The sequence below is a fragment of the Myxocyprinus asiaticus genome, chromosome 3 (genome assembly GCF_019703515.2).
Source record: "Myxocyprinus asiaticus isolate MX2 ecotype Aquarium Trade chromosome 3, UBuf_Myxa_2, whole genome shotgun sequence".
Taxonomy (NCBI): domain Eukaryota; kingdom Metazoa; phylum Chordata; class Actinopteri; order Cypriniformes; family Catostomidae; genus Myxocyprinus; species Myxocyprinus asiaticus.
The window spans coordinates 8,915,153-9,145,943 of record NC_059346.1 but is presented as its reverse complement, the minus strand read 5'-3'; the positions used below and the strand labels follow the sequence as shown (position 1 = coordinate 9,145,943).

Genomic DNA, 230,791 nt, shown 5'->3' with positions numbered 1-230,791 from the left:
ATGTGGGCAAATGCTCATGAAATTGCTGTAATATCTGATATCACTAGATGTTTATATAGCATACATACACTCACTGAGTACTTTATTAAGAACACCTGTACACCTACGTAATCATGCGATTTATCTAATCAGCCAATCGTGTGGCAGCAGTGCATAAAATCATGCACATACAGGTCAGGAGCTTCAGTTAATGTTCACATCAACCATCAGAATGGGGAGATATGTGATCTCGGTGATTTCAAGCGTGGCATGATTGTTTGTGCCAGATGGGCAGGTTTGAGTATTTCTGTAACTGCGGATCTCCTGGGATTTTCATGCACAACAGTCTCTAGCATTTACTCAGAATGGTGACAAAAACATCCAGTGAGCAGCAGTTCTGTGGACGGAAATGCCTTGTTGATGAGAGAGGTCAACAGAAAATGGCCAGACTGGTTCGAGCTGACAGAAAGGCTACAGTAACTCAGATAACCACTCTGTACAATTGTAATGAGCAGAATAGCATCTCAGAATGCACAACACATCGAACCTTGAGGTGGATGGGCTACAACAGCAGAAGACCACGCCGGGCACTTTATTAGGACCATAGTGTTCCTAATAAAGTGCTCAGTGAGTGTATATGGCAACAACCATAAATAAAACTAAAGGCTATCCATTTAAAGGTGCTCTTAAGCGATTTTGCCATTCTGGAATTTCCACGAGCTGAGCCGTTGAATTAGCCATGCCCCCCTTTCCAAAACCCTGCACAGCAAAGCTACCGAAGAGACCGACACCAAGCAGAAGACCGTCATCTCACGGTTGTCGAACACAACAGTAGCAAAATAGCACCCTCAACTGACAACTGGTATTAAAAGCATGGTATAAAAATGGTTTAAGCCTCAATAATTCGCTGCAACTACAATACTGTGAGAATGCACAAAATGATTGACAGGCAGAAAGCATTAGAGACAGCGGCCCACGGAAACATTTTTGTTTGCTGTTTGAGTCTAGAGCGGTCACGGAGACCGGCGAGAGATCTCAGGACACATTTCATTAAAATCTTTCAGAGAGTAGGAAATTGTTTTGCCTACCTTTCCATGAAAAAATCGCTTACAGCACCTTTAATACCAATGCAAATATTTTATGTAGAGTAATTTTATGATGTATAGTTATACCAATAAAGTATATTTTTATCTTCAGCAAAGTTTGTTCCAAGTTAGTGAATTGCCTCTTGCTCCGATTCAGTGATCTTATTACTCTCTTAATCACTTTATTTTAATCTTCTGACAGCTCTCATATTTTTAAGTTGTAATTTCTTTTTATTAAGTGTAACAAAGCAAATCGAAATATTGAAGCCGCACTTCAACAGTTTGACACTTTTAAGTTTGAAATTTAATTAACATTCTTTTTAACTCCTTTTTAAGTTTATTAAATTTATTTATTAGTTGGTCAATTTAAAAAGGAGTTCAGGGACCAGAAGAAGGACCTAAGCAAAAGCGACAGTGGACAGAGAAATAAAACCGTTCACTACGATGTCTTGTACTCTGTGCTCGGACACTGCATTGACGTTTAGGAGTAGTTTAAAAGGCTAGCCTAAGGGTCACCAAGCTAAGAGACATGTACCACCATTGGCACGCTGAGGGGTAATTATTGGCACGTGGGAAATAGCAAGAGAATGGACAAACCATTTGCGTGAACCACAGAGTGCCAAGCACAACTCTTGAATCCTTTTGCATCATTCACTCCATGCAGTTGAGTAGATGACCGGGGATGATCTCTTGCTGGCTGGCAGAAGCTGCCACTGACAGATCACATGTGCCAGTCCACCTGCCACTATGGTGACATCTACTGAATTGCTATTCATCATTATTAATCTTTTCTTATGCATTAAGGCCTTTATACCAGGGACTAAAAACAGTTCAAGGAACGAAAACCAGAAAGAACGAATTCTTTTTGCAGAATGTAACCGTAAACAGGAACAAAGTCCATTTAAATTGTTCTGGAGTGTAAACATTATTTTTAAATCAGTTTATTACTGGTTAATTTCATTCTGGTCATTTGTTTTCATGAAACTAAAGACCAAAGGGGTTATCACCAGTACCGCTGCTGCATATATGCATATTACGCAGTCTGCGTAGGGCACCAACTCCCTAAGGGGGGAACATCTTACCCTGGGGGGCACTAGAAATTCTGCCGGCTGCCCTTCCTCACACATTATATGTTATTCAAGGACACGATAGCAGTCGTGGAACACAGATGATCACCTCACAGCTCGCAGAATGTCCGATTATCGCGATTAACTGATAACCAGATCTGTAATTGAAATTAAATAATTAAACTAATTAAAATAAAATAATTAGCATAAGATGATGTTTAGTCCAAACGTGCCCACGCAGTGTGAGGGTGTACATTTATTGAAAAGATGTTATTTTAGGCTACTGTATACTATGAAAAAATTTATTGCACACAGACACCGACAGGGTTGGGAGGGTTACTTTTGAAATGTATTCCACTACAGATTACAGAATACATGCTGTAAAATGTCATTTGTAACGTATTCCGTTAGATTACTCAAAGTCAGTAACGTATGCTAAATACTTTGGATTACTTCTTCAGCACTGGCTTTTCACTTGTTTTGACAATGAAAAGTTAATAACAAGTGAAAAACATCTGTCAGTACAGTAAGACAAAATACCCTTATATATATAAAAAAAAAAAAAAAAAAAAAAAAAAAAATTCTGAAAAAAGCCTAAATATCTTATGCAAAGTAAATGTATCTAGTTTTAAGATTTGTTTAATATATATATATTTTTTAAATCGTGGCTGATAACGTGCATGTAAAAGGGCTAGAATAGCATTTTAGCTTAGCATAAAGCTAAATGTTCACATAAGGGCTGTGTCCAAAAAAATTGGAAAATGCTGACTTTGGAGGCTGTATATGGAGGCAGGATGAAAATAAAAGTGCTTTTCAAACTGTTCTGAGACCAGTTTCCTTATGAGTTACATTCGTTCAAAAATGCTGTCAGTTTAGCCATTAACTGATTAAGCAGCAAGTCAGCTGCCTACATTTTCGGAAGCAGCCGACAATTTATGGGTTAACTTCTGTATTTAATTTTCCTATTTAAGGTTAACTGATTTTGCTGCTCCAAACTTACTTAAAAACCTCGCAGTATACACAACCACATCTTTTTCCACAGTAAGGTCATATTCACCTTTTTATTCATAACAGTGTAAAAGCGTCCTCCGACTGCTTGTATGAATGTAACACAACATAAGAAAGTGTTTCGCCACTGTTCAAACGCTCCTTGGATCACATCATTTATATGTATAAATGTTTCCCAACTGAACAGACTAAATATGAAATGAAACAAATAACAATAAAATGCAAAGTAATCTCTTCAGTAATCAAAATACTTTTTGAATGTAACTGTATTCTGATTACCAATTATTTAAATTGTAACTGTAGTGGAATACAGTTACTTATATTTTGTATTTTAAATACGTATTCCAGTTACAAGTATTCCATTAATTCCCAACCCTGGACACCGACTAGTCGTGAAGACTCGTAAAGACGTCTGTTTTGACAAGTCAAGGTCAACTCAACATTGTTTTAATGTTCAGCACAATGGTGTTCCTAATAGCATTCATATCAACTAATTTGTATGTCAAGACAAAACATGGTAAGAGGCCAGTGTTTTGACAACCGACTCCATTTACATTGTTCAACCCAAGCCTGTTGAATACGTATATTGTGACCTACCGGAAAAAATGGCTTGATGTGTTTGACTGTTAAAGGGAAAGTTGCCCCCAAAATGAAAGTTCTGTAATTTTTTACTTACCCTCATGTCGTTCCAAACACACATGACTTTCTTTCTCCCATGAAACTCAAAAGGAAAAATGTGCTAAATGTTTACATGTCAATGACGTGATGCAGATTTTTTTTTATCAGGATCTATGAAGTTCTTTAAAAATACATTAAAAACGCAATTTACACAAAACAATGACTTGAATACACCTTTTCTATGATGAACATGTTTTCAATTACTAAGCTCAAAGCCATTTTTATATTTTTCTGGTGCTTAAAGTAAAAAATGTTATGTTGTGTAACCGTAGAGACTGAAAAAAAGCTCATAGCTGAAATTCTTAAAAAAAAAAAAAAATCAAAGTCAGTTGGTGTAACATGTAGGTTGCCATTTGATTTCATGTGGCAGGAGAGGACCCCTTTAGACCATAATGACTGTGTGTTGATGTTTTTTTTATTTATTTTTTTTATTTATTTATTTTTATATATAAATAAAATATTTTGATCATATGGTGTAACCCTGAGAAAAATTTATGATATTTGTAAAAAAAAAAAAAAAAAAAACTTTACATTGAAAAATGTTTGATTTTTTGGGGGGATTTTTTTTTTTTTAGTGATTAAGTTGTGAACGCTCAGGTATTCAACGTGCAAATAAAGTAATTTATATGTTTTACTTGATGGTTACACCAAATGGCATTTTTAAAGTCATTAAATTCTATTTTAATGACTATAACATAAATATTTTTTTTTTATTTATCAGACGGAATTGGACACAAATGTTACATTTCTACAAACGTGACACATGTGTTTTAAAATAGATTTAAACCTCGGACAACCTATGCTGCTATTTTTCATAAAGTGACCAGGGGCTGTCAAGCTCCTTAAAGGACAAAAAAGCACAATAAAAGTAGTCCATACGACTCATGCTCTATATTCCAAGTCTTCTGAAGGCATACGACGGCTTTATGTAAGGAACAATCTTAAATATCTACTTTACATTTGTATATATTTAAAATCAGTTAAACAGATTTGCCATAAGTGATGCCAAACGGCATTGTTTTTTGTGTGTCGTGGCCAATTACGATGTGGCAAAAAGAGGAAATACATACGAGATTAGAGACTACAGCGTAGGAAAACTTCTCTTTAATTGTTCCACAGAAGAAACAAAGTCATATACTGTACGTTTGGAACTGCATATGGGTTAGTAAATGATGACAGAATTTTTATCTTTGGGTGAACTATCCCTTTGACAATCCAACGACACACTGAACAAGTCTGTAAATATAGACAAATAGCATGTAAGCTGCAGTAAGAGGTCGGGAGGTCGCCTCTGTCTTATCAGCGTTTGGCCTGACTCCAGATTGGGGAACAAAGAACAGCAATGGCCGTTGGATAAGGTGTCTAGTTAAACCAGATAAGGTGTGATTTTCTCTCCCTCACTTACTGCTGAGGACATTCAACCGCTCACTCCTTTTTTTTGTGCTAAGAATATTCTGTGGTCTCCTAGTGACAAGCGCTTTATTGCCATTTGGCGTTAAGGCCATTTAAGTGTTTTTAGTTACTGGCTAACAGACTTGTCAGTCTTTTAATGAAGACAGGTGAAGAGGTGGGTGGATAACTTGATCAAAACACTGGCTTAAAGAAATAGTTCACCTAAAAGTGAAAGAGTCTGTCACTATTTACTCACTCTCATGTCGTTCCAAACCAAAATTTTATTTGTTTACTTTTCGAAAGATGCAATGAAAGTGAATGGTGACTGAGACTAACATACTACCTAACATCTCTTTTTGTATTCCACGGAAGAAAGTCATATGGTTTTGGAATGACATGAGGGTGAGAAAATTATTTCAAATCATTTTTGGGTGAACTATCCATTTAATATAGAAGCACATCTCACTGTGTGTATGTTCATGCTGAAATAAAATACGGCCCAAAAATACGGCCCTGTTTCTTGTTAGTGTTAGAGCCTTTTGTGTCTCTGTGTACCAGGTGTGACATGAGCACCCTGTTTCCAATTTCAGCAATGAATGATTTATTATCAAGGCCATGTGCAAACACACGCGCATTAACATTAACTCAAATGCATAATTATTACGCAGCAAGAACAAAGATTTTCTGAGCTATGATAACAAACAGAGCACACAGTGCATCACTGAGTGAGATTGGATGAGAAGGTGGCTTTTGGAAAAATAAATATAGCAACTCTATTACATCGTCAGAGGCCTGATCATGATATGATTAGTTCTAGTCTACTGGCTGCATTAGCTACAGCATCTTATCATCGTGAAAGGCAACCATTATGTTTTGTTGCCTTGCTACACAGTGTGCTGTTTCCATGGTAATCATCAAAAAGCATAATAATGGCATAGGTATTGTAAAAGGGATTCCTATTTAAAAGCTTAGGGGCAAAACAATAAAAAATCATTCATTAGCATTAACTTGGCTGTATCCACTTGTTTGAATACAAAGTTTGAAGGAATATTCCGGGAACAACTTTAGGCCACTGCCACACTAAGTTTTCATTTGAAAACGCATTCATTTTGCTACATTTACTCCTCTTATCCACACTAAAACGGCATTTTCCTCCACTGAAAATGGGAGAAAACACTCTGTAGCACAGTGTACTGTGGAAAATGATGACGTTGGGAAGCTAAAAACTGCATTTTCAAACTCAAACGGACAGTGGCAAGAAAAAGTATGTGAATCCTTTGGAATTACCTGAATTTATGTATAAATTTGTCTTAAATTCAGATTTGATCTTCATCTAAGTTACAATAATAAACAAACACAATCTGTTTTAACTAATAACACACAAATTATTTTGTTTTTGTAAATACTGAATACATTATTCAAACATTCACAGTGTAGGTTGGAAAAAGTTTGTGAACCCCTAGGCTAATGACGTCAACAAAAGCTAAATAGAGTCAGGAGTTGGCAAACCTGTCATCCAATTAATGAAACGAGATTGGAGGTGTGGGTTAGAGCTACTTTGACTTATAAAAAACACTCAAACATTTTGAGTTTGCTATTCACAACAAGCACCTGCTGACATAGACCGTGCCTCGCAAAAAAGAGATCTCAGAAGACCAACGATCAAGAATTGTTGCTTTGCATTAAGCTGGAAAGGGTGACAAAGTTATCAGTTAGACAAAGTGTCTATTAATGGAGAAGATTTAGTTCTGTGGCTTCTCTCCCTAGAAATGGCCGTCCAGCCAAGATGACTGAAAGAGCACACCGCAGAATGCTCAATGAGGTAAAAAAGAACTCTAGACTGACAGCAAAAGACTTGAAGGAATCATTGGAACTGGATAAGATCTCTGTACATGAGTCTACGGAAAACATTAAACAGGCATGGTGTCCATTGCAGGGCACCATGAAGCCACTGCTTTCCAACATTGCTGCATGCCTGAAGTTTGCCAAAGTCCATCTTGACGCTCCACTACACTACTGGGAATATGTTTTGTGGACTGATGAAACTAAAGTTGAATTACTTGGGAAGAACAGTGCGCTACATGTGTCCTAAAAATGGCACCACATACCAACATGAAAACATCATCCCAACAGTGAAACATCATCGTGGATATCAAGATATCCTACAGGATAATATCAGGGTGGCTATGCACCAGCTGAAGCTTAGTAGAAGTGGGGTGATGCAGCAGGACAGTGACCTTAAACATCGAAGTAAATCCACTACAGAATGGCTTCAAAAAAAGAAAATACAACTTTTGGAGTGGCCCAGTCAGAGCCCAGACCTTAACCCAATAGAGATGCTGTAGAATGACCTTTAAAAGAGCTGTTCACACCAGACATCCTAATAATATGGCTGAGATGAAGCAGTTCTGTAAGGAAGAATGGTCCAAAATTTCTTCTGAACGCTGGGCTGGTCTAATCCGCAGCTACCGGAAATGTTTGGTTGAGGTTCTTGATGCCAAAGAAGGATTGACCAGTTCATAAATCCAAGGGTCCAGCCAAGATGACTCAAAGGGCACCAATGAATACATAAAACCAGCTAATTCCAAAGGGTTCACATACATTTTCTTGCCACTGTACAGTTTATATTAAGATGTAATTATTAAGAGCAAATGTGTGACATGCTGTTGATTATCAAATACACTAATTTTGATTCGTCCCTTAGTTTGTAAAAGCAAACAGAAACTCATTTATAGCAGCAATCCACTTACAATAGAAATCTATGGAGCAAGGCATTTTGGAGGGTTAAATTATAGATATGTGAAGCGCGTATCTATCAAAGCACTTATATTAATTCTTTCGTATCAAACTGTGTGTTATTAAAGCTGTAAAGTTGTCTACGGGGCCAATGTTTTCCACAGGATTTTGTGAGACTGTGGTAGGTGGACATCAGGTCCTTTTTACAGGGACATGCTCCCCCGGAAGAAATTTTTTACATTTTGAAGTTAAATGCATCAATCTGGTGCATTTTGAGAGCAAAATTAAGAGGTAGATATATGAAAAACATTGTGCTCTAGTAGTAATTTAATCATAAACACATTGGTTGTATAGATATTAATGGTGATGACACAGCAAAAAAGTCACACCCACAAAGCATGGTAAATGAGATGGAGTTTAACACAGTTCAACAACTGAACTGAAACTACTCTGACCTACTGCCCCTTTCTCTGCTGTCAAAATCACAGGCTGTCTTTTCCTCAGGGGAGGCTGTCTCCCCTGCTGCCCCTCTCTGAATGTCTGTCCCTCTATGAGAGTCAGCTGAGGCTCTCTTCTGCTACAAAGAAACAAATAACGTTGAAATTCCACAGTTACTCCAGTTTATTTCTTGAAAAAAGCATATGAATAATCTGTTTGGCTATTGACTTGCCATCTAACTATGCTAGCTATCCTAGCTAGCTACCTCTGTAGCTGAATCTTCCTCATCTGGTGGTGGATTTCACTCTCTCTTCTTGAAATATTAAAAAATGCTTATGTTCTGAAAATCAAGGGTACAAACATTAAGCTTAAAACAGAAGCGTTACTTCAACTTGATTAGTTAACATTAGCCTAACGTTACATGATGAACCAACTTGCTCCTCAGATGCTGAACATTAACGTCAGATAATTAGATAACATTAGCTATCTAGATATAACGTTACATACATTATACATTGTGTTTCACAAGAAGAAGCCAGATATGTCAGTCGACATAAGCGAGGAGACTGACAGCTAGCGTCGTTACCTCATGTTAATGTTACCTAACTTAGCTAACGTTAGATTAACGTTAATTATCAATGACAACTTCTGCAATAACGTTATCTGTTTGCTGTCGTACATTGATAATGATAAAATTGTGTTTGGACTAGTGGATAACTGCAGTGGAGGGGGGTGAGAGATGCTTTGCCGAAGCAATGGTGCAAAACACAACGTTAGAGACCTTTTATGTTATTATGGGAAGTGTCAAAATATTTTCGGTTCATTATGAAATTGTGGCGGGACAAATTAGCCACAGTCTAGGTAATTAATGGGAAACACTGAAGGGGCCATTCACAATTAACATGTTTTTGTGTCCATCTGTGCTTATTTTTTAAAAGAATGCAAAGATAGCTTTATAGATCTGTTCTGTTTTTACTGTTTTCTATGCAAATATGCACTAGACCAGTGTTGGGTGTCTACGAGTACAGAGTAACTTTCAATTAAAATAATTACTTTTAAGTACATTACTTGCGCTAAAATAATATGTATAATACATTTAAAATATTAATTCATATGTACGTCTGTTAGCGTTTCTGTGACAGCTGAAGTGTGTGCGACAATGAATGAGGAAATATAGACATTTTGGATTTGAGTGGAAAACCAAAAACTTTTCTAGGAAAAGGGATTTAGAAAGTAATGTAAAAGTAAAATAATTAGTAGTGTGATTACTTTTTAGATGAAGCAATAAGTAATCTAATTACATTTTAAGATAAGTAATTAGTAATTTGTAGTGGATTACTTATTTTGAGTAACTTACCCAACACTGCACTAAACAGACATCTTTGACCATCGACTGTTTCATAGTCACAGATTAACTTGAATTTGTATAAATGCATCTTGAGACATCTGCATTCGCTTTCATTTTTAGTTTTTTTTAGTACAAGAAAGCATTTGGACTAAACAGCCTCTAAATTGTTCTTTTGAAGTGGGACTGCTGTGCTAGGTGGATGAACTTCAGTTTATTACAGATGCAGGTTCTGTGTGTAAACAGTACTTTGTGGATAGTTACGTCACATCCCTTTCTGGTATCCTTTGCACATATTGTCTTGAAGTGACTGGGTGTAAATAGTCATGACATGAGTTGAAAGATTGGCTTGTATCAGTGTTTTTATCTATAAAATCATTACTGTACTCTAAAAAATGCAAAGATACCGTTCCATAATAAGAACAGGACAGCTCATTTGACATAACTGATATTAGATGTCACTCTAGCTTTGTTAGCTTTGGCTTTGCTAGCCTATAATGCCCACTGGATCGTGAATAAGTTTGTTATTCACTTTTTCTGATTTTTGAGTCATGCAGATGTCTCCTTTCGGCTAAATTTGCCGTTCTGAATCCAAAATATATCACCTACGTGATTCATTTAGCTCATAGCCTATAACACCTTGTCTCCTGATGTGAGTGGTGCATCGCCGGACGCTTCCAGTGTTGACATGAAGGTCATTTTACATCACTCGTGTCATGGGCTTTAGGGCTCAACACACTACTCAATGCAAGAGTCATGCAAAGCTTTGACCTCCACATGAAAAGTGTTGGTGTCCAGTGTAAACATTGAAAACAAGTATTTGATTTAAAAAAAATCTTGGAATTGCTTTGATCCATTAAATATAGAAAGTATTCAGGTGTTGAACATCCTGGGATGCTTGAGGTGAGTTTAAATTAGGATGCTCAGAAACAATAAGTTAACATATAATTTATTTTTATTCATTAAGAGACATTTTCTTTTTCTTGTTGCTTTGTACTTTGAATAAATAACCCATTTTGCTGGGGTTAAAATAAACAACCCAACTCTTTTTTTTTTCTTTTTTTTTTTTCCCCACCTTTCACACTCTCTTACGTGTCAGTCATCATATAATTTGAAAACTTGTTCACTAAATGCAAAGAGAGATTGTTTTTATTTTAACGCTGTCTGGTTTGTGTGCTACAGGCTGTCTGAGAAAAGACCGACCATTCCTACAAAAATACACAATCATTATTGTCAGACAGAGGGTAATATTGTTCTTTTACTACATTCCCTAATGTCTATAGAGTATTGTGCTCTATTCTTTCTGATTTCCCCCCTCTGCCCCTGTGTACCTAAACTAGAGAGGAAATTGTGAATATTTGGCACACATTCAATCCATTGTGAATCGTTTTTGTGTGTGTGTGTGTGTGTGTGTGTGTGTGTTTGTGTTTTATTTTATTTTTTACATCACCAAACTTTGCTACTAGGTAACAAGAAAGTAGAAACATATTGCTACTTCATTGTTGTTTGGGTTCCCATAGGCAGTACAAATCACAAAAGAGATATTTTTATTGTCACAATGCCCAGATACCACACCTACAGTGGCAAGAAAAAGTATGTGAACCCTTTGGAATTAGCTGGTTTTCTGCATGAATTGGTCATAAAATGTGACATCATCTTCATTAAAGTCACAAGTATAGACAAACACAATGTGCTTAAGTTAACAAGACACAAATGATTATAATCTTTCATATCTTTACTGAACACATCCCATTAAACATTCCCATTGCAGTGGAAAAATTAAGTGAACCCTTGGATTTAATAACTAGTCGAACCTCTGTTTGCAGCAATAACCTCAACCAAGCGTTTCCAGTAGCTGCGGATTAGACCTGCCCAGCGTTTAGAAGAAAATCTGGACCATTCTTACTTACAGAACTGCTTCAGCTCAGCCATATTCTTTGGATGTCTGGTGTGAACTGCTCTCCTAAGGTCACTCCACAGCATCTCAATTGGGTTAAGGTCTGGGCTTTGACTGGGCCACTCCAAAAGTTGTATTTTCTTTTTTTGAAGCCATTCTGTAGTGGATTAACTTTGATGTTTAGGGTCATTGTCCTGCTGCATCACACAACTTCTACTGAGTTTCAGCTGACGCGTAGCCACCATGATATTATCCTGTAGGATATCTTGATAAACTTGATAAAATTTTTCCCTTGATGATGGCAAGTGGTCCAGGCCCTGAAGCAGCAAAGCAGCCCCAAATCATGATGCTCCCTCCACCGTACTTCACCGCTGGGATGATGTTTTAATGTTGGTATGCGGTGCCCTTTTTATGCCATACATAGTGCTGCGTGTTCTTCATAAACAAATCAACCTTAGTTTCATCAGTCCACAAAACATTTTCCCAGTGGTATTGTGGAGTTTCAAGGTGGTCTTTGGCAAACTTCAGGCATGCAGCAATGTTTTTGTTGGAAAGCAGCGGCTTCCTTCATGGTGTTCTGCCATGGACACCATGCCTGTTTAATGTTTTCCATATAGAAGACTCATGAACAGATATGTTAACCAGTTCCAATAATTCCTTCATGTCTTTAGCTGTCACTCTAGGGTACTAAATCAGTAGACAGATGAATACCTTAGCTCTTCGAGATAACTTTGTAACCCTTTCCAGCTTGATGCATTGCAACAATTCTTGATCGTGGGTCTTCTGAGATCTTTTTTTTGCGAGGCATGGTCCATGTCAGCAGATGCTTTTTGTGAACAGCAAACTTAAAAGGTTTGAGTGCTTTTTAGAAGTCAAAGTAGCTCTAACCCACACCTCCAATATCGTTTCATTAACTGAATGCCAGGTTTGCCAACTCCTGACTCTAACTAGCTTTAGTTGATGTAATTAGCCTAGGGGGTTCACATACTTTTTCCAACCTACACTGTACATTTTTGAATGATCTATTCAATATGTACAAGAACAACACAATAATTTGTGTTCTATTAGTTAAAACGGATTGTGTTTGTTCATTATTGTAACTTAGATGAATATCAAACCTGAATTCAAGACAAATTTATACATACACATATTTTTAATGCCACTATACATCCCAGAGATTTACAGAAAATATCAGATTTACAAACATTCTAAATCATAAATGTCTCAATGACATCTGCTGAATGTCTTATTGAAATCTGCAATACAACTTAAAAAATATGCCCTCCAGATGTAAACACTGGATCATGGATGTGTGCTATCAGGGTATTGTTTGTCCTAGACAGCAATCAGATTCAATGTGTGACCAACATGGGGGTCACTTTGATTAAAAAATTGGTTGGGACAGTTGGGGGGGGTCGTCACTTATAACACACACAGACAAAATGTCCCACCCATAAATGACGCCTATGGCGACCAGAAGGAGACCTGATTAAGAAAAGACCCAAGTGTTCTCACACAAGTCTCTTCTAGAGTTTCAGAAGATATCTCAACAAAGTCTCAAACTGTAAACAGACTTGCCAAGATACCAAATTCTGCAAACAAAAGTCAGAGATTACAATATAAAACCATGACATTTTTCAATTTAATTTCCTAATTAGTGCAGGGTGTGTGTATGTGCACTCTGTATAGGCCCATAACAGACACAGTCAGCAGACAGAGTTGAAGGTCATTGCAAAAACAATCAATGAGACACTGTCCACTCATCAATACTGCACTGACATTGAACATATGCACTCATTACACACAAAAGCAGAGCACAAACTATCACCATAGCATTATGTCAAAAGTCACGCTACTGTAAACAATAGGGCTACTTCCTGAAAACCAGATTGTAGCTGGTCAAACATAACCATGTGTAGGCATCTCATGTGTCACTCCCATTTGTTTTTGTTTTTTTTAGAAACACCAGCATTCAGTTAACAAAATACCCTTAAAGGGATAGTTCACCCAAAAATTAATAATTTACCCTCATGCCATCCCAGATGTATATGACTTTCTTTTGTCTGCAGAACACAAAGGTTTTTAGAAGAATATTTCAGCTCTCTAGGTCCATACAATGCAAGTGAATGGTGGCCAGAAATTTGAAGGTCCAAAAAGCATATAAAGGCAGCATAAAGGTAATCCACACGACTCCAGTGGTTTAATACATGTTTGTATTAAAAAAAATTTAATACTGAAGCATGGGTGAGAAACAGATGATTATTTAAGTCCTTTTTTACTATAAATTCTCCTCCCTGCCCAGTAGGTGGCGATATGTATGAAGAATACGACTCGCCAAAAACAAAAGAAGAAGAATGTGGAAGTGAAAGTGGAGATTTATAGTAAAAAAGGACTTTAATATTGATTTGTTTTTCATCCACACCTATCATATTGCTTCTGAAGATATGGATTAAACCATTAGAGTCATATGGATTTCTTCTCTGCTGTCTTTATGTGCATTTTGTAGCTTCAAAATTCTGGTCACCATTCACTTGAATTGTATGGACCTACAGAGCAGAGACATTTTTCTAAAAATCTTAGTTTGTGTTCAGCAGAAGAAAGAAAGTCATACACATCTGGGTTGGCATGAAGGTGAGTAAACGATGAGAGAATTTTCATTTTGGGTGAATTTCCCCTTTAAAGCCTCTCATATAACTGATGGTGAGAAAATGGCACTTTTTAATTCAAAAGCAAATTACATATTACTCTCTATACAAAGTTATGTGACATAATTACTTACATTATCAGCAACGCAATCATGTTTTAATAAGTCATAAATCTGAATTTTTTGAAGTCCTGAATAGCCATGATTTCTGGTTATTGTAGATTACTGTTTACCACTTGTGAATTCATTCAGTTTACTGCTGAACCAGCCAGTTGTCAGAGGCTTCTGCTGAGTCTTAAAAACCCCTTTAAAACCAGCTGACCAGGTTCAGCGACCAGATGTTTGTTTTGTTTTCAGCAGGGACAACTCTTTGTGTTGTGCAATGTCCGATTAGGATGGTAATGCCAAGGGTGAATTAAATCAAATGTATATTTATATTAAGAAAAGAACAATAAATGTAATAAAGATTCATTAAAATAAAAAAAAAGATTTAGTTAACATTACTTAAAATATCAGGGGGGTACTTCAAGTAAATAACTTAGGTCAAATGGGTTCAGCTTACAAACATTTTTGGGAACCCCTGCCACAGAGGGTTAACAGTTCAACTAAAGAACCATTTACCAAGCCATGCTCGTCCTTTTTATAAAAGTGTACAGAAATAACTATTTGTCCAGGATCCCAGACAATGACATCCATTTTCGCACCCAAAGATTATGAAAATGAAAACAGCATAAAGCAAATGCCTGCTTCAGATCCGCTGGTGGTAAAATACACTTTGCTGGTAAATCATTAAATGTCATGTACCATTAATGTAAAAGAAAATGGCCCTTTTTCGTCTCAGGGGATACATAATGACATGCTTGCATTACTCCATCTGAAAGATTTATTCTTCCAAAAGCTTTGTGCACATCCTCAAATGTCCCTTATGTGTGTGTTTGTGTGTTGTCCTCAGAGACTTGCCCTACACATCCTCTAAGATTAAGATATTCATTAGTGCCATGTAAGCCTGAATCTGTGTGTGTGTGTGTGTGTGTGTGTGTATTCAAGGGATGGATTTTATAGACATGCAACTGTTTCTATACAGTTGCAATCAAAATGATTCAACCCCCCCTGACCAGCGATGCATTCTGGTGATGTGAATTATAACACATCAACTAAAACCTCAGTAAACAAAGTAAGTATTTAATACACATTTGAGTGATTTTGAGAACAAAGAGTTCAGTTTACCCAAATTTTAAAATAAAAAATAACTCTCAACAAATGTCATGTCAAAAATATTCAACCCCCAAAGTCAATCATTTGTGGAGCATCCTTTATCCTTAATAACAGCAAATAAATGTTTCAGGTAAGTGTTCTCAGGCTTCGGACACCTCTCTATTAGAATTTTTACACATTTCTCATGAGCAAAAGCTTCCAGCTCATTGACATTCTTTGGTTTCTGTGCTGCCACTGCTTCCTTGAAATCCCTACAAAGGTTTGCAATGGGATTTTAATGATGGACTGAAAGGGCCATTTAAGGACATTCCACGAACTATCCCTGAACCAGATTTTGGACAACTTGGATGCACCCTTGGTGTTATTGTCCAGTGATCACCGAGCTTCAATTTACACACTGAATGCATCACATTTTTCATGCCAAAATGGCCTGATACCTGAAAGAATCCATGGTGTCAGTCACATAGTCAGGATAGCCGTTTCCTGCAGCCGCAAAACACCCCCATAACAGGACTGACCCACCTCCATGCTTGACTGTGGGGATGGTGTCGTTCTTGTCATCACCTTGTCATCTTACTCCAGACGTACTGCTGACCCATGGGTCTAAAACTCATTTTCAGTTTAGTGTCATATGTCTATAAAACCTTCTTCCAGGACTCCACAGGTCTTTCTTAATTACTTCTTGAATATTCAGTCAGCTGGAGTCAACATTTCCCTTGGTGAAGTTTTGCTTTCTTCCACACCCCAATAAGGTTGCTGTTGTACCATATTTATGAATGGTGCTGCCAACTTTGTCTATTGGAAATTGAAGTGCCTTGGAAATGTACTTTTAGTCATAACCTTGTGTAATGAAATAATCTCCTCTATTAGCTTTTGAGACAGCTTTTTAATTGCATTTTTTTGCATAGAAATACATTTTTGCTTACAATGCTAAGCTTAAATTTTAAAACTTAAATAAGTGGCATTGCAGACTGATGACTTAATTTTGTTTTAAAACAAGTACTTGTGTAGCCTTACATATTTAAGAAACAGCTACATGCAATAGGGGTTGAATAATTATGACATGGCTGTATTCTTAAAAAATCCTGCTATTTAGAAATATTATGTTATATATTCACACTATGAATGTAGCACTCAACTGATATAGATGTAAAGTTGAAAAATTCTGGGTCATCAGAAAAGCTTACCTTTGTAATTGCTGTATATACAGCAATCTTGCTGTAATACGTCGATCGATCACTTCCATGTAGTTCTCTGAGTTGGTTACAAGATTGTCAGATCTCAAGAGATGGAACGATTATCTGGAGTCATCGGAGAGGGAATTAGCTGCTAACCCGCTAGCAACCAAGACAGATTTGGAACGTGTTTTGGAATAATTGGAAGACCTTGAGAATCGTAGCCGGTGAAACAACGTCTGAATTGTTGGAATTCCTGAGCATGAGATATGGTGAAATTTCTAGACAGGTCCTGAGTCTGCTTGTCATAACAGGCCATAAGCTGGAAATCAAGCGAGCTCACAGGGTCCTGGCTCGCAGGTCTGCGGAGGGAGACAGGCTCTGATAAATTATGGCCAAATTCCTGAGATCATCTGATAAAGATATCATGTCATGCGAGGTGAGGAGTAAAGGAAAGCTTTCTTGGAAGAACCACAGCATTTTCTTGTTTCCAGACTTTGCGAATTCGACAAGAGAGAAATGTGATCGATTCAAGGAATGCAAGAATCTCTTACATCAATGGAAGATCTCTTTAGCTCTGATGTTTCCGGCCAAACAGATAATAGATACTAAGGATGGCCGTAAAATATTTACATGCCCACAGCAAGTCTTTCATAAAGACATTGGAGTGAGTAAGCCATTTGGTGATTTTCATGCTGCCGCCTAGTGGAGCTGTCTCGCTGAACATACACTCAACTGTCTGAGGAAACTGAGCGCCTTTTTCGTTTCGTTTTGTACAGGTTCCACCTAGCAGCTGGAGTTTGTTTTGTGTAATATAATTTCTTTGGGACAGCTTGTGGATGAATCTACTCATTTTGGGTGCTTATGCCTCCTGTTGACTGGAGTTGGTTTTGTGCAATATTTCTTGCAGGACATTGGAGTGAGTTTTACTGCCCGAAGACTGAGCGGCCCTTTTTTTTTTTTTTTTTTTTGAGCTGGTTCTGCTAGCGGCTGGAGTTTTTTTTGTGGAGGCACACACCTTCGAGACAATTAAGTGGATGAATCTACATGTTTTTTTGTGTTTATTCCACTTATGGGCTGGAGTTTGTTTTGTAACTGTATTACAAATTTTTTTATAGAAGCACCGGACTTGAGCAATCCGACGGCAAAGTTGTCACGGGGACTCTCTTAGGCGTACATGGACTGCTTGAGTTTAGAGGGATGGACGCCGGTTGGAACTATCGTGCGCGGGGTTAATGCGCACATTTTTCTTTTTTCTGTTTTGGGGAAAGTTTGGGGTTTGATTGTTGCACTAATGTGGAATGTGGTCTTTATAATTTTATTTTGGACACACAATCTATTTTTTTTATATGTCAAAATGTCAAATGTTAATATACAGTTGTGCTCAAAAGTTTGCATAACCTGGCAGAAATATGTGAACTTTTGGCATTGATTTTGAAAATATGACTGATCATACAAAAACACTTTATTTTAAGGATAGCGATCATATGAAGCCATTTATTATCACATAGTTGTTTGACTCCTTTTTAAATCATAATGATAACAGAAATCACCCAAATGGCCCTGATCAAAAGTTTACATACCCTTGAATGTTTAGCCTTGTTACAGACACACAAGGTGACACACACAGGTTTAAATGGCAATTAAAGGTTAATTTCCCACACCTGTGGCTTTTTAAATTGCAATTTGTGTCTGTGTAGAAATAGTCAATGAGTTTGTTAGCTCTCACGTGGATGCACTGAGCAGGCTAGATACTGAGCCATGGGGAGCAGAAAAGAACTGTCAAAAAACCTGCGTAACAAGGTAATGGAACTTTATAAAGATGGAAAAGGATATAAAAAGATATCCAAAGCCTTGAAAATGCCAGTCAGTATTGTTCAATCACTTATTAAGAAGTGGAAAATTCAGGGATCTCTTGACACCAAGCCAAGGTCAGGTAGACCAAGAAAGATTTCAGCCACAAGAACTGTTCAGGATACAAAGAAAAACCCACAGGTAACCTCAGGAGAAATACAGGCTGCTCTGTAAAAAGATGGTGTAGTTGTTTCAAGGAGCACAATATTACAATACTTGAGCAAAAATGAGCTGCATGGTCAAGTTGCCAGAAAGAAGCCTTTACTGCGCCAATGCCACAAAAAAGCCCGGTTACAATATGCCCGACAGCACCTTGACATGCCTCACAGCTTCTGACACACTGTAATTTGGAGTGACGAGACCAAAATAGAGCTTTATGGTCACAACCATAAGCGCTATGTTTGGAGAGGGGTCAACAAGGCCTATAGTGAAAAGAATACCATCCTCACTGTGAAGCATGGTGGTGGCTCACTGATGTTTTGGGGGTGTGTGAGCTCTAAAGGCACGGGGAATCTTGTGAAAATTGATGGCAAGATGAATGCAGCATATTATCAGAAAATACTGGCAGACAATTTGCATTCTTCTGCACGAAAGCTGCGCATGGGACGCTCTTGGACTTTCCAGCATGACAATGACCCTAAGCACAAGGCCAAGCTGACCCTCCAGTGGTTACAGCAGAAAAAGGTGAAGGTTTTGGAGTGGCCATCACAGTCTCCTGACCTTAATATTATCGAGCCACTCTGGGGAGATCTCAAATGTGCGGTTCATGCAAGACAACCAAAGACTTTGCATTTGGATGCATTTTGCCAAGATGGATGGGCAGCTATACCACCTACAAGAATTTGGGGCCTCATAGACAACTATTACAAAAGACTGCACGCTGTCATTGATGCTAAAGGGGGCAATATACAGTATTAAGAACTAAGGGTATGCAGACTTTTGAACAGGGGTCTTTAATTTTTTTCTTTGTTGCCATGTTTTGTTTTATGATTGTGCCATTATGTTATAACCTACAGTTGAATTTGAATCCCATAAGAAATAAAAGAAATGTGTTTTGCCTGCTCACTCATGTTTTCTTTAAAAATGGTACATATATGACCAATTCTCCAAGGATATGCAAACTTTTGAGCACAACTGTAGGTGGATTGTCTCTCTCCACGTGGAATGTGAAAGGGTTAGGGCACCCCATAAAAAGAAGGAAAGTTATTTCTCTTCTTAAACATAATAAATATGATATAGTGTTTCTTCAAGAAACGCATCTTTCCCCACAGGAAGCTGAAAAATTTGGGAAGATACAGGGTGGACATGTTTTCTTTAGTGCTGGCTCAAGTAAGAGCAGGGGAGTCATTACACTGATAAATAAACATCTACAACTCAAATGTCTCAAACAGACTAAAGATAAATTAGGAAGAGTCATTATTGTTTTAGCAGAATGTGGTGGTGGGGGCACACACCTGAGCCTTATAATGTCTAACACCTGTTTCTAATTGCAGTAAGCAATGGGGAGAGTGATATAAAGGGACCACGCAAGAGACGAGAGAGAGAGAGAGCTACCGGTCAGAAAGAGACTGTGTGAAACTGTAACCTAATGAGTCTTATGCTGAAAAGCGATCTTTAGTTTGTTTAATTAAAAGTCATACCTGAGTTGAAGAACCCAGTTCCCTGTGTCCTTTTCCAGTTCCTTTCCCTCCCTACATCAAGACTCTGCACAGAAATTCAGGGGCAAAGGTTGATTTTGGCAAATATTTACGCACCTAACGCTGATGATCAGGGCTTTTTTTATAGATCTTGAAGTGATGTTGCAAGCCGCTGGCACCACTCATGATATAATATTGGGAGGAGACTTTAATCTATTGATGGATTCAGTCCTTGATCATAGTGAAGCAAAAGTGTGCAAGTCCCCTAGAGCAACATTGACGCTTCTCAGGATGTGTAAAAATCTTGGTCTTACAGAAATTTGGCTTTTAAACCCATCTGGTAGGGACTATGCATTTTTTTCATCAGTCCATAAGATTTATTCTAGAATATATATATATATTTTTATATCTAAGTCCCTCATTTCATCTGTTGTTGATTGCTTAATTGGAAACATTTTAGTCTCGGATCACGCCCTGGTGAGTTTAGAGGTGCTGCCACATATGGAGAAAAAGAAATAATATAGTTGCCACTTTAATGTATCCCATTTGCAAAATCCTGATTTCCAACAAATGTTGAATGCTGAAATCAATGTTTATATGGAGACCAACTGGTCCTCAGTATCCTCTGTGGGTTGGGAGGCTTGGGAGGCACTTAAGGCAGTTCTTAGTGGTTGGATCATACAGTATTCCTCATTCATCAAAAAATCCAAAGCACGAGAACTTGTGGAGTTGAAAGAGAATATTAAAAGTACCGAGACAGAGCTGAAGCACCGAATGTCATCTAATGGCCTCAGAGAATTGACCTGATTGAAATCCAGATATAATATTATTTTGTTGCACAAGGTGGAGTTTTGGTTATTTAGGGCAAGACATTCATATTTTGAGTCGGGGGACGAAGCAGGGAAGCTTTTGGCTAGATATATAAAGCAGAGAGAGTCTTTTTCTACCATCCTCTCAGTGAAATCTGCTGGTGATGAAATTTTTACCTCGGCCATTGATATTAATAATGCTTTTAAAGAGTTCTATCTTGATCTCTATAGTTTCACATCTTTGTCTACTGATGAAGATATTAGAAACTTTGTGGAACCATTAGATCTCCCTAAACCGAGCAAAAAAATTATCTTGATTCTGAGTAAACCTTGGAGGAGTTTGGTGAGGTAATTAAGGCCTTGCCTACAGGCAAGGCTCCGGGGCTTCCGCCAACCATGACACATGCCCGGATCAGTCTGATTCTTAAAAGACAAAGATCAAGCGAGTGTAAGAGTTACCATCCAATTTCCCTGATCCAGCTAGACATTAATATTTTGTCAAAAAGTTTGGCTAACTGATTAATTAAAGTTATGACATCTCTTATACATATAGACAGGATTGGGAGGGTTACTTTTGAAATGTATTCCACTACATCTTATGCAGTGTTGTTTCTAAAACAAGATAAATCCAGTTGATCTTGTTTTAAGGATTTTTAGATATTTTTTTTACAGGAAAACAATAAAAAAATTATCAAGAATATGATTTTTGCCCTAATATCAAAGGTCTTACTAGAAAAAAAGAAATTATGATCCAACGGGAATTTTCTTGATAAAAAAATATGATCGTGCCTGGTAACACGTGCATGTAAAATGGCTAGAAATAGCATTTTAGCTTAGCGTAAAGCTGACAATTTACACAAGGTTTATTTCTATTTCTTGTGCTCCAAACTTACTTCAAACTTACTTCTCTGTCTGCTCGTATGAATGCCACACATCATAAGAAAGTGTTTCACCGCTGTTCAAATGCACTTTGGATCGCATCATTTATATGTATACATTTTTCCATCTGAAAGGATTAAATATGAAATGAAACAAATGACAATAAAATGCAAAGTAATCTCTTCAGTAATCAAAATACTTTTTGAATGTAACTGTATTCTAAATACCAATGATTTAAATTGTAACTGTAGTGGAACACAGTTACTTATATTTTGTATTTTAAATACGTATTCCAGTTACTTGTATTTCATTACTCCCCAACCCTGCATACAGATCAGGTGGGGTTCATTCGGGGCCGCAGCTCTTCTGATAACATTAGTTGTTTCATCAATATCATGTGGTCAGTGGCGAATGATCAGACTCATGCCGAAAAGGCATTTGATATGGTAGAATGGGATTATCTTTTTAAGGTTTTGGAAATATATGGGTTTGGAAATACTTTTGTTGAATGGATTAAGTTACTTTATAGGCACCCGGTAGTGGCGGTACAAACAAATGGATTAATTTCAGATTATTTTACTCTGGATAGGGGCACCCGGCAGGGTTGCCCTCTTTCCCCATTATTGTTCTGTCTTGACCTGGAACCATTAGCAGCTGAGATAAGAAAGGAGGATGGTTTTCCAGGGGTGGTGGCGGGAGGTGTGGCGCATAAGCTTTTGTTTTATGCAGATTATATTTTGTTATTCGTCTCCAACCCTACTAGATATATGCCTTGTCTCCACAGGATTATTAATTCCTTCTCTAAGTTCTCAGGTTATAGAATCAGTTGGTATAAATTCGAAGCTTTGGCTCTGACAGCGGACTGCCCAGTAATGGCTTTTCAGCCGGGCACCTTCCAGTGGCCCAAACAGGGCATTAAGCTAATTTGTGTGAGTTAATTTCAACCCTTTAATAAAAAGGTTTTCGAGTGATGTGAGTAGGTGAGCTTCATTACATTTATCTATGATCGGGAAGGTTAATGTTATTAAAATGAATTGTATTCCAAAATTTAATTACCTGCTACAATCTCTCCCTGTAGATGTCCCTCTCTCTTATTTCAAGCAATTTGATAGCATGGCGAAGTCCTTTATTTGGAATGGTAAATGTCCCAGGTTACATTTCATCAAGTTACATAGGCCGATTGACAAAGGTGGGTTAGGCCTACCCAAGATTTTGTTTTATTATTATGCATTCGGTCTCAGACATTTGGCTCATTGGTCGCTTCCACCTGAGAAAGCCCCTCCCTGGTTTTGTATTGAACAGGAAGTCCTTGCCCCTATTTCGCCATTGCAAAGCCTTTCTATCAAACTAACCGGAGAAGTTATATCACACCCCGTTATCTCGCATTTGCAAGTGGTTTGGACAAAAGTGTCCAGAGTGTTTAATTCGGACATTTATTTAAATGTTGCCTCGAGCATATGGCTGAACCCTAAATTACGTATTAATAAGTCCCCTTTCTGTTGGTCAGAGTGGATTGGGAGGTGGGTTACTACACTCGGTGATCTATATGAGAGTAGAGTGCTGAGATCTTTTGAAAATTTGGTTCAACATTTTAAGATTCCTAGATCTCAGTTCTTTAGGTATTTACAGCTGCGCCACCTGTTCTGTACTATTTTTGGGAGTAGTATACACCCCCCTAAAGTGGCAGATACTCTGGAATTGGTGATTACTGCTTTTGGAAAAGGTCATGAGGCATCAATGTATTACTCCCTGTTAATTCAGAGTCTGGGGGATGGAGCTTCGTCTTCTCTCAAGAGATTATGGGAGAAAGATTTAAACTTGGTATTGGAGGAGGGAGTGTGGGCTAGGATTCTAAAAAGCATCAAGTCTGCATCTAGAGATGCATGGGTCCGTCTGATGCAATTTAAGATTTTGCATCAATTCTACTGGACCCCTTCTAGATTGTATAGGTTGGGTCTTAAAGTCACACCCACCTGCTGGCGGTGCCAATCAGAAGATGGGGACACAACACATGTTTTTTGGGAATGCGTAAAGAATCAAGAATTTTGGTTGGGGGTAAAGAACTTTATGTGTGAGGTGTTGGACAATGAATTTTCATTTAGCCCCAGACTCTGTATCCTGGGTGATGGGATGGCTGCTAATATTGGGGACAGATATTTAAAAAGTTGGGACTTAGCCGGAGTCATGATTGGTATAAAAATCAATCTCAGGGGATGGAAGTTGGCTGGGCACCCTCATTTAGGGAGTGGTGCGGGGAGATGGGCAAGGTGGCGGCATTTGAGGAGATGATTTTTAGAAGGCTGGGGAAATGGGATTTGTTTGTCAGGAAGTGGGGGAGTTATTTGGCTTTTTTGGAGGGTTCTCGGGGAGGGGGTGTGGAGAGAGATTTGTAGTTTAGTTGGGTATGTGTATTATTGATGTTGTTAGAATATATATCTTGCTTTTTTAATTATTTATTTATTTTATTTTAATGTTCTAGTTGTTGGTGACCACAGTAGTGCATGTTTGTGTCAGGAGGGAGGGGGTTTAATGTGAATAATTGATTCCATTTTTTATGTTGTGATTGTATGTTTTATGTTTGGAATCATTCAAATTGTTAATAACAACAACAACAACAACAACAAAAATTATTTGTTTCAATACTTAACCTAAAATCTATAGTTTTATATATTTCAATCATTTTTATTAGATTATGTCATTCGCAATGCTTCATGGAGAGTTCGTACTCTCATGAAAGACAGTATGGACACAGTCTTGTACCTTTGTCTCTTTGTCTGATTTTCAAAAACGTTTTTGCTTCAAATCAAAGTTTGTAATGTTGTGATTCACCTCGGAGTTGGTTGCTTTGGTTCATGGCTTAGATCTCTTTTATGAAGGATTTTCTCAAAGCCTATGGAAAAAAGTTAATAAGAAAAATACTTCTGGAACCCTATATCGCTCTGTTGAAACAGTGTTCTAAGTGGTTGACAGTGTACAAAATTAATAATCAAACAAAATAATAAAATGAAAAAAAAAAGGACAAAAATTTATCGATAAAGGACAAACTGAAAGAAAATACAGTACATTTTAGGTCTTGCTATGTAAATGCTAGGGTGTCTGGATAGTTGCCAGGGTGTTGTTATGCAGTTGCTAGGATGTTCTGAAGGGTTTCTAGGTGTTTGTTTACAGACCCAAGTCAAAAGATCCATCCCCCTAAGTCTCTATAATTTTCTGGTGCCTAGATATGGCTTGAGTCACTCATTCTATTGGAATTTTTATCAACCAGGTGAAAACTATAAGTCCAGTCACGTAGAAAATTAATAACACACCTCTCCACAACAAGCCACTTGATTTAAGGTATTATTTATTCAATACTTTGGGGAACTTTGGGATCTTATCATTTATTGTTATTGCCATAGCAAGCACCACTAATAACAGCACAATTTCAGCAGTAGATTTTTTATATGAAAGTTAGAGACAGAGGCAAGGTCAGAGGAGAGAGAGATACAAGGAGTGCAGAAAGCAGGGAGACTAACACTGGAAGGTTTTCATTCACAAATCCAGCCAAGCATGTTTTCCTGACCCAATTCTGGGGGTGGGGTTGGGGGTTTCAGCAGCAATGCACATTTATCACAGGAAAAAACAACAATGGCACGCTAAACGGAAAAAAGAGAAGGAAGCTATGTAGCACTTTTAACATAAGACTATATCTCCCTGGAATTGTAGGAAATTTAACCCAAAACTGTGTCCTAACAAATGTCAGCCAGAGACAAAGTCGTAAGATACTAAAAGCACGTGATGATGCCTTCATCTAATGGATCCTAATGGCATAATAGCTTCCTCCAACATGGACTTGGTCTGGACATTGTGTCCCTGCAAAAACTGTGCCAGAGTTTCAGGAAACCAATTATGCCAAAAAGAGAGCTTTTTTAGTTCATCATAAAAGAACAACCACAGAAACACACTACAAAGTCTCATCTTTTTTTCATTAAGGTTTGTTGAATAATAGAAAGACAAAGTGCAAACACCATCCAGCAAAACTTCCTACCTGGTCTCATAAAAACATGTTACTATACCTACATTTTTGCACAATGATATTTATGTGGTTCCAGGTGAAATGAACACTAGAGGCTCTAGGCAGATTATCAGTTCATAAACACTTACTTTTTACCCTGTTCCACAATGCTATCTTATGACAACTAAACACTTTTAATACAGCGCATGACTTGTAAAGTGATACATTTTAATGTTTGCATTACATAACCAACTACATTTACATGCTTGTTCTGGCCCAATTCAGGCATAGTATCATCTGACAGAGCGTTAAACTTGTGAAGCAAAGGACTGGGGTACGAGTCCAGAAGAGCACACGAGTTGACAGTCAAAAGAGTCATAGAAGCATCAAAAATGACATGGTTGCTTCAGCAATTGCGTTTTTCACCAAACATTTGCTTTTTATGACACTATTGGTTAGGTTTAGGGTAGGGAGGTAGGGTTTGTTTATTTAAAATTCTGTTTAGGAGACCAATGGCCAAACCAGTGTTGGGTAAGTTACTTAAAAATACTAATCCACTACAAATTACTAAATATTTATCTAAAATTGTAATCAGATTACTTTACTAATTACTTTATTGGAAAAGTAATCAAATCACTCAATACTTTACTTTTAAGTTAGTTTCTAAAACACTTTTCCGCTCAACAAATTCAAAATAATGTCAATATTTCTTTCTTGTTTATTGTTACACTAAAGTCATCCACCCAGCACATTTCACATTTCTACTTCACAATGACTTGTTACGGGGGACCATAATTCATGCATTCAACATAAATAATATACTAGAAATAAGCATAAACAGAGCCTGGGTAGCTCAGCGAGTATTGACGCTGACTACCACCCCTGGAGTCGCGAGTTCGAATCCAGGGTGTGCTGAGTGACTCCAGCCAGGTCTCCTATGCAACCAAATTGTCCTGGTTGCTTGGGAGGGTAGAATCACACTGGGGGGTAGAATCACACTGGGTAACCTCCTCGTGGTCGTGATTAGTGGTTCTCGCTCTCAATGGGGCACGTAGTAAGTTGTGTGTGGATCGCAGAGAGCAGCATGAGCCGCCACATGAGGAGTCTCCGCGGTGTCATGCACGACGAGCCACGTGATAAGATGTGCGGATTGACAGTCTTAGAAGTGAAGGCAACTGAGACTTGTCCTCCGCCACCTGGATTGAGGTGAGTAACCGCACCACCACGTGGACCTACTAAGTAGTGGGAATTGGGCATTCCAAATTGGGAGAAAATGGGATTAAAAAAAAGAAGAAATAAGCATAACCCTATAATGTTTTTTAAAAGTAATTAAATTAATTGAAAGTCAGTAACTGTAGTCCAATTACAAGAATTTAAAATGTAATGAATTACACTACTTTTTTTTTACTTAAATAATTAGATTACAGTAACTACACCCAACACTGCTTATAACCAATATGTTTGCTTTGACTATGTAAAAGTGTTAATGAGATTTGAAAACCATGGCAGAGGGGAAGATTTTCAGTGAATAACAACTTAAATTTCAATCTGTTCCTAACGCAAAGCTATCATATGCCTACAGAACACTTGGAAGATATAGTGCACAATTCATTTTTTGGTACTTTTTTCATGTTTTGACAGCCTCTGTGCTTTTATGGAAGAAAGTCATACGGTTTGGAATGGCACGATGACAGAATTGGCATTTTTGGGCCATAACGTGGACCAGACTTTATGCCACTAGTCAAAAGTCCTTCTCTGCAAGGGGCCGTTCACACTGAACACCATCTTGCACTTAAAATTGCAGAGTGCATAAAATAGAACAGAACGCAGGTGTTTTAACAGTTATTTTGAACCAGACACGGCCTCAAAAAAAAGTTGCATTCCTGCGTGAGACACTGAAGAAACAGCGAGATGTTGTGCAACGGTCGAAGATGGCCATTTGCATGTTTACATAGAAAATTACAGTGGCCCAAGGGTGCACAACAGAACAAAATTAGCAAAGTAAACACAATGGAAATAAGCCACCACATAACAAATCTAAGCCGCAATACAAGGAAATTCAGCAACATACCATTGGAAATGTTGATAAATTTATGTGCAATTAGAGTTCTAGTAAAAACTCAATCAGGTATGCGTTTTCCAGAGCACTTCTCATAAGTACAGTTTTTTGGTTGATATTTCTTTTCTGATAATTTTGTTGTGTTGTGGCTTATTTCTGTTGCGTGGTGTCTTTTCTGTTGTGGTTTATTTTCCCGTTGTGTTGCAACTTAATCTTGTTGTATTGTGGTTTATTTCCATTGTGTTTTCAGCTTTTATTTGGTTTGCTAGTTTTGTTGTGTTGCGCCCCCTGGGCACAATAAAAACCAATGAGAAAACAGCAGAGATGGACGCAAAAACTTGTTTGTTGTGAACGGCCCCAAAGATTTGCTGTTCCATTGACCTATCATCCATCCATCTCTCTCAAGTGCTCATCTTGTTTTCTTTCTCTCTTGATTACTTTTAGTGTCTTCTTCTATTTGCTGAATAACTGTATAAATCTGGCCTGTTCTCTCAGTACATTCTGGCCTATGATATCATTCTCATTTTTCCTCTCTGGAGTGACTGAACAGTTGAAGTGTCCAGTGAGTCTGGCTCCCAACAGCCTTTAGTACCACTGCTATTCTGGGCTGCCAATGACATCATAAGGAGGCTCGGCAACAATGCCATGAATTGTAACCTGACACACAAACACAACATACTTTAAAACAATTAACAAGACTTTATTGCCCTGGCAACTCAACAAAACAAATACACTGTCTGATTCTTCAGTTAGTTCACCAAAAATGACAATGATATCATCCTCATGTCATTCCAAACCCGTATGACTTTAAGGAGATGCTTTAAAGAATATTCAAGCTGCTCTTTTCCATACCATAAAAGCACGTGTTTCCTGGGAATTAAACCCACAATCTTAGGGCCATGCATTAACAGTTGAGCTATAGGAAGGCTAAAATAACAACGCTAAAATGTTAAAGAAAATCAGTAATCAGCACACATTTCACAGATATTACAAATGAATCATTAGTACAAGGCTGTAGCTCCAAAACATTTATATCATCTTACAGCTTATATAACCCACAAGAGCTACAAAACTGTGATTAAATCTGTGTGTCATTGATTCCGACCTGTGTTTGGACAGGAAGTTGTCTTCCTCTATGATGTCAGTGCACTCCAGCATCCTACGCATTTCGACAGGTCCAGCACTCAACATCTATTGTTACCATGGTGACAGTGCTGACACATGTACTTGTTCTGTCTCACGCACTTTCTGTATCATTTATTACTTGATTCAGGCTTATGTCCTCAAGCCTTATTGTTTACTAAAAAACAGGGACAGGACTTTAACACACACACACACACACACACACACACGTGCACGAGAGAGATGAATTACACACCTTCCACCTTATCTGTTTTGTTAACTTTACTTGCTTACGTTTAACCCTATTGTTCCTTCTTTGCTCCTCTGTCTTTTTTATTTTTCATAATTAAAAGTTTTGACATCTGTTTTGATGTTTTTTGGAGGGAAATTTAACCATGGTAGTACATGTACCACGCTAAAACCATGTTTAATGGACATGTATCATGCTAGTGCCATGTTTATTAGACATGTTCCATGGTAGTATCATGTATTTTTGTTGTTTTTTTTGGACTTGTACCGTGATATTACTATGTTGTTGTTTTTTTATGTACTACTGTAATACCACGTTTGTTTGTTTTTGGACATGTACCATGTTTTCAGTCATGTACAACACTAGTACCATGTTTATTAGAGATGTTCCATGGTTATACCATGTTATTTGGACATGTACCATGGTAGTACCATGTTTGTTTGGATATGTACTATGGTAGTACATGTTTTTTTTTTTTATTTTATTTTTTTTTTTTTTGGACATGTACCATGATAATACTATAGTTTTTGGGCATGGCAATACCATGACTTTTTTGTTGTTGTTTTTGTTTTTAGGAAATGTTCCACAGTTATACCATGATTTATTTATTTTTTTTTGGCTATGTACCATGCTAATACTATGTTTGTTTGGACATGTACCATGCTAATACCATGTTTGTTTGGACATGTACCATGATATTACCATGTTTTTTTTAAATGCACCATGGTAATACCATGTTTTTTGTACCTGTACTATAGTAATACTATGATTTTATGGACATGTATAGTACCATGGCAATACCATGTTTTTTGGACGTACAAAGATATGACCATGTTTTTTGACGTGCAACACTAGGACCTTGTGTATTAGAAATGTTTCACAGTAATACCATGTTTTTTGGACATGTACCATAATAGTTCATGTTTTTTGAATATGTACTATGGTAATACCATGTTATTTTGTACATGTACCATGTTTTTGGACACCTGCAATGCTAGGACCATGTTTATTAGACATGTTTCACAGTAATACCATGTTTTTTGGACATGTACCATTGCAGTACCATGTTTTCCAGAGTAGTATCATGGTATTTTTTGAAATACTATGCAAATACGGTACCACGATACATGAATATTAGGGGTGTAACAGTTCGAATTTCTCACGGTTCAGTTTGTATCACGGTTTAAGGGTCACTGTTTCTGTACGGTTCAGTATTTGCTTTGTTAAAAAAAATAAAAAAATATTACTGCCAAATCCGAAGAATTGATAAACACTTCAACAGGTTTGCCTTTAAATAACAATCACTGTTTTACAACAGTAACCGTAGTTTAACCATGGCATTTGTAGTAAAATCATAGTAACCACAATATAAACATGGTTACTGTCATGGTTACAATATATAGTAAAATCATGATTACTATATAGAAACTACAGTATTACTGTTATAAAACCATGGTTAATTGTATCAAAACCATGATTTCTGCTCAGAAAACCATGGTGACAGCAGTTATGGTTACTACAATATTACTATAGTAAAACCATGGTTAATTTTTTTGTCAGGGTCCTTAACAAAAAAACAAAAGAAAAAAAACAAACATTTTCTCTAATTACTAAATAAACATTTTAACTTAGTACCTGCACTAATACGCTACATGCATCAACATAAAGTGCACTTCAAACTCATCTCAACATATTCAATAATCGGAAGCTGTACATCACTATAAAAGGAATAACCTTGCTATTAGAATGCATACGAGAAGGGATGTTGTGATAATGCTGCTTGAGTATTTTAATCATACATGGAAATTCCACATGAACACCCCAAGCGCTTTAGTTATTGTTTCACGTCTGTCCGAATTAGCACTGAGTGCCTGCTTAAAAATGGAAGGGAGTGTGTGCAGTTTCGGCTCACCTGTGTCTCATTCCCTGGGTGATGTTGGCGTAAATTATTAATCATGTATCAATGTATTACTATAAAGGCATCTTAGTGCAATTAATCAAAGCGCATAATTGACACTCGTGATAGATAACAGCCGTGCAAGGAAACAGGAAGAACTTGTGTGCGCATTTTAAATAAACCCTCACGCGCATTATTGACATATATTACCAGTATACAGCACTCGTGTCGAGCGATGTCTGCAAACAGTGCCTGTTTTGTGAACGTCTTTTGACCATCGCTGTTGTAATTGACTGCAAAAACAAAATGTTCTCAGAAAGGAGAAACGCAGGGGGCTTCTCTATCAGCACTTCGTTTTCTCCACTTGCCATTTTCAACTACACACAACGCTTGCAGAACAGTGATGTCATCAAGTTGACCCACGTGAAACACAGGTGGAGCGTATCCATTTACAGATCCATTCAGGTGCATTAGCGGAGGTTGTAACTGTGCCTGTCTGTTTGATGCTTTGTTTTCTTGACCAAAACTTGTGCTCCAGATGCGTCATTAAATGTGAGGTGAACCAACCGCGGTGCCAATGCTTCCTGAAACGTGGGTGGCGAACAGTACGGTTCGGTTTTTTACAGAGAACCGTTACACTCCTAATGAATATATTAATCTTTCTGAACCATATATCAATTGTTCAGTGTATATCAAAATATCACTATATTACAATCAGATACCATAACTGTACCATGGTACCAACACAGAACGTTTTTGTTGGACCCACTCAGTGTCAAAAAGAAAACAGTCATACATCACATTACACCCCCATTTACCTCAGCTTCAGGACAGAGGCCTTCGCTCCAGTCAAAACCAAGATACTGGCATCATTCCAGCTACACACACTGCCTTAACTTTCACTGCATTAGCTGAGGGACCAGACTGAAAGAGAGAGATAGAAATGAAAGGGGGAATAAAAACGAGTAGCTAAACAAACATCCAGCAACTCCCTCTGCTCTGCTCCACAGATCTGCATCACATGAAGTGCCGTCAGTGTCTCAGTGCTGCATTAGTGATCCATTAGAAGTCACTGCCTCTGGGGTCAGTGCTAAGGCTAAATTTAGCAGAGTGTTTATTTCAGGAGCAGCATGCAGCCTGCACACACATGCACACACATAAAGAGACTTACTGTTGGATCTCTGCTGTAGCAGTAAAGAAAATATATCATTTGGCTGTGTAACCGAGCCTCTGCTATAATGCAGAGGGCCATTAAGGGGCCTCCCACTCCTTGTGTAGATAAACAGAGGAAAAACAGTCCCAGTAGGCTCTCAGGGACCTCTTGCCAGAACTCCAAATCCAACTTTAAGTCTTAAAGGCCTCATAGATTTAAATCATGTCCACACAGTACAACTGAACACTGAGAAATATCTTTTAAATGACACTAAAGAACCAAAACTGAACGGCCCATATATCTTTACATTGTTAGTTGTGCTTGCTAGGGCTCATTTGAACAAACCCCTTACCCTAAGTATTAAAGTTTGCTGTATAAATCGTTGCATTACTTGTCCCACACCATTTATGACTGGACATAAATTGTACCTCAGATTGTGCGGCGTGTTGAGGAAAGGTGCGCTATTACTTTTCTAAGCAATCAGATAAAACAGGTAAAAAAATCCAATAGACTTGCATTGAAAGAGGGGCCTGTGTGTAGAGACTTGGGGGTGTGCTCTTAGGACTTGAAAACAGTTAGCAATCACTTACCAACCAGTCCAGACACCACAGTAATCACCTAACTATGAGCTTAAAACCATAAAAACACCTGTGAAACTGCATAGCAATGCCCTGGCAACCACTCAAAACACTAGAATGGTGGTTGTGAGTTTTCCACGGGCAAGCACCACTTCACATTCTCTTCAGAAACTGTTAAAATGTATTTTTTTTATTATTTTTTTTTATTTTTTTTTTTTTGTCAAGCCAACATACTACAGGTTTTTTTTCAAAATCCCTTAACCAAGACCACGAATATCAATTCTAATTCCAATTCTCAAGCTAAATTCACCAAACTCATCACAGACCTTCTGGCTGTTCTGACTAAGTGTGCTAACCCTAACCCAAAACAACTAATCAACCAACAAACAATCCTACCAACTAGCAAACCAACCAACCAACAAACCAACTAACTAACCAATCAATAAACCAACCAACAACCAACCAACCAAACAACCAACAAACCAACCAACAAGCAAACCAACCAACCAACCAACCAACCAACAAATCAACAAATCAACAAACCAACTAACAAATCAACAAACCAACTAACAAACCAACCAACCAACCAACCAACCAATTGTTGGGCCTCATGTGCTCAGATAGGAGACAAAGGCAGGCCTACACACAGTCATAAAGCCAGACTGAGGCCTGTAGGAATACTCAAAGCCTGATAACACAAAAAACGGCACCAAAATCAAACAAAGGGAGTCCAAACATACTACAGATCCCATCAAGCCTTGCTCACTTTACAGGTGTGAAAATCTGAAGGATTGAACTCTCAACTCCTATTGGATGTAATGCACGACAGAACGCTTCCCTCAACCATGATGTCATGGAGAGTATAAATCCCCGGAGATTCCTCCTAAGCCTTGCTTCCCTCGACAGTATTCGCCGCGTCTATTTCCAGCCCTGCTCCTCCCAGGTGTAGCCTCGCTGCCCAAGGAAGTAACGTAAATACCTGAGCTATGGCCATACAATCTCCATCTCGCTGGACGAGCTGAGATTCTCCGTGTTCCACTGAGCACGCTAACGGACCCAAAGGAGTCCGCTGAGCAATCCATGTCTCACCCTTTTGCCTGCAGAAGTGAAGAAAGAAGATTTCTCTTCCTTCTTCAACCAAGTCGACTTCACTGATTTCTCTGCCAACCCAACGAGAATCAGCTGCCGTACCGCCTGCTGACAGAGCGAGGAAACGGCCTCCCGTCATCACCCAAGTTTCAAGGAACCGAGTTGGAGTCAAACGACGGACGAACACACATTCTATCCGCGTCCTCACGTGACTCAAGAAAGAGGTTTACATCTGGGAAGATATAGATTATTATAGTGTGTTATTCTTGTGTATCAAGGTTATTGCTTGTACAGTTTACGGACTGCGGAGTCCGCTCATTGCTGCTAATAATACTCAAGGTATTACTGCAACTTTCTGTTACCATGAATGAGATTTGCTGTGTTGTCGTCCAACCAAACTGGGCTGTTTGTGCATTTCCATCACTGTGGGTGAGACTGGCACACTGAGTTTATCCATTTAAGAACCAACGACCGCAGCAGACGGATTACGAGCCATTCACCGCATCTCTGAGTGATAAAACTAACGGTTGCCATCTCTCCCATGATTACTAAACCGGCTTCAGTGCCGTCACCCTGTTCTCTCTCTCTCATACTAACCACACACACACACACACGACCCCTCACAAACATACCCGCACACACATTTGGCGAACAGATAACTTGGTAATAGAGCCCAGCTTTGTCCCTAAGTTATCGTACCAGCGGAGACACGTGTTAAATGGGCAGATGCCATTAAACAGTCTCTCTGCCCACATTTGTTGCCACATTCTCTGGCCAGAAACCTCGCGACACCCAGAGCCACACCCACCATATTGTGCACTCATTCTCTCCTTACACACACACACATCTACCATCCTGTCATGTATTATAGGCTTATCTGTTACCATATCTAATCATGTTACTGTTTAGTTTGTAGTTGGCAGTCGGAAGTTTATCGACTGCATTGTATTGATTATTAATTGATATTACTGCATCAATAAACTTTGTTATAAAGAGAAGTGTTTTGGTATTGTTCTGCATGCACCTGTGCCAAGGGCAGGCAGGGGATGTCAGTGCTCGGATTCAAGCCTTCATTTTTCCTCTTTTGAATGTCAATGTTCTCCAGATGTTGACTTTCCTAAGAGAACAATCCTATATTGAGACTGCTATACTGTCTGGTTATTAGTCCCTGATTCTAGGGTGGTGCCCCGACAATATTAATTTTTATTAACATTCTATTGATTTTGATATTTTATAGTTATCTTTGATGACTGTGGATTAAGCTAATGTTGATTCTAATCAATGTTCTATTGATTTTAATAATTAATCATTATCTTTGATAATGATTAATTATTGCTAATAACCAAAGCCGCTCCTGAATGAAGCCCCAACACAATCAACAAACCAACCAACAAAACAACTAATCAACCAATCAAGAAACAAACCAACTAGCAAACCAACCAACAAACCAACTAACCAACAAACCAAGCAACCATTCAACCAACAAGCAAACCAACAAACAAACAAATCAACAAACAAACCAACAAACAAATCAGCAAACCAAACAACAAACCAACAAGCAAACCAACCAGCAAACCAACCAACTAACAAACCAAACAGCAAACCAACCAACCAACAAACCAAACAACAAATCAACAAGCAAACCAACTAGCAAACCAACCAACAAACCAACCAACCAAACCACCCACTCACTCAGTGACTCAGGATTAATTCCACCTATGCTGGTAATACAAAAGGGATAATTGATTGATTCACTGCTCTTCCCCCTCTGTCAATGCATGGCCGCATAGTTGGGTGAGCAGTTTGACCAGAACAGAAACCCTACCGCCAAAACCAACAGATTACTTCAAATGTCTACTGTACAAGTCAATTAAAGGATTAGACATTTGACAATTTGACAAGAGTGGTCCAGACTGTAATACAATTTAGAGGCCATTATACAAAAATATTTGACCGGATACGGCCACGACTGAACAATCAGTTTCGATGATTCAGAGAGTTGTGTAATAGCTCAACATATTCACTGCACAACACTCAGATGGACTCATTGCAGTGACCTCAGTTCCTCCCTTAAGTCTTTGTATAAAGAAAGAGCTGCATGCTGGCAGTCGTGTGATTGCGTCGCTGATTTTTATGGAGGGAAAGACACGTAAACAGACAGGGAAGCAGACAGACAGATTGTGATAGCATCAGCAGTGACTCATCCCTTCAGCAGGATAATAACAGCTGAAGGAGGGGGACACTCAAAGAATCGAGTGGAAGTGGCCGATACCTTTACCAGCTCTAGTTTTATGGAACAGGATGTTCTATGTCGTTCTGTTTTTTTCAAAGTTCAATATCTGACCTATTTACACTCATAACATCACACATTTGTGTTGGAGTTGAATGAACTTGTAATAGGTCTAAACACATCAGGGTTGGTAGCTTGGATTAATGGATAAGGTGCTAAGGAGTGGGTCTGAGCCAGGAACTGAGTCACCAAGATCATAGACCTTTACATACATTGGGTTTTTGAGCAAGAGACTGAATCCAGGTTGCTTCAGAGCAATCAAAAGTGCACCGCTAACCTATTATCACTTATGACAATATGAAACATGCATTCACATCGCATTTAACCTCCACAATGTGACATCTTACCAGGTGAAACAGAATATTCTGTGTGAAATAATGTATGGTGGGGCTTGATTTTATCCATCAGGATTTGATTGCAACATAGATAGTAGACTATATGATAATATCGATTGACATTATTTTTTCCACCCACACGTTCTTGGTTCAGAACATCAACAGAAATAAAAAGATGCTTCAGAGGGGGGCCTGGGTAGCTCAACGAGTATTGACGATGACTACCACCCCTGGCGAGTTCGAATCCAGGGTGTGCTGAGTGACTCCAACCAAATTGGCCCGGTTGCTAGGGAGGGTAGAGTCACATGGGGTAACCTCCTCATGGTCGCAATTAGCGGTTCTCGCTCTCAATGGGGCAGGTTGTAAGTTGTGCATGGATTGCAGAGGGTAGCAAGGGCCTCCACATGCTGCGAGTCTCCGCGGTGTCATGCACAGCGAGCCACGTGATAAGATGCGCAAACTGACTATCTCAGAAGCGGAGGCAACTGAGACTTGTCCTCCACCACCCGGATTGAGGCGAGTAACCGCGCCACCATGAGGACCTAGTAAGTAGTGGGAACTGGGCATTCCAAATTGGGGAGAAAAGGGGAAGAGAAAAAAAAAAAAATTTAAAATAAAAAAAAGTATGTATGAGTAAACAAAAAGTAAACATGTTTCATTTTGATGAAAGATTAAACAAATAATGATGTGCACTAATGAATCATTCCCTGAATGATGTTTCATTGACCAGGAACATTTATTGATGAAGTGAATAGTGCAAATTTTGATTTTATGTCGTCTTTTTTTTTTACTCATTGGTAAATGAATAAAGAAGAGCAACTGGCAAATTATTTTTGCCAAATAAACTTTAAAGATGTGTTTAATAAATATTGATTTTAACTCATTGAAATACTTTACTTTTACGGTAATAATTAATATTAATTAAACAGAATTTCTGAGTAGTTTACATGAACTAAAAATGTATAATATTTTTACAGCATTTAATTAATCTTGGATACTATTAATTTTTAAATATACTTATACATTTTTAACCTTCACATTTGTATACACTAACATTAGTTAATGCATTATGAAATAACATGAACAAAGTATAAAGTTACAAAATTTACAAACCAAAATGAATAAATACTGTAACTAAATGCTGTGTTTTTGGTAACACTTTAAAATTAGGTTGTATTTGTTAACATTAACTAACAATAAGCAATACTTTTACAGCATTTATAAATCTTGGTTCATTTCAACATATAGGAATACATTTTTAACAATAAAAGATGTGTACATTAATATTAGTTAATGCATTATGAACTGACATGAACTACAATGTACAATTGTACAAAATTTTAACCTAGATTAATAAATAAAATACAAGGATATTGTTCATTGCTAGTTCATGATACCTAATGCATTTAATAATGATAACAAAGAACCTTAATGTATAGTGTTACATATATTTTTTTTTACCATTCAAAATATTGTTCATTGATAATTTGTTATGTAAGCTAATGTATAAAATAAGCCTTACTGTAAAGTGTTTTATCATTACACAACTTTTAATTAAATCATTTTGAATTATTTAAATTATTCTTTAAATTTAAAAGTATTTAAATTAAATTATTTAAAGTTTTTTTTGTCATTTTGAAAAGTGAATTATTTAGATTTTGTTGAATTAATAAAATTGATAATTGATTTTGGCACTCTTCATCATAGTCTTTTTAATCAGTGTTGGTTTGAGGATGCAGATTTTTGCTGTTGATTCAAAATCAGATTGTTATAAATGACTGGACATATATTTCAATCTGACAGTGGAAGAGAAACAATATTTTTAGGCTTTTTATTTATTTATTTATTTATTTTTTTTACAGCTGATCCCCAAACACCAGCTGAGCCTTCCATAACCAATTCTACTTCTCCCCTATTTAATTTAATGTGTACGTGAGAATAATCACTCACTCAGACCCCTCCCACCTCTGATTCATATCCTGTAAAACACAGTGGCTGTGTTTCAAATCCTAGTGTGCTGTCCACCTTGACAGCATTTTTGTGAATCATAAGAATGTCTGGATTTTTAAAGTTTAAACATGCCTAGAATTTTTGGGCATTTCTGTAATATAGGTAGGCAGTTCACTAGGTTTTGGAACACAGCCATTTAAATGTATTTTCATTTAGTGTGCTTTTTTGGAATGATAAAAACAGTGTATTTGTATTGCCAGCACAAATTAAGTACTGCAGGAGAAAGTGAAATAAACTACTGCAAATTGAGCAAACAATTTAAGACAGACCAAATGTGTAATTTATATGGCTCTAGTGTCATCAAATTGAAAAATAATTACTGTTTTCAAAGAGGCTTTCAGAACATTATCCTTGTCTGAGATTGGTCACAAAAAGACAGCACCACCCCAAACTTACGCCATTGGTTAAGTCAATGTTGTTGTCGGGTTGATTGGGCTGCTCAAACAGAGCAATGTTTTGATAGCACCACAGAGCCACAGTTTTTAAACTCTTCTGGGAAAGCAACATAAGAGGGCTTACTTTAGTTGTCACTGCATTTAAAATAGGATAGGAGAAAGTATTTTAACAAAACAAATTACACTTTTTTTTATATATATAAAAAATATTTTGCAATATTAAAAAGGTTTTGTAAAATAGAAAATATACTTTATAATAAAATGTTATAAAATTACAAATTATTTTAAATATTTCTAAATTAAATTAAACACATGACCTTTAAATAAAAAAACAAATATACAAAATATTAATATTATATAAATAAAATTTCTCTCTCATTCTCAGTGGTCTCAGTAATATAATGACACCAACCTCTCAAACAAGAAATCTAAGCATAATTACATTACACCCCTCCAGCTCTCTCTCACTCGTGTGCACTTACAGACACATGTAGTCTGATGCAATGCTGATGGGACTGGTGGCGGGCGGGCGGGCGGGCGCGCGCGCACACACCTGGTGGCTGATCATTTTTCATTGTTCCAAATTCTTATGACGTTCTACTGTGTAACACAAAAGATGATGTGTAGCAGATTGTTCTGGGTGCTATTAAAAAAAAAATTAATGTGAATGTGGCTGAGACCAATCCTGTCTCTGAGCTCTGCAGGTAGTTCCTTTGACCTCATGGCTTGGTTTTTGCTCTGATATGCATTTTCGGCTGTGAGAACTTATATACACCGATCAGCCACAACATTAAAACCACCTACCTAATATTGTGTAGGTCCCCCTCGTGCTGCCAAAACAGTGCCAACCCATATCTCAGAATAGCATTCTGAGATGCTATTCTTCTCACCACAATTGTACAGAGCGGTTATCTGAGTTACCGTAGACTTTGTCAGTTCGAACCAGTCTGGCCATTTTCTGTTGACCTCTCTCATCAACAAGGCATTTCCGTTCACAGAACTGCTGCTCACTGGATGTTTTTTGTTTTTGGCACCATTCAGAGTAAATTCTAGAGACTGTAGTGTGTGAAAATCCCAGGAGATCAGCAGTTACAGAGAAAACTTCAAGATATGATTCAAAAGAATTCAATATGATAAAAAAAATCCTGATATTTAAAACAAAAATACTTTTACCCAAATATTATTATATTTTTTAAATAATGATCACATGCATTCAAGGCAAATATTTAAATACTTTAAGCTTCATGGATATACCATTTTCCATTGTTAGAGTCATTCAATCAAAACTTTTGCTGAGAATGGTGTAAAAGCTCTTCAAAAACATAATGAATACAAAGTTTACATTTCTAAAAACTTGGCACCTTTCATCATCTTTGATATTCTGGTGTTGTTTTCACATAAATATGGAGTTTTCGTGACAGTAAAAGTTCATGGAGTATGTGAACAATTAAATTAAACAAGTACTCACAACTGGGATTTATTTGTGTTTGGTCCTGAGTTAGCCATGCTCAGAACACCACAACCTGTGTGGGACAGATTGGGCCTGAACTCATCCTTAAATCACTAAAAATCTTGGCCAAATCTCAATTTTTTCCTCTGAATATAGTGCATGAATCATATGGACCATTTTTGTGTGTGTGTACTGGTGACCAAAAGTTTGGAATAATGTACAGATTTTTCTGTTTAGGAAGGAAATTGGTACTTTAATTCACCAAAGTGGCATTCAGCTGATCACAAATTACTGAGGCTTCACGCCATCCACTGCGGCATCTGCGCTCAACTCACCACGCACCCCACATTATAGCGACCACGAGGAGGTTACCCCATGTGACTCTACCCTCCCTAGCAACCGGGCCAATTTGGTTGTTTAGGGGACCTGGCTGGAGTCACTCAGCACGCCCTGGGATTCAAACTAGTGAACTCCAGGGGTGGTAGCCAGCGTCTTTTACCACTGAGCTACCCAGGCCCCCTGAAAAAAGTAATTTTTTATAAAATCTAGACAGGCTCCATTTCCAGCAGCCATCACTCCAACACCTTACCCTTGAGTAATCATGCTAAATTGCTAATTTGGTACTAGAAAATCACTTGACATTATATTCATTATATCAAACACCGTTGAAAGCTATTTGGTTTGTTAAATGAAGCTTAACATTGTCTTTGCGTTTGTTTTTGAGTTGCCACAGTATGCAATAGACTGGCATGTCTTAAGGTCAATATTAAGTCAAAAATGGCAAAAAAGAAACCGCTTTCTCTAGAAACTCATCAGTCAATCATTGTTTTGAGGAATGAAGGCTATACAATGCTTGAAATTGCCAAAAAACTGAAGATTTCATACAAAGGTGTACACTACAGTCAAAGGACAACTGGCTCTAACAAGGACAGAAAGAGATGTTGAAGGTCAGATGTACAACTAAACAAGAGGATAAGTACATCAGAGTCTCTAGTTTGAGAAATAGACGCCTCACATGTCCTCAGCTGACAGCTTCATTGAATTCTACCCGCTCAACACCAGTTTCATGTACAACAGTAAAGAGAAGGCTACAAAAATTGATTAACATTCAATAAATAAAATGAACAAAATTTCGGCCAATGAATCAGTTAGCAGCCTTTTCCACCACCTTAGTTATCGTATCGGCAAAATCCACTATTGGTTGACATCTACTATCTATCTGTCTGTCTGTCTGAAATGACTTGTTCTGTATAAACTAAACCAACAGATTATGTGCAGATTGGAACAGTGAATCATTTGAACAGGAATATGTTTGTAAGTTGGACCATTTGGTATACAGTGACAGATTTTGGCAATTACTTTCTTCCTGCACTGTGACACTAAAGATATGAGTGCTGCCTAATTGCAGTGCAATGCTGTATTCTCACCATCTGTGCCATGTGAGACGGAGTGAGTGATACACACAACACATCAAACAGAGAAAATGTGTCTCTGATCACTCCTAAATGCTTCTGCCATTACTACAGCAGGTCAGCCAAAAGACAGACAGCGTTACGTAAGGGCTGGAGACATGGTTCTGAGCTACCCACAAGTTGTTTACCTAATAATGATCACATCACCTGCCTGTATCACTTACACCAGAAACCTCATCTGCACTCCAGTACACACTGTTCTTCATATCAACAGACTTTCAGAAAGTTTATGGACAGATTGAGAGTGAGAAAGTGGCAAAAATGAGTGACAACATCTGTTAAAATGTGCAGTATAACACTGCAGGCCTTGCTGCCCAGTCAGTCAATGACTTTTCAGACAGTGTTTTTGTATGAAGATACCTCCTCAGGAAAATATTTAAGACCAGCTTCCAAGGCTAATCTTAATCTACCACAAATTAAAATGAGTTTTAGATAATCTAGTCAAAATACAAGAGCTTTCAAGGCTTAGAAATAGAATTATTAATTAAAAAATTAAAACACTGCATTTGGACGTGCCTAGATGCCTTTTTGCCTCTGTATACTGCCTGTGATGCCGTACATTTTTAGGTTTTAGACACAAACACTGTATCCACTATGCAATACGCTTGACGTTCCATTTCCAGTGTGATGAAAGAACTAGTAGTAATATCATTCGTGATGTTTCTCTCCCTTTTGACACATTATTTTAGTATGACTGCCTATGGGTTCAAATATTTTGACACAAAATTGGACTCAAAATGCAAAAGAACTGTTTTTTATTTCCAAGATGATAACTGAATGGCATTTGTTGTATTGAACACAACATGATGAGGTCATGGGACTTATGGGATTTATTATAAGGGCTTTTCTAAGGATGCATCAATGTACACCTGGGTCAGTCGGATGCTTTTGGAGCAACTCGGTTGCGTTGCGTCATAAATATGCCAGTTTTAAGTCACTGTGTCAAGTTAAATGAAGTTTGAAACTTAGAAAAACACATCTTGAGATCCCTGCCTTCGGATTTGCAATCCATCAAGCTGTGTTTGTATGCAAGAACCTGTTCTCATCTTGTGTTGTCTGCTCTGGTAAGTGCGGTTTGTTCTGTCTGTTTGAGCTGCGAGTTGCCTATTCAACAAGTTTCACTAACAGCCCCCTGGAGAAAACAGGTGGTACTCCATGCTTGAATTGCTTGTATGGAAGGAATATTCCTTATTACGGTTCTGAGACATGATTCATTGCAAAAAAGCTTTTATTTCTTTCATCACATTCCCAGTGGGCCAGAAGTTTACATACATTTTGTTAGTATTTGGTAGCATTGCCTTTAAATTGTTTAACTTGGGTCAAACGTTTTGGTAGCCTTCAACAAGCTTCTCACAATAAGTTGCTGGTATTTTGGCCCATTCCTCCAGACAGAACTGGTGTAAATGAGTCAGGTTTGTATGCCTCCTTGCTCGCACATGCTTTTTCAGTTCTGCCCACAAATGTTCTATCAGATGAGGTCAGGGCTTTGTGATGGCCACTCCAATACCTTGACTTTGTTGTCCTTAAGCCATTTTGCCACAACTTTGGAGGTATTCTTGGGGTCATTGTCCATTTGGAAGACCCATTTGCAACCAAGCTTTAACTTCCTGGCTGATGTCTTGAGATGTTGCTTCAATATATCCACATATTTTCCCTTCCTCATGATGCCATCTATTTTGTGAAGTGCACCAGTCCCTCCTGCAGCAAAGCACCCCCACAACATGATGCTGCAACCCATGCTTCACGGTTGGGATGTGTTCTTCGGCTTGCAAGCCTCACCCTTTTCCCTCCAAACATAACAATGGTCATTATGGCCAAACAGTTACATTTTTGTTTCATCAGACCAGAGGACATTTCTCTTAAAAGTAAGATCTTTGTCCCCATGTGCACATGCAAACTGTAGTCTGGCTTTTTTATGGTGGTTTTAGAGCAGTGGCTTCTTCCTTGCCGAGCAGCATTTCAGGTTATGTTGATATAGGACTTGTTTTACTGTGGATATAGATACTTGTCTACCTGTTTCCTCCAGCATCTTCACAAGGTCCTTTGCTGTTGTTCTGGGATTGATTTTCACTTTTTGCACCAAACTACGTTCATCTCTAGGAGACAGAATGCATCTCCTTCCTGAGCGGTATGAGGTCTTGGCTGATTTCTTTTGATTTTCCCATGATGTCAAACAAAGAGGCACTGAGTTTGAAGGCAGGCATTAAAATACATCCACAGGTACACCTCCAATTCAGTACACATTCTATCAGAAGCTAATTGGCTAATTGTCTAAAGTCTTGACATCATATTCTGGAATTTTCCAAGCTGCTGAAAGGCACAGTTATTAGTCTACGTAAACTTCTGACCCACTGGAATTGCGATAGTCAATTAAAAGTGAATCAGTCTGTCTGTGAACAATTGTTGGGAAAATTACTTGTGTCGTGCACAAAGTAGATGTCCTAAACGACTTACCAAAACTATAGTTTGCTAATATTAAATCTGTGGAGTGGTTAAAAAATTTGTTTTAATGACTTCAACCTAAGTGTATGTAAACTTCTGACTTCAACTGTATATATATTAGTTAGAAGTAAATTTTTTATGTGCATAATTTGATCTATTAACAAGCATTTACATTACTTGGTAGAGCACGTGCAAAAACGGTACTGTCACACGGTACAGTTTAGCGCGTCTCACAGAAGTGATTTGGTTCAGCACATATTAACGAGTAGATTCAAATGGCTTCTTTACCGCATCCGTGGTATGTGTGATTAGAATTAATGTTTCTATTTTTTATGTTTTTGATTAGCAACTGATGGTAAAGAACAAAAAGGATATCAAAAGACACTATTAAATGATGAACCAATTGTGTGAACCTCTTCCTTGGACATACAAGGAAAGCGTGTCTAATCACAAAAAGTTCAGTCGCATAGCATAAAATGTGGTCGCATACGCTAGTGATTTACTTGCATTGTAGACTGCTGCCCATAAAGATCTATCTTGTGATTTAAGAATCAATATCAAAATCATCCAAATGATTAATCGGAAAATCTATATTTTTATCGAACACTAGTATATACTGCGTAATATTCAGTAAGCCAGTATTCCATTCTGAACATAGCCAAAGTGAAAGACAGAGTGATAATGATGCAAACTGGAGGAAGTGAAATGGGCAATAACTTTCAGAAACAGTGAGTGAGTGTAATTGGCCCTCAGCACAGAATGGACCATATTTCGTTCATAGCGGCATAAAAATAAAACTACCCACTCAGCAAGAACAGCCAAGGACGAAGCTAGCAAGCACAGGAAACCCCCCAGGAAAAGGCATTGAAAACCACAGACACAACGACCAAAAGTGGAGAAATACTCTATTGTCAACTACAAAGAATGGCATTTTTTCAATGCAGCATTCTGGAACTTGTGTGACTCATCAGAGCGCTCCATCCCATTGGAGAATATCTATTAGTCACATACAGAGTAAATACCTGCATTTGACAGAAGACTAAAAGTATGGGAGAAAATGAACTGATTCAAAGGAAAGAGCAAATTTTGCCTTTTTAGAAAATGACACATTTTTATTGCCTCAGTATGGTCCCTTATTGATTAAGAAAATTATATTATGTACCTGTATGACTTTCTTCTGTGAAAAATTGTTCATTGCATAGTTTTTCCATACAATGAAAGTGAATCTCCTTTTGTGTTCCACACAAGAAAGAAATACAGCTTTGAAGCATCATTAAGGTAACTAAATGACCACAAAATGTTCATTTTGGAGTGACATTTTCATTTTACAGCTGTAAAAGTTGACATGACTGAAAAAAAAAAAAAAAGAACAAAAAAAAACACTGAATCATGAACATGCCTGACTTTTAGCAAAACCCATTTATTTCTGCATAGATGACATCATTTCACATGACAAAAAAATACAAAAATAAAACATTATTTACAGGGCTTAGTTTTCAGTGTCAACTGAAGAGTCTCTGCCACTAGTTCACCCAAACATTCTGTCATCATTTACTCACCCTCATGTTATTCCAAAACCGTATGACTTTCCTTCTTCCATGGAACACGTCAGTCACCATTCACTTTCATTGTATAGAATAAAATGAATGAAAGTGAATGTTGACTGAGACTAACATTGTGTTCTACAAAAGAAATTCATACGGGTTTGGAACAACATGAGGGTGAGTAAACGATGACAGAATTTTCATCTTTGGGTGAACTATACCATTAAAATACAATAATGTTCATCATTCCAATACAAAATAGCAAACATAAAGGGAAAAAAAATGTTTTTGCAAACACTGCACAGAGTAAGAATCTGCCACTAGTAAGCAGGACAGCACAGCATATCAAGCTTCTACCAGGAACTGAAGTCTCCAAATCCTGATCTACCTTTGGGTTTCTTGGCAGGCGCTTCACTAGTGGAGGGTTTGTTTCCTTATAAAGGAGAGTGAATGAGACATTTCAAGTTAATTATGTTTGTGTAATTGATTCAATAGTGATAGTTTGAGTCTGAATTGAACAGTTTGTTTGGCACATTTCAGCGCAGTTACTGAAGGATGGAGAAATGTGTTTTGACCCCAAAACACATTTGGACACTTAAGCAATGCTTGAAAATGTGTATATATATATATATATATATATATATATAAACAAGTGGCATCTGCAAACAAATGATGCCAGATATTTTTATTAAATCTGAGGTGTATAACATTTTCTTCTTAAATTAACTTCTTCCCATAAATTATTTACTAATTCAACTGAGACCCTATGCAGCCTTAAAAGGTATTTTTTTCTTTTCTTTATTGAAGCAAAAAATGTAGTTAATTGCTGCTGTTTTTTACTATATTTTGATTGGGGTAAAATATATATATATATATATATATATATATATATATATATATATATATATATATATTTTTTTTTTCTAGATATTTGTATTCTAGATATATTAGTTTATATGTAGTGTAAATGTATATGTTAAAGTTAATAATGCCACACTAATTGTTTAATGCCATCCTAATTAAATATATAACTATTAGATGATGTCATTACATTTACAATGTAAAAGTTAATTCAACCTGGAAGTAAACGTTACTCAAAGAGGTTAGCCAATCATCACAGAGGTCATGAAACTTTGAGTAACATTATAAGAGGACTTAAGGAAAAAAAATAAATAAATAAATAAAGTACAACATGGGCAACAAGTCAATAATTACCAGTATTTGACCTGAAGTGATTTCATGAATAAAACCCAAACGTAGGCAGTTTGCATGAGTGAGAGATGGAGCTATGGTGAAGTGTGGGTGTGTTTGTGATCCAGAACTCTGGTGTGAGCAGCAGGTGTTTGCATTAGTGTGTGTATGTATGTTTGCTTCTCTTTCAGTCAGTGGGTTAAGGTGTGTGTGTGTGTGTTTGTGTGTGCAAGAGAGAGAAACAGTGGGGTTGTGAAGAATAATAAGAATGATCTCCTGCCGTTCTCAGTAAACTCTGCTCATATCCTGAGTCCTGCTGTGCTTCGGGACAAACCCCTCACAACTGACACCCACAAACACCCTCAATTACCATGATAAGACTTTAAGCTTAAGTATAATAATGATCCTGCCATTAAAGATCTAACTGTTTATGTAGAAGTCCATTTATGTATGCATGTGCAGAGAATGACTTTTTTTTGTTAATGAAAGCAGCTAAGACAATATCAAATTTGCCCTTTATACATAAAGAGGACTATCCTCTGTCATTAATAGGCATTTTTAATGGATATCATAAACTTAAGTGTAATGGATCAAATCAAGAAATCCTACAATAAAGAAAGCTTTATCCTCATGCAACCCCACATACACATGCATGGACACTGTATTTTAGATTTGCTATACGAAAGACATACTTTAAATTAATTTAAACTGACTGATCTCAGTTCAGGAGATTGTGTGCTGTCAGTAAATGGTTAAACGTTCGACGCACCAAGTCATGTGACAAAACAACATGGTGCCAACTACAGCAGAGTTAGTCTTTGGGAGAAATGCCAACAAAACCACATCTGGTAAGAAACCTGTTTAAGTTTTTACATTGACACCTGTTTGAGTCAAAAGATTAGTGTCTCTAGTGTCATCCAATATGCCATTTTTAAAATGTGAACGATTTAACACGGAACGACATGCTGCTAAACACAATGTACACTAATGCAAACTTTAGCAAATTATTTCCTTTGAAATCCTATATTTACTGTGCATTATCACATTGAGAATCAATGAGTTCATCAAAAAAATTGAAAATCTTGCTTTTAGAGGCTTTTTAATGAGTTAGGGTGAAAATAAGGTGCATTTCGAACTGTTCTGTGACCAGTGTGGACAGACAGCACACTGGAGGTTAAGTCATTTACTAAATAAAGAGCAAGGGAGCATCCTATATCTCTCTATGCAGCTTTGGACATTCACTACTTAAATCTGACCAAAAGTTCAGTTTCAGGGTGCAGATGATGTTTGGACCACTCAACATGTTTGGCAGACATGGGACAATGGTAATCAGTACATAGATTCATAATTTATAATGCTTAATTTTATTTTAAAATGTTTGACAGTGATTGGATGATGCTGGCCATTACTTTGAATCAGTATTAATTATGCTAATTTCTGATGTTATGTCGGTAACATCCCAAAAACATGAATAACCAACACTCCTGGAAACACAAAAAAAAAAAAACCAATGTGATTAAATAAATCTGACATTCTATAGCTAGGTATTATTTAAAATTTCACAATTTATGCTGCATTCCATTCAACTCGGAAAGTGGGATTTTCCAACTTCCTAGTGGGAAAAGTGCAATGGAACGCCACTTGAAGTCGGAATTACAACTTGGAAACTCGTGCGGAAATTTTTAACTCCGATTTACCAAGATACAGGTGCGTGATGTCACACAAACATGTCGGCACCCGGGGGTGTATACAAAGTATAATGTAATTAAAAACTGTAAGTGAACAGAACTGCTCATAACATGCAGAGAGCCACAGCATTACACTTTTAGGTGAAATCAACTAACAAATGGCTTACTTATACAGTAGTTGACACATATTAAGCTAGAATATAACAAAGAATTTCAACTGAAAATTTACTGTGATAATGTTGAGAATTACCCGATTTCAACATACTTAAGTAAATTTCAAAATACTTCATACTGTAAGTCAACAGACTTCATGTATACAGTATGAATCACTTCGGTGTTAGAAGCAAAGGAAAAACCTGAATAATCACTCAACTATGCAATATTCTGTAAACAAACAAGGTCTGTAAAGTCTTGCCATATTTGAGACTGAATGCATTCTTGTGTTAAGAAAAATGCTAGATGCAGTGCAACGAACAGAATGCAGGTCTTGAGACACTTTTTAAAAGTTTATTTTGAAACAATGTCTTAAAAATGTGGCGCTCCTGTGTAAAAACAGCGGAATGTGGCATAAAGGTCAAAGACGTCAATCTAGCACGTTTACAGCGCAGATGGACGCAAAAACATGTTTGGTGTGAACGGCCTCTTATAAGGCTGTCATATTAAAAAACATGAATGTATGTGAACTCACTTGGCAGCCATGTTAATGTATTTGCCCACTCCTGGTCTGAAGGTTTAAGGCTGCAATTCTGTTTTTTGTCTTGGTAACTGAAGTAGAAGTTTCCTGTTGTTTCTGTATTTCCTTCTCACACTCGGCCGCAATCTGAACACACACAGTATCACACTGACATTAACCACGCATGTACTGCGCGCTATGAAAAACAATAAGAAGTATGACATTGAATGTCTGTGTGTACAAAAACACACAAATACTCTCCAGTGCATCTGCTTCCTCATAGGGGTCCACAAATACTGTAGCGCTCAGCACCTTTATCTCGGACTGAGAATGTGAAAGAAACAGACAGAACGATTGAGTGACAGCCCATGTGCCTGGTGCTGCCTTTGGAATATGAAATCTTTGAAAGCACAGGGAAAAATGGAAAGCACCAATCCTAGATGTCAAACAATCTGCTGCACTAAGCTAAAATGCAGTTTTATTCGGGTAACAAGAACACATGAAGCATAGAAACATGCTTGAAAACCCAAACAAATAAACAATAAAGGAAAGAGAACAAAGTAACAGAATTAAATCAATATTCTCAACACGGCTCTTTTAAATGGGAGTATTCTCAGGGGAAAAATTCTCAAGCATTTGGGGATATGACAGCAGTTAAGCAGGAGGTGCAGTGAGTCAGTGAAGTAACACTACTGTGCAGAAATGCATTTATCCCATAAAATTCTACATTTCTGATATTATGCTTCAGCACCTTGGGTTTATCCGTCTTAGGATCACTTTCAATGTTCTCCATCGCTGTGAGAGTCTCAAAACCACCAACCACTCTAAGAAAGATTAGATTTTCCCTGTTAAAATTCAGCTGCAAAGAGTAAATGAGATATTATGATAATATATCCAATGAGACTGAATCGAACTCTTTCACCCAAAAATGAATATCCTGTTATCATTTTCTTACCCACATCCATCTATTCATTCATCTATCATCCATATATCCATCTATCACTATTTTTTTCTATCCATCCATCCATCCCTCACTCTGTTTTCCATCTATCCATCCATCCCTCTATTGACCTGTTTCATGTGACATCACTGTATGACCGCGCCGCCATGTTTGTGAACAAAATTCCATATTTCTTCATTGTGCTGCACTGTGGGATGCGGCAAAAGTCGGCTAGATTTTGTTTCTATTTATAAACCTTGAAAAGTTGATACTGCTGTTTAATTACCAGAGCCAAAATGTAATTTTTCTATAAATAAAAGTTTTATCTTTTAAGTGACACGGCTTTATTTCGCCAAAGTCAAGCAGCGATGAATGGGGAGAGCATGGATAAAAACACTTGTGGGTCTTTGTTCATTTATTCAGTTATCTGTACACGTGCCAATTATATTTATATCATCACCGATTCGGATCCAATTAAATTGGAAATGCACATAGGACGATGCTATTCATAACACCCAGACTGTATAAAGGTTTGCGATAACTATAACAAGTTGTAATGAATGAAAAAGCACTATAATGTGAATATATAGTATATACAGTATTTAATGTACATATACTAATGTTAGTCAATAAACAACACATCATAAGATTATGAAGCACAGACTTTATTCACACCGCCAGACTACAGTGTAAACATATTATTCTTAATAACTAATTTGCCTCTCGTGTATTCTTCATGTGTTAAAAGCAGCTCTTACATTCATGCAGACGGGATTATCAGACGTTTTATAACACTTTGAACAAATCAGAGCAGAAAACAACACAAAGGCATTCGTAACTTCTGAATGAGAGATGTTTACAGTGATGTACTGGTAGTCGTGTGGACTCGCTGGTCACACATCAGACTCGCTTGCGTAAGCATGTCCTGAAAACACCTTTCCTGGGACTTGGCATGGATCAAAAGCATTTTTTGAGGTTTTTCTTGATATCGTTTTATGAGTGTTTGTCCATTCACCGCCATTTAGTTCAGCTGATGATCATAAATATGGTAGCTGCAAGGAAAAAGTGCTGTAACTGAAACAATATCTATTCATCCATCCATTGATCTATGTATCAATCTTTTTTCTATCTATGATGGATAGACATCCCTCTATCCATCCATCTCTCTATCTCTCCATCCATCCATCATCCCTTTTTCTATCTATCCATTCATTCATCCAGCAATCATCACTCTTTTTTCTAGCCATCCATAAATCAATCTATCTTTCATTTTTCTATTTATCTATCCATTTATCCATCCATATACCCAACTATCACATTTTTCTATCCATCCTTCCATCCATCCATCCATCCATCTATCTATCACTCTTTTTTATATCTATGATGGATAAATGGTGGATTTACATCCCTCTATCCATCCATCCATTCATCTATCACTCTTTTTTCTATCTATGATGGATAGATGGTGGATTTACATCCCTCTATCCATCCATCTCTCTATCCATCTATCCATTCATCTATCACTCTTTTTTCTATGATGGATAGATGGTGGATTTACATCCCTCTATCCATCCATCTCTCTATCCATCCATCCATTCATCTATCACTCTTTTTTCTATCTATGATGGATAGATGGTGGATTTACATCCCTCTATCCATCCATCCATTCCTATATCCAGGTTTGGGGTGTAACGGAATACATGTAATGGGATTACGTATTTAAAATGCAAAATATTAGTAACTGTATTCCACTACAGTTACAATTTAAATCATTGGTAATTAGAATACAGTTACATTCAAAAAGTATTTTGATTACTGAAGAGATTACTTTGCATTGTATTGTCATTTGTTTCATTTAATATTTAGTCCTTTCAGATGGAAAACATTTATACATATAAATGATGTGATCCAAAGTGTATTTGAACAGCAGTGAAACACTTTCTTATGATGCGTTACATTCATACGAGCAGACAGAGAAGTAAGTTTGAAGTCTAGAGCACAAAATAGAAATAAACCTTGTGTAAATTGTCAGCTTTACGCTAAGCTAAAATGCTATTTCTAGCCATTTTACATGCACGTTATCATATTTTTTTATCAAGAAAATTCACGTTGGATCATAATTTGTTTTAGTAAGACCTTTGATATTAGGGAAAAATCATATTCTTGATAATAATTTTTGTATTGTTTTCCTGTACAATTATCTAAAAATCCTTGTGTAGAAACAACACTGCATAAGATATTTAGGTTTTTCAGAGAATGTATTTTTAACGTGTATTTTGTCTTACTGTACTGGCAGAGTTTTATAGTCAAAACAAGTGAAAAAAAATCTACCAGTGCTGAAGAAGTAATCCAAAGTATTTAGAATACGTTACTGACCTCGAGTAATCTAGCAGAATACGTTACAAATTACATTTTACAGCATGTAGTCTGTAATCTGTAGTGGAATACATTTCAAAAGTAACCCTCCCAACCCTGCCTATATCTATCCATCCAGCCATCCATCACATCTTCAAAATTGTTGGCTACAGTGAACAAAAACGATGACAGGATTTTCACTTTGGGGTGAACTATTCCTCTATCGTGATGCGCTGATTATGAATATGCAGAAGCATGAATGAGATTTTCAGAGACTAATGACATCAGTTTTGATCTGTTACTCACACAGGGCTATTGTATGTCTTCAGAGGACTCGGAAAACAGTGCACGAGTTATATTGACTACTTTAAGCTTGACAGTCCCTGGTCACCATTTGTTTTCATTTTATGGAAAAGCTCAGCATGACATATTCTTCTAAAATCATCCTTTTTTGTTCCACCGAGGACATAAAATTATATGAGTTTGGAACAACATGAGAGTGAGTAAATAATGACAGAATTTTCAATTCTGAGCGAACCAATCCTCTTAACTATGGAGGGCTGCAACTAACTCTTTACTGTGCACATGATCAATAAATGATGGCCCATTTTTCGTTTGTTTTGTTAGATCTATATGCACACTTATTGTGTACTTTCTTTCTTCATACAGCAGTTCCTGAGGGGCCTCTTGTTGCCATGGGAGATTTCCACTTTAAGAGGTGCTCAGGTCTCTAGGTGCCCCATAGGCTGAGGGTCGAGGGGCGTGTGCATGTAGTTTCCCTGCACGTGCTCAGTAATAACACAGAGTTTCTGTTGATGTGGGGTGGATGCGAGTGTGTTTGATGAGTGCGAGTTTGTGAGTGTGTGTGTGTGTGTGTGTGTGTACACAAGAGTTTGGTTCAGGCTTATGTTGACAAGCCTCTGAATTCCACAGCTAGAGCCCAAGGATTTCAACTCAGTGCCAAATGGGCAAGACTTTCCCTTAGATTGTGTGAGTTTGTGTGTTCTGGAATGTTCTGATACAACAGAAGACATGCTTTACCCCAGAAAGGCGTTTACACAGAGAAAGCTGACCAAACACAAAATTTTCCATTTAATTTATACAGGAACTGTCCAAAATACACATCCTCTTAGAGTGCAGACTAATTACATAAACTTTGCACAAAATTACAAGGGTCCAAAATTAACTTTAGTCACACCTGGCATTGGTGAATAAATAATTTTGCATTATTTTAAAAAAATATATATAATAATTTGCATAATAGGGAACTTATGTCATTTATTTGTAGAGTCATGAAAATTCCCACCACTTCATAACTTCGTTACAGTGTTTAATAAAATTCCGTGGTAGAAATGATGGTTTTGAAAATGACATTAACGTTTTTTTTTAATAAAATGTCTGGCTCCTTTAGTCTAGTCTGATTTTATAGCCTAATAATATTTTCACACTTTTTGCATAATTTGGCAAAATTACAGCTTGATTGGAAATGATGCCCCATAAAAATACTCTGTGCTCACAAGTGCTATTCATCTTGAATTTTCTTTGTTTTCTTTAAACGTCACTTGTCTCATATTTCATCTCTTCACTGACAATTTTGTCAACTTGTTAACAAGCACACTAACTTTTGAAAAACTTTGTTAGGGGCAAAACTGTTTGGTGTGGTGGAAATTACGGCAAAACTGTGGGACAGGCGTAATTTTTTAATGCAATCAATCCGTGCATCTTATCACGTGGCTCGTTGTGCATGACACTGTGGAGACTCACAGCATGTGGAGGCTCATGCTATTCTCTGCGATCCACGCACAACTTACCACACGCCCCATTGAGAGCGAGAACCACTCATCGCGACCACGAGGAGTTTACCCCATGTGATTCTACCCTCCCTAGCAACCGGGCCAATTTGGTTGCTTAGGAGACCTGGCTGGAGTCACTCAGCACGCCATGGATTCGAACTCGCGACTCCAGGGGTGGTAGTCAGTGTCAATACACGCTGAGCTACACAGGCCCGAAATCTGTTAGTTTTAATGAAAATCAACCTCTCTCACATGAAATTGTTGAAAAACACCCTATATGCTGCAGTTACCAGCCACTTATGATTAACAGATTTATTTTCTCACCAGTACCCCTTTTTATTTGCGTTTGTTACTTAACAAGTGTTATTTTTGGATGTATATATATACAAATATAGACACACACATGTTGTATATTCTTTAAGAGGAATTCACATGCTGACCCTAATGCAAGTTCAAAACAACACACATACACACACACATTCAGAGCTCCAGCAGTGGCACAGGTAAAGCTACTGTGTATGTTTACTGATCCATTGCTGACCTTTAGCAGAAAGCAGCTCAGTTTAGAAACCAAATAAACTTCCTTTCTAACAAACATTATTATACACTTTACAAAGGCTTTCTATAGCCAAACCAACAGAGTACTCTTTAGCCTGAGCGATGTGAAAGTAAAAGACATGTGGAAATGACAAAAGGTATGACCAAAGGCACAAATAAACCTATAAATGAGATTACCTTCCAAATACAGTATGCTTCCTGTCCAGGTATGCACATGAGCAAAATGTGATGAAGCTGAACGAAAAAGAAACAGCAAAGGGGTCTATTAATTTATTCAAAAATACATTAAAAATGCAGTTCACAAAAGAATGACTTAAATACACCTCTTCTATAGTTGTGGTCAAAAATATTGGCACCCTTGGTAAATATGAGCAAAGAAGGCTGTGAAAAATATGTCTTTATTTTTATCCTTTTGATTTTTCATTCAAAATATTCACAAAAATCTAACTTTTAATTGAAATAAACTAATTGAAAGGGGGAAAATATCTAATTAATAAATACACATTTTTCTCCAAAACACGTTTGCCACAATTATTGGCACCCCTAGAAATTCTTATTAGTAAAATATATCTGAAGTATATTCAGATATATATATAGAGCTGTTAGCAAGGGAAGGCTGCACAAAGTATTGAATAAAAGGGTGCCAATAACTGTGTCATGTATATTTGACAAAACTATTTTGATAAAACTTGTGTTGTGTTTGCAATTGTTTGATATCCATTTGAGGGTAGATTTTTCTGAATATTTTGAGTGAAATATCAAAAGGATAAACAATAAAGTCATCTTCCACAGCCTTCTTTGCTCATTTTTTCCAAGGGTGCCAATATTGTTGGCCACAACTGTATAATTTTCTGGTTTTAAATTCCCATATTAAAATGTTATTTGAGATTTTTTTGTAGGGCATAGATTCAAAAGCAGCAAGAAAATAAAATCTCATTAAAAAGCAGCAATTCTAAACAGTAAGACAAAAGATAATACATTTGACAATTTTATGACATGGAAAGTTAGTTTAGGTTTAACTAGGTTGTCAAATATCAAATAGTATAGCCCAAAGAAAACTAAAAATAATACAGTATGATTAAAAAAATTCTGATATTTAAAACAAAAATACTTTTACCCAAATATTATTATATTTTTTTAAATAATGATCACATGCATTCAAGGCAAGTATTTAAGTACTTTACACTACATGGATATACCATTTTCCATTGTTAGAGTCATTAAATCAAAACTTTTGCTGAGAATGGTGTAAAAGTTCTTCAAAAACATAATGAAACTTGGCACCTTTCATCATCTTTGACATTCTTGTGTTGTTTTCACATAAATATGGAGTTTTCGTAACAGTTAAAGTTCATAGAGTATGTGAACAATTAAATTAAACAAGTACTCACAACTGGGATTTATTTGTGTTTGGTCCTGAGTTAGCCATGCTCAGAACACCACAACCTGTGTGGGACAGATTGGGCCTGAACTCATCCTTAAATGGCTTCCCCAAAAAAGACTCACCTCCTGAAACACAAAACGACAGACAAAAGAAGATCTGAGGAAAATAAAATTAACATCATAGATCCCTGGCAATACGACAGTGATGCTTGTCTTAGCAAACACCACAGATTAATTAAAGAAAAAACACTGCAATGAATTAGCAATGGTTGGCCATCGCGGCACAGATTGAACAAGTATTCTATCCCTTCCACAGGTTTTCTACTGAAATATTACAGCAATTTAGCTGGACTTGACCTAGATTGTCTTTTTAAATAACTTCAACACATTTAAAAACTAAAACCCAAATGCTGCACACACAGGCACCATGTGTTGCCACAATAAACAAACAGCTCATGCCGAAGGCATCCATACCGGGTACACTAATTAACGCTTTAACACGTTCAATCAAAAGCTCTGCTGGATACACCTCACTCAGCAAGTGATCATGTGTGTGTGCTACATAAGACTTTACTTAACAGCAAGACTAGAAAAACTGTTCCACAACCTAAATGGTGTCTTGAAAACTCTCAGTTCAAACACACATGGGAGTTTGTTTTTTTATGCGATTAACATTTTTATTGATTCACACAAAAAATTTATTCTTCCCCTCCCAATCCCCAAACCCACCCGACCCTCAACAAACACCCCTGTGGTCACACATGAGCACATACACACACACACAAAATCAAATAAAATACATTTAATAATCACACACATCAATAACAACACCTCTCTCTCCTGCCCCACCCTGAGAGCCCTCCAAGAATGCCAAATATTTGCCCCATATCCCAACAAACAAATCCAAATTCCCCAGTCTTCTAGAAGACCCTTCTTCGAAACACGCCACCCTCCCCATCTCTGAGCACCACTCCTGAAAGGGGGGCGCTCCAGCTGACTTCCATCCCCTTAAAACAACTTGTCTGGCGATCATGACACTGGTTAGGACCTAAATTTTATGATGTTTATTCCCTATATTGATGACCGCCCCATTGCCTAAAATACAGAGTCTGAGGCAAAATGATATGTGTGCCCAATACGTCACACATAAAACTCTGAACCTTCAATCAAAATTCTTGGATCTTAACACACCACCAAAAAAACATGGGTTGGGTCTCCAACTTCTGATTGGCATCACCTGCAGGTGGGTGTGTCTTTAAGACCAAGCCTATACAATCTAGTGGGTGTCCAATAGAATCGATATAAAATCTTGAATTGCATGTAGCGCACCCTTGCATCTCTAGATGCAGACTTGACGTTTTTTAGAATCCTAGCCCACACTCCCTCCTCCAATACCAAGTTTAAATCTTTCTCCCATAATCTCTTGAGAGAAGTTAAACCTCTGTCCCCCAGACTCTGAATTAGCAGGAGTAATACACTGATGTCTCATGTCCTTTTCCAAAAGCAGTAATCACCACTCCCAGAGTATTCGCCGCTTTAGGGGTGTGTATGCTACTCCAACAAATAGTACAGAGCAGGTGGCACAGCTGTAAATACCTGAAGAACTGAGATCTGGGAATCCCAAAATGTTGAACCAAATTTTCAAAGGATCTCAACACTCCACTCTCATATAGGTCACAGAGCGTATTAACCTCCCTCACAATCCACTCTGACCTGCAGAAATGGGACTTATTAATACATAATTTTGTGTTCAGCCATATGCTCAAGGCAACATTTAAATAAATGTCAGAATTAAACACTTTTGTCCATATTGAGTGCAAATGCGAGATAACAGGGTATAACTTCTCTGGTTAGTTTGATAGAAAGGCTTTGCAATGGCGAAATAGTGGCAAGGACTTCCTGTTCAATACAAAACCGGGAAGGGGCTCTCTCAGGTGGAAGTGACCAATGAGCCAAATGTCTGAGACTGAATGCATAATAATAAAACAAAATCTTGTGTAGGCCTAGCCCACCTTTGTCAATCGGCCTATGCAACACACTGAAATGTAATCTGGGACGTTTACCATTCCAAATGAAAGACTTCGCTATGCTATCAAATTGCTTGAAATAAGAGAGAGGGACATCTACAGGGAGAGACTGTAGCAGGTAGTTGAATTTTGGAATACAATTAATTTGAATAACATTAACCTTCCCAATCATAGATAAATGTAATGAAGCCCACATCGCTCGAAAAACTTTTTATTAAAGGGTCAAAATTAACTCTAACTAAATCAGACAAATTTGCTGGGAATAAAATACCCAAATACTTAATGCCCTGTTTGGGCCACTGGAAGGCGCCCGGCTGAAAGGCTGTTACTGGACAGTACGCTGTCAAAGCCAAAGCTTTGGATTTAGACCAATTAACTCTGTATCCCGAGAACTTAGAAAAGGATTTCATAATTCTGTGGAGGCAAGGCATAGATCTAGTAGGGTCGGAGACGAATAATAAAATATCATCTGCGTAAAGCAAAAGCTTATACGCCACACCTCCCGCCATCACCCTGGGAAAATCATCCTCCTTTCTTATCGCAGCTGCTAATGGTTCCAGGGCAAGACAGAACAATAATGGGGAAAGAGATCAACCCTGCCAGGTGCCCCTATCCAGAGTAAAATAATCTGAAATTAACACACATGTGAGTTTTAAAATCATTTGTACTTTTCAAATGACGAGAATCACAGTTTTGCACAATTCTAGTTTTAGACCATTAAGGCGTTTAATGTCCAATCTCAGCAGCTGGAGTCGTTGTGAAGTGACGGCTTTACTGCGCACCAATCTGCCTTTTAAAACTAGCACACCCTCATAAACATTCCCCAGGTGACATTTCTGCATAATTTATGACCTTGCTGACATTTCCTTCCCCCATGCCACTGAACTGATTAAAATGGAAGAGGAAAAAAAAAGGGTTATAGGAAGTGGAGGGAAATCAACCGGCCAGGCTAACAAGGTTAATAAGATTCAAAACAACAATGGTGACTAACATGATTTAGTTCATGAATAAAGAGATAAACAATGAATTCTAAATTATTGCATGATTCGGTGGAATTTTCATAAGATGCAATATATCTTTTTATTTTTAAACACTTTAGGCACTTTAGTTTCAAGATAAAGACGAACGGTTATTAGGAATAGCAATTATTTAGCCAGATATTTTAATAATGTATTAACATTTTTCTCTATAGCCTGCGACTAGTGCTGGGCACAATGCTGGTATATACAATCAGAAATATGTCAACCAGTAGAGATTATGTCATAATCCCAGATCCGGACCAAGACCTGCTGGTCCAAGAACCAGGCAGTACATTTTAATGAATCAAGATGTTTAATTTATATTTGAAGAATCTTCTTCAAAGTTTTTAAATGCAAATTTTACCACTGCCAGCTCTGGCATTTTCCAGACAACTACAGTGAATTTAATTGGTTAGTGGACAACCTAGAAGATGTAGCTCCTAGGCTGTCCACCACAGTAGAGGTCTGAATGGCATTGGTCTGATTTTCACTGCATGTACACCCATTCCATTTATTCCCCCACCACCCAGGTGTCACAAAGCTGTTTATTCTTATACCGTAATACAATTAAGATAAAAAAAGTGTCATATATGGCTCTTTATTGCAGGCATAATTTTTTAAGAGAAGAAAAAAAACTAAAAAACACAAGTAATGCTAATAGATTGTTAAATGAAATAATAACATTTCAGATCATCCAATAGGTTTTTAATGTATTCTTCGATAATACTTATCTAATTCCTTTAGGATTGGTTCAAAATTATGCAAAATTCCTTCAAGATTTTGTGCATCATAAATGAACACTCAAAACACAGATGGCTGCTTCACATGTTAACATTAAATACTAAATTAATCTTTAAATTTAAAAATTAAACTATTAAAATAACTATGCATAAACAGAATGCTCTTCACTAACAATAACCCTGACCATCTCTGATCAAAATAAAGAAAGACAAATGCTGATGTAAAACAATGGCAATAATTGAAATGAACAGTTTGAAAGAATTGATTCGCCGGACTTCCTTAAACCATGGGTAACTGACAATTGTTTCATGTGCATTATTAATATAACAAAATAACAATGTTTATTTTTCAAAATCATAGGCATGTCTGTTGAGTGCATAAATGTAACGGCCAATCAGAGGTGTTTAAGTTTAAAGGATTAGTTCACCTAAAAATGAAAATTCTCTCATCATTTACTCACCCTCATGCCATCCCAGATGTGTATGACTTTCTTTCTTCTGCAGAACACAAACAAAGATTTTTGGAAGAATATTTCAGCTCTGTATGTCCAAAAAAATGCAAGAGAATGGGTGCCAAATTTTTAAGGCTCCAAAAAGCTCATATAGCCATCATAAAAGTAATCCATACGACATGGATTAATGTCTTCTGAAGCGAAATAGATAAATATTTTAAAAATTATTGCGTGACTTAAGCGTGTTGGCAAGTACACGCAAGAGTTGCCTCTTGAAATACGAAAACATAACAAGCTTGTTGGGTCCCGAGGCTACCGTGAGTGAAGTCATGGCCTCTACATGGCAGTTATAACCATAAATAACTAATGATTGCTTTGTGTTGTTAGACCATAGTTCTTGTACTTACAATTACTTCAAAGTAATGGTGAAGATGCCATGCCTAGTGGTTGAAATAATTATCACATTTAGTGCACTGGTAAATACACTGCTGGTCTTGACTAAGACCATAAATCGAGACCCAGATCCAGACCAAGACCACGTTTATATGGTCTCAAGACATCTTGAGACCAAGGCCACAACATCAAGATCCCAACTCTGAAATGAATGTGTTTTCAAATGAAAATGTATTAAGCCGGTGTCATACTAGCCAAATTCAGTCTTAAAGCTGATGTAACTTTTTTCAGTGTTAAAATACTTTCTTCTATCACAGCTTAGCATAAAGAGACAACTATCAGTAAACCATTCATTGGTTAATTATCTCGAAAACTATAAACATTGTGTCTCTGTGGCACTATGAAAATTCCTGTTTTGAGGCACCCGCTTAGACCCCACCCAACAACGTTACTCAACCAATGGGTTTGAGTTGAGGGAGGGACTATCTCTTTGTTTGATCAATGGCAGATGAGGGGCATATTCAGAAATTTGTTTTGAAAACACTGTTTTTTTTTGCAATTCCAATCGGTGGTGCAAGTGTTGCAGAAATTACATACTTCAGCTTTAAGATTAATTTACATAATCGCCAGCCAGTCAGAAGAAGTCGAACCTCGCAGGATGCGTCTGCAAGTGGGAGGTCGTTAATCCCTTGACTGACAGGACTCCCTGCTGTGTTAATAGCTCCAACAACTGTGAAAGTACATTAAACTTGTTAGAAAAAAATCTTTCATTTTCTGGGCCGGGCTTTTGTGGTATGGTCAAGTGACCACTGAGCTTCTTCTTTTACTGAAGAACTGGCCAGGCGTCATGCTGATCTGAATATTTTCATCAGCGACCGCACTCAGCCACATATCACAAATTGCATCATAGTTCAGTGTATTAACATTGTTTATGTTGAAGCATTACTCCTGTTACTTCGGCGAGCTCCAAGTGACAGGGAATCAGAGAGAGAGTTGGTATGTCTGTCACACCTCAACCATTCTGAATCAGCAAGTGTGACACACCTATTGAAGAGTGTGAGATCTCAGCAAAACAGTCGGTAAATGTGACACACTCAGTCAAAAATGACTTGTTTGGAGTCGGCTAGTGTGACACTGTCTTTAGTGAAACAATGAGTGCAAAGCACGTGCAGCTCAGAAATGCAGAAATAAAACAGGGTGTCCATAAACTGTCCGTGCAAAGCAGAATGATGTGGTGCATCGGACACATCAAGTGTAAACTGCAATGTTTGATTGTAAAGGGAGAGATTTGCTTTTTGTCTTGATGTGTTGCATCGCGCTGTTCACGTCCGTGTGTTAACAGGGTATTAGATCCTAACTGAAACTGCTTTGCTTACTTAAGAGACAGGATTCTAGATCTAGGATGATTCTGTAATACGGCCCCAAATGATTATGTGTACGCTTTAAATGTTCTCTTTGTTCTTTTCATCTAATGGGAAAACTTTTTGTGATTTCTTCTTTCACATTAATTTTTAATACATAGAACTTTATATCCACACATATTAATGCATAGAGTATATCTGAAAACTTTGTCTGTGTTTGTGTCAATGTAGGTTGTGAATTTTTCAGATTGCACTGATAACAAACTGCCTCATTACATTTGGAAGAAAAACGATCCTGAATCATTTCGCATGTAGTCACAGCCAAACAACGCACCATTATTACAGAACACAGTGTCTCTTCAGAAGAAATGTTGTGCAATTTTTCATTCTCATGACTACTCAGCCTCCAAAACACATTTTGATGATTTGCTTTATATTATCTATTTTAAGAGTCTGAACACAGAAAGCCTTAATGAAAATCTGTCTAAAAGCTATTTTGGCTTGGATAAGCCAATATTTATCAATGTGCATTTTATGATGCTTCATGATATAAAAAGAAATTTTAGTAACTTTAACAGCAGGCAAAATAAGGCTACACTGTTTTAGCTGAAAACAAATCACAAAAACTTTCAGCTGCAAAAACGGTACTATACAGTATTTTATCTATTCTTTAACCATTTAATTTCTATTGTACAGACATATTCAAGAGGTTTGACTGGTGGTGAAGTATTTAATTAGGGTGTTTTGTCTTTCTGAAACACAAATTATGTTCTTTTAAAATCACTTGCACATGCAAACACACCCTGGAGTGTAACATATACAGAATGAATGAGGACTCTGCAAACTCCTTCCTTACTTATGTAAACAATCGCTTGCTCTCTCTGTCCCACTCAAATCACCAAAAGCAAATCGGTTAGACTGTCAATCCACAGTTTGCATTGATGCAAAATCTCTCCCTTTCTTTGCATTTATTTTTAGGTCAAACGCAATTGCAAACCCCATCTCAATGTGCATAACACAAGTGTGAGAATGAGTGGAAGACAAAAGTTGCTTGCAGCCTCAAAGTCTAAAACAGAGTGCAAGAAATGGAAAGCATAGGGTCTCAGGTGAGGCTCCTGCATTTTTTTTTTTTTTAGGATAACATTTTTCAGATGTACAGACCTCTATTCAAGGAGCTGTGGAGGAGCTTTTTACCCTCTCTGTTTTTATTAGATGTGCACCTTTTAGAACTCATGACCACAGGAGCACATCCCTTTTTTACATTTTTACTGAATGCTGCATTTGTTTGTTGCTAGGGTTGAGGTCATGTTGTAAGAAAGACTGACTCAAACCAGCAACAACAAATTAAATGTTAATCTAAATAACTGAAAACGAAAAAGACAGTACCGATTTTTTTATATAACTATTTCTTTCCATTTCACGAAAGGCCTCGGTTCTAAACTTTCTGCAATTGATTGGACAACTTGCAACACTTGCTTTAATATTTCATAAGCTTTAGTTTTTTTGTTTAAACTGCGCTTTTCTTTAAGTAGTACAATACTTGAAAAGATAACTGATTGCAAAAGTTTGATTCTTGGACTTTCCTTGACAAGTGCATGTGAAATAATACTAACAATTTCAACACACTTAACCAAACATAATATCAGAGGGTAACTGGGGTGGACAAATGCTGCTATTGTTATACATGAGTAACTACATACAATTCATAATTAGAAATGAAGGTAAAAATTTGTACCTGTACCAGTTACTGTAGGGTCTCCTCCTTGAATCTAAAAACAGTGAACAACAATTATAACACTTATGATCAAAATGAAATAAATTGAATATCAACATAATTAATGGAATAAATTATGCTCACATCAACAGATTATAAACACACACATACACACACACACACACACACACACACACACACACACACACACAGTGTATTCAGTTCCCTTCATTTTTTTTGCATTTTGTTATGTTGCAGCCTTATGCTAAAATTCTTTAAATTATTATTATTTTCACATCAATCTACACTCCATACCCCATAATGACAAAGCAAAAAACAGATTTTTGATGACTTTGCAAATTTATCAAAAAGAAACAACTGAAATATCACATTGACATAAGTATTCAGACCCTTAACTCAGTACTTAGTTGAAGCACCTTTGGCAGCGATCACAGCCTCAACTCTTTTTGGGTATGATGCATCAAGCTCTGCACACCTGGATTTGGGGATTTTCAGCCATTCTTCTCTACAGATCCTCTCAAGCTCGGTCAGGTTGGATGGGGACCATCGTTGAACAGCCATTTTTAGGTCTCTCCAGAGATGTTCGATTGGGTTCAAGTTCGGGCTCTTGTTGGGCCACTCAAGGACACTCACCGAGTTGTCCCTAAGCCACTCTTGCGTTGTCTTGGCTGTGTACTTAGGGTCATTGTCCTGAAGGTGAAGTACACGCAAGATCTGCCGCTTGAAATACGAAAACATAACGAGCTTGTTGGGTCCCGTGGCTACCGTGAGTGAAGTCATGGCCTCTACATGGCAGTTATAACCATAAATAACTAATGATTGCTTTGTGTTGTTAGACCATAGTTCTTGTACTTACAATTACTTCAAAGTAATGGTGAAGTTGCCATGCCTAGTGGTTGAAATAATTATCACATTTAGTGCACTGGTAAATACACTGCTGATCTTGACTAATACCATAAATCAAGACCCAGATCCAGACCAAGACCACGTTTATATGGTCTCAAGACATCTTGAGACCAAGGCCACAACATCAAGACCCCAACTCTGCTAGAGCGTGTAAACGTAGCAAAATTAATGTGTTTTCAAATGAAAACGTATTAAGCTGGTGCCATACTAGCCAAATTCAGTCTTAAAGCTGATGTAACTTTTTTCAGTGTTAAAATACTTTCTTCTATCCCAGCTTAGCATAAAGAGACAACTATCAGTAAACCATTCACTGGTTAATTATCTCGAAAACTATAAACACTGTGTCTCTGTGGAACTATGAAAATTCCTGTTTTGAGCCACCCGCTTAGACCCCACCCAACAACGTTACTCAACCAATGGGTTTGAGTTGAGGGAGGGATTATCTCTTTGTTTGATCAATGGCAGATGAGGGGCATATTCAGAAATCTGTTTTGAAAACACTGTTTATTTTTGCAATTCCAATCGATGGCGCAAGTGTTGCAGAAACTACATACTTCAGCTTTAAGATTAATTTACATAATCGCCAGCCAGTAAGAAGAAGTCGAACCTCGCAGGATGCGTCTGCAAGTGGGAGGTCGTTAATCCCTTGACTGACAGGACTCCCTGCTGTGTTAATGGCTCTAACAACTGTGAAAGTACATTAAACTTGTTAGAAAAAAATCTTTCATTTTCTGAGCCGGGCTTTTGTGGCATGGTCAAGTGACCATTGAGCTTCTTCTTTTACTGAAGAACTGGCCAGGCGTCATGCTGATCTGAATATTTTCATCAGCGACCGCACTCAGCCACATATCACAAATTGCATCATAGTTCAGTGTATTAACATTGTTTATGTTATAGCATTACTCCTGTTACTTCGGCGAACTCCAAGTGACAGGGAATCAGAGAGAGAGTTGGTATGTCTGTCACACCTCAACCATTCTGAATTAGCAAGTGTGACACACCTCCTACTGAAGAGTGTGCGATCTCAGCAGGTGAAGGTGAACCTTCAGCCCAGTCTGAGGTCCTGAGGGCTCTGAACCAGGTTTTCATTAAGGATATCTATGCATTTTGCTGTGTTCAGCTTTACTTCAACCCAGACCATTCCCCCAATCCCTGCTGCTGAAAAACACCCCCAGAGCATGATGCTACCACTACCAAGCTTCACCGTTGGGATGGTATTGCGCAGGTGATGCAAGTTTCTCTCATCTCCGCACATGATCTCTGGAGCTCAACCAGAGTAACCATTGGGTTCTTGGTCACCTCTCTTACCAAGGCCCTTCACCCCCGATTGCCCAGTTTGGCCAGGCGGCCAGCTCTAGGAAGAGTCCTGGTTGTTCCAAACTTCTTCCATTTCAGAATTATGGAGGCCACTGTGCTCTTGGGAACCTTCAATGCAGCCAAAATTGTTTTGTAGAATACCCAGATCTGTGCCTCGACACAATCCTGTCTCTGAGCTCTGCAGGCAGTTCCTTTGACCTCATAGCTTTATTTTTCTCTACCCTCTCCTCGCTGGGCATCGCAGGAACTGTGCTTGACTGGTTTAATTCCTATCTCTCAGGTAGGTCCTTCAAGGTAGCCTGGAGAGGTGAGGTATCCAAGCCACACCGCCTGCTTACTGGGGTACCTCAGGGATCAGTGCTTGGGCCACTTCTCTTCTCTATATACACAACATCAATGGGACCCATCATTCAGGCATATGGTTTCTCTTACCACTGCTACGCTGATGACACGCAACTCTACTTGTCTTTCCAACCCAACGACACCACAGTAACTGCTCGAATTTCTGCCTGCCTGGCAGACATCTCGGCCTGGATGAAGGAACACCACCTGCAACTCAACCCAGCCAAGACTGAACTCCTTGTCTTTCCAGCCAACCCTGCTGTTGAACACAACATCACCGTGCAGCTGGGTGCAACTACAGTAACGCCTTCCAAAACAGTCAGAAATCTATGGGTAACCATCAACAACAAATTAAATTTCACAGACCACATCTCAAAGACCACAAGATCATGTAGATTTACACTCTACAATATCAGGAAGATAAGACCCTTCCTCTCCGAACATGCCACACAACTGCTTGTCCAGTCACTTGTCATAACTAGACTGGACTACTGTAATGCTCTCATTGCAGGCCTCCCTGCATGTGCAATTAGACCCCTGCAAATGATCCAGAATGCAGCAGCACGTCTGGTCTTTAATGAACCAAAGAGCGCGCATGTTACACCACTCCTCATCTCTCTCCACTGAATGTCGGTTGATGCACGTATCAAATTCAAGGCTCTGATGCTGGCATACAGAACTGTCCCTGGGTCTGCTCCGGCATACCTAAAATCATTTATGCAGAGCTACGCACCCACTAGAAGCCTGCGGTCGGCTAAGGAACGTCTCCTTGTTGTACCAACACAAAGAGGCACCAAAACACTTTCCCGGACTTTCAGCTTCATCGTGCCACGTTGGTGGAATGACCTTCCCAACTCCATCCGTGAAGCTGACTCACTCTCTGTCATCAAAAAAACGACTTAAAACACATCTTATCCATGAGCACTTAACCAGTCATTAAAAAAAATAAATAATAATAATAATAATTTCTTGTTGCACATTAATCTGTTTTGAATACTATTCTGATGCTAGTGAAACTTTGTAACACAGTCTCCTTAAGATGATTCGCTTATGTCTTCCTCTTTTGTAAGTCGCTTTGAATAAAAGCGTCTGCCAAATGAATAAATGTAAATGTAAATTTTTGCTCTGATATGCATTTTCAGCTGTGAGACCTTATATAGACAGGTGTGTGACTTTCCAAATCATGTCCAATCAAATGAATTTTCCACAGGCGGACTCAAATCAAAGTGTAGAAACATTTCATAGATGATCCAGAGAAATGGGATGCACCTGAGCTAAATTTCAAGTGTCATATAGCAAAGGGTCTGAATACTTATGTCAATGTGATAATTGTGTTTTTTCTTTTTAATAAATTTGCAAAGTTATCAAAAATCTGCTTTTTGCTTTGCCATTATGGGGTATGGAGTGTAGATTGAGGCTGCAACATAAAATGTGAAAAAAATGAAGGGGTCTGTATAGAGGTCTTATATATATATATATATATACACACACACACACACACACTCTACCGGTCAAAAGTTTTGAAACACTTATTCTTTATTATAATTATTTTATTTTTTTTTCACATTTTAGAATAATAGTTTAGTCATCAAAACTGTGGAATAACATAAATGGAACTATGGGAATTATGTTGTGACAAAAATCCAAAATAAATCAAAACTGTGTTATATTTCAGCAACTTCAAAGTAGTCACCCTTTGCCTAGAATTTGCAGACATGTACTCTTGACATTTTCTCAACCAATGTCTTGAGATATCACCCTGGGATGCTTTTTAAACAGTATTGAAGGAGTTCCCATCTATATTGGGCACTTATTGGCTGCTTTTCTTTATTATTTGGTCCATGTCATAAATTTCAAAAATTATTTTTTTTTTTAATTTTTTTTTTTAGTTTTATAATGAAATAAATTAATATGGTGGCACAATTATATTTTTGTCTAATTTCAAAACTAATTGCAAACATTTAAGCATATGCCTTCATATCAAAAGATTTTTAAGATCATGAGAAACTTTTCAGTCAAGTGTTTCAAAACTTTTGACCGGTAGTGTGTGTGTGTGTGTGTGTGTGTGTGTGTGTGTGTGTGTGTGTGTGTGTGTGTGTGTGTGTATATATATATATATATATATATACACACACACACACACACACACACACACACACACATATATATATATATACATATATATATATATATACACACACACACACACACACTATCTATCTATCTATATATATATATATATATATATATATATATATTAGGCAGTTGTGAAAAATGTTGTATAGTGAGAAAGTCTTTAAAAATAATGGCATGAATAATTTTTATTAATCAATTAACAGAAAAAGCAGTAAACATAAAAAAACTAAATATGTGGTGTGACCAACCTATGCCTTTAAAACAGCACCAATTCTCCTAAGTACACTTGTGCAGTTTTTCATGGATGTTGGCTCCAAGCATCTTGGAAAACTTGCCACAGTTCTATGTATTTAGACTGCCTCAACTGCTTCTTTCTCTTCATGTAATCCCAGACTGATTCAATGATGCTGAGATCCAGGCTCTGTGGGGGCCCTACCATCTGTTTCAGGACTCATTGTTCTACTTCTATTCATTTCTATTTGGAAAAGGAATGTTTGGAAATCTAAAGTTGTTACAGTTTTTCCTACTGAAACACTAAAGGAGAATATATAAAATAACCATCTTAGGACAAATGCTTTTAAGGAACATCTAATTCGCCAAAGACTTTATCACAGTACTGTATATATACACTCACCGACCATTTAATTAGGCACACCTGAACATCTACTTATTCATGCTATTATCTAATCAGCCAATCATGTGGCAGCAGTGCCATGCATAAACTCATGCAGATACGGGTCAGGACCTTCAGTTAATGTTCACATCAACCATCAGAATGGGGAAAAAAATGTATCTTAGTGATTTCGACCGTGGCATGATTGTTGGTGCCAGATGGGCTGGTTTGAGAATTTTTGTAACTGCTGATCTCCTGGGATTTTCACACACAACAGTCTCTAGAGTTTACTCAGAAATGAGGTAAGTGGCAGTTCTGTGGACGAAAAAGCCTTGTTGTTGGCCAGACTGGTTCAAGCTGACAGAAAGTGGTGGCGTAGTGGACTAAAGCACAGAACTGGTAAGCAGAAGGTTGTTGGTTCGATCCCCACAGCCACCACCATTGTGTCCTTGAGCAAGGCACTTAACTCCGGGTTGCTCCAGGGGGATTGTCCCTGTAATAAGGGCACTGTAAGTCGCTTTGGATAAAAGCATCTGCCAAATGCATAAATGTAAATGTAGAAAGGCTATGGTCACTCAGATAACCACTCTGTACAATTGTACTGAGCAGAATAACATCTCAGAATGCACAACATGTTGAACCTGGAGACGGATGGGCTAAAACAGCAGAAGAACACGTCGGGCATTTCATTAGGACCATAGTGTTCCTAATAAAGTTTCAGTGAGTGTATACTGTAAAATATAGAAGTACAGAAGTGTATGGGGAGATCAACTTGATTGTGCCATTTGAAGTGCGTCATGGAAGTGGGCAGTCGCTTCAGAGCTCTTTTCCCACTGTTTGTTTGCTGCTTCTGATTAACGTATCAGATATTTACGGGTTTATGGGTATTGTAGTTCTTCACCAGGAATTACAACTATTAAAATAAGATTTTTTTTTAAATGAAGTTGAAATAATGCGGGTTGATGGCATAAACAAAAGCATATACCATTGATTAACAACCTTGAGGCTCACAGTAGGTCTGTCTTTAAAGGTTTATAAGTTATTGTTAAAGATCAATTAATCAATGGAGAAAAGAAATTATTTTTTACTTCTGGAACTCAACAGCTCTATAACAGGTTCTTCTTCATCTTGACTTTTGCCACGTCCTATTCACATTATTCTACATTTCTTTGTTACTTTAACGTGTGAATACTGTGGCTAAAAGCAGTCCTGCTCATTGACAGCTGCACAAATATATCTGCTACGCACAACTCGTCGAACCTTGAGGCGGATGGGCTACAACAGCAGAAGACCACGTCGGGTTCCAATTCTGTCAGCCAAGAACAGAAATCTGAGGCTGCAGTGGACCTACCATCTATGTACTTCAGCAGAAATCGAGATTCATCAGACTAAGCTATGTTTTTCCAGTCTTTAACTGTCCACTACTGCCACATGATTGGCTGATTAGATAATCGCATGAATGAGTAGGTGTACCTAATAAAGTGGTCTGTGTGTATATACTAATATATATATATATATATATTTGTCTGTAACTAGCAAACAAATAAATGTAGGTACAAACACACACACTTGTATACATACTGTAGGAAAAGGTTACAATTTTAATGTATTTACCATAAAATTTCGAATAGAGCGGTGGAATACTGTGCCGTCATAATATCCTTTCTTACACAGTTTAATAAAGTTCTCTCCAGTCTTGGGTACCTGAAAAAGAGTAAAACAAATCTCACTCTTAAATGTCAGGAAATGTAATTTATGAAAATAATTTCTCAATATGTTGTCACCTGTGGAGCAGTCTGCTTAACAGAGAGAAAGAGGGGGTGTATTGAACCATGAACAATGAGCATTTACAAATAAACTTTTGTTGTAGTTCTTTCCTCTTTTCCTCAGAGACAGCGCAATCATAAGCACGTAAAGTATCACAGGAGAACCAATAACAAGACACTTTTGTAACTTATTAGTGGTTTTTGCTAAGGCAAGCACCATTACTATTCCTTATTGTCATACTTCAGGGTTAGGGGTTTGTTTAAATCCCTAACCCTAAAAATTTTACTTCGGCACTCAAAACGTGTTTCAGCCTGTAAGCGCAATTAAAAGGAACTTCTGTGTGCTATAGAGGTCAGTAAACAATAAGGTTAAATCTGGCTGTTCGTGATACATCTGGCAGTTTTGAATGTACTTTGAACATGTTAAAGTCTGCTATCATTATTAGGTAAGTGAAAGATTTGCTTACATAAGACACTTATAAAAACAAAAAGCATCGAAAGTTAAAAAAGTTGCTTCCTCTCTCAGACTGTGTGTGTGTTTATTTGCTTGTTTCTATGACGATTAGACATTCTTCTCCTAAAATAAAAACATCCAGAGTAAATAAACTGATTTTGTGCCCAGGATGACATTGTGTGCCTTACTGTGAGATTCAGAAACAAATTCCACATTAAAGTTTTCTAAGTCACCATGAAATGAGGGCAAGCAGGACACACACACACACACACACACACACACACACACACACACACACACACCCCCTACAAAAATAAAGTTGTCATGCTAGATCTCAATCAGTTTGTACATATACTGTAGATCTGACAGTGTTTCATAACTGTCTACAATGACATTTCAATCCAAATGCTCCTTAAAGGAAAAATGGATGGAATATGCGGTTAACTGAAAACATTGAGAAAAAAGGGCATTTGTTCACAGGGGAATCTTACGAAACCTGTAAAGAACAAGTCAGGGTCATATTTCACTACAAAACCAAAAAGAAAAAAAAAAGGAGAAAGTATAATTTTCTTAAAGAAAATTAAGCCTATTATAAGGACGATTAAAATACATTAGTTTCAGGGCAATTAAGCACACAAATTTGCATCACTGTAATGCAAAGAAAATAATATTATTTAAATTGTAAAAGTATTATTACGCATGGTAATAATATTTGTTATACTTTCATTTGTGCATATTTTAATAATAATAATAAAAAAAACTTGTATTGTAGTCATTTCTCTGATATGTGGTAATGTATGCAGTTTTTCCCAAAAAACAAATGTTTTTTAACATTCAGTTTTATGTAGAATGGTACAAAATGTGTGTGTGTGTGTGTGTGTATATATATATATATATTGTTGGTGCCAGATGGGCTGGTTTGAGTATTTCTGCAACTGCTGATCTCCTGGGATTTTCATGCAACTTAACTATGTAAATATGACAATTAATGTATTTTAACCTCCTGAGACCCAAGCGTGACTGTTGTGTGCATTTTCCATTCCCCTTTTTGATTTGTAACTAGCTCCTAAGAAACATGCACAAAAAAAAAATGATGGCAAAAACAAAAAATATCCAGTGAGCGGCAGTTCTGTGGATGGAAATGCCTTGTTGATGAGAGAGGTCAACAGAGAATGGCCAGACTGGTTCGAACTGACAAAGTCTACGGTAACTCAAATAACTGCTCTGTACAATTGTGGTGAGAAGAATAGTATCTCAGAATGCTATTCTGAGATGCGGGTTGGTGCTGTTTTGGCGGCACGAGGGGGACCTACACAATATTAGGCAGGTGGTTTTAATGTTGTGGCTGATCGGTGTATATATATATATATATATATATATATATTAGTATTTTAGTGGATGTTTTTGTTTTTGCTTCAATGTCTTTGATGTCCTCTACATTTTATATTGATGTTTTACAATTTTCATATGCATACCCAACTAAAATGCATTATTTAGTTCATTATGAAAATTATAAAAATAAGATATAAAATGTAAGTTATTTGTCTAACAAATAATTTTCCCTCATTTTTCTTTTTCTTTCTGTCTTTTATATTTTAATATCACACAGACACATTCTCCTCTCCCATTATAAAGGCAAACACATTCCCTTGAGTGTGTGTGCGTGTGCGTGTTTGTGCCAGAGTCATCAAGGTAAACACTGCCTATCGGACATAGAAACAACCCTAGTAACTAGCTGCTATTTTAGTTTCATTTCATTGGCTGTGTACTTGTCAGATCAGGACAAAGAGGAGAGGTCACACTGATAAGAAATTACCCTCCACCTCTTTCCTCTCCTCTCTCCTTCCCTCCCTCCTGTGGTTTGCTCAGATTTGGGATGATCCTATTTTTGGCTCACTGTTTACAAATTAGTTATGACTTTTTATTGGAAGGGTGAATCTTATGAAACATGTCAAAAGAATGCCTGGGTCATATTTCAAAACAAAATTAAAAAAAAAATTCTGAAATTACATTTATCATATAAAAGATGAAACCTGCTTTTAGGACCATAATTTTTATTTTTTATTTTTTTCATTGGGACATTATTTTAATTAAAAATCATTGTATTACAATAAAAATGACTGTAATACTCTGCCTGGCCAAAAAACAAGTCACATCCTCTAATATTTCGTTGCACCGCCTTAAGCTTTGATTACGGCGTGCATTCGTCAAAGCATTGTTTTCGACAACCTTATGCAACGTCATATATATATGTATATATTCGTCCAGCTGCATTATTTTTTGGCCGAGATCTTGTATAGATGACGGGACAGTCAAACCACTCCATAAAGTCTTCTCCAGCACATCCCAAATACTTTCAATGGGGTTAAGGTCAGGACTCTATGGTGGCCAATTCATGTGTGAAAATGATTCCTCATGCTCCCTGAACCACTCTTTCACAATTTAAGCCCGATGAATCTTGGCATTCTTGGCATTGGAATATGCCCATGCCGTCAGGGAAGAAAAAAATAATGTATGGGATAACCTGGTCATTCAGTACATTCAGGTAGTCAGCTGACTTCATTTTATTTCCGCATAGCTTTGCTGAGCCTAGACCTGATCAATTGAAGCAACCCCAGATCATAACACTGTCTCCAGAGGCTTGTACAGTGGGCACTATGCATGACGGATGCATTGCTTCATGCGCTTCCCTTCTTACCCTGACACGCCTGTCACTTTGGAATAGGGTAAATAAGGACTCATCAGACCACATGACCTTTTTCCATTGCTCCACAGTCCAATCTTTATACTCCCTTGCAAACTGATGTTGTTTTTCCGATTAGCCTCTCTAACAAGTGGCTTTCTTGTGGCCACACAGCTGTTTAGTCCCAATCCTGTAAGTTCTCGTCACACTGTGCGTGTGGAAATGCTCTTACTTTCACTATTAAACATAGCCGTGAGTTCTACTGTCGATTTTTTACAGCGTGACTTCAAGCGTGTGATCTCTGATCATGATCATTCATGAGTTTTTTCCGGCCACATTTCTTCCGCGAAGCTGAAGGTTCACCACTATCCTTCCAGATTTTAATAATGCGTTGGACAGTTCTTAACTCAATTCCAGTGATTTCAGCTATCTCCTTAGTTGTTTTCTTTACTTGATGCAGGCCAATAATTTGCCCCTTCTGAAACACAGTAACGGTATCTTTTCCACTTCATCATTTATGGTGAAACCATAAGCTGAAACATATTATCATTGCAATAATGATCCAATCATAGGCTCTTAAGTATCTGCTTATTTAAATCTAAACAGCAAGTTTGTTTGTTTTTGGCCAGGCAGTGTATGTTGTATTTACTTAGGGGATCTAAGGACTAGACAGATCCCAGCTTAATGTGCAATGTTCACAGAAGTGTGAAAAAGGAATAGACTATCAGTGATAAAACAATACATTTGAAGTAATTTAAGTGTTCCTACAGTATATATTCAATTTATGTCAGTACAGACAAATTAGATTTGCCTGTATTGTGTTGAAACACTAAATTATAGATATTAAGTGATTCACGTGTGGCTTCAACTCAGGGGTGCAAGTCTGACAGAACGTTCTCACATAAATAACATCAGGCACGCTGCATCTAACCGGTCGAGGACAGAGAATTTAAGTTTTACTGCCAGCGCAAGGCCATAAGGAACACAATTTATCTGGGGAAGTGGGGATGATTTTACAAGCTCTGTAGGATGCAGAAAATGTCAAGAAAAGAAATGAGAGGAGAGAAAAATCATCAGATCAGGACACAAAAATAGAGGAAGAAAAAAATCTGAAAAAAAAAAAACAAAAACAAAAAAAAAATTTAATGTAGTCTCTCATTTAATATGATGTCATAATAACTGCATGCATAACAAATAAAATCAATAAAATCTATAAAAACCAATAGAAAGAGGTTTTGTTTTGTTTTTTAAACAAAAATGTATCATCAATTAGTCAGGTTTTTGCACCGGAGAACCTTTTTCATTGATGCCATTTTGTGCTAGTTAAAAACCTATTTCTATTGCAAAAAAACAAAAAACATTTGGAATGTGACAGAGGCCTCCAAACGAGCTGCAGCGAATAAAAGTGTACAACACAAGCTGTTCAAAGCTTGAGAGTGCATTATTTTAAAATTATTTTGAAAACATGCTTTTCAATAAAATGCTAAAAAAAAATAAGAAAATTAATCTGATTTATCGCCAAACTGAAATAATCTACAGATTAATTGATTAACAACAGTTTGTTGCAGCCTTAATAATAATTACAGTATAAAAATTAAAATAAAATAAAAAATGCTGTTGAAAAGAGTTTTAACCCTTAAATGCATACCTCGGGTCTTTAGAGACCTGAGACCTCATTCCACCCCCTGTACCACATCCATTTTTTGAGATGTGCCCACACCTCTTTAGTATTCCTCAATCTATCGTTTACAAATAGTGTAACACACACAGACAAAAAAGCCAAAATTGCAAATAATTAAATACACAGTACTGTGCAAAAGTTTAAGGCACTTGTGAAAAATGTTGCATAGTGAGGATGTCTTCAAAAATAATGCCATAAATAGTTTTCATTTAGCAATTAACATCATACAAAGTCAAGTAAAAATAAAAAAGCTAAATCAATATTTGGTGTGACATCTGGACACAGTTTTTCTTGGTTGTTGGCAGATAGGATGTTCCAAGCTTCTTGGAGAATTCATCACAGTTCTTCTATCTATTTAGTCTGTCTCAATTGCTTCTGTCTCTTCATATAATCTCAGACTGACATGATGTTCAGTGGGGGGCTCTGTGGGGGCCATGACATCTGTTGCAGAGTACCCTGTTCTTCTATTCTAATCTTCTAATATTTTCTATTTGCAAAAGTAATGTTTGGGACTCTAACATGTATTTTTCCTATTGACACACTAAAGCTGAAGATATAAATAACCATCTTAAGACAAATGCTTCTGTGAAACATATATATATATATATATATATATATATATATATATATACACACACACACACACACACAGTTTAAGTTTAAGTACCAAAAGCATATAGGGTCATTAGAGACCCTAGGTATGTAATAGTGTCATTGTTTTTATTTTATGTCTACCCATATACAGTATAAAGACAAAAGACAACGAATAAATAGAGAGAGTCAATCTATGTAGGTCAGCAGTTGCAGGGTGTCAAAGAGGTTTCGAGGGCTCTGAATGGATGAATTATATATTATGTAAAGAGAAGACTGCCAGTTAGACCACTAGACATGAAACACACACACACACACACACACACACACACACACACACACACACAGAGAGTAAAAGCTTTAAACATGCACACCTCTACCGCACTCCTGCTCTATTCATAAATATCATGGGCAGTCTGTGTTTTCATTAAAGTGTCTGAGGATACTCTAAATTGGAATGTAATTATGGTTATAAAAATGTTATAAATAGTTTGGGCCTCCCAAAACTGTATCCAGTCTTTCTAATTCCCTTCCCTTGTTCTTTATCTGTAATTAGTTAGCACTGGCCTTGCTCTGATTAAGTGCGTGACAGCAAACAACGTGTCAAATAGAGTTGTGTATCCAGACAGAGAGAGAGAGAGAGAGAGAGAGAATCACATTTACATGATAAGCAAGCATGAAGACAAGAATAAAGACTGAAATAAAAAGAGATTAAAAAACTCAATGACTTGTGCAGGTTTTGATCTGCTTATATGTGGTGTGTGTGTATGTGTTTCTGTGAGGCAGAGACATCTGCAAAGAGAGTATTTACATCAAGCTCAGTATCTGCTGACTGCAATATATGCATCAAAGCACATGTTTATGTATAATGTTTTCTAATGTTTTGGCAATGCAAACCCCTTTTTATTATGCCAATATAGCTTTGAATATTAGAAAGAGAGTGGAACAGAAAAAGAGAGGGAGGGAGGGCAGGTGTGTTTATCACCTATGAGAGAGAAAGGTGTGAGTGCTTTCCACCTATGCAATCTCACATATGAGATAGTGAGTGAGTCGGTGTAATTGCACGTTTATTGGTGAGTATATGTGCTGATTTAGTGCAAAAATCTATCTCCATTGGACCCCAAAGCGATTAAATTGGCCAAAAGAAATTTTAATGGCTACTCTGTGTGGTGCCTTTATTAGAAATCTAACAAAATCGCTTTATGATGTCAACTTAACTATGTAAATATGACAATTAATGTATTTTAACCTCCTGAGACCCAAGCGTGACTGCTGTGTGCATTTTCCATTCCCCTTTTTGATTTGTAACTAGCTCCTAAGAAACATGCACAAAAAAAAAAAATTTTTTTTTTAGACCAAATAGTTTTCCAAAAAATGTAGGTCCACATATGTTAACAGTGGGACCAAGTTGTGAAATTTTAAATAAAAACAAGCTATAGAAAGTCAGATTTTTTTTTTTATTATTATTATTATCAAATTGTTTATGTTTCGAGGAGTGTTGGTTATTCATGTTTTTGAGATGTTACAGACATTACATCAGAAATTAGCATAATTATACCTGATACAAAGTAATGGCCAGCATCATCCAATCACTGTCAACCATTTTAAAATAAAATTAAGCATTATAAATTATGAATCTATGTACTGATTACCATTGTCCCATGTCTGCCAAACATGCGGAGTGCTCCAAACATCATCTGCAGCCTGAAACTGAACTTTTCATAGGATGTTGGAAATGAATGCACTTATGCATTGAGAACTATAGGATGCTCCCTTGCTTCTTATTTAGTTAATGACTTAACCACAAATGTGCGGTCTGTCTGCACTGGTCACAGAACAGTTTGAAATGCACCATATTTTCATCCTAACTCCATATAAAGACTCTGAAAGCAAAATTTTCCAGCTTTTGGATGCATCCATTGATTCTCAATGTGATAATGTACAGTAAATATATTATATTTTAAATTAAAATGAGCATACAGTCCACATATGTGGTCATTGTGTGCCATTTTGCGATAAATCGCTCAAATTTTAAAAATGGCATATCGGATTAAACTAGAGACTCAATTTTGACTCAAACAGGTTTCAATTTAAAAACATAATTAGGTTTCTTACCAGATGTACTTCTGTTGCCATTTCTCCCAAAGACAAACTCCACTGTGATCGATGCCATGTTGTTTGGTCACATGACTCTGTATGTCGAAAGTTTAACCCTTTACTGACAACACAGAGTCTCCTGAACTGAGATCACTCGGTTTAAATGAAATTCAATTATGTGTTGTGTATAGCGAAGCCAAAATACAACATCCACGCATGTAGACGTGGGGTCGCATGAGATTAAAGCAAAGCTATACATTGTCAAATTAAGCATTTATTTCTCTGTTTTTCCAGTGCTCAAGAACGAGATATCGCAATAATTACTTTTGAACAGGCATTACAAGCGGCTACCTCTTGGGGTCCACTTCTGAGTTAGGTTTGTTAATGTTTGAGTGTTTCATATTGTGTTACCTTATCACAGTGTAACTCCAAATTCAGGTTTTCATTTGTTTGTGTGCAGACGAATGTAGCCTTTCTTCTCACATCTGAAAACACAAAGAAAAAAATTATCATTCTGTACATTCAAGAATGAGTGCGGCACAGACATTGACAACATTTTTAACATAACAGCCCTACACAAAAGAGACGGAAATGAACAGGTATGCAAGACTGCTTTGACAGCTGTCAGATGGTTTCCTGGGGTATACAGTGCATTCAGACATTTTTTTTTTTTCACATCAATCTACACTCCATACCCCATATAATGACAAGGCAAAAAACAGATTTTTGACAACTTTGACAAGTTTTCATTAAGGATATCTCTGTATTTTGCTGTGTTCAGTTTTTCTTCAACCCTGACCAGTCCCCCAGTCCCTGCCACTGAAAAACACCCCCAAAGCATGACACTACCACCAACATGCTTCACCGTTGGGATGGTATTGCACAGGTGATGAGCGGTGCCTGGTTTCCTCCAGACATGACACTTGGAATTGAGGCAAAACAGTTTAATCTTTATTTCATCCGACCAGAGAATCTTGTTTCTCACAGTCTGAGAGTCCTTTAGGTGCTTTTTTGTGTGTCTTGCCCTGAGGAGAGGCTTCCGTGTGGCCTTCTGCAAGTTTCTCCCATCTCCACACAATCTCTGGAGCTCAACCAGAGTGACCATCGGGTTTTTGTTCACCTCTCTTACCAACGCCCTTCTCCCCCGATTGCTCAGTTTGGCCAGGCGGCCAGCTCTAGGAAGAGTCCTGGTTGTTCCAAACTTCATTTAAGAATTATGGAGGCCACTGTGCTCTTGGGAACCTTCAATGCAGCCAAACATTTTTTGTAGCCTTTCCCAGATCTGTGCCTCGAAACAATCCCGTCTCTGAGCTCAGCAGGCAGTTCCTTTGACCTCATGGCTTTATTTTAGATCTGACATGCATTTTCAGCTGTGAGACCTTATATAGACAGGTGTGTGCCTTTCCAAATCATGTCTAATCAATTGAATTTGCCACAGGTGGACTCTTATCAAAGTGTAGAAACATCTCAGAGATGATCCAGAGAAATGGGATGCACCTGAGCTAAATTTCAAGTGTCATAGCAAAGGGTCTGGATACTTATGTCATTGTGATATTTCAGTTTTTTCTTTTTAATACATTTGCCAAGTTGTCAAAACTGCTTTGTCATTATGGGGTATGGAGTGTAGATTGATGTGCAAAAAAAATTATTTAAAGCATTTTAGCATAAGACTGCAACATAACAAAATGTGAAAAAATGAAGGGGTCTGAATACTTTCTGAATGCACTGTATGGAAGCCAGGCTACATTAAAATGAGTTTAAAATACAAACCCACATTAATAGCTGCCAGACACAAAAGTCCCCGGCACTAACCAACAGTTCCAAGTATTGAAATGATGCAATGATATGAAATGCATGCTTCCCAGCATAAACAAATAGGGAAATTGTGCCATTTGCTGTGTGTCACCAGTCATGCCATGACACCATAATGATATTAATGTAAAAACAAAATGTGTTCAGTTGTCCACAGGGAGGATAGTTAGCCAGGAGCAGTTTGTGATGCATACTGCACACAAAAAATGGCAAATGCTAGCTGATATTTGTCATTTCCAACCTGACTGACTGGCTGCTATGCATTCTTATATACAAATATTTGTAATAGTCCTTCAATTGGCACAATTTTTGGGAAACAAACTTTCATTAACAAGCTGCCAGGCTTCTACAATGCTTACTTAAGAGGAAGAACTAGTCACTGGATTTGCCAAAGTTTGCAAGATTTATGACATTAAATCTTTGAAAGATATTGAAGTGGTTAATTTGAGACACCTGTTTGCAATTGTTCTCAACTTATGTCCGATTTTAAATGTACTCACCTCTAAAAGTCACATAAAAACAACAAACTATGGTTGGTCACTTTACATGTCAGTTGGATGGTTTGCTCCTATCTAAGTGGGTAGTTCATACACAGAAAAAGCTGCAATATGGACCATATTTTAAAGAAAATTTTTTACTTTAATTCTTACTTTCTTCTGTGGAACACACAAGGTGAATTTTTAAATGTCTTGACGGCTCCGGTCTGTCATGCTCAAAATGACAAAAACACAATAAAACCACAGTAAAATTAATTGATACAACTCATGAACTATATTCCAAGTCTTCTGAAACGATATGATCCCTTTATGGGATGAACGGAGCGAAATTTAAGTCGTTATTCACTTTCGAATCAAATAAAAACAAAGCTCTTAAATCAGTTATGGCGGCAACGGCAATAACATCAAATCTCTATGGTTTTCATCGCGTCTCATGGCAAAATATCATGACATCATCTCGCACATTTGGTCACGGAACTGGAGACCCTGTTCACTTTCATTAAGGCAAATAAACACTGTTAGACCTTTTTTTGGGATCTGTCCCTTTAAGCTGATTGTCAAAATTCTGGCTACGTGTCCAGCCACTGAGTATCACTATTACCTGCTTCATGGGCTGTGGCTGGAGCCATAGCTGTGGATGTGAAGGAGGCAGACACTCTTCCAGTGGAATAGTGAGCCTAAAGAGACAAAGAAATAGAGACATTGAGACTGTTAACACATTGTTTAGACTGCTATTTTAAATCTGTTTAAATTCAATGTTTACAACTTGCTAAAGATCTGAACTTTGCATAAGAGCCAAGAAGAAAAATGGACGATCAAAACGGAAAGTATATAGTAAGTAAAGCCAAAAAAAAGTCAGCCATCCTCTGCCCAGATAAGACAAAATAATCCCTAACACCTCCATCCAAAAGGACTAAACAAAATTCACATGCACAACATCACTCTGAACATCTACTAATGTCTCTTTTTCACACTTAAAAACAGTGTTTTATCACTCTTTTTTGTAAAGACAGACAGACAGGTGGATGCAATTTAATGATTCCTGTACAGAAATTCAGGTGTATTTACACGTCTATGTGCTGTGACAAGTATGTAAGTGTTCCTGGCTGATGCCAAAATTCTAGACCTCTAGATAGATTTCAATTGCAAAGACATCTTGATACAAACAATATTTCAGTTTGTGTGTTTTTTGATGGTAGCTTCACACCTCTGGATAAGCAGTTGTTTAAATGGCCCAGTGTGATTATTAAAGTGCAAAATGTAATTATTTAAGCATACTCTGCAAGCACTATGTGCTTCACAGTGAATAAGTGTTCAGTTCTGTCATCTATTACAATGCACAGCACGCATGATTTTAGCATACAAGCTTCATACATGCAGCTTCAAAGTGAACAGCACATGCAGACTGTATATTTATTTTATTAAATCGCATCCTTTTGCAGTTATATAGTCACACAAGGAACTATCACGATTTTAATTAGATTAATTGTGCATTTATTTTTTCCCTAATATATAACATTTTTGTGAGCTATTGAAAGCAGTCTTGTGTCAATCAGAGAACTCGTGGGTATCGAACTGAATCAGGGCTCGGTTTTACTGCATAAACACTGGTATCCTGACATCTTTTTTATTTTAGTATCGAAAGTACCAGTACTTCAGACAATTCTGGCTTTGATCATCATTTATGTTTTTCTTTTACCAATAATTAAAAAAAAAAAAAAAAGATAAAAATAAAAAATAAATTGTGCTGGGAACCTCTAGTTGAATTGACATCAAATGACCCAGTAGGCTTTTGCATTCATTTTTATGATTTCAACATTTGGTCAAAAAGGTGCTTACTGGCCCAAGTCACTGTAAATACTAATAGTTGTCTCAAATAAAAATAAAAATAAATAGTTGACAACTAATTTTGACTAGTTTTTTTAAGTAACCGTTACTCTCTAAAACCTAAAGTTGCCATTAATAAAAAAAATCAAGTGTTTCTATTTAAACAGTATTTGAAATGTCATATTTTGGAAACAGAATATATACGTTCTTTAAACTTCAGCTTTGAGTACAACTAATTCAAAATTATAAAGTACAAAATTGTGGCTGTTTGGGATACCCAAGCCATTGCGCTTGAATAAATTATGCATGTTTGGTCAAGACATGGGAACTTATGGAGAAATATAGTAATTGATTTAAAATATTAATATAGCTTTAAATTAATTTCCTAAATAAAATTATAATTTAATCACAGATGAGTTATGTTTACTTGTTGCTAGTAAACTATACTTAAATAATTAAGTTCACTTTACTTGAGCCAAATAAGTATGTTTATTTTGAAAAACATACAAATCGATTGCCTAAGGTCAACTAATTAGATTTTACAGTGTATGGGACTTTTTCCACCTAATTATTCCTCCACGAGGCTAAAGTCGTAATTCACGTAGAAAAGTAATAGCACACCTCTTCTCAACAAACCACACGATTTAAGATATCAATTTTGTCTGTATTACAATTGGAGCAGGACGAGTTATGTGACAACATACTTAGGGAAAAAGATTTGCACAAACCTCTAACCTTAAGTATAAGCTATACCCTTACTTAGCCATAGCAAACACTACTAATTAATATTTTTGGCCATCTGCGTAATTGATTTTGGGGTTTGCGTGTTAATTTAAATGGTCCTAAATCTGTCACTATTAGAAACGTAAACATTTTGCAGAAATGATTGGGCTTAAAAATATTGAAAATTGCTACCTTTGGGATATTTTAATCATCTTATTGTGGTGTAGAAATAGCAAAAGCTAAATCAGTAGAAGAGTGGGCCTCGATGCCAGTCTATTTCAGCATCACAATGCCAAGGCAGCAAGGCAAAGGCTGAAATAGACTGGCATTTGTGCCAAAAGTCAAGGCAACTAAATTGAACATGTATACTCCGCACCATGAACAGGCTGAGCAAGCACAGCTAATACAGCTGAAAGCATGGGGGCAGCCACACTTCAACCTGAGCTAAAACAAGACTTGAGACACGGCCAGAGAGACGCAATCTACCACAAAAAAGTTACCATGTAGATTAAAAGTATTTGTGTTTTGGTTTCATTTCCTCGGAAGTGAATAATCGGTGTGCTATTTTTAAGTTACCTGAACATTAACATTTTAATGTGTCATTCTGAAGAACTTGTAACATGGAGTGTGTGCTGTCTTTCTTGCTGTATTGGCTACTTTGAGTGTGTGCGTGTTTGTGTGGTAGAGGATACTGCGAGGCGATTTCTTCTGCTCCAGTTGCTGTGTGATGGTGGAAGAGTCTGAGAGGCAAATCACCTCATAATGCACACACACACACACACACACACACACACACACTGCAAGATATTTCAATGTGACCCAAAGGGCACTGCAGTCCACAAACTACTTTATCTTCCTTAAACACCATGCTTAACCATGCAGGAGTGTCCTCATTTGCTCCCAGTTATACATTAACCGAAAGACGAACACAAACCCAATAAAACAAACAGCACACCTCAAAAAACAAACAAACAGCTGAAACCTTAAAAGGGTCTTTTTATCCAAGACATATGACCATTCGACTATTATCTGTTTTTGCTACTGCACCTTTGAAAATTCACACACTAGATAGCTGAATGCACAGTGCATCATTTGAGACAAGCTACAGTCTGTCGTGCATTCATTCAAGTACTTCAATTCATCCAATTAATCAAAATGGTAACTACAGAGTCTAAACCCATAACTAGACTGGTCTAGAACTGAATAATATGAAATATATCAAATGATGCCCCCACATTTTAAATATCTGGGTCATTTTTGTCACTTTCGGTGGCACTTTTGCCCTTAGCTCTGGTTAGTTTCCGACCTTGGTCCTGACCCAAAACTCATTCTATTGGCTGCCACAGAGCCAATCATCTTATGAATGGCATACTTATAGTTGTCTCATATGAAACTGGGAGAAAAGTATTTTAACATTGAAAAATTACATCACCTTAAAGACTTTTCTATTTTACAAAAATAAAGAAGAGGAAGAAATCAATGAAACAGTGTGCAGAGAGGAATGTACCATTGAAAAGAGCTAAAAAGGAAATAGATTCAGACACTCACAGCATTGAGTCCATCTGTTTTTTTGGTCTCCGGGTCTTTCATAGTGGAGGCTAACAGCTCGTCTTCCTTATAGTCTCTATAGAGCTCTGCCAGGGTTTCACACATCTCCAGGTTGGTGCTTTTCAGATGGTAAGCTGGGTCCTGTTTGGCTTTCTCTTCATCTGTAGAAAAAACAAACAAAAAAACGCAAATAAAGAGTCATATTTCAACTATCAATTGATCATTACAACAGTCTGTAACATTTTACTATAAATCTGTTTATACAGTGGCAAAGTATGTGAACCCTTTGGATTTACTTGCATTTATGTATAAATTTGTCTTAAAACATGGTTTGAGCTTCATCTAAGTTACATTTATGCATTTGGCAGACACTTTTGTCCAAAGCGACTTACAGTGCACTTCTTACAGTGACAATCCCCCTGGAGAAACCTGGAGTTAAGTGCCTTGCTCAAGAACACAATGGTTATGGCTGTGGGGATTGAACCAGCATCATTCTGATTACCAGTTATGTGCTTTAGCCCACTAAGCCACCACCACACATAAGTTACAATAATGAACAAACACAATCTGTTTTAACTAATAACAGACAAATTATTGTATTGTTCTTGTACATATTGAATACATTATTCAAACATTCACAGTGTTGGTTGGAAAAAGCCTAGAGTCAGGAGTTGGCAAACCTGGCATCCAATTAATGAAACAAGAGCTACTTTGACTTATAAAAAGCACTCAAACATTTTGAGTTTGCTATTCACAAGAAGCATCTCCTGGACCGTGCCTCACAAAAAAAAAAAAAGAGAGATCTCAGAGGACCAAATATCAAAATTCTTTGCTTTGCATAAAGCTGGAAAGGGTTACAAAATTATCTTGAAGTGCTTAAATATTCATCTGTCCAGAGTTAGACAAAATGTCTATAAATGGAGACGATTTAGTACTGTGGATACTCTCACTAGAAGTGGCCGTCCAGCCAAGACGACTCAAAGGGCACATAGCAGAATGATTAATGAGGTAAAAAAAGAATCCTGAAGTGACAGCTAAAGATTTGAAGGAAACATTGTAACTGGTTTTCACCACTGTTCATGAGTCTTCTATACGGAAAACATTAAACAGGCATGGGGTCCATGGCAGGACACCACGAAGGAAGCCGCTGCTTTCCAACAAATACATTACTGCACACCTGAAGTTTGCCAAAGACCACCTTGACACTCCACAACACTTCTGGGAAAATGTTTTGTGGACTGATAAAGCCAAGGTTGAATTGTTTGGAAAGAACATGCAGCACTACGTGTGGTGTAAAAAAGGGCACTGCATACCAACATGAAAACATCATCCCAATGGTGAAGTACGGTGGAGGGAGCATCATGAATTGGGGATGTTTTGCTGCTTCGGGGCCTGGACCGCTTGACATCATTGAGGGAAAAATGAATTTCCAAGTTTAACAAGAGATCCTACGGGATAATGTTAGTGCACCAGCTGAAGCTCAATAGAAGTTGGGTGATGCAGCAGGACAATGACCCTAAACATCGAAGTAAATCCACTACAGAATGGCTTAAAAATATATATATATAAAAATCCAGCTTTTTGAGTGGCCCAGTCAGAGCCCAGATCTTAACCCAATATAAATGCTGTGGAATGACCTCAAGAGACCAGACATACTAAGAATATGGCTGAGCTGAAGCAGTTTTGTAAGGAAGAATGATCCAAAATTCCTTCTAAACGTTGTGCAGGTCAAATCCGCAGCTACTGGAAATGCTTGGTTGAGGTTTTTGCTGCCAAAGGAGGATCGACCAGTTATTAAAACAAGGGTTCATTTACTCTTTCCACAGCACTGTGAATGTATAATGGGATGTGTAAAGACATGAAAGATTATAATTGTTTGAGTGTTGTTAGCTTAAGTACATTATGTTTGTCTATACTTGTGACTTTGCTGAAGATGATTTCACATTTTATAACCATTTAATGCAGTAAACCAGTTAATTCCAAAGGGTTCTCATACATTTTCTTGCCACTGTATCATGCACTATAAGTGATCTTATTGCACTAAAATACATTTATAATGCCACAATTAAGCAATACAAACATAAGCAAGAGTGATGTTGTACAACAGTAAGATTAAGAGTTTGATATTGCTTTAATACAAAAGTTCTATAAAAAAGAAGTTAATATCCAGTAACTTACATATTAGGCACAATATGACCTGCACAATATTATTTTGTCTAATTTTGCTCTGCTAATGCAAATAGTCCTAAAGTATTATAATGTGTTATTATTGTGGTTTCACGTATGATATGAAAAATATAGTGGATTACAATGTGTATTCTTAGGTATTACTTTTATAATGCATTCTATTAACAGGCTTCAAGTGTTACCAAACACATATCTGAGGATGTTTCGTAATCATAAATGGACAGAAAAAATAAAAATAACTTGTTAAATTTTTAACATTTGTTAGTGTTTACATTTCTGGAGATTAAAAATTTTGACAAACAAATCAGCCATATAACATACAATCATCTGCAACAGCACTGCAGAAAGTGTTGCAGTGCTGTCAGTAATATGGAACTTTCTGGCTAATTTAAGACTGACTGGTCAGCAAGTACTGTATGTGGTGAAATACACACACAGTTATTACTGCCATGATGGTTATTTTTAACACACACAGCCCTTCACGAATTCACATAATTTGCCTTTCACACATTCATTCATTACGCTCAGCGAATCCTTAGTGAATTGCATTGGGTTCTACCTCATTAACCAATTAATTTCCTAAAATCATCATGGTTGGACTAATGCAAGTAATATGGTTATGTAATAAAAATTTAAAGCGTAGTGACAGTAATGTGAAAATAGCACACCTGTGCCTGCAGCTAAATTTGTCTACTCTCACAGGTAAAGTCTGAATGATTGGCAGGGGATGACGGGGAAATGTGAGCTTGTCTGAATTTTGAACCAAAATCCTCTCCATCAGAGCCTGCATTCAATCAATATCTTTATTTTTTTATCCCCTTTTCTCCCAATTTGGAATGCCCAATTCCCACTTCTTAATTGTTTTTAAATTATCACACATAAAATGCCCCTACTACATGACATATCACAGAACTTGTTGTCCTGATGTTAGAGTCGAATTCAAGGCCACATCAGTAAAACACAGACAGTAAAACACTTTATTTGTGATGTTCTACTTGTGAAATGAATGTTCTTTTGAATTAGTTTTTTGAAATCATTCGATCCAACCGACAGGTGAATCAAATGGACAGGTGAACTGGTTCAATGCAACAAATTGTCTAAAACAAACTGATTCGAATTGGACTTTGATTGAACTCAACTTTATAATAGATTTGTAAACATTTGGCATTCAAACACAATAATGAACTCACCAGGGTCAAGGACTTTCAAACTGTTTTTCACATGGAAGAAGTTGGAGATATTAAATTTGTCCAGATTTGTAGGATCCTGGAATATAAAAGGACAAAACGAAAGGTTATAGGAATATGTTACATTATAGAACAGCTGACAAACTAGGGGTGGGCGAAATCATACAAATTATTTCACAATATTCATATAAAATTTGGACAGTAACAAAATGCATCATGATATACATATTTTATGGAAAGGTAATTCAAAAACTGTTAAAAAAGACAGGAAAGAATGAAAGGCCCTTTTGATCAATTATTATTATTATTTTTTTCTCCCCTTTTTGGAATGCCCAATTCCCAATGCGCTCTAAGTCCTCGTGGTGGCGTAGTGACTCGCCTCAATCCGGGTGGCAGAGGACGAATCTCAGTTGCCTCTGCATCTGAGACCGTCAATCCGCACATCTTATCACGTGGCTTGTTGAGTGCGTTACCACGGAGACATAGTGCATGTGGAGGCTTCACGCTATTCTCCACGGCATCCACGCACAACTCGCCACACGCCCCACCAAGAGCAAACCACATTATAGCGACCACAAGGAGGTTACCCCATGTGACTCTACCCTCCCTAGCAACCGAACCAATTTGGTTGCTTAGGAGACCTGGCTGCAGTCACTCAGCACGCCCTGGATTCGAACGCGCGACTCCAGGGGTGGTATTCAGCGTCTTTACTTGCTGAGCTACCCAGGCCCCCACAACCGTAATTTTTATAATTGTAACATATTTCTACCAGTTATTGTTTTTTTTAAATGGATATATCACCAATCCCTGATGTAGACAATATAATTGAACACTGTAATAAAACTGAAACAGAAAGACAAGCAAACGCACTCTAATGTAATAGTTGTGGCACAGTTTTATCAGTTTGCTAGCTGGATGGTTTTGGGGGCTTGCCCACTGAAACGCACACTCACAGAGGACAGTTCAGGACCTTGTTCCCATCTCTCTCTCTCTTTACCACACACTTTTACTTAGACTTCTGTTGTTTTCATATAAAGCTAATTATAAATACTATAGTACATACTAATCTAATCATATAATTTTCAGAATAGAAATTTTTTTTTTTCATGAATATGTGGTGATATGTATGAAATGTTCACAAAGGGAGGTCAAATTTAGCTAAATTCTGAGGACAATTTTGTACCCAATCTATAGGGAAGTACACACACATAACCACATACTTTTATTTTGTAAACACTACAACCATCAGTCTTATTTTGATAAAAAACTTCTAACTCACTGCATCTCTGTTTCTCTCTCTAACACAAAATCACGTGACCAAACACACTAGCGTCATGCATAGATTTCCTCACAGAAATCTGTCCCTTGTTACATAAGTTTCTTTCTAACACTCTGTTCAAATTGATTTACAGCCAGGCTTAACATAATTTTAGACAATTACCAAATGCAGCTGGAATATTTAATCCCATCAATTTAGAAGCAGGCTGTGATTTATTCATAGATTGTTTGGTTCCTCGATCAGTTTTTCATTGTGAAGGCATGTTTGAAAAGATGTAATGTATTATCAAAAGAATATTATGGATTCAGTACAAGTTAAGCTGCCTCGATAGGAAATTATTTTATCGCACTAAAGATGATCTGTGTAATTTTTTACATTTTTTAAAATCCTTTCTCCTTAAGGGGTCTGGGTAGCTTAGCAAGTATTGACGCTGACTACCACCCCTGGAGTCGTGAGTTCAAATCCAGGGCGTGCTGAGTGACTCCAGCCAGGTCTCCTAAGCCAGGGTTTCTCAAACTTTTTGAAACCAAGGACTCCTTTCATAACCTCAAATTCTTCGTGGACCCATGCCCCACCATCACAACAAATATGATATTATTTACAAGAAGTATAAAAATACATTTAAATACATATGATATAAAGCGTTGGGCACTGCTGTCCTTTTGTGTCGGGCTTCTGTGTGCAAAGTGTTTCAATTACATTTACATCCAGCGATTCTACAGTAAGTTACAAGTGAGAAAAATAACAATACAAACAATTCATATCAGACAGCAAAAACAAACCCCATAAAATGAAGTTAGGGAGACAGTCCGTTTTAGCGCCATCCGCAGGAGGAAACTTCACCGAGAACATTACAAAGCTCAAACAGTACTGTTTTTTTTATTTTTTATAAATGAATATGATTTCCCCTTATAGTCAAAGCATGAGTTTACACATGAGTAAAGCACCATATTATTCTGAAGAAAAATAAACAGTTGTGGATTGATTCATTAGTTTTTATTTGTTACTATAATATCACATTATTGTTGATAATTAAACATGAGTAATACAATAACACAATTGAATCATTATTTGATATTTCAAATTATTGTATCATTAACTGTCACTTTTTGCTTTTCTGCAAATAAGGAAGAACTGGAGAATAAAACGTTTTCATAAGTATTCCTACATCTCTCTTCCGTTCAGCAGCGAATGGGATGCGATTTATAATCACATAAATGGCAGTTATACTGAAGTTGAAAATTATATATAACGCATAAATATAATGAAATGAATTAATATTGACCACCACTATTAGATAGATGGTATGGTTAACAAAGGGACACTGTGTGAGGAAATATATGATCGTGCTTGACGTGAAGTTGGATCGTCAATTGTCATATTATACTAACTTATAATATGACAGTAGCACACTTTATCTTGCAAGATTAAACAAAATAATAAGTATATGAATTCAGAAACGGTGACCTTGCTAATCCAGTACTGGTCAGTTGTGGCTTGTGAATATTCACACTCATTGTGGTTGATATAACTTGAAATGCACATTGTTAAACCACTTCTATTTTTTACTGGATGAAGTAACAGCTCTGTGTCTCAATGTATGATGGATATTGTCCAATGTCATCCGCAAAAACTCCTGTAAATAGTCATTTCATCTTGAAGCAAGATTAATTCACTAATCAGTCACTGTTACCATGAGGATAAGCGGATTTTCCTACACTTAAATTTGCGGTCCAGAATCTACAACTCTTTTTATATAGGCTGTTTGAATATATTGTTCAAAACTTCTGTTATGTCATATTTTTATACTAGTCAATAGCTTTATATCAAGTCACTATTTGTATTACTTTTTATTGCCTATTTGCTTACAACATTGCAACACAATGTTCAAGGATTTCCCACAGACCCCCTGGCTATTCGAAAAGGACTTCCGGGGGTCCGCAGACCCCAGTTTGAGAAACGCTGTCCTATGCAACCAAACTGGCCCGGTTGCAAGGGAGGGTAGAGTCACATGGGGTAACCTTCGTAAAATTCGGAACGCGGAAAAACGGAATATACCCAGGCCTTAAGTGAGCCATTCATAAGTTATTAAAGGTGCACTCAGTCATTTTTTTCCTCATTAAAAATGTTTTACTCCTAACAAATTGAATTGTAATTTTGTAGCATATGTATAAAATCATAACCACTCACATGAGATGAAGACCCCAGTCATATCAGTAACCTTATAAAAGCTGTTTTATTCTACATGGAGAGGGTCCACTTATGGGGGCTGCCATGTTAGGATTACACAACCAGTCGAATACTACTCACTTAATCTCTGTAACAGACCTGTTATTGGACCCTTTCACTAATGGATTCAATTAATCATGGCTGACTGTGAAAAGTAAATTTCTACAATGGCATCTGAAACTGAAAACTATTGATTTTGAATGATGCTGCATCCAGGCCACTAGGTGTCAGTGTAAGTGCATGATGACACAAACACAAAAGTTACTGAGTGCACCTTTAACTGTAAGACGTTTGTAAGTTAGTAACTATAAGTAAGCCATTTGTTATTAAGCCCCATTCGGATGGGATTTGTTTTCTAAACAAAGTTTGAGTTAGAATTATCATCACCCGACGTCTGAGATTTTATGTACAGATTCGGACAGGACTAAAGATCTCCATGTCTGTTACGGAGGTGGGAGTGTCTGTTTTCTAGTTGTGGGCGTTACAGAAGGTTAAACACATAATTTAAGTGATAAAATTAACATATCTTTTAAACTTTCAGTTTAAATTTAAAATTACTTATTTTAAATATTTATTTTAAATAATTAATGTATTTATTTAATTGTTATATATTAATCATAAATTTGCATGAATTTATAAAAGTGGCTGCTTATAATAAACCCAATGAAATAATAAAGAATAAATATAATTTTAACATTACTTTACTGAGCGGAGAAATTGAGGTGAGTATCTGACCAGATGCTGATATTACGGTGGCCAGTCTTAGCAGATTTGTCTCTCCTTGTTAGTTTTATTTTCTTATTTTTCGTTGAATGGCAAAAAACCTATATCCAAATTGAAGGTCGCACAGCAGGCGGAAGATTAGCGTGCATCTCCCATATAAGTATGATCTCAACGGTAGTTCATGTAGGTCAAAATACATGAGGAAAAGCATTGTGAAAATTCAATATCAGCAATCACAGACATTCGCCTCTCAGAGAACCCTTGAGTTAGCCGAAAAACAGTAGGTAATTTGCTTTGGAATTTTTACAGAGGTAGTGTTAGAAAAACACAAACTTGTCAGATTCGGACAGGATTAACATCAAAAAGTATGTCTGTTAAACACAAATTTCCCTAAAATCCTTAGAGAAAACTAGTCCCGTCCAAATAGGGCTTTAGTCACTAAGCCATTCGTAAGTTAGTATCTATAAGTAAGCAATTCATAAGTTAGTAACTACAGAATACGTGAGCCATTCGTAAATTAGTAACTATAAGCTGTTCATAAGTTAGTAACTACAGTATGTGAGCCATTCGTAAGTTAGTAACTATAGTATACTTGAGCCATTCGTAAGTTAGTAACTATAAGTGAGCCATTTGTAAGTTAGTAACTATAAGTGAGCCATTTGTAAGTTAGTAACTATAAGTAAGCCGTTCATAAGTTAGTAACTACAGTACGTGAGCCATTCATTAATTAGTAACTACAGTATACGTGAGCCTTTCATAAGTTAGTAACTATAAGTGAGCCATTCGTAAGTTAGTAACTATAAGTAAGCCATTCATAAGTTAGTAACTACATTAAACGTGAGCCATTCGTAAGTTATTAATTATAAGTAAGCCATTCATAAGTTAGTAACTATAAGTAAGCCATTCTTAAGTTAGTAACTAAATTAAACGTGAGCCATTCATAAGTTAGTAACTACAGTAAACGTGAGCCATTCCTAAGTTAGTAACTATAAGTAAGCCATTAATAAGTTAGTAACTACTGTAAATGTAAGCCATTCGTAAGTTATTAATTATAAGCAAGCCATTCGTAACCTAGTAACTATAAGTCATTTGTATGATAGTAACAAGTAATTCATAAGTTATTAACTATAATTCATTTGTAAGTTATTAACTATGTAATTCGTAAGTTAATAACTAAAAGTATGCCATTCATAAGTTGATTTCCCCGAAAAGTAAACACTTTCAAAACATTGCGCTCTGTTTTTTAAGAATCCAGACATAGATTTAACCACTGGAGTCGAATGGATTACTTTTATGCTGCTTTTATGTTATTTTTGGAGCTTCCAAGGTCTGGTCACCATTCACTTGCATTGTATGGAGCTACAGAGCGGAGATATTCTTATAAAAATCTTTGTGTTTAGCAGAAGAAAGAAATTCATACACATCTGGGATGACATGAGGATGAGTAAATGATGAGAGAAATTTCATTTTTGGGTAAACTATCCCTTTAAGGTTTTAAGTGAAATAACCATATTAATGAATGTGATGACTATATAAACATTTCCATTAACTACTGAAAAAAAACTGAGCAGATAATTTTGATGATTGTGGCCTCTCAGGAGAGCCTGTCAATCAACGAGCACTTTAAAATGACCCAGGATCAGCCTGACTGTCTCTCTTAACATCTGTAATCACTCCATTGCATGTGAACAGGCTGTACATTTAAAAAGACATTTCAAAACACCCTAATCATACAAAAAACACAGTATGTTCTGTCCAATCAACATGCAGGCACAACTGTAAACATGACCATTCATGTACAGTGGCCCCAAAATGTATTTAGACACTTAAAGGGATAATACTTTGTCCAAATACTTTGCAGGGTCACTGTATATAGGCTGTATCTCAAAACCTAGTTAGCTGCCTACCTAGACGGCTTTTTTTTTTTTTTTTTTTTACAATAAAATGTTTGAATGCGCCAATGATGCCCAAAAATGCTGTCTAGGTAGGTAACTAGGTATGGTTTTGAGCTGCAGCCATTAATGAAACAAGAAGAGAATGGCACAATGCAATTAATGTTCCCATATAATTTTATAGAAAAGACAGTTTCATAGGAGGTCAAGTGATGCCATGCAAGAAGCAGACGTGTGAGCGAAGAGCTCTGCGCACTTTACTAAATTTTTGATTATTTTCATGTTATAATCTGGTGAAATTTGATACACCCAGTTACACATTTGCTCTTTGAGGTAAAACATGGCAAAGAAGTCAAAATCCTCGGGCTCTGGAGACGATAAAAGGCACTTACATGTTCAGGATGAAAGCCCTGACAGGCCTACAGACCGGGAACTCGATTTGGATGGCGCGGCGGGATAGGTGATCCAGTGTCAGTTGTCCAACATGTCGGTGATGCTGACGAAGGTTCTTGCTGACTTGGAGGAACTCGCTGTAATAGGTCGATCGATTACAGAGATGGAAATAAAATTCTCTGAGTTAGTTACAAGAGTGACTGATGTTGAGAGACGAATCGATTGTCTGGAGTCTTCGGAGAGGGAATTAACCGCTAATCCGCCCACGACCAAAGTTGATTTGGAACATCTCCTTGAAAAGCTTGAAGATCTTGAGAAAAGAAGCCACAGGAATAACGTTCGAATTGTTGGAATTCCTGAGCATGAGGAGGGTGAAATTCCTAGACGAGCTTTTCCCGTGTCTGCTCGACATAACAGGCCATAAACTTGAAATCGAGCGAGCTCACCGTGTCCCAGCTCACAGATTTGCTGAGGGAGAAAGACCCCGATCAATCCTGGCCAAATTTCTGAGATCATCCGATAAAGATCTTGTGTTGCGCCAGGCGAGGAGCAAAGGGAAGCTTTCTTGGAAGAACCATAATATTTTCTTGTTCCCGGACTTTGCGAGTTCGACAAGAGAGAAACGCGATCGGTTCAAGAAATGTAAGAAACTCTTACATCAGTGAAAGATTACTTTTGCTCTGATGTATCTGTCCAAACTGAGAATAGAAACGAAAGACGGTCGCAAAGTATTTACATGTCCCAATCAGGCAATGTCTTTTATAGAATCAATGGGTGAGTAAACCATTAGGTGTTTCTCATGTGAGTGGGTCGACTCGCTGTATTAACTCTGGCTTTTAAGGAAGCTGGGCGTCATTTTGGTTTCTTTTTTCTTTTTGCGTTGGCTCCGTAAAGTGGTTGGAGTTTGTTTTGAGAATAACACTTTTCCTTAAAGAAACTTTTGCATTGACGAAAGATTACTTTTGCATTGAAGTTCCCAGCCAGTTTGAGAGTGGACACTACGGATGACCGCAAAATATCTACATGCTCACACAAAGGATGTCTTTTATAAAGTTGACGGATTGTGTAAGTCATGGTATATACTTTTATGCGGCCTCCGAGTGAATTGACTCGACCATCCGGGGAACCAGGATACCGGTTTTGTTTCTTTTTGTATTGCTTCCGCCTTGTTCTATTAAATAACACTACTTTGGAACAGCTGTGGATTAATCTGTTCATTCTTCGTGCTTATTCCTCCTGCTGGCTGGAGTTTGTTTTGTTGAGTATATTTACGGGACATTGGAATGATTACATCATCCGCTGAACTCATAACAGCTGGCTCACTGAACATTCGTTTGTCTGTCCGAGGAATCTGAACGGTTTTATATCAGCTGGAATTTGTTTTGTGGAAGATCACACCTTTGAGACAGTTCTGTGAATGAATACACGTTCTTTGTGTTCATTCTTCCTATTGGCTGGGGTTTATTTTACAAAGTGTTTTCTGTTATGTAATTTTGCCTCACACATTTGTGAGGCAAAATTGAGCAATCCGATGGCAAAGTTGTCGTGGGGGCTCATGAAAGTTCATGGACCTTTTGAGTTTAGAGAGATTGTCGCCGGTTGGCTCTTTCATGCGCGGGGTTAATGCGCACATTTTTCATTTTTCTGTTTGTTTTGTTTGGGGGGAAGTTCGGGATCTGATTGTTTCACTAAAGGGGAATGTGGTATGTATAATTTTGTTTTTGACACACAATTTATTTTTTCTACAATATCAAAATGTCAAATGTTAATATGAGTGGATTGTCTCTCTCCACATGGAATGTAAATGGGTTGGGGCACCCCATAAAAAGAAGGAAGGTTATTACTTTTCTTAAACTTAAGAAATATGATATAGAGTTTCTTTAAGAAACACATCTCTCCCCGCAGGAAGCTGAAAAATTTGGGAAGATATGGGGTGGACATGTTTTCTTTAGTGCTGGCTCAAGTAAGAGCAAGGGAGTCATTATATTGATTAATAAACATCTACAATTCAAATGTCTCAAACAGACTAATGATAAATTAGGTAGAGTAATTATTGTTTTAGCTGAAATTCAAGGGCAAAGGTTGATTTTGGCTAATGTTTACGCACCTAACGTTGAGGATCAGGGCTTTTTTATAGATCTTGAAGGGATGCTGCAAACCGCTGGCACCCCTCATGATATAATATTGGGAGGAGACTTTAATCTTTTGATGGACTCAATCCTTGATCATAGTGAAGCAAAAGTGTGTAAACCCCCTAGAGCAACATTGATGCTTCATATGATGTGTAAAAATCTTGGTCTTACAGATATTGAGACTTCTGAACCCATCTGGTAGGGACTATACATTTTTTTCATCAGTCCATAAGATTTATTCTAGAATAGATTTTTTTTTTTTCATTTCATCTGTTGTTGATTGCTCAATTGGAAATATCTTAGTCTCAGATCACGCCCTGGTGAGTTTAGAGGTGTTGCCATATACAGAGAAAAAGAAATCATATAGTTGCCACCTTAATGTGTCCCTTTTGCAAAATCCTGATTTCCAACAAATGTACTTCCAAAGGCACTTAAGGCGGTTCTTAGGGGTCGGATCATACAGTATGACTTATTCACCAAAAAATCCAAAGCACAAGAACTTGTGGAGTTGGAAGGAAATATTAAAAGTGCCGAGGCAGAGCTGAAGCGCCGTATGTCATCTGATGGCCTCAGAGAATTGACCCGACTGAAATATAGATATAATACTATTTTGTCACAGAAAGTGGAGTTTTGGTTATTCAGGGCAAGACAGTCATACTTTGAGTCGGGGGACAAAGCAGGAAAACTTTTGGCTAGATATATAAAGCAGAGAGAGTCTTTTTCTTCCATTCCCTCTGTGAAATCTGCGGGTGGTGAAATATTGATCTCGGCCATTGATATTAATAATGCTTTTAAAGAATTCTACTTTGATCTCTATAGTTCCATGTCTTCGTCTACTGATGAAGATATTAGGAACTTTGTGGAACCATTAGATCTTCCTTAACTGACGACTGAACAAAAAAATTCTCTTGACTCTGAGATAAATTTGGAGGAGCTTGATGGGGTAATTAAGGCCTTGCCTACAGGCAAGGCTCCAGGGCCTGACGGCTTTGCCTCGGAGTTTTTCAAGTCTTATGCTACAGAACTGGCTCCACTTTTGTTAGAAGTTTATACGGAATCATTAAAGAATGGAAAGCTTCTGCCAACCATGACACAAGCCCGGATCAGTCTGATTCTTAAAAAGGACAAAGATCCAAGCGAGTGTAAAAGTTACCGCCCAATTTCCCTGATCCAGTTAGATGTAAAAATGTTGTCAAAAATTCTGGCTAATCGATTAAGTAATGACATCACTTATACATATACGTCAGGTGGGGTTTATTCGAGGCCGTAGCTCTTCTGATAATATTAGGTGTCTCATCAATATCATGTGGTCACTAGCGAATAATCAATCTCCGGTCACTGCCATCTCACTTGACGCCAAAAAGCCGTTTGATATGGTAGAATGGGATTCTCTTTTTAAGATTTTGGAAATGTATGGGTTCAGGAGTACATTTATTGGTTGGATTAAGTTACTTTATAGACACCCTGTAGCAGCGGTACAAACAAACAGATTCATTTCAGATTATTTTACTCTGGATAGGGCCACCCGGCAGGGTTGCCCTCTTTCCCCATTATTGTTCTGTCTTGCCCTGGAACCATTAGCAGCCGCGATAGGAAAGGAGGAAGATTTTCCAGGGGTGATTGCGGGAGGTGTGGTGCATAAGCTTCTGCTTTACGCAGATAATATTTTATTATTCGTCTCCGACCCTACTAGATCTATGCCTTGCCTCCACAGAATTATTAACTCCTTTTCCAAGTTCTCAGGATACAAAGTCAATTGGTCTAAATCCGAAGCTTTGGCTTTGACAGCATACTGCCCAGTAACGGCCTTTCAGCCGGGTGCCTTCCAGTGGCCCAAACAGGGAATTAAGTATTTGGGAATTTTATTCCCAGCAAATTTGTCTGATTTAGTCAGAGTTAATTTTGATCCCTTAATAAAAAGGTTTTCGAATGATGTGGACAGGTGGGCTTCATTACATTTATCGATGATTGGGAAGGTTAATGTTATTAAAATGATAGATGTCCCCCTCTCTTATTTCAAGCAATTTGATAGCATAGCGAAGTCCTTCATTTGGGATGGTAAGCGTCCCAGGTTAAATTTCAATTCGTTACATAGGCCGATTGACAAAGGTGGGTTAGGCCTACCCAAGATTTTGTTTTATTATTATGCATTCGGTCTTAGACATTTGGCTCATTGGTCGCTTCCACCTGAGAGAGCCCCTCCCTGGTTTTGTATTCAAATAAATACAAATTTGCAGTGGCCCTATTTCGCCACTGCAAAGCCCTTCAATTAAACTAGCCGGAGAGGTGAAGTCGTACCCCGTTATTTTGCATTTGCACTCGATATGGACAAAAGTGTCCAGAGTGTTTAATTCTGATATTTATTTAAACGTAGCCTCGAGCATATGGCTGAACCCTAAACTATGTATTAATAAGTCCCCTTTCTGTTGGTCAGATTGGATTGTGAGGGGGGTTAATACACTTTGTGACCTATATGAGAGTGGAGTATTGAGACTTTTTGAAAATTTGGTTCAACATTTTGGCATTCCCAGATCTCAGTTTTATAAGTATTTACAGCTGCGCCACCTACTCTGCACTGTTTTTGGGAGTGGCATTGCCAGTGCGGCAGATACTCTGGGAGTGGTGATTGCTGCTTTTGGGAAGGGTCATGAAGCATCAGTGTTTTACTCCCTGCTAATTCAGAGTCTGGGGGACAGAGCTTTGAATTCTCTCAAACAATTATGGGAGAAAGATCTAAACTTGATATTGGAGGAGGGGTTGTGGGCTAGGATCCTAAAAAATTTCAAGTCTGCATCTAGAGATGCAAGGGTTCACCTTGTGCAATTTAAGATTTTACATCGATTTTATTGGACCCCCTCCAGATTGTATAGGCTTGGTCTTAAAGACACACCCACCTGCTGGGGATGTCAATCAGAGGTTGGAGACATAACTCATGTCTTTTGGGGGGGTGTTGAGATCCAGGAATTCTGGTTGAAAGTTCAGCGTCTTATGTGTGATGTATTGGGCACTCGGCTTTCACTTTGCCCTAGACTCTGTATTTTGGGCGATGGGGTGGTCATTGACGTTGAGAATCGGCACATAAAGAATTGGGTCCTAACGAGCATCACGATCACCAGACAGGTTATTTTAAGGGGTTGGAGGTCGGTTGGAATGCCCTCATTTCATGAGTGGTGCTCGGAGATAGGGAGGGTGGCAGCCCTTGAGGAAGGGATGTATAGAAGGCTGGGAAATCTGGGGTTATTTGATAGGAAATGGGGCAGATATTTGGCCTTTTTGGAAGGCTTTCGGGGAGGGGTAGTGGAGACGGATCTCTAGTTTTAAATATGTGTGTGCAATTTGATTGTTTTTTGAAAATATGCTTTTTATTTATTTATTATATTTATTTATTGTGTGCGCGTTTTGTGTTTTTTTTTATATTTATGACCACTGGGGTGAGTGTTTGTGTCGGGTGGGGGTGTTCGTGGGGAAGGGTTTAATTGTACATAATTTGATTCCACATTTTCTGTGATGTTTATTTAATTTGTTGAATGGAATCAATAAAAATTGTTAATAAAAAAAAAAAAAGTGTAATAAAACAAAAGACAGTTTCGACCACTTGGGTCTTCATCAGGCAGTAAAAAACATCAGGTATTGAGGGACTATATAAATACTCACATCTGGCAGTGGGTGTGGACAGCAGACAAGAAAACAATTATCCAATGAGGTCATGCAAAAAGTCAATTATCCTATCTAAAACAATAAACAGTGACCTGCAATAGAGATTATACAACACCACCAACATTACAAATCCTAAAAAGCTAATATCTCAGCATCAACAATGCATTACATGCAGTCATAAATGACCATATTAATATTCCCTTATAAATAAACATTAGCATATCACCATTTCCTCATTTATAGAAAACACACACATTCTGTAATCGTCACCTGAAGTGTGATGATATCCTGGCGAGTGAAGGGCTCATCCGTCAACAAATCTTTATAATTCTTTATCTTGATGTTCAGCTGATCCACTGCATAGACAAAACATTTGCAGGATAATGACTGTTCATGTACTAGTCTGAGTTTGCTTGTTTGTATGGCTTAAAAAAGCGCAAAGCTAATCCGTCCATTATAAATTATGGTTCTCAATTATATTCATCAAGATATCAGCATGATGTTAAAGATGTCATACTGTGGAAAAGTGGATTTGTCTTGCAATTTAGCAATTAAATAGTTTTATATATTATACAGACATACTCTAACTTTCAAAACTTTCCACCCAGACCATATAGTGAACCTAAATGGCAAAAACAGGTAATTCAGAAATCATGGTTTTGAGTGATTTTTCATTTTTGGTTGAAATTTACAGTAACAAAAACAGGCTGTTTAATTCTAAGTATCAGAAACAGGGTGGAAAATGGTCATTTAAACTACAGTATTTTAGATGCAAGATCTTAACTAACATTATAAGTGAACTTCGAAGAAAAAATAAATGCTCTGTAAGTCAAACACATGACCTCTTTTAATTGAGCACAGGTAACTTGGCATGTACTGTATGTATAAACAGTCAAGCAGGCCCTTGAAAACATCTTGGACAGCGCTACTCAATATGTGGCCCGCGGGCCGCATGCGGCCCTTGAACGATTATTTGCAGCCTGCGTTATGATATTGTAACGAGTGAAGGATGGGCGAGGAGGAGGCGGGAACCTGCAGAACAGTCAACATAACTTTAATTACATAAATGAACTTAAACAAACATTAAACACACACACAGCTTGTGTGTCTCTCTCTCTCTCGATCTGGTGCTCCTGGCTCGTCTTTATCCCCCTCCCAGCTGATTACGACAATTCAGTGCCAGGCGTGCGTCGTCACAGCCTGGCCAAGCCATCCTCCTCGTCACACTCCTCCACCTGATTCAGGCCAAGGAGACCTCCGGCATGATTTACTCCCCTCCCTTCCTGGACAGGAGGTGACAAAGTGGCTCGCCGTTCCCCGGACACACTGTCGCCTGGTCCTCGGCCAGCTGGGCAGCGGTCCTCCACGACGGCGGGCGATGGCACTGGACATCGCCTGCAGGCAGACGGCAGCCGGCTTTGCTGCTGGTTTGAGTATTTCTGTAACTGCTGACCTCCTGGGATTTTCACGCACAACTAGAATTGTTGTCTAGAATCTCTAGAATTTACTCTGAATGGTGCCAAAAACAAAAAAATCCAGAGAGCGGCAGTTCTGTGGATGGAAATGCCTTGTTGATGAGAGAGTTCAACAGAGAATGGCCAGACTGGTTCCAACTGACAAAGTCTACGGTAACTCAGATAATCACTCTGTACAATTGTGGTGAGAATAATAGCATCTCAGAATGCTATTCCGAGATGCGGGTTGGCGCTGTTTTGGTGACACGAGGGGGACCTACACAATATTAGGCAGGTGGTTTTAATGTTGTGGCTGATCGGTGTATATATAATCATAAAAATTAAGACTGTGGTCCTCGAAGGCACAGGGATCTAGCTTGGCAGCCCCTGACCTTTCCTAAGTTGAGTAGCCCTGATCTAGAATGTGGTGTGTTTTACCTCATTTGAGAAAACATTGCCCGTGACTTTGTTTGCAACAATGTGGGAGTTGTTTGTGAACACTGTGTAGAGCACAGGACAATGGTACTTCCCTAAAGTACAGGAGAGAAAGAGACAGTGAACATGACCTGCAGACCGCCTCAATCCATTATCTGTTTTCATTGACACATATTGCTGTAGACGCAGGCCAGGTAAGAGGATCAAGAGTGTATGCGCGTGCACACACACAAACATATTTACCTTCATTGTTTTTGCTGAAGTTAAGCTTGATGAGGGATTTGGCCTTAAGCTTCTAGAGAGAGAGAGAGAGAGAGAGAGAGAGAGAGAGAGAGAGAGAGAGAGAGAGAGAGAGAGAGAGAGAGAAACAGGAAGTTATTAGAGGCTTTTGCCTGAGCTTAGCTATCAGACACACCTACATTTTCAATTACAATATAATTACACTGCGTGAATGTCTTTTTACAAAAATAATTAATACATTATTTAGTATAAATTGGCTGATTCATACAGAACCTGTCTAGGCAGTGATGTGACAAGACACTAACTGAGTAGCACTAATTTTAAACGACATCTAGCAAACCAAACATGCTGTGGGGCTAGTATGGTTTTTATGGAATGAAAAGGTAAATTCCTGTGTCTAATGATGCGTTCTTGAGATAAGAGCAGAGAAAGACTTTAATATATTAGTTAAAAGTATAGTTCACCCAAAACTGAAAATTCTCTCATCATTTACTCACCCTCATGCCATCCCAAATGTGTATGACTTTCTTTCTTCTGCTGAATACAAAGATTTTTAGAAGAATATCTCAACTCTGTAGGTTAGGGTTACAATGCAAATGAATGGTGGCCAGAAATTTGAAGGTCTAAAAAGCAGATAAAGGCCGCATAAAAGTAATCCATAAGACTTCAGTTGTTAAATCCATGTCTTAAGAAGTGATATAATAGTTGTGGTTGGGATCAATTTCTTTTTTACTATAATTCTCCTCCCTTCAGAAGTCATGTATTAAACCACTGGAGTTGTATGGATTACATGTGTGCTGCCTTTAAATGCTTTTTATACATTCAAAGTTATGGACCTACAGAGTTGAGATATTTTTCTAAAAAGCTTTGTGTTCAGCAGAAGAAAGAAAGTCATACACATCTGGGATGGCATGAGGATGTGTAAATGATGATATAATTTTCATTTTTGGTGAATTATCCTTTAAAAGTGCTGTTATAGTGCATGGTGGTTTGTTTTTTAACATATACAGGGTTCCCATTCTTTTCAACCAATGAATTTCTAAGACTTTTTCAGTACTTTTTTTAATCACTTTATAGAGATTGCACTATTAAAGAGCAATTTCTAGCCATTTAATAATTTAGAGCCAAGCCTAACTAGAAAGAACAAAGTTTACACACACACACACACACACACACACAATAACCCATATTAACACAAATTGGTAAAGCAGAGCACATAAGGGGACATTCAGTCTGCATGGGAGAACAAGTCCTGACATGTTCTAAAGATCTCAGAAACAATCACTCTAACACACACAGTCTTTCCTATCACCCCTCGTCAACATCCTACTCACACTCCTCTCCATGCAGCGAGACAAATCGAACATGCATAGTTCAGACAACACACAAACATGTAGAACTATGAAGATTAATGGATGAATAACAGATGACAGCCATGTGTTTAGACAGACACTGAATCTGACTGTCAATTCTGAATAGTTTTTTTTTAAGCTATCACACAGGAAATGCAAAGCAGTAACATGTTCTAGCAATGGTGTGAAGTACAACCAAACCTTTTACTATATGAACAAAAGTAAAAAAAACATTTATGTAAATGTGATGGAAAATGAAATCACAACTATTCTGTTAAAGGAATATTCTAGGTTCAATACAAGTTAAGCTCAATCGACAGTATTTGTGCCATAATATTGATTACTACAAAAAATATTTCGAATCGTCCCTCCTTTTCTTTAAAAATAAAAATCTGTTACAGTGAGGGACTTGCAATGGAAGTGAATGGGGACAATCAGTAAATGTTAAAATACTCACCTTTTCAAAAGTATAACCACAAGATGTAAACAATGGGTGTTAACATGATTTTAGTGTGATACATTTGCATAATAACCTTTTCTGTGTAAAGTTACATCCAATTTTTACAACTTTGTTGCCATGATGACGTAACGCCATAAACCCGTGGCGTGGTGGTGGCGTAGTGGACTAAAGCACATGGTAATCAGAAGGTTGCTGGTCCAATCCCCACAGCCACCACCATTGTGTCCTTGAGCAAGGCACTTAACTCCAGGTTGCCCCGGGGGGATTGTCCCTGTAATAAGTGCACTGTAAGTCGCTTTGGATAAAAGCGTCTGCCAAATGCATAAACGTAAATGTAAACCCTAAAGCGACCATAAAAATGACAATTTAAACAACTTTACTGCTCAAATACTGTAATACACCAGTTTTAACAGAAGAATTAATGTAAGTGCTTTTATAAAATTATAAGCTTCACATTTCTGCCTTTACAGCCTAACAAAAATTCACTTCCATTCCACTGTAACCTCGATTTTTGCTTCTTTTTTTAAAGAAGAGGGATGAATCAACATTATTTTGTGGTAATCAACATTATGTCACAAATGCTGTCGACTGAGCTTGAACTGAAAATATTCCTTTAATCTGTTAATAAGGTTAATACAGTTAATGACACCTATCAAACCACCACTGTGATGACACTAAAATTATGAAGGCTCTACAATAAGACTTTTTGTCCAAAATGTAATGAATGACACTACAGTACAGTCATCTGAAGTGTTCACAATTAGAACTCCATGTATCAAATAAGTAACCATTATAAAACGGACAGTTCCGACTCTGAATTCTGATTGGATGAGGTCAATGCTGTTTTAAAATGACTGCAAACGCACACCTGTGATTGCATATTCTATATTTATGCATCAATTCATTACATTGCTGGGCAAGGGCAAACAGATAATAAACTATATTAATTGGCGGAAGAACTGTTTATTCCGATACATTGGTGTCTTTTATCATAATGCTGTTACTGCCACTTTAGAAAAGCAATAAATAATGTCTTATTACATAACACTTATTGCTTTATTTAATAACACTTTATTAATGCAGTACAACAAACAAAACAGCCTTGATATGAATATGTGGTGTATATTGTATATGAAGTGTACTACACCACTGTACACTATAAATAAATAATCTCACACCAAAGAAACACCCTCTCTGTAAACGGTCACACAACTTTCACTGATGCAAACTGATTATGCATGCAGCGTGCACACTCAGAGACCCTATAACTCAAATTCCATAAATTCAGAGAGCAGCAGTGTGTGTCCAGTAAACTGATTATACAGCGATTTACACCCTCATCCAGCTCTGGCATACAAATCAACAGAGTTGTACAATGTCTTCATATATAGCCTCAATAATGACGTCTAGATTAGTGCAGTAATACAGTATTTTCCCTCTATAAGCAACAAATATATTTTTGCAGCTTCACTACTAATGAAACTCATAACAGCATACGGCAACTGTTTGTCATCAATCCAATAAAATGATAATAAAAGGCACGCTAGATTTTAGGGTTATTCTTGTTGTTTTGTTTGGAGAAATGCTTTCTCGTGCTTTGGAAATCGAAAGGAAGAAATAAGACTATATTTTGCATAACGAAAATTATGCCTTTTATTAGTTACATCAGGATTTTTTGCATTGTGACATTATCTTCATGACAATTAAGCACAACAAATACTGCCATGTTTGTATACCTATAATTATACTTCACAAATGTTATTTACAATGCAAATCATATATTGTTATTGTTTTGTTATAGTAATTTGTAGATTTTCTCACATTATAGCTACTGATCACTGGGAAACAGGGTCCCCAAATTGTACACGGTAATAATGTAACATCACAATGCAAAAACCTTTGGTCCTAAAAAAAATACTTAGTATTCTTTATGTTAAATATACTATAATAACATTCTTTTCTTTTGATTTTGGGGTGAAATATGATCTAGACCTTTCTTAAATTCTGTGGGATTCACCCTTGAAGGTACATGTTGTAACATCATCTGCATAGGGCTGAGAGACCTTCTAATAGCCAATTATAGAATTTAGTTTCTTCTAAAATTCATAGCAGGGCTCTTTACAGCATGAGAGCAACCAGATATACCGGTTTGTAGCTTTGGAAGCTCTGGACGGCATTAACTAGTGTACAGATACCATCGCAGTTGATGATGTTGCGGTTTACTTTGTATCATACAGTGTTTGCCTTTCTGGGAGCACTGACCTTCTCCTCAAGTGGAGTCTGATGCCCTCTAGTGGCTACAAAGAATGTTCCATGTTCAATTTACAACATTTGCAGCTTTGTTGATTTTCACAAAACATAATTTTGACCCGTCCCTCCTTTATCAAAAAAAAAAAAAAAAAAAAAAAAAAAAAAAAGGCGCTTACAATGGAAGTGAATGGGGCCAGTCTATAAACACAAATAGTCTACAAATACATATTGTTTCAAAAGTATAGCCACAAAATGTAAACATTATAATTTTATAATTTTCTTTATCAATCACACATTATACATTTTGCACATATACAGTGAAATTCTTCTTTTTTCCCATATCCCAGCTAGGCTGGGGTCAGAGTGCAGGGTCAGCCATGATACAGCACCCCTGGAGCAGATAGGGTCAAGGGCCTTGCTCAAGGGCCCAACAGTGGCATCTTGGCGGTGTTGGGGCTTGAACCCCCGACCTTCTGATAAGTAACCCAGAGCCTTAACCGCTGAGCTACCACTACCCCATTACATGTGTTAACATGATATTAGTGTAAAAACATGTATAATGTCTAGTGGCTATACTTTTGAAACAGTGTGTATTTTAGCATTTATGGATGGGCCCCATTCACTTCATTGTAAGAACCTTATTGTAACCGCTTTTTTTTTTAATAAATGGGTGCGAGTCCAAACAATTTTTTGTGGTAATCAAAATTATGCCACAAATGCTGCTGATTGAGCTTAACTTGTGACGAGGAGGAGGGCGTGGCTGGGCCGTGATGGAGCGCAGGCGGCGCTGAATCAGCGGGAGAGCGAGATAAAGGGCAGCCGGAGACGTCGGTTCGGGAGAGAGAGAGGCGTACGCAGCCACACTGCATGAGTGTCTGTGTTTGTTTATGTTGAGTTTTATCATTAAACTTTATGTTTACTGTTCAGCCGGTTCCCGCCTCCTCCTTGCTCATCCCTTACCTGTTACAGTGATGCCAAATCCCGGGAAGGAGGAGGGACGTGCTGTCGTGGAGTCCTCGCCGCTGCCATCCGCCAGGGGAGCAGCCGTGGCCATCTACCTGGGGACGGAGGGATCGCTGCCAGCCGTTGAGAGCCGGAGGAACCGCAGCCGTCAGCCAAGAAGGGGAGGAGCGGTTACGTCCGCCAGAGGCCAGAGGACTTGCTGCCGTCCGCCGGGGGAGGAGCAAGCTGGTTGGGTTGAGGACCAGGCGACCGCGCATCCGGGAGCCGGCGAGCAATTTCTTCTCTCTCTCTCTCTCCTCTATCTCTCTCTCTCTCTGCTCGCCCTTTCCCTCTCCCCACGCCTCCCCTCGTCTCTCCCCCAGGTTCACAGGAGGCGGGGTGGACCACCAGCTGACAGAAAGACCGGAAGGGAATTAGTCAGACCGATGGCGCCCCGGCCTGAATCAGGCGGGGGAGGAGTGTGACGAGGAGGAGGGCATGGTCAGGCCGTGATGGAGCACGGCCGGGGCTGAATCAGCGGGAACACGAGATAAAGGACAGCCAGAGATGCCGGTCTGAGAGAGAGATGCACGCGGCCGCTCTGCATGTATGTTTATGTTGGTTTTAAGTTGAGTTTGTCATTGAAACTTTGTTTACTGTTCAGCCGGTTCCCGCCTCCCACTTGCCCGTCCCTTACCTGTTACACTTTTATTTAACCCAGAACATTCCTTTAATTCATGCTTTGTGGTTTTATTAGGAGAGACATAGAACTTCAAGCTGATACACTATATTAACAAAAGTATTCACTCACCCATCCAAATAATTGAATTCAGGTGTTCCAATCACTTCCATGGCCACAGGTGTATAAAATGAAGCACCTAGGCATGCAGACTGCTTCTACAAACATTTGTGAAAGAATGGGCCGCTCTCAGGAGCTGAATTCCAGCGTGATACTGTGATAGGATGCCATCTGTGCAACAAGTCCAGTCGTGAAATTTCTTCGCTACTAAATATTCCACAGTCAACTGTCAGTGGTATTATAACAAAGTGGAAGCGATTGGGAATGACAGCAACTCAGCCACGAAGTGGTAGGCCACGTAAAATGACAGAGTGGGGTCAGCGGATGCTGAGGCGCATAGTGCGCAGAGGTCGCCAACTTTCTGCAGAGTCAATCGCTACAGACCTCCAAAGTTCATGTGGCCTTCAGATTAGCTCAAGAACAATGCGTAGAGAGCTTCATGGAATGGGTTTCCATGGCCGAGCAGCTGCATCCAAGCCATACATCACCAAGTGCAATGCAAAGCGTCGGATGCAGTGGTGTAAAGCACGCCGCCACTGGACTCTAGAGCAGTGGAGACGTGTTCTCTGGAGTGACGAATCACGCTTCTCCATCTGGCAATCTGATGGACGAGTCTGGGTTTGGCGGTTGCCAGGAGAACGGTACTTGTCTGACTGCATTGTGCCAACTGTGAAGTTTGGTGGAGGGGGGATTATGGTGTGGGGTTGTTTTTCAGGAGCTGGGCTTGGCCCCTTAGTTCCAGTGAAAGGAACTCTGAATGCTTCAGCATACCAAGAGATTTTGGACAATTCCATGCTCCCAACTTTGTGGGAACAGTTTGGGGATGGCCCCTTCCTGTTCCAACATGACTGCGCACCAGTGCACAAAGCAAGGTCCATAAAGACATGGATGAGTGAGTTTGGTGTGGAAGAACTTGACTGGCCTGCACAGAGTCCTGACCTCAACCCGATAGAGCACCTTTGGGATGAATTAGAGCGAAGACTGCGAGCCAGGCCTTCTTGTCCAACATCAGTGTCTGACCTCACAAATGCGCTTCTGGAAGAATGGTCAAAAATTCCCATAAACACACTCCTGAACCTTGTGGAAAGCCTTCCCAGAAGAGTTGAAGCTGTTATAGCTGCAAAGGGTGGGCCAACGTCATATTAAACCCTATGGATTAAGAACGGGATGTCACTTAAGTTCATATGCGTCTAAAGGCAGATGAGCGAATACTTTTGGCAATATAGTGTATGTGTCATTTTTTAGATGTTAAAATTCTTCCTTGCATCCTTCTTTAATATGCAACTATTAGTACGCCGTAAGTAGGTTGATTTCACCTAAACGTTTAACACTGTGGCACTTCTGTTTATTTGAGAAGCTTGTCTAGCCCAACACTGCAACATTGGCTCAACCAATTGTGCATTTGGAGCAGGACAATCTGTTTGTACTACCAATGGAAGACAGGGGGAGTTTTCTGGAATCTGTTTTTATTCCAGTGATTATTATTTCCATTACGTTTAGGTGGCACTAGTGGCATGTAAATTACACATTACAGCTTTAACCTCAAAGACTTAAAGTCTAATAAGGGCTGGGTGATATGGCAAAAAAATTAAATTTAGATTTTTTTATTTTATTTATTTGTTTCACACTTAAGGACGATTCATGATTCAATTTTTCAACTTTTAAATGTACTCAACTAAAAAGTATCTCCAACATGATACAAATAGCATGTTCTTTATTAGAATGCAAGGCAACCTGGTTAGAAAAATCGAAGTTATTTTCATTATAGTTGTGCAAGAAAAGTGCACAAAAGAACTGCACCACACAAGAAACTGTCAACATAGTGTAAATGTAAAATAAATTAAAATCTAATAAAACCAGATGCTGAGAAATAGTATTTTAAATTAAGAAAACTGCAAAATACTTCTTAGCCAATGTAGGTATTAAGTTTTATCTAAACCAAGTCTATCTGGAAAGTTATTTAGAAAATACTCATTGTATGTCAAACAATTTGTATGTATAATCATAAACCGCTCCCGATAGAGTTCAGGACACGTGGCGCCCTCTAACGGTGCACGCTGAGCAGAGCAGCAATATGAAATGATTTATCATTACAATTCAACTCGCAAAGTTTGTCAAAATGATCGCTGGTCAAATGTTGGCTATAGATGCAGTACACTTGAAACACGTCACAGAACAAAGCAATTCTTAGCGATCTATCTAAATCATCATGGTAAAAAAAAAAAAAATGCGGTGGATGTTTGATTCTCCCATTTATGGCCTATCCATATTATTTGATATGAAGTGCCCATTACTGTCACATAACTAACGCTTTATTATGGGTATTTAAGAAAAAAAAAGAGACGACCGTAAATCGACATGTCCACAACGCTTAGGCCAGTTATGGTCTGATTAAGCCGGTGTATACATGCATGATGGACGAGGCTGAGCTACAATCACAATCTACAATCGCACTGGAAATGTTGTCAGCTTTTATATCAGTCTTTATGTTGTTAACCTGTTACTTTCATTTGGAGCGGCCACACATGCACAGCTGATCAGATTGGGTGCAGCATCAAGCCAAGCGCTATGAAAAATTTTTCTCTTCCTTATTCAGCCTTTGGTGGATTGACAACGTATCTATGGTGTTACTATAACGTTGGCTAATATTTTTATGCAAAACCTTGATTCCTCAAACCTTGAATCACCCAGCCATAAGTTTAATTGTCACTGTCAATAGGAAATAAGTTGCATGTTAGAATACATTAAATACCTCTCCAGTTATGGGGTTGGTACCAAACTTCTTAATCCAAGGCACTATCCTCCTAAAGAGAGAAAAGAGTGCATAGTTTCTCTGGTGTCTTTTGGGCCACATCATATACAACAATAATGAACACCAGCTACTACTACATTATTGATGCACCACCATACTGTGATGAACAGCTTAACAAAAAAACAAAAAAGCTTATTTTGGCAGAGTTTTGTTGTATGCTGCACTCTATTAACACCCTATTAATGGTAAATGTGATATACTTACATTAAGTCAAATACCACCCCATCCACTGTGCACATAGGATACTCAAAGGGCTGAAGTGACAAACTATGAAAGGGATAAAAGACTACATTCAAAAACAACACCCACGCCCACTGTATGATAGAAAATCATACAGATATGGCATAATGGGATTAAATTCATAAAACCAATGATCAACACAGCTCACAGATCAGTACAGTTATAAAAGCAAGGTCTATTTTACAGCAGACTTTTCTTTCAAACATTAAAGAAGTATTAGGAAGAATGTATAAACTCACCTGCAATGATCAAAGCGCAGTCGTCTGAAATTGGCTTGAGGGATTTCTAAAAGCAAGCTGGATAGAGGAATAGATAAATAGACATACTTTATTGATGCCAAGGGGATTCAGGTGCACAAAGAGCAGAATTATCAGTTAAGCGCACAAAAATGTAAGACTATTCATACAAAGGGCATTCAATCAATATAATGCGAGACAGAACCGGAGATCCAACAGCATTAAATATACAGTAATAAAGTTGTTTGGTCTGGGAAAGTTCTGGTCATTTGAGAAATTTGGAACACGTGCCAATTTTAGAGGTATAATAGATATACAGTGGCCCCAAAAAATTTTGGACACTTAAAAATGTCATAAATTATGTCACTGCTGCATTCGATAACAAAATATCAAACCAAGTGGCTCTGCAAACAAACGATGCAAGATCTTTTCTAAGAACTAACTTCACTTTTCTCAGCAATTTTTCCATTACTTTAAACCAACTGGTCCCAAAGTCACTTTTAGTGCATGTATGAAGTCAGTTCCCCTAAAGTTACCACAGATGTCCTAGCATCACATTACCTATGTAGACATTACACATTTGAAATTTTTCATATCCCAATATTTTTTGGGGTCACTGTAGTTCAATGCATCTAAATCGATGTAAGTACCTGTGGAGTGGTAGTGGCGTAGTGGGCTAAAGCACATAATTGGTAATCAGAAGGTTGCTGGTTCAATCCCCACAGCCACCACCATTGTGTTCTTGAGCAAGGCACTTAACTCCAGGTTGCTCCAGGGGGATTGTCCCTGTAATAAGTGCACTGTAAGTCGCTTTGGATAAAAGCGTCTGCCAAATGAATAAATGTAAATGCACCTGATTTCTTCCCTCCATAAAACTGAGTGTATTCTGCACCTGAAACAGACAGATAAAATGAAAATAGTTAAAGATACAGTTATATTGAATCTATTGAAGGATCAATTTGACATTAAATTATATATTAAATACGCAGAATTGGACTTGACAGTTTCTGACATTAAACATATATCCCGAGATTAATAAAACGAAAACGGACCGAATTCCACAAAAACAAAATACAACATAGTATTGGTATTGCAGGTTAAAAGCCTCAAAAATGCAATAAAGCTGGTATTTAGTTAAGACAAAACTACTATCAACATCTGATAATAAAAAACACGATATCATCAGAATAAAGGGCAACTTTTAACTTGCTTGTAGTCAGTAAATAGTCAGTAAACATAATAAAAATAATGCTCGAATAGTGGGAACTGGAAACATCTATTAGTCGCGTGATATTCCATTTCAACATACATCTTATCCTTATGCCTTTTCCCCATTTTTGTGGACGATAAGGTAGTAACAATATAAAAGAAAAAAGTTTACAAATGTATAAACAAATACAAAACGACTGCGACTGACAAAACACTCACTTCCGGTCCGTGTCCGGCACGACAGTGAAACGTGTCCGGTGAGAAACGGCGGTAAGATTTTTTTGACCTCTTTGCATTAGTCTTGTAGAAGTGTCTGAAATGTACTACAATGGAAGCACAAATTAAATTATGATGTCTATTTCGAGTGATAGATTTGAAATAATTTTTGGTCTATTTCTCCAAAGAAAAATGTCAGCATATATATAAATAATCTATCTATCTGTAGATTATCTGTCTGTAATCTATCTATCTATCTGTCTGTATGTCTATCTATCTGTCTGTGTGTGTGTGTCTGTCTGTATGTCTGTCTGACTGTATGTCTGTCTATCTATCTATCTATCTATCTGTCTGTCTATCTATCTATTTTTGTAACTGATAATATCTCAGAAGAATGTGAGTGTGTGGCTTATGTTTTGCCTACACTGTGTAAATGTCCCACAAGGATAGTAAAGCTGGAAATCACCTATAGGGACCAGCCATCAATCCCTGTAATGAGCAGAATAGCTTAATGAACATTCTAAATGTTTCAAAAAACTTAAAAAGCATGCATAAAGTTAAAAATGACACATTTCTTTAATATTTTCAAGCAATTTTACTTTTTTATATCCATCTTTTACAGTTTCAAAATAATAAAAAAAAAGGAAAAGGGCCCGAAGCAAAAGTTTGGGCACCCTGCATGTCAGTACTTAGTAACATCTCCTAGCAAGTATCACAGCTTGTAAAAGCTTTTGTAGCCAGCTAAGTGTCTTTCAATTCTTGTTTGGGGGATTTTCGCCCATTCTTCCTTGCAAACGGCTTCTAGCTCTGTGAGATTCTTGGGCCGTCTTGTATGCACTGCTCTTTTGAGGTCTATCCACAGATTTTCAATGATGTTTAGATCGGGGGACGTGAGGGCCATGGCAAAACCTTCAGCTTGCACCTACTGAGGTAGTCCATTGTGGATTTCGAGGTGTGTTTAGGATCATTATCCTGTTGTAGAAGCAATCCTCTTTTCATCTTCAGCTTTTTTACAGATGGTGTGAAGTTTGCTTCCAGAATTTGCTGGTATTTAATTTAATCCATTCTTTCCTCTACCATGTTCCCCTGTGCCACTGGCATCAACACAAGCCCAAAGCATGATTGATCCACCCCTGTGCTTAACAGTTGGAGAGGTGTTCTTTTCATGAAATTCTGCACCCTTTTTTCTCCAAACATACCTTTGCTCATTGCAGCCAAAAAGTTATATTTTAACTTTATCAGTCCACGGAACTTGTTTCTAAAATGCATCAGGCTTGTTTAGATGTTCATTTGCAAACTTCTGATGCTGAAATTTGTGGTGAGGACGCAGGAAAGGTTTTCTTCTCATGACTCTTCCATGAAGGTCATATTTGTGCAGGTGTCACTGCACAGTAGAACAGTGCACCACTACTCCAGAGTCTCCTAAATCTTCCTTAATGTCTTTTGCAGTCAAACAGGGGTTTTGATTTGCCTTTCTAGCAATCCTACGAGGAGTTCTCTTTAAAAGTTTTCTTGGTCTTCCAAACCTCAACCGTTCCTGTTAACTGCCATTTATTAATTACATTACAAACTGAGGAAATGGCTACCTGAAAATGCTTTGCTATTTTCTTATAGCCTTCTCCTGCTTTGTGGGCATCAATTAATTTAATTTTCAGAGTGCTAGGCAGCTGCTTAGAGGAGCCCATGGCTGCTGATTGTTGGGACGAGATCTGAGGAGACAGAGTATGTATAAAGCTTTGAAATTTGCATCACCTGGCCTTTCCAAATGATGATTGTGAACAAGCCATAGCCCTAACAAGCTAATTAAGGTCTGAGACCTTGGTAAAAGTTATCTGAGAGCTCAAATCTCTTGGGGTGCCCAAACTTTTGCATGGTGCTGCTTTCCGTTTTTCAATCTAAAATTGTACAAAATAACAATAATACACTAATATTGCTTAACATTTTGAAAAGTATGTTTCATCTTTAACTTTATGCCTCTTGGAAATTAGTTCATCTTCTACTCACTTAACTATTCACAGCAATAGAAATTTCGACCAGGGGTGCCCAAATTTTTGCGTGCCACTCTATATCACGTTCAGTTGATAATGCATAGTCTCTGTTAATGCTATTAAACCTACAAACACGTGTCTTGCCGATTTCTGATTCCCTAGTGTTGTCAGGAGCGTGTACATTTTATTCGTACCAACTAACATTTTGAAAACATGAAAACATTAATGAATATGTGATTTAAGTCAGAAAGGCTTTACAAATGCATTACACAAAAATGAGTTATGCTAGGTTTCATGAATGAAGCCCATTTGAGCATATCTGAAGCTGAAATAAAAATTAGTGGGACCTTTTAGTTTTACTATTTAAAGATTTACTTTATAAATGACACCCCACAGATGCAACATTGAACTTTTTTCATAAAATGTATTATTTTTCAATATTTCATCAAAGGATGGTCCCATATGTATCTACAGAGGTCTGAGCTAAGCCCCGAATATCCACAGACCCTAGAGCCGCCCCTGCACACAGCTAGCTTGTTAAAGATGTGACTGTCACCATTTGTTTGTGTAAGATTAATTTAACCAAGAAAACGATCTCAGTCATGTCTTTTAATATTTTCATTTCTTTCTGACACAGAAAAAAGTTTTAGGTTTGTCAGTGCTGACCTCTGACCATAAAGGAATAGTTCACCCAAAAATGAAAATTCTGTCATCATTTATACCCACCCTCATGCCATCCCAGATGTATATGACTTCCTTTCTTCAGTAGAACACATTTGAAGAAAAATATCTCAGCTCAGTAGGTCTTTCTAATGGATGTGGATGGTAACAAGATTTATGAGTCTCCAAAAAGCACAGACAATCAGAATTAACGTCATCCATACGACTCCAGTGGTTAAATGAATGTCTTATAAAGTGATACGATCACTTTTGGTGCGAAAAAGATCAATATTTAAGTACTTTTTAACTATAAATCTTCACTTCCGGGTAAGCAGCAGTAAGAGAGTGCTGAGGTCGCGTGATGTATATTCTTTCGTGTGACGTATCAAAGTCTTTCTAGCAAGTCTTTCTAGCACTGTCGGCCATCTTTGGAACGCTATCGGGAGGCTATTTCCAGTCATGCCAGCGCAGCTCCTATCTACTTGAATAGGGAAAGACCGAATCATAATTTGTGCTTCTTTACCTCATATTACGCCAAAACACGCAATTTTCCCAGCTTGTATAGCTTATGCGCATGCACATTAGCAAGTTGATTGACAGGTAATGTTTGTATCTAAAAGGTGATTGGCTCTTTTACCTGTAAGGCGAGACTTCCTTTCTATATCCGTTGACCGTTGGCCGCTAGAGCGTCTTGATTGGGGATTTTAATTTTTCCCATTTATTTTAAGTGGCCCGTCTTTGCTAAATAGTCTCTGGACGTATTCGCATTGGCATGTTCACATGAGAAGTGACACATGCGTGACACACCCGGAAGAGCAGTGCTGTTTACAACTGAGTAGGAGGAACGCTGTACAGAAGCTTCATTTGATTAATGTTTAGAGCTGTATTTGCATTTGTTTGTTTTTCACAATGGTGCGTATGTGTGCTTATCCTGGATGTCACAACCGAGAGAAAAAAGTGTGATTACGTCCGCGGTCATCATCGTAGGAGAGAAGTATAACTTTTCACAGATTTCCTCCAAATGATCTTGAGCGACTGAAGCTATGGCTGATCGTGGTTCACATGAATACAAGTTTACCCACTGAGTCGCTGAAAACATTGAAAATATGTGGTGAACATTTTTCACTGGACGATTTCAGAGCAGACGAGGGAGACCCCCGATATCTGAAGTCATCAGCTGTGCCTATGATGTTTTTTCACAGAACTGAGGTATGTTAGGAGATACAGTCTTACTGTAGTTATAGAACTATGTAATTTTTGTCAAATTACAGGTGCATTTTTTGCTGGTGTTCTACAATCTACTCCAAGCAAAAGAACATCAGTCAAAGGACAACCACTGGACAACGTGATGAATCTCATTCAAAACTCCTTTTGGTGCTGACAAGTCCAGAACCAGTTGGACTACAGACACCTCCATCAATGTCTGGAACCTCTTATCTATCAGTTAGTCCACACATATATGATTTGTCACGCAAGTTGACTATGGGCAGTTTGTACTGTTATTATAAGTCACTTTTGGAATATTGTTTAAATAATGTATTGGTGTTCAAACTGTAAACTGACATGCCTTTCTAGGCTATATTTTTTTGTATGTAGGATGAACCAGTACAGACTGAAGAGCAATCAGAAGAAAGTTTTGACATACATATCAGCATGCTTTCATTAGATCCTCCTCCATTAGATAAGAAGGATGTCAGTTTTGTTCCTCTGGGTTCAACATCAACATCAAGTCCAACCACAGAGGAAGAGGAAGCAGAAGTTAATTAGAAAGAATAAAAATGGATTGTGTGATGGAGCAGTTTAGGAGATGTCAAAAATCACACTTTCACAGAAACCAAAATAATGACATCAGGAAGCCTCATCCATGTTAAGTGGGAATGTGAAAACAGACATCAAGGGCAGTGGAGTTCATGCTCTGATGTTCGGGGAATGCCTGCAAACAACCTTCTTGTGTCATCAAGTACAGTGTTCATCGAAGCAACACGTGCAGACATTGCTGGTTGGGCTGCCCTGGTCAACCTTCAAATGTCAAAGAAAACTACTTTCTATGCACTGCAGTCATCTTACATCATCCCTGTCATTAATGCTGCATACAAAGAACAACAGACAACCATGCTTGATCAACTGCGTATGCAAAATGTACTACAGAAGTGAGTGCCTTTGTCAGGGGACGGAAGATCAGACAGGTAATTACATATGTAATCATTCTGTAGATATCACAAAACGGAAAAACAAAAAGGGTTCTAACAGTAGTGTTTTACTCCTTACAGTCCAGGATTCTGTGCCAGATATAACACAGAGTTTGCTTGATGATACAACCAATAAAATAGTCCACTTTGGTTGGTGCAGGTCAATGTGTATGCAAATAATGTAACAATGTTATGGGTGTGCATATTTGAAATGCTGTGTTTTTTTTCTTTCTCTTTTAACAATATACAGAGTAAAGTCTCTACTTCTGAGACAGTCAATCCACGCATCTTATCACATGGCTCGCTGTGCATGACACTGCGGAGACTCACAGCATATGGAGGCTCATGCTACTCTCCGCGATCCACGCACAACTTACCACGTGCCCCATTGTGAGCGAGAACCCCTAATCACGACCACGAGGAGGTTACCACATGTGACTCTTCCCTCCCTAGCAACTAGGCCAATTTGGTTGCTTAGGAGACCTGGCTGGAGTCACTCAGCACACCCTGGATTCGAACTCACGACTCCAGGGGTGGTAGTCAGCGTCTTTATTCTCTGAGCTACCCAGGCCCCCCAACTTGCTATCCTTGACCACAACAAAAATTTTCATCGTAAGACAGCTACCACCGCTACTGGTAAGTGGTCAGCAATAACATACTATGCATATTAATGAATAGAACACTCAAAATTTTTAAATGTGAAATTATATAAATTATATACACTGTATATACAGTATATATATATATATATATATATATATATATATATATGATGATTTATAGTTAAAAAGTACTTAAAAATTAATCTTTTTCACACCAAAAGCGATCGTATCGCTTTATAAGACATTAATTTAACCACTGGAGTCGTATGGATGACATTAATTCTGATTGTCTGTGCTTTCTGGAGCCTCAAAAATCATGTTACCATCCACATCCATTATAAGGACCTACTGAGTGGTGATATTTTTCTGTTTTTCTTGAAATGTGTTCTGCTGAAGTCATGTACATCTGGGATGGCATGAGGGTGAGTAAATGATAAGAGCATTTTCATTTTTGGGTAACCTATCCCTTTAAAGGGTTAGTTCAACCAAAAATAAAAATTCTGTCATCATTCGCTCATCGAATCATGTCATTCCAAACCCATATGACTTACTTTCGGAACACAAAAGGAAATGTTATGCAGAACGACTGTCTCAGTCACCATTTACTTTTATTGCATTTTTTTCCCAAACAATGAAAAGTGAATGGTGACTGAGAGTGTCGTTCTGCCTAACATCTCCTTTTGTGTTTCACTGACAAAAACAAAAAATGTCGTACAGGTTTGGAACAACATGAGGGTGAGTAAATAGTGACAATTTTCATTTTAGGGTGACAATTCCTTTAACGGTAAAGATAAAGCCAAAAGCAAAACATTTCGATTCAGCCACCAGTGAATGATCTCTCTTATGTGGCCCCACAGTTTTATTTATCCACAGGTTGACACCCATATTGGTTAGGTACTGCAGCTCTGGGGTCAGCATCTTCCTGCACAGCTTTTGATGTTCTTTGTCAGTGTTCATTTTCAGATTGTACCCCATAATTGACTTTTCACCGATGGGTTGCCATGGTTGCATGGAAGTCTCTAGAATTCTTCCTGCATCAACGGCATGGCCTCCCTCAATGCAAATGGAAGCCATTTCTGTGGCGCAGCTCTGCGACATCCCTCGCCATACGCTCGTGGCCATATGTGTCCACTTTCCACCAGAAAGTGCCATTGAAATACTGGTAAAGCTTCCAGTCGTTGCCTTTCCACTCTAGCGCCTTGGCCCAGAGTTCAGGAGTCAGCTTAGACACGGCTGAACCTTTCCAAGCATTGAGTTTGAAAAATATTAAGTCATCCATATCCCAGCAGAGGGCGTCCTTGAGCAGTATAAGCAACTCTTCAAAATACTCCACAAGCATGACCAACTGGAAATGCATGGTGACTGGATGAATGGCTGTGTCCACCTTTGGATCATCAGAATCTAAGTTATTATCCTGTCCAAAGTCAAAGAAAAGCAACTTCTTCAGATAGAACGAATTGAATCCCTCCGGGTCGTAGTAAAGCTTAGGATCTGTCAAGAATTCTCTTAGCTTATCATCCCCTGAAAGCTTCCACGTTAGTGGCACTACGCGTCCAAAATAATGGAATGAAGACTCTGCAAGATCAGCCGGGTCACGGAGGATTGTGATGTAAGCTGTGTTGGCTGGTAGCACTTTGGCTACCTCGACAGCATTGAAACGCATATGATTACAGATGATAATAAAACACATTCCAGGCCTGTAGTCCTTCACTTGTGAGCGAAGGAATGGGGAGGGGTAGAAGAAGTCGTTGTGGCTGTTTGGGAAGGGGAATTTGAGGTGGTGTTTTTCACCAAAACGAAAGAGTATGTTGAGGAAAGTGCTACTAGCTGTTTTGTGGGTTTTCATGAACATGATGTCCACTTTTGGAGTGCAGGTACTCTGCCCCGAGCTGTGATGGGACCCGTTAGAGATTGTGGAGGAATGGGCGGTAGATGGCTAATGTGCACATGAGTAAGGCACTGGGATTCTGTGAACAAAAATGGACAAAATATTTATTAAACACGCTATTAGTGATTCTTGGAAATATCACATTTAAAATGTACCTACTAACTGACAGTTAGCACTTAAATGGAGTCCTGAGAAATCACAATTGTCTCTGTTAATGGAAAGGGACAGCAACCTGATGCATCGACTGCTGGCAGGAGGTGATTTTTTAAAGTTAATAATATAATATATGTGTATAACAAACTAAAACTAAAATTAATTCAAGGTCATTTTTATTTTATTTTAGAGTTATGAAAAGGTGTCTTAGTTTAATTTCAGTTTTTCCAATCATGTCAGTTTTTATTTTAATTTCAGATAACGAAAATGTTTCCACTTAGTTTTTGTTTACGATAATAACACTAATCCACACTGCTTTTCACCATGAAAAAGAAAAGTGACTCTGGGCTGTTAAGCTACAAAAAAGAAAAAACACCAAACAACCACAATAAAAGTAGTCCATATGACTTGTGCACTATATTCCAAGTCTTCTGAAGACATACGATCACTTTGTGTGATTTTGTGCAAAATGTAAGTTTTTATTCACTCCCAAATCTAATAATTTATCAACCTTTGAGACTGACAGCTCAGAGTTCCTGTTAACTTTCATTATATGGTGGAAAGTCATGTAAAGATTTAAAAAAATAACTATAATGTTTTGTTCCACAGAAGAAAGGTTGGAGAAAGTACATATTACGGTGAGTATATAATTACAGAATTTTCAACTGTTTTTTTTAAATGAATGTATTTTTTACCGATGTGTGGCCTACAATTACATTTCTAAATGTTTATGGTATTTAAATGCAGTATAAATGTGCTGTGCTCTGCATTGTGCTTATGTATGCAGAGTCCTCTAGAGCTTTTAGCATTTGATTATGTGAGCATTTTTTGCATTCTTCCAGTGCCCAATTACTTACAGTATAACACTGCAGCTCACTCAGTTTCTTTTCTCCCATGAGTTCAGCCATGCAATCTACATCTGCTCAAAGCGTTATGTAGGGATTTGCAGTGACATTCCAGGTAATGAAGCTAAGAAGCTTGTGACTTCATTTTAAATGTCATATTATTAGTGATGATGGTGCATATGTTCAAAAATACTGGATCATCAGTTCTGCTCTATTTTGTTTCTGACCTTCGAAGTTTGTTTCTACTTTTCAATAAGTTTCTATTTGTTAATATTAGTTAATGCATTAGATGTCCTGAATTTACAATGAAAAACAGCATTTATTAATCTTGCTTAATGTTCATTTATACACTCACCAGCCACTTTATTAGGTACACCTGTACATCTACTTATTCATGCAACTATCTAATCAGCCAATCGTGTGGCAGCAGTGCAGTGCATAAAATCATGCAGATATGGGTCAGGAGCTTCAGTTAAAGTTCACATCAACCATCAGAATGGGGAAAAATTTGATCTCAGTGATTTAGACCATGGCATGATTTTTGGTGCCAGATGGCCTGGTTTGAGTATTTCTGTAACTGCTGATCTCCTGGAATATTCATGCGAGAATGGGAGAATAGAGAATGGTGCAAAAAACAACCAGTGGATTAAAACGCCTTGTTGATGAGAGGGGTCAATGGAGAAGGACCAGACTGGTTCGAGCTGACAGAAAGGTTACGGTAACTCCGATAATCCCTCTGTACAATTTAGTGAGCGGAATACCATCTCTGAATGCACAACATGTCGAACCTTGAGGCAGATGGGCTACAACAGCAGAAGACCACAGTGGGTTCCACTTCTGTCAGCCAAGAACAGAAAACTGGGGCTGCAGTGGGTCTACTATTTGTGTACCTCGGCAGAAATCCAGATTTGTCAGACATGATGATATTTTTCCAATCGTCTCCTGTCCAGTTTTGGTGATCCTGTGCCCACTGCAGCCTTAGTTTCCTGTTCTAAGCTGACAGTAGTGGTACCCGGAGGGGTCTTCTGCTGCTGTAACCCATCCACCTCAATGTTCAGTGTATTGTACATTCAGAAATGCTTTTCTGCGTAGAACTGTTGTAACGCATGTTTATTTGGGTTACTGTCACCTTCCTGTCAGCTTGGACCAGTCTGGCCATTAACAAGCCGTTTTCGCCCACAGAACTGCCGCTCGCTGGATATGTTTTTTTTTTTTATAGCAGGAGATCAGCAGTTACAGAAATACTCAAACGGGTTAAACTTAGTAAAAATCATAAGAACATTGTTGGTTAGTTTGTTTTTCTCTATGAGAGTAAAAGCCAACTATGATTTGTCACAATTTCGCCATCTTTTACTTTTATTATTATAAAACAACATTTTGGTTAAAATTCTATTCATGTATATGGGAAAATGAATATTGTATTTTATATAATGTAATTGGTCACCATTTCTTTTACGTTTTCTCAAATCTTAATCACATTCAAGTTTTTTAATTGGTCATGTGGTGTGACAAAACAATTTTTAAAATTTCTTTGTAATCTTTCAAGTATAAGAGGTCATCTGTCTGTCGGATGAGACGTTAAACTGAGGTCAATTGAAAATCCCAGGGCACTTTTCATAAAAAGAGTAGGGGTGTAACCCGGTGTCCTGGCCAAATTCCCCCCACTGGCCCTTCTCAATCAAGGCCTCCTAATAATCCCCATCCATAAATTGTCTGTATCACTCTACTCTCTCCTCACCACCAATATATATATATTGGTGATATTATATATATATATATATATATATATATATATATATATATATATAATAGAAAAAGACAGTTTAAAATAGGTTTAGAGGGAGTATTTGGCATGTCACACTGTTTGAAATTTGCATTATTCAAGTCAGCGTCCCAGTGAATGAATTATGCATTCAGAAGGAATGTGACACTGTTTGCATCTCCAGATACCCCACATACCGGATCTGCAGTGCAAGACCACAAGTGGCTAACTTAATACTACCAAGAAGGTATGTTAAAAGCACTGGCTAACATATGCTGGTGAATACTGTCACCAAAAGAGTGATGGAGAGACCAAAGATGGAACAAAGCAGCCTCTAACAGCCACCAACAGAGACTAGAAATGCAGATAGGACTGAAGGAGTCTGAAGAAACCCATTGTTCTTATTTGCAGCCGTCTAACCCTGCATTTTTCAAAGTCATCTTTTGTTGACAGCAAACACACTAACAACATCATCATTATGTTGATGTGCACAAATAATGAGGATTTTCTTCGGGACCAGAAAGGTTATTTGCAGCTCTAATTTGAGATTAAACTTAAAACGCAAGTCAAGATCTATCACACAGTCAAAAACAATGCATTGTGCTTAGAAAAGAAAATTAGGACTAACCAATTAAGTCCTATGTCAAGGTTTTCTACTTTAGGATTGGTACATGATGATGCATTGTAAAGATAACAAACAATCATAAATAATATTTACTTACAAGCTAGAGCGTTAATTTTTACATGTTTGAATTGAGTACAAATGTAGAATTTACTTAACATTTTCAAGCTTTAACTTATTCAATGTAGAAAGTACTTAATTTTTTCTGCTATATTTACTTCATCACAAAATATTTATAAATATGTATGTATGCATATGTATGTAGGTATATATGTATGTTCCTCACCAACTATTGTGATTATATATATATATATATATATATATATATATATATATATATATATATATATATATATATAATGTTTCACAGAAGCATTTGTCTTAAGATGGTTATTTATATCTTCAGCTTTAGTGTGTCAATGGGAAATATAAATGTTAGAGTCCCAAACATTACTTTTACAAATAGAAAAGATTAGAATAGAAGAACAGGGAGCCCTGCAACAGATATCATGGCCCCTACAATGTTCTCCACTGAACATCATGTCAGTCTGAGACTACATAAAGAGACAGAAGCAATTGAGACAGCCTAAATAGATAGAAGAACTGTGGTGAATTTTCCAAGAAGCTTGGAACATCCTATCTGCCAACAACTAAGAAAAATGTATGCTGTTTTAAAGGCAAATGTGGTCACACCGAATATTGATTTAGCTTTTTTAGGTTTACTGGATTTTGTATGACATTAAGTGATAAATGAAAACTATTTATTTCATTATTTTTGAAGACATCCTCACTATGCAACATTTTTCACAAGTGCCTAAAACTTTTGCACAGTACTGTATGTATATATATATATATATATATATATATATATATATATATATATATATATATATATATATATATATATATATATATTTTTTTTTTATATATATATATATATATATATATATATATATATATATTATATGCTGTGTTTTCCTTTATATCCATGATAAGAATAATGCAAAACATAATTCCTCACCAAATCATGTAGATATTCAGGTCACAGCTTGACTGACAGAAAAAGGAAGAAGACTTTGAATTGAAAAAAAAAAAAAAAGAGAATATTTTCAAAGATGCATGGTGAAAGCTGGAAATCATTGATTGGTTTGATTACTGCTGTTATCCATTCATGCTATCCAAGGCTAACAGTTCTGTGTCCCTCTCATCTTCTGTGAAATAGCCAGGCGATCATTCACCCTGCACACACAGACTCCTCTCTCTCTCTCTCTCTCTCTCTCTCTCTCTCTCTCTCTCACACACTCTCTCACTCTCTCTGTACACCTGATGATTTTGAAGTCCCTGCCTCTCTTCTCCTCCTCAGTGGTGGATTTAGGCATGGGCGACATGGGCAGCCACCCGGGGTGGCATCTTGCTGGGGGCGGCACGAGGCGCTTGGCGGGACGGCACGGATCCCCTTCAGCACCCCCTGGGGAGAGCTATTGAGAATAGATTGCTGGTTTGAAGGAAAATTGATAGAAGAGGAAACTCAACGCAGTTCATAGCAGAAGAGAGTATAAAATTCTTGGTGGCTGTACACAAAGTTCCAAACATGTGGCAAACTTGCTTAGCTTTCCATATCCAAGTAAAAGAAAAAACTCAGGTTTAGGGTTTAGGTTTGAATCAGAGTTGTGCGCCATTCAGAATTGAAATGAGAATGCCTTTTAAATCCTGATTTAATCTTTGAATTTGGGTGGCTGTTACAGGCTCAAACTGGCCCTACATGACAAAGTACATCTCAAAAGACACAATTTCCCCCCAACAAATGATCTTATATATATAAACAACCTGTTACCTATTTTCAACTGTAACATTTAGCCAATCATATTTGGTATTTTATTTTTTTATATATTTGGGGCTGAAAGGTTGACATTTAGTTGCAGTAAACCTGTGTTATGCCTTGAGGTTCACTTATAATATTAGTCATGTATTTGTAAAGCATTGTCACTTTCCACCCTCGTTATCACCCTCTGTCAGAAACGCTCGGTATTGGTGCTGCTTCTCCTTTTAGACTTGACAGTACACGCCCACTGTTATGATTGCCTCTCTGCTCTTGACTGACCTGCTCTCCCCCCTTGCCATCTCACTGCTCACCGCTACTGGGCGGGCTACGGAAGTGATTAAAGGTAAATTAGGCGTTGATGTGTTGTGGAGGCGGTCAAGTGCTTTTTTTCTACCACAGTGTGACATCACAATGTGGAGGAAGTAGAGAATGAGTCATTTAGGCAGCTTTGTTTCAACATCTGCTCTTTTTGCAGTGAGCAGGAAGTTTTGAGTTCTGAAACTTACAGTATGTTTTTATAGTACAATGACCTCTTATATGTCAAAAGATCAAGGAAAATGTTATTCCTCATATCAAGACCCCTTACAAGTATAAACAGGGTCAAATGACCCTCAAAGACACAGAAAGCGGTATTATTAAAATACAATGAATCACAAAACTACTGTAAGTTTACTATTTTATATTTTCCAGTATGAATTACACATCAACATGTTATCGTACACTGAACATATGGTGTCTTTCTAGAAACATTAGATACATATTAATCAATGCTTGAAATAAATTGCAGTTTAGTAAATTCATATTCATCCAATTCCAGTTCAACATCCTTTGGGGAGTGGCTAATTCGATTAAAATTACTCAAATTACCCATGAATCAAATGATCATAACACATGTTTTGGGTTCAGTACAAGTTAAGCTCAATCTACAGAATTTGTGGCATAATGTTGATTACCACAACAACAACAACAAAATTTCAACTCATCCCTCCTTTTCTTTAAAAAAAGCAAAAAACGAGGTTACAGTGAGGCATTTATAATGGAAGTGAATGGGGCCAATTTTTGGAGGGTTTAAAAGCAAAAATGTGAAGCTTATAATTTTATAAAAGCACTTACATTAATCATTTTGTTAAAACTCGTCTTATTTGAGCTGTAAAGTTTAATTCGTCATTTTTGCAGTCATTTTACAGTTTTGGGGTTTAATGACATTACATCATAAGTTGTAAAATTGGCTGTAACTTTACACAGAAAAGGTTAGTAAGTGATAATATCACATTAAAATAATGTTAACACATATAAATGTTTATCTCTTGTGGCTATAATTGTGAAATAGAACATTTCTTTAAGTACAACATTACATAACATAGTATCAGTTCTTGGTTAATTTTGAGTTGGACATGATGTAAATCACAATTTCCAGGTCAGTAAGATTAATTCAATAACTGCTCTGTGCCTCCAACTGAAGAGTTTTTGATTTATTAAAAGAACCGGAAATAGTCTTTCATTCGGGAAAAGTACTACATTAGAATCGAGGTTATAGAGAGGCACTTACAATGGAAGTGAATGGGGGCCAATTTTTGGAGGGTTTAAAGGCAGAAATGTGAAACATATAATTTTACAAAAGCACTTGCATTAATTCTTCTGTTAAAACTCATGTGTTATTTGAGCTGTAAAGTTGTTTAAATTGCCATTTTTACAGGCATGTTAGGGTTTCTTGACATTACATCGTCATAGCAACGAAGTTGTAAAATTGGCAATAACTTTACACCAAAAAAGGTTAGTAAGCGATTTTATCACACTAAAATCATGTTAACACGCATTGTGGCTTTATTTTTGAAATAGTGAGGAGGTTATTTTAACATTCTTGGTTAATTTAGAGTTGGACGTGATGTAAATCATAACTTCCAGATCAGTGAGATTAATCAGAGACTATTTAGCAGAGACGAGCCACTATTAAAATGAATAGGCGAAATTGGAACGCCCAACGGTCAGCAGAAGTATAAAGGAAGTCCCGGCTTACAGGTAAAAGAGCCAATCACCTTTTAGATACAGACATCGCCTGTCAATCAACTTGAGAACGCGCATGCGCATTAGCTACACAAACCGGCAAAATTGCATTTTTTAGCATAATCTGAAGTAAAGAAACACAATTTATGATACCAGTATTGACAGACTTTACTTCCGATTTGAAATATTTCTTCGATAGTAATATTGTTGAACTGTTTTGGAGATTTCGGTCTTTCTGCACTGCCATGACTGGAAATAGCCTCCCGAGAGCATTCCAAACATGGCCGACAGTGGACTGACTTGCTAGAAAGACTTTGGATTAATTCAATAACTGCTCCGCGCCTCCGACTGAAGAGTTTTTGATCCATTAAAAGAACCGGAAATAGTCTTTTGCTCGGGAATAGGACTATAATGGTCGCGCTGTGTGTTTCACAGTAGATTCAAAAGAATCGGCTCATAGGAGACATTGGTTCAGGAACCGCACTACACTAGTTGCATTGTAGATTCAGAAGAACTGGATCATAACAGTCAGTACACTGGTCGCGCTGTGTGCTTGATACTAGATTCAGTCTGTCTTGCATAGAGCAACCGGAAACACTGTCAAGAGTATTTTAGTACGATGATCTGTCCGTTGGAAAAACGTACGTTCGATTAAGGAACCGAAAGTCATGAAAATAATGTAATTTTATTTGCAATTTTTTTCCCTGTAAAAAAATGGAACCAAGCGTTTCCAAATAAGTCAGTTCCCAAACCTAGGAAACGAAGACGGAAAGGAGAATGAGTGCATTGAACCCTGCAGTCTCTCACATGCTAAATGAGCACCATTTGTACTAAATCCACTAGTAGAGGGAGCAACCCTTCATTCTCATGGTACAAAACCACTAGTTTATATCCTTTTATCCTTTAGTTCAGGAATTTGACATGGTGGTTACACCCATGGAACATTTAATACACATTAAACTTGTTTGGGTATCAAGGCCTTCTCACACCAAGAGAGATTTGGGAAAAGTCATTCACATTCTTAAATGTAAAACCCATATGATAATACTTCTGATACGACATCTTATAATTTCACTCACTTTGAAACAATTAAAAAATGTAACAAGAACAGGCATAACTAATTTAAAAGGAAAATACCCTAAAACTCACCTCTGGGACTTAATTCTTCAGTTGGGCACGAGAGATCGTGAGTTCATATCTCAGATGAGCACCTTTATTAGTAAAAAAAAACCAAAAACCAAAAACCAAAAACAAACAGAACAGACCACATGTGTGTTATAAGAACATTTTTAACAACACTTGGTGTATAATATATGTATAATATATATATATATATATATATATATATATATATATATATATATATATATATATATATACACACACACACACACACACACACACACACACACACAATTCTGGGTTCAATACAAGTTAAACTCAATCGACAGCATTTGTGGCATAATATTGATTAGAACAATTTTAACGTGCCCCCCTTATATATATATATATATATATAAAATAAATAAAAAAAAAAGCAAAATTCTGGGTTACAGTGAGGCACTTATAATGGAAGTGAATGGGGCCAATTGAATGCAAAAATACTCACTTTTCTTTTTTAAAAGTATAGTCACAAGACAAACAATTTGCATGTAATCATGATTTTAGTGTGATAAAAATCACTTACCGAGTCTGTCCCGTGTTGATGATGTAATGTCAGCAAACCCTAACCCCTAAAATGACTGTAAATGTCAATTTAAACAACTTACAGCTCAAATAAGACATGAGTTTTAACAGAGGAATTAATGTAAATGCTTTTATAAAATGATAAGCTTCACATCTCTGCCTTTAAACCCTCCAAATATTGGCCCCATTCACTTCCATTGTAAGTGCCTCACTGTAACCTCAATTTTTGCTTTTTTTTTTTTTTTTTTTTTGAGGGACGATTCAAAATAAATTTGTGGTTATCAACATTATGCCAAAAATGCTGTCGATTGAGCTTAACTTGTATTGAACACAGAATATACCTTTAAAAAACAAACGGCAAGATGCGATAAAGCCTGTTCTGTTTGATTCCAAAAATTTCGATTCCGATTCCTGGTTTCGGAATCAGTCGAGAAATAATGATCGTTTAGCTGCAGTCATTTTATAACCAGTAATTTGAATTAGTGCTGTTAAGGCTTCTTGAATGTGTAGTTCGTGTTCGAGGAAATAAACACGGTCCGAATATATCACGCCCAGAGCGGAGTCCATTCTCGATACCCAATCTCTCGGAATCGAAGAATTTCCAGCCCTATATGTGATACAACAGCCAAATACGTCCGTCTGAAGCATATTTACATAGACCAACTATTAAAATGAGCTCAGATCAGTTGCTTTATAAATGACTAAAATACCCATACAGTACTTTTAGTCAGCAATTTGCTCCACTCACATTTCTTTCCATAGAAAGAAACTTATAGTTTTCAAATAACCCTGCTAAAAACATCTTAAAAATGCAGTCAGTGATTTATTTTTTGCTAATTGCCCAACATTTAAAAAGAAATCAATAGTATTTTTGAAAAATCTACATATACAGGTGCTGGTCATATAATTAGAATATCATCAAAAAGTTGATTTATTTCACTAATTCCATTCAAAAAGTGAAACTTGTATATTATATTCATTCATTACACACAGACTGATATATTTCAAATGTTTATTTCTTTTAATTTTGATGATTATAACTGACAACTAAGGAAAATCCCAAATTCAGTATCTCAGAAAATTAGAATATTGTGAAAAGGTTCAATAGTGAAGACACCTGGTGCCACACTCTAATCAGCTAATTAACTCAAAACACCTGCAAAGGCCTTTAAATGGTCTCTCAGTCTAGTTCTGTACGCTACACAATCATGGGGAAGACTGCTGACTTGACAGTTGTCCAAAAGACGACCATTGACACGTTGCACAAGGAGGGCAAGACACAAAAGGTCATTGCAAAAGAGGCTGGCTGTTCACAGAGCTCTGTGTCCAAGCACATTAATAGAGAGGCGAAGGGAAGGAAAAGATGTGGTAGAAAAAAGTGTACAAGCAATAGGGATAACCGCACCCTGGAGAGGATTGTGAAACAAAACCCATTCAAAAATGTGGGGTAGATTCACAAAGAGTGGACTGCAGCTGGAGTCAGTGCTTCAAGAACCACTACGCACAGACGTATGCAAGACATGGGTTTCAGCGTCTCGCCTGGGCTAAATACAAAAAGGACTGGACTGCTGCTGAGTGGTCCAAAGTTATGTTCTCTGATGAAAGTAAATTTTGCATTTCCTTTGGAAATCAGGGTCCCAGAGTCTGGAGGAAGAGAGGAGAGGCACACAATCCACGTTGCTTGAGGTCCAGTGTAAAGTTTCCACAGTCAGTGATGGTTTGGGGTGCCATGTCATCTGCTGGTGTTTGTCCACTGTGTTTTCTGAGGTCCAAGGTCAACGCAGCCGTATACCAGTAAGTTTTAGAGCACTTCATGCTTCCTGCTGCTGACCAACTTTATGGAGATGCAGATTTCATTTTCCAACAGGACTTGGCACCTGCACACAGTGCCAAAGCAACCAGTATCTGGTTTAAGGACCATGGTATCCCTGTTCTTAATTGGCCAGCAAACTCGCCTGACCTTAACCCCATAGAAAATCTATGGGGTATTGTGAAGAGGAAGATGCGATATGCCAGACCCAACAATGCAGAAGAGCTGAAGGCCACTATCAGAGCAACCTGGGCTCTCATAACACCTGAGCAGTGCCACAGACTGATCGACTCCATGCCACGCCGCATTGCTGCAGTAATTCAGGCAAAAGGAGCCCCAACTAAGTATTGAGTGCTGTACATGCTCATACTTTTCATGTTCATACTTCTCAGTTGGCCAAGATTTCTAAAAATCCTTTCTTTGTATTGGTCTTAAGTAATATTCTAATTTTCTGAGATACTGAATTTGGGATTTTCCTTAGTTGTCAGTTATAATCATCAAAATTAAAAGAAATAAACATTTGAAATATATCAGTCTGTGTGTAATGAATGAATATAATATACAAGTTTCACTTTTTGAATGGAATTAGTGAAATCAACTTTTTGATGATATTCTAATTATATGACCAGCACCTGTACATGTCACGAGATGAAGTCAGAGTTAGAGGAAAAAGCTGCTTTATTACAATACGTAGACCTAACCCCATGTTGAGCTCATATAACCAATCGAATATTATTCACTTTGTCAATAATCCCAGTAATTTACTCACTCATAGAATAAATTTACCATGTCGGACTGCAAATAGCACATTTCTACATTAGCATCATTAACTGAAAACTTGGTTTTGCATGATGCTGCATCTACATCTGGGTTCCAGTGGGGCACTTTCAATGGAAGTGAATTAGGCCAATCCATAAACCTTAAATTACTCACCGTTTTAAAAGTATAGCCACAAGATGTAAACAACATGCGTGTTAACATGACTTCAGTGTGCTAAAATCACTTACTAACATTTTCCGTATTATACTCAATTTTACAAGTTTGTTGGCATGACAACGCAATGCCGTAAGCCCTAAAACGACCATAAAAATTACGATTTAAACAACTTTACAGCTTGAATAATAATTGGGTTTTTAAACCCTCCTAACCTAACCCTAAATTGGCCCAATTCGCATCCATTGTAAGTGCCTCACTGTAACTTTGATTTTTGCTTTGTTTTTTTAAGGGACAAGTCTAATTAATTTTTTGTGGTAATCAACATTATGCTACAAATGCTGTCAACTTGTATTAAACCCAGAATACATTTAACCCTAAAATGGTTGGCTGGTATTAGCTGGTCTGTTTACTGGTTTTAGAGGGGTTTTGGTACTTTTCAGCTGGTCAGGCTGGGATACTGGCTGCCTGACTAGCTAAACTACAGTAGAGCACCAGTTTGCCCAGGCTGGCAGACCAGCAAAACAGCTTAAGCTGCTGTAAAATTATTTATTTCAAGCAGGTATGTGTGACAGCTTAAGTGCAACTTTAAAAGTGCATTTTCATAATCTGTGGACTACTTTACCTCACTCAAACTCCATGGCAAATTCACACAGAAAGAAACAAATTAACAATATTTTAGTTATCTTCCTCTGTTTATTAGAAATATGTCAAAGTTTGGATTTTTTTAACATAGACAAGAAATGCAGAGTGAAAGGTTCGTAAGTTTACGAAAGCCAGTTTGTCATAAGTAAAATTACATGTTGAGTGAATCATCTACAATCCTCTTTAAATGAGTTTGAGCTGAAATATGAGAGGAAACACTCCTGAATGGTCATTAATTTGTAGTCTCTTGACAGAACAAAAACCACTTCAATACATATAAAAACCAGTCCGGTCCTTCAAGACTTCATCTTTTTCTTCTTTTTGTCCGCTTTGCTGGCTTCATCATGAGCTTTCCTCTTAGCTGCTAGTTTGTTCGCCTGTTGGAAGGTGTGAAGGAGCATTAGATTAATGAACAATGAAGTCTATCAAGGTTAATGGAGCTTAAATAATGAGCTAAATGTGGGTCAAGTACCCTTAAAAGGACATTGACAGCCACTGTGCTAGCTTTGGTTAATGGTTAAATAAGTACAGTGTTAATTCAAAGCACCAGGTTCTACACTACGGGGGGCATAGGGGTGCCGTGGGTCCCCAGCCAGACCACTGTGGCCCCCTGGGCAAAGTGTTACATCTTTCACGTTTTATTCTGCTTAACAGACACAATATGCAAATCTAATACTGTATACAATAAATAAATCAGTAAATGAACTAAAATGAAACGTGAAAATTAAGTAAATGAAACTATCTGCATTCTCTGGGGCTGCACGGGGTGCTCCCTCTGCTGACATAAGACGCATCCAGCATATTCTGGACAGTTTGGTTCTCCGTTCAGCTCGCCCTTCTCATTTAAAATGAATTGTGAGCTTGTAAATAATTATTTAGAGTGGCTCCACGTGCTTTATTTCGTAACCTGATCTATCTTCGGCTGCTATCTATTTGCATCACAGAAATAGGATAAGGGGCGTGACCACGGAAAAGGTGTCTTTAACTGCTGAAAGCCAAACATGGTGAAAGGGATGCTGATAGCGTGTGTAGAGTACAGGTCAAGTTAATCAAATCACAAAATAAATATGCCCAGTGCCTAATCCACTGCTGATTCTACTTTATTTCTTTGAGTATGCTCCTTTGGGATTTGAACTTGAGACTTTTCTCACCCACTGGCAACATTCACACAGAGTACCAACAGGCAGTCATGTGATTATAATAGTAAGGTTTCGTATTATTTTTGCCGGTGCATCAGAGGCAGCAAGGACGGCTGAGCCACAGCGAAAATGTCATCAAAATGAATGTAACAACTAAAGGATAAAATTAACAGTTGTTTTTGGCAAACCCTTGAAGACTTGTGCATTATTGTATATAACACAAAAAATACATATCACTAGGTCTCATCTGAAAATTATACATGAATGTTTTTGTTTCCTTTAAAGACATAACTAAAGATGCAAACTAGGATTGAGACCAGAAACATACAGTGGCAAGAAAAATTATGTGAACCCTTAGGAATTAGCTGGTTTACTGCATTAAATGGTCATAAAATGTGATCTCATCTTCATCAAAGTCACAAGTATACACAAACAACAATGTGCTTAAGCTAACAACAAACAAACAATTATAATATTTCATGTCTTTATTGAACATATTCCATTAAACTTTCACAGTGCTGTGGAAAAAGTGAACTGTTGGATTTAATAATTGGTCGATCCTTTGGCAGCAATAACCTCAACCAAGTGTTTCCAGTAGCTGCGGATTAGACCTGCACAATGTTCAGAAGGAATTTTGGACCATTCTTCCTTAACGAACTGCTTCAGCTAAGCTATATTCTTAGGGATGTCTGGTGTGAACGGCTTTCTTTAGGTCAATCCACAACATCTCTATTGGGTTAAGGTCTGGGCTTTGACTGGGTCACTCCAAATGGTGGATTTTCTTTTTTTAAGACATTCTGTATTGGATATACTTCAATATTGAGGGTCATTGTCCTGCTGCATCACCCAACATATACTGAGCTTCAGCTGGCACACATCCACCCTGATATTATCCAGCAGGATATCTTCATAACTTGGGAATTAATTTTTTCCTCGATGATGGCAAGCGGTCCAGGCCCAGAAGCAGCCCCAAATAATAATGCTCCCTTCACCGTACTGCACTGTTGGGATGATGTTTTCATGTTGGTATGCGGTGCCCCTTTTTACGCCATACGTAGTGCTGCATATTCTTCCCAAAGAATTCAACCTTAGTTTCATCAGTCCACAAAACATTTTCCCAGTAGTGTTGTGAAGTGTCAAGATGGTCTCTGGCAAACTTCAGGTGCACAGCAATGTTTTTGTTGGAAAGCAGCGGCTTCATTCGTGGTGTCCTGCCATGGACACCATGCCTGTTTAATGTTTTCTGTATAGTAGACTCATGAATAGAGATGTTAACTAGTTCCAATGATTCCTTCAAGTCTTTAGCTGTCACTCTAGGGTTATTTTTTTTATCTCATTGAACATTCTGCGGTGTGCCCTTTGAGTTATCTTGGCCGGACAGCCACTTCTAGAGAGAGTAACCACAGAACTAAATAATCTCCCTTTATAGACAATTTGTCTAACTTTGGACAGATGAATATCCAAGCTCTTCAAGATAACTTTGTAACCCTTTCCAGCTTTATGCAAAGCAACAATTCTTGATCGTTGGTCTTCTGAGATCTCTTTTTTGTGAGGCACGGTCTACATCAGCAGATGCTTCTTGTGAATAGCAAACTCAAAATGATTAAGTGCTTCTTACAAGTCAAAGTAGCTCTAACCCACAACTCCAATCTCATTTCATTAACTGGATGACAGGTTTGCCAACTCCTGACTCTATTTAGCTTTTGTTGATGTCATTAGCCTAGGGGTTCACATACATTTTCCAACCTACATAGTGACTGTTTGAATGATGTATTCAATATGTATAAGAACAATACAATCATTTTTGTGTTATTAGTTAAAACATTTGTGTTTGTTCATTATTCTAACTTAATGAAGATCAAACCAGATTTTAAAACAAATTTATACATAAATGCAGGTCATTCCAAAGGGTTCACATAATACTTCTTGCCACAGTACAAATTTCTTTTACATTATGACCACATATGACAGAAAGCTGTTTTTAAAAAGGTACCTACCTCTCTGATGTTTCTTTTCTTGCCAAACATGATCTTGTCGTACAGGTATTTCTCTTTTTTCTTCATCATCATAATGGCAAGTCTCTTCTCCTCTGCTTTCTCCTCTTCAGCTACTCTCATGCGGTCCTCTGGTTTAACTTTACCAGCGGTCACCTTAACTGGCAAGCTCTGAGGGAGAACCAGCACATAACATCATTGTACACAAATCTACATTTTTCTCTTCATGCAAGATCAAAAACACTTCAAACACGCCAAACCCATAGTCCTTCACTCAAGTTTTTTAATTTAAGGTGCAGCAGGGTACTTAAAATGCCTCCCATCCGAAGAATAATCTGCCTTTTCTTTCAAAAATCTTAATGTTTTAGTTAAAAAGAGCAGTTCACCCAAAAATGTAAGTAACTCAACCTCATGTTGATCCAAAAACGTACAAAAAGAAATACAGATTCTGCAGATTGTTCAAGCTGCTCTTTTCCATACAACAAAAATGAATGGGGGAATGAAGACATCGAGCTACAAGAATGATTAAAAAAAAGCACCGTAAAAGTGATCCATACAACTCGCTGCATTCAGAGTCTTCTGAAGCCATACGACAGCTTTAAGTTAAGAACAGACCTAAATTTAAGTCACTGAAAAGCTTCCTCTGCTGTAGCTCTCTGGGCCACTTTTATGGTATTTTTGGGGCTCAAGTGCCCCAGTCCCCATTCATTTTAATGTTTTGGAAAAGAGCAGCATGAACATTTTACACAATTTATTTTGCTTTTATTCCACATGATTAAAGTCATACAGTTTTAAAATAAACGTGATGGTGAATAACAAAAAAGAAAATATGAAAAATATTTCTATATGAACCATTTCTTTAACCAAGGCCGTAGATTTTGAACTTTGGTTGAAAGCGTTTACAAAATTCATTCATCATCTTACCTTTCCTTGAGATCTCTTCTGCTCCATTTTGGCAAGATTTGCCTCATCTTCAGCTTCCTCTTCCTCAACTTCATCCTCTTCCTCATCATCATCATCCTCCTCCTCCTCCTCCTCATCATCATCATCCTCCTCCTCTTCTTCTGTATCTGTGAAGAGGTTGTTTGTCAAGTAAATAATCAATCAACATACACACAAACACACAATATGTTAAAAACTCACTTGGTTTCTCTCCTCTCTGCAGGGCCATGAGTTTGAGTTTCTCAGGCGGTACGTAATCTCCCTCGGTCTCTTGCACAAACGGTGACAGATGGGGGGGCAGTGTAACACCCAGGAAGTATTCCTCTACGGGTAAAAGTATCTTGGCATTTACAGAGTCATACACCCACTGGGGCTGAATGTAGTACCTGCAAAGTAATGAGAGTAATGGCATGTCTAATTAAGTGCAAGAACATACATTAGTTACAGACTTTAATTTGCTTCAGAATATTTCTGGGAAAGATTTCTGTAATGACTGCATGAGACAATGAAAAAATGTCATTACATTGTAATCCATAATTTAAAAATCCTTTTAAAGTATACACTGTATACAAATAAAGAGACAAAGACCATTTCTGACCTGTTGATATACTGTTTGTCGATGTTGGGTCTGTCCACAATGTGATGTGTAATCGTTTCGTCTGTGACATCATATGTGCTGCCGATGCACAGTGATTTGTCCCAGGACACCTGTCCACCAAAACACCTGCACACGTACAATCCATTACATATGTACTGATAAAAAAAAAAAAGAACTTCTAAAACCAATACCACAAATACAGCCCAAGTATACATACCTAAAACAAAACTATGGCCATACACAAACTAAAAATACACACATAATGTGTGTGTGTGTGTGTGTGTGTGTATATATATATATATATATATATATATATATATATATAACGCTAATGATTAATCGTTGCAATAATTGCCAAATAGTCGTTCTAATAATCGTTAGATTAATCGATTATCAAAATAATCGTGAGTTGCAGCCCTAGTTAAATACAATTATAAATATATATTTTTACCAACTGACCCTTCGCTAAGCCCTGCCTTAAAAGCATTTCTGACCAATCCTATTTTAGAAACTGTTGCCGTCCACCATTTCTATACAAGCGCTTACTTTTTTCCCCAACGAGAGTATATGGGAGTAATGTTTGTTTGAGTAGTTTTAAGCTGAATTTTATATAAATGATCCAAACAAATGTAAAAACATTGTTGCTGGGTCACTTGTAATATAATAGTGACACAAGGTACGTAGAGAGGATACATGCAGTGTTTAATAACTTAACGTTAATTCATTTATGTATTGATTCAGGTGTTTGTAAAGGCGAAAGTAAATAAAAAGTTCAGAGCATCATAATGAGTATGTTACGAGACATGAGCAATTCTGTTCACCTACACTAATGTTATCAGGTGTGTTATCGCCATCAAATGACGCTTTTCTCTTTTCAAGTGACTGTTAATCGTTTGTCTCTATTCTGATTCAGAAATGTAGTCATTTCTTTTACAAAAAACATCAGATAAACATGCTTTACAATGTCACTCTTCATTCCAGAACATGTAAGAATATTATCAATTGTGTTTATGAGAATAATTTGCCAAAAACCACGCCGTTTACAGCAATCTCCCATTCATTCTTAAGGGATGTTCTGCAAAGCTCATCAGCGCGAACAACGGTAACCACGCTTATCAAAAGGGTCAGTTAATCAATTGTAAAACTTAGACTTTTCCGATTTTAAATGTTAAATACAGTCAAAAAGGTCAAGACCTCTGAGGTGGGACAGGCCAAAATCCCTTTTTAAGGAGGGAGGGTACTGACATTTGGTATGTTTTTAACCAGCTACTTTCCATGCAAATTTCATTTTATGATAGATAGATAGTACTGTCTTAGTACTAATAGTTTACATTATCTAATTGTTCTCTCTCTTAAGAGCATAGGATTTGGAGTCTTTATTAAAAAAAGTAAATGGGACACCAATATGTACCCCATTAATAGAGGGTCCCTGAGAACCCATTAGATATAAATGGGTTGGTACGTCACATTCATTCACCTGAGCAGAAAAGCCAGTGATTCCCTGGGAACTTCTCTGTTGAGGAAAAATTTGAGGCCTTCAAAGAGCTTCTTCTGATTGTCTTGCTCCAGCTCGGCCTTCTCCCTCGACTCCATCTTCTCCAGGTCCTCCTGAAATCACAAGTGTATATGAGGATAATGAGGACAAAAGGTCGCCTGGAGTCGTACATGGGTTTCACCATGATGGTTTTTTTCTTTTTATAACCTTCCCTGTGTAACCATAGTAACAGGCTCCCTCAGTGAACATGAAACATGAGAATGAAAGTCCAAAACAACAATTAATCACAGTATAAACTGCTCTCCGAGTTAAACGCTTAATTGAGTCTCGGCTCGTGATGTGTAACTAAAGCATTATAACAATATGATGCTCTTGTGACACGTTATGCCTGTAGTGATCTTGTATTGTGGAAAGTCTTTGTGAAGTCACATAGCTGCATTAATTACGGAGGGTGTGCATGCTTTAGCAAACTGAGAGGAAAAGTTTGCAACAAAACAGCACAACAAAAACACCACTGGTTTGTATAGTTTATTTAAACCTGCTTTAAGAAAAAAAAAAAATAAATAAATAAAAAAACTTAACATCTGAATACACAGCTTTGATTACATTTATTAGTAATGTATTAATATAAAGTCTCAATATTTAGTCATAGTATTCAATCTGAATTTTTTTAATATTACACTTTTATTGTCATTTTAGTTTATACTTTTATTGTACTGTTTTTTTTTTCATGCTTGTTTTAAATATTTTCTGACTACTCTCTGCATTTTGTGTATATTGTGTGCTACACAAATAAAATGTATTTTTGTACATTTATTTTTAATAATAATTATAATATTTTGGGGGATTTTCTCCCCTTTTCTCCCCAATTTGGAATGCCCAATTCCCAATGCGCTCTAAGTTCTCGTGGTGGCGTAGAAACTCCGGGTGGTGGAGGATGAATCTCAGTTTTCTCCGTGTCTGAGACCATCAATCCGCGCATCTTATCACGAGGCTTGTTGAGCGCGTTAATGCGGAGACCTAGCGCATGTGGAGGCTTCATGCTATTCTCCGCGGCATCCATGCACAACTAACCACACGCCCCACCAAGAGCGAGAACCACATTATAGCGACCACGAGGAGATTAACCCAACGTGACTCTATCCACCCTAGCAACCGAGCCAATTGGTTGCTTAGGAAGCCTGACTGGAGTCACTCAGCACACCCTGGAATCAAACTTGCGACTCTAGGTGTGGTAGTCAGCGTCTTTACTTGCTGAATTACCCAGGCCCCCTAATAATAATTATTATTAAATCAATTTAAATTATTCTCTCTCAAAAGTATAAAAGTCTTCTATTTTTATTTATTTTGAGCACAATTTCATTAAGTACATTTAATTTTCTTTACTTAAAGCCCTACAAAAAGTCTTAAGATGGCTATACCATGGTACTGAATGATTACCATCTAAATATACCATATTATTTACACGGTGTTCCAAGATACATCAAATAATACCTTGGTATTACCATGGTAAATGTAAAAAAAAAAAAAAAAAAACAAGTACTACCATAATATATTTAGTAATTTTCTCAGTTCCTTGTTTTAATATAACATTTTTTTTTCATTCTAGTTATTTTTTGTGTGTATTTTTTCATGGTTAATGTACTATGAACTACTCTGAATTTTGTAAATAAAGTTTGCTATACAAATAAAATGTTTTTATTATTATTATCATTACAATTATTAAATGAACTGAAATAGAATTATGTATCGGTTTTAAAGTCCTATTTTTGTCTAAATTCTTAGACCAGTTTTATAAAGTACATTTCATTTTCTGAAATCCCTACAAAAAATTACTGAGAAGGTAAAACCACGCTAATTTGTTATTTATCATGGCACTGAATGATTACCATATTTACCATAGCATTTACATCAGAGGTGTAAAAAAATATTGTATCGTACGTTACGATACAACGCTCTCGATTCAATATAATTTGTACCATAGGATACATAATACATAATTGTGATTAAAACCAAGAAATGCAACATTGAGAACTGCGAAACAGTCTCCTCCCTGGAGAGGCGGCGCTGAGCGCTCACAGGAAAACAGAGCAACTAGTCTACATAGACGAGAGCTAGAAGACCGATGGCAAATGTCAAGTAGATTGTAGCATGACAGCTTGTCGAATTTGCCAAACAACAGTGTCATGTCCTGGTGCTACAGTACATTAAACATGTTTTATTTACGCCAACATCACCGCACAAATCTGTGGATGTTAGGCAGAAACAGCAGCAAGTTGCAATTAACAGCCAGCCTCTCCCAGCCGACACTTAGCATGATCACATGCACAGCAAGACCCTCATAACTATCAAAAAACAGCTAATTAAAAAAAAAAAAAAAACGTCAACGTAAGATACCTGCAATTACATGAGACTTATTATTCTCTGCTTTTGACGTTGAAATGTAAACGGCTATGAGCACAACACTTGCACGCATAGGATGAGCCAATAAGACTGCTAAAGTTTACATTCAAAGTGAAACCGGAAGGGGGTAAAAAAATTACGTGTTGCCCGTTTTTTGCTTAATGTACATATAACGTAAAGCCAGATGTCAAGTTCCTCTGAAGTTCTTTTTTTTTTTTTTCACTAACTGTTGAAAGGAGTTTATTTTCTTTACCACGGTCACCTTTAGCTTGCTCATTGGGAGCTTTAAAACTTTAAGGCATGATTTTCTACAAAGCTGCTCTGAAACGATATGCAGTGTGAAAAGTGCCATTCAAATTAAAATGACTAGAATGTAGACACAGGAAAAACATGAAAATTGTAAAAATCTGCTGATAAATGAAGTGTTGTTGATTAAGTTACTTTATTATAGAGCTCTGCTTTATGTTGCCAATGTCAGACACTGTTGTGTCACTTAAGATTTAAAATACATTTATGTCAAAACCTTGAATAAGTTTAAGCGAAAAACATTTTGGGGCCTTTTTTTTTTATTTTTTTTTTTTATAATCGAATCGTATTGTGAGGCTTCTGTATTATTTCAGGAAATGTGTGTATTGTTACATGCCTAACTTACAAAGTTCCAAGAAACCAAAGAATACCATGGTATTACCATGGTTAATGCCACCTAGCCCCAAAAAACATGGTATTACTATTGTACCATGACCAAAAAACATGGTACTACCATAATATTGTTGGTACTTTTTTTGTGTATACTGACTTGTAGTGCAGAATGTCCAGAGATTATTTTCATCAGGCACAGTAAGTGTTCATAGTAATAAAGACAGCAGTAATTCTCTCACCCCTTCAGCAGGAAAATGATCCAGCACCGTCTCCTCTTCCTCCACTAATGGGACCATACGGGCCAAACTAGCACTCAATGCTGACAGTTTCTGGAGGGAGAATTAGGGAACAGACACATTATTGAACACAATGACATCAACATTAACTTGTGCCAAATGTTATAAAGGAGGAAAAGAGAACATATTGAATTAATCTGTACCTCTGTGTAGCTCTCAGAATCCAGGGCATACTCTTCATCCGACTCTGATTTGAGATTCATCTCGCCTTGACCATCAAGCTAACATGAAACATAAAATAAAACACCAGACTCAATTAAACAAAACCAGTTCTGCTCGGTATCCAAATAGCAACATTGGCAATGGAGTAAGTTTAGGGCTGGACTGCCTGTTTTTAAAGAAATTACATCCTTCACTTTTAATCAGAGCACATACACTGCCTGGCCAAAAAAATGTACCGTTTGGATTTATATAATGGTTATGATCTGGGGTTGTTTCAATTGGTCACGTCTAGGCTCAGCAACGTTATGCGACAGTAAAATGAAGTCAGCTCAGTATCTGAATGTACTGAGTGGCCAAGTAATCCCATTAATTGATGCCAAGATTCATCGGGCTTAAATTGTGGAGTATGAGGAATCATTTTCACACATGAATTGGCCACCACAGAGTCCTGAACTTAACCCCATTGAAAGTCTTTGGGATGTGCTAGAGAAGACTTTACAGAGTGGTTCGACTCTCCCGTCGTCAATACAAGGTCTCAACCTAAAATTTATGTGACTCCGGATGGAAATAAATGTTGTGAGGTTGCATAAGGTTGTCGAAACAATGCCATGACAAATGCACACCGTAATCAAAGCTAAAGGCGGTATTGACGACGGGAGAGTCGAACCACTCCGTAAAGTCTTCTCCAGCACATCCCAAATACTTTCAATGGGGTTAAGGTCAGTACTCTGTGGTGGCCAATTCATGTGTGAAAATGATTCCTCATGCTCCCTGAACCACTCTTTCACAATTTAAGCCCGATGAATCTTGGCACTGTCGTCCAGGAATATGCCCATGCCGTCAGGGAAGAAAAAATCCATTGATGGAATAACCTGGTCATTCAGATACTGAGCCGACTTCATTTTATTGCCGCATAATGTTGCTGAGACTAGACCTGAACAACTGAAGCAACCCCAGATCATACCCATTATTTAAAATCCAAATTGCGACTTTTTTTTTGGCCAGGCAGTATATATACACATTTCTTTAGTGTGCGGTACCTTGGGTGGGTAGACAAGATTGAGAGTCTGGTAAAGGCGGAAGTTGACAAAGCCGAGAAGAGTTGTGTAGAGTTCGGTAAATGTGGCCATCACTCTGTAGTCCACATCTGTAGGGTGCTGAGGAAAGCAGAGACAGGGACATGTTAATACACTGAATTTATTCATCTTATTTTGAACTACCTTTAATAAGACAGACTTTACATCTGGGATGTTCTTCTATGCCAAATGGAACTCGCACGCATAACCTGCATTTAGGTCAGTGGCCTGAACCTATAAAAATAAATCAATAACGTAGCAAACAAACACTATGATACAAATCAATGTTGATATTGATTTTGTCCCCCACTTCAAATATTTATCTTTATTTCCTCCCTGACATAACTGATACACTTTCACAGTCACTCCCATATACATCCTCTTAACTAAGATAACAATCTTACTGTTACTCATGTGAAAATGTTAAAGGGATAGTTCACCAAAAAAAGAAAATTCAGTCAGTGTTTACTCAACCCTGTGCTGTTATAACCATATATGACTGACTCTCTTTTTCTTAACACAAAGGGAGAAATAGTGAAAAAATGTGTGCTCAGTGATGTCATACAATGGCAGTTTATGGTGACTACCTCTTCAAGCTTCAAAAGAATGAAAAGTATAATTCAGAAGTCTAATACATTATTCCATGAGACTCATGATTATTTTGAAAGCATACAATAAGGTTTGGTGAGAAACAAACCAAAATCTACTGTATTTAGTGAAAATGTTCACTGACCGTTGATCTATTGTGCGCGTTCATGGTAAGGCACAAGAGCAACAGTTCATGTAGCTCCCTCGCGACGTTGGGGCTTTCAAGAAAAAACTTTTGTTTATCTAAAAACAGGACCTCCACAGTGATGGTGACAACAGAGCACAACAAACAGAGAACAGAACTTACTAAACATGTTTGAAGAGATTGTAGTCGAAGAATTGATGCATTTCTATGCCCAGCCTTATTTTATTTAAGTTTTTGGACCGGTGCCAGTTTACAGTGGACGGAGTTACGACCACGATGCCAAAAATAGAAAACAAGCGATTGATAGAATATACTGTTGGTTAGGACAAAAACTCTGATTAACATAGAAAATATACCTTTAATTGCATGTCGTTTGCCGTCAGGTTAGGACACATGACTGTGGCTGCCTGTAACCTCCTCTATGTTTCTGTTTGATTTTCAAGTACTCCATTCAAAAAAATAATGCTGGGCATAGAAATGCATCAATTCTTCGACTACAAACTCAGACATGTTTAGTAAGTTCTGTTCTCTGTTTTATTAGACTTCTGAATTATACTTTTGCATTCTTTTGAAGCTTGAAGAGGTAGTCACCTTAAACTGCCATTGTATGACATTCACAATTTTTGTGTTAAGAAAAAGAAAAAATTCATAGGGTTATAACAACACAGGTCTGAGAAAACAATGACTGAATTTTCATTTTTGGGTGAACTAATCCTTTAAAAGGTGCTGTAAGTAATGTTAGTCGTTCTGGAACTTCTGCCACAATTGGCCACTGACTTAGACATGCCCCCCTCTTCCCAACACTCCACCCTCCAAAGACACTGTTGTACGATTGAGAACTTTGTAATCGGAGATGGAGAGCAGAAGCATGTTATCTCAGTTTTATCAAACTTGTCAAAAGCAGCAGTGGCGAGATTTTGTATGACAAACTCACAATTTATTAAAATTTAATAATCTACTTCAACAAGCACACTCTCAGCTTCCTGCTGCCCATATATGGGCTGTCTGAATGACTGCTAGGCAGAAAGCACATCAGGGTTTTATGATTGGCTAAATAAACGTTGCAACATACAGTCACAATTTAGTTTAGAGTCTAGGGGACCATTCAGAACAAACGCATTCTTGTGCTAAAAAGCTAGATGCAGAACAGAACGTAGGTCTCTCAAAATATGTCTGTAGTTCTTTTTAATTTGAAACGTAGCTCTCCTGCAAGAGATGCAGAAAAAAGTCAAAGACATCCGTCTAGCACATGTTTACAAAGAAAAATAATTGAAAAACAGTGCAGATGGATGTAAATATGCATTTGGTGTAAACATCCCACAAAGCAACTTATTCTACATGCAATTCCATTACAAAAAATAAATAAAATAAAAAATAAAGACCTGACACAAGGAATACCATGAGCCCGTTTACATGCACTCCAATATGCAGATAAGTAGATCGACACAGTAGGGAAGTGTTTACATGAGATTTGAAATAATCGAGTTACTCTCTGCTTTTGACATCAAACCATGAAGAGGAATGCACACAACATGTGTATGCACTCTATAAGCTGGTAAGAACGCCGGTTAAGGTGTTTTCGTGCAATGCGAAATCTGGGTAATGGGCAAAAATCTACCCGTGTCGATCGGTTTATTCTTAAGCAGTTTATGACCTGCCTTTCACCGATAAAGGAAAGCTGTTTAATGCATTTGCATGACCACCACACACGTTGACGGCTTAAGCATAATTGGTTTAAGAACGAGCATGTAAATGGGCTATATGACTAGTGATGTAGGTGTGATATCTACATATGTACACACCCATCACCTATCATTTAGGAGACTAACAGAACACTAATTATAGGGATCCCCTTAAGTCACTTGAGGTTAAACACCTTACTCAAGGGCACAATGATGACCGATGATCTTGCTAACTGTTCAGTTCACAGGTTGAGACAAACTGGGATGAAACCGGCTTCCTTTGGGCTTTTCATGTGTAACATTTCAATAGATCAAGAAAAAAAAATACTCAATTGTTTACTAATCTAGCCAATCTAAATATATATTTTATACTCACATCATGGGCAAACTGATACGGTACGATCCATGTGATGGTTTGTCCCAGGACCTCTGCTTGATAGTAAATCCCCTTAATGGAAAGAAAAACCTGAAAGAAATAGAAAATAAAATGGAATTGATTGAATTTTAATGTTTAATTTAAAAGACAATGCAGAATTAATTCTCCATTTGAGAAAGAGAATACAAAATGTTGAACACATTCCATTTTCTGAATTGTAGCAAATCAGCTTACAGTAAAAATTATGATCAACATTGTGTTATCAAGTACACCGATAAGCCACAACATTAAAACCATATGCCTAATATTGTGTAGGTCCCCCTCGTGCAGCCAAAACAGTGCCAACCCGCATCTCAGAATAGCATTAGATAAACGTTTTAATGCAAAGAGGAACTTGACCCTAACCACAGATTTGATTATTATGACTGATAAATGCCCCCCTTTTGTAACCTAATGCCCCTCTCTCTACTAATTTGCTCTCAGTGCCCCCTGGCATCCTTTCAACGTCCCTTGGGGGTGGTACCGCACTCGTTGAGAACCCCTTCTCTAGAATGTGCTCAGAATGGTACCAAAAACAAAAAAATATCCAGTGAGTGGCAGTTCTGCAGACAGAAATGCCTTGTTACTGAGAGAGGTCAACAGAGATTGGTTCAAACTAACATAGTCTACGGTAACTCAGATCCGCTCTGTACAATTGTGGTGAGAAGAATATCATATCAGAATGCTATTCTGTGATGCGGGTTGGTGCTGTTTTAGCGGCACGACGGGGACCTACCCAATATTAGGCAGGTGGTTTTAATGTTGTGGCTGATCCGTGTATAGCAGTACCAAAACATTCATGAACCACTTTTGGGATTAGAGATAAAACTAAAAGGGATTTGCAGGATTGTAATAGAAATGCCCACCCTAAATTAAATACAAATATGGGGTCTGCCAATCGATAACCAATTGAAATCAAATTAATTACATGATGTGCCAAATAATAAATTGAATTAATCGTATACCAATTTTTACAACAAAAAAAAAATCTCACCAAATAAAGGTAATGTAGGATAATTAAAAAATTATACATATAACATATAGGCCAAATAAATACAATAATTCAGATTGATAATACAAATACATTACATAATATTAAGGCAGTAGAGAAGTAAAGCATTCAGACTATACAAAAAGTGGCTTTAAATGTGAAAATATTATTTGTTTTATTTCCATATCATTGAACATAACCCTATCATTGAACTACCGGTACATCCCTCTGCTTGATTTTTAATTGTTGGTCAATGTACTCATGTGTCAGACGGACGCTTTTGGAGCGTCTCACTTCGGTTGCATCACGTCACTAGTTTTCAGAGCCTCTAGTCATAAGCGCAGTGTTTTAAGGACGCTATGTCAAGTAAAACGTAGTTTGAAACTCTGAAAAAATAAAACATCTTGGGTTTCCTGCATTTGGTTGTACTCTGTCCAGCTGTCAAGCGCAAGAGCGCTCATCTGTGAAAGGTTGTGCTATCTGCTCGTTGATTTGACGAGGAGTGTTGCCTGTACAGCTGGAGCGCTGACTACCCCCTACTGCATCAAGGTAGTATAACAAGCTTAAATTTCTTTGATGGTAGGACCATTCCTTATAACAGAATTTACATACAGGGCATGATTAACTGCGCTACCTTTTTTTTTTTTTTTTTTTTTTTTTACACGTTATTTTCGTATAATTAAATCACACTAAATTAACACGTTAAATCGACAACCCTAATAAAAATTAATAATAAAAAAATGCATTAAATAGTAATCTTATAAAAATAAAAAAGTTGAATAAGAGAATGTACAATCATCTGGTCATTATTGCTTAATTAACCTAGATCAGGACCACTACTCATTGCTTATTACAAAGCTAATTACCAAATAAAGAAATAAATGCACATTAAATACTAAAAGAGAAAAGACTAGGTGTGCTACAAAGGTATCAAAAAAGTATAGCCACTGGTGCTCACTGGAAAAATGGGTAACAAATTCTTGAAAAAACAAATCCAAGGCTAAAATAAAACGAAGCTCAAAATGGGAGAGGGCGAACACAAATATGCCATTCGTACTTCCAATTTGGTATATCCAATGACAAAACGTCATAAGGAAGCTGGCCATTGCAGTGATAGCTCCCTTCGAGTGACAGGAATAGAATCAATAAACATCTACTTCAACGAGAAACTTTTTGGATGTATACACACCGTGCCACTACGTTACCTGGTGTTAATGAAAAAATAGATTTTACCTCTATTTTTGTAGGTTCCTACAAATATTGATATGAATTAACATATATGAATGTAATTTTTTGCTTCATCTGAGTGTTTGGCAAACCTGCAGCTAGTTCGTGAACCACTCCCTCTTGATCAGTTGATTATGTTTTCACCAATGGCTATTCTATAAGTCTAAAGTCTATATATTGAGCCTCTTTGTACTAGGGAACTGTACCCTGATGAAGGCTTCTTTAGCCGAAATGCGTTGGCCATTTTAGAGTTGTAGCCCAGTTAAATAAAGGCTTTTTAATTCATATCACGTGAGTGCCTTGGATTTTTCTTTTTTCAAGTACATTAAATACTGATTTGAGCTGAAATCATTTGATTACCAGTGTGTGAGAAGAGACAAGAGACATGAAACTGGCACAGTGTAGGAAATGGCCAAGGGTCATTATACAGTTTAGTGGTCTGTAGAAAGCTGCTATTGACCAATAAATATTTAGTATTATTATCTGTGATAACATGAAGTTCTTGTGAATTTCATTATAGATATTTATTGGAAAGCTAACCCTAGTTCAAATCTCAAGGGGGATTTCATACAAATATTGTAAGGTTTGGCTGTACTACAGAACTAGCAAGGATTAGACAGCATGCAAATCATTTTAGAAGTGTCTTTTTTCATAGCATGTGCCCGTTCACTTTACCTTTCTCAGGGAGCGTGAGGAGATAATGTAATTCATCCACTCCACGCTGAGTCTCCGGCACAGTTGAATTGTCTGAACATGGCATTTTCCTGTGCGGGCAAACGTAGAGAACAGGAAACACATAGAGAGGGCATCATCCACATCCCGGAGGGCATCAATGAATGTCGGATATCTGGCAAAAACAAACTTATTTCAGAAACAGTATAGGAAGAGGAGATAGTCAATGGATTTGAAAAATACTCAACATGGCAGCTACAGGGAAGGATTAAATGATTTTATTTTGAGAATGTGCATGTACACCAAAAATTAAAAAAAAGTTTTATTTTTTATGTGATAAGAGCTAAAGCAGTTTGGTGATTTCATATTATTGAAACAACAGCATAGCCAACAGTTTTAGAGATTCGTTCAAGAAGATAGGAGCTGTACTTGCATGTCTAGAAAATAGCTGCCCGAGATGGCTGCTAAGTGAGCCGACTTGCTCCAATGAGGACTTTGCATATTTAAATCTTCGATTCAATTTCAATTCACAAGCCCTTGATTTGATTCGGATTTCGATTCATATATACAGTACTGTATATATTTCAGTTATAATGTCCATTTGCTTGCATTTGAAATAAATTATTTTCCAGCTAATACTGTTAATTATACAGGGGACCTTCTATCTAGGTACATTACGAAATTTTATTAAATTGTATTTGCTTTTCATCTTTTTGGTCATATTTAAGCTTTTTCAAAATGTACAAATCCATGTATTCCATCTATAAATAGGATTATTATATTGCATATATTTTGTTACAGGTGTATTGTTTAATGCATAATTTATACTTTACAACGGTTTACATTGATTTGTAGAAAATGTGCAAAAACTCAGTACCGTCTCTTTAAGAAAACCGGCAATTCTGTAAAGCGCATCTGTAGATGGACATGAATGGCATCTTTTCCTCATCCGTGCAATTCATGATTAGTATTAAATGCTTACGTTTTGTTGTTTCTGATCAATAATTGACTAAAGAACAGAAAGGGTATTAAAAGAGACATTATTTGATTAAACTGATTGCGTGGATCTCATCTTTGGACGTGCAGAATGGGTCAAATCAAACTTTAACTCTCAACACGCAGTGAAAGGATGCTGAACTTCTTCACCACTATACTACTAAATCCCTGGTGAGTGAAATCTAAGTTTACCAGCCAGTGGCTAATCACAGACATTTTTAGTCACATAACACAAAATGTGGTCTCATATGCGATTGATTTGTAGAGAGTTGTGCATATAGTAAAAGATCGATCTTGGGATTTAAGAACTAATATAGAGATCATTCAAATTAAGATCATGATGCATCCGAAAATCAATATTTTTACTCAGTCCTATTTTCATCAAGTCTTTTTCATAATCCATCTTGCCAGAATCACCTTATGCCCATACTTTCAGCACTGTAACATGCTTCAAATGTACATGCAGTAATAAAAGATTTGCGTAATTATTAAATCCTGTACACATACCTACTATTTTTTTTAAATTATGCATCGATTCAATAGTACATGCCTTTAACAGTTGACTTTTTAAACAGTGAAATATCTAACATAATTACAGCACTAAGAACAAACATTTTTGAGTTACCAGCTAACATTATTTAGTTGATTTTGTAGGACATGTCATAATTAACTACAAACTTGACTTTGATTGTTTAAATAAAATAGTTGTCACATAATTGCAACAAAATCCAAGTCAAGTCTGATACTGCTAGGGATGTGGTACTGTGGTTGAATAATCGACAAGTCATCCAACAAGTGACTAGTCGATTAGTGGGGTCGAATGCTAACATGAATATTTTTAGTGGTGGTGGTTTTAATGGGAGAAGCAATTCTCAAATAAAAGACGCAAGTTGGAGAGCGTTTTTGCATGGTGATAGCTTGCTGTGCTCTTTTCTGACTTTGTTGCACTTTAATATCATGAAGTAACACACTGACAACAATTGATGTCTCGTCATGAACAGAAACACTCCCCTCCAAATCCAAACATAAGTGGTCACGGGAGATGCATTTAAGTGACCAGGTGTAAACAAAAGTCCAAACATCCCACCAACTAGTTGGTAGTTTTGCACATCCCTGAATGGTGCATTGTAATATGTAGTCAAATCCATATCTCTGATAATCACAGTAAATTAATCTAGTCTGTGTTTTGAAACAAAAGCATCTTCCAAGACAATTAAAGTAACATATTCTTTCATCTGATTTTAAGAATTCACCTGTCTCTACCCGCACTCATAAATGTGTCTGGACACAAATAAACAGTTGCTTATCACATAATGTCTAGACACACAATAAACATGTTAAATGATTACTTCATCCAAAAATGAATTATCAACATTTACTTACCCTCATATCAACACTCCTTATTCAGTGGAACACAAGAAGAGACATTTTGAAGAATAGTGATGCAGTTTTCTTTTACATTAAATGAAAGTGAACTGAGACTGTCAGTCTGCCTAACATCTCCTTTTGTATTCCACAGAAAAAAGAAATAAAGTCATACAGGTTTGGGACAACATGATGGTGAGTAAATGACAAAAAATTATTTTTGGGTGAACTATAACTATTGCTGGGTCAGAAAGATAAAGGGCGCTCTCTGCTGTTCACAGACATAACCAAGTCTGGTCTTACCTCTCTTTAATGATGTGGTCCAGTTTGTATCCAGGCTTGTTCTCTCTGAGTCTCTCCACTCCACTCCACTCAGCCTTGCCATATGCTTTCCGCAGTTTACGCACAAAAATCTATATCAAGAAATATACAGTGAACTCACGTATTGCCTCTGTGTGATCATTAGATTATTGTTCATTCAAGACCCCCTAAAATGTTGGCTTTTAATCCATGTCTATTAGTTTTGAGGCCATCTATAAACTGGTGTACGCCTGAAAGTTGACAAAACACATTTTTAGCAGATAAACTCATTTCAAATTCACAACCTTTCTCTTAAGGTAAATGGACGAAATATAATGATCACTCTTGCACTCAGGGGCATATACATTTTTTCCTCTCTAGAATGAACTCCCCAATGGGAAATTCAACTGACTAGCAATTAGGGTTGCACAGATATATATTGGATGCCGATATTTATCGGCCAATTATTGACCAAATTAAAACCATCGGCATATTGGTTATAAGTTTGAAAACGCTGAAATGAAAAAATGGTGGTTGACTTATAATTAATTCATAATTAGGGCTGACATAAATTGTCATTCGTGTCGGCACTAATGATGTCTGGCTTCGCCAGTCAGAGATCACTAGAGATAATGTTAAAGAGGTGTGTGAAGTTGCAAAAGCAATGTCAGACACCGTAATATGCTCTGGGCCCCTCTCATCATGCTCGACGTGGTGAGAAGGTTTATAGTAGATCAGTGTCACTGAATGGCTGGATGTCAGAGTGGTGTCCAGAGAATAGCATAGGATTTATAGACAATTGGAAGAGGTTTTTGGGGTAGACCTTCCTGCTAAAGAGAGACGGACTCCATCCCTCCAGGGAAGGTGCCACTCTCCTCTCTAGTAATTTGGCTCATAGTCTTAATAGTGATAGTATTTGACTAACTGGGGCCCAGGTAAAGGAGGCAGACAGACTGGCTAAACCAGACGTCTTCTAGCTGCCTTGCGACGTCACACAGATCACATAAACTACAACACGTAGAGACTACATCATCTATATATCATCATATAGAGACTGTGTCTGTTCCCCAAACTACCAAACACAAACCCCTCACTAAATCATTTAGAAAAAATTTAATTAAGATGAAACTTAAGAAAAAAAAAAAAAAGATTTTTTTTTTTTTTTATAAACATCATATAAAGTTAGGGCTACTAAACATTAGATCTCTTCCAACCAAAGCACTAATTTTAAATGAAATTATTACAGATCATAGTTTGGATGCACTCTGACCTGGCTTAAGCTTGATGAATATATTGGTTTAAATAAGTCTACTCCCCCAGGTTATTGTTATAAACATGAGCCATATCTGAAGGGTCGAGGAGGTGGTGTTGCAACAATTTAAAATGATGATTTTGGTGTTACTCAGAGGACAGGATATAAGTTTAAGTCTTTTGAACTAATAATCCTTAATGTGACACTGTCAGATATAAATAAAAAGTCTCTGTCATCTTTTGCCCTTGCTACAGTATATAGATCACCCGGGCCGTATTCTGATTTCCTTGGTGACTTTGCAAATTTTCTATCAGATCTAGTAGTAACTGTGGATAGAGCTTTAATTGTTGGTGACTTCAACATTCACTTAGATAATGAAAATGACACATTGGGATTAGCATTTATCGATATTCTCAACTCTCTTGAAGTCAGACAAAATGTGACAGGACCAACTCATCTCCATAATCATTTGCTAGATTTAATTCTGTCATATGGAGTTGATGTTGATACTACAGAAATTCTACCGCAGAGCGATGACATCTCAGATTAGGGATGCCACTTTTTCTCTTCCGATCCGATATCGGAAGCTCTTTTTCAGTTCTGCCCACAAATGTCAGATTGAGGTCAGGGCTTTGTGATGGCCACTCCAATACCTTGACTTTGTTGTCCTTAAGCCATTTTGCCACAACTTTGGAGGTATGCTTGGGGTCATTGTCCATTTAGAATACCCATTTGCAACTGAGCTTCAACTTAATGGCTGATGTCTTGAGATGTTGCTTCAATACATTCACATAATTTTCCTTCCTCATGATGCCATCTATTTTGTGAATTGCACCAGTCCCTCCTGCAGCACAGCACCCCCACAACATGATGCTGCCACCCCCACGCTTGGGATGGTGTTCTTCGGCTTGCAAGCCTCACCCTTTTTCCTCCAAACATAACGATGGTCATTATGGCCAAAAAGTAAGATCTTTTTCCCCATGTGCACTTGCAAACTGTAATCTGGCTTTTTTATGGCGGTTTTGGAGCATTGGCTTCATCCTTACTGAGCAGCGTTTCAGATTATGTCGATATAGGACTTGTTTTACTGCGGATAAAGATACGTCTACCTGTTTCCTCCAGCATCTTCACAAGGTCCTTTGCTGTTGTTCTGGGATTGATTTGCATGTTTCACACCAAAATACATTCATCTCTAGGAGACAGAATGTGTCTCCTTCCTGAGCGGTATGATGGCTGCGTGGTCCCAAGGTGTTTATACTTGCGTACTATTGTTTGTACAGATGAACAAACCTTCAGGCATTTGGAAATTGCTCCCAAGGATGAACCAGACTTGTGGAGGTCCACAATTTTTGTGGAGGTCTTGGTTGATTTCCCCATGATGTCAAGCAAAGATGCACTGAGTTTGAAGGTAGGCCTTAAAATACATCCACAGGTACACCTCCAATTGACTCCAATTAGCCTATCAGAAGCTAATTGCTTAATGGCATGACATCGTTTTTTTTTTATTTTTCAAGCTGCTTAAAAGGCACAGTTAACTTAGTGAATGTAAACTTCTGACCCACTGGAATTGTGATATAGTCAAAACAATCTGTTACAAAACGTACAAAAGATTGCATAATCAAAATATAATGCATCATATTTTGTCATTATGTGAAGATTTGCTGCCCAACTCAACGAATGAATGTGCACAATGTGCATCTGTCTGTTCTTCCTTCAGGTTACCGTAGTAATCTTAGTAAGCGCGCACCAGTTTTTTTTAGTGACTGTCTGAACCGTCTATTTTCAAATTGCTGTTGGCTTAACAGGAGACGCCATAACCATCATGTTTTTAATATGCGTGTTAAGTTGAAGTTCAGTTTTGAAGACGCTGCATTCGGTTCCATTTAGCTGCGCTCTGTTTGAAACACTCGCCTGCTGTATATGCGTTGAGCACACTACCACATGCCTGGTGTGTGTGTGTTCGCTCCTTCCTGTGGGGAAAGCCGCAATGCTCCGTATTGTTGTTGCTGTGGTGATTCATGAATCGTTCAATTCAACACTGAGAGTCATCATTTCCACCTTTCAACTGAGCAAAGTGCAACGGAATGACACTATGTCGGACTTCTAACTTGGAAACTCATGCGGAAATCTTCAACTCCCATTTCGTCGAGATGCAGGTGTGTGTTATGTCACGCAAACATTTCGGCACACATGGCAGGGAGGTTTACACTCAGTGACAAACATTCACTTTTATTAAACAATATCCATTAACGAGTCAAAGTTCTTACATTAAATGAAAATAAAACGTGTTTAGCAAACGTTTTGCAGAGACAGGTGTTCAAAACACGGTTAGTTACACTCTTTTGATTATCGTAACGATAGAATTGCAGCGTCGCAAATCAGTTTGGTTGCTATGAGACGTCTCTGACAATCAATGTACCCCTCAAAATCACAATGTAATCAATCTCAAAATTAAAATAAGCTCCCTCTTTGACACGTTTTTGTTTAGTTGTCAGGTAATTGTCACTGAATTTCGAATTAAGTGAAAAGTCACATCATACACGATCACCATCGATCATCGTTTTCATGCTCGATCATTGCTGCCACTTCCGAGTACCTGAGTACACCAGTACTTGTGCCCATCCCTATTCGAAACCCAATGAAATTTCACAATTCTCCAAATTAGTAGAGTGTAGCAATTAAATCAAAGATTGGATGGCCAGAAATTTCCTTCAACTCAATTCTGACAAAACAGAGGTACTAACCATTGGAGCAAAAACCTCTAAAAATAAGCTGCTGAAATATAATTTGACTCTCGATGGATGTACACTGGTGGCCAAAAGTTTGGAATAATGTACAGATTTTGACCTTATGGAAAGAAATTGGTACTTTTATTCACCAAAGTGGCATTCAACTGATCACAATGTATAGTCAGGACATTAATAACGTGGAAAATTACTATTACAATTTGAAAAACTTCAAAGAGTTCTCATCCAAAAATTCTCCACGTACAGCAATGACAGCTTTGCAGATCCATGACATTCTAGCTGTCAGTTTGTCCAAATACTCAAGTGACATTTCACCCCACACTTCCTGAAGCACTTGCCATAGATGTGTCTGTCTTGTCGAGCACTTCTCACGCACCTTACAGTCTAGCTGATCCCACAAAAGCTCAATGGGGTTAAGATCCATAACACTTTTCCAATTATCTGTTGTCCAATGTGCCAACTCTAACCTTTTCTTTTTGTTTTTCTGTTTCAAAAGTGCTGTTTCTTTGCAGTTCTTCCCATAAGGCCTGCACCCCTGAGTCTTCTCTTTACTGTTGTACATGAACTGGTGTTGAGCAGGTAGAATTCAATGAATCTGTCAGCTGAGGACATGTGAGGCATCTATTTCTCAAACTAAAACTCTGATGTACTTATCCTCTTGTTTAGTTGTACATCTGGGCCTTCCACATCTCTTTCTGTCCTTGTTAGAGACAGTTGTCCTTTGTCTTTGAAGACTGTAGTGTACACCTTTGTTATGAAATCTTCAGTTTTTTGGCAATTTCAAGCATTGTATAGCCTTCATTCCTCAAAACAATGATGGACTGACAAGTTTCTAGAGAAAGTGGTTTCTTTTTGCCATTTTTGACCTAATATTGACCTTAAGACATGCCAGTCTATTACATACTGTGGCAACTCAAAAAGAAACACAAAGACAATGTTAAGCTTCATTTAACAAACCAAATAGCTTTCAACTGTGTTTGATATAATGGCATGTGATTTTCTATTACCAAATTATCGATTTAGCATGATTACTCAAGGATAAGGTGTTGGAGTGATGGCAGCTGGAAATGGGGCCTGTCTAGATTTGATCAAAAATGACTTTCAAATAGTGATGGTGCTGTTTTTTTATATCAGAAATGTCCTGACAATACTTTGTGATCAGTTGAATGCCACTTTGGTGAATTAAAGTACCAATTTCCTTCCGAAACAGCAAAATCTGTACATTATTCCAAACTTCTGGCCGCCAGTGTACTGTACATCATCTTCTACAGCAAAGAACTTAGGTGTTATATTTGATACCAATCTGTCCTTTGAAAATCACATTTCCAATGTTTGTAGAACAGCATTCTTCCACATAAGAAATACTGCTAAGTTACGACACATGCTCTCTGTTGATGATGCCGAAAAACTAATTCATGCGTTCATGACCTCAAGACTAGATTATTGTAATGCATTACTGGGAGAACATCCAGCAAGTTCAATAAATAAAGTTCAATTGGTTCAAAATGCAACAGCCAGAGTGCTGACTAGAACCAAGAAATATGATCATATTAGCCCCATTTTATCGTTGTTACATTGGCTACCTGTTAAATTTCGTTAATTTTAAAATTCTGTTAACTACGTACAAAGCTTTGAATGGTCTAGCTCCACAGTACTTAAGTGACCTTCTGTCATGCTATATTCCATCACGTAATGATTACGATCGCAAAATTCTGGCCTGTTAATAGTTCCTAGAATATCAAAATCCACAAAAAGAGGTAGATCCTTTTCATATATGCTCCTAAACTATGGAATAGTCTCCCTAACACTGTTCGAGATGCAGACACATTCACTCAGTTTAAGTCTAGACTAAAGACTAATTTATTCAGCCAGGAATTCACCTAATTTATCCATCTACTCACAATTAGGCTGCTTTAGTTAGGTCTGCCGGAACAAAAACATTTATCATAATCTATAACTCTGCAATAAACTGAATGGCATCTATGCTAATATTCTTCTATTTGTTTCCCTGTCTCAACCTCGGGATTCAAATCCCGAGGTTACCAGAGCCGACCAGATTGAGCTCCGTTCCTACTTGGTGTCGGACTCCACTGCTACATGTTGCTGAGTTATGATGACTCAATGTAGCTGGTGCCAGCCAGACATCACTTCAGTCTATTACGATGGACTTCAGAGGATGATGTACTGATGCCATCTCCAACCATAAGCCATGGGATACTTCATATGCCACTGCCTGAACCTTGGATTTAGGACAGACTTCGCCAAAATTACCTGCCAGTTGACGCACGTCACTGATCTCTGCCTGCATCACCTTGGTCTAACGATGGAGTATACTCTTAAAATGGAATACATTGACTATAAATTAATTGCCAACAAAAGCCTTCATCAGCTAACTAACACATTACAATGCATCTATGTGAACTTCTGCAGCTAATCCAGGATGGACTTCAAAGACATTAGTCATTAATCTTATAGTTCATTCAAAATCTTTGTTTAAACACTGGCCCTCAACACTTACTTTACTCATTTAAAACCATGACTTGCACTGTACACAAATAACTAATATTGGCATTATATTCATGCTGTTTAGCCAGAGGGGAACTGGCCCCCACAGTGAGCCTGGTTTCTCCCAAGGTTATTTTTCTCCATTATCCAACATCTTATAGAGTTTTGCTTTCCTTGCCACAGTCGTCTTCGGCTTGCTCACTGGGGTTCTAAATACAATTATTATTTATTTATTTTTATACACAATTTACAATCATATTTAATCAAACTACATAATGATGACTCGTAGACTTTATAGATAATACACATTAATTTTCTGTTAATGCATGATTTTCTGTAAAGCTGCTTTGAAACGATGTGTGATGTGAAAAGCGCTATACAAATAAAAATGTCTTGACTTATAATTAATTAGTAACACAATTTGTAAAAACTCTGTGAATCTGTGATATCCATTAAGGCAGCATGACTGATTGAATTAGGGAGTGTAGAATCACATGGGGTGCTTTTATAGCGACCTCTTCGTGGCCAGTTGTCCGCGGTAATGCGCTCAACAAGCCACGTGATAAAATGCGCGGGTTGATGGTCTCAGACGCGGAGGCAACTGAGATTTCGCCCTCCGCCACCCGGATTGAGGTGAGTCACTACGTCACCACGAGGACTTAGAGCACATTGGGAATTAGGCATTCCAAATTGTAGAGAAAAAGGGCAGAAAATAAAAAAAATGAAATAAAAAAGATTGAAAATCGCAATATGTCCTTGCACGATTACTTAACCTTAAAAGGCTGCGTTTATGCATTCAGAGCTGACTGTGAGCAAGTGGCACCCTCTAGCGGTCTGGATGACATTATCCATCGTCCACTATACCTCTATAACACAGAATTTAAAAGGGGGTTTTATTCCTTTGGTTTAAAGTTTTTATTTTTCCATGATGTGGCCTGTCATGTGTTCAACAGATCCAATCCATGTTCAATGGAATTTATTTATAGTTAGAATAGTGAAAAGTCTTTTGTACAGCTTTGTACATTTTAAAGCATAATTCCAAAATAAAACAGTGATCTGATGACAAAATAAGGTAAGTGGCACAATATCAAATTTAACTGCTGTCATGTAAACAAAAGCCTATTGGCTACAAAAAAAGAAGCATGAGACCTTTAATATGTCCCACCCCATTATCCTTTTTCAATAGGAAATACTGTCAACGCGAAGACATTTTATGGGGTCTTGAAGTATCAAAATGTATTAGTGTTGCTGTCATTTAACTCCCTTTTAGGATTATGAAAATACGAGATTTATCATGATTAGATGATACAGCAGCAAAAATAAAAGCAGCATCTAACTTTACAGGGGCACATCTCTTACCTTGTACTCTCTAAACTTGCCAACGATTGGCTCATGCAGGAGGAAGCGGATGTCTTTCAGCAGGTAGAAGGTCCTTGGGGCTGTTGAGCCCTTGTTGACCTTCTTCTTGTGCTTGGGTTCATGCGGATAGATTCCTTTCAATATGCATAACCGCCTGTAGATGCAGATGCAGGTCTTCATTAAAAACAATTGCATTTCACGAATGGGCAAATACTAAACATGATCCAAGTTATATACATCTGTGGTTCTCAATTAGTGGGTCACTTCTGATAGGGTCACAAACAGTAGGGGAAAAATGCCAAATGCAAACAATAAAATTAAACGAACTATATTGTGTATAGTTTGCATAGCAAAATGAAAAAATCCTCAAAAACCATTAACAAAGTTCCGTTTCATTCCTCCTGACTGCCAGAGGCGGTGCTAAGCACTAGTGGACAATCGCAGTACCAGCCAGATAGGTCGAGAAAACAAAACAAAGTTGTCCAGCCTCTTTTGCCTTTTCGCTATATGATAGGTCGCTGTATTCTCCGCGCTGTCCAGTGCAGCTTAAAGTAGCGAGGATTCGCCCTCTCAAGCTGTGACCGTGCGCTCTACACCATTATCTGCATGGATTTTTCATCTTTCATCATACGTGAGTGTATATTATTTTATATTGATTGTTAGTGTTGGCGATACCCTGTGCTTTACGGTATTATATAGTGACTGGTGTCTTACCACACTTAGGTAATGTTTTCCCGAAAGCATAATATTTATATTTATCTATACATTTATAAATATATTTTTATTTATCTTGTTACATAGTTACTATAGTGCACAGCTTTATCGGGTGCTATCACTGCCCATCGTGTTTAGGAATTCAGCATATAAGAGAGGCTTTGACAGATCTGTGTTTGCACTGCAGTATGCTGCTGATGTCAGAGAGGCAGCTTCGCCTCACTGAGTTGGATCCTTGTTCACCTGTTAGCCCCACAAAACATGATTCAGTCCCGCGGCACGCTCAAAATTGCCGTACATCGGCAGCGGCTGCCGCTCCGCCTGCGAAAATGAAACCTGTGCCGTAAACTGACAATTCTGAGCATTTGCTGTCGAAGACTGTCGCTAATCTCTCATCAGAAATGCCAGAAATGAAGCATCTTCTTCAAGCTGTCCAACCCCCAATATCAGCCGCTCCCACTGGGAACACACCAGTGGACGAGGGTGATTTCCAAACTCCACACAATATTGATTTGGATACTCTTTCCATGAGTGCCTCCAATTCACATTTTACTGAAGAATTGGTTGATGCCGCTATGCATCCTTCCTCTCAGAAGGTATTCTCCAGCCTGTCTGTTGCAGGTGGCTCGAGCGGGGGTTCTGTTCATTCATAAGGGATGGGTCCATCCTCTTCGGATAACACTTTGTCAGTACTACAGATGGAGGTGGCACGTTTGGGCCTGGACAAAACACCTGTTCAACCTGCTCAGGCAATCCACAGATACAAACATGTTTACCATGCCACCGTGTAAGGACTTTGTGTCAGAGTTTGAGTGCTCTTACAGGTTCCAATGTTCCTAAAAGGAGATCGAAGACAGGGCCTACCCTAGCTTCAATGGCTGAGGCCGATTCCTTAGGGGTGGGGCGGGCTCCAGAGGTTGAACGGCCAGTGGCAGCCTTGGTTGTATCACCAAATGAAGCATTAATAGGCAATGTACGCTGTCCAAGCGCACCGTGTGGACGTACTGACATGCTATTAAAGAAGGCATCCGAATCAGTAGTCTATATAACTCAAGCAGAGAATACTATCTGCCAGCCGCTTCTTGCCTGCAACAACACATTGGGGTCGTCAAATGTAGACTTCTGTGCCTCAGTTTCTACAGACAGCTTTGTTTGCCATGGGTCATGTGATTCGTGAGCTTGGTCCACTCTCAGAAACCCTTCTAACAGCTCGATGCCATGTATGGCTTGCTCAGGAGAGGCTGCCTGAAAATTGTAAAAAGACCCTGAAGGAACTGCCAATTGTACCAGGGCATCTGTTTGGCCCCAATATCTCTGAGGTATTGGAGAAGAGAATGAAGCTGTCGGAAGCTTCCCGTCAGCTAACTCGGGTACCACAGGCAGCTACTTTTAGGATGCCACCAGCTCCAGCTCATCATCGCTACCCGATTCCAGAGCAGCAATTTCATCACCACACTGCTTCCCAACCTCAGGCCCCACAGCATCCTCAAGGTGTTGGAGGAGGCCCAGGGCCATTGCCCATTTCACAGTCAGCCTCAGGTGGGACAACCACAATTCGCCTCACTTACCTGGATTGAGGTGAGTCACTACGTCACCACGAGGACTTAGACCGCATTGGGAATTGGGCATTCCAAATTGTGGAGAAAATCCACCCCCCAAAAAAGTGTATGTCGCTGCCATATCTGCACATCATCCCCCAGTTGGTGGTTCCTCTTTGGGGTCTCATAAAATTGTTTGCATTTTTCTGAAAGGAGCAAGGCGTTTAAAGCCAGTTCGTTTGAACCCTTTTCCTGTGTGGGACTTGCCACTTGTGCTAGAATTCTTTAGCGCACCACCATTCGAACCATTGGGTGGTGCAGATTTTAAGTGGATGTCTTTAAAGCAGCGTTTCTGCTGGCTGTTGCTTCCACTAAATGTGTTGGTGAGCTCCATGCGCTGTCTTTGAGTGAGTTGTGCTTGTGCTGGTAGCCAGAGGATTCAGGGGTCATTCTTCATCATAATCCAACCTTTCTTCCAAAAGTCCTTTTGCCGCAATTTGTGATTCAGTCCATTAATCTGGCTGCTTTTCAGCTGCCCTCATCTCAATTTGATACTGAGTGAGGGCTCTTCCCCTGTGTCCTGTACGCAATTCTACACCTTCATTCAGGTAGACAGATCAGTTATTTGTCTGTCATGGTGGTGTGCGTAAGGGTGTGCTTTTGTTCAAATAAAGACTATCACGCTGGATTGTGGAGGTAATAAAATTGACAACAACCCTTACCAGAGGGTGTTACTTACCATTCTACCAGGGCTGTCTCTTCTCTTGGGCTGCCTTTTGGGAAGTTTATTTGGCAGATGTCTGTGCGGCTGCTACCTGGTCTTCTTCATGCACATTTGCATGGTTCTACAAGGTTAACATGGCTGTATCCCATGCTGTGAGCTCTGCAGTTCTTCTGGAGTGACCTTGATGATTTTAGGTGAGTGACATTCCTCATGACTGTGTTGGTATGTGTCATCCACTAGTGCTTAGCACTGCATCTGGCAGTCAGGAGGAATGAAACAGAACGCTAGTTACGTATGTAACTGTGGTTCTGTGAATTTCGGATGACCGCCAGAGTTCCTTGTCATTTGGAATGAGCGAGAAAGCACTCCGAGGCTGGACACTGAGCTGCTCCGGTTTCTATCCTTGTAGCAGAGTCTGCGTCACGACGTGATTTTGTTGTTATATTTTCTTGACCTATCTGGCTGGTGCTGCGATCATCCACTATTGCTTAGACTCGCCTCTGGCAGTCATCCAGAATTCACAGAACCACAGTTACATACGTAACTAGCGTTATGCAACATTAAAGAAACTACAATCCCCTTGACTACATTAAAAATGGAATCACTTGCAATTAGGATAAAGTTTGTGCCAAGCATAATGTGCTTTGTGTGGTACATTATTGGCTGCCTATATAGCAATGTCAATTTTGAAGACATTTTTGTTTACTTTCGTGTAATAAACAACTCTGGCAATGGACATTAAAGGAATAGTTCACCCAAATATTATAATTCTTTCATCATTTACTCACCCTTATGTGGTCTCTCTGTATGCCGTAACAAAGATATTTTCAAGCAAACATGACCAAAATGTGATTTCTTATTCACTACAAATCATGACATCATCAGTCTCCTTGGTGCATTCAGGAGAAAAGCTTAATTACACATTCTCGCATTTGACGCATGTGAAGACTGCAGTACCTGTACATTTTGGTCTCTTTCTCTACCAAAACCGATCAAAGCGCTTCAGAAGACCACTCGAGTTGTATGGATTACCTTTATGCTGCCTTAACGTCCTTTTTGGAGCTTGAAAATTTTAGAATCCATTGACTTGCATTGTATGGATATATTATCCATATATATACATCATGCACCCTTGAAAATATCTTCGTTTGTGTTCCGCAGAAGAAAGTAAGTCACACAAGTTTGCGACGGCATAAGGGTTAGTAAATAATGAGAGAAATACCATTTTTGGGTGAACTATTGCTTTAAGTGGCAATCCAACAAAATGTAAAATCTGGGTCCTAAACACACACACACACATATATACATACACTAATGTTCAAAAGGTCACTTGCCTGAAATGTTTCTCATGATCTTAAAAACCTTTTGATCTGAAGGTGTATGCTCAAATGTTTGAAATTAGTTTTGTAGACAAAAATATAATTGTGCCAACATATTAATTTAATTATAAAACTAAAATGTTATAAAAAAATAAAAAAATAAAAGTTTTTGAAGTGGATGACTTGGACCGAATAATTAAGAAAAGCAGCCAATAAGTGCCCAACATAGATGGGAACTCCTTCAATACTGTTTAAAAAGCATCCCAGGGTGATACCTCAAGAAGTTGGTTGAGAAAATGTCAAGAGTACATGTCTGCAAATTCTAGGCAAAGTGTGGCCACATTGAAGATGCTAAAATATAACAGTTTTGATTTATTTTGGATTTTCTTTAGTCACAACATAATTCCCATATTTCCATTTCTGTTATTCCATAGTTGTGATGACTTTACTATTATTCTAAAATGTGAAAAAAATAAACAATGTGTAAGTGACCCTAAACTTTTGAACGGTAGTGTATATTGCTTATGGTTCATAGCCTAGTAAACACTACATACTAAAAACCAAAAAGTTAATGTAGAATGTTAATAATTTGTTTTGTTAACCAACCTGAAATCAGCAAGACTCAGACTCAGCTTCTTGCGTGCTTTGTTCCTAGTGATGTAGTTAGTGGCTGATCCTCTCTCATACTACATGAGAAGAAATGACAGGTTACCAAAAGCACCGACATTTAGATATACACACAAACCAACACTTCACACACAGAGTGCTTATTTTAATTGTACTGATGTTGTCAAGCAAAGGTTAAAAAAAATCTTATAAAAAAATAATTAAAAAAAACTTATATGTAAATATAGCTGGAAATGTGATGGTCTAGCCCAGTAGTTCTCATCCTTTTTTTGATGAACGCCCCCCTACTTCATTCCTTTACCCCATTCCCATTTAATAAAGCTGAAGTAGTGATATGATAATATTTATTATCAATCTATTTCTGCCTGAAGTACAGTTAGTGTTACTATAGTAAATTCAAGGGTGGTCATGTAGAATTCTGCGCCGAATTCAAATGGTTTCCGCTTCTCGCGCCTTGCTTCACACAGATTCTCGCAAAGCTGCGAGTTTAAGAGCTCGAGCTTTAAGAGCTTTGCGCTCGTGCTGCTCTGTCCATTGAACTGTATCCATCTACAGAGCCATACAGATGCATTAGCCGAGGTTGTGCCTCCACCAGTGTATTTGACGCTGCTAAACCAGACACTTCAAATGCGCCACTAGACTTCAAAATCAGATGAACCGCGGTACAAATGCGTACCAACCCGTATAATTGAGAACCAACTGATATATACTCCAAGTCTAGATAAACGTTTTAATGCAAAGACGAACTTGACGATAGATTTGATTATTATGACTGATAAACGCCCCCATTTGTAACCTAACGCACCCCTCTCTACTAATTTGCTCTCAGCGCCCCGTGGCAATCTTTCAACACCGTTGAGAACCCCTGGTCTAGCCATTTAAAGATGGTCAAAACAACACAAAAGACACAACGTGCTTACATACTATCAAGCAATCTACTCAACAATCATTGCAATGTACAGAGAGACGCATTTAATTAGCAATTACACGTATAACGTATAGAAAAGCCGCATGTTTAAATACATAACTAATGAACTGAAGACTACACAGGCCCTTCGCTGATCAAAATATTTTGACGTAACAGTCTTGCTGTGTCTTACCTTCTTCTTTTGTAGACCACCCATTGCAGGGGAAAATGCTTTTCAAATCTTTCAAAAAGTGTTGTATAGTTACATATATAGCGCAGACAGATCTCAGCTCACACAGTGCTAACGTGCTCCTTCCGAGCACACGTGTTTTGTGTGACGTCACGCAGTCGAGACAGTAGGACCCTTGTACCGGGGTGCCGGAGCGAATGCCTGCATAGATATATAAATGTGTAATGTAATGCATTTCCATCCATCCATCCATATACTGTATATTCACATATTACATTTATTATGGTCATTTATTATTGTATAATGGTTATTTATTATATATAGCTACCTTACCAAGTGTGTTGTTGTTTCACAATTATAATCTCTCTCTTTTTTTCTGTCTCTCGTTGGATTTGTGAGCCTACGCATTGGGTTGCCACCCGTCCCGTAAAATACGGAATCGTCCCGTATTTAAAGATAAAATGATGACGCGATTTGTCCCGTATTTAAGCTGGTCAGATGGCGTCACGGTGAAATCTTTTAAGATCGCAAATTTAACATTGATATAAGTTGGAAAATTGGCCTACGATGAGTAAGGGACCGTCTGAAAAGTCCACACATTGTGCTAAAACGTGCTAATACTGTAGAGGGTGTGGTAAGGGACCGTCTGAAAAGTCCACAAATGGTAAAACTGTGGAGTTTTTTTTTCTATATAAACGTTCAATAAGATCAAACAATGTATAAATACAATCATAAATACAAGTACAGGTGAAGGAAAAAAAATAAAATAAATACAAATTATAAAAAAAAAAAATGTATAAACCATCCAAAATGTATACATACATAAGATAAAGAAGACAAATTAAAATTAAAATAAATATATTTTTAACATATAAATGATGTATTTTTTTTTATAAGTCATAGGTCAGGAAAGTTCTCATTTTAGCATCTAAGAAAAGATATACAATTTTTATTAATAACGCATATTAACTCAATGCATTTATTGCTAAAACTGTTAGCCCCCCCCCCCCCATTTTAAAACTTCAAAACTTCTAAGCAATAATGAGCCTTTCAATGTTTGACATGGACATTTCAGCTATTTGTTGCCTATGATTTGTGGTGAAAATGATAAAAAAAATAAAAAAAAATCTATTTAATAATTTATATGTTTCTGAGTGTGATGAGATATTTCTCATTTGACATCAATTTGCAATCACAGCCAGACAATAAGTCATGGAAAAAAGTCCCAGAGAGAGTGAGAGAGAGAGAGAGAGAGAGAGAGAGAGAGAGAGAGAATAATAGAGATAATAATACAGAGTACAATAAGTGGGTGTCACCATACAGCATCGGTTCAGTGGTGAAGATAAGGGCAAACAATCTGTGGGTAAAAGTGACAAAATTTCATCAAAATGGGCTGCCTGAAGTTCCTCAAAGACTTTTTCTGGGGTTTTTGGGACTATGAGACTCCTAAGGTGATGGTAGTTAAGGACAAGAAATTAGGAGTCATTTACAGAGCCGTGCAGTTCCTAGTGATCACATACTTCATTTGGTAAGAATGTGCTTTTTTTTAACTTTTCTCTTATGTGGTGTTTTTAAATATTCAGAGCTTTATTTGAATAACATACTTTTAAGACAATTACAATACATTTGATAGATGTCATGTATCATAATCATTTATAATACTGGCCTCAGATGCAATAATAATTTCCTTTTTGGAGGTCAGTACACTTCAGAATTTTAATACATCACTGACAAATGTTTGGCAGTTTGGCTGTGGTTTTAGTGGTCACTACAGATCAACCACATCGACATACCACATATGTTAATTTTATAGTCTCTGTACCACAAATTGTACTGTAAAAATTGAGTTAGAAAACTTCTGCTCTAACTGTGTCTTGCAAAACTGTAGCAGAAATTGTAACAGAACCTGCAATAGTGATAAAGCAATGATGATGACTAATGTAGAGTTAAATATTTATATTATAGAATGTATTATTGAACACTTTGTGTGTTGAAATGGCTATCCATATGTGCTTTACAACAAAAATGTTTACTTGTTTCCAATATATTAAATGAGTATTACTACAATAAGGTTCTGTATGTTAACAGTAGTTAATGCATTAGGTATTATGAACTAACAACGAACAATTGGTTTTTACAGCATTTATTTACTTTGGTTAATACATTTATTTTTAAATTACTTTTACCAATTTTTTTTTTTTTTTTTTTTTTAAGATTCACACATTTCAATTTCATAACAAAATTCCATTTAATTGAATTTAGTAATCTGTAATAAAATTAAATAAAAACGAAATATTTTAAGTTTTGTTCTTTTAATTTTGTTAAACATTTCACAATTATTTTATGTTATAAAATTGAAATGTGTAAATGTTTTTTTTGAGTATATTTTAATAATATTGTAATAATTTTTCAGTTTAAGATATTAAAATATTATAGTGTGACGAGGATGAGGGCGTGGCCAGGCCGTGAGGGTCCACGGCTGGCGCTGAATCCGATGATCAGTGGGAGAGCGAGATAAAGGGGAGCCGGAGATGCCAGTTCAAGAGAGAGAGAGACGCACTTGGCCGAGTTGTGTGTGTCTGTGTTTGTTTAAGTTGAGTTTTGCATTAAAACTTTATGTTGACTGTTCAGCCGGTTCCCGCCTCCTCCTTTCCCGTCCTTATACTGTTACATACATATATTAAATAATTTTAATATAGAATAAATTATAAGTATTCTATTGTTCATTGTTAGTTCATAATAAATTAACATATGTTATCATATACAATCTGTAATGTTAAAAATTTATTAGTGTACTTAGAAATTAACATTAACCCAAATAAGTGCTGTAACGTTAACTAATGTTATTGTAAAGCGTTCCCTTAAAAGGCAATCAAATGCCATAATGATGCCACCTTCATGGTAATTTGGCTCTGAATTCATGGTTTTGGTTTTATATTCTATCTTTTATCTATAGATATGTTTGACTTCCTTGTTTAAGTTGTTTAATTTAATTGATCCGTTTCACTATTCTGTCCCTATAAAGGTGTGTTCTTTAAATTAAGTCTTAAGTGTGTGCAGGTAATGTATAAATGTAGTCTTTTATGGATGCAGGTATGTATTTATCAGTCAGAAAGCATATCAGGAGACTGAGACCCGTCCAGACAGCTCAGTTTACACTGAGATGAGAGGTGTGGCCATGCTGGGAGACAGCATTCTGGACACAACAGAATACGTTCAACCATCTGAGGTGAGGAAGGATAAAACTTTAAATGAAAAATTGTTCTTTAAATTGCAACTTACATAATGCCTGTTCTAATGGATATAGGGCAGGCTAGATCATTAAAATGTCATTTCTGTATGGACAAAGCAATTCTTTTGAAAATACTAAAGAGATTAAATCATATTTTCCCTACTAGATCAACATACTATTAATTGATCACACACACACACACACACACACACACATACACACACACACACACACACACACACACACACACACACACACACACACACACACAAATTGCATACATCATTGCTTGGTTTTTTTGATGCACAGGGTGGTGATGTCATAAGCACCATACTTAGAAGAGAGGTGACGCATGATCAGACGCAGGGCACCTGTGCTGAGGTGAACAAAAAACACACAAAAAACTGTACATGTTCACACAATCAGTATCCAAAAAGAATATGAGAAATTGTTTTTTGTTTTGTTTTTCAGCATTACAGTGTTGCCAATGCAAACTGCACAAAAGATTCTGACTGCATTAAAGGGGAAATTGACTTTGATGGTCACGGTAGAGTTTTCATTACTAATATATCTTTGGAATACCTTGTATTTATCAAGTTTGTACACTCAAACACAAAAATGACTTGGCCAGTGATTATATCAACACTAAACCCTGTTTTGAACAGGCCAAAGAACAGGGCGATGTATACCATACTACAATTACACATTCAAGACCTGTGAGATCAAATCTTGGTGTCCCATTGAGGAATATGCTGTTGTTAGGTACTGAAGTTTAATTTATTGATCAACTGTCAAAAATTGAACTTAAGGACTGCACTAAAATATCTTTCCTCCCACCATAGGGAACCAGCTTTGGAACAGGCAGTTAATTTCACTGTATTCATAAAGAATGCCATCCATTTCCCAAAGTTTAAAGTGCTTAGGGGAAACATCAAACCGAACAAGCCAAAGAAGTTGGCACGGTGCCACTACCACCCAGAAACCAACCCATATTGTCCTGTATTCAGCCTCGGCTTCATCGCAACACAGGCCAGAGAAAAATTCAGCGAACTTTGTAGAACTGTACGTACAGGGCATATTGTCTAAAAGCAAATCATATTTTCCCCACAATTCTAATACGCAGTGTGTTTTAACATAAGAAAGTTTTAAATTATTTTTTTAGGGTGGAATAATTGGAGTGTTTATTAACTGGAAGTGTGATTTTGATGTGGATCCCTCGGAGTGCACTCCAACATATTCATTTAGAAGGCTGGATATGAGAAAAGATCTGCCCAGCTCAGGCTACTACTACAGGTATGGATTTTTTAAGAATTTCAATTTCAATAATCAATTTAAAGGTGCAGTATATAAGATTCAGAAACTTGTTATTAATGACTCCTGTGGCCGTTAATTGAACTGCAGCCAGCTACCTGTTGCCCGTGCTCGTGCACACACTCCATAGGGATGCGAGCGAGCGAGCATCGACCAAAACAATGACGTAACGTGCAAAGAGACTGCATTTGTGGTAGCATAATTAAAATTACACTTTGAGACTGTATATAATATACCCTCCAGTGCTGGAACAGGGCTATAACAAAGTGTGGATATAGGTCTGGCTATGCGAGACTGTAGTTTGAAGTAATCACCTTTCTTTGCATGATACATTGGCTGTCTTTCGTTTGGAAGGCTGCATGTTAGGTAGGACGCGTCCTTTGAAGGCTGCAGTATACCGAGTGTCCTCCTTTAAACAAGCCTCGTTTAAACGAGACGGCCATCGTAGGACAAACGGAAACATGGTTGCTATGACAGCACGCCACACTTTAACAAGCACGAGTGCTTTGAGTGAGAAGGGAACAAAGTCCCTTTAGAAGGGAATGTATGAGGTAAATTTTAGGAGCGTTATAATGATGTAAAGAGAAAAGAAAATAGATTTTACAGGTGTACTTTTAGTCTAATACTTTATTTTAATTATATATTAATATAATTATACATATTATATACTCTGCACCCATCTACTGAGGTACTTTAACTTGGAAATTAACATTCTTTGCATTTGAACATCATATTTACAGGCAAATTGGCGTCATTGTTTTTAGACATTTCCGTTGAAGCAAAGAATTGTGGGTTGTGAGTGCCCACGAAGGATACACCTCAAGCATCCTCCGAATTCCCGCGAAAAAAGGTCGCATTCAAAGGCTGCATTCGAAGTGTCCTACTTACTTTTCTGAAATGAGACAGCCTCGATGACGTATGCGGCCGACAAATGCGACCTCCGGAGGACATGGCCTTCCAAACGAGACACAGCCATTGACTGCATTTATACGATAGCCTATGTCGGCGTTAGCTAACTAGCTAGCTTTATCAATAGCTGTTATCTAAATTTGGTGGATGATGACAGTAGCTGTAAAATAGACTGTTATAAATATGTTGACACAATTCAGTATTGGTGTGATTCCATCACAACTGTCATTTTGATATATCGATGCACTGTTGTTTTATAATAATAGATTGTATATATTTTCTGTATAACCAAGTTACTTTACACTAATGAATGGAGCTTTTTGCATTATCTGGAACATTGTCTAGCATTCATTTCATGTGTTATTGTAGTTTACCTTGCTGAATAATTACAGATTAACATTATGTCAGTTACTTTGAATCGGTATACCTGACTTTTAGTATTAAGAGAAGATCGTTGAAATTATTTGAAAGTTATGAAGCAAGGTAGCTTGCAATTCGTCAGCGTTAGCAGGCAAGATCAAGTTAGCTAAAATTACACAGATCAATCCTTATGGCACTACAGGTGCATCTCAATAAATTATAATGTCGTGGAAAAGTTCATTTATTTCAATAATTCAACTCAAATTGTTCAATGCACACAGACTGAAGTAGTTTAAGTCTTTGGTTCTTTTAATTGTGATGATTTTGGCTCACATTTAACAAAAACCCACCAATTCACTATCTCAAAAAATTAGAATACATCATAAGACCAATAAAAAAAAAAAAAACATTTTTAGTGAATTGTTGGCCTTCTAGAAAGTATGTTCATTTACTGTATATGTACTCAATACTTGGTAGGGGCTCCTATTGCTTTAATTACTGCCTCAATTTGGCGTGGCAGGGAGGTGATCAGTTTGTGGCACTGCTGAGGTGGTATGGAAGCCCAGGTTTCTTTGACAGTGGCCTTCAGCTCATCTGCATTTTTTGGTCTCTTGTTTCTCATTTTCCTCTTGCCAATACCCCATAGATTCTCTATGGGGTTCAGGTCTGGTGAGTTTGCTGGCCAGTCAAGCACACCAACACCATGGTCATTTAACCAACTTTTGGTGCTTTTGGCAGTGTGGGAAGGTGCCAAATCCTGCTGGAAAATGAAATCAGCATCTTTAAAAAGCTGGTCAGCAGATGGAAGCATGAAGTGCTCCAAAATTTCTTGGTAAACGGGTGCAGTGACTTTGGTTTTCAAAAAACACAATGGACCAACACCAGCAGATGACATTGCACCCCAAATCATCACAGACTGTGGAAACTTAACACTGGACTTCAAGCAACTTGGGCTATGAGCTTCTCCACCCTTCCTCCAGACTCTAGGACCTTGGTTTCCAAATGAAATACAAAACTTGCTCTCATCTGAAAAGAGGACTTTGGACCACTGGGCAACAGTCCAGTTCTTCTTCTCCTTAGCCCAGGTAAGACGCCTCTGACATTGTCTGTGGTTCAGGAGTGGCTTAACGAGAGGAATATGACAACTGTAGCCAAATTCCTTGACATGTCTGTGTGTGGTGGCTCTTGATGCCTTGACCCCAGCCTCAGTCCATTCCTTGTGAAGTTCACCCAAATTCTTGAATCGATTTTGCTTGACAATCCTCATAAGGCTGCGGTTCTCTCGGTTGGTTGTGCATCTTTTTCTTCCACACTTTTTCCTTCCACTCAACTTTCTGTTAACATGCTTGGATACAGCACTCTGTGAACAGCCAGCTTCTTTGGCAATGAATGTTTGTGGCTTACCCTCCTTGTGAAGGGTGTCAATGATTGTCTTCTGGACAACTGTCAGATCAGCAGTCTTCCCCATGATTGTGTAGCCTAGTGAACCAAACTGAGAGACCATTTTGATGGCTCAGGAAACCTTTGCAGGTGTTTTGAGTTGATTAGCTGATTGGCATGTCACCATATTCTAATTTTTTGAGATAGTGAATTGGTGGGTTTTTGTTAAATGTGAGCCAAAATCATCACAATTAAAAGAACCAAAGACTTAAACTACTTCAGTCTGTGTGCATTGAATTTATTTAATACACGAGTTTCACAATTTGAGTTGAATTACTGAAATAAATGAACTTTTCCACGACATTCTAATTTATTGAGATGCACCTGTATATTTCACATGCTTTGCAGTTATGCAAGCTTACCTGTCCAATAAGAAGAACGCCAATTCAGGGTCGGTTTTGATCCCCAAATCAAAACGAAGGTCCCTCCAGGAATCAAATGCCCTGCTGATGTTCACTCTAGTTTTCGCTCGACCACGATCACGTTTCCGCTTAGCCAGACGGGATTCAGTAGATAAATGTTTTATTTTTATTTATTTATTTTTGGCTTAATCTGAGTTTGTGTAGGAGTCAGTGTTGTGCTGGGAGCCGGCCATTTGCTGGATTCCTTCTCTAAGATAACATTACCTAGTGCTGGAGTTTGTTGTCGCTGTTGAATAGTGGAAGAGAAGCTATTACTGAGGCAAGGCTCTCAGGAGCATGCATAAACGTCACATCCTTTGGATTTTCCCGGAAAAAGCGACCCGCTCCCTTCGCATGAAAATCAGTCTACAGGCTTTAATAGGCAACCTAGTAAGTCCGGGAAGGGCTCGTTTTTTAAGTTGCGTTACAAGCCGTTCACATATTGGCAAAAAAAGGGCAAATAGTACATGAACGTTTTTACATATTGCACCTTTCAAATGACAATCAATCATCAATTAATCTTTAATATTTAAGAGATAGTTCACCCAAAGATTAAAATTCTCTCATCATTTACTCACCCTCATGAAATCTGTCAGATGTGTATGACTTACTTTCTTCTGCTGAAAACAAACAAAGTATTTTTAGTACAATATTTCAGCTCTTTAGGTCCATACAATGTAAGTAAATGTTGGCCAGAACTTTGAAGCTACAAAGAGCATATAAAGGCAGCATAAAAGTAATCCATATGACTCCAGTGGTTAAATCCATGTCTTCAGAAGTGATATGATAAGTGTGGGTGAGAAACATATCAATAAGTTATTTTTTTTACTATAAATCTCCACTTTCACTTTCACATTCTTCTTTTTTTTCACAAGTTCTTCAGTTTGTGCATATTATAAATACAGTATTATATATATTTGCATATATATAATATATATAAATATATATACATTTGCATACCCATACAAATAGATGCTCCAGAGTTGTTTTGCCCATCACCATTACTCCTGATAAATGAATATCAGCTCATCTGAATTATTTACTTTTTTTTTTCTTCTAAACATCTCAGGTTTGCGAAGTATTACCATAAGGATGGTGTTGAGTACAGATCGCTTATAAAAGCATATGGGATTCGGTTGGATGTCATCGTACATGGACATGTAAGACCATACAGAAAGTACTTTAAACCTTGTTTGACATGCGGACTGCACATACAGTAAGTCTTTTACTGAATCAGTCCATGTCTTTGCAGGCAGGAAGATTCAGTCTTATTCCAACCATCATCAACACAGTGACGGCCATGACGTCAGTAGGAATTGTACGTTTGTATTAAATGTGTATTAGGAATATGGTAATTTTGGGTAATTTAAAGTGAAAGTTAATGATGTCATATCAAGATGGAAGACATAAACACTTCACAAATTGCATTATGTGAATGGTTCTCGGGTTTCCCTTGGGCTGAGGATGATCTAGAGTAGCCTTGATGGAATAAGGCATTTAAGGACCCATAAAGCTCCTTTTCATCCTGAGTTTTGTCCTGATTGTTACTTCTAAACATGTCTTGGCTATTGTTTTATGAAGACATGTTCCTTGTTTGAACTCAGTGTGAAATAAAATATTTACCCTATTTACTTTCTTAAAGCTGTGTAATTTCTGCGCCAAAACCTCATCAAACGAAATCGCAAAAATAGTCAGTTTTCGGTCCCACTTTATATTAGGTGTCTTTATGTACTAACATTAGAAGACATACAGTACTATGTATTTATTGTGTAACTACACGTTGTTCTGCAAAATTCTCACAAGATTCACATTTGTTGCTACTGAGGTTGAGGTACGGGTAGGTTTACGAGTAGGGGTAGGGGTTAGGGTTTAGGCTAAGGGTTGGGTTAGGTTTAGGGGTAAAGTTAACAGATGTAATTAAATGCAGGTACTTTAAATGTAAGTACAATGCAACAACATGTACAGTATGTACATAATAAACACACTGTAGCAAATGCTTTAGTACATAGTAAAAGACACCTAATATAAAGTGGGTTCCAGTATTCAAACAAATTCCAGAAAACTCCAACTCCAACAAACAGAAAGTCCCAGTCCAAAATCATGACACTGGTCGAGCCAGTGTTGCTGTGTCGGGCTGGATGGGTGCTTTTACATGCCGAGATAGGACAAGTGTTATTGAGAAAATTCGCTTTGCATGTTATTCAGAAGAGAAAATTATTGTTTTGTAATCTTTCATCTAAAAAATGGCCCGAAACCTCGTTTTGGGTCAGTTTTTCAAGTATGACATTGGGTTTGTAATGTTTGAAAAACTAAATAGGCTAACGTAACTTGCTGTCTTGCTTTCTTTCATCTAGTGCTCAGTCATTTGTGATTGGATCATGCTGACGTTCATTGATAAGAATGAAGTCTTCAGTGACAAGAAGTTTGACGATGTAAGTAGAGCAGGACACAGATGATTATGTGGTTATTCTTTAAGAGATATTTGAAAGACTTATGTTTCAACTATCCACTACTGCAGTCTGAGATTGTTCCCTACCAGTCAAAAGTTTGGACAAACCTTTTCATTCCTTATTTTTACAATTTTATTTTTTAACTAGATAGGTAACGTTTGTCAAGACAAACTTCACTGTTGTCGAAAGTTTAAACTAATTTTTTTAAAGTTTGAAGACTGATTGTTATACATACTTTACAGTAAGATAAACCACCAGCTAGCTAGTTAGTCAGACAGAATGTCACATAAATGGTCAGATAGATAGATAGAGCAACTTAAAGCAGATCAAATGTCTTTTGTGGGTGTTTACATTTGACATTGTTACTTTTTTGACAGTTGGAGTTTAAAATTAATGAGCATTCCATTGGCCTGTTTGAACATTCTGTCAATGTACTGTCAATTTATGGGATTTTTCCAATTTTTTATGGTCTGCTGTGTGAAATCCGTAAGCCTGATCAGATAGAAAAGACATAGAACACTATTCCAGGACAGTCTGAAGGTCTCTACCACGTTTGATGTAGCTTGAAAGCTCTAGGAGGTGTTAGTGTAAGAAATGTTGTTCTTGGTTTAGGGATTTTTGAAAAAACCTTAAACCAATTTAGTAGAATAACAGTATGTTGGTTTCGCCAAGCCAACATATTAGTAAAGTCATTAAAACCATGAAATAACACAAATGGAAGTCTGAGAATTATGTAGTGAAAAAAATCATATCAATCAAAACTACCTTATATTTAAGCTTCTATTTAGTAGCCACCATTGGTCTAGATGACAGCTCTGCACACTCTGGACATTCTTGTTGGATGCTTTTCCTTCAATATCCAGTCTAACTCATACAATAAAATAAAACAAAATAAAATTTGTTTGGTACAATTTAGAGTTGTCTGCAAAACTCATTTAAAGCATTGAAGCATAAAAGAAGCATTTATTGTGCACTCAGTAATTTTTGGAATTTGTCGTCTTGGACTTACACTGACACCTAGTGGTGTGGATGCAGTTCAAACGCAATAGTTTTCAGTTACCAACGCCATTATAGAAATGTACTATTCACAGTCAGCCATAATTAACTTAATTCATAAGTAAAGGGACCAATAACAGGGCGTTTACTGAGATTAAGCGAGTGGTATTCAGCTGGTCATGTGATTCTAACATGGCAGCCCCCATGAGGGGACCCTCTCCATGTAGAATAAGACAGCTTTTATAAGGTTACAGATATGACTGGAGACTTAATCTCATGTGAGTGCTCATCATTTCAAAATTACAATTAAAATTACTGAGTGTACCTTTAAGATCAAAATGTTTATGAGAAACATTCAACCATTTAGTAAAGTGTGTCCAAACTATTTACTGGTAGTGTATATATCTTTTATTATGTTCCCTAATTTAGATTCATCAAATTTTTTTCTTTATTTCTTTGATCAGATCTCTAAAGAACCCAGCCAGCCAATCACAACAGACCTCACTCTTACAAGCTATGGCTCCACCCACTCTGACCTCTCAGAGGGTGTGCCATTATGAACGAAGGTCACCAAATTCCCTGTGACAACACAACTGCTCCAGTGATAATATGCAATGCCAAGATGAGTAGAGTATAAAGAATATTTTTACATAAAGGACTGGATGTTACCCTGTGTGATAAAAGAGTGTGAAATACAGTCATATGCAAACCAAAATACCATATCTGGGTCCAGTAAAGCTTCTGGTTGTGACCTGCAACATCCCAAACATTTCTGTTATGCTTAGCTTCAATAATTATTGGACACTAATGGACAATGTGCATGTTTATTGCTTAATTCAACTAGACTCCAGGTTTGCTTCTCAAAGCATTTATATTGCACCCATCTGGAATTGGCTGGATCGTGAATAGTGGGCATTCCATATCACAAGCTGATTTTTGTCGAACAATTTGCACTGATAAATAGTGCACACAAAGGCCAGGAAATATGTATTAAAGGGATAGTTCACCAAAAATGAAAATTCTCTCATTATTTACTCACCCTCATGCCATCCCAGATGTGTATGACTTTCTTTCTTCAGCAGAACACAAACAAAGATTTTTAAAGAAATATCTCAGCTCTGTAGGTCCATACAATGCCAGTGAATGGTGATCAGACCTTTGTAGCTCCAAAATCACATAAAGATCACATAAAAGTAATCCATAAGACTCCAGTGGTTAAATCAATATCTTCAGAAGCGATATGATAGGTGTGGGTGAGAAACAGTTCAAAATTTAAGTCCTTTTTATTTCTCTTAATCTCCACCTTCGCTTTCACTTTTACATCTGAAAGCCACATGTGGTGTCTGTTAAGTTTAAGTAAAACATTTACTTAAATTTCGATCTGTTTTTCTCCCATCATATCACTTCTGAATATATAGATTTTACCACTGGAGTTACATGGATTACATTTGTTTCAAGACAAAGGTCTGGTCACCATTCACTTGAATTGTATGGACCTACGGAGCTGAAATATTCTTCTAAAAAAATCTTTGTATTTTGCTGAAGAAAGTCATACACATCTCGGATGGCATGAGGGTGAGTAAATAATGAGATAATTTTAATTTTTGGGTGAACTATCCATTTAAAGTGATATTCTGGGTTCAATATAAGCTCAATCGACAGCATTTGTGGCATTTGATTACCACAAAAACTCATTTTGAATTATATCTCCTTTTCTTTAAAAAAAGCTAAAATTTGGATTACAGTGTGGCACTTACAATGAAAGTGAATAGGGCCAATCCGTAAACATTAAAAGTAAAGCCACAAGATGTAAGCAATATGCATTTTAACATGATTGCTTACTATCCTTTTGTGAACCTTGTGTCAACTTATATCAAATTTTACAATTTAACAACTTTACAGCACAAATAATACACAATTTTTAACAGAAGAATTAATATAAGTGCTTTTATACAATTATAAGCTTTACATTTCTGCCTTAAAAGGTGCACTCAGCAATTTTTTCCTCATTAAAAAAGTTTAACTCCTAAAAACATGAATTGTAATTTCACAATATATGTAGGAAATCATGACTACTCACATTAAAATTAAGACTCCAGTCTTATCAGTAACCTTATAAAAGCTGTTTTATTCTACATGGAGAGGGTCCGCACATGGGGGCTGCCATGTTAGAATCACATGACCACCTGAATACCACTTGCTTAATCTCAGTAACCATCCTGTTATTGGACACTTTCACTCATTGATTAAAGTAATCATGGCTGACTGTGAATACTAAATTTCTACAATGGCATCTGAAACTGAAAATTATTGATTTTAAATTATGCTGCATCCAAGCCGCTAGGTGTCAGTGTAAGTCCAAGATGACACAATGACAAAAGTTCCTGAGTGCACCTTTAAACCCCCCAGAAATTGCCCCCATTCACTTTCATTGTAAGTGCCTCACTATTACCTCGAATTTAGCTTTTTTAAAGAAGGAACAAGTCAAAATTGTTTTTTTTTTGTGGTAATCAGCATTATGCCACAAATGCTGTAAATTGATCTTTACTTGTATTGAACTCGGAATATTCCTTTAAGAAAATAAAAAGGGTCCACTTTGATTTTAACGCTGAATGTGACAACAACTAATAATAAAATATTAAAAAGACCAATCCTTTTTCCAATGATTGTCTCTTGTCTGGGAAAAACTTCTTCCATAAAACAACTGAAGCCCTTGAGGAGAGAAGATGAGGAGAGGGCTTCTTCAAAGAACCACTCACAGTGCTAACCTGATAACAACTCTTCCTATGAAATTGGTTACAGTAATGAGATTTAGGGGAAAAGATACTGCGTCTGCCCAGCTCTGCCCTAAGTGTGATGAATAGAAACGTATCGATTTATGCTGCTCACACTTTTGAGGTTTATGGATCATTATTTTTAGTAATGATAGAGGGTACATATAAAACCTCATCTCCCCAGACAGGAAAGAGAGACTGAAACCAGATGCTGGAGAAAATGGACAGACAATGCACTCTGCCGAAGTAGTCCATGTAGCCGTTTATCAATGCAGCACTTCCCAAACATTTCAGCCTAAGTTTCATCAGTCCACAAAACATTTTCGCAGTAGCGTCAAGGTGGTCTTTGGCAAACTTCAGGCATGCAGCAATGTTTTTACTGGAAAGCAGCAGATTCCTTCGAGGTGTCCTGCCATGGACACCATGCCCGTTTAATGTTTTCTGTATAGTAGACTCATGAATAGAGATATTAACCAGTTCCAATGATTCCTTTAAGTCTTTAGCTGTCACTCTAGGGTTATTTTTTTTTTTTACCTCATTGAGCATTCTGCGGTGTGCCCTGTCATGTTGGCTGGACGGCCACTTCTAGGGAGAGTAGCCACAGTACTAAATAGTCTCCATTTACAGAAAATGTGTCTAACTGTGGACAGATGAATATCTAAGTTCTTCAAGATAACTTTGTAACCCTTTCCAGTTTCAGGCAAAGCAAAAACTCTTGATCGTAGGTTGAGATGCGAGGCAAGGTCCACATCAGGAGATGCTTCTTGTGAATAGCAAACTCAATATTTTTAAGGGCTTTTTATTAGTCAAAGTAGCTCTAACCCACACCTCCAATCTCGTTTCATTAGTTGGATGCCAGGTTTGCCAATTCCTGACTCTAATTAGCTTTAGTTGACATCATTAGCCTAGGGTTCACATACTTTTTCCCAACCTACATTGCAAATTTGTGTTTGTTCATTATTGTAACCTAGATGAAGATCAAACCAGATTTTAAGACACATTTATACATAAATGCGGCAATTCCAAAGGGTTCACATACTTTTCTTGCCACTGTATTTATAGCACTTTCCATGAAGAGAGTATATTTTGGTGTCATGCAATTGTTTTTGCTACCATTAAAAAAAACTGGACATACAAGAAGTAACATATATTAAATCCTTTCTACACCATGGTGGGAATAAAATTAAATAATCTAATGTCACTGAATTTCAAACAGCCGAGACGCCCCTTCTAAACACATCAAGATTAAGTCCACTGATTTGTGGAAAGTGCTTTTTTTTTCTTTTTTTTTTTAAGGAAAGCAAAATTTCTGTTATGTATGGAGTGAGTACAGCAATTTTAATTCACAACAATAGTTGGATTTTAAATTGCACACAGCACAGTATGTCTTATATGGGCTCCAGGTCTTTTTCTCAGAGAGAAGAAATCAAATTATAATGTGGTAATAGGTAGAGTGGGAAGGCTGAGCTGCCGGGCACTGATGTGGATGTCTCATTGGTGGTTACTGCACCCTGAAATAGTCCTATATGCAGTTTCTAAAACTAAAAGCCATATTCTTTACAGTATTAATGTAAAAATGAATCAATATCCAAATGGACAATTACCTCAGGGACAGATTACTTGCATGCCACAATGAGAAAAAGCTATCTTCCACCCATGTGTACATATCATTTCTCACATAGTCATTAAATTAGTAACCATAAAGATCAAAATCAAAAATCATTTCCATTCTGTTACTTTAAAAGTAATGAAGGAAAGCCACTTTCAAGTTAATTTTTTCTGTATATAGAAATATTTATTGACACAAATATAAAAAGCACCACTTTCAATATCATTTGAGATATCTGTGATATTCCAGCATCAAAACATTTCTACATAGCCACATATTTCATCAATAATGTACAAAAATTTAAGATGAATTCGGATCTATACAGAAAAGCATAAACACTCACAATTTGGCACAAACTGACTGAGTGTATAATATGAAAAGGATCTATGCGTTCATGCTGAGGACCCAGTCAATGGTCTCCAGCAGGAAGCTCATATTATAGTGGGCGGCGATGTTCCGGAACACTTCCACCTGCTCAGAAAAACTCTGTAACCAAACCAAACAAGTGGAAATTAGTAGTTACGAGACACCACATTTCTGAACAAGAGCATTTAGTCTGGGGTTTATTAGCTTTAAAACACAAGTATGAAACGCTAAGTGCAGCTCAAGTACCTTTGTGGTGAAGCTGAGGTTGAAGTCTCCTGCACAGCTACAATACAGAGGCATGTTTGCTTCCTTCACCCCTTTGCATTTGGAACATACCTATGATGGGAAAAACATAATGCTTTCCATGCAAATTACTGATACCATATGCCAGCTAGGACATGTGCCCTTTGGGTGTGCCATTGGCAGTGTTGGGTGTAAACTGACTACAAATTAATGAGTTACTGTAATCCCATTACTTTAAAAGGCAAAAAGCATTGTAGCACATTACAATTAAAATTTTAGTAAACAGATTATAGTTACAGACTTTCAATTAAAGGTGTTGTAAGTGATTTTTTTCAAGGAAAGGTATGCAAAAAAAAAAAAAAATGTCCTACTCCCTGAAGATATTAATGAAATAAGTGTCGCAAGATATCTCACCTGTCTCCGTGACAGCACTAGACTCTGTAAACAGAAAATAAAAATGTGTCTGCGGATCGCAGACAACTGAAGCTTTTTTCTTTAAGTAAGGCTGAAACGATTAGTCAACATAATCGACAACGTCGACAATAAAACAAATTGTGGACAAAAATTTCCATTGTCGAATAGTCATTTGATCTAATTGAACGCAACATGAGATCACATTATATTCTAATGATGGCGCGAGAGGAGCACTGCAGCTTGCGCCTGTTTAAGTAGAGGACGAACACACAGCTCACAGTCCAGACGCATGCCAAACTTTCCAAATAGCTTCAGGTGATGTAGATCGTATGAGGGAATTCTACAAAAATACAAAATAAGTAAATACAGAAGCACTCTCGCTGTGAAATAAGTGGAGCCAGAGCTGCCATTCCGCTGAAGCAAAACTTGCATGTTGACAGTCTTTAAAGGAAACACCCCGGCGTTATATGTTTAATGCATCCTTTATTAAAGTTTAAATAAAATGGAAGCAGGTCATGTTAATAAGTACAAATTCCGAAACTGGCATTTCTCTGTGCGGTCAGCTCCGCTTCTATAAGTTTAGTGAAGTGACCCGATCTAATGGGGAGAGATTGAAACTTCACCCGGCTGATGCACTGTCTGGCACATGGACGCTTGTCCCTCGCACCCGCGCTTGCTGCAGCTAGATAAAAACGTGATGGCTCGTGGCGTAGTGATTCATAATAAACTCAACTTTTTTCCAACTGCTTTTATTTCCAGCAAACTTAACATGTGTAAATATTTGTAAGAACATAAAAAGATTCAACAACTAAGACAAACTGAACAAGTTTCACAGACATGTGACTAACAGAAATGGAATAATGTGTCCCTGAACAAAGGGGGGGGGTCAAAATCAAAAGTTACAGTCAGTATCTGGTGTGGCCACCAGCTGCATTAAGTACTGCAGTGCATCTCCTCCTCATGGACTGCACCAGATTTGCCAGTTCTTGCTGTGAGATGTTACCCCACTCTTCAACCAAGGCACTTGTAAGTTTCCGGACATTTCTGGGGGGAATGGCTCTAGCCCTCACCCTCTGATCCAACAGGTCCCAGACGTGCTCAATGGGATTGAGATCCGGGCTCTTCACTGGCCATGGCAGAACACTGACATTCCTGTCTTGCAGGAAATCATGCACAGAACGAGCAGTATGGCTGTTGGCATTGTCATGCTGGAGGGTCCTGTCAGGATGAGCCTGCAGGAAGGGTACCACATGAGGGAGGAGGATGTCTTCCCTGTAACGTACAGCATTGAGATTGCCTGCAATGACAACAAGCTCAGTCCAATGATGCTGTGACACACCGCCCCAGACCATGACGGACCTCCACCTCCAAACTGATCCCACTCCAGAGTACAGGCCTCGGTGTAACGCTCATTCCTTCAACGATAAACGCAAGTCCGACCATCACCCCAGGTGAGACAAAACCTCAACTCGTCAGTAAAGAGCACTTTTTGCCAGTCCTGTCTGGTCCAGCGAAGGTGGGTTTGTGGCCATAGGCGACACTGTTGCCGGTGATGTCTGGTAAGGACCTGCCTTACAACAGGCCGACAAGCCCTCAGTCCAGCCTCTCTCAGCCTATTGCGGACAGTCTGAGCACTGATGGAGGGATTGTGCATTTCTGGTGTAACTCGGGCAGTTGTTGTTGCCATCCTGTACCTGTTCCGCAGGTGTGATATTCGGATGTACCGATCCTGTGCAGGTGTTGTTACACGTGGTCTGCCACTGCGAGGACGATCAGCTGTCCTTCCTGTCTCCCTGTAGCACTGTCTTATGTGTCTCACAGTACAGACATTGCAATTTATTGCCCTGGCCACATCTGCATTCCTCATGCCTCAGGTACGTTCACGCAGATGAGCAGGGACCCTGGGCATCTTTCTTTTGGTGTTTTTCAGAGTCAGTAGAAAGGTCTCTTTGGTGTCCTACGTTTTTATAACTGTGACCTTAATTGCCTACCGTCTGTAAGCTGTTAGTGTCTTAACGACCAGGTTAAGGACAGGTGCATGTTCATTAATTGTTTATGATTCATTGAACAAGCATGGAAAACATTGTTTAAACCCTTTACAATAAAGATCTGTAAAGTTATTTGAATTTTTACAAAATTATCTTTAAAATACAGTGTCCTGAATAAGGGACGTTTCTTTTTTGCTGAGTTTACATATGTGTTGCGATCTTCTTATCGTGAAGAAAATCTGCGATATACGCAGCTCTATTAAGCAGAGAGAGTTTGATTTTGTGAGTTAAAGATGGATCAAGTGAACAAAAAAGTGAGAGAAAAGTCTTCGCCTTTTATACGCTGCAACAAAATATATATTTTTTTAACATTTATGTTGTTGTTGTTTTGGCTTGTTTTCCAAAATAAATATCTAAAACATCTTTAAAACAATGCACATTTACTTTAGGAGCTATACTGCGCATAAGAAAAACTTGTTATCTGAGAATGTTGAATATAGTATTAAATATTTTAAAATATCCTTAAAAGAAGAAGATACATTTACCTGAGAAGCAGCATATAAGATATTTAGACATGTTTTCAGAGAATATATCTTGAATACAAGTATATTTAGTCTTTACTGCACTGGCAGAAGTATGAACGAGTGAAAAAATACACTTATATACAAAATGCACATACATTCAAAATCCATTCTCTGAATGCAAGTCTAAATATTATATATGTAGTTTCTCAGGTAAATGTATCTTGTTATAAAGATTTTTTAGATATTTTTAAATGGAAAATAAGACAAAAACACTTGATAACAATAGGATTTTTTTGCAGTTATTTTTTTTTACTAAATTAAACTTAATAAAAAGTATTTTTCCCTTAATTTAGTGAATGCCATTTAGAGGTATTTTTAAAAGATGATTTTGTCCTCTTTACTGTTAGTAAGCATGTTTAATACAACCTTATAAGTCGAGGCAAAAGCTGAATAATCGGTTAAGAGGTAATGATTAATCGTTGCAATAATCGCCAAATAGTCGTTCTAATAATCGTTAGATTAATCGATTATCAAAATAATTGTTAGTTGCAGCCCTAATTGTAAGTGAGAAACGTGGTGCAGAGTGTATGACTTGTGTGCAACAATGAACATGGGAGGAAATAGGCATTTGTTTTTTTTAATTTGTTGAGCAAAAACAAAACAAAAACACTGTGTAGTGTTTTATAAAGTAACTTAAAAAGTGAAGTAATTAATTATGTGATTACTTTTTTGATTAATTAAATCAATAAAGAAATCAGATTACAATTTTATAGAAGTAATTAGTCATTTTTAATGGATTACTTTTTGATAACCTTACCCAACACTGGCCACAGGACATATATTCATGTTTGCTTTTAATAAAGAACTGAAGTAATCAAAGCTAGTGATTTCTATATATAAAAATTAGGGCTGTCAGTGGATTAAAATATTTAATTTATATTTCAAATATTATTATTTTTGTTGAGTTTTAATAATTTGTATGCATGATGCTCATTTGCAGATTTATACAAATTAGCGCTTTATACTCGTCTCACTTGCTAATTTAAAAAAAACGTATTAAACACAGGAAACACCAACATGGAACTTAAACCTGCAGTAATTAAATATATAAATATGACACAAAGATGTCTCTGGCCTATGCACAGATCTCTGCTGGTGTTAGTATTTCTTAAAATGATGGTGTTTTGCACGTTGGTGATATCTAGCTTGAGCATCAATGATTATTAAATTCTACAATATAAAGAGTGCAAATTACTTTGCACTTGTAAACATTTAGTCTGTGTTTGATTTATAAATAAATTACCTGTAAAGAAAGTCTTTCTCCATCACTGATAATCAAACAGTTTAATGGCAGTTAAATAATGTTTTATTTAATCACATTTAATTAAATTACATCGACAGCTCTAATAAATATATATAAATGAAGCTTTATCAACAATCTCATCAAGAAGCATGAAGGGAAATTTAATGATTTTAACCTGCTTTTAAAGTAAAGCGCTAGAGCTTTTTAGTAAAGTTAGTACTGCACTAGAGCTTTTAGTTAAATTACAAAAAATATACATTATGCTCTTTGCGCATGCAACTTCAGAAATAGGGTGAACAATTTATACAAGGCGTAGTGAATGGCTGTGGTTTATTTCCTATACAGAATAAACAGTGTTGGGGTCTCCCTTACCAGGTCTTGTAGAGTGTAACTCATGAGTTTCTTCTGCAGCGCCTCCACCAGAGCTATTTCAATGGACTCTGTGTCATACTGGGCCTGGCAGTTAGAACAGAACCACTGAGGAAGAACTGAACCATCCTAAACAGGGACAGAGAAAAAGAAGAGATAAGGGAAATTATTGTTTCAAATCTGTATATAGCTTGATTACATAAACATAAATGCTTGAACTAAACTCCATGTAGTTTACATGACATCATTTGGTATCTCTCAATAAATCTAAAATCCGTGTTTGAGTCCGTCTGAGCTGTTTTACAACTGTTTTTCTATGTAAATGTGCTAGACGGATATCTCTGATGGTTGGGCCACGTTTTGCTGTGTTTACAGTGTCTTGCGCAGGAGCATCATGTCAAGTTAAAACAAAGGAACGTACATTTTTAAAAACCCATCTCGAGACACCTGCATTGTTATAAATTGTTGCGGTGCGTCTAGTTGTTTTTTAAAACAAAGAAAAAGTTCTTAAACAGTCTGAACGGCCCCTAAAACACACTTAACATACAATAGTGGCAAGTAATTAATCAAATGCTACAATTCTGCAGGATTAAACAAGAGATAAATTGTATTATTGAAATAAAGAGTCATGCCCTTACCTGGGCAACTGCGGGGTCTTTACAGAGGTCAAGGTCACGGCAGAAGTTACAATGGTGGCAGATGACCTCGGGCAGGACGTAAGACTTACAAGGGTCACGGAACTGGGCGTCCTCTGAGAATTCACCGACATCAACCAATCGTAAAAGATCACGCTTCAGTTTGTTCACCTGATTGACAATGTTGGCATCTAGAGAAAGCACCTGTGATGAACGTTAGACACAGAGACAATGTCAGACAAGTGTGTACTGTTACTGTATCCAATAGAGATGTATTGTTACAACTACACTTTCAATAAAAATAGTTGCTGTGATACCAGAGCGAGGGGTGAATGCTCTTACCTGGCAGACATATTTAATAAACTCCAAAGCAGGGTTGTTGAGGGGCAGGTGAGAGCCGGGAAGAACAGGAAACATCTCAGATGGTAGTGTCACACTGCGAGTGCTCGACACTTTCTTCTGAATCTTCTGAGTGATGGTGAAGAAGTTCTGTGTCAGTTCACTGGCCACATACTCCTGCGAGAATGTAATCAAACCTGGAATAACAAGCAAAATCACAAAAATGCATGAGTAAATATTAAAGTACTGCAATGTCTTGCATCTGCATCAATAACTGTATTTTCATACAAAAAGATTTACATTGCATTTTAAGACTTTAAATATTCCAAAAACAAATACAGTGGAGGGTCTTTCCATTTTCTTCTTTTAACTTTTGACAATGAAAGGGCTGTCATTAGAATCAAGAATGTATCACAATTAATCTCATGGTTTTGACATCACACATGGTAATAAACAAGTTACCCATAACAAAATCAGTCAATATATTCTGCCGCAAAAAAAGGCTGGACTATTTCATGTCTTACCAGGAAGTGCACTAACATCTCCGGAGGGCTGCTGGGATGCTTGACTCCCACCCCGCCTCTTAATGGGTGTGGCACCTGGGGCATTCCTCCGAAGCTCCTGCCTCATGCTGTGATAGACAGCAGCAATATAGGCTGCAAGAAAACAATTATGAGAGACAAATTCACTTATATTGAAAAACGTAAGTTAAAAAAAAACAACAAAAAAAACACGCTACTACATCTAGACTATAAAGTACTCTTAAGATACTTCACTTAGACTTATTGTAAATAATATATATAAACAATAACAAGGTGAAATGAATTAACACTTTACAATAAGGTTCCATTTGTTAACATTAGTAAATGCATTAGGTATCATGAACAAACAATTAACAATATATTTGTTATATCATTTATTAATCTTTGTTAATGTTAGTTAATAAAAATAAAGTTGTTCATTGTTAGTTCATAGTGCATTAACTAATGTTAACAAATACAACCTTTGATTTTAAATATGTATTAGTATATGTTGAAAGTAACATTAACTAAGATTAATAAATGCTAAATAAGTATTGTTCATTGTTAGTTTATGTTAACTAATGTTGTTAACTAATGTTAACAAATGGAACCTTACTGTAGTGTTACCAATGAATTTAGAAAATGTATGAGGAGAAAAGGTAAATAAAGCTATAAACGTCACCTGAGACAATCACGAGGAAGTATTTCTGACATGAAGCAGACTGAGGCAGGTATTGCATGATGTTCCAGCTACTCTCGATCAGGTCTTCCACATCATCTTCATCACCGTCCTGTTCTTCATCCTCACCTCTGTTTTCTAAATCATCTTCCTCATCCTCACTACCATCATCCTCTGCTCCATCCTTTTTCTTCTTTTCATTGCCATGCTAGGTTTGGTGAAAACCAAAGACAAGTTTTGGTGAAACTCACCTTGAACAGTTCAAATGAAGCCACAAGTTAACTGCAAATATGCCAGAGATGTATCAACGGTCATTTTCATTTAAAAAAAAAAAAAAAGACATTCTAGAACAGATCTGGGCAACTTGCGGGCAACATGGTTTAATGTGGCCCGTGGCTCATTTATCCTAAAAGCGTTTTTTTTTTTCATTGGATATTTCAGTTATCTTGCATTGTGATCTAAACCCTCACAAGCATTTAACATGCTCAGGGTTGCCAGATAAGAGACGAAACACCCCCAATTTGAGATTTATACTTGTGCAAATTGGAAATATTCCACCTAATGTTATACTTAATTTGTGCAATTTGGCAACCATGCACACTCTTTCTAGCTCTCGCTTTCCCCTTTGAACAACTTGGCGATCTCTAGTGCCATATTCTGCTCAAGGAAAAGTGTTATACAGCCACTCTGTGTCCATTCTTGAGGCTGCTTGTGACATTTGGTGCAACTAAGTTTGCAAGTAAACCTTCTCAGTGATGAAATTAAATATAAAAGTAAATCTTGGTAATTTAGAAATGTTGAAGTCCCTTCGCACCTGTATGTTAATCTAACTCTTGCAGTAATCATTCATCACAGTCATGCAGCCTGTTTTATTCAGTTGTGTGCTGAATGGAAAGTCAAACCATTGACGAGACCAACATCATGACCCTTTTAGCATGTAAACGGGTAACGTTTTGAGAATAAAATAAGTAAACTTGCCCGCTTTGCGACAAACGTTAAAAGTTCCATAATTTTTTATTTATTTTATTTTTTATTAAAACAGACCCCTGATGTAGAGAATGTTAAACTGAATAATAAATTAACAGGGAAGTAGAGATGGTAAAATAAATCAGGTATAATAAGCTCAGCCTTTATTCAGTTTTTTTTAATGCCTGATAGAAAAGTATCTACCTTTTGTAGAGCAATACAATACTTTAGGCAATTGCAGAATAGTCCCATTAGTCACATATACACTTTGAGTACACAATTTCTGGGCTTAAAAGATACAAAAACCAAATCAATGCGGAACATTGTATCTCAAAATGAATACAATGTGGCCCCCTATGCACTACTTAAAGCCAGATGTGGCCCCTTTACCAAAATAGTTGCCCACCCCTGTTCTAGAAATTCATAACCTATAAAGAAGAACAATCTTTTTTAGCCATATTTTTTACCTCTCCATAGAGAAGGCTGGAGGGCAGCTTCCCCTTCACTCCTCCATAGTTAGCAGGATCCATCCACAGCAGAAACTCCCAACAACGTGAGAATGTGATGGACAAAGAATGAAAGATCTCTCGTGAATGGATGCTACAGCCAAAGGAGAAGACAGCAAACAGAAAAATAAATCCTAACTAGTGGTTGACCGTTATATCGCAGAGGCCGATAAATCGTATCTTTTTTTTTTTAAATAAAATTTTCCCCTTTGGCCGATTTGTTTCTTGAGGGCACCGAGAATCGGCTGTTTGCATGTGAAGTGACTGAGACGTGTAAACGACCAGTCACGGTTCGTTATGTTGTTACGTGCCATTGTGTTACTACAATAATAGACCAGTGTGCAACACAGTGTCATTTAAACGGTTCGCATATCAGAGCCGCGGCAGACGCGTTTGAGCTCATAGTGCTCGTCTGTTTCATTCTCCCTCTCTCTCCTCAACAGTTCCCTATAACTTTAACTGTCTTGTCTAATGATAAAAAGGCAAATATCAAATCAAACTAATATCGTATACCATCTACAAATATGTGTTTAAACAGATGTAATAAACCAACCTCACCCAACTTCAGCATCCTGTGGAGCACTCATTTATTGTCATCTAAAGCACATATTCTAACAGTCTCTCCTCAACAGTTCCCTGTCACTTTTCTAATGATAAAAGACAAAGATCAATAAAACTTCTATTAAATACCATCTGCAAATATGCAGATATCTCGTTTAAACAGATGTAATTCACGAACCTCACGAAAATCTAGCATTTTCTTCCCGTCGAGCGCTCATCTAATATCTTCCTCTGAAGCGCGTATTCTATCAGCCGGAATCAAAACTTCAGGATCAAAAGTTCCTCTGATTCACAAATCATGACGACAACCCAAGCAGGCGATCGATCAAGGCCGTTTAAACTGTTAGGAGATTGAGGCTCGCGCTGGATATGCATGCATCTTTCTAGCAAGTCAGTCCACTGTTGGCCATAGTCTCTCGGGAGACTATTTCCAATCATGAAAGTGCAGCTCCTATCTACTTGAATGGAGAAAGACCAAAATCTCCAAAATTGTTGGCCAAGTTCACGATCAAAGTACATATTTCAAATAAGCAGTAAAATCTGACAACACAGGTATCATAAATGGTGCTTCTTTACCTCAGATTATGCAAAAAAAAAAAAAAGCTATTTTCCCAGCTTTAATAGCTAATGCGCATACGCTTTCTTGAGTTGATTGACAGGCAATATCTGTATCTAAAAGGTGATTGGCTCTTTTACCTGTAAGGCGGGACTTCCTTTCTATAGCCGCTGACCGTTGGCTGCAGTTGGGTGTTCAAATTTTTCCCATTCATTTTAATAGAAGTGGCCCATCTTTGCTAAATATTCGCTGGTGCAACTTCAAGTTAAAAGCGCTTCACGTGTGCTATGAGTAAATGTCTTGTTCTCTAGGCACTTTATGTACAATCGGTTTGATTCGGTATTTTTTTTTAGAAAATGCGATTGCTAATGTGGACATGCCATCTACGGTTGCTGGACTATTGTGTGTACTGTTATGTTTTGTGTGAAATTGAGTAAATATAGTGCTAAATAAGAGTTTATTATTTTTTTATAGCAATTTTATGTTTATGTTATTGACTATATTGTGTTATATATCGGCACTGTATCGGCCACCCTGCTCTCTGGATATCAGCATCGGCCATTAAAAAACCCATATCAGTCGACCATTAATCCTAACAATCTAATTCTGAAGAGGAACTTTCAGAGAACACTGAATATGGATCTTCAATTTAAATTAGGTTTAGAGTCTAGAATAGAATCAAAGGAGGAATTTCTGAGAAAGCACTGACCTGTTAGTGATGTACTCCACGTATGCGATGGCGTCATCAATGCGTCGTTTCTTGGTGCAGAGGATCAGACGGTTGAAGTTTCCATAGATCACTGAGGATCCTAGACGCTTAAACTCTGCCACAAGCCTGAAAGGTTTCAAATATTAAGTATCAATATTAGATCATTAAGATTAATATTAACAATTCTTATAATAATGAATGCAGTACCACAAACATCTATTTATTATCTTAAAATATTTATTATTTTAGTAAAATGCAGTCACAAATTCTTTTTTTTTTTTTTTTTGAATTTTATATATAATGTATTTTTGTATGTTTTTTTTTTAAATACTTAACTAATTAAAAATAAATGTAAAAAAAAAAAAAAAAAACATTTTCAAATGAGTTTTAATTGCAGTGTGGCACTAAAAATTATCAAGAAAACAAAGATGGCAAGTCTGCATTATTATTATTTTTATATTTATGGATTTTTATATTTAAATTAAAATTTGGCAACTTTAACAAATTATCTTTAACAATTCACCATCAGTAGAGAAACAAAAGTTTAGAGAGTTGCACTCACTGTAGAAAGATCTTCTTCATCATGTTGAGAAGGGTGCGTTGCAGGGCCGGGTCATACAGGAGTGAACTGGGTGAGCGCAACCACCGGTAAAAATGCATCACCTGATTATCAGCATAGACATTGTGATACTGCGTGATCTCTCGAACCCAACCAACAACCATACTCTTCAGGATCCTGGACGAGGACAATAAAGAATAAGGAAACTTTGCACCATTGAGAGTTTTGAAGAAATAAAGGAAATTTAAGGGAAAACATGTTTTATTATTTTTATAAATCTTTCTCTCTTATTTACTCATACCTGAATGTATTGGAACAGAGGGCAGTCTCATCATAGCTGGCCACTGCGTTTGCCCCCTGATTCCCTGACATCATTTCCTCCAGTGAGGCATGCTGAATGACATCAAAGCTGACGCCCATGCTGGCCCCGCCCTCCATGTCGTTAACATGTTGGGACTGCAGAATGGTGTTCACTGCCAAGCTCTGAATATCCAACTCCACACAAACTGAAACACACAGTCAAAATACAGGTGCATCTCAATAAATTAGAATGTTGTGGAAAAGTTCATTTATTTCAGTAATTCAACTCAAATTGTGAAACTCGTGTATTAAATAAATTCAATGCACACAGACTGAAGTAGTTTAAGTCTTTGGTTCTTTTAATTGTGATGATTTTGGCTCACATTTAACAAAAACCCACCAATTCACTATCTCAAAAAATTAGAATACATCATAAGACCAATAAAAAAAAACATTTTTAGTGAATTGTTGGCCTTCTGGAAAGTATGTTCATTTACTGTATATGTACTCAATACTTGGTAGGGGCTCCTTTTGCTTTAATTACTGCCTCAATTCGGCGTGGCATGGAGTTGATCAGTTTGTGGCACTGCTGAGGTGGTATGGAAGCCCAGGTTTCTTTGACAGTGGCCTTCAGCTCATCTGCATTTTTTGGTCTCTTGTTTCTCATTTTCCTCTTGACAATACCCCATAGATTCTCTATGGGGTTCAGGTCTGGTGAGTTTGCTGGCCAGTCAAGCACACCAACACCATGGTCATTTAACCAACTTTTGGTGCTTTTGGCAGTGTGGGAAGGTGCCAAATCCTGCTGGAAAATGAAATCAGCATCTTTAAAAAGCTGGTCAGCAGAAGGAAGCATGAAGTGCTCCAAAATTTCTTGGTAAACAGGTGCAGTGACTTTGGTTTTCAAAAAACACAATGGACCAACACCAGCAGATGACATTGCACCTCAAATCATCACAGACTGTGGAAACTTAACACTGGACTTCAAGCAACTTGGGCTATGAGCTTCTCCACCCTTCCTCCAGACTCTAGGACCTTGGTTTCCAAATGAAATACAAAACTTGCTCTCATCTGAAAAGAGGACTTTGGACCACTGGGCAACAGTCCAGTTCTTCTTCTCCTTAGCCCAGGTAAGACGCCTCTGACATTGTCTGTGGTTCAGGAGTGGCTTAACAAGAGGAATACGACAACTGTAGCCAAATTCCTTGACACGTCTGTGTGTGGTGGCTCTTGATGCCTTGACCCCAGCCTCAGTCCATTCCTTGTGAAGTTCACCCAAATTCTTGAATCGATTTTGCTTGACAATCATAAGGCTGCGGTTCTCTTGGTTGGTTGTGCATCTTTTTCTTCCACACTTTTTCCTTCCACTCAACTTTCTGTTAACATGCTTGGATACAGCACTCTGTGAACAGCTAGCTTCTTTGGCAATGAATGTTTGTGGCTTACCCTCCTTGTGAAGGGTGTCAATGATTGTCTTCTGGACAACTGTCAGATCAGCAGTCTTCCCCATGATTGTGTAGCCTAGTGAACCAAACTGAGAGACCATTTTGAAGGCTCAGGAAACCTTTGCAGGTGTTTTGAGTTGATTAGCTGATTGGCATGTCACCATATTCTAATTTTTTGAGATAGTGAATTGGTGGGTTTTTGTTAAATGTGAGCCAAAATCATCACAATTAAAAGAACCAAAGACTTAAACTACTTCAGTCTGTGTGCACTGAATTTATTTAATACACGAGTTTCACAATTTGTGTTGAATTACTGAAATAAATGAACTTTTCCACAACATTCTAATTTATTGAGATGCACCTGTAGTTCATATGGATTCTCTACTGCATGGATGGAGAAAAATCAAAACACAGTTTTCAAAAGTTCTGATGGAAAGCAAGTGTGATTTGAACTTCCTACGTAAAATGATTCAAGTAAAAGAATAGGAACATTTTAAGTTTACAGTACACACAGTCATTGTGGTTACCTGTGGAGTAGCAACCCTGACAGTTGATCTCCATAGAGCCCCTCTCATCACTCTCCATCACCAGTCTGCTGTCATCAGCCTCTTTACCCCCAAGATCCGGCCGTGTCGTTGGTGACAGCCACAACAGGTGGTTGTGCTTTCTTAGATGACGTGCAAGAAATAGATCTGAACCAAAAATAGAAATGTCCTGAGGCAGGTTTCCCACGGGCAGGTGATAATACCTGGAGAGAGTAAGGGCATTTTAGGAGTAGGATTTCTGATGCCACTAAAATCTATCTGTTGAGTAATTAAACAATCCTAGGGTGATTCACTTGAACCAAACCCCCAGACACCCATTTCAAACAGACTCGAAAGTGTTTCTTTGTTGCACACTTAAGTTCAGAAGAGTGATATCATACTAATCAAACAAATTGCACTAGTGTTAAAGGAGACATAAGTGTTTTGTGTACCTGGCCATATCAAAAGCCTGTGAGAGGCAGCTGTCAAGGTTAAGGTAGTGTTTGATCATGCGGCGAGCCCCATGCCGTTGCCAGTCCAGTACATTGTAGCTTATCTCATCTATTACATGAACAGGTACAACTGGGAACTCCTCCAGTATCGTCATGCCAGCCGCTAGTCGCCGCAGCTCCCAGTTAGACTGAACAGCAATCAGGGTTGGACCACGACGCTCCTCCTATAAAGAGGTTCAGATGTTACTGTTGCACTGCCAACATATCTCCTTAAATTGACTAAGCTGTTGGGTTTGTTGTGCTTTAAATGTTACCAAGACATTTTGCGAATGTACCTTGTAGTTGAGGAGTATGCGTTGCAATGCACGGTAGATGGCTTTGATGTCGTTTTCAGCACGCACTTCAAACAGATGTTTCTCAGGTGGTAGAAGCTCTTCTGTGGTCTTTTCTAGTAGTGCCTTGCGCTCTGCTCCATACAATGTGCTCAGGTTTGGCATTTGATTACTTCGAACCTACAGGTGTGATGCACAGTGTCAGACCGAATGGGGTTTTAAGAAATGTTTAACAATCTTATACAGTTTTGACACATTCTAATTAGTCTCACTCAAATGGTAATTGTTAAATGGTAAATGCCAGTGTTTTTCTCCCACTAACCATGAAAAAAATAAATAATTCCAGATGAATTACAGACAGTTTTTTACAAATACAGTGAATGAGAGCTCATTGGAACAAGGAGGAGGAAAAAAGTTAATTGGTTAACTGATTAAATGGGCCATTATAATAGCAACAGGTAGGCTATTCATACTGGTTTTAACATCTTGGAATACAGTAATGTAACTGACCATGTGTGATTCACGCAATTGTTGTTGAAATATAAATGACATGTTAGATCAGCTGTGAATGACATGTTTGGAGCTGAAACATGGGCCTTACTGTGTCAAGGACAAAGACATTGGCTTTGCGTTGGGATGGTATGAAGAGACCAAACAGAGCTTTATGGCCCTGACTGTGATGGTACAGGTAGATGTGCCTTACACTGCCTGTAACACATAAAAACTATTAATTTAAAATACCTTGAAGCATACCCATAAACTACTGACGCACCTGAACAAAATGCTTAAGCATCGAGTGCATTTATAAATGATATTTTTATCTGACCTGGCTCAAGGTAGCTGAACTGGGCAAGCGATCTCATCTCCAGGTGCTCCAGGTCAAAGGTATCAGCCTCTCTGCCAGCCAGGTCTCTGACCACCTGTTTATTGACCATACACATGCAGCCTAGCTGGACAAGAGCCCGGAACAGCAGAGGAACCTACAGGTCATGTGGGAGAGCATGTCACAAAGTCAGTTAAATGACCTCTCTTGATACTGCAAAATAAGGTCATTGCACCTTAGATCAGCAACCCTCTCTAGAAATCAAGATAAATTAATATACGTTAACACATTCATTAAAAAGGAAAAATTACAAAAGGCTTTGATAATGGCCCAAATCCTTACCTGTGTCTCATAGACTCCTTCAATATCAGGAGCAGAGAGTTCTGCATTGATCTCATTGATGTGTTCCTGGTACATGTCCTCAGGTACTGAATACTGGTACAGGTAATACACCACACCTGAGCGTGGCAGTATCCTGTTCACCTGCCATTTAAATGGAGTTCAGTGCATTCAAATAATATTCTTTTAAAAATAATTTATGAGAACAGCTTTAAGGAATGTGTGGAAATGTAGATCTGGAAATATTGGCTCTTTAATGAGCTGAACTGATCAAAGGCCCAGTAAAAGTTTGGAATTATTTGTTCTGGGTGAACCGATCACTTTTAGTCAGTGCTAAATACAGCATTAGCAGTATATAACATTGCATTTATCTTGAAACATCACGTGACAAGATAAAAAATTCAAGTATTTTGGAGCAACAGTGTGCTGACATGGACAAATTGATGCCTGTTTTTATAAAATCAGAGACTCTCCCCTTAAAGTAAACCAATCACAATTCACGAGTGGTAAGTGGACTTACATTTGAGATGCATGTCAATACCAGGTATATAGGCAATCTGTCTCAGCTGTCCACTTGTGATTTGATCAGCTGAGACAGATGTTAATACCAGGTGTAAACAGGGCCTAACTTTACATGTCAGATCCAAAGTACCCAAGCCTGTAGTTAAGAACAATTTTGGGAAATACTGCCTGGTAAGACAAGGCACAACATGGAGGTAAACATTTTACACCTTTACAAAAAATGTTCAAGTATCAAACCTTTTTACAGGTAGCTCCCTCGTCTTGCTTGGGAACTCTTTGATTGACATAGAAGACTCGTGGGATGTTGAGTTTCATGCAATGCAGGTCACTGCCAATCACAGCCCACAGCTTATAAAGGCCCGGGTGATTGGTCTCTGCAATCTAGAGGGAGTGGTTAAAGAAACAGAAAATGCATTTTTATAGTGCCAAAAACTGTAGTCATGTTCCATAGTTCAGAAATGACTGACTGGGAATGTTCATGGCAAATCTGTGTTCACACTAAAGTTCTGAGTTGCTGGTCTGTCTTACCTGGACAATCTGCCATGGCATGTCGAGAATACTGCGGGCAGTTCGACGCAGGAAACTGCCTAGTCCAGTAATTGGTCCATCACGTATTACACCGCCACCGGTTTGCTGAGACTCTCCGTCAATCAAACGTCGCCGCTTTCTGCGTTCCTTCCTCTGCCGAAGTTGCAGCTCCCATTTTTTCTTGTGGTAGCGCAACCAGAGAAGAAGTTCTTCCTACACACACACGAAAAAGGAATTTGCCATATCCAAATAAAGCCCCAACACACCTCTTATAAGACTGAAATGGTGACTAGCCTGTACATTACCCGAGAGGCACCAATAGGTGGCGGTGGTCCCAGTATTTCTCTCCAAGACTGAGTGAGCTCCTGCTCTTGTGACTCAGCTTGGCTGTCCTCTCCCTGAGATATCCTCTTCCTCTTAGTGCTAATGAGAATGGCAGGCTGCAGGGGGCGCTGTGGAACACCAAAGTCCTCCATATCAGGAGTCTCACCTGCTGCTACAGTTTGATGGGCCACCTGAGAGACAGAAGATTGAAAAAAATAACTAACAAATAAGTACCATGGTATTCTTTGGAACAGCAAAAAAAGAAACAACAACAAAAAAAAACCTTTAAGTACCATGTAAAATGATGGTACATGAATATGCATTTTCTACTACATTTTTAATAATGGCAGGAATGGCTCCATAAAGTAATACATTCCTCTCTCCAGAAGTCTTTAAAAATAATGTGCAGTTTATGACACGTACCTATAAAATCAGCTCTTTAATATGAGCTACAGAGTTCTTAGACATTGACAAACTGATACAGACGAACACACACACAGCTACTTATGTTAAACTCTTTATTAGCATCACTGAGGGTTGTTCTACTGTTTATATAAAACATTCATGGTATATTGTTTAATAAAGCAGATCATTGTTATTACTATTTTATTATTATTATTATTTGTTAATTATTATGTTTATTATATTTAATAGTATACATGTTTGAGGTGCCAAAACGTTCAATTCTGGTGACTCTGAGAGAAGCATTTTTAAATTTGTGTAAGTTTGTGAAGCATTCATGTAACTATTGGCTAAACTATTTCTAAAAACTTAAGAAACCCTTTAGACCAAACGTGTTCTTGCGTTACGGTTTTCTGTTCTTCTTAAACGTGTTTTTTTTTTTTTTTTGTAAATGTGTGAATTAGCACCTGTCTCTTTCCCTCACTGGTGAAGAGTTCACTGATCTTCTTCTGTTTGTAGATGTCATTCTTTTCCAGAAGCTTCTTATGCAACCAGTCTGGATGGCGCACTCTGGGCACTGGATTTTTCACCTGAAAAGAAATCTTTACTGTCATGACAGGGAACTGAAAACAAGGTCAGATATTATAATGCAAACATACAGCTGGCTGAGAGGACTGACTGAGGTTCCAATTAATCATTTTACCTGTTGTAGAGCTGCAGGGATAGTGATGATCTTCTGTATGGCACTACCCAAACGCTCAATGTAGTAACTCCAGTCCAGAATCTAACACATGAAAGGGATGAATCAGAGATGAACAATAGAAATGAAAAAAACATAATTCCAACAAATAAACAACACAACATTTTATGAAGTAATGGCTATTATTACGGTATTGTGGTCAAAGATTATACATGTTAAACTCAGGTAAACAGCATATAACTGAACTTACAGATCTGATGTCTAGATCGTGGAGGCTGGGCATCTTTAGCCACTTGCGAAGGAAATGCTTTTTCACACTTTCCTCTGCCTGAAATATGGCGAGAGGGATCGCCCTGCATGAGAAAGAATAGATTAAGGTTGTATGTTTTTTTTTGGCATTCATTTCAAAGAAAGAAGTGTAAACATGAAAGCAGGGGTGAAAGAAGGGGAGAGAGACATGACCCAAATCAGACTCGAACCTCCCCATGAGCCAAATAGTTTTTACATTTGAAAATGTGCACAGCCCACTGCATCCCAGCTCTAACAGAATAAGTACTTCTGAGAAAAAAGGTTTAAGTGTGATGTAAAAACAGACAAGAGAAGCTCTCTCCACAGTTCTGCAAACCATTCTTACAATGGTCATTTTCATTTTCTGCACACAGACTCTCTCTCTCTCTCAAAAAAAGAAAAAAGTTCAGTTTAAGGTCCATTCACCTCTCAGTGACGGGCGAGCCCTCAGGCTTACGTGAGATGACATATCGACAGCTGAGGCCAGCGTCCTTCACCATTTGATCCCCAAGGAACTCAGCGAGACGCTTGGCTGTGCTGATGGAGGTGGATTTCTGTTCTCCGTAATCTTCCAGTTTACGCGACATTGATCGGTTTTCCGAAATCAGCTCAAACAATTCTGCATCAGGCATATTTGCAGCCTTGGAGACAAAAGACAAGAATAACTCGTTCTTAGCATTTTCCCATGACACAATTAACGATTATTATATCTCATATAGAAAAGGATAGTTGAAAAAACATAAAACCCCATTATCATACATAATCAATTATTCCCCCTCACACCTGTATAAGATTTTGACTACTCATTTGCGGTTACCTTGCTGTAAAGCACATCAAGCCAGTAGTCTGCCACTTTAGCCACAGAGGCGTAAACCTCCTCTAGAGTCGTGCCTTTCAGAAAGGCCTCAAACACAGATGACTGGAAAATCTTAATGAGCTGGAGTTCTCCTCTCCTCTTCACCTCAAAACCCTTCAGCTCAGCCAGAGATCCATCCTCATTAAACACGGCATACCTGAGGAAAGACAGAATATTAACAAAGCATATAAAAACCTAAAGTCTGTATATATTAGTACAGAATTCAACATCACTAATTAATAATTTGCCATGTAGTTAATACATTTATCCTGAGTATTTTATAAAATATATTTATCACTGTAACATGGGATAATGTGCCTTGCTCTCCTTGCAGGATTTGAACCTGCAACCTTTTAGTTAGCGGCCCAGATCTTTAACAACTAAGTGATACCACCTTTACACCACAAATATTTTCTTCATATTAAAATGGTCTCTCTTATTACTGGTCAACAGATATGATGTGGTCCACACACACTAGGAATGTATGAGTCATTATAGGTGTGTTGTTCAGGAAGTTTTAATAATGTGATGAACTAGAATGCAGATTTCAATGCGGACCAGCGCTTCTCACCTCTTCTTCAGCTTTTTTCCTTCTTCTTTGGAGGCAGGTAAAATCATAGCCAGGTATGGCCCATCAACCTCAAAGAAGATGCTGTTCTCAGCTCTGGTCTCATACGTTAGAGATGCAGGATCCACAAGCTCCTGATACTGATGATTGGTGAAGCCCTCCTATATATTCAAACAATTAAAAATACAAAGGTTCATTGGGATTCCTCTTTTTAACAGTCTTCAGAGCTCACGGACTAGTGCAACAACAACAAAAAAAACAACAAACCGGGTGACACTGTATACAATTTGATTTATTGGCTAAAAGTGGAGCAAGATAAATTACCTTGACCATGATATTGAGCATGGCTCCTGGATAACTGATGGTCACTTTGGATTTCTTCTCATTGGTAGACTTAATGACAAAGTTCTCAGGGAAGGTGTTGGGAAGGACACACCAAATACCATCAGTGTCCAACTCCAGAGGCCTCCTAATGACAGAGGATACATTCAATCAAATACAATGAACTAAAGTGTTAATTACTCAAGTATCCACAACAATGGAAATAGCCTGACCCGATCTGCTCGATGAGTTCTCTGGCTTGTGTGATGATGTTGGCACCAGTGAAACACACAATCCCTGCCATCTCCATTGAGTACCAGCGGGCTCTGAGGAACACAAAAGGAGCAAAAAATCAAATCAAATTCTGACTTACAGTACATATCAAGTCATAATAAACATGAAGAGCACAAGGTGAAGCTGAAGGATATAATAGAGTGGATGATGACAAAAAAGAAGACAAAGCTGCAGAAGATGAAAACAAAGAAATACAGTGGGCACTTGCAAACACCAGCAAGAATCAAACCAGACTGTAAGCAACTACTGAAGAAAATAAAATCTGCATACCTACTTATGTAGACATGTTCATTTTGTTTTATTTGAGTAGTACAAAGGGCAGAATTTTTGCTAAATTATAAAGTGTTTTCTCTAAGAGCTGATGTTTCAGTACCCTTTCCTCATGACGTATCCATAGAAGGAGTTGAGGATGCATTTGTGCGCCAGCTGCAGAGACTCGTAGAGAATCTCCATGTTCTTACAGCGCTTCACTTCCGCTGCGTCCCCGTTGTCCTGTGCTGAAGACAGCTTCTTCTTCCACACCTGGACACATTATAGAAAAGTTTTAATGAAACAAGGTCCCTTCACCTGTTCACTTCACCCATCACCATATATCAAAACTCAGGACGAAAAAATGTATCATTCCCAAATTGTGAAAGTATTGTCAGAACTACTGAGCACATTAACATACTGTATTAGCCTCAGTCCAGTACCTTGTGAAGTCCCTTGAACTCATATCGACGGTCTCTGAAAGCTCGAACCGTGTCAACATAAAAAGAATTCTCTCTCTGGCAAATAGTAGTGACTCTCTCCTCCAGTCTGGTCAAATGAACCTTCTTATAGGCTTTCCTACAGTAGTCTAGAAAAACAGATGAACATTGTTTTTCTTTGTTACATGCTCTCAAGATCCAGACCGAACAGCCATTCTGTTGATTTCCATTTACATGTATATTATTAAAAGATGCCGACTAAGACCCCCAAAAGCTCAAATCAGGCACTTCTATGACAACAGTCAGATACGCCCAATGTTAACAAAACCTAATGCCTTTCAGGTGGGTGTGAAGAACAAGAATTTGCTGACCTCCCAAGCGTTTCTTCTCATGTCGAGCCTGTTCCTCTCGATTGAGCTCATGGAAAGCACGAGGTCGACCATTAGGAAAGAAAGGTGGAAACTTTTCTGACTCCAATTGCTGCTGAATGCGATGAAACTCACTCCTACTGGCCGGCACTATCAGGGAGAATATAAGAGCATGCAGCGCTCAGATATCAAAAGTACTTACTCTAATTTAGCTATAAAGTTCTTTACTCTGTTAAATATGAATACCATATATGCCCATAATTCTGAGACATATCAATGTGAAAACAACAATGGACTATATCGCAACCAAGATGACAAGATGTTCAAATCACTCACTGATCTCTCCTCTCCACTGCCAAGACATCCTGCGCTGACAGTTTGCACCAGGCTTATTAAAATCACAGGCAGCACATGTAGCTTCATCCACCATGGCAGAAGGCTTGAAAGGAGAAAATGAAGTAAAAGATGGATAAGTGTTTTCATTTATTGATTTGCCCAACTTAAGCCAAACAATTATTCTTTGTTCTTTGCCATTTAACTGTCATTAGAAGGAAATTATTACCTAAAGTACCTATCTGAAAAATAAAACTGAACTGTTGCATACCTGCAATCTGTTGGTGAGGATGATGTTAGGGTACATAGCCCCCACATCCAGATGGTAAATAAGAGGACACTCGATTCTATTGGGCACTTCCTTCAGAGAGATCAGCTTCCTCTTGATTTCATCACACACCTGAGACACAATTAAAAGTCAAATTACATGACATATGGGGAATTAATCTGAAAATCAAATGCATGTAGGTGTGTTTATGTTAATCCATAAAATAGGCATCATGTCACATCTGTAGATGTTTGAACAGATTAAGGCGACATGTAAACATTAAACATATGGTTCCAACTAACCTCATTGAAGTTGGTGACCTGCTCGAGTGGAATCTTCTCTTCTTCCTCAATGGCATGACGAAGAGTTCGCTCCACCCTCTGAAGCAGGAAATCAAATGCTGCTGGATTCTGCCAGAACAACAACCGTTATTAATAATTAGGCAGCAACAGCACTCTAAAAAAAAAAATCTCAAAACATTTGCACTCGTTAAAGAAAATCTAAAATTCCTGGTTACCATTTTAAAGCGGCACGGGATATCACTCCGGAACACTCCAGATTCCAGAGCTTCTACGTGGCCACCTACATAGGTCTCAGAATCGAGGACATGACCATCCTCTGTGAGCTTATTAAACACCTGCTCCTGCTTGTTTGGGAAGACGATGTTGGCGTGGAACGCCTGGACCATCAGCAAGGCTTCACACAGGGTACCGGAGCCTTTTCGCAAAACCTGTTTACAAATTGCATGTTTACACACATACAGTACAAAGCAAAACCAAGATGTAGTAGATTTAGTGAGGATACAGACCTCATCGGGTTCCATAGGGATAATCGTGCAAAGGGCAAAAATGAAGGGATGAACATATTTCATGTAAAGGTAGTATGTGGCCACAGCATCAGACACTGAATAGGTGGCCAGAGTCTGAAAAACAAACACCACAGAAGGTGAATATTTTTTTTTTTTTTTTTTAAGAAGCACTGATTCAATCACCAATCCCAACAAAACTTGAAATAAAAATGTCATAACATTTCTTAAAGGCAAAATGGTATTCAAATCACATTTAAGTTCCTTAATGAGAACACTGAATGGGAAATAATGTTGGGTGGGACTTGACTTTATCCATCAGGATTTGATTGGATCATGAAAAGTGGATATAATATTATTGGTTAAAATTATTTATCACCACCCACATTCTAGGTTATGTCAGCAAGGATGAAAAGTTGTTTAGAAAACAGAAAAGTTATAATCTGTTATCATTTCTATATTCTGATGGATAAAGAAAGCAAACATTTTTGTTCATTAGAAAACCACTGCATAATAAATCATGTACATTAAGAGCAGGGACATTTATTAAGAAAGTAAATAGGGTGAATTTCGACATCATGTCAACTGCCAACAGAAGAATTGTGTGAAACTAATGTCATATTGTCTCTAATAGCTTTTGGAGAGGATACTGATTAAATGTTTTGTTCAAAGAACAGTTGTCAGTATAAATGATTTACAAGTGGAATAGTGTTGGAGCAGAGCAACAGCACCTGTGGTTCTTCAGTAGCCATACGGCACATCTCCTCTGGGTCCAGCTCCACAGGGTCATAGCCTAACTTGGCCTTTGCTGCAGCCTTCAGGTTATGGCTACCTACAGGCAGGTAACTGTCTCTCTTTACCCACCTGAGTGAAAAGAGAGGGGAGAAAGGGTACGTTCACTAACAAAGTCATTTAAACCTTATAAAGGGTGTACAAATTTTAAGTCCCTAGGTCAAACATTACTTTAGCAGGAAAGTGATGATATGTCATAAATACCTGAGGCAGTCCATGTGAATAGCCTGGCTGGCTTTATATTCCCCCTGACTGTCCTTCTGGAAACCAATCTCACGGTTCATAATCAAGCCAAGCTGGGCCGCACGGGTCTCCACAAATGGCCTGAAGACATAAACACACAAATCAACTATAACCACAAACGTTTTGTAGAAACATAGGCAAAGAGAACACAAAAACCGTAGTTTGTAGCAGACAAAAAAAGAAAACAATGTAGAGTAGTAACAGGAATCTATAGGATGTAATTTAAGATGGTCAAACACAAATCATGCCCTACCAATCGAAAAAGTCTCCATTATAAGTGACAAAAATGCTAGGCTTGGTTTCATGGATGTGTTCAAACCATCGCTGGATGAGAGCAGCCTGTAGACAGAAAGCAAAGGTTGCCGTTTAGAGGATATGATTAGAGACAGTTGTGTACATGAGAAGACTGACATTTACTGATGAACTACAGGCTACTACAGGCTACAGGATCAAGCTATGAAAAACATGCCCATATTTTTCCTAGCTTTGTCTTAAAGGTGCACTCAGTAACTTTTGTCTTTGTGTCATCTTGGACTGACACCTAGCGGCTTGGATGCAGCATCATTTAAAATCAACAGTTTTCAGTTCCAGATGTCATTGTAGAAATGTAGTATTCACAGTCAGCCATGATTACATGATTACTTTAATCATTGAGTGAAAATGTCGAATAACAGGACGGTTAGTACTAAGACTAAGCGAGTAGTATTTGGCTGGTCATGCGATTCTAACATGGCAGCCCCCATGTACGGACCCTCTCCATGTAGAATAAAACAGCTTTTATAAGAAGTCTTCATTTTAATGTAGCCATGATTTCTAACATATATTGGAAAATTACAATTCATGTCTTTTGGGGTTAAACTTTTTTAATGAGGAAAAAAGTGAGTGCACCTTTAAAATTGACAAAACATAATTCTGGACCAATCCACTTTTCACTGATGGCACCAAGTAACTGCTTAGTAAATCATTAAATGCTTATTGTGTTGAAACTTACCTCATCGGGTTCGTTAAATACAGTGAAGGGACCTTCATACTCAGGTTTTGGGGTAAATTCAAAATCCTCTATGTCCTCAGAGACAATTTCTCTGTTTGTGATGAGGAAGCCCTGAAAAAGGAAACAAAATGTACATTATAAACCATGCCACTGATAAACAAATTCCATTAGTGAATGGAAAAAAGAAAGATATTTCAGAAACATACTACACGGCGACATAAACAGCTATGTTATGGTTGCATTGTTGCATACAGGCTGACAGCTAAGAGCAAGTTATCTACTCTAGACCCACCTGACCATCTATCATGTATGAGATCATCATGATCTGGTCTGTTTCAGCATCAGGGAACTTCAGTGGGAGTTTAGTGGTCTCGATATCGAACGCCAACACTACAGGATCCTTAGACAGACAGGGAAACATTCTGTCGTGAAACTTTTTGCAGAATCCTCAACTAATGAGGATTATCCACACAATCATGATTCACCAGAGGAAAATAATCTTGTTTGAGTCAACTTAAAGTCTCAGGGTGAGCATTTAAAATCTTTAAGACATGAAGAAGCATCTGTTAAAGATTCTTACCGGTCTCTCCACAAGATCATCCCTGCGCACAATCTCAGGAGGATGGGCACTTCCTCTGTACCGCACATTATACCAGTGAGCCTGTTAGAAAAATGACATTCTTATCTTCAATCACAATGCCCAATTATAATAATGCTCGTTCAACTTCATAATCAGTAGCCTGAATAGGATGTTTCTTTACCACGTGAATCTTCAAGTCAATAGCGACACGGACGTGATAGGGCACATCATATTCCCGCATGTCTACGATGTTGTCAAGTTGTTCAGCCATCTTCTTTGATGAGCCATCCTCATCCTCTGTCACTACACTCCCACCAACCAAAGCACTATAACACACAGAGAAAACCATAAGCAATCTACATAATAAAATAACAACGGTAAATATTTTATTTGTGCATAGAGACAAATTTTACAAGTGACTTGCTTTAAATTAAGTTTTATTTCTTCTCTCTCTCTCTCTCTCTCTCTCTCTCTCTTTTTTTTTTTTCCTTTTTCACCCAATTTGGCTTTTTAAGTCCTCATGGTTGCATAGTGATTCGCCTCGATCCGGGTGGCGGAGGATGAATCCCAGTCAACCCACTTATCACGTGGCTTTTTGAGCGCGTTTCCACGGAGACATAGCACGCGTGGAGGCTTCACGCCATCCACAGCGGCATCCATGCTCAACTCACCATGCGCCCCACCGAGAACGAACCACATTATGGCGACCACGAGGAGGTTACCCCATGTGACTCTACCCTCCCTAGCAACCGGGCCAATTTGGTTGCTTAGGAGACCTGGCTGGAGTCACTCAGCACGCCCTGGGATTCGAACTAGTGAACTCCAGGGGTGGTAGCCAGCATCTTTTACCACTGAGCTACCCAGGCCCCCCAGGTTTATTTGTTCTATGACTACCTTGTGTCACCACAACATAAAATGTTTAAAATAAGAATAATGCCCAAGTAGCAAAAAGCTGAAAAATAAAAAAAAGCAAATGAAAACCTGGATAACATGCTGGTGTAGGCATCATTGGACTTCTCTCGCTCCCTGTTCTTGCGGACAGCAGGTGAGATCTCCCTCTTCACTTTAATAAGGTCATCCACTGTGTTAAAGTACAGTTTGATGTAGCTCCTCTTCAGTCCCACAAGATGATTTGGCTTTGAAGAACACAGCACAGTCATACAAGTTGTTGATAAGGGAAATTTCCACTAAATGATCTTGCATGGCCATACATGCACTAATACACAGATGTTACAGCTTATTTACTTGTTATAAACGAGTATGATGAATAAGTGAGAGGAAGAATAAGTCAGGATAAACCAACTTTTCTTACCAGATCCAAGTCGTCTTTGGGCACAATTTCTAATTTTGCTACTTTCCCTTGGAACTTCTTTGATAGAAAGGAGATAACCTCCCTCTCACAGTTCTGTCCCCAACACAAAGAAATATAATTTAATCCATTCAGCATTGTGTTCTTAAAGTCTTTTCATTCAATGCAAGAGCTTTAAACTTACCTTTTTAGTTGCCAAATAGAAGTAAGGCTTATAGGGAAGAGCAACCTATGAAAAGTATATAAAAGTGAAAATTATAACAATGTCTTCCATATCCCTTTTAAGACATGTCAACACAACACATTGGCAAAGTTGAAGGAAAAAACCTAATAAACCTACACCTAATACAATTTTCAATTTAGTGATGTAATGCAAATATTATACACTTGAGCTTTAAATAATCCTGACAAAATCTTTTCTTGCAGTAAAACCAAATGAAGTGCTGCATTATTTTTGCTAAATGTGATGGATGATAAAATAAATGTTAAAAAGCTGGAAAACCCCTTTAGGATTGCATTTAGGGAAATGTTAATCATTGTGATATTGCACCTTGAATCGGTTTCCATCCTCCTGGATGAAGTAATAGTCCACGGCACTGACCATTCTCTTGTCATCATCCAGAATCTCAGTCTGAGAAGAAATAAATTGTGTAATATATAGATATAATATTTGGCAACATGGTCTGCGTGGCAAAGAGCTAATGGCAAATCTTACTAGCAAGTTTTGGAATGGCATCAGTGTTTAAACCTCTGACACTCAGCCTTACCGGGTGCATGTTGATCAGCCACCCTGTCTTCTCCCCGGGCTCCTTCATACGTTCAAAACCAAACCGTTCGTCCATCCCATCGGTGAACTGACTGCGCTCCAGCCGATTGACAGCGGACATAGTGGATGCATCATCCCTAATATCAAACCAAACACCAAACTGACTGCTAAAATACCTGGGTTATCATCATTCAGCATTTGACAAATGCAAAGGATGTCACAAAGCACAGAAGGAGACAAAAATTCAGGGTGGTGTGGCTTAGTAGTTTAACATCTGGGATGGTAACTGAAAAGATGCCGGTTCAAACGCCAAAAGGGCTAAATCAAAAGCTATCACTACTGTGTCACTTTGCATTTAAGTGGAGGTTAAATTAATAATTACTAATAGGGGAGCAAGGAGAAGTGATTTCTAGCTTTAAATCATAAAAAAACAGGTATCATACAGGCAACTGCCTGATCTATGAAACTTAAAAATGGATATTTAAAGGAGTGGTTCAACCAAAAATGAACATTCTCCCATTATTTACTCACCCTCATGCCATCGCAGATGTGTATGACTTTCTTTCATCTGCTGAACACAAACAAATATTTTAGAATATCTTAGGTCTGTGGGTCCATACAATGCAAATGGGGAACCAAAACTTTGTTTTTTTTTAAAGTCATCATAAAAGTAATCCATAAGACTCCAGTGGTTTAATTCATGTCTTTTGAAGCGATCCAATCGGTTTTGGGTGAGAACAGACCAAACTGTAACTCCTTTTTCACAATATATCTTGACATCAGCAGTCTCCTTGACAATCACGATTTCAAGATAGATTACACTTCCTAGTGCTATCAAGCACTCTGCGCATGCATCAAGTACTAGGAAGTGTAATCGAGCTTGAAATCACGATCGTGCCTATAGACTGCGATGGCAAGATATACGGTAAAATTTGGTCTGTTCTCACCCAAAATCGATTAGGTTGTTTTAGAAGACATGGATTAAACCACTGGAGTCTTGTGGATTACTTTTATGCTGAATTTATGTGCCTTTTGGAGCTTCAAAGTTCTGTTCACCATTCACTTGCATTATATGGACCAACAGAGCTGAGATATTCTTTCCAAAAATTGCAGTTTTTGTTCTGCAGAACAAAGTCACACATCTGGGATGGCATGAGGGTGAGTAAATGATGAGAGAATTTTCATTTTCGGGTGAACTATCCCGTTAACATGACATGCTATTCTTCACCTAAAATCATTTTAAACATTTTTCTAATTCTTGTTTATTTATAATTCATGATATTTTATGATCTCATTTATAGAGCGCCAACATTGACTATTAGTACATTAAAAAATATGTTCTTTACACACTAAAGGACTAAATTAGCTGCAAAACGTTTAAAATTTTTGGGGAAAAAATATGGAAATGACAACCTGCCACAGCACCTAAAATAAACACATTTTTTAACCAAAAATCTTATCTGTCCAACTACTTTATAGACAGAATATGCTTTAGAGCCAAGTTTAAATATCACAGATATGAACATACCAAGTACAAGTTACACTAAATGAACATGTAACATTACAGAAGGCTCTCCCTACACTATAAATTACATTATGAATACTTACTGCTGGTTGTCCTGATCCCCACCACCTCGGCCAGATTTATATCGTCCACTGTTTTGTAAAACCATTTCTGGCAAGTCTACAAAACCAGGTTATGGTTAGTTATCGCCTTCACTGTAAACAATCTGACCAGCCAGCCGTCTGTCCACACTTTCAGCGCGAGATAGTTAATATTAAACCTACTGCTCGCATGAATATGTCACAAATGTCCTGTTAACAACGATTAAACGAAGTCGTATCTCCTTATAAATGTACATATAATGCCATTTGGAATTGAGATATAGGAAATTACAGTAATTTTATATGTTTCCTGTTGTTCATACAGCGCCTCCTTGCATTGAAAAACAGACTAGAAATTTGGCGCGTTTTGTGAGTTGCCGCGAGCTCCAGTCGTCTTCCGGCATTGTTCCCGCCCCTCAAGATTTCAACCAATGAAATTGCAACTCATCGTTTATTTTTATGTCATTTATTTATTTTTTTATTATATATCTATATTTTTTATATTTTATATATATATATATATATATATATATATATATATATATATATATATATATATATATTTTTTTTTTTTTTTTTTTTTTTTTTATTATTTACCTTTTATATTACTTTAATTTAAAGGTGCACTCAGTAATTCTAATCCAATACACTTTTTTGTCAAATTCTGCAAATATCTCCTCATAGTCTGCTAACTGTCCGTTCTGTGGGTGGGCTGAAAGGAGGGGTGTGTTTGTTTTGGCAGTTGAGTTCGAACATCAACAGTGTTTCTCAGGAATCGCTGAGTGCACCTTTAATAGTATCTCTGTATATATATAATGGCAAAATAAGAAGAAAAAAAAAACTCGGCAACAACCATCAGTGATGTTTTTAATATGAGGAGATTTTCATAATGTTTTTCATTTCTTTTTCTTAAAGTGACATGTATCACTTTGTGCTGATATTGCGTTGTGGAAATTGAAAAAGTATCAATGAATACGTACATTCATTGTTTGCGTTGCGTGGTTTTTTTAATGACGTAAATTCTCCTCCCCTCCAATCAGAGCGCTGAATCTGCGCATGTCACGTAGTCTCGTATCTCCCCTTGACGTTTGGATGCACAGAAGCTAAAAGAGATGCAGTGCTTTAAACTTTTTTAACATATATTTGATAATTGTGCTCCTTTCCATCATATCTACGCGGTTTATAATATATTTTGCATTTATTCCGAGTGCTACGCTTGATATTAGACGTTTAGTTTTTTACAAAACGCTATAAATAATCAGATACACTTGTAGCTAGCTAGCCAAATTGAAGATTGTAAACACTATTTTTTAACAAAGAATAATTTAATATGTTCCGAAAGCAGCTCAAACATTCAGGCGACTTGTAAACATGTCAAATTTATCGCGTCCTAAGCTGTAGTTCTGTCTTTGTTATTGGGCTGGACAAAGCCTTGTTAGGTGTCAATTGAATGTCATGGTTTCCTGCAGCCATGTCTTGTAAATCTAAAGTTGCCCCCAGTGTTGACTTCGACCACAGCTGCTCTGATAGTGTCGAGTACTTGACACTCAACTTTGGCCCTTTTGAGACCGTCCATCGCTGGAGGAGGCTACCACCATGTGATGAGTTTGTGGGTGCAAGGTACAGTTTATTTACAAACAGTTGATCTCCATTATCAACTAAATGTATAGTTTCAGCTGATCACAGTGCATAATGGAATATGTTTTGCAGGTTATATGTTATGTGTATATGTAAATATAATTTTGTTTCTTGCAGGCGTAGCAAGCACACTGTTGTGGCATACAGGGATGCCATCTACGTCTTTGGAGGAGACAATGGGTAAGTGTTATTGATTTCCTGTTTGACAGGCATTACTCGGGTGACTCCAACAGATCTCATGCTTGTAAATTAATTATTTTAGGAAGAACATGCTTAATGACCTGTTACGGTTTGACGTGAAAGACTGCTCATGGTGCCGGTAAGTTTTGTAAACCTTTTGCATGGAGGTGGATGTTTGAAAATGTTTTAATGTAACCACTAACTCATGTAACTGAATAGGGCATTTACTACCGGCACCCCACCAGCACCAAGATATCACCATTCTGCTGTTGTGTATGGAAGCAGCATGTTTGTGTTTGGTAGGTTTTACTGTCAAACTTCTTTAAATGTCTTAATTTCCCCCTTTCTATGTGCATAATATTTTCTGGTTGTGTTCTAGGTGGCTACACTGGAGACATCTATTCGAACTCTAACTTGAAAAATAAAAATGATCTGTTTGAGTACAAGTTTGCCACCGGACAGTGGACAGAATGGAAGGTGGAGGGACGGTAAATCATAGTTTTTCATAACTGATATTTGATATCATTATTGTTGTTGTGGTATTTTGTGTGTGATACATGGATGTTTGTTTTTTATGTTCTAGTTTGGTTGCCAGATCTGCACATGGAGCCACAGTCTATAATGACAAGCTTTGGATTTTTGCCGGATATGATGGAAACGCAAGGCAAGTTTTTCTCATCTGCACTATTCGCAGCTCTCCACAGCACATTTGAATCTAGAAGCATTCCAATCTAATCCAAAATGCTAATATTCTGGCATCCTTATGTTACTGTATGTTTACATGCGGATGAATAAAACAATATATTTTTTAAACAGGCTGAATGATATGTGGACCATTAGTCTTCAAGATCGTGAGCAGGCTTACTGGGAAGAGGTGACTGTATTTGATATTACATTGAATTATGCATATTCTTGGATTTAAAAATAATAATAATGTTCATTCATAGTCAGAAGTCCTTTTATTTAACTTAGGGCTTGTGTTTAGAATAACTTTATTCTCTGCCAGTGTGCCATACTATACTCTTTTTATAAATGTACTGCTTTCTTTGTGTCTATGAGATTGAACAAAGTGGAGAAATTCCCCCGTCCTGCTGTAACTTCCCTGTAGCTGTATGTCGGGATAAGATGTTTGTGTTCTCTGGCCAGAGTGGAGCCAAGATCACCAACAATCTCTTTCAGTTTGAATTCAAAGGCCACATGTGAGTATTTTCTTTGTGTAATGTCTACGCAAGTTTTTATTATGTTAAAGTGGTCATGACATAATCAAATTTTCCTTTATCTTTTGACATATAAGAGGTCATTGTACTATAAAATCATACTGTACGTTTCAGAACTCAAAACTTCCTCCTCAATAGAAAAAGTGCATTTATTTAAACCAAGCTGCCAAAATGATTCGTTCTCTACTTCCTCCACATTGTGATGTCACACTGTGGTAGGCATTTGCATCCGATCGCCTCCACAACACTTCAATGCCTACTTTACCTTATCACTTTTGTAACCCATCCAGTAGCAGTGAGAGAGCAGGTCAGTCAAGAGCAGAGAGACAATCATAACAGTGGGCGTCTACGGTCAAGTCTTAAAGGAGAAGCAGCACCAAAACCGAGCGTTACTGACAGAGGGTCAGAATGAGTGTGGAAAATGATCATGTTTTACAAATATATTACTGGTTTTTTTTGTGTTTTTGTTTTTTGTGTGTGTGTGTGTGCAAAAAACATTACTAATATTCTAAGTGAAACTCAAGGAACATATTAAAGGTGTCATGACTTTCACATACTTTTTTTATTTTATTATCTTCCCTGATGTCCACTGATAATGTTAGTAAAGTTTTTTTGCAATATCATAATTCATAATCTGTCATAATGTAGTAATATATGATAATTTTCCACCCTGTCTTTGGCCCTCTGTCTGAAACGCTCATTTTTGCCAAAGCACCTCCTTAAAACTTCCACGTAAACGCCCACTGTTCTGATTGGCTAACATTGTGCAGCCCCTCAAATACAGCCATATTAGAAACTCAATCAGAATAGAATGAACAAGCTCCACAACATTATAAAGCTAAATTTCAGGGTTAACACTACACACGTCCAACACATTGTATCCGAATATATTAAACTGTTCACTCAAGCACAGCAGCAAACGGTCTATCAAACAGTCATGACATTTGAAATATTCATGAATTAAACTGTGTTGATGAAAACACGCTGCGTGATCATGAGGAAGGATTACATCAAGATGTAGATTGGAATGCAGGTCAGGTGCAAAAAACTTCATATAAATAAAATAGCCTGCTACTCTCTCACTGTTGCTTGTCTGCTAGTGATTACCCCTCTGTGTGATTTAGAAAAATGTATGACATAAGAAATTGTGGCAGAACTCATTGCCTTCCATACGGAGGACAATACACATAGACTTTAATTACAAACAGTTCACTCAGACACAACATACAAAGTGCTATCTAGCACACATGCGCCGGCAGACACACACGCAGCTCCGTGTGACACTCACACTGTTGACCTTCCCGGCCCAACGCAGAATGCACGCATTTGCGAGCTGTGTGCAACTCTCTCTCTCTCGAACTGGCGTCTCCGGCTCCTCTTTATCCTTCTCCCGGTTTACTGGGGTAATTCAGCACCAGGCATCCATCCTCACGTCCTGGCCACGCCCTCCTCCTTGTTACCGAAATATTTAAGATTCCAAACAATTTTGTGATCAGTAATAAAATAAGCAAATTTGTGATATTAACTGTGTTAAATCATTTTGTACAAAAGGACAGGTTTTCTTTCATTAAAGCACTTTCACAAGATGCTCTGTGAAAATTCACATGCAAGATTTTTCACATGTGGGCACAGCCATTGATCAGGAAAATAAAAAATGGCACTCCCTGACAAACAGGTTGCCGACCCCTTATCTAGTGCATGTTTACACCAAAAATTTTAAATAGCACAGATGGGAGCAAGAACATTTATTGTAATATTTGTAGTCAGGTTGGAACACATTGGAACAGTGAATTCTGCCGTGTCATTTTTTTCCACAGATGGACTCGTATCCCAACTGAGCACTTACTGCGTGGTTCCCCTCCGCCTCCTCAGAGACGCTATGGACACACAATGGTGGCGTTTGACCGTCACCTGTACGTGTTTGGAGGGGCGGCAGACAACACTCTGCCCAATGAACTGCACTGCTATGATGTAGACTCTCAGACCTGGGAGGTCATTCAGCCCAGCACAGATAGCGAGGTAATGATCTACAAAATTATAGGAAAACATCAGTCAATATATTTACTAAAATTCATGAATACACTGTGCATATTTATATTTGCTTCACAATAAAGGGGAGAGAATGAGTTTTACATTTATTATGATTTTTAGGAATTTTATTGATATATTATTGAAATTATGTGGGAGAGAAAGAGGCAATGGGATCGGGACATGACCAGAATCGAACCTATAACTCCTTCATGAGCTCCAGAGCTCAATGTGCAAGTTTATTTATAGGTTAGGGATTAACATATTTTTTGGGTGGGGGCAAGGTTATCATATCATGTTGCATAGTTTTGGGGAAAAGTTGACCTGTTAAACCTAATTCTGATGTTTCCTGTCTTTTTCTTTTGTGTTTTTTATTTTGTAAATATAATTTCAATTGTCATGCCCATTTTCATTTAGATGCCAAGTGGGAGGCTGTTCCATGCAGCCGCTGTTATTCATGATGCCATGTACATCTTTGGAGGGACAGTGGATAATAATGTACGCAGTGGAGAAATGTACAGGTTTCAGGTGTGTGCTTGACCTTCAGAATCATCTGAGAAACAATTTAATTTGCTGTTCCTTTCAGCTCATCTTTAATTGACATAATGCTTACTTGCCTGTTTCCCTCTAATAGAATCTCTCTAGAGAATTTTGTTTTGAAATGCTTATAAGGAATAAATAAAGATTAAATCTGTTAACAAAATATTAAACTGATCTTTATTCTTTTGCCCCAGTTTTCTTGTTATCCAAAGTGCACACTTCACGAAGACTACGGGAAACTTTGGGAAAACCGTCAGTTCTGTGATGTCGAGTTTATCCTGGGGGAGGTTAATTTTAACTCTGGTCACAATTTAAAGTTTTTGTATGAGAAACATTTCGTTCTGAGTCATTGGCTTTGATTAATTTATATTAATGAATTGTCTGCCTTAAACTCTTTAAATGTTGTTCATGTTCACAGAGGGAGGAGAAGGTTCTTGGTCATATCGCCATAGTAACAGCTCGCTGTCAGTGGCTTCGCAAAAAGATTCTACAGGCAAGAGATCGACAGAAACAGGTTTATTTCTTTGTTTTGTAATTTGCTATTGAAATGTAAACAAGATGCAACTGATAATATCTCAAGTGCTATTTTCTTTTTACACATAGTTACACAAACACTTAAAGCACGCAATCGTCTAATAATATGAGTGGTTTCTGTATGCACGTTTGTTATGGTGAAACATGGATTTCATTAAAATGCAAAAACATTTAACCTATTTTCTATATTTTTATTTTCAGTATTCTCCCATTGGGGTACATTTTGTTTAGTAAACCAATTTTCTTTTCATAGTAATTTAATGTCAGCATATCTGAATGTGAGATTTAATAGTTTGAATATATTTGCCTTTTTTTTTTTTTTGTAGAAGAGTAAACAGGAAGGCAATGAGGAGAGTGAGGATTCTGGCTCAGGCAGTCAGAAGGACAGCTCTGAAAGTGGAAGGACTTCAAGAGGACCTCCTTTATTAGAAGTATCAATCCGAGAGGCAGACGCTCAACCATTTGAGGTTTTGATGCAGTTCCTGTACACAGACAAGATACAGTACCCACGCAGAGGTGAGTAAATTTATCATACATGCCAGCTTAAAGGAATAGTTCACCTGAAAATGAAAATTCTCTCATTTACTCACCCTCATGCCATCCCAGTTGTGTATAACTTTCTTTCTTCCGCTGAACACAAACGAAGATTTTTAGAAGAATATTTCAACTTTGTAGGTCCATACAATGCAAGTCAACAGAGTCCAGAACTTTGAAGCTCAAAAAAGTACATAAAGGCAGCATAAAAGTAATCCATATGACTCCAGTGGTTAAATCCATGTCTTCAGAAGCGATATGATAAGGGTGGGTGAGAAACAGATCAATATTTAAGTCATTTTTTTTTACTATAAATCTCCACTTTTAAACAACCCTCCTAAGTGCTCTTCTCTCCCAAGAGTTCTTCTCCTTTTGTTTTTGCCGATTCACATTCTTCGTGCATATCGCCACCTACTGGGCAAGGAGAAAAATTTATAGTAAAAAATGACTTAAATATTGATCTGTTTCTCATCCACACCTATCATATCACTTTTGAAGACATGGATGTAACCACTGGAGTCGTATGGATTACTTTCATGCTGCCTTTACATGCTTTTGAGCTTCAAAGTTTTGGACCCTTTTGTCTTGCATTGTATGGACATACAGAGCTGAGATATTCTTTTAAAATCTTTGTGTTTAGCAGAAGAAAGTCATACACATTTGGGATGGCATGAGGGTGAGTAAATAATGAAAGAATTTTACCTTTTGGGTGAACTATTCCTTTAATAAACGACATGCATTATATTTTTAAAACATACTTCTGAGAGTCTTTTTCATGTCTCTCCACAGGTCATGTCCAAGATGTGCTGTTGATCATGGATGTATATAAACTCGCTCTGAGATTTAAACTGTCCAGACTGGAGCAGCTCTGTGTTCAGTACATTGAGGCATCCGTTGATCTGCAGAATGTTCTGAGTGTGTGTGAAAATGCAAACAAACTTCAGCTAGACCAGCTCAAGGTAAAGTTGACACATAGTATCCATCTGTTCATTCATCCACCGATCCCCAGAGAACTCTCCCTTTCATATGGTGAAAAAAGACAAACTGTATCATAAAATCTCAGAAGTTAGATACTATATTTGGCACAATTCTAATATAAGCATTGCTGCATTTGTGTCACCCAGTGAGAACAAACATGGCTATCCTGAGATGGTGTGTGATCTGTTTCTGTTCTCTAGGAGCATTGCTTGAACTTCGTGGTGAAGGAGAGTCACTTTAACCAGGTTATCATGACTAAAGAGTTTGAGCGCCTGTCCACTCCGCTGATCGTGGAGATCGTGAGACGCAAACAACAGCCGCCTCCCAGAGTCTATTCTGATCAGCCAGTGGACATAGGTACAAATAAACTCTGAGGATCTAGCTTCAAAAATCTATATAATCATTTTCACCTTTAAATGAAGTGAACCTGTTGTTCTTGTCCTTATTTTACCATTTTCTTTTCAGGCACATCTCTCGTGCAGGACATGAAGGCCTGTCTGGAAGGAGCGGGACATGAGTCCTGTGACATCATTCTTTTGCTTGATGGTCATCCACGCCCTGCCCATAAGGCCATACTGGCTGCTCGCTCCAGGTAATGGACACAGTAGTCACTAGTTTCTTTGACCACAACTGGACAAAGATAAAATTAGATTTTCATTTCAAATATTTAAAGGAGACAAGTGTAAAAACAGTTAAATTGATTATTTTTTTAATGGCAGTTATTTTGAGGCCATGTTCCGCTCCTTCATGCCAGTGGACGGACAGGTGAATATTTCAATAGGTGAGATGGTTCCCAGTACACAGGCCTTTGAATCTATGCTGCGCTACATTTATTACGGGGACGTCAACATGCCTCCAGAGGACTCGCTGTATCCTTCCATACTGCTCTTGCTCAAATTCCCACATACTTTTTATTCTTCTGCAAACTTTTCTGCAATTAATTCAGGTTGAATTTTTTAACATTTCAACTCCATTCAAACTGGGGTTGTAGATAATTTCAGTCTTTGGATTGTATGAACTTTACAGTTCTTAATGGGATAGTTCACCCAAAAATGAAAATTCTCTCATCATTTATTCACCCTCATGCCATCCCAGATGTGTATGACTTTCTTTCTTCTGCACAAAGATTTTTATAAGAATATCTCAGCTCTGTAGGTCCATACAATGCAAGTGAATGGTGACCAAAACTTTGAAGCTCCAAAAAAGCACATAAAGGCAGCATAAAATGAATCCATATCAAGTCATGTCATTTTCATTTGTATAGTGCATTTCACAATACACATAGTTTCAAAGCAGCTTTACAAAAAAATCATGCTTTAACAGACAATGAAACTGTAATATCTATAAAGTCTTAGTCATCATTGTGTAATTTAATTAAATATGATTGTAAATTGTGTATAAAAATAAATAATTAAATAATTAAATAATAATTGTATTTAGAGCCACAGTGAGCAAGCCGAAGCAGACTGTGGCAAGGAACACAAAACTCCATAAGATGTTGGTAAATGGAGAAAAATAACCTTGGAAGAAACCAGGCTCATTGTGGGGGCCAGTTCCCCTCTGGCTAAACAGCATGAAATTTCGGTGAGGTTCGGTGGAGTCCATCCTAAATCCAAGTTTCAGGTAGTGGCATATGAATTATCCGATGTCTTACAGTTGGAGATGGCATCAGTTCATCCTCTGAAGTCCATCGTAAAAGACCGAAGTGATGTCTGGCTAGCACCAGCTGTAGTTTGTCATCATTACTCAGCGACTTGTAGCAGTGGAGCCCGACACCAAGCAGGAATGGAGCTGGATCTGGCCGGCTCTGGTAACATCGGGATATGAATCCCGGGGTTGAGACAGGGAAACAAATAGATTAATATTAGCGTTGATGCCATTCAATTTATTGCAGAGTTATAGATTATGAGAAATGTTTCTGAGAAATGTTTCTGGTTCCGGCAATCCTAACTAAAGCAGCCTAATTGTGAGTTGATGGATAAATTAGGTGTATGCCTGGCTAAATAGATGAGTCTTTAGTCTAGACCCGGAGTGAGTGTGTCTGTGTTCCGAACAGTGTTTGGGAGACTATTCCATAGTTTAGGAGCCAAATAGGAAAAGGATCTACCTCCTTTTTATTAACTATTAACAAGCCAGAATTTTGTGATTGTAATGGATGTGATGGAATATAGCGTGACAGAAGGTCACTTACGTACTGTGGAGCTAGACCATTCAAAGCTTTGTATGTAGTTAACAGAATTTTAAAATTAATATGAAATTTAACAGGTAGCCAATGTAATGACGTTAGAATGGGGCTAATATGATCATATTTCTTGGTTCTAGTCAGCACTCTGGCAGCTGCATTTTGAACCAATTGAAGTTTATTTATTGAACTTGCTGGATGTTCTCCCAGTAATTCATTACAATAATCTAGTCTTGAGGTCATGAACGCATGAATTAGTTTTTCGGCATCATCAACAGAGAGCATGTGTCGTAACTTAGCAGTATTTCTGAGGTGGAAGAATGCTGTTCTACAAACATTGGAAATTTGATTTTCAAAGGACAGATTGGTATCAAATATAACACCTAAGTTCTCTGAGCTGTAGAAGACGACATAACAGTACATCCATCGAGAGTCATGATATTTTAGCGGCTCATTTTCTTTAGAGGTTTTTGGTCCAATAATTAGTACCTGTTTTGTCGGAATTGAGTAGAAGGAATTTTCTGTCCATCCAGTCTTTGATTTCATTGATACACTCTGCTAATTTGGAGAATTGTGAAATTTCGTTGGGTTAAGAAGAAATATAAAGTTGGGTATCGTCGGCATAACAGTGGAAACTGATCCCTGTGGCACTCCATATTAAGTATGATTAAGTATGATCATTATGTTTGATTTGACAATTCCTCGTTTACACATACAAAGTGGTAGCAGTCTGATAAATAGGACCTAAACCATGCTAATGCAAGTCTACTAATGCCAACATAATTCTCCAGCCTATTCAGGAGAATGTTGTGATCTATCATGTCGAAGGCAGCACTAAGATCTAAAAGCACTTGAAGAGAAATGCAGCTGCGATCAGATGATAAGAGCAAGTCTTTTGTAACTCTGATAAGTGCAGTCTCTGTACTGTGATGGAGCCTAAATCCTGACTGAAATTGTTCATATATATACCATTGCTCTGTTGAAATAAACATAGTTGTGATGACACTTCCTTTTCTAGTATTTTCGACATAAGTGGGAGATTTGAAATCGGTTTATAATTAGCCAATTCTCCAGGATCAAGCTGTGGCTTCTTAATAAGAGGTTTGATAACTGCCATTTTAAAGTTTCTTTGGACATGTCCTAAGGATAGTGAGGAGTTAATAATATTAAGAAGAGGTTCTAAGATTACATGGAATACCTCTTTTAAGAGCTTAGTTTATATTGGATCTAACATACATGTTGTGGCTTTAGATTTTTTTATAAGTTTTGTTAGCGCTTCACGACCTATGACAGTGAAGGATTGAAGTTGCTCGTGAGGAAATTTATGAAACACTGTTTTCTGTGGTGCAGTGACTGTTTATTGCATAATTCCAATTTTATTTCTGATGATTACTATTTTATCAGTAAAGAAATCATGAAGTCATTACTATTGTGCTGCAACGGAATATCTAGTTCAGTCGATGCTTTATTCCTAACCAATTTAGCCACAATACTGAATAAACACCTAGGATTGTTGTGGTTATTTTCTATGAGTTTGCTATAATATGCTTACATGGAAGCTTTTAGTGCCTGTCTGTAGCTACAGACACTACCCTTCCATGCACCGTGAAATACCTCTAATTTTGTATTCTTCCACTTGCACTCCATTTTCCGAGCTGCTGTTTTGAGAGCATGAGTGTGATTATTGTACCATGGTGCGGGGCTTTTTTCTTTCATTTTCTTTAATTGAAGTGGGGCAACACTATAAAGAGTGCTAGAGAAGTGTATTTATATTTTCTGTTATTATATCAAGTTCTTCTAGACGTTTTGGCTTACTGAGTATGTGAGACAATTCTGGAAGATTATTAGTGAAGCTATCTTTAGTGGTTGAAAGAATAGTTCTACCTGAACGGTAGCGTGGTGTAGGTTGAGTGACAGTAGCTGATCGCAGCAAACAAGAGACGAGGTAATGATGTGAGATGTCATCGCTCTGCGGTAGAATTTCTATAGTATCAACATCAACTCCATATGACAGAATTAAATCTAGCGTATGATTATGGAGATGAGTTGGTCCTGTCACATTTTGTCTGACTCTAAGAGAGTTGAAAATATCAATAAATGCTAATCTCAATGTGTCATTTTCATTATCTGTGTGAATGTTGAAGTCATCAACAATTAAAGCTCTATCTACAGTAACTAAAAGAACTGATAGAAAATTTGCAAATTCACCAAGGAAATCTGAGCTGTATACTGTAGCAAGGGCAAAAGACGACAGATTTTTTATTTATATCTGACGGTGTCACATTAAGCGTTATTAGTTCAAAAGACTTAAACTTATATCCTGTCCTCTGAGTAATACCAAAAACTTGTTTATAACAATAACCTGGGGGAGTAGATTCATTTAAACTATTATATTCATCCAGTTTAAGATAGGTTTCAGTCAAATAGAGCGCATCAAAACTATGATCTGTAATAATTTCATTTACAATTAGTGCTTTGGTTGAAAGAGATCTAAAGTTTAGTAGCCCTACCTTTTTATATGATGTTTATCTTACATTTCTTTTTGTATTTTTTCAAGTTTTAGCTTAATCAATTTTTTTCTAAATGATTTAGTGAGGGGTTTGTGTTTGGTAGTTCAGGGAACAGACACAGTCTCTATATGATATCTAGGTGATACAGTCTCTATGTGTTGTATTTTATGTGACCTGTGTGATGTCTCAAGGCAGCTAGCAGACATTCGGATTAACCAGTTTGTCTGCTTCCTGACCTGGGCCCCAGTTAGTCAAATACTATCACTATTAAGACTATGAGCCAGGGGGTCTGGGTAGCTCAGCGAGTAAACTACCACCCCTGGAGTCATGAATTCGAATCCAGGGCATGCTGAGTGATTCTAGCCAGGTCTCCTTAGTAACCAAATTGGCCTGGGTGCTAGGGAGGGTAGAGTCACATGGGGTAACCTCCTCATGGTCGCTATAATGTGGTTCTCGCTCTCGGTGGGGCGTATGGTGAGTTGTATGTGGATGCCACGGAGAATAGCGTGAAGCCTTTCCACGCGCTATGTCTCCACAGCAACGCTCGACAAGCCACGTGATAAGATGCGCAGAATGACGTCTCAGATGCGGAGGCAACTGAGATTCATCCTCCGCCATCCGGATTGAGGTGAGTCACTATGCCACCACGAGGACCTAGAGCACATTGGGAATTTGGCATTCCAAATTGGGGAGAAAAAAGAAAAAAGAAAAAACTCTATGAGCCAAATTACTAGAGAGGATATTTTTATATTCTTATAAAAATCTTCTTTGGTGTTCTGCAGAAGAAATTCATACACATCTGGGATGGCACTAGGGTGAGTAAATAATGAGAGAATTTTCATTTTTACATTTACATTTTGTCATTTAGCAGATGCTTTTATCCAAAGCGACTTACAAATGAGACACATATCAAGCAATTTGTCATACAAGGCACAGAAGAAAGAGACTGACAAGGATTTTTTCCCCTTTTTTTCTGTATATTAAGTGCAGTGGTAAGTGCAATTAATGTGGGTTGGTTAAGTGCTCACATGTTTTCAGCTGGTTCTTGAATGTTGAGAAGGTAACAGCAGATCATGTGGAGGTTGGAAGTTCATTCCACCACAGAGGAGGCGAGAAAGTGAACGATTGTGAAATAGACTTTTGAGCCTCTTTGTGATGGGACCACCAAGCGCTGCTCGTTCATAGACTGCAGAGAGTGAGTTGGAGCATAGACCTGAATAAGTGAATTGAAGTAAGAGGGTGCGGTTCCATTGGCTATCCTGAAAGCCAGAGTCAAAGCCTTGAATTTGGTGCGGGCAGCTTCAGGTAGCCAGTGGAGTGAAATCAAGAGTGGGGTGACATGAGCCTTTTTTTGCTGATTGAAGACCAGACGCACTGCTGCATCCTGGATCATCTGCAGTGGCTTAATTGTGTTAGCTGGAAGGCCAGCCAACAGAGCATTGCAGTAGTCCAGTCTTGAAATCACCAGAGCTTGGACCAGGAGCTGTGTAGCATATTCAGACAGGAAAGGTCTGATTTTCATGATGTTGTAAAGTGCGAATCTGCCAGACCGGGTGGTTGATGAGATGTGTGCAGTGATATTAAGCTGGTCATCTACCACCACTCCCAGGTTCCAGGCTGTTCTGATTGGTGTTAGTGTAGTTGAACCAACATGAATAGTGAGATTGTGGTCAACAGATGGGTTGGCTGGGATCACAAGGAGTTCTGTCTTGGCAAGGTTGAGCTGAAGGTGTTGTTCCTTCATCCAGGCCAAAATGTCAGAGAGGCAGGCAGAGATACAAGCTGAGACAGTAGGGTCATTAGGCTGGAATGACAGGTAGAGCTGTGTATCTGCGTAGCTGTGGTTGGAAAAGCCATGTGCCTCAATGACCGGTCCGAGTGATGTTGTGTACATTGAGAAGAGGAGGGGTCCAAGCACTGATCCTTGAGGAACCCCAGTGGTCAGTTGGTGTGTCTTGGACATCTCTCCTCTCCAGGAGACCTTGAACAATCTGCCAGTGAAATATGACTCAAACCATCCAAGCACAGTTCCTGTGATGCCCAGGTCAGAGAGGGTGGACTGGAGGATCTTGTGGTTCACTGTGTCAAAGGCAGCAGACAAGTCAAGGAGGATGAGGAAGGATGATTTGGAGTTAGCTCTCGCCAGTTGCAGGGTTTCAGCTACTGACAAGAGGGCAGTCTCTGTTGAGTGTCCTTTTTTGAAGCCATTTTTGGATGAACTATTCCTTTAAGAAATTTACCATTAAAGTTTGAAAGTTTGAAAATCTCTCATTCACTTGCACTGAAAAATGACTGCCATTCAAAATCTAAATGCCAGCAATGATGTCATTTTAATACAGTTGTGGCCAAACATATTGGCACACTTGGTAAATATGAGTAGAGAAGGCTGTGAAAAATATGTCTTTTATTTTTTATCCTTTTGATCTTTCATTCAAAATATTCACAAAAATCTAACTTTTACTTGAAGTAAACTAAATAAAAGAGGGGAAAAATCTAATAATTAAATACATATTTTTCTCCAAAACATGTTTGCCACAATTATTGGCACCCCTAGAAATTCATATGAGTAAAATATATCTGAAGTATGTTACCATTCATATTTTACATTTTTTAGTATACCTGGGTGACTAGGAACATGAAATTGTTCAGCCATGACTTCTTGTTTCACAGGAGTATAAATATGAGGTAACACACAAGCCAAATTCCCTTAGTCATCCATCACAATGGGTAAGACCAAAGAATTATTTTCTGATGTGCAGCAAAAGGTTGTTGAGCTTCACAAAATGGGAAGTGGCTATAAGAAAATAGCTAAAGCATTGAAAATACCAATTTCCACCATCAGGGCAATAATTAAGAAGTTCCAATCAACTGGAGATGTTACGAATCGGCCTGGAAGAGGACGTGTGTATATATTGTTTCCACGTACAGTGAGGAGAATAGTTTGAGTGGCTAAAAATTCTCCAAGGATCACAGCTGGAGAATTGCAGAAATTAGTTGGGTCTTGGGGTCAAAAAGTCTCCAAAACTACAGTCAGACATCACCTACATCACAACAAGTTGTTTGGGAGGGTTTTAATAAAAAAGCCAACAACAAACTCAAGCGTATTCAGTTTGCCAAATACTACTGGAACTTCAAATGGGACCGGATTTTATTGTCAGATGAAACAAAAATAGAGCTTTATGGCAGCAAACACCAGAGATGGGTTTGGCGCACACAGAGAGGTAGCCATATATGAAAGTACCCAATACCCATGGTTAAATATGGTGGTGGATCTTTAATGTTGTGGGGCTGTTTTTATGCCAGAGGTCCTGGACAGTCCCCTGAACTGAACACCTGTGGGGTGAACTGAAGAGGAGAGTCCACCAGCATGGACCTCTGAATTTGAAGGATCTGGAGAGATTCTGTATGGAGGAATGGTCTCAGATCCCTTGCCATGTGTTCTCCAACCTCATTAGGCATTATAGGAGAAGACTCAGAGCTGTTATCTTTTACTGTATTGAATAAAAGGTTGCCAGTAATTGTGCCACACATATATTTGACAAAAATATTTGTTTTTTTTTTGTTTTTTTTTTTACAAAACTTGCATTGTATTTGCAATTGTTTGATATCCATTAGAGGATAGATTTTTGTGAAGTTTTTAAATGAAAGATCAAAAGTATAAACAATAAAGACATTTTTTTTTCCAAGGGTGCAATATTTTTTGGCCACAACTGTATTTGCATTCTTTATGATGATTGGTGATTAAACATCAATGTTACATGGTACAACTGAAATGTAATTGGAGACTCTTAATCAATCAGTCTCCCGCTTTTTTTTCCCTTCTCACTCTTACGATCTATATTTTTTCAAACTATCATTTTATCAAACAATTAAACATTATTATTTTTATTTTGCATGAACAAGCAATGTATTTCCTTAAGTAAATCAATTAGGGGAATTTATTAGTTCCAAGTAGAAAGTTATAAGTTTACATTGATAAATGAATTTTACAGCCATTTAGCCTTTTTTCTAATGTTATTTTAGTTCATACATTTGCCCTTAATTAGAGCACAGGTATCTATTTGCAGCACCTTATTACTATGGTTTCTCCAACAACAGACTGCAGGCCTACTGCAAACAGAACCTGGAGATGAATGTTACAGTGGAGAATGTCTTACAGGTTGGTCCGATATGACATTTACTAACATTCAAATTTTTTAATTATAAACAGCAACTGTCATGTGTTATTGTTCTTTTCTTGGTCCTCAGATCTTGGAGGCGGCTGATAAGACTCAAGCTCTGGACATGAAGAAACACTGCCTGCACATAATCGTCCATCAGTTCACCAAGGTCGGTGTGCTTTTGACCACAGCTCTAAGCGTGTGCTGGTTACCTCGCCACGGTTAAACATGAAACCAATATAATCAGTGCAATGTGGATAACCATTGCAATGTGTGTACATTTTGATGGTCCTGATTGCTCTTTGCAATTAATAATAATCAATCTTTCAGTATACAGATCTGCAAATACAAAACAATGGTAATTATGTAAGACAGAACATTTGACCTGCATTTAGACATGTTAATCATGATCAATTTAATAAGTCTGCCAAAATTCTCACCAGTAATCATAAATAGCCCCAATCTTTTGAAAACACATTTATCTCTAGATGTAAATGTTATTAAAAAAAAAAACAGTGTTGGGTGAAAAAACAAGGATTTTGAAATGCCATTGAGTGCCTCTTTAAAAGTAATTCCTAATACCTATTTGATATTCTTGTGCATTTTAACCCTATTGTCAGCTTCTTTTTGGCTGTGTTAATTTGCTGTCAGCAGTCACTTGCATGGCCTGTGGTGCTTACCATTTATTTTTTTGGTTCTCCTTCCTTCCCTGAAGGTGTCCAAGCTTCCCAATCTGCGATCGCTAAGCCAGCCGCTGCTGTTGGACATCATTGACTCACTGGCATCCCACATATCAGACAAACAGTGCACTGAGATGAGCTCTGATATATAGCCTCTCCTCCCCTTCCTTCTCCCATCCCATCCCATCCACTACGAACTTATTCATTTAATCATCCGATCCCGCTTCACACCCCATTCTGTGTGCTGCTTCACATACCCGTAGATTTTATTTATCAAAATTGTGATTAGGAAACATGCTGGATATTTGTACAATTGCTAAAAATAAGACTCTCATCTACTTTCACATAATACTGAAATCATATTTTGAAAATGCACTTAATTGCTAGTGCACATTACACTAGTCTAATTTTAGTCTACTGCCCATAAAATGATATAATTAGACATACAATTTAGTGTCCCACATAATCAGAGCATTAAAAAGACTACCGCAATTGGTGTGGATCTAATGGAAATCTGTTCAGGTCACATTTCACTGCAAAATAAAAAAAAGTATGATTTTTGACATTGTGACATTATTTCCATGATAGTCACATTCCTCCCAAAAATGTAATTAAGTAATGCGTTTTCGTTTGAATTTCTTTTTTTTTTCTTTTTTTTTTTTTTTTTTTTGTCGTTCCCATTATTCTTTATGGTGTTTATCATTAAATTATTAGTTCTATACATTTACATTTATTCATTTAGCAGTATCCAAAGCGTCTTACAAATATGGAATACAGCAAAAGCGAGTAATGATAAGAGAATTGCTGCAATACAAAGTTTCAGTGTTGCTCAAAAAAGGAGAGGAAAGTGAGACAGTGGTGAAAGTAAGAAATTAAAACTTTTTTTTTTTATAAAGAGGTATAGTAATTATATAGTATTTTATATTCTGTATTATATTAAAGAAAAAATACTGCAATGCAATGATTTATAATTAAAATCAGCACAAAGGCGGTACAACAAATACAACCATTATTTCTAAATACTTGAATATATATATATATATATATATATATATATATATATATATATATTAGGTATTTTATTTATTTATTTATTTTTTTTTGCATTACATTAATGAGGTGTTTTATCTTGTATTCATGAAATGTACATTTTGTAAACATGCTTAATTTTCATGACAATAATTTCACATTCCAAAACATCTTTTCTTGATTTTGGGTTGAAATATGGCCAAGACATGTTCCTAGAGTCACCCACTGAGGTTATGACTTAAGTTTAAATAACAGATTCCATTCTTTTACATTTAGCAATTAATTGAATTCACAATATAAGTTCTGATTTATATGATATTCTGCACTTTATGAATGTAGTAGTAGTCAGATTTATTTATTCCTAAACCTTGTATTGACTCTATGTTGCTGTTATCTTAAGTTATGTCAGTGCTTGTGATTACACCATTATGACAGTAACAACATAATTGTAAAAGTGGATCATCACTACAACAGTCAATGTTAAGGGTCATGTATACTCTACTGTAACCATGAAAATGAAGCTGAATTATCTGTTGGCCCCTGTGGGCACTATATGCCTTAATAAACTGTGCAACGTAAGCAAACTAGTTTTGTGGTCTTATTTCATAAAGTTTTAGTGCAAGAGAATGCCCTAAATCTATAACCATCTGTTAATACACACTTTGCTTTGCTGTTAATTAGATAATATTAGGATGCTTTGTTTCTGAATATTTATTAAGGAAATAACTGAATGAAAAGACTGAAATGATAAATGTATGTGTAAATGTATACTTTTCCATAACAGAAAGCAAGAAGACACTGAACAAGAGTCACTGATTCCTCAAACAAATTGCAATTAAATATGCACATTATAAACTGAATTCCTCTAAATATAAAAACCTCACGCGTTCACTGCCATTATCAACAGATTATCATAAAATCTGAGCCTTAGACACTGGCGATGACAGAAAAATAAAATACTTTGGACTGCAGCACAAAGGGACTCATTCTTTCTTGAGTAAAACGCACTAATAACTTTCTGATAGAAACTGGGCATGTCTCAGACCACCCATAACCTTAGAGCAGCCGCAAAGATCAGACATCTGATTTTTAATATCATCTATCATTGTAAGTGAATGGACAAGTCTGGGAACACTGGCACCTTCAACGAACTGAGTTTTGTAGACTCAGTTTTTGTAGATATTTTTTAAGGAATATTCCAGGTAAAAAAAAAAAAAGAAAAAAATCAAGGTTGCAGTGAGCCACTTACAATCGAAGTGAATGGGGCCAATTTTTGGAGGGTCAAAAGACAGAAACGTGAAGCTTAGAATTTTGTAAAAGAACTTACATTAATTCTTCTGCTAAAACTCATATAAATTTAGTAGAGCTGTAAAGTTGTTTAAATCATTGTTTTGGTTTAGAATTTTAGGGTTAATGAAGTTGAAAATGTGGATATAACTGAACACAGAAAAGGTTAGTAAGCAATTATTTACACTAAAATTATGCTAACATGCATATTTTTGAAACAGTGAGTATTTTAATGTTTATGGACTGGCCCCATTCACTTCCATTGTAAGTGCCTCACTGTAACCCAGGTTTTTGCTTTAATTTTTAAGAAAAAGAGGGACAAGTCAAAACATTTTTTTTTAGTAATCAGCATTATGCCGCAAATGCTGTCGAATGAGCTTAAAGGTGCACTCAGTACATGTTTTTCCTCATTTAAAAAGATTTACTTCTAAAGAAATGAATAGTAATTTTGAAACATTTGTTTAAAATCATGACCACTCATGTTAGATGAAGAGTTCAGTCATAACAGTAACCTTATAAACGCTCTTTTGTTCTACATGGAGCAGGGGCGCGTCATGGGGGCAGCCATGTTAGAATCACATGACCAACTGAATACTACTCGCTTAATCTCAGAGACATTTCAGTAGCAGAAAAAGTCAAATGTTGATG

General features: G+C 37.6%; 5 protein-coding genes and 1 pseudogene across 12 annotated transcripts; 2 read left to right on the top strand and 4 right to left on the bottom strand.

Moving 5' to 3' along the window:
- Window positions 1-45,774: 45,774 nt before the first annotated feature.
- On the bottom strand, window positions 45,775-113,558 carry LOC127430360 (RING-type E3 ubiquitin-protein ligase PPIL2-like). Of its 7 annotated transcripts, XM_051680108.1 has the most exons (21): window positions 113,428-113,558; window positions 112,972-113,010; window positions 112,122-112,178; window positions 111,847-111,909; window positions 111,583-111,634; window positions 103,031-103,082; window positions 101,169-101,254; window positions 88,597-88,672; window positions 85,220-85,380; window positions 81,723-81,798; window positions 79,224-79,297; window positions 78,831-78,907; window positions 78,368-78,425; window positions 71,155-71,244; window positions 64,227-64,260; window positions 56,508-56,625; window positions 55,294-55,350; window positions 50,222-50,294; window positions 49,722-49,794; window positions 49,486-49,617; window positions 45,775-46,351 (listed from the first exon to the last, which is right to left on the bottom strand). In XM_051680108.1, the coding sequence occupies exons 1-20, from the start codon at window positions 113,451-113,453 to the stop codon at window positions 49,601-49,603; spliced, it is 1,359 nt and encodes a 452-aa protein (XP_051536068.1). In that variant the 5' UTR covers window positions 113,454-113,558; the 3' UTR covers window positions 45,775-46,351; window positions 49,486-49,600. The 7 variants fall into 7 exon arrangements, with proteins under 7 accessions (XP_051536068.1, XP_051536075.1, XP_051536067.1 ...); XM_051680107.1 differs by having other exon boundaries at window positions 46,335-46,351; window positions 49,486-49,794; XM_051680115.1 differs by lacking the exons at window positions 49,722-49,794; window positions 50,222-50,294.
- A 5,812-nt stretch (window positions 113,559-119,370) lies between these two features.
- Window positions 119,371-121,931, bottom strand: LOC127431247 (galactosylceramide sulfotransferase-like; annotated as a pseudogene).
- An 11,252-nt stretch (window positions 121,932-133,183) lies between these two features.
- On the bottom strand, window positions 133,184-166,335 carry pes (pescadillo). Its single transcript, XM_051679974.1, has 15 exons — window positions 166,163-166,335; window positions 165,042-165,121; window positions 160,141-160,294; window positions 152,281-152,390; window positions 149,620-149,791; window positions 146,688-146,777; window positions 143,861-143,977; window positions 142,802-142,879; window positions 142,602-142,691; window positions 139,303-139,433; window positions 137,826-137,951; window positions 137,429-137,613; window positions 137,210-137,355; window positions 136,289-136,456; window positions 133,184-133,529 (listed from the first exon to the last, which is right to left on the bottom strand). The coding sequence occupies exons 1-15, from the start codon at window positions 166,184-166,186 to the stop codon at window positions 133,449-133,451; spliced, it is 1,752 nt and encodes a 583-aa protein (XP_051535934.1). The 5' UTR covers window positions 166,187-166,335; the 3' UTR covers window positions 133,184-133,448.
- Window positions 166,336-167,213: 878 nt separating this feature from the next.
- p2rx2 (purinergic receptor P2X, ligand-gated ion channel, 2) lies at window positions 167,214-178,317 on the top strand. Its single transcript, XM_051680224.1, has 11 exons — window positions 167,214-167,687; window positions 169,253-169,388; window positions 169,701-169,772; window positions 169,863-169,938; window positions 170,057-170,153; window positions 170,234-170,453; window positions 170,554-170,684; window positions 174,882-174,972; window positions 175,065-175,130; window positions 176,167-176,244; window positions 177,723-178,317. Exons 1-11 carry the CDS (start codon window positions 167,548-167,550, stop codon window positions 177,816-177,818), a joined length of 1,203 nt encoding a protein of 400 aa, XP_051536184.1. The 5' UTR covers window positions 167,214-167,547; the 3' UTR covers window positions 177,819-178,317.
- Window positions 178,318-181,854: 3,537 nt separating this feature from the next.
- Window positions 181,855-210,986, bottom strand: pole (polymerase (DNA directed), epsilon). The gene is made up of 49 exons (XM_051679532.1): window positions 210,650-210,986; window positions 209,043-209,178; window positions 208,826-208,906; window positions 208,460-208,504; window positions 208,279-208,371; window positions 207,948-208,102; window positions 207,148-207,292; window positions 206,967-207,047; window positions 206,679-206,786; window positions 206,387-206,497; window positions 205,649-205,734; window positions 205,357-205,476; window positions 205,092-205,224; window positions 204,364-204,477; window positions 204,073-204,285; window positions 203,858-203,965; window positions 203,559-203,687; window positions 203,291-203,393; window positions 202,958-203,104; window positions 202,590-202,735; window positions 202,271-202,419; window positions 201,837-201,929; window positions 201,607-201,751; window positions 201,286-201,443; window positions 200,676-200,871; window positions 200,285-200,499; window positions 199,821-199,923; window positions 199,574-199,654; window positions 199,338-199,460; window positions 198,450-198,659; window positions 198,145-198,357; window positions 197,854-197,997; window positions 197,098-197,238; window positions 196,759-196,912; window positions 196,534-196,640; window positions 195,936-196,112; window positions 195,601-195,824; window positions 195,152-195,372; window positions 193,181-193,385; window positions 192,883-193,056; window positions 192,321-192,446; window positions 190,456-190,588; window positions 189,026-189,230; window positions 188,347-188,478; window positions 187,826-188,019; window positions 187,487-187,687; window positions 186,852-186,977; window positions 182,254-182,343; window positions 181,855-182,127 (listed from the first exon to the last, which is right to left on the bottom strand). Exons 1-49 carry the CDS (start codon window positions 210,712-210,714, stop codon window positions 182,026-182,028), a joined length of 6,861 nt encoding a protein of 2,286 aa, XP_051535492.1. The 5' UTR covers window positions 210,715-210,986; the 3' UTR covers window positions 181,855-182,025.
- Window positions 210,987-211,714: 728 nt separating this feature from the next.
- Window positions 211,715-229,440, top strand: LOC127430198 (leucine-zipper-like transcriptional regulator 1). 2 transcript variants are annotated; one of them, XM_051679778.1, is made up of 20 exons: window positions 211,715-212,266; window positions 212,402-212,464; window positions 212,547-212,603; window positions 212,684-212,763; window positions 212,844-212,952; window positions 213,048-213,128; window positions 213,281-213,338; window positions 213,524-213,663; window positions 215,499-215,700; window positions 216,127-216,237; window positions 216,444-216,536; window positions 216,668-216,763; window positions 217,110-217,299; window positions 218,107-218,276; window positions 218,496-218,652; window positions 218,761-218,887; window positions 219,015-219,164; window positions 227,041-227,146; window positions 227,236-227,316; window positions 227,863-229,440. In XM_051679778.1, the coding sequence occupies exons 1-20, from the start codon at window positions 212,097-212,099 to the stop codon at window positions 227,977-227,979; spliced, it is 2,358 nt and encodes a 785-aa protein (XP_051535738.1). In that variant the 5' UTR covers window positions 211,715-212,096; the 3' UTR covers window positions 227,980-229,440. The 2 variants fall into 2 exon arrangements, with proteins under 2 accessions (XP_051535738.1, XP_051535748.1); XM_051679788.1 differs by lacking the exon at window positions 219,015-219,164 and having other exon boundaries at window positions 227,086-227,146.
- The last annotated feature ends 1,351 nt before the right edge of the window (window positions 229,441-230,791 follow it).

What these genes read in the sequence shown, in the direction of transcription:
- LOC127430360 (XM_051680107.1), bottom strand. Translation starts at nt 113,453, where the DNA reads ATGGGGAAAAGGCATAAGGATAAGAT. An exon ending in CCCTACAGTAACTGGTACAG is followed by an intron (nt 56,626 to 64,226) that starts GTACAAATTTTT and finishes TTTGTGTTTCAG; the next exon opens with GAGGTGAGTCTTTTTTGGGG. An exon ending in CTAAGACGGATAAACCCAAG is followed by an intron (nt 49,795 to 50,221) that starts GTGCTGAAGCAT and finishes TCACATTCTCAG; the next exon opens with TCCGAGATAAAGGTGCTGAG.
- pes (XM_051679974.1), bottom strand. Translation starts at nt 166,186, where the DNA reads ATGGGTGGTCTACAAAAGAAGAAG. An exon ending in GACCACATCATTAAAGAGAG is followed by an intron (nt 149,792 to 152,280) that starts GTAAGACCAGAC and finishes TGTTTTTGCCAG; the next exon opens with ATATCCGACATTCATTGATG. An exon ending in GCAGAGAGGAGAGAAACCAA is followed by an intron (nt 137,356 to 137,428) that starts GTGAGTTTTTAA and finishes ACCTCTTCACAG; the next exon opens with ATACAGAAGAAGAGGAGGAG.
- p2rx2 (XM_051680224.1), top strand. Translation starts at nt 167,548, where the DNA reads ATGGGCTGCCTGAAGTTCCTCAAAGACTTTTTCTGGGGTTTTTGGGAC. An exon ending in ATGTCATCGTACATGGACAT is followed by an intron (nt 174,973 to 175,064) that starts GTAAGACCATAC and finishes ATGTCTTTGCAG; the next exon opens with GCAGGAAGATTCAGTCTTAT. An exon ending in CCATGACGTCAGTAGGAATT is followed by an intron (nt 175,131 to 176,166) that starts GTACGTTTGTAT and finishes TCTTTCATCTAG; the next exon opens with TGCTCAGTCATTTGTGATTG.
- pole (XM_051679532.1), bottom strand. Translation starts at nt 210,714, where the DNA reads ATGGTTTTACAAAACAGTGGACGATATAAATCTGGCCGAGGTGGTGGG. An exon ending in TCTATTTGGCAACTAAAAAG is followed by an intron (nt 208,372 to 208,459) that starts GTAAGTTTAAAG and finishes TGTTGGGGACAG; the next exon opens with AACTGTGAGAGGGAGGTTAT. An exon ending in AGGGAGCTACCTGTAAAAAG is followed by an intron (nt 197,239 to 197,853) that starts GTTTGATACTTG and finishes TTTAAATGGCAG; the next exon opens with GTGAACAGGATACTGCCACG.
- LOC127430198 (XM_051679778.1), top strand. Translation starts at nt 212,097, where the DNA reads ATGTCATGGTTTCCTGCAGCCATGTCTTGTAAATCTAAAGTTGCCCCC. An exon ending in AGCCCAGCACAGATAGCGAG is followed by an intron (nt 215,701 to 216,126) that starts GTAATGATCTAC and finishes ATTTTCATTTAG; the next exon opens with ATGCCAAGTGGGAGGCTGTT. An exon ending in TCGAGTTTATCCTGGGGGAG is followed by an intron (nt 216,537 to 216,667) that starts GTTAATTTTAAC and finishes TCATGTTCACAG; the next exon opens with AGGGAGGAGAAGGTTCTTGG.